This window comes from Equus caballus, chromosome 1, assembly GCF_041296265.1.
Source record: "Equus caballus isolate H_3958 breed thoroughbred chromosome 1, TB-T2T, whole genome shotgun sequence".
Taxonomy (NCBI): Eukaryota; Metazoa; Chordata; class Mammalia; order Perissodactyla; family Equidae; genus Equus; species Equus caballus.
Window position 1 is genome coordinate 104,278,263 of NC_091684.1, and position 227,859 is coordinate 104,506,121.

Sequence of the window (227,859 nt, forward strand, 5' to 3'; positions counted from 1 at the left end):
AATGGAATTATAAACTCTTCGAGATTTGGCAGGACAAGTGGGAAGTTGGGAGGGCTTAACCATTGTGAGTGAAGGGAATTGAAGAGTGTGAGAATTGATAAACTGCAAATGAGAATTCGATAATGGAATGATCTCTTGCCTGTTACTCATCCACTCCCGTTACTCCAACTGTTGAGTCTCTACAAGTTATTTCCAGAGGCCTGTCCTCGCTTCCAGTCCCATGTCTCTCTGTTCCCACTGGACACTTCACTTGATTGTCCCATCCTTAAACTTAAGCTCATAGCAATTCCTGCAAACTTCCCCTCCAAGTTCCACTTTTTTGTTGAAGGAGTATTCACAAAGATTTTTCATTTTCCCACCATATTTAGTCACGTGTAAGGCCTACATTTACCCCTGTCATTCCATTCTCATTACCATTACCTGAATCCAGAAACATAGTCAGTGGCTCCCTGTTGCTTAGGTGACTCTGTGTCCCAGGTTCTCTGCACTGTGCCAGTCTGTGGCTGTTTTAGATCCCCCTTAGTTTTCAACTAAGAAATGTCTCTTCTTGGACCATAAGTTTTGTGTTTACCCTATATAACACCTACATGTGAAGTTCGAACTTTGAATTCAACTAACATTAAGCATCCTTGTGCTATACTGCTGTGTTTTCAGTTATATTATCTCATACTCTTTTTTCTGCTTGTCTGAGTCTCACTGTCTTCACAAAGTAATTGTTCTTCCTCTGTCACTCAGTGTTTGCAGCCTTATGCTATTTGTCCAAGTTTGTGGCTCTGGCCTCAAGTTCCCCCCTCAGACTGTAAGCTCCTCCAGTGCAGGAGCCCCATTTTACAGATGCTGCACTCTGTTTTCCCAGTAGCATCTAGCAACACACACTAAACGTTTGGTACAATCATGCATTGGAACCAGAGGCAGTAACTTAGGGGAGCATCATTGTTGAGCTATTATTCTGGGGCAGAGCATATGAATCATTAAAGTGATTTGTACTTTCCGGTTACTTAGTAAGTACATTATCTTGGTCTTGCCAAACTTGAATCTGAAAACTTTATTTCCCATGGTTACATTTAGACAGCATGTTCCCTTTCTAGAATTTTTTTTTTTTAAGATTTTATTTTTTTTCCTTTTTCTCCCCAAAGCCCCCCAGTACATAGTTGTATATTCTTAGTTGTGGGTCCTTCTAGTTGTGGCATGTGGGATGCCGCTTCAGCACGGCTTAATGAGTGGTGCCATGTCCACGCCCAGGATCCGAACTGGCAAAACTCTGGGCTGCCACAGCAGAGTGCGTGAACTTAACTACTCGGCCACGGGGCCGGCCCCCCTTTCTAGAATTTTTTTTATGTTAATCCTGTTTTCCTCTTTTTTGTGTGTGTCCTTGAATTCTTCCTGTGTTCTCTTTCTTGATGGGAGAAGTATTGATGTTTGGCACTTATCTTAGGGAGTCATAGCCTTCTCAGAGAGCCTACGCTTAGAATAAAGGCTCTGTTGTCCTTGAGTGCATTTCTTGGTCATTTGCATCGGTGTGTTACCAAGTCCAGACAACCCTGCAGAGCATGGTGTGGAGGCTGTCTCAGCATCTGCGGGCACCCTTCCTAGGACGTTTATCACTCTACTGAGCTTCAGAAATGATCCAGCATCTAGCTGGCTAAGTGGATTGTCCACCTTTCTCAAGATGCTCCTTCAGTCAGGACTGCCTCTTCAAGCTGTTTTCTGGCCAGGTATGTCTTTGTCACCATTCTACCTTACTGGAATTGTAAGTTATGCCAGATAGGTTTTTAGACATAAAACAGCAAATATGACCCTTCACACACAACTATGGTGAGTCTGGATGTAGAAAGAATTCTGTGTAACCAAGAAGTGTTAGAGACTAGAATATGCAGGGGTTATCAAAAAAAATAGTGAGGACATCGCCTTCCAAGTGTTATGTGGAAGGCCCTCAGGATTTTTTCTACCCTCAGCTCTCAGCAGATGCCACATTCTTGTACTCTTGATATTGGTCTCACTGGACAGACATCCCATCTTTGCTTGTGCTGGTCGCTCTGCCTGGGGTACCTACTCCCTTCTCTACCTACTAAAAGCTTCCTCATTCAGCTGACATTTATTGATTATCTCCTCTGTGCTAGATTATGGGCTAGGCCCTGGGAATACAAAGAGTAAGGCAAGGGACCTCTTCTACCAGGAACTCAGAGCCTTAACAGGGGCAACGTGTAAACAAAATTTTCCACATAGGATCATAAGTGCAATGATAGAGAGATGCACAGGGAGCTCAAAGGAAAGTGTTTTTTATTCTTGACTAAGCCCTTGAGTGTGTCGTGCTTCATGCTCGGTGCTGCCCGGTGCTGCCCGGTACTTTGTTCATGCTCCTCTTTAGTGTTGTCCTCAGAGTGGTTTGTCTTATGTGTGGCCCACTCCCCATCCAGCTCCTTGAAGGCATTAAGACAAGGCCAGCCTCTGACTCATTATTGTATATCCCCTGGTCCCTGGCACATTTTAGATTTATTTATACCCTACTTTGTTCCCAAAAGGATTTGGAGTGGCTCATAAAGCTACATCTAGTACTATGTGATAAGATATAAAATAATTGAAGAATTTGGGGTTGAAATAAGTATAGGAGGAGAAAAGGATGAAATCATAAGTGAGGTTAGTATCCACAAGACACACTGAAAGATTCTGTTGTCTGCTGGAGGAGATCCATAGTGTTAGTTTTCAGCTCCTTAGGTGCTGATGTAAAGAGGGGATAATTATTTCTATGCTTTGTGGAATGGGCAATAAAATGCAATTTTAAAAAAAACTTGTAATGATACCCGAAGACCATTTCTCTTCTGGGACCTCACTGCAAGGGCACTGTGTGATGTTATACAGTCACCCCTATATTGATTAGCCTGATGATTTTCATGGAGCTCTTTCAGAGAATGTTCCTTTAGTATAGGTAGTTTGGCAACTTCTGCAAAGAGACCTCACAAAAGACCAGCTACCCATCTAATCAGCCAGGAACCTTCAACCAGCTTTCCTGGAGAACAGTGTTCCTTAATCTTTTAAAACTCATAGCCTCTTGTAAGAAATAAAAATCTCAAACAACTTCTCCATTCTGATAACTCCCCCCTCAGGTCTGGGTATCTAACCTCTTATCCTCACCAGCCAAGAATATTTGATCTTGCTTTTTCTTAAGTATGTATTATAAAAACAATAGTTACTCCTCTCTAATATACAGATAGGTTATCATATTGAATATGACTTTCAAGCTATAGATCCGTGTTCTCCCAATCTTAGGAGTTTCTGGAATGCCATCCACTCTCAGTTAAGAATCATATTTCTAGAACCCTTACTTTAATTGGCCAGTTTATTTAGATTGGTAAGCTGAATTCCAGCTCTAATTCAAGGAGTCTAGTTAAAAGAATTTGTACTCAGGACTTAGGTCACGCAAGTAAGTAAATCAGCTAGCATGAAACTTTGATAAAAGCTGTTAGCCTGACTAAGCGAAAAAAAGAAAGAATGCTATGTAGAATTCATTTCTTGGAATTGGTCAGAAGTTGAGGTATTTTAGTTTATCAAAGAACTCATGATGTAATAGGCATTTTGCCAAGACGTTTTCTTGACTGTTACGCCTGCACCATGGCCTTTGCTGCATCCAGGGAACCCCTGTGATGGGCTTCAGATTCCCAGCAGGCTTTGCTTTTCCCAGGATCCAGCTAATAATATTCAGTGCTTAGAATGTGCCATGTGCTCTGCTAAGTGCTTTTGAATTTATAACAAATTTTTATTTTCTCTCATTTAGTCCTCAAAATAAACTCCAGTTTACAAAAGAGAGAAACCAGAAGCTAAGAGGTTTGCCTAGGATCTTCTGGTCCACGGATGGCAGAGCCAGAAGTCAGTCTATTGCTTTTAGCATGTCACAGTGCTGGTGTCTTTCTACCTTTATAAAGTCTAAGAAGACTCTTTGATTTGGGATAAACCCCACAATTGCAAGCCCCTTGGGAATTCTTCAGAGGCTTTAGTTTGTTCTTCGGTGGATTTGCTCAGATTAGTAAATCTCCCAGAAATAGTGAGATTCTCAGGCAGATTTCCAAGCATTTAAACCTGTTTGGAGTTTACAGAGTATTTATTTCAGTTACTGAAATACACCCTGAAATCCATGGCTATTACACGCAAATAATTATGAATGCCGGGCCTGGGGCTTCTCTCCTTAGGTTTTCATAACTTCCCTGAGCATCTGTGCCCTTAGCTGAGCAGCAGCTGCTTAGCTTTCTTAGCCACTGTTGGGGTCGTCATCACTTTCCTTACTAGATGTAGGTATTTTCTCTCTTTTTGAATATTGCCTTTAAAAAAAAAATTTCATATTTTGGCAATTTCAGTTCTGAAATATTTCCTTATTAATAGTTAATGTTCTGATTTTCCAGCTAATCCCTCTGTGTTCCTTCTGACTTTGGGAAATTGTGTCAGATATCCCTGAGTCTCCCTTCTTTCTTTCTTAAAGATTCTGCTGTTATCCTGTTTCTGCAGCCCCTTCCCCATTCTGAAACTAAAGAGCGGGACCTGAGTTATCTCAAGATCTCATCTCCCCAGCCCACACAGATGGAGAGCTTGTGCGCGGAGGTCTGCCAGGAGAGTGATTGTATGCCATCCTAGTCTGAGCAGCTCTACGTTTGTCATCATTCCTTTTCACCGGATTCTTTACGTCTAATTTAAATTTCTGCTTTTCACTTTCTCTCTTGTCCTCTGTGCCTTTCATGTGTTTGGAGTCCACACACTGGTTTCTCCATTTGTTTAGTTTCTCTGCAACTAACTTGGTTTGTACTTAAGTTGACTTATCTATAAGGTGGGCATAATACTAGTCTTTACTACAGCAAAATAGTGTTGGTGATCAAAGGAGCATGTATGTAAGTGCTTTTGGAAAACAACAACAAAAAAGACTCAGTTGTGAAAAGGTGTTACTTGTAATTGATTGCAACTTAATGAAAATATAGCAACTAGTAATATATGTGTCCTTTATTTCAAGCAACCTTTGATTAAAAACCATGGTGCAGTTTAAATGTTTCATTGGTGTTGGTTATAACAGGATTTCCCATCTATCTTTCACCCCTTAATTATCTTTTGGATTGTCCTATGAATCTTCTCTACATTTTCTGTGGATGACCTTGAATGTTGTAGAAACATGGGAAGGGTCAAGGGTACGCTCTGAAGAGCTTCCCCATGCGCCTCCATGATTCACTGTCAGTCTTCCCATTGGGATGGAGGCCTTTGGACTTCCCTTGCCATCACAGTGGACTTGGGGAACAGGCAGTTGGCAGTTCAGGTCCTTGTTCTAAACTCAGCCTAGCACTCCCTGGGAGATCCCGCTTGGAAGTGCTATCTTGGGCAAGCCACCCTCTCTGCTGTGCCTAATCCTCCTCCCTCCTGGGACAGTGTGTTATAGCTGGCCATGAAGCCGCTGCCCTGCTGCTTTCTCCAGAGTCCTCAGAAGCCCCTTTTTCCTCTGCTAGGCTGACATACAGTGATTTCAGGGACATCTGGGGTCTGTCCGGGGGCTGTGGTTGGAGCAGTGAACCCAGGCTGTGTCAGAGGAGGCTTGGCTTAAATATAAAGAACCTATCAGAGCAGAACGCAAAGCTCCAGGGTCACCTGCAGAAGAGAGGTGAAAGTAAATGCAGTGCCTGCTCCCCCTCCCTCCTGAGAAATCTACACCAATGCAATGTTTAAACTTGGAATGGTAAAGCAGGTGTGGGTGTGTTTAGGGAAAGCAGCATCTGCCCTGTACAACTTTGGGTGTCCGATAGAGTGGTCCAGACAGACCCAAAGTCTGATTCCAGTGTGACGTCTGGGCAGTGACTCAACCTGTGAGCCTGTTTCCAACTATGAAATGAGGAAAGAGAAATCTACCCAATAAAGTTCCTTCAAGCATTTAAATCAGGCAGCAATTAATACCAGCTCCTATGTTTTCCCACTAGTTTCTCCATCCGTGGACCAGAGAAGAGAGGATGGTATGTGGTTGATGCAGAGGAGAGGGAGGGGGTCACAAAGGGAATGATTATTATGGGAAGGTGATAAGAGCTATATCTGTACAGCATGGCTAAGCAGTGACAAGAATGCAGAGAGGTGTAAATGCCAGGGTGGGGGATGAGAAGCAAAGAGATCGGGGAAAAAGCCAGGGCCAGAAATGGAGTGCTCCTGTCCTGCATGTCATGCTCCCAGGAGCTGAGCGCGACAATCAGCTTCTCATAAAGGCTATTAAGATGCTGATCCATAGAGCTAGCAGGGCTTGCTGCGCTAGATACATGCAAGAGGAATGATCACAAGTACCGTTATTGAGCCAGACTGGGGAGTAGGTTCTGTCACAGCCACACTGTGCAGTGTTTCAGGGAAGAGTCCAGAGTCCAGGGGTTGGTCTGTACCCCGCTCCTTCATCACGCCCTCCTTTGTGTTCTGTCTCTCCAATGAGATGAACTCCCTTGGGAGTGGGGAATTACCTCTTGTCTCCCCTCCTCCTGTGCCTAGCAGAGTGCTCTGAACATTGGTGTTTAGTCCAAACATTTAAGCAGAAATAAACATATTATTCTGGAGCACACCGTCTTTGCCTACACTGATGCTGCTGACCCAGAAGTTCTTTCCAAGACAAGTCTAGACAGCACCTTGGGAGGAGGAGAGTGCTGAGTGTGAGAGGGCAGTCCTAGAGGACTGCGGCTTCCTGCCACAAAATAATTGTGCTAAAACATGTAAAATTATTAAAAATAGGGCAATGTGGTTATTCCCATTTTACAGTTGAAGAAAGAGGTTCAACGAGTTCACACACTTGTATCTGGACACCTGTGCTCTTTCCACTCCCCTGACCCAGAGATCTGCCTGTTGCCCGGCTGACAGGCCAGGCTCTTCCTAGCGGGGTGCCCATTCCTGGGGGGCCTTATCCCAGCATCCATCGTTCTGCCTGAGTGCTGGCAGTGAGAGTGCAAAGAGGGTTGAGCACGGTCAGAGCCCTGCGGGAGGGGCCGATGGGCATCCTACGGAGCCCCTCTGGCGCCTGGCCCTTTGCTGGACGCTGTGACGCCAGTGTTACACAGGAGCAGGCGTCCTCGCCCCCACTTTCGCCCTTACAAAGAGAAGCTCCGAGGCGAAGAACTGCTGTCGGCCCAACGCCGGTGGGAGTGGAGGGAGACCGGGGGACCCCACTTGCCCCGGGCCAGGTCCTTAGCCTGAAGGTGGCGAGCTTGGGACAGAGGCCCTAAGGGAGCGGTGCCCACGTGGGGGCAGGAGTGCGGGCGTGCGGGTCGCGGACAGAGACCCCCACCCGAGGGCTCGCGGGCCGCACTGGGACTGGGAAGGCGGAGCAGGTGGAGCGCGGGGGCAGGCCCTGGGCAGGCTCCGCCTCCCGGACAGGCTCCGCCCCCTGGGCGCGGGTTTAAAAGAAGGGAAGGCGGGCGCCGCACATTGGGGCGGTGGCGAGGCGCGCCGGGTAGAGCTATGACCCTGCGGGCGGGGGGCGCGCGGCTGTTCGGCGGCCTCCTGCTCTTCGCTCTGCTCGCGGCCAGCACCGCCCCGCTCGGCTGGGATCTCCCGGAGCCCCGCAGCCGGGCCGGCAAGATCCGAGTGCACCCGCGGGGCAACCTCTGGGCCACCGGTAAGTCTTCGGGACCCCGGCAGGCGCCCCTCACCCTCCTCTGACCCCATGTTCCTTCTCTGGCTGTTCTTCAGCCATGGACACTAGTGTCCCGGCTGGTGGGAACCCTGGAACTCATCTGATTTAACAGATGGGGAACCTGAGAGCCAGATCGGTCAGTGACTTGGCTAAGAGTATTCAGCCAGTTTAAAGCAGACCTGGGGCTGGATCCTAGATCTGCCCTCCAGCTGATTCTACTTAGGCAAGATTCTACTGAATCTTCTAACCTCTGGCGTGTCTTCTCTCTGCACCTCCACCTTCCAGGCACCTATTCCTTCTCCACTTCCTTCCCTGCCCTTTCCTGTCCCTCTTCTAAGCAGGGAGCACAACTGGCAGAGTTTCTCCCTGGCCCTGGGCCATGCCTCCCTCCTTCCAGCCATGCCATCTCCACCCTCTCTACCTGTTCAGGAAAAGCTGAGGTACAGGCTGTCAACCCCGGGGGTCTTTGCAGCTCCTTGGTGAGAAGGAGAAGGAGGAAAGTTGTGTATCTTCTTGCCACGAGAACTGAAAGATGGGAGAGGTCAGGAACTTCCCCACTGGGATCAGATCCTCACTCCCTGACTTCTTTGTGCCTCCGCATCTCATTTCTAGGTCACTTCATGGGCAAGAAGAGTCTGGCCATCCCATCCCCACTGGGGACAGCTCCCCACATCTCCCTGAGGGACCAGAGGCTGCAGCTGAGTCATGATCTGCTCAGGATCCTCCTGCTAAAGAAAGCTCTGGGCCTGAGCCTCGACAGCCCAGCATCTCACACCCAGGTGAGCCAGGCCCCCACCTTGGGCCCAGGCCAGGCTCAGCCAGGGCTGCCCCTGGATCCAGCACTGGGCTTAGGGTGTAACTGCCCCACCAGGGCGTGATGGACCCCAGAAAGCCAGAGATTTCTGGCTCTCCCTGTGATCAGAGCTCAAAGGGAGAGGACTCCAAAGAAAGGAAGCTGACCCTCCCAGCAAACCCCATGGAGCAAGAAGTAGGGGAAGAAGTTCCCCTCACCTATTGCCCAATTTACAGTCAGAGCCTAGGATTACCCAGCCTCTTGCAGCAGGGCTTTCCCTCGCCAGTCCACACAGATTTGCCGCACCCCAGTTTTCCACCTTTGCAGTGCCCTGTATGTCCTTGTAGCCAGAGTTGGGACCCTGAGCCCCAGAGAGGGAAGAGAAGAGTCAGTTATCAGCCAAGACAGAGTTTGGATCTTGTTTACCATGACCAGTGCTCTTCCCAGTCTCTCATCTGCCTCAGTGACCCATGGCAGGGTCTCAACCTCAGCACTCTTGACATTCTGGGCTGGATAATTCTTGGTTGTGGGGGCTAGCCTGTGCATTGCAGGCAGTGTAGCAGCTTCCCTGGTCTCCATCCACTAGAGCATCCTCCCTCTCCACCGCACAATTTTCACAACGAAAAATGCCTCTAGATGTTGCCAGAGGTCCTCTGGTGAGGGGACGGGGGAGGGAGCCAACATCACCCCTGGTTGTAAACCACTGACCTATGGGGGTTCAAGGCCCTAAAGCTGGAGCCCAGCCGCCTTAGTCTCCAGCCTGGTAGAGGGGCAGCTCTTCCATTCCCTGCTCCTGGTGCTGTCCCCACTCCACCTTCCCTGGTCCTCTGTTGCTGTGTGCAAAATGGCAGTGTGATGTGGTAGAATGTGGGTTCTGGCAACAGTGTCCTAGGCTCATAACCCAGCTGCTTAGTAGCTGTGTGACCTTAGAAATGTCAGTTAACCTCTCTAAGCCTCATCTTCTCATCCATCAAATGGATGATGCCTGGCACATACAAAGCACTTAGTAAACGGGTGCTATTACCGGTCCGTGAGCCCCCTGGCAGCACCTGTTGCTGACTCACCTTTGTATCCCTAGCATGTAGTCTGTATGTTTTGAAAGAAGGGAGGGGCATTCCCTAGAGAAGGTCCAGCCCCAGTCAATCTCACTGACTCTCCTGATGCACAGAACCCCCAGCCACTAAGGGCAGGAGCTTGGGCTGGCTGAATCTGAAGGGAGACAATGTCACCTCTGGGGCTGTTGGTCAAAGGCCTGAAACATGCAGACAGCTAGAAAGCAGTACCTAGCCCTTGGGGATGGGGCTTCAGAAGTGAGGGCTGGGGCAGAGCTGGGGGCAGGGGAGTGAAAACACTGACTCTTGCCCAGGACCAGGCACTGTACTTGGACTTTACTTCCATGATGTCCTTTGACTGTCGTGCCCATTCTCTGAGGTTGGGGCTGTTATTCTGAGAAAACCATTGCCCCAACCCCTCTCAGGCCCTTCTTCAGGGAGAAAGGTGCTGGGGGACCTGCCTCAGCTGAGAACCTACCCCTCCTACCTCTGTGGATGCCTAGCCCTTAGGAATGGCAGGATGCCCCTATCATTTGCCCCTTCTGCCCAGGTTAATTCCTCTGTGTGTTCCCCTTCAGCACAGGAGGCTGCTGGTACAATTGCTGCAGAAGTGATGCCATTAACGAGGAAGACAGGACGACATGGCTTAGCTTGTGCCCACCCAGGGAAGGTGCTGAATGGGACCCTGGCAGTGGCCCCATCTGGATGTAAATCCTGGGCTCAAATCTCGGTTGTTACTCCATTACTGTGATTTCTAGTTGAGTCACCAGGAATATTGCCAATGCAGACACAAATTATGTTCCTACTGTATGTCTTGCTTCCCTGTTGAAGTTATGAATAAAACCCTCCTCTTTACATAGAATGTCTGGCCCTCTCCTTCCAGCCAGGTTTGACGGAATGGGAGGGAAAGGGGGCTGGAGGACCGGGTCTTCAGTGAGATGGGGCTGGCTCCAAAAAGCCCAGAACACTCCACGGTACTAGCCAGGCACTGACTCAGGACTCCTACTCATTCGCTCATTCAGCAAGCAGGTACTCAACGCCTGCTGGATGCCAGGTCCTGTGCCAGGCGCTGGGTTCTCCTCTCGCCTCTGCCACCTACTGGCACAGGCAGGTCTCTCCTGTTTCCTCGCCTGTAAAGGGAGCTGCCTGCACTACACAGCGGGGCTTTGCTTACCCCATCTTATTTCTTCCTCGCGCCAAGCTCTGAGGGGAGTGTCCGGCACACACAAGGGAGAGCGCCGGGCTGGGATCCAGACCCCGCTGTCCGCTTCCTCTCTCCGCTTGCCTTGGGTAAGGTTGCCAGAGTTAGCAAGTAAAAATACAGGACACCCCGTTAAATTCGAATTTCAGATAAACAATAATCTTTTCGTACAAGATGTCCTAAATATTGTACGGACATACTCAAAATTCGAATTTAACGGGGCGTCCTGTTGGCCTTGGTCCTCTGATCTGCAAATACCCGGTCGTAAAACAGGCGGGTATTTGGTCCCTCAGGCTCACCTGGAGCTGACATCCTGGGAATCCCTGATTTTACGTCATTTTTCCCGGAGCTCTTACCCGGAGAAGCCCTGACCCAGCCGAGCGAGGGCACGGCGCGTCTGCGGCTGCGCCCCAACACTTCTCCGCCCCGCCCCTGGCGAGAGGCCACGCCCCCCGGCAAGGGCAGGCCGCGCACACTCCTCGCGAGAGGGCCGCGCGGGCCAAGGGAGGTTCCGAGGCGGAAGTGGGGCGGCGGAAGTGAGGAACCGGAAGCGACAGTTGCCATGGAGCCCGCGGAGGACTGGCTGGTGGAGTCGTTGCGCTTGTAAATTCTGTGGGCTTGGGACCTGGGCTCCGGGCCTGGGCGGGCGCGGGTGGGGCGCGTGGGGAATCCTGGCGTGCATGGGGCGGCGCTGGCCGCGGGGCGGGGCCTCGGCTGCCTGGTCTGGGACACGGCGCCTTCCTGTGGGCGCAGGTCGGGTGAGGTTCTGCTAAGGGCAGTGCTTGGCAGGATAATAACATAAGGGGGCAGTTATCTTGCGCCAGCCTGTGAGTTCAGCCGTGAACGTGGGTTAGCTCGTTGATTCCTCGCATCACCCTCGGGGAGTCCGGGTACCCTGGGAGTTCCACCTTACAGATGCGGAGCGAGGCTCCGGGGAATTGGGACTGGCCTGGTCCCAGGCGCGCAGCGGGTAAAATGTGTAACAAGACTTGATCCCAGCGCGGCCTGGCTGCAGAGCCCGGGCCCCCAGCCACCCAACCGTGCTGCCAGCTCAGTTCCTTAACAACAGTGCAGTGTCGTGCACCGGCCGACGTTGTGTTCCTGTCGTGTAGGTACCAGGATTTCCATGCGTTCGACCTCTCGGAAGCCACTCGAGTCCTTGAATGGATTGGTGACAAAGGTGATAAGCCCTGCCTGGCCCTGAAGGAGGCAGAGTCCCACTCCTCGGGCTGGGACTCGGGAGCTCAGCTCAAAGGGATGCAACCCACTCTTCTGGGAGCCTGAGGGCCTCCTGGTCCCTGGTAGCAATTGTGTGGCCAGGCAGCACTTATGTTTCTCCTTTAAGATCTAGATTTGGGGCCAGCCCTGGTGGCCTGGTGGTTGGGTTCCATCCCCGGGAGGGACCTACACTACTGTCAGCAGCCACGCTGTGGCAGCGACCCACATACAAAATAGAGAGGAAGGTTGGCACAGATGTTAGCTCAGGGACAATCTTCCTCAGCAAAAAAAAGATCTAGGTTTCTTCCACACCCCAATACAAGACTGTATACCAATGGCAAAGGAGTTTATCGTTGCTTTGGAGGATTTGGCAGAGTTTCTAGACCCAGCCGTGATGCAGTCTTTCTAGCAGTTTGTCACAGTTACTTCTGCTTCTTTTTCCAGGAGTCTTTGTTGCTGGCTATGAAAGTCGGAAAAAAAATGAGATTCTTCATCTGACATTACCTTTCAGACTTTCTGTAAAAGAAAACCAGGTAAGTTGAAATACAAATGCTGAGTATATGTGTCTACTTTTACTCATGTTTGAAACCTTTATGGAGCCCCTGTTGTCTACTGGATATCGTCCTGGCTGCTAGAAAGAGTGACAAGCCCTGGGCCTGCCCTTACAGTCTAGTAGAGGGAGGCAAATATGCACAGAGATAGGTGCTTCAGAATGTCATGATTTACAGAGGGCTCCTGGAGGAGGAGGTCAATTTTGTTTTGTTAAAAATAGATTTAGGGAGCCATTAGGGTATAGAGGGTGGTTAAGGTCCCCTAGGATGAATGTGTAGTGTATAAGAAATAAGAGGAGAAATGACTAGAGCCAGAACCTCAGGGATACATTTAAGGAGTGAGTAGAGGAAGATGAGCCCACAGGGAAGGCTGAGAAGGAATCGTCTTTGAAGTAGGAGTCTCAGAAAAGGTTAGTGTTTCCGAAGCCAAGAGAAGAGTATGTGTCAACAAGAAAAGAGTTCTCTCTCTCTCTCTTTCTACCTGAGCCCTTGATGTGTGGCCCCAGGTATGCTGTGTAATTTCCAGGTCTTGTAAGGAACAAACCTTTATATTTTCCCCCCAAAAAAGAAGGGAAGAGTTGATAGCTGCCTAATGTTGCTATAGAATCGTTCAGACTCATCTGATAGGGCCGCCTGGCAAATTCCCTGCCTAGGGCTCTTGGTCGCCCGCGTCCCCACCACTCCAGCTTCAGCCGGGAGCTTGCCCAGACTGAGCTTGACGAGAGGCCTGGTTTACCTCCCACCTCACCCCTGGCTTTTCATCTCTTGCCTTACGGCCACCTCCTTTTCCCCTACTTCCAGTTCCTCACGTGCAGATAGTAGATAGCTCTAGTGGCTAAGAGCATGAACTTTGGTTACACAGACCTGGGTTCAGATTCACAACATAATCCCTGTGTGACCTTCGAAAAGTTGCTTAAGCTCCCTGTGCCTTAGTTTTGTCATTTTAGAATAGGGATAATTATAGTACCTACATCACTGGTGGTTGTAAGAATCCAACTTGATGAAGTAGATAAAGCACTAAACACAGCGGCTGCTGCAGTGAACACTGGGTAATTGGTGGTTGTATATTTCTGCTGCTGGAAGAACCCATCTGACTTCCAGTGGGTGGTGTGGGAGGATGGGGAATGTGTCAGTTGGCTGATAACATTCCAACTTTCTTTGATGAGGCTGTTAGGCCTCTGTGAGTCCTCTAAGAAGGCCTGGAGTATCAGACTTGTGCTGTAGTGAGAGGGGCTGGGGAAAGGTTAGAAGGGTTTTGAATGTGCAGGGCAGAAAGGAAGCCGTCTGTGTAGGCAGCTGAGACCCGTGTTTATAAATAGCAGCCACCGAGGCCCTGCAGGGAGCAGTATCTGTTGGCAGCTGAGCATCCTGCATGGCTGCCTGCTGCCTGGGCTCTAGCTCCTTACCTAGAGCACGTCTGAAACAGCTCTTTGGAGAGCAGGCCCTATCTGATCGGCCGCCCCTTTGTATTTTAGGGCTTGTTCCCGGAAAGAGATTTTAAGGTCCGCCACGGAGGATTTTCAGACAGGCCTGTCTTTGATCTGAAGCATGTGCCGGACACCAGGTACGGTCAGCTCTGTGACCCAGACCTTCTGTTCAGGATGGAGTGTCTGGAAACACCAGGGGTATCCTGCCTTTTCATCCCCAGCCCTACCCCCTCAGCACATGGGCACACGTGAGCACATGGGCACACGTGAGCACATGCATGCACATGCAGAGATCTGAAATACAAAGAAAGCATGGCTGGGTGCCTTCATGGTCTCTCACAGACCTTTTGACCAGTGTAACCCACAGATCGCTGGGGTTGCTCCGGGGAATAGATATAGAGAAGAACGTCGCTCTTAGTTTCTCAGAGAGCTGATGGTTGGGGCTGATAGCTCAGTTGGCAGAGGCTGAGAGTCTCTGGGTCAGGGTTGTGTCTTCAGGCTCCATGCTGGTGTCCTCTCTGGGACACGTCACAGCATGTGGAAGCCTGTGCTCAGTCCTGTGACTCGCCAGGAGCTGTGGCCTGTCCCTAAAGTGGAGGGAGCCTGCCCCTCTCCCGTTAAATGAGATGACGGGTCCTGATGACCCCTTCCTGCAGTAAGCTTCCCTGATACGGAGAGTATACGAATCCCGGGCTGAGGGGCTGAAGAAGGGAAAGGCTGGGGGACGTGGGTGAGCTCCCCACTGTCTGGACTGAGATTCCTATCCATCCTGAATAGGTTGCTGGTGACCAGTGGCCTTCCAGGTTGTTACCTGCAGGTGTGGCAGGTCGCAGAGGACAGTGGTGAGTGAATTTGACTTGGTGGGGGTTTGGGTTGTAGGAAAGCCTGATACACACCCCCACCCCCTAATCTGAACCAATTAAGAAGTTGACTCTTGGGGCCAGCCTGGTGGTGTAGTAGTTAAGTTGGTGTGTTCTGCTTCGGCAGCCCAGGGTTCACAGGTTCAGATCCCGGGTGTAGACCTACACACTGCTTGTCAAGTCACACTGTGGTGGCGTCCCACATACAAAATAGAGGAAGATTGACGCAAATGTTAGCTCAGGTGCAATCTTCCTCAAGCACAAAGAGGAAGATTGGCAACAGATGTTAGCTCAGAGCCAATCTTCACCAAAAAAAAAGAAAAGAAAAAGATAGTGACTCAGAGCCAAGTGGGAATTAAAATGCAGTATCCTTTAATGCAGGCAAAGATGAGTTAGCAACCACAGCATGGCACACAGGCCCCAAATGGAGCTTCCTGGAACTTGCTCCAGGAGTTGAGTTTACCAACCCAGTCATAGGCAGAGCACCTCGTGAACCAGGGCCTCTCCCCCAGGCAGGGGCAGAGGCAACGGCAGAGCTAGGGCTGTTTGGGTGAGCTCACCTCCTGGAGGGAAAGGAGGCAGCGAGGAGGTCCCCGCTCTTTGCACGCACACTGGTCTCACGGAAGGAAAATAGTGAATGAGCAAAAGGCTGCGCTCACCAGTCTCCACCTCAGAGAAGTCGCTCTGCTCCCCAACAGGGGACCACAACGGGGCAGAAAGTGTTAGTCCTGTTCCCTCTGGGAGCGGAGGGGAGTTCCCTAGTGGGAAGTAGCTGGCCCTCCAGCAGTGGGTTTGCAGTTTCCCCCACAGGCAGGCACCAGAGCATGCAGTCCTGACCCAGCCCCTTCTCCACGTCCCTCCGTGAGAGCATTGTTGGCAGTGTGGATGTTGCCTCTGAGCCACAGGCCCCAACTCTGGGAGCCCCCCCCTCGCCTGTGTGGTCCTCTGCCCAGGCCCACACCACCTCGCTGGGTGCTTCCCAGAACCTGCCACGGCTTCAGCTTCTCCCAGGCTTCACTGCTGCAGAGGGGCTGGGCCTGCTCATCTGCTTGTGAGGGCACTGACCCCGTGGGCTTTCCTTGTTGTTTCTCCCCATTTTAAGTGTACAATTCTGTGATTTTTACTAAGTTTAACAAGTTGTGCAACCAGCACTCTGAGTCAGTTTTAGAACATTTTTCAAAACCCCGGTAAGATCCATCATGCCATTTACTGTTAATCTGCACGCCCACACCCTGCCCAGGCAGCCACTGATCTACTTTCTCTCTCTAATAGATGGCCTTTTCTGGACGTTTCATATCAATGAAATCACACGATATGTGGCCTCCTGTATCGGGCTTCTTTCACTTAGCATGCTGCTTTTGTGGTCCACCATGACATAGTGTGTATTGCTAGTTTGCTCCTTTTTATGATGAACAGTGCTCCACTGTGTGGATGTTCCACGTTTGTCTATCCTTTCATGAGTTGAGGGATCTGATTTTTGGCTGTTATGAATGATGCCACTAAGAACGTTCATGTGCAAGTCTCTGTGTGGACGTACGTTTCCATTTCTCTTGGATAGACGCTGAAGAAACTTCCAGACTGTTTTCCACAATGGCGTCATCATTACCATTCCCACCAGCAGTCTGTGAGGGTTCCCGTTTCTCCGTGTCCTCACCAACACTTGTTATTGTCTATCTCTTTTATTAGCTCCATCCTAACTGTGTGAAATTGTCTGTCATTGTGGTTTTCATTTGCATTTCCTCAGTGACTATAACGTTGAGCATTTTTTCGTGTGCTTATTAGCCATTCATGTGTCTTCTTTGGTGAAATGCCTGTTCAAATCTTGATGAGGGAGTTTTGCTGTCGTTCTTGCCCCCAGCAGGCTGAGACAACATGCTGTCACAGACCCTTTGAGATTGTGCTTTCACTGTACATTTTGGTAGGTATCTGTTCAGGTTAGTCAACAATTTGTAAGATGCGACAGTGATCTTAGTGAGTGTGTGTTGTATTCCAGGCCGTGTACTAAGCACTTTCCACTCGTGATCTCTTTAAATTCTCGTGAGTCTGACAACAAACTCTGTGCCAGAGAGGCTAACTTGTTCAGAGTCACAAAGATAGTAGCAGAAGCAAGACTTAGGTCTGGTTTGACTTCAGAGTCTGCTCATAGCCATGCCTGGCGGTAGCTGTGGTCAGATAATGATAATTCATCTCAGCATGGATGTAGGGGCTCTGAAAAAAGTTGGCGGGGTGTTTGCCGGCCAGCAGTGTGGGCTATGCCACCAGTTTGCTTAGAGCTGGTTCCTGGGGGTAAATCTATCCACGAAAGGTCACGTTTATAATAATAATAATTATCATTATTACTGTTATTTGTAGCAGTAGCTAACATCTCATCATTCAGTGAACAAACATTCATTGTGTGCTTCCGATGTGTCAAACATTGGGCAGGGTTCTGGGGTTACAGCAGCAAGCAAAAACATTTGTTCCTTGCTTTCTTGTTGCTTATATTTTATCACATATTTTGCCCATTTATTTTTTTAAGATTTTGTTTTTATTTTTTATTTTTCCTTCTTCCCCCAAAGCCCTCCAGTACATAGTTGTATATTTTAGTTGTGGGTCCTTCTAGTTGTGGTGTGTGGGACGCCGCCTCAGCATGGGCTGATGAGCAGCGCTAGGCCCGCACCCAGGATCCAAACCAGCAAAACCCTGGGCCGCCGAAGTGGAGCGCGTGAACTTAACCACTCGGCCACAGGGCCAGCCCCTGTTTTTCCCACTTTTTGATTGGCTTTTTTTGTCTTGATTGAGTTGTAGGAGTTCTTTGCACATTCTGGGTACAAGTTATTTTTCAGATAGTGTGTTTTGCTAATATTTCCTCCCAGTCTGTTACTTGTCTTTTCATTTTCTTAATAGTGTCCCTTGAAGCATAAAAGTTTTAAATTTTGATGAGGTCCAATTTATCAGTGTTTTCTTTTATGGAGTGTATTTTTGGTGTTATATCTAAGAAATCTTCACCTAACCCATAGATTTTCCCCTATTTTTTTTCCCCCAAAGTTTTATTGTTTAACTCCAACATTTAAGTCTCTGATCTCTTTAGCATTGACTTTTGTGTACGGTATGAGGTAAGGGTCTAAGTTCCTCTTTTTGCATGTGAATATCCAGTTGTCCCAGCACCTTTGTCAAAAAGCCTAACCTTTCTCCATCCATTTGCCTTGGTGCCTTTGTTGAAAATCAATTGCCCATAAATAGAAGGATTTATTTCTGGACTCTCAGTTCTCTTCCATTGATCAATATGTCTGTCCCTATGCCAGTAACTTGTAATTGTTTTTATCTTTACCTAAAAGTAGGCTGTGTGGGACAGCAGTGGGTTAAAGACGAGAGCAGGGGAGTCTTTCTAACAGCTTGGAGGCGCCTTGGAGCTGCCTTTTGTCCTGACAGGGCCTGGGGTGCCGGTACCTTAAAGACCCTGGAGCCTCAGGCCTAAGGGAGCAAATGGCCCAAGGGACTTACTCTGACACTCTTGGGAGTCGGAAATCAGATAAAAAGTTTTCTTCGCCTAGATATTAGTGCAGAATATTCCAGAGCCTCGGGAAGACTGGCCAGCTGTTTTCCCAGAAGCCTAAAAGCACAGCATTGTCTTGGTGAATTTTCCGAGCTCCAGGTTTTGACCCACAGCTTTGATGTCTCAGAAACCTGACTTTGTCAGTGCATCCACAACAAATCGAATCTGTTTATGGGGGCTGACACCCTCACCGGACTCACAGGACTGCTGTCTAGGCCAGAGTTCATTTATTAGTTTATAATGACAAAGTAAGTACCCATAAAAGGGGAGTAGTCCAGGTCCTTATTCTTTGCCTATAGAAGACCTAACCTAATCAAAGGCTTGTGATAAACTTAACCCAAACAAGGGGAATTAGCTCAGAGCTTTCTAAGTTGTGTTTCACGCGCCTAGGCACAGGGTATGAACCTGTGAGGGCGCACTGCCCAGCCAAGAGCTGCCCACGCCCCTGGGCCGCGCCAAGCCCCTTCTCAGCCCGGGGGCGTGGAAGTGTCTGAGTTGGAGGAATACATATCTGAAGGTCTCAGCTGAGTGTCACTAGCTGCTTCCACTTTGAAGTTAAATATTTAGTCTGGTGTGGCTCCCTCCACCCTGGACAGGCTCCACTTTCTCTGCCTCTGTGGTTGAACAGCTTGTCTCATGGACACGGCTTCCCTTTAGACGTGTTCACGTGTTTGCTCAGTGTGCCGGTCTGGGAGCCATTCTGGCTCCTTCCAGAGTGTGCCCACCTCTCCTCTGACCCTTTCTATGTTGGTTTAATCTTCAGACACAGCCTTCCTTCCTTTATTGCCCTTGGGGTTCTTGGAGGTGCCTCGCTGTGTCTTTTGCTTTGGTTTCATAGCAGTCTCTCCTCTCAGCTTGGGGCTGCTTTGGAAACATGGCGTGGATTCCCTAGAGGAGGGCACTTCCTTCCCTGTCGTAATTACAGAACAGCTCTCCAGTCGGGCCCTGGAGCCTGTCTTTCCATGGCGTCTTTGACATAGGTCTTTGCAGGCTTTCCCTTGGCGGCCTCCTTCCCCCCGTGTGGGGACAGATCATGTCTGAGAACCCTCCCCTGCTCAGAGCGGCAGCTCCTGGGGAGTCCAACCAGGCCCCTCAGGGTCTGTGGACAGGGGAGAGGGAGCCACTCAGTGTGGCCTGGGAGAGCCAGACAAACTGTGCTTGGGGCGGGTTTGAAGCACAGTCTCATGGGCACTCCGCGGGGACCAGCTCTCATCCTGAGGCTCAGCTGTCGTGTCTTCTCTGAACCTGTGCGGCCCCTGCGGGAGGAGCAGTGAAGCTCAGCAGGTCTGGAGTCAGTGCGCAGAGTCTAGGCTTTGGGAGCAGGACTCAAGGGTCCTCCACCTTCCAGCGCAGCCCAGACGCGTCCTTCTGTGCACTCCTTGTATGTGAGCTCTCTCGAGGGACGTGTTGCCGCGTGCTCACTTGATGAGCTGTGTTAGGCTTGCTTCTCTCATCCATTCCTTCCTCACTCTGACTTTTACCTATCCTTTAGAATTATAAAAAATACGTATTTTTCAGAGAATGTGGAAACCAAATAATGAGCCCCCTCTTGGAGCGAGAAGATATAAAATGGAAAATATGCGTCTCTCTTTAAGTAGTTTGTCCAGCAGACTGCTTGTTCTGAACTGTGTATAAATGGCTTGTATTAAGAGTAGCCACAAATGTAGACTGCTCCGGGGACAAGAGCCTGCCTGCTCACCATGCAGGTTGAGACAAACAGGTCAGACTGCAGGCCAACCCAGCTTGGGGACCAGTATGTCCTTCTTATGTTCAGTGTAAAAAAGACGTGGGCTTGCTTGCCCAGGCTGCCTTTGAAGACCACACACCTGCCCTGTAACCTTCACCTCCTAGGCTTCAGCAAATTGCCTGAGGTCGTGGAACGTGTTTTTGAAGAAATAATAGTAGTTCTTGAACTCTGTACCTGTTATTTTCACTTAAGGTGTAAATGACATCGTCAGCATGTTCTTTCCTGTTCTCTTCCTTTACTCGTTCACCACAAAACTATAAAAAGCCAGAACTGCTTTTGGGGTTTTGAGGTGGCTGCTCTGATTCATTATCTCTCATTTGCAAAATAGTTTATAAGACAAATTACAAAGAATTTAAAGCACTTCCAACAGTTTCAGAAATGGAAACATAATGCAGAGTGTTTAGTCTCCACGTCCGCTCCTGCCAGCTGTCAGCTCCCTTCTCCCTTGTCCTTCTAAATGTTCTGGGGAAGGCTGGCTGGCCTTCACTGTGTAATGTTTCAAACCTTCCTTAACATCCTGGATTTTAGTCTCTTCCGCTTTCCCCCAGATGTTATCCAGGCTGTCAGCACCATTGCGGTCCACGAGAAAGAAGGGCATCTCTGGCCTAGGGTAGCCATCTTCTCGTCAGTGGCACCTGGCATCCTCCACGGGGTGAGGCTCAGCAGTCTGAAGGTCGTGGATCTGGAGTCCCAGAAGACCATGTACACCTCAGGTACTGCAACAGCTCACGCCTTGCTGGCTCCTCCAGCCAGCGTCTGCCTCCCAGCCCTGCTCGGCCATGTTTGAAATTGAATTCAACCCTGTGCGCCAAATGCTGGGTTAACAAGATGCACGAGAGGCGAGCCCTGGCCTGAGGGGCTCCTGCTCTGGGGTTTCGAGAGGCAGTCCTGGGGACCAGCACCCACCAGCTGAGTAGAATATGGCGAGATGAGCGGGCGAGGGGAGATGTGGTTCATTCTGCCTGGACTGCTGGGAAGCTTCCCAGAGGAAGGGACTTGTGACCGGCCAGTCCCTCTGACGCCAGCAGCTTTTCTCTTTCGGCCTCTGTCTTCCAGGTGTCAGTGACAGTGACGAGCTGAGCAGCCTGCAGGTCCTCGATGCACACACCTTTGCCTTCTGCTGTACCTCGGGCCGGTTGGGGCTCGTGGACACTCGCCAGAAGTGGGCCCCGTCAGAGAATCTCAGCCCCTGCCCTGGGTCCGGTGGGGGGAGGTGGTGTGCAGAAGTTGGGGGTAGGGGCCGGGGCCCTGGGCCCCACATTGCCAGCCTTGGCTCAGATGGGCATCTCTGTCTTCTTGACTGCCGGGATCTCTCCCATCCTGAAAGCTCAGTCCAGTGCGCGGTGTCCACACCCAGCCCCGCCCCAGAGCTGCTGCGAGTGACGTGGGCTCCAGGCCTGGACAACTGCCTGGCCATTTCAGGTACTGCTGAGCAGGACTTTTGTCCGTTATTTGACCTCTCTCTTCTAGGGAATACCAGGTGCTCAGGAAGAAGCTTGTAGCTCCATAATAAATCTGGCCCCAGAAGTTAAAGTTGTGCACAGAGAAGCTCTGGATTAGTTCTCCAGGTTTTTCAGCAGCAGGCCCGTCCCCATTCTGGCTACTAAACGTCCATACACTGGTAGCAGGCCTTTCCTATCCCAGCAGGAATTCAGTGCTGAGGTTGGTGGAGAGGCCTAGGACAGCTGTGGGGCTGTACCGGAAAGACATACAGATAGATGTCAAGGGCGCATCTCAGTCTGCTTGGTTTTCAAATTATAGCAAGCTGGCTAGGTCAGCAGGCTCCCAGGTCTGGCCTGGCATATCTAGTTGAATGAGGGTATTTAATGAGGGTATCCAAAAGCCAGTGGGAAGGGTAGTTGAGAGAGCAAGAAAGGGTCATTGATAACAGCAGAATCCAGAAGGAGCAGAAGAGAAGCACAGACGGGTGGAGGATTGGCTGTTTGGTAACAGGAAGACACAGGATGGAGCGAATGTGGTAGAGCTAGGTCACGGGGGGACCGGGGTGTCCCTCTCTACAGGCTTCTGTTTCTCCATCCACTAGGAGACAAGGCCATCCACTGAGAGGGACCCAGAGGTGGAGGGGTTAGAATTTGGGCAAGTGGAAAAGGTTTGAAATAGTCTCTTAAGGCTCAGTTTTGTGCAGAAAACAATAGTACCTATTTCGTACAGATGTGAGGATTAAAAGAGAGAACGCACGTCCAGCGTCAGCCTTGGGCCTGGCACATGACAGATGTCCAGTGGATGTTTGTCGCTCGTGCCTCCTGGAGCCGTCATCTGCCCACACTCAGGGCAGATGTTACGTGCTCTTCGGTTGGGCTTTAAGTATCTTGTTACTGTTTGATTCCTCATCCTATAGCCTGTTTTGGTACCATAGAGCAAATTATAGAAAGTATTTTAGAGATGCAGTGTCACTCTTCTCTTTTCTTGTTCTTCCTCAGGTTTTGATGGGACTGTCCAGGTCTATGATGTCATGTCTTGGGATGGAATGGGGGGCCAAGCAGAACCTCTCTTCACTCACAGAGGTCACGTCTTCCTAGATGGCAATGGGATAGACACTGCTCCACTGGTCACCACCCATACCTGGCACCCCCAAAAGCCAAGGACCTTGTTGTCTGCAGCGAGTGACGCCTCTCTGCACGTGTGGGACTGGGTGGACCTCCGTGCCTCCTGCTGACACCAGCATCTCTGCCCAGGCCTCTAGGAAGAGGAGGAGCTACGTAGCAAGGCTTCTGATTTAGGACTCGAGGACCACAGGTCTCTGTCACCAGCTGAGCAGCCTTGGGCAAGTTAACCAGCCTCTCCTAGCCCCAGTTTCTTTATTGCAAAATGAGACTAGTAATACCTCGCAGGGTTGTTGGGAAAAGTAGAAGTAATATGTTAAAAAGTAACTGGTAGCATGCATGGCACGATAAATATTTGGCAGCTCCTGTTGGATGTGGGAGCCCGTTTCCCACAAGTGTGAAATGCGCTGCTTTCTGCCTGTCTGTATTCACAACACCATAGTGAGAATCAGAATCAGAAGAGCTGACAAATGTAAACTTGTTTCGTTTACAAACGTTTTTATAGAACTAAAACCAATTAAGATGAAAAAAGTCAACCCCAGTAGCAATGAAGGAAATAGCAGTTAAAACAAGATTATGCCATTCTTGCCTACCAAATTGCCAAATTTTAAAGCATTATTACTTTCTACAGCTGAGAGCGGTGTCATGATGCATGTTCAACAGGAGCCAAGCAGCAGTGAGGGTCTTTCTCCCGGGCGTGTAGTGTGGCATTGTGCAGCTGCCCAGCTTACATGTCCAGGCTCCTGGGAAATGACAATTGACATTTGCTAATCTTTTGCTGTTACAAATAGTGTGAAACAACTTTTGTACCTATGAACAGTATGTCTGTAGATAAATTTCTAAGGCGGAGGATATGTGCGTTTTTAGGTTTTATAAATACTGCCAAAGTGCGCTCCGTAGAGACGGTGCCGATGTATGACGGCAACAGTCATGGCTGTTTCTCCTGCCTCACCCGCAGTCTGCCTCGTGGCCTTTGCCAGTCGCTGTGACTGGTTATTATGACGGGTCCCGTCTTGGGAGGTCAGGGAGGGACGCAGGTGTCCCCACAGCTGTGGGGGAAGGAGGTGACGCTAGTGGTTCTGATTCTCTCAATCAGCATTCGCTGCGTGTTGCTGTGCACCAAGTACCAGGCTGAACGCTGGGATACGAGACACAGACGTACAAATATGGCCCAGTAGAGGGGGAGCTGGGGGGAGCACTCAGAGGGAAGGGGCCACGTGTTCTGGGAGCACAGAGGGCGGAGTAGCCACCTCTGCTTGGTTAGAGACCAGGTGTGATCAGGGAATGTGGTACTCCACGTTGTGTCCTTCCTTCAGGCCTGGAGGGTGGGGGTGGGCGGTGTTCCAGGCACAGGAACAGACAGGAAGACAGAAGCCAGAAAGGGCGCAGCCCCAGTCTGGCAAGCAGAGGAAGTTAGAAATACAACTGAGAAAATGGGCTGTGGCCGATCAGTAATAGCCCTTGAGCCGTGCCAAGGGGCCGAGCCTGGGAGTCCCTGAAGGGCTCCGAGGGACGGGGCGGTGTGAGCCGAGAAGGGAGGCGCTGTTGCGGCTGTGAGTGAGGGCATGTAGACGCCCAGGCAGGAGAAGCAAGGATGTGCGATCAGAGGCCCCTGTCTGCGGCAGGCGTCTTCACGTGCTCTTTCACTGTTTGGGATACGTTTCATGTATGACATGCAACCAGTCAATGACGTGGCTCAGAGTTCCCCCACCCTTAGACTTGGGCAAAATGGATGCCAGGAAGTGAGTCAGACGCAAAATACATGATTCTACTCAAATGAGGTACCTTCAGTAGCCACTTCGTAGAGACAGAGAATGGAATGGGGATTGCCGGGGCTGCGGGGCGGGGGAGTGGGAGTTACTGTTCACGGGTACACAGGGTCAGCTTGGGGTGATGCAGAAATTCTGGAGTTGGATAGTAGTGATAGTTGCACAAAATGTGAATGTACTTAATGTTACACTTAAAAATGGTTAAAATGGTCTTTTCGTGTGTGTGTGAGGAAGATTGGCCCTGGGGCTGGCCCCATGGCCAAGCGGTTAAGTTCGCACGCTCCGCTGCAGGCAGTCCAGTGTTTCGTTGGTTCACATCCTGGGCGCGGACATGGCACTGCTCATCAAACCACGCTGAGGCAGCGTCCCACATGCCACAACTAGAAGGACCCACAATGAAGAATATACAACTATGTACTGGGGGGCTTTGGGGAGAAAAAGGAAAAAATAAAATCTTTAAAAAAAAAAAAAACATTCGCCCTGAGCTGACATCTGTTGCCAATCTTCCTCTTTTTTTTCCTCCCCAAAGGCCCAGGACATAGTTGTATATCCTAGTTGTAGGTCATTCTAGTTCTTCTATGTGGGATGCCGCCTCAGCGTGGCCTGATGAGCAGCACATAGGTCTGCACCCAGGATCCGAACCAGCAAACCCTGGGCTGCCAAAGTGGAACGTGTGAACTTAACCACTCGGGCAGGGGGCCGGCCCCTAAAATGGTAAACTTCATGTTATGTATATTTTGCCACAATTCTTAAAAAGTGGATGCCGGGCCTCACTCCAGCCCTTCCTAGCTGTGCCCTTCTCACACAGCAAGAAGTCCACAGGGCCAAGGCTTTGTGCCCATCTGTACCCACAGATCCTACATTCCTCTTCCAGATCATCTTCCAGGAACCTAGGACCCAGAATTCCCTGTGCAAATGGCCATAGCTGCCGCCAGGGCCTGCACAGCCTCTTCCAGTCCCAGCCTCTCAAGGGCAGACCATGCAGTTAGCGTGTGCACTCTGGGCCCGAGAGGTGGCCAAAGGCTGTTTATGGAGAGTGTGGACAGGGCTTGCGTGTACAGACCAGGGTATGCACACACTTGCAGAGAGGCCTCTCCCACGTCAGAGCCGGGGATGGGAGAGAGCAGGGGAGGGCAGAGGATGGCTCCTCCCACACCACCAGTTTCCATCGTGGAACTCGTGGGAACCCCAAATTTCAAATTCAAAACCTGGCTTCATCACTCCACATCCTCTAGGATGGCTATAATCGAAAAGACAGACTAGAACAAGTCTGGGGAGGCTGCAGAGAAATCGGAACCCTCATACGCCGCCTGGTGGAAATGTAAAATGGTGCAGCCTCTTTGGAAAATAAGTCTGACAGTTCCTCAAAAGGTTAAACGTCGAATTATCATATGACCCAGCAGTTCCACTCCTAGGTATTCATCCAAGAAAATTGAAAACATATGTCCACACAAAGACTTGTAAAGACTGGTACATGAATGTTCATAGCAGCGTTATTCACAACAGCCAAAAGGTGAAACAAGCCAAATATCCACCAACTGAGGACAGAATTAACAAAATGCGGTGGATCCATATGATGGAATATTATTAGACCAGAAAGAGGAATGAAGTACTGATACATGCCACAGCGTGGATGAACTTTGAAATCATGAGGCTGAGTGAAAGATGCCAGTCACAAAAGGCCACTTATTGTGATTCCATTTATCTGAAATGTTCAGAACAGGCAAATCCATAGAGACAGAAAGTAGAGTAGTGGTTGCCAGCGAATGGGGGGGCGGTAGGGAATGGGGAGTGACTGCTAATGGGTAGACGGTTTTCTGGGATGATGAAAATGTTATAAAATTGGGTAGTGGCAACAGTTGTGCAATTTTATAAATGTACTAAAAACAACCAAATTTTAAACTTAAAACCCCAGAAAAACCTGGCCTTCCACATCATAATGAAGTATAGTTGTCAAGGTGGGAGGATAATTTAACAGTCTGTCAGCTTGACTTATAATTCTTAATAGTTAACCCTGTGTTACAGCGTGACCCTCCATTTGTCGGCGTTGCCCAGGGTCTCACTGTGTCGGGGACAGGCCCTGGGTCTGCAGCTGGGGCTAAATGTTTTGAGTGATGGCGAGGTGTTTGGAGAATCAGACTCGGAATCAGGAGTGACAGTTCAACCGCCTCCTTGTTTGCAGAGGAGAACATGGAGCACAGAGGGGTGACGCGGCCTGGACAGGAAGGGAGTCCCCTCAGTTTAATGGACCAGCGAGCCATTCCAGCCAGGGCATGTGGCCCGGAGCAGCTGTGGGAGACGGGATCCTGCTGCTTGCAGCAGGTTTTGATCCCATGGGCTTTCAGCCTGTAAGCATCTCACAGGCCTGAGAGAGATGCGGTCCTTACCTAATGGGCCATGGAAGAGATTCTCAAGTGTAATTTTGACCCTACACAGTCATTTCTATGTACTGACTTTACGGCCCACCCCCTACATAATCTGTGGCTCCCAACAGTTTGTACACTTGGGAGGCTGATATCACATGGTGGTTAAGACCCCTGCATTGGAGTCAAGCCAATCAGGGCCCAAGTCCCAGCTCTGCGTTCGGTTTCCCCCTTGTAAAGAGCCTCATCAAGGGCAGGCCCAGTGGCATAGTGGTTAAGTTCACACACTGTACTTTGGAGGCCTGGGGTTTGTGGGTTGGATCCCAGATGCAGACCTACACACTGCTCATCAAGCCATGCTGTGGCAGTGTCCCACATACAAAATAGAGGAAGATTGGCACAGGTGTTAGTGTGGCAGACAATCTTCCTCAAGTAAAAAGAGGAGGATTGGCAACAGATGTTAGCTCAGGGCCAGTCTTCCTCACACGCACACACACAGAAAACGCTTAATCATAGAACCACCTCGGGGGGGTGGCTGAGATGGTTAAATGAGACCCTGCAGTGAAGTGCTTAGTGTGGGGCCTGACATACCAGGAATAGTCGGTAAATGTAGCTGTGTTGCTTCTCACTCCACGTTCTCGACTGGAGGACTGATACAGCTGTGTTGAAGGACTGCAAAGCTGAAATCCTGGGGAAAAGTAAAAGGAGGTCACACTCTCTGGGGGTGGAGCAGAGTTATCAAGGCAGATGAGCTGGAGCCCCCTTCTGGGCCAGCCTGGGTCATGCTCACCAGCGATAGCGGCATTTGCAAGGCCCACAGGGCCTGTTACATTCTTTGCAGACATCAGTCCCACAGAGTCTCCGCCCTGGGGCCTAGAGCCTAATGATAAAGTTGATAAAAACGTGTCTCCCTTTGACCATTCCACACCCAGAACTCCCTTGGAATTCATTTATTTAATGGGTTAATATACTTGCGTCAGCTTTGGCTGGCAGGATTAGTGCCCTGAAACCCAGCTCTTGTGTTTCTTGCTATCTGTAGACAAGAATAAGAACCAGTATTTTTGCTGAGTTTTTTCAGAAAAAATTTTGCAATACATAACTTGATTGATTAATCATGTCATCTACTGCAACGTTTATAATAATATAAGTGAATTTCATGCATTCCCAGTTATAACTTTCATCTTTATTTTTATCTTGAGGAGTCTCCAAGCAAATGGCTTCCAAAAGCCACCCTGCTTGTCTGGGTGACATACTTTGAAGCTGTGACCATGAGTTTGAATTGAGTTAAAAATAGGAGCCTCCAGAACCTTGCTCACGCCAAGTACAGTGGTAGACAAAAATAAATCAGAACGCTCTTGAGCAAGATAATGGATGGCTGCAGTTTTGAATCAAACCTAGGCCACTGTCGAGACCATCCTGGTACATGTGGTTCCCTGGGAAACAGGCCCACGTGGCTGAACCACAGTTTACCTCAGTGTTTGTGGGGAGCACTCCATCTAGGAGCACTAACAGCAAACACTGCTGGAAGCAGCTGTCTGTCACGTCATCTCGCTCTGAGGATTGTAAAATACGCATCAAACATCTACAATCTCCAGCTCAGTTTTCCCATTATTTTGTTCCATTCCAAAGAAGTATGATGCCAAAAGTTTCCGAAAGGGAATCTGGTTATTTCCAGTCTTTTTATAATGCAGAGCTACGTTAGGTTTTAGTGTGATGAATTTCCCCCCAAGTAAAGACTTTCTCATTGAAAAGAGTGAAATAATTTAAAATAATCCATAGCGGATTTATTTCCTGGCCATACAAAAAATTCTAAACTCAGGGGCATGCCTGAAGTGCACTCCACTTCAGCGGCCCAGGGTTTCACCGGTTCAGATCCTGCGCGCGGACATGGCACCGCTCCTCAAGCCATGCTGAGGTGGTGTCCCACATGCCACAACTAGAAGGACCCACAACTAAACATACACAACTATGTACTGGGGGGCTTTGGGGAGAAAAAGGAAAAATAAAGTCTTTAGAAAAAAAAATTCTGAACTCAAATTTCTAGGATACTTTGAAAACCATCTCCAAAAAGAGGCTCTTTGAAAAGTCTCCTCAATAACAAAACATTGACATCCTTTGAAGGGATTCTATTTTTGGAAAGGAGATAGTGGGCAGAGCCAAGTCTCACAGATAAGAGAGATGATCAGGCCAGATAATAAACAAGCGGGTCACTCTGTCTGCATTTATTAAGCCTACCCATGTGTAAGACACTGCTGTATGTGCTGGAAATCCATGGATGTGAGGCTTCCTAAGGCCATTTGAAGACAATTCTTAAAGAAAAACTCTTTTTAAACTTTTAAAAAAATTAAAGAATGTCTTTAATACAACATATATTGTATTAAAATATATATATATAACAACATATAAAGCCCACAGCCCATCAAAATGACTACTTTTGACAGACACCACTTAGGTAAGTCTTTATTTCTTTAAAAAGACATTACTTAATAATCATATTTTGTAAGTCTAGTCAGATAAAATTATAATTTGTGTAGACTGTGCTTTGTTTAATAATTGATGGGTTTCTGGAAAGTTGGGAATATTTTAAAATCAAACACACAAAGGAAACTATTTTAAGAGCGAGAAACTGTGTTCCATTTATTTCCGAGCACCATTCGCTCTGTACGTCAGAGTCCCTCCAAGGGCTCTGCCGAGATGCCCAGATCTCCAGGAGCCTATTGACCTGTACGCGCCTCCCCGGAAGGATCTGAGCACAAATGGGAACTAGTGGGTTTGTCAGAGGCAGGTGACGTACAGGAACGCCTCCAACCAGGAGTCTTCTCCATCGATGCCACGGTTCGTAGTTACTGCTCTGGATGTATTTACAAACACTAAGGCTTTACCCACATCATCATCCTGGTTCCCAGTCTTCTAGACCCAGTCTCACATTTTTAGGATACAGGATGAGCTGTAAGGCTCTCCAACAGCCCTGCTAGCCATTCGGAGTCATTCTACCACGTAAAAATTCTGTTTAGGTTGAACCATGAAATTGCTGGCTTTGTGGGTCAAAAATGGCAGTCTCTCATGGTTCAACCTACTATGTTGAGAGGAAGAGGAGGTTATGGTTTAGAAAGCCAACCTCTAGTATTGATGTTTTCTTCTTTTCCCTCCTCCAAATAATCTACTAGAGCGCTTTCCTCTCAAGTAACTCCATTTCAATCTCAAGAAAAGGAATGTGGGAAAGGCAGCCAGTTCCTGGGCCCCATTCTTCCCATAGGAAGAACAGTGGAAGACCTTTAAAAACGTATTCAGTTTTATAAGTCCTTGTCCACCGCCCAGTGCTGAGAAGAAACGGCTCGGCCACTGCTGGCTCTCATGGCCACCCAGGCTGTCATCTCATGGCTGGCTCTCGTGGCCATCCAGGCTGTCAGCACACGAGGCTGGGGCCCCCTCTGTCTTTCACAGAGGGTCTCAGGGACAAGGACGTCACCCTCATGTTACCAGCTGTGAAAATTAAGGCACAGAATCACAAGGAGGACACACTGAGATGGCGATCCAGTCAAATTCAGAATTAGTCCCTGAATTCTCTAGAAATTAGCTTCCACTTCACCAGCATGGATAAGAAAGCCCTGAGTAGTATTGCATAAGCCCAGTGAGTATGTAGTGAGACGAACAAAATAGGTCTGTCAGGCTGGATCTAAATTCTCTCTGCACCTGCTATGGGTGTCGTGATACAGAATCAAGGGCAATACAAACCCTATTTTGGGCTGGATTCCGCAGTGTTTTCAGACTTGATGCTTCACAGTTATTTCTCCCACATTTGGAGCCTCTCTCCCACGTGGGTCCTCCGATGGGCACTAAAGTGTGAGCTGTTGTTGAATCGCCTTCCACAGTCAGCACACGCATAGGGCTTCTCTCCCGTGTGGATCCTCTGGTGGATAATAAGACTTGAGCTCTGATTGAAGCTCTTCCCACACTCTCCGCATTTGTAGGGTCTCTCTCCAGTGTGAATGCGCCGGTGGGTAATAAGGTTTGAGCGGTCGCTGAAACTCTTCCCGCATTCAAGACACTCGTAGGGTTTCTCTCCTGTGTGGATCCTCTGGTGGCTGGTGAGAGTGGAGCTCTTACTGAACTTTTTCCCGCACTCAGGGCACTGGTAGGGTTTGTCGCCAGTGTGCGTTCGCCAGTGGGCGCTGAAGTGCGAGCTACTGGTGAAACTTTTTCCACACTCACTACACTTATGGGGTTTCTCTCCTGTGTGGATTCTCTGGTGCATGATAAGGCTTGAGCTCTGGTTGAAGCTTTTCCAGCACTCTCCACATTTATAGGGCTTTTCTACAGTGTGGATTGTCTGGTGAGCCGTGAGGTTAGGGTGATCGCTGAAGCCTTTCCCACAGGCGGGGCACGCGCAGGGCTTCCCCCCGGTGTGCATCCTCTGCTGGCAAACCAGACGGCGGCTCCGGGCACAGCTCCTCCCACAGCAGCCACATTTGTAAGGCCTCTTCTCTCCACTGTGGGCGAACCTGTGGGCAGCTGAGTGTGAGCTCTGGCTGGAATGTTTTCCACATTCACAGTGTATGTTGGATTTTTCTTCTACATAGGTTCCCTGAGGACCTATGAATTTACCTAAGTCTCTTTCTGGAGGAGAGAGCCACCCTTGTCCATCTTCTAAGGGTATTTCCCATTGCTTTTCTGCCTCATATTCACTTTCCTGGTCTTTCTTCCAATTAAAGGACTGGGAGACATCCATTTTGGATCTTTCTAACAACGCCCCGGGGAGTCCTACTTCCTCTGAAATGTCCTGGCTCAAGTTCTCCTCATTCTCTGTCCTTGTTTCAGGATCTGAAAGGATGAGATAAGATGCAAATGTAACTTGTTTTCTGAGTTCAGAAGAATGGAAACACTGTAAAAGAGGGCCTCACTAGATGCTTAGAAACAAGTTATTGGTGGTGACAGATGGAGCACAGTCAACCTTCCATCACCCGGGAATGAATAACATGGAATGTGGCTGAAGCACGGTTAAGACCAGCAGACGTCCAGGCTCCCTCCCTCCCTCGGTGTCTAAACAAGAGGGTCACGTGGAGAAAGGCTGAGAACAAGGAGGGAGACAGGTCCAGGCCCATTCTCCTTCTTCAGTCACAGCCCCTCCCCACTCCCCAGAGGCTCTGCCCCCAAGCTTGGCTCCTCCTCCCTGCCCACTGGCCTGTGGACTAGCCACCAGTACTAAGAAGCTCCCTTTCTCTTCTGGATGCTGCCTTCTAGGTGGAGGGACACGCCTTCAACAATTCTCCTGCCTCTCCCCATTCCCTTCCTCAGAGAGGAAGGGATGACTGATCAACAAGGAGCTGCGTGCACGTGCTCAGATCCGCAGCGAAGGCTGTCCCTGCAGGGCAAGGCTGTGCTTGGCTAGCGCAGCCTCCGGCTCGACTCTGGGGTCAGTGTTAGGCCGTCCACTGTGGCCGCACATCTCAGCCCCATTCTCTACCAGTTAGAAAGCTGCCGTTTGATCTCAATGCCTTACTCTGATGTCTCTCTCAGCTGGGCTGGAATCTGAGTGGGGAAGAACAGCACTCTTTATCGGATCCCTTAAAATTCCAGCAAAATTACTGAGCCCCACCAAGAGGGGAGCTCATCTTAAGCATGGGAATTTCACCCCTCCAATAATCAAGGTGGACCGTCGTTTGAATTTGGGGTCATCCATGCTCACTTTTTCTATTAACCTGGTTAAGTGATAGTTAATTATAGTTAAAATTCAGATTGAAATTTAAGAGGGAAATCAAAAACATTAATTACTTGTTTGTCTATATTAGGTAACTAAGGGGAATAGACTTTCCTGGGCACCACCTGCTTCTCTGTTCTTCTCCCAAATCCCGTAGTTTCAGCCCCAGAGAACAATAAGCCGGGAAATACGGGAAGGCCAAGGGCCTGGGCTCCTCTCCCAGGCTCGCCCAGTGCTGGCCTGTCCATGTCCAGAATTCCAGGTCTGCCTTCTTTGCTGGTGGAGTACTAGCTTTCACTCATTTCCCACCTGCAGAGGAGGTTTCCCGAATTTCCTCGAAGACCCAGGGACCGTGACTCCAGAGCTCTGCACTTCTCTCCAGCCTTGAGAGCCCATCTGGCTGGGGACCTGGAAGCCCTGTGCAAGGAAAGGCAAGAAGGGACGGGAGTGCTTGTGTAATTTGCTTTCATTCTCATATCTGGAAGGAGAATGGAAGCACCTCCCAGAAAGGTCTAGTTTTTGGAAGAAAAAGTTTAGTTAATGACTCAGGAAATTTGCCCCCTTAAGTGAGGAGACAGGGCAACGTGCTTACCTATTTTAACAATAATTAGAACGATGATGGTAGTGAAAGCTAACATTTGCTGAGTGCTAACAATGTGCCAGGGTCCTCACGACAGCCCAGTGGGGTAGATAGCATCACCACGTCCACGTTACAGACGGGAAGATGGAGGCTCGGGGTGTGCAACCAACTCGCCCAAGAGCAGACAAGTCTTTAAGTGGCCGACTGTTGTATATAATATGCCCAGAGTTCACATCTGTGGGGGACTTGAGATGGAAACAAACAACTAAAACTTTACGTGACGCTGACCTCTCTGCCCCGTTTCTATAATATTGTTACTGAATGAGGCAGGGAATCCCTTTGCTGGAGAGCAGACCAAACCCTCAGAACGGTCTTCGTGAGTCACCCCAGGCTGCTGGTTCAGGGCACAGTCGATTCTAGCAATATTTGAGGACAGGCAGTAAATACTGTTCCTCTAAAGAAACCAACAATTCTCCTGACAAGCCTTTCCAGATAGAGGTTAGTGACAGCGAGTGACAGACAGCAATCAGCCTGTCTCCATGCACGGTCCCTAATGCTTCCCACGGGCCTCCGTCTTTCCTGCTGTTCCGAGGCGCACTGCGGAGGAGAGCTTACCACTGGGCCTCGTCCTCAAAGCCGGGGGGCCAAGGCTCCTGGGCTCCTCTTCCACTTTGTTACCATCCCCTGTCACACCTTCCAGCATTGCCTTCGAGTTCTCTTTGGAGTCCCCTCGATCCTGCAGAAGGGCCCCCGCCACCTCTAAGGCGTCAAAGGTGTCGGCGAGGGCCCAGGGACCCAGCAGGGCGTCCATCTCGTCATAGAAGGGGCAGGTGCCTGGAGCGTGGATGCTCCTGGCTTTGCGGTAGTTGGTCTGGAGGTTTTTGAACCGGTAGCGACACTGCTCCAGGGTCCGTAAGAAACCACATGCCCGCAGCCGCTCGGCCACAAGCCGATACACTTGGCGGTTCCGATGGCAGGTGCGGAGTTTCTCATGAATGTAGGGCTCACCGAGAATTCCCAGGAAAATTTTAGTTTCTTCGTAGCCCCAGTGCACACCTGGGGGAAAGGGGCAGAGGTGAGCTAAGACAGGCTGCTGGTCTGTAATGAACGCAACAGAAGACCCCCACTCCCGCCCACAGCACGTTAGTGATTTCCCAAGAAATCATCCAGTGGGCTCTTCCCTCCGTGACAGGACTTGTTCTAACGTTATGCACATATTTATTTTTATACTTATAAACATTATTCTTATATAATAGTTCTTTTTCTCTATTACATAAGTGAACAAAGGCTTTCTCATTTATATATAAAAACAGTCTTTCCTTGCCCTTTCCAAACTATTGTAATACACACCGAATCCACATGGTGCTTCAAAAATAACTGGTTGCAATGAGGTTCTTTCCAAACCCCGCTAACAACTAGGGCTTCCCCTCTTGCTCACGTAAGGGCTTACCAGTAGGGCTCCGAAACAGGGCTGGGAGACCAGGGCTTGCAGACCCTTCTTCAGCACCCAGTTCTTCCCCCTCAGAATCGTCCGTCACAGCCTCTGAAGGCCCTTCTACAGATGCTGCTCTGCGGCCCAGGCTCCGATCCTGCTTCTCTGATCCGCCTCCTAACACAGCCTTGGCCAGCGCTGCCGCCTCCTGGTCCCAGCAACCACTCTGCAGCTCTTCCTGCTCTGTGTCATGGTCCCTCTGCCCAAGCACACCCCCTGCCACCTCTAGAACGGAGGTGGCAGCCCGTGGGCACATGAGGGCATCCATCTCATCATAGAAGGGGCAGGTGTCTGGCATATGAGTGCTCCTGGCTTTGCGGTAGTTGGTCTGGAGGTTTTTGAACCGGTAGCGACACTGCTCCAGGGTCCGCAGGAAGCCGCGCTCTCGCAGCCGCTCGGCCACAAGCCGGTAGACTTGGCGGTTCCGATGGCATGTGCGGAGTTTCTTGTGGATCCAGGACTCACTGAGAATATCCAGAAAAGTCTTCGTTTCCTCATAGCCCCAGTGCACCCCTGCCACCTTCTCATCCTCCAGACCCTGCCACTCCAGCTCGTCCCAGGTCTTGGCTTTTCTCAAGATGGGCCCCTGGCCAGGCTTGACTCTTCCCGCCGCCACCAGGGTGTCTCTCACACTCTCATCTCTGGAGTGCTGAAGATCTGGGCTCTCTGGGCTTTCCTCCTGCTCCACGTGGGAGCTCACACTGGGTCTGTGGGCTGGGAAATCTGTTTGCAGGGAGACAAACGAAGACATGATGGCTTAGTGAGTCTAACTCCCACTACTTTATATGCCAAGGAGGGGAGATAGTAATTTTTTTTAAAAATCTAAGGGGATTCTTGGGAAGGTTCAGTGACAGTAATATTAAGGACTACTGTGAGGGGACAATAAGAAAAACATCTGGGCTCAAATCTATAACTTATATCCATATTCATCTACCCTGTAACAAATAAATTCAGGCAGCTGCCAAAGGCTTTACTGATCTTCTGCCTAAGATGAGCTTCAATCCAATATACTTTCTAGTCTCAAGAAAATCATCCTAGACAGCACAGACTGTGATAATGGATGTATACGTCCTTTTCAAGCAGGACTAAAGGAAGGATCTGAAAAGTTCAGCCCAAAAGGGTCTGGAGTGGTGAATGCTACAGAAACCCCACAGCTCACTTTAACTCCACAGGAGAAAGCTGGTCTTACCTAGCAAGGCCCTCTTGGCAGAATTCTCCCAAGTTACTTCCCGGTGGCTCCTCTGTCCAGATTCCAGTTGCCTCTGTGCCTCCTGGGAGACATACACAGTCACATCACCAAACGTCACCAACTCCTGAGAAAACCTAACACCCCCACCCAAAACACGCTGCCGTAGGACAAAACGACCCTGTATAGCCTGGGTCAGAGGCAGGTGGCAAAACGGACTCAGAAGAAACTAAAACGTGAGTTCCTGTGGCTTTTAAATGCAATGAGAGGGGCAAGGAGAGGGAGAAGGGGGAGAGAGAGAGAAAAGGAAGAAATAAGCTAATATTTACTGAACATCTACGCTCTGTGCCAGAAACTCTTCACACTTGTTCAGAGTTACACAGTGAGGATGTGCCACAGCCGGGATTTGAACTCAGGCTGTCTGCCTCTGAAGCTTTGGTTTCTCCCACTTCACAATCCTGCATGCCGTTTGGGCAAGATCCAGATACAGAAAGAAGGAAGTAACCCTTACCTCTAAGGCAAATAAGCAAATCAGGATAATCTGACAGTCTCAGGGTGAAGGAAAAGAATGACTTTAATATGACCCCTCACTACCTCAGCCGTGGTGCTGTCTCATATGAGGAAGGAGATCTGGGCAGCATTTTGCAGGCTGATGACATTTCGGAGCCTTATCTGTAAAGTCACGGGGCCTCCGTCCTGGGTAAAACTCCTTTGGAATTTCTGATAGGTGAGAGGGTTGGTGCAGAGGGCCCCACTCGAGCAGCAAAAGGTAACTCGAGTTAGAGAAAAGCCTGGCTCACCTGGGAGCTGCTCATCGTCCTCTGGTCACCACTGCTCTCTTCCACAGGAAGGCCCAGAGCACAAGCATCAGGCAGGGCTGAGGGAAGAGAGAGGAGCTGTTAGAGGACAACGGTTCTCAACAGCCCCCAGCCCAAATGAGTTCAGAAGTAGAAGAGTCTTTCTCCTTCTCTTAGTGTCTACTCTGTGCCATCAAAGGAGAGTTGGCAAAAAACCTAAATGACACATTTCTAAGGGGAGAGTTCCAGATCTTCCCCCTCCATATCCACCCCGGTTACTGACTGTCAGGGTTTTATGATTTCTTTCTTCAGTTCTGATAACACTTGAATCACCTGGACTGGTTTGGGGACACACATACCTGTTGTGAAAATTACTGCACTTGAGTTTAACCCTATCCTGTGCCTTTCCCACTAACCAGACCTAAAAGCAGTACCCAACCTAACCTGCTGGGACCAGCAACCTCAGTCACATGAGGAGAGGTGCCATAGGCCCCCCGATGCCGTTTCATATAACATGCCAGCCAAGGTCCTTCTTTCCGTGGAGACGCCTAGTTAGGATCCCACTATTCGAGTGCTCAGCCTCAGTTCATGCGCCACCTCCTCCAACGGGAAGGAGCTGTGCCCTCGACCCCACTTGCTGCGCTCAGAGGGCACTTTCACACCTTCCCCACAGAATGGCCCCCCTTCCTCCCCACACTGCCGCTTCTTACCACTCTTGTGGAAGCATAGGACTTCTACTCCGGGGTCGTGGTTCAATTGTTCTTCTGGTTCTGGCTGTGAGTTCTTCACCATTGCCTAGAACAGACACGTGGATTCTGGGTATGCTTGCTTCAGATGGATGTTTAGGGAACCCAGTTCTGGTCCTGAGGGTTCCTTCTCCACTGAGAGCAACTCCTGCCCCTGTTCAAGGACTAGAAGTGGTCAAAATGCTGTAGGCACTAAAACCCAATTATCCCAAGGCACAAAGCAGCAAAGGGGCCGTCAGTCTCATGCACATCACTGCAGGGGTCGTAAGGAGTGGGGATGTGGGAGGCTTCATAGAGATAAGGTCTGGAACCCAGGCCCATGGCAATCTGCCCCCCGACTCTCCTGGAGCTGCTCCCATCAACCCCTAGGCAAGACTCAGAGAGCCAACCAATACAGCTATTTTGCAATAGGACCCAAAGGCTCAGTAATGTCAATAAAGACCAGTGAAGCCCCTTGCTTCAGGCTAGCTGCCGCTGAGGGACAGCTGTTCTCCAAACAGAAAACAGCTTTTATGTGCTCCCCCTTGACCAGAGTGGTGCTCAAGCTATTTTAAGCTATTGTCTTACTGAAAGGCAGGGACTACCAACACTCACACCAACCAACCTTGTGCATTCTCTAAAGAGTCAGTCTCAACTTGGAAGGACAATGCCAGCTACCAGGCCCAGGAAATAAGCAAATTCCACTTTGACACAAACAGCCAAGTACTGGACAGCACCCATACTGCTGCCAACCCGAGGCGGCTCTGTCTCGCACATTCCTCTGTTTTAACCACTTAGACCCAGGCTCCCATTTCTCACCTGTAGCCCCTGTCTTCCAGGTTCTTTCTGCAAGTCTTCCACCAGGCCCACTGCCTCCTCTCCACTTTCTGGATGCTTTTGTCTAACCCAGATCTGGAGCTCCTGGGGAAGGACAGTCAGGAACTGCTCCAGGACTAGCAACTCCAAGATCTGCTCTTTTGTACACTTCTCTGGTCTCAGCCACTGACGGCAGAGCGTCCGGAGTTGGATGAGGGCCTCCCGGGGTCCAGATGCTTCTTGATAGCGGAAATGCCAAAAGCGCTGGCAGGAGGTCTCTGGTCCGGGGTTACTCCGTTGAAGGGAAGTTTCCTGCACCCAGGCCGAATCTTCTTCCAGCTTCACTATTCGAAGCTCTTCTTGTACTTGAGAAGCCGGAATTTGTCGGTCCACAGACACAGCCATAGTTCAGCTCAGAGAAGAACCTTGCAACTGTGCTTTGAAGCCCAAACCTTTTCCTTTGCCTCACTGGGAAGCCACCTTCAGACAGGAGTCACTACATACGACTTGAAATCCTAGAGCCAGAGACATACATTACACGGCGAACGTTAGTGAAAATCACAAGTGTTAGCCCAGTAGGATTGAGGTGAAGAAAAGAGCCTTCCCTTCCTCCCCTCCCCATGTCCTGGTGCCCCTGGGGTCTAGCCGTCGGTCACTCGGGGAGGAAGCTCCAGGAGTTCGACGGGAGGGGTCAAGGGGTGATCTGCTTGGAAAGTAGGGGAGGTTGAAGCTGTGCTTGCACAGCGATTGACTTAAGGCTGAGAAAATGTCAAGTATCCATACTGAAGAATGAGGATGGGCTGCTGGAGAGAAGAGGGACAACAAGCCACCCACTCTCGCAAGCCACTGGCCTTCCGAGCGTTGCAAAGTGCATGCGCAGGACAAGCTCGAGACGGGACGGCGCACACAGTAGCAGCACCTTGGAGAGCAGCACCTGGAGGAGCTGGCTCCCCGATCGCGCGGGCGGTGCACGCGCTCCGGCCGCTAAACGGCCCCCGGTCCTGGCCGGGTTCTCAGCTTTGGGCGCCCCGTGCAGGGTTCCTCAGTCCTGAGGCTTCATAACTCTCTCCCAGACGGGGAAAGGGGTACAAGGTACAAGAGCAAGGATAACAAAAACAGACTCGCAGGACGTCCGAGTTGGACGGAAAGTTGAGATACTCAGCCCTCAACTTCCCCAAAGCGGAGACAATCACGGCTCAGAGACCCCCAGGGACTTGTCCAAGGCCACACAGCCGGCTGATGGCAGGGAACGGACAGCGGCTCGGCCGTCTGACCGCGGACTGGGTGACCAGCCCGCAGAGCGTGACTTACACTGCAACGCTGCTCTGCTGCGCGGGCGACCTTCTCTGGAAGCTTTATGGGGTCAAGGCGGGCCGGGGCGCGGCTACAGGGCCACGGTCGCCCCCGCTAGGCCCGGGGGGCGGCGAGAAGGAGGGCGCCGCCAGCACGAGGAGTGCATCCCGCCCCGGGCGCGCTCGCGGGGACGCGCAGCCTGGGCCGGAGGCCGCCGGACCCCCGGTCTCGGCCCGGCCACGCCCACCCGGCGACGGCGGCCCAAGCCCGAGCTGAGAGCCGCTCCCGCGCGCCGAGGCCCTGCAACTACGGGCGGCCTGACCCCGCGGGACCTTCCCCGCGGCCGCGCAATGTCCCCACAGGGCTCTCGAACCCGGAGTCCAGACCCGGGGTCTCGGCATTCGGACGTCCACTAAACACCGGAAGCGGAAACGCGAGCCGTGAAGGAGTCGGTCTTCTCCGGACTACATTTCCCATAGGCCTCCGCCTATGCCCCAGACTGACAGCAGCATTAACCAATAAAATGTGGGGATGGTTTAGGGGGCCTATTTGTTTCGGAGGAAGGATTGATGATGGGTGGGACTTTCCCACATGCTGGGTTTCGGGGTCCCGAGCAACGACTAGAAGTGACCCAGCGGAGAGGGTGTGGTCCTACCTCGCTTCCCCCTTCCCGCGGGAATTAGGGGAGGTGGCGGCCTCTCGCGCTGCGCATCCCAGGGGACGCTGAGAGAGGGGACCTTTTCCAAAGCCTGTGCCTTGCAGCTGAGAGCGGGTGTTTATCCCTGTTAATCCCTCTTTATCCCTATTATACAAGCGAATAAACCCAGGCAGCTTGGGCCCGAGGTCTCTCAGGGTGGAGATAAGACGGCAATTCAGATTTTTTGCCACTTAAGAAAGTACTTTTCTGGCATGGTTGTCCACTGTGGTAATTCTTCACCACCACAATCCTCCCGCTCACCCGAGACACACACACATCCTCATTTCCTGGGTGCACAGTCCTGGGAGGATCAAGATGAATACCATGGATGCGTATTCATTCATCAATTGTGGAGCATCTGCTTTAGGCCAAGCAAAACACACCCTCCTCTTAAGGAGAGCGAGCAGTCCAGCAGAGGATGCATTTTCTAAAATGCGGCCGTGAAGGACCCAAATAACTCCAATGCAGTGTGATAAGTGCTAAATGGACGTGCGTTCAAAGTAAATGACTGGAAAGAAATACTGCAGAGCGGCTGAGAAAGCCCAGGAGGGCAGGAGGTGCAGTCTCAGGGAAAGGGGCAGGAAAATGTATTTTATTGAGCACCCACGTTGCATATTTAATCTGGTTTGGTTCTGACAATGAATCCTGCAAAGTGGGTCCCGCTCCCTATTTAAAAGATGAAAGGTCCAAAATCCGGTCGAAGGTGGGTGGAGCTGTGGTTCCCCTCACAGGAGGGGCAGCCTGTGGGAAGGACAGGATGACGAGAGGGGCTCTGCAGATAGTCCTCAATCCAGTTGGGAGCCTGGCCATGGAGATTTCTTCTATCCTCTGCTCTTGGGAACGGGTGTTCGGAGAGGGCTAGTGCGGAAACTCAGGCCAGCGCTTCCACGCACACACACCTAGCTTTCAAACCCTTCCCGGGACCAGCCTGGAAGTTCCATGGGTCTGCCTCAGGGACCGGCTGGGTGGGGCAAGAGCCTAGCCCAAGAGAGGACTTTGGGTTCCCACCGAGCCATCAGAGCAGCTCTGCTTTTACATGTTTTCTATTACTGGAGGACTTCACTTGAAAAGACGGTCTACTGTTAAAAAAATTAAATAAAATTGAAAATTACTAATCCAATCCATGCCCCATTCCCTTAACTCAGGGATCTCCTGAGCACATGGAACTTTCACCGGAGGCAAGATCAAGCATGGAAAGGGCAGCCCCAAACACAACTCATCACCTTCACATCAACACCATACCCCGTACTTCAAGGGAGAAGACAAGCATGCACGTCCTCGAGCTGTGAGTCACAGTCCCGAAAGAATGGGACTAAAGGGCCCCCCATAGTCTACATAGATGAGATGCTTGCCTACTTGCAGCTTCCTGGTCCCTCAGAGGACAGCTGGTCTCAGAAACCGAGACAGGTCCAGTCTTTGTGAAAGCACCCTCCATCTAGGTCAGAGCTGTCAATGCCACAGAGAATAGGGTTTCAAGGTCACTGCCATACAGAGTGACTAAACTCTTCCCAGCAGCCTTCTGGAATGGGAAGAGCAAGGATTGTCAGCAATTTTGCAGATGAGGAAAAGGAGGCCTCCAGAAGTGATTTGCTCTAGTCACACTGCTAGTTAGTGGCACAGGTGTGTCTAGAACCAGGTCCATCAGGTCTCTTTGGCTCCCAATACTCCATTCACCACACCACAAATTTCAGGACAGGAGCAGGGGGAAGAGAAACAGGATGTACTGTCTCTGAAAGCCAGCACCATAGGGGACGACTGAGAGAGGCAAATGTCAACAGGCCAGTTTCAGCAAGAGTTTGGTTTCTAGATCATTGATATTTTGAGAAAAACGCTGCACAGAGGTGTTGATAAGCAGTGCATAAAGGAGACAAGGATTTCGGATGAAGGAAATAAGCTTATTCTCTAAGAGTTCAACTAATTACAGCCACACGTAATGAGCAAAAACTAATGTCTCCTAGGCCCATGGATCATCCACTTAACGCCAACTTAACCAGTGACACTAACCTATCTGCAGAAGGGGACACGTTCAGCAGGGAAACCTGGAAGGAGGCGTCAACAAGGCAATCTTGGGCACTGAGCAGACGGCACTGGGCGGCAGGGAAGAGCAGTGGGACTTTGAAGGGTACCGCTCATCACCTGAGCGGTTCACGCTGGGTCTGCCGTCCCTCACGTGACCGCCTTCTTTCATTCCCCGCTGATCAACCACTATCTGATCACAAAGCCACCATTTCAGTCACCTGAGACCAGGAGCAAGGGGCGCTGTGAAGGAGGCTTGGGATAGGATGAATAATAACTGGGGTCCGGATTCTATTGGTTTCTTGGAAATTTAGTTAACAGGAGCCTACCACCCAGGCTCTGGTCATCTCTGAGTGTTGTGAGGAAATCCAGTCTCTGCTCTGGAAAGACTGGGGCCCAGAACTCAGCTGAGGTAAATTTGCCAGGATGTGCCATCCCCGGAGGCCTCTCGGCAGGCACCTCTGCCTCAGACACCAACAGCGTAACCAACAGCAGAGGCGCTGTGCCTGACAGGGCCTGTGGGCTGTGAGGGGCCCGGGCAAAGGGTTTCCTCGGAGGCAGACCCTCCCCCTCCTCCCAGGAGCAGTGCTACAGCACATAGAAAATTCTCAGAGTTGGACCCTGAGAAGAGTGAGTAGGAGAGAGGGAGCCAGAGGCAGTTGGGCCCTGGAGCCGCAGCCTGTGCGGATGCCAGAGACATGAGCTCAGGTGCACCGACTGGGCAGAAAGCCCAAGGGAATGAACCACCAGCCCTTACTCTCCATCAGTAATCTTGTCTCAGAATCTCACCATGCCCATGTAATCGTACTTCCACTTCCTCCATGGCCTTGGGCTATTGAGTCAAGAGGGTAAATAAAAGGAAAGACTCTAATATTCTGTCCAGAGATTCGAAATAGCTTAACGGGGCCAGGCAGCAGCGAGGTCAAAGGGCCCTCCATTTGAAAGCTCCAGGGCCATCTGAGAGCCTGTGGGGGCAGCATGCCCAGCACACTGGGCCCCTGAACTCCCAGGTTGAGAGACAAGACCCCCATCGGGGATAAAGGGCTGGGAAGAGCAACCGCCGTGACGTGCAAGGAAGGACCCATTACAGTTGTGGGTCATCTTGATATTAGATAGGGAGAAGACTAAAACTAGTAGCCAATATATTGTTTCTATTTTAATGTTTCATTGTTTCCTCTATTTATTCCTTCGGTGCTTCCCATGGCTTTAATAAGGCTGTGGAGTGAAGTGACTTCAGGAGTCGAGTGGTGAGGCAACAGGTGCCAGGCAAGTTACTCACTGAACCTCTCCTGAGCCTCCACCTCCTCGGCCGTAAAGAGAGGGCGCTCCCCTACCCGACAGGGTGTTGTCAAGGCTGAGACCCGCACGTAGAGAGCTTAGCATAGCGCCTGTGCATGGTAACTGCTCTGTACCTTGTGTGACTATAGGCTATTATGGCTCACTGTAAACTATGAATGCAATCCAGAGGGAAGGAAAATCCATGGAAAAAAAGAGGGAGTGACGTTATGACCTGCCTCAAATTGTCAAATCTCTAATAAAAGTGAGGGCGTGTGGTTGGTGGCACAAGTCTGTCTAGAACCAGGTCTGTCCAGCTCCCAACACTCCCCCTACTCCATCCCAAACTTCAGAACAGGGCCACGGAGAGACAAAGTACCGACTGGGGGGGACCTGTGGGGCCGGCTGGGGTGTTGCTACACTGTTTCTTGATCTGGATGCTGGTTCCACAGGTGTGTTCAGTTTGTAAAAATTCAAGGTGAAAATTCAAGTACACTTTTGTGCGCTGAGCTGTTATATTTCAGTAAAAAGGTTCAAACAAGGGGAACCAGCTCAGGATTTAGTGATACGAATACACTGGGATTAAAGGGTAAGAGGAAGAGAAAGTCTCTCGTTCCACTACTCGTCCAGACAGAAGAGAAGTCGATTGTGGATGACGGGCTCAGCTACGTTAAAGAAGATGCGTGGTTTTCCACTGGCTTTTGATGTGCTGTGACATTTCAAAAATGTAAGTTGTGGGGCCGGCCCGGTGGTGCAGCAGTTAAGTGCGCATGTTCCACTTCGGCGGCCCGGGGTTTACCAGTTCTGATCCCGGGTGTGGACATGGCACCATTTGGCAAGCCATGCTGTGGTAGGCGTCCCACATATAAAACAGAGGAAGATGGGCATGGATGTTAGCTCAGGGCCAGTCTTCCTCAGCAAAAAGAGGAGGATTGGCAGATGTTAGCTCAGGGCTAGTCTTCCTCAAAAAAAAAAAAGAAAAGAAATATAAGTTGTTTCATTAGGATACTGGTTGGGTGGTTTTTATAAACATCTTTCACTTTGTCTCCAATGGTATTGTCACCAATACCAATAAATGGTAACTTAGGTGAGAGAACACTGAAGTTAAAACCTACATTTATCATCTCACCAAAGAACAGTGTAGGAAACCTAATCCATTTTCCAGGTCAGAATTCTGGGCTCCATCTGCCTCTTGCATTTATATGTATCTCCATGAAGCAACCCAATGGGCAAATATTGACTGAGTTCCCATCACATGCCAGACCCTGAATTGGGTGCTGGAGACAGAGTTCGGAGCCTCACTATGGGTGTGAACATAAAGAACAGAAGAGGAATGGGGAAGAATCCACAGGGGAGACAGACGTGTAACAGGTCAATGCAGCGAGAGTGACAGGCACTGAGGTGGGAGGGTGCAGGGGTGCGGTAGGCAGGGTCAAGTCTGCCAGAGAAGTGCAGGGGAGGCCAATGGAGGAGGTGGTACCCAGGCTGAGTCTTCAAAGATGTGCAGGTGTGCCCTAGGCAGACAGGGAGGCCTAGCATTCCAGAAAAAAGAGCAGCTTGAGCAGAGAGACGAGGCAAGGCCCAGCAGGGCACATTCAGGGGGAGCTGCCAGAGGGCAAGGATGGCCAGGAGCAGAGGTCTGGTGACAAGGTTCCACAGAGACCCCATTAGGAAGGCCTCGTCTGCCCTCCAAGGAGCATGGCCTTTCTGTAGGTGATGGGGAGCCCCAGGGGGTCTAAGTGGGTAGGGACAGGCTCAGCTGTGTGTTGTGGAGGAATGCTCACTCTGGCTATAACAAGGGGGATGGGGCAGCAGGAGGCAGGGCTGGGGGAGCTTGGGGCACCAGGAAGGGGCCATCACAGTTGTCAGGCAAGGGTTCGAACTATGCCAAACTCTTCCTGGATGGCGCTGAGGGATGTGAGGGAGGAAGGCGTCTTGGATGACTCCAGGTTTTTGGGTTGGGTGAGGCCCTGTGGACGGCAGTGCTACTCACAACAGCGAGGAAATACAGCTGTGCAAGCAGCACACTGGTCAAGGGAGGCAGGCGGGGTAGTCGAGTTCCGGACATGCCAAGTTTGAGGCTGTAGGAAGTGCAGCTTGTGAAGAGGCTGCAGGAAGAAGCCAGGAGAGGGGCACAGACTGGAGATCAAGAGAGGAAACAGCTGGTGGAGCGAGGTCCTGACCCTGGAGGGAAGCAGAAGCTAAACTCTACCGTCGGATGGAAAGTGCATCGCAGGCTGAGCCGAGGCGGCTAAGTGAGGGGCGGTCCTAGAAAAGTTTGTTGGCCTGGGGGAGGCTACACCTGACAGGTTCAGGGTTCTCGGAGGTGAGCCAAGGCTGGGAGTTGGCATGGGTCTGAGGAGCTGGGCCAGAGGGTACAAGGCGGCCATTGTGGGGAATTGGGAAAGGGAAGTGACCAAGACTTGCTCAGGTGGACCTGGGGGCCAAGCTGAGGGGAAAGCCATTGCTTTTGGCTTTTTACCATTTATTGTAGGTTTTTAATTTTCCCAAGGCTGTTCCCATGAACTTGGAAACAAACTGGTAGCAAAAACTCAGTCCCTAAATACATGCACATTTAACGGGAAACTGTCTTCATTACAGAGACACAGGTATAACTGAGTTGCCAGAAAAGATGTGGCAGAAATAGATCTGCCAGGGGGCTTGGGGCCTATTGATGTTTTTTAGGGGAAGGCCATGTCGTTCCATCCAACACAGAGCCACGTGAAGGCCACTGGCTCTGACCCCTCCTGGTCTCTGCAGACCCACGCCAAGGGGAAAGCAGGACAGGAGTGAGGGACTTGCAACCTGTCTAGAACCACACTTGTCATTCTGCCAACCTGGTTCTAGCCTAATTCTGCAATTCCAGCCAATCTTGTTTCCTTTTTTCCAGGATATTTTGTGTTTCTACCAGGTAGGGAGGATAAAAAAGATAGAAGTTTCAAAAAGCTTACTATCAACTCTTTTCTCAAGTTGAGCCTTAAAGGGGAGAGAGAGGTAATATCTTCTACAACCCAAATTCCAGAACTTGATGTCACCTGGGAGACCATCCTGCCCCCTCTCCCTCAAGGGCAGGAGAGCTCTTGTACCTTCCCAGAGAGATGGAATCTTTCTCCTAGCAAAACTTCATGAAGACAGATAGTGAACTTCTTGTCACAACCTTTCCCAGGAACCTAGCAGTGATGGGACAGGAGTCCTCAAAAAATATTTGCCAAATAAGTGAAGAATGGGATTAACGATGAGGATTTCACAGCCTACATGGTTTGGCTTAACAACTGTCATCACCTGGGTTGGAAACCTCCTCCTCGTGTCTAATTTAGCTGATTCTGGATAGAGGTGCTTCCCAGGGGGAGGCCATCTGGTCCTTAGCCAAAGCTGCCCCTCTACGTCTCGGCTGACAGACTGGCTGTAGAGTTGGCAAAGGGCAATGGAAAGGTGTGCGCACTGGTCAAGCACAGGTCTAAGTTCACCGAGAAGGTGTGCTCTTTGAAGCAAGTGATTTTTACTCCTTGAGGGTCCAAGAAGTGGGCGGGTGGGGCGGGGAAGTGAGGTGTGGGTTTGCTAACAGCCAAGTTCAGGTTTCTAACACACGTTAAAAGACAGACTCAGGAAAAGAATGGGACTCTACTTTATTAGGTGATACTGAGCATCCATCCTGTAAGAACCAAGGCCCGTTCTAGGCACAGGCTCCATGTGTAGGAGGTGGCAGTTTCACGTTTCCCGGAAACACCTTATCTACTCTCCTCTTCCCTCGTAACAAGCCCCTTCACCTGCTGTCATCCCCCTGTCTTAATGTTTCAAGGCCCAAAGACACAAGAACAAAACCCGGCAGCATCCCAAGATCCAGGGTGACACCTGTAGGACAATTCCTGATTCAAGCCCAAATCTCTCCAGGGGACAGATGCACCCTAAAATCAACACTTCCTTAAAAATAATGCTCTTAGTATACAAAGGCTACCGGACAGAATTCTAGCTCTGCATATATAAAATAAAAAATCTAAGAACAGGGAAATGACAAGTGCATAGAGTGATGACAACGGGGCTGTGATCTGTGGGGTAGAGACACAAGCCCACCCTGCAGAGCGCAGGGCTGTTTTGCTGTTGATGAGAAGAAGCTACCGTCCACCGGGGGTGGGCTGCTGGGGGGTCTCTGTCTTCACTTCACACTCAAAAGACGAAACCCCACAAGAAGTAGTGCATCCCCCTGGCAGCCGACTTACCATAGGACAGTAAGCAGAGACAAAGGCAAACACGTAAATCTCGATTTTACCTTTCCTGGCAGCCCTGTGTCAACTCTCATCAAGTGGAGAGGTTACTGGGACAGTGGTTCCAGCCCATAGTGTTTCGGTGTTCCTGACACTTTCTAGAAACAGAAAAGGGCTTTACCTTCATGAGGATGACTCAGAACTGTAGAAGCCCCTCCACCTTGACCTGAAATCAAAGCCCAGGACACAAAGCCAGGAAGAGCTGGTTGTGCCATGGGCAGGGGGCTGGAATGCTAGCAGCTCGGGCTGAAGGCACCAGCCCGACGAGTGGCAGCAAAACCACCAGACCGACTGATGGATCCCCGGTGTTTCTCTGAGGACTCAGCGGGGCTGTGGCCAGGCTGTCTTCTCTCCCACATGGAGAAACACTACCCCTTGCCCTACCAAAGAGGAAATCGAGGCACAGAGGATCAGGAGAGGAGGAGCCAATCAAGTTGTGAAATTTACAGGAAAAGACCCAACTTTCCAACCTTCTGTTCCTACACTCTGCTCTTGGGGTCTGACTCCGACCACTAAGATGACGGCATCCTAGAAATGAGGATGAGCAGGTGGAAGATTCTGGCAAAAAATCCCCAAAGAGCATTTAGGAAGAACGGCTCTTCTCAAGAGGCAACCCTATTTGGGGCAGGGTGACAATGCCCTCTCCCAGGCCAGGCCCCTCACTGCCACGTCAATACAGTTTCTCTTTCATGTGAGTTCTCTGGTGTGTAATAAAATTGGAGCTGTTGCTGAAGCCTTTGCCACACTCAGGGCACTTGTAGGGCTTCTCCCCTGTGTGGATTCGCTGATGGATAATGAGAACGGAATTCCAGCTAAAGCCTTTCCCGCATTCGGGACACCTGTAGGGCTTGTCTCCCAAGTGGGCTCTCTGGTGCATGACCAGAATGGAGCCCCGGCTGAAGCTCTTGCCACACATGAGGCATTTATAGGGCTTCTCGCCCGTGTGGGTCCTCTGGTGCACCACCAGCTGGGAGCGCTGGCTGAAGCATTTCCCGCAGTCGCCGCATTTATAGGGCTTCTCCCCCGTGTGGATCCTCTGGTGCTTGATGAGGTTGGAGCTCCAGCTGAAGCTCTCCCCGCACGTCAGGCACTCGTAGGGCTTCTCGCCCGTGTGCATGCCCTGGTGCGCGATCAGGCTGGAGCTCTGGCTGAAGCTCTTCCCGCACTCCCCGCACTTATAGGGCTTCTCCACCATGTGGGTCCGCCGGTGCGTGGCCAGGTTGGAGCTGCGGCTGAAGCTCTTGCCGCACTCGCTGCACTGGTAGGGCTTCTCACCCGTGTGCGTCCTCCGGTGTGTGATGAGCGCCGAGCTCTGGCTGAACCTCTGCCCACAGTCGGGACATTTGTATGGTTTCTCCCCCGTGTGGATCCTCTGGTGCCTGATTAGGTTGGAGTTGTAACTGAAGCTCTCGCCACACTCCTTACACGCGTAGGGCTTTTCCCCCGTGTGGATTCCCTGATGTGTATTAAGGCTGGACCGGTTGCCGAAACTCTTGCCACACTCGGGGCACGAGTACGGTTTCTCTCCTGTGTGGGTTCGCTGATGAGCGATGAGGTTGGGGCTCCGGCTGAAACTCTTGCCACACTCGGCGCACTGAAAGGGTTTCTCTCCCGTGTGGATCCTCTGGTGGGTTATGAGGTTGGCGCTCCGGCTAAAGCTTTTCCCACAATCCCTGCACTTGTAAGGTTTCTCCCCGGTGTGAGTAGTTTGGTGTCTGCTGAAGTTCGAACCATCGCTAAAGCTTTTTCCGCACTCGTCGCATTTGTAGTATTTTTCCCCCGTGTGGGTCCGCTCGTGTGTAATTAGGTGGGACTTCCGGCTGAAGGTTTTCCCACACTGGGGACATTCATAGGGCTTCTCACCCAGGTAGGTGCCCTGAAGGCCTATGAGCTGTCCCACTTCCCTGCCCGACGGTGGCGTCTCCCCGTGGTCCTTGCGGGGGGCATTTCCCTGGGGCCGCCTGGAGCCACAGTCTCTCTCAAAGTCACTCTCCCAGTCAGACTGCTGGCCACCCTCCCCTCCAGGTGCTTCTGAGAAGATCTCATGGGAGTCCACATCCTCAAATGGGTCTTGGTTAGAGTTCTCCCCATTTTCACTCTGGATCTCAAAATCTGAAATAACGAAGAAAAATGTACAATTTATACTCAATTCCCTGTAATGTTGAGGAAAGGAAACCACAGGGAAAACTTTAAAAAAAATCAAGCTTCTGGTGCAAATAAAGAGGCTAGAGAATCCTCAAAACTTTTAAAAATCAGAGTTGTTTCCTTCTAACCGGTTATCTAGTCGCCAGGCCTCATAGTTTTGTGGTAATCACTCGGAATTTCTAGATCTTAAAGATGTGGGTTCTACGTCTCTACCTGCTTCTCCAGTGGGAAATGAGGTCAGGTGGGAATCTGAAAATCCTAACCACAGGAAATCAACAGGGTACATAACAACCCCTGACACTCACCAAGGCGCCTGAGATCCAGGAGGCACTGAATTAAATCTGATGAATGAATGAATGAATGAATGAGTTTTTTTATTGGTATCACAGAAATTTCCCTAAGCTGGGTCTCCTTTCAGAGGAGTTTATATAATGATCTCATGCAATGAAATATACCTGGTGTTTATAATATTATTAGTTGGCATTTAAGTAAGACACAGATAAGATGACAACACCTCTGCAACAAGGACTCTAGGTGTCTAAACAGATGACTGGAAACGAGTAAGTGGGCAGTTAAAAAAGCCCTCGAATTTATCTGCAGGGGGAGCCTACAGATAGCTCTCCCAATGGTAACACAAAATAGCTACCTTCCAAAACCTCGTCGAACTCTCTACTGCCCAACACTTATCAAACGTCTGGGCGAAAGAAATCATTAGGGACGATGGCTGGAAGAAGATGCATCCCGTTCCTGAGACGAGAGACTCCCAAATCTACCCCAGGACTGAGCCAGAACAGCAGAGAACTGAGAGCCTGGAACACATTGTTCTGACTCTGGCAGAACTACGTTCACGGAACTCTCGGTTTAATGGCTCTGGCTGACACGGAAAAGTCTAAGAAGTGTCATTAGAAATTAATGGCTGTCAGGAACGCTAACGCTGCCAGGAAGTTGTGGACGACATTGTTTATACCACACACTGTCCTCTTGATGAGCCAGAAAAAGAGGAAATTTTCCCTCTGAGAGAAATATGGAAAAGAGCCACTGTTCTGAGCAATCTTTGTCGGCCTCATGCTCCTGATCGTGGCTCCCTCTTTGCCTTGCCTGGCTGGAAGCTCAGAGCCAAAAGCTCAGAGCCAAAATACTGGATGTTTTCACAGCATGCAATTTGTGTTCTTTTGTGTCATTTTTTCCTCCTATTATTTTCTTTTTCACTATAATTTCTTTATGCTCTCGTTCTATGAGGTGTCTTCAACACTTTTTTGGAATTCTGTATATAGAAACTGATGCTTTTATTGACGAAGATGATAGCCTGATTATTCCTAAGACCTAACATCAGACCCCCTGAGAAAGCAGTTCCACCCACAGCAAGGAAGACAATTAGCAAAATAATTACATAGAGTCCTAGTGACATTTCCATTATTAATGCTAAGAAACCGTTTAAGGTTAGATGCTTGATTCACTGATTATTACTGTAAGTTAATGTAAATTTCCATTTATGCACATGATAAAATCTGGCTTGCCTCTCCCAGTTAGAACTGGGTTTCCACTCATGGCTGTAGTCAATACACGACCGTGTTTAAACTTACAAATTGGCATTTCGTGCTCACACTAACACACGTGCTGCTGGTAACCTGGGGGCTCATGTAACTGCCCACTGGCCCCCTCTCCCAGATCTGCAGGGGACGCTGTAGCCACGAGGGGCACATGCAAGCTCCCACTTGACTAGGACCAGCAATTCTGTGCTGCTTCCACATCCTGCAAGACGGTGTTTTGCAAGTTTCTAGCACCGAGTTTAGCTATCATATCTCTTCCATAAGGACCTCCAGTCTGGGGCCCTGACTTATTTTCTTCAAGCTAACATCACCAACGACATTTCTTTGATGATTTTAGTAACTATTCTCTTCTGAATAGGGACGTTAGCTAATAAGGTTCGTCCCTGCCTGAAAGTCAGAAGAACTGGTACATTCTGGTGTGAGCTCAGAAGCAATAGGGAAAACAAACAAAAACTCAAACTGCATTTTCAGTGAGATCAGGAGGAAGGTTAATTTGCAGACACCAAAACACAAGTAAGGGCTTCAAAACCAGCAGAGACTAGACAGAAGTCGATGAGGGAGGGTGCAAAGAGAGCAAGCATGGATAGAGGGGGGTCGTTACACAGGGGCAGATCTCAACAAGCTCAGGCAGAAAATCACCACGTGCAGGTCAGGGACTCGCCCTCAAGAGCAAGGGCATCTGGGGACTGGGGTGAGCCCGGCAGGCCACTTTGGTTCAGAGATGCAAAGGAGGTGAGGGTACAAGCAGAATCACACAGGTGAGCCACGTACGCAGGAGGCTTCCTGTCTCTGTATAGCAGAGAAGGAGAGAGCCTTTGACTCTCACGCGTTAATCATGGGAGTTATTATTACTGAGAAAAGTGACCGTTTTTCACTCATAAGAAAAGATAAATGAAGCGCCCGCCTCTATGAAGGAAGACCACAAACTAGAACTTGAGGAAGAGAAGGTGAGAGAACAGGAAGAGAGGAATGGGAGCCAGCAGAAGTCAGGAAAGGAGGGGAAAATCCAGAGAAATGAAGACAAAATGGGAAGCAGCACAAAGAAAAATAGGCACGTTGGAAAGCACAGAGGAGGACTGGAATGAGAAAAGCAGAGAAATGAAACGGAAACAAAGAAAGGGGTCAAAAGGATTAAAGCGAACGATAGAAACAGAAGGCAGACAAAAGGAGAATCAATAAACATATAATTGGAGTTCTTAAAAAAGGAAACTAAATCAGAGGAAAGGAATAAATACTCCAAGTATAATCTACAAAGACATAAGAACCCTTGAAAGGTACACTGTGTGCCAAGGAAAACTAACCCAGGGTGATGAATAATGAGACAGGTGACCACAGGCAAAAAGATCCACTTATCTCGGGGAGGGAAACCAACTGGTCTCAGATTTCTCCACAGTAACATTCAAGGTCTGCAGCCAGGGCAGCAACAGCTCCAAGACAGGCAAGAAAAGAAGACGTATGCCAAGGATTTTATGCCCAACAAAACTGTCCTTCAAGTATAAAGTTTACAGGCAAACAGCTTTGAATATACACAAATTCACGGAATACTGTTCCCGTGGTCTCTTCTTGAGGAAACGACAAGAGATGAATTCAGTCAACCAAGAGAGAAAGGGAATCCTAGAGCAAAAGGATTGAGGAGGAAGTCTTGATACATCTAACTTCAGAACAAGACTAGAACTACCACGGTGGTTAGGATGATGAAAGAGAAGGTAAATGTTACACAGCAATGTAGAAATGACGCTCTCATCAAGATTGGGGCTGGAGGAAGACGGTGGGCTACAGGATATGTTTGTTGATTGCCTCATCTGTAATACCTTGGAGTTCAAAAGATATCATTAAAATTGGCAAATCACGTAGTAACTGAAATATACGTGTCTTTAATAGTACAAAAATAAACATTAAGATTATTACAAGAGATAAGTGTTGGCGAGGATGTAGAGAAAAGGGAACGCTCATATACTGCTGGTGGGAATGTAAACGGGTACAGCAATATGGAAAACAGTATGGAGATTTTTCAAAAAGTTAAAAATTGAACTATCGTACGAACCAGTAATTCCACTTCTGCGTCTATATCCTAAGGAGACAAAATCACCTCCTTGAAGAGATATCTGCACCCCATGTTCGCTGCAGCATTATTTAGAATAGCCAAGATATGAAAACAAGCTAGGGACTGGCCCCGTGGCCGAGTGGTTAACTTCACGCGCTCTGCTTCGGCGGCCCAGGGTTTCACCGGTTTGGATCCTGGATAAAGAAAATGTGAGATATATATACAATGCAATATTTTTTAGCCAAAAAAAGAGAAGGAAGTCCCAGCCATTTGCATCAACATGGATGGACCCTCAGGGCATTATGCTAAGTGAAATAAGTCAGACAGAGAAAGACAAATACCATATCATCTTACTTACACGCGGAACGTAAAAAAACAAACCCATAGAAACAGAGGGTGGTTCCCAGAGGCAGGGGCTGAGGGGTGGGTGAAATGGATGAAGGTGGTCAAAAGGTACAAACTTCCGGTTATAAAATAAATTCTGGGGATATAATGTAAAGCATGGTGAGTATATTAATAATACTGTATTGTTGTATATTTGAAAGTTGCTAAGAAAGTTGATCTTAAAAATTCTCATCACAAGAAAAAAATTTGTAACTATGTGAGGTGATGGATGTTAACTAAACTTACTGTAGTAATCATTTCACAATATATACATATACCAAATCATTACGGTGTATACCTTAAACCAATACAATATTAAGATTTTTTAAATTTTTCCTTCTTCTCCCCAAAGCCCCTCGATACATAATTGTGTATTTTTAGTTGTGGGTCCTTCCAGTTGTGGCATGTGGGACACCGCCTCAGCGTGGCCTGATGAGTGGTGCCATGTCCGCGCCCAGGATCTGAACCGGCAAAACCCTGGGCCACCGAAGTGGAGAGCACGAACTTAATCACTCAGCCATGGGGCTGGCCCCAAACTAATACAATATTCTATGTCAATTATATCTGAATTAATACTAGTGGGGGGAGACAACTGACTGAAATCAGAGGGGTGGGGAGGAAAAGAACTCTATCAGATGTTAAAACATAATATAAAATTTCAATAATTAAAACATTAATAGACAAGCCAATGAAACAAAACAAAAGCTCCAGAAAAAGACTCAATGGACATGTGAATTCAGAATTTAATACAGGTGGCACATGGATAGACCAGTGGAATGAAAAAAAAAATTATATAACAAACTATGGGAATTTAACATACGATAAGGGTAGCTTCTCAAATCCATGGAGAAAAGACAGAATAATCAGTAAGTGATGCTAGGACAACTAGTTAGGCCAAATGGAAAAACCGGAGTTGGACCCATATTAAGACAAATTCCAAATAGATCAAAGATTTAAATGTGATAAAAAAATCAGTATGGACCTATCAGACAAAAATACAAGAGAATTCCTTTCTAAGCTGGGAGCCTTTAAATGTGATAATCTATCAGCTCATTACAGAGGCCCTTCTGAGCGGAATCCAGATCCAATAACCCTCTTGCTGTCTGCTGCCTAAGGACCAGTCCCATCCTCCTCTATGCAGACAAAGACGCCAGACTCTTATATTCCAGGGAAGGCCACAGGAGGTTTGAGTTCTTTCAAAGTTGATCTCTGATAACAGGCAGGCACAGAGCTATTCCAAAGGACGGAAAAGAGTGGCCCTCCAGGTCATCTGCCTTCACAAGGGCCTCCAAATGGGAAAAAATCACTGAGCTGGGAAGGGATCCTCACCCCTTCCAAGCTCCTCCTCGAGAGACAGTCCGGCCCCAGTGACATCGAGAGGACAAAGCAGAGTACAGTAGACTGCAGGCAACTCCCACCTTTATCTATTGGTGGCCAAGCAGAAAGTGAAAACTCAGAAACTGGTTCGCTTCAGATACAAGGGGAATAGCTTCCCCAACATTATGAGTGGAGACGGGAGGAGATGGTAGGAGCTGGGAATTTTCTTAAAAAAGGAACTTCACCATTAGAAACAGTGTTTCCTATTTCAAGACTTCAAGAGGAGCGTATTTTGTGGATGTGACTGGATGGAGGCAGGCGGGCTTCTGAGGAAGCAGGCTCGTGAGCGAGTGGCTGGAAGGTCCGATCTCCAGGAGAGAAAACTCAGAGATGAGACAGGCATTAAGGAAATAGGAAAGAAAGGTCTCATTTTCTAAATGTTTTCATCTCCCTAAAACTACTGAAGTAGGAAAGACGTCCCCTTACGTATGCAAAGACTTTAAAACAAGGGTTTTGGATGATGCTGTGCAGTTTAAACGTTAATGAATCTCACATAATACACACTGTTTATTCAGATGACACTGTCTATTTTCAGACAGTGTAAGTATTGTGAAGGAAATAAAACAGGGTGATGGGAAAGCAAATAACTGGAGGGCGCCATCAGATTCTGTAGACAGGGAGCGCCCCTCTGAGAAGGTGACAGCGGCCAAGATGGGAATGCTGTTCTAACTGACCTTAACAGTTCTCTATACAATATTGATCCATTGTATTTATTCATATGCGTCACTGTAAACAAGTTAACAAGCTCGTTCTTCTTGGATATAACATTTAGTTACCCACCTACTCAGAGAGGCAGCCAGATATACTTGTCTGTGACTAACTTCAGGTTTGGGCAAGTATAAACAGATTGTCAAAAATCTGTCACTGAGACAGACTTCAAAGGATATATGGTTCTCCCCTTGTGCATTGCTGGTGGAAATGTAAAATGGTCCAGCCACCGTGGAAAACAGCATGGTGGTTCCTCAAAAAATTAAATATAGAAATATCATATGATCCAACAATTCCGCCTCTGGGTACGCATCCAAAAGAACTGAAAGCAGGGACCCGAACACATATTCGTACTTCTGTGTTCATGCATTAGTCATAATAACCAAAAGCGGAAAACAACCCAGATGTCCGTCAAAAGATAAATGGATAAACAAAATGTGGTCTCTACATACAGTGGAATATTATTCAGCCTTAAAAAGGAACGGAATTCTGACACATGCTTCAACAAGGATGAACCTTGCGGACACTATGCTCAGTGAGATAAGCCAGACACTAAAGGACAAATACTCTATGATTCCACCTACGTAAGGTACTTAGAGCGAATTCATAGAGAAAGAAAGCAGAACGGCTGGTGCCAGGGGTTAAGGGGAGGGGGAGTGGGGAGTTAGTGTTTAAAGGGGACAGAGTTTCAGTTCGCGAAGACGAGAAAGTTCCGGAGTTGGATGGTGGTAATGGCTGCACAACAAAGAGAATGTAGTTAATGCCACTGAACTGTACACCTAGAAATGGTTAAAATGGCAAATTTTATGTTATATATATTTTACCCTAACAACAAAAAAAGAATTTATGGCTCTCATATAGGATTTTATGTATTCTATCAAATTTAAAATACGTGATACATCACCTACTAGAAAAACTCTGAAATTAATTTTAGAAAGTTAAAGAAACAAATGCTCAGAAAGGCAGAGAATTCTTAGAAACACTATTAAATTTCTGATGGTCTAACAGGCAAAAGAACAGTATCTTGCTTTCATGGGTATTTCTCTGATAATAATGAACATCTTTTCATACAGCTATAATTTGTATTTCTTCATTTCTGAGTTGTCTGTTCATACCTTTTACCTTTTATTCCACTAGGTTGACCTTTCTTACTAATTGCAGAAGCCCTTATAGATCAGGGATTTGACTCTTATCTGCCACACTGCAGACTTTGTTGCAAATATTTCCTCCCAGTCTGTGCACTGTCTTTTAACTTTGTTCACAGTTTCTTTTTTATATAAAGGACTTTTTTCGTGTTTTCATGAGTCCAAACTAGCTTTGAAGATTTCTGTCTCACTCAAGAAGTCCCACCCCACCCCAAGATTACAAAAGTATTCTCCTACGTATCATTCCAGATCTTTTACAGAATGACCTACAATCCATTTGGAATTTATTTTTGTGCAACTTGTGAAGAACGATCTATTTCTGTGTGAGTTATGAAGCAGGGATCCAATTTTAGTCTCTTCAAAATGCTGAGAGCACTGTCCGAACGCCATTCACTGAACGACTCTTTAATTGCCACAGGACCTCTTCCCTCATCGGTTAGTGATCCAAACCTGCAGTCGTGCATAGGCCTAAACCAACGGTTCTTGTATTTCCCCACGCTCGACACCCACTCTGGACTCAGGTGCACCGCAGATTCCCGGCTGTTCAGGGAAGCGTGCGCGTCCCCCTGCCTGGCCAGGAGCCTCCTCCTTCTCTCCCATGCTAGAAAGAATATCAGAATGTGTGAGCAAAGCTGATGTCAATATGGGGCTCAAACTGAACTTACTGTAATTTATTTAAAACAATGAAATTGCTTACAAACTTTGGCGCTTTAGTGTGGGTTAGGCTCAAAATTCTTGTAAGTCCCCCCCACCTGATTGTGACACACTGCTGCATCTCAACACCATGGTCAAGCCACCGGTCTAAAACACAGAAGTGGGGCCGGCCCCGTGGTGCAGCAGTTAAGTGCGCACGTTCCGCTTCTCAGTGACCTGGGGTCTGCCGGTTTGGATCCAGGGTGTGGACATGGCACCGCTTGGCACGCCATGCTGTGGCAGGCGTCCCACATATAAAGTAGAGGGAGATGGGCATGGATGTTAGCTCAGGGCCAGTCTTCCTCAGCAAAAAGAGGAGGATTGGCAGGTGTTAGCTCAGGGCTAATCTTCCTCAAAAAAATAAAATAAAAATAAAAGAAAATACAGAAGTGATTCTGGTACAGCTTCAGCCCAAGTCGGGGCTCCCACCGGAGCGCGGTCCTGAGAAGCCTGGTGGGAACCTGCTCCCGCCTGAGTGACCGGGGACGCTGCTCCACCTGAACTCTGGCTGCTTGAAAGACGAGCCGCTGAGAAAAACAGCAATGAGCTCTGTTCTCAGCTAAATGAACGGTTGCCAAGCACTTGACAGTTATAACGTGACATCTCTCCAAGACTTCTGTGTGGCGTATATTTCCAATAGCTAAGTGAACTAAAAGTGATTTTGTTTTGAAGCTGAGAATTGCAGCTTTAAAAAAACAAAGACCCTTACAATTCCCCAACTCTCTCTACTCCCCTTCTGAAGAAAAATGAAAGAAGCATGTTTGTTTGTTGTCATCGGGGGGCATTTTGCTGGGGCAGCGAGCTCAGAATGGGTAACCTGTTGCCTGTGCCACCGAAGGCCAGGAGATGCTGAGGACGGCTGGAGAGGCCAGCTGGGACTCTTTGGTTCAACTGCCGGACAGGAGGAGGTTTGAAGCTGATAACCTCCACTGCCCTCCAGCCTAGAGCAGTGCTTCCCAAACTGAGGAGTGCACACGAATCAGCCGGAGATCTCGTTAAGCACAGCTTTGGCGTCAGTGGGGCTAGGGGGAGGTTAAGCTGCCGCTCTTCCTAGGTGATACCGATGTTGGTCCACGGACCACACTCTGAGTAACGAGGCTCTACAGCAGTGGTTTTTAAACTTTGCTTCATCTTAAAACCACCTGGGGAGCTTTCAAAAGTCCGTTGTCTGGGCCACACCCCATGCCAACTGAATCAGTACACCAGAATCCCTGGGCGTGGGCTCCAGCAACCCAAGAGATTCCGAAGTGTGGCCAAGTTTGAGAACCAGAGGTCTAGGGTGGTGGATCTCAAACTGGAGACTGAATCAGGATCCCCTGGATGGCTTGTTAAAGCCGAGAACCGAACCCCACCTAAAGTTTCTGGTTCAGCAGGTCTGGGGCGGGGCCCAGGAATTTCATTTTTAACACATTTCCAGACGATGCTGATAGGGCTGGTCCAGGGACCATGCACCGCACCAACGCTCAGAGAATTTATACGTCAGGAATTTATCACTTCTTTTTTTTTTTTCTGAGGAAGATTAGCCCTGAGCTAACTGCTGCCAATCCTCCTCTTTTTGCTGAGGAAGCCTGGCCCTGAGCTAACATCCGTGCTCATCTTCCTCCACTTTATATGTGGGACGCCTACCACAGCATGGCTTGCCAAGCGGTGCCATGTCCACACCTGGGATTCCAACCGGCGAACCCCAGGCCACCGAAGCAGAACGTGCACACTTAACCGCTGTGCCACCAGGCCGGCCCAGGAATTTATCACTTCTAAGCCCACGAATTTCCCCTTTGCTCCCCTCTGGCGTCAGCAGTTTCTTTTTTGGGTGACAGGGGCTTCTATGAGATGAAATGTATCTGTTAAGAGAGGAGCATTTCCCCTTTCACTCTGTTGTTGTAACCGCACTGGTCTGGGGTTATGGCAGGGAGGCCGCTGTGGATGAGTCCACCGGCCTCCAGCTCTTAAGATATTTTCTGCTTACCTCATACAGAAAGTGGGATGAAGCTGGGCAGAGCAATCAGAGAACAGTTTGGGGACAGGCTGTCTGAATCCCACAGCGACTCTACTTGCTGAACCAAAATGGAGCCCTACAACTTCAGAAATGACTTCCGGCCCCAGGCCACTCACTGATGTGGGACAGTCTGAGAGGTACGGTTTGGCTGCCAACTCCTAGAATTTGAGACATTTTCATGATTTACAAGAACAAATATTGTATATTCAGGATTGTTCTGGAAAATCTGGGTTGTCATTCCTCAGATCACCAACAACAACAAAAAAAGGAAGTGTTCTGGTTTTTATGTCGGTAATTTGTAACAAGTCATAGAGATAAGTGACGCTTTTCATAAATAATCTGTCAATGTGCCTGTGAAACACAGGCTGAAAACACAACTGCCCAGCATGAGCTCTGTGGGCCAAGCTCATCTCAACCGAAAGACCCCATCATGGGAGAGGTGGTCTCCACAGGACCAGTAATGCCTACTGTGGCATTATGGTGGCCCTCAACAGCTCCGTTTTCTCTGTCACTTAGTCACTGGAGTACATGGATGTGACCAGCTCCCCCTCTCAACAGCCTTTCAGGCAAATGTCCTCCCCCGGAGTGTGGATCGGTTGTCCCCTAGGTTTCCAAACCCAAAGCTCGTCCTAAGTAAATACTGTCGGTCCCACCGCCATTCCTGCAGTTGGGCTGGACGACACCAAGTGGAAAAGGCCACCTACTAGGCCAGGTAGGGAGGATATCCGGGAGCCTTGAGATGTGACAAATGGGAATGGCATGTACTGCCATACTCAGAAACATGTTCTCTATTTGTAATAATATTTTTATTAACAGCATAAGTGTGATAGTATTCACTGGGTTTGCTGAATATAAACAAAGGATTAACATGGGAGCTTCTAAGAACAGAAACCCCGCAGGCCAGGAGTAAGTGCTCGCTGCTGGACTAAGCTGCCTGACTTGCCTACCGGCTGGAGCATCCTCCCCAACCCAAGCTGAGTCTCACCCATCCTCCCTTCCCCGATTCACAAGTATCCCGGCTATGCTCTCCCAAATGTGGGCATGACCTCATATTGTTTTAAAAAGAAAAGCTTAGCAAGGCTTTCTCAGTGAAAGGCAGATGAGCCTGGGACCAAGCAGCTCTGTCCGCCTCCTTCACAGACTGAGCAGGGGAGCCTCCCACACCTGCAGGAAGGTGGGAAGCATCCTTTGACTCATCCCAACGATGCTTATTGAGTTCCCATTATGTGTAGGCCACTGCGCTGGGTACTATGTGAGCTGAAAAAAAAAAAAGAAGAATATAGAAAGAAAAAGAAAAAAGACAGGCTCCTTGTCTTCTGGGATTTTACAGGTTCTAAAAGAAATAAGACAAGGATTCATACAAATAGAAACCAAGATGGAATATGATAAAAAGTCAGAAGAGAAGGGGAATCCGAATGTTCTGAGGGAGACGGCTTCTGGCAGAGGCGATCAAGATGCTCCCAGGTGGGTGGAAGCGAGGACAGGGAAGAGGGACCAGAAGTAAGGACGGCTTTATGGAGCGGGTCCCCAAGCCTGTACGCTCAAAGGACGACCAGGATATCATCAGAGGGATGGGACAAAGCCACTCCACGTCAAAGCTCAGGAGCACAGAAGAATGCTAGAAGGCACAGCCTACGTTCAAGAAACAGCAAGACCTGGTCCAAATGGAGCAGGGGCTGCAGCAACAGGACCAGGGGACCGGCCGCAGGGCCGGGTGGGCCAGGTCACACAGGGCCAGGGGGTCCAAGTAGAACAAGGAGGGCACGCTTGATTTGGAGACGCTGGGGAACTCACGAAGATTTTTAGCAGGCGATCACTCAGGTGGGAGTGAGCAGCTGCCACGAAGGGGAAGGAGGCTGCGGGCAGGTTCCACTTGGAGGCTGCCACAAGAGTTCAGATGAGAAACACAAGAGCCGGAGTTCGGGCTGGGTGTGGGGATTAGGATGTCCTTGGGAAACACTCACAGAGAGAGATGAGCTTCAACTATTAATACAACTATTAATACAGGTCCAATCTTCACTGGAATGATAAGATACTTTACCCGCGGGCACCTAAAGGTGACTGCTAGTCAAGTATTAAACCACCACTATCTAACCAGGCCTTGAAATGTCCTGTGCGGGGTAAACGTGTCCAAAGGTCCCGAGCTGGACAAGCAGAATAGAGGCCAAGTGGTCTGATGTTGAGTAAATGTTTGAGAAGCGATGAAGACGAGTGCAGAGGTTCCTCGGAGCAACCACGAGGAAGGCCAGGAGCATTTGTTAAACAGACGAAGACCAACACAGAGGATCTCAAGGCAGAAGTCAGAGGACTAAGATGGCTGGGAAGTCCTTCCGGGGAAGGACGACAGGCACGAAGCCCCTGCAGCAAGCCGGGTGGGGAGGGCTGTCGCAGTGGACACCTGCGATCACCTCAGAGACACCGTCTGAGATGGACCCTCTGCTCTGCAACCTCCCCAACTGAACAACAACCCTGGGGGCTTCAGCCTAGTATCTGACCGAAGATGCTCAAGTTCATTACAAACTCGTCACATCCATCAGGAGGCAAGCGAACCAAGTTTTTAGATAGGATGAGAGGTTTTTGTTTTTTTAAATAGGAAGAGCAAAATTAAAAGTTATTTTTCAGTGCCAAAGAAAATCAGGTACTTTGCTTCAAATAAAACCTAAGATCCACCAAAAACATGTAGAAGCCAACAGACTGGAGCTTGAATCCTGGCCCCACCACTGACCACCTGTGTGACCTCAAGTAAGGGCTCAACTTTGCTGAACTTCCATTTTCCCATCTGTAAGATGACAGTCCCACCCACTTCACAGGACTGTTAGTGAGACGGACGTGTAAGGTGCCCACTGCGGGCTGGGCTCACAGTAGGCCCTCAATGTCAGTCTCTTGCTCCAAAAGACAGCTCTATTCACATCTCCCAAGTCCCTGAGGGCTGTCACAACCTCTGCCCCCAAACACCTTCCCTTTCCTTCTCTTCTCTTCCCAGTCTTCTGAATCCTCCAGATGAGACGCCCCTGAGTTAGTCACCTTCGTCTTAGTCCACGTCTGCATCACTCTTAACAACACCCACTGGGCACTATCCCTTTGCCTCATGGATGTGATGAAACGTTTGGGAACACAGGCCATGTCCTCGGACCCATGAGTTCAAATCCTGGTTCCGCCTGGCACCAGCTGCACGATCTGAAGGAAATCACTTAACTTCTCTGGTGACGATAATCTCGATTATGGCCCAAGTTTCCCCTGGTTTTGCATATCAGGGGCTAGGCACACCACCTGGCCCATAGAAAGGGACTGACAAACACTCGCTCTTTCGACTGTTAGTTCTTTCTCTCACATGTATCCAATCTCCCCCGGCCCCCCAACGTCCCCACCTCAGCCCGGCCCATATCACTGCACCCCCGTGTCTAGACGGCTTCCTGGCTGCCCTCCTGCCTCTAATCGAACCTACATCCTGTTGCCAAACTCAGCTTCCTCCCGTGCCCCCGGGTCCTAGTTCAAGAGCCTGCTGAGGCCAAGGACACCAGCCCAAACCTCCACCAGTCCTTCCCCCATATTACTCCCTACCACTTCCTAAAATCACCGCCACTGCAATCAGCCAGCCTCCAACTGTCACCTGAAGGAATGAGCTGTGCCCCCTCGGAGCCTCGGCCACCACACCCTCCTCCTCCCCTGCACCCTTCAAATTCTGCTCCAGCCTGCAACCTCCTGCTGCAATTTCAGACCCTCCGTGAGGCCTCCCCTGACCAATCCCCACCTCTCCCCGTTCCTTTCTCTGAACTTCTGCAGTTCTCATCAGCACAAGGCAGCCATTTCCCACGGGGTCTTCAACAGTCCTAAGGGCACAGGTAGACCCGAAGCAAAGATTTGGTCATCAAGGGAGTCGAGATTACGAGTGAAGCCCACAATGGAGACAGACTGGTGAAATGGCATGCCTGGATGCCGCAACGTGTTAATAACGCAGGAGACAAACCTATTAACCACTGCAAAGAGCTCCCACTTAAAGTGACTCTTTTAAGAGCCTAGGACGACCTTATACCACAGAAAGTCCCTAGTTATTAGCTGGTTTACTCACCCTTTATCTTGGTTTCATAAAAAAATCACTTTTTAAAAACAGGACTTGGTTTTTCTAACTGCTGGAATGTCAAATATTTGGGATGTTTATTGCATGACCAAGTGAAGGTTCCAAGGGGTGGTTTGTAGGGTCTTCAGCCCCTCCCCCCATAACCTAAATCAGCTTCCCAACCTCTCCAAATAAACAAAAGTAAAAACTATGCTAACTATGCAAATTTAGCTCCAAGAATAGTCCTCTAAGCTCCTCTTATGCTGAAATTCTGGAACTGTCCCTGCACACAACAAGGGCATTAAAAAGGGCGACAATGTGCCGATTGCCTGCAGACAGAGCAGAGGGATGGGGCTGTCCCGAGTGCCGTCCTGGACACCACCTTCTCCTCCTCTGCAAACACCCTCCTCCACTGCTGAGGGATGCTCCCACCCTCTCCCAAGGAGGTTCAGCATCTCACCACTGGCCCGAAGGGTCTGGGTCAAGTCTTCCACCAGGGCCACTGCCTCCTCGCTGCTTTCGGGCCGATGCTCTTGCAGCCAGGCCTGAATTTCCCTCGGCAGCACGGTCAGCATCTGCTCCTTGGTGTGCACCTCCGGCCTCAGCCAGCGCCGACAGAGCTCTCGAAGGCGGCCAAGCGCACCCTGAGGCCCTCCCGCTACCTCCTCGTGCGGGCTGCCCTTGCCAGTGCTCTGGGGAAAGGGCTCGGACTCAGGGCCATCCTCCTGCAGGACAGCTTCCTGCACCCAGGAGTCATCCTCCAGGATCATGGTGGCGACCTCCTCCTCCGGTTCATCTTCCTCTTGAGGTACCTGGACCAAAGGGCTCAGGGGAGTGGTTACTCTGGGCACCTCTGCAGCCATCATCCACGTTCTTGGGGCAATCACTCAGGCTTCTAGTCTTGAACTTCCGTCTTCTCCAGCCAGCCTCTCTGAGAAGACACTTTTCTTCTCAAATTTCAACAAGTAGTCTGCTGAGAAATGAGAAAGAGAACCAGAATCAATAAGGAGACTGTCCTAAATAACCTAACTCATAGCAGCCCAGGACAGGCCACCAAGCGGCTCCTACATCCGCAAGTCAACACAAGTTTCCTGTCCCTCTTAAAGGAAAAATGGCTTATTCCTGAAAACATATCTCTCTGTGGCAAGAGAAGTTAAGAAGAATCACAAGTACAAAAAAATACAGCACTTTCTTTCCAAAAGACCCAGGACTGAGTTATCCTGCCCTCAGTCTGCAGAGCGACTGACCCTGACCTAACATACAACTCAGTCACTCAACCTCACTGACCATCTAACAAGCAGATATAACACACATCCTTCGTGTCTTACCGGGACATCGGGACATCGTAAGGATTAACAATGGATCAGATGTCAAGGCACTTTGAGCCTCATTGGAAGGAAGGCAGGATCTTAACTGCATTATTACCATATATAAAAGTTATAAAATGTGCATACTCTTCCATCCAGCCATGGTCCCACAGGAATTTATCTTTAAAAATAAACATCTTTGCAAAGAGAAATTTATTTGCAAGGACACACAACCCTAGCATGGTTTCTAATTGCCAAAAAGACGACACCTTAAAAACTCAGCAGCAGGGGAATGGTTAATAAATTACGGCACATCCATACAGTAAAATGTATTAAAATCTATGCCGAGGTAATAATGGCTACCTTTGGTGGCTACTGACTGAGAAGGGGCTCAAAGGAGCCTTCAGGGGTGCCGGCAATGTTCTGTATCTTGATCTGACAATGGTTCCACAAGAGCAGACATATGAAATTTAAGACCTGTGCACTCTGCAGTATGTATTTTTTAAATATTTTTAAAAATTATGCTGACAAAGATTATTAATCATTAATGATTTAAGATAATTCTCATAACATGAAAATTATGGGTAAAAACAAAACCAGCAAGGCAGAAAAACCACAGACGCAGTATGACCCCAATTCTCTTAAAAAATGAACACATATACAAGGGGGAAAAAAAAACCTGGACAGAAATCCTACGAAATGTTAAGAGCACTAAAAGCACAAACTCTTTAAAATGAAGATCAGAAAAGAACAAAAAAGCAAAACAGGTACAAGAGAACTCTTATTCGGGAGCCCGGGAAAACTGTTCCTAGTCAGCTGATTCGCTGTCTGACCCGGGGCAAGACACGCCCCCGCTGAAGCTCAGTTTCCCCATCTGCAAAACGAGCAGCTGCGCGGGATGTCGTCCCATGTGCCTCCCCGTGCAAAGCCGGGACCCCGCTTGGATGCGCAAGGGGCTCACCGCTCGGAAGAAGAGCCGGGTCCGTTCGCTGAGCGCAGCGGGCGCGCAGACCCCAGCAGCCCGGCCCGCGGGACGCGGACAGCGCCCCCGACGCCCCTCCCCCCGCAGGGCTGCCCGCACCGGCTCCAGGCCCGTTATTCCCTCGCCGCGGGCTACTCCCCTAGCCCGCGCGGCTCCAGGTCTGTCCCTCCGAGCTCACCTCTCAGGAGGCCAGTCCTGCTCCGGCGGCCGTGCCGCGTGAAGAAGCGCCCCCGGCCACGGCCCGGCCCCTCCGGATGCACCACGGCTCCGGCCCGAGGGGCACCGAGAACAATGGACGGGAGAGGCCCGCCCCCCACCGCGCTCATTGGCCCCCGAAAACGGCCCCTGGAAACTCTGCCTTCCTATTGGCCAATACAGCCCCCAGCCAGGCCGCGGGAGGGTGGCTGGGCCCGAGGCATCATGGGAGTTGTAGTCCGCCAAGACGACCAGGACGACGAGCTGGGGAGTGGAGTTGGGGTTTGCTAGCCTTGGCAACGCGAGAGGTCCAGAGGCAGGAAAATCCGCGGACTGGTTGTCAGGGTCCCCAGTGTTGGCCAGAGCTGTGACCTGGGACAGGTCATTTCACTTCTTTAAGGCCTCCGTGTACTTGTCGATAGAAAGTGAAAGTTGGATGGAGGGGCTTGAAGCTCTTTTTCAGCTGTGAACTGTGTGACAAGTAATATTGTTAGGCCCCCTCGACGGCGGAAAGCAGTCCCCGAACTGGAAAGAAATCCGCACGGAGATTCCCGAGCCGGCCCCCTCCCGCAGCTTGCAGACTCACAAGCGCACCTGGCCTTTGCACGCCGCTTTGTTGTCGCACGTGGTCTTCCTGCGGCTGGAGGAAAGCCCTGTCTCTCCTCTTGCGCCGCGGAGCTCCCATTCTCTCGTCTATCCCCTCGTCTGTGGAGCCTGCTCCATCTCGCTTCCCTAGGCAGAGACACCGCGCCCAGCACACCTGGTCGACGTCTCCATTTTGGTACTTGTCACGGTGCTGCTTGTTGTCAATCTCAGCACTGGGAGGGGAGAAGGGAAGATTGGCCCCACAGATGGGATTCCCACGGTCGATGCTCTTGAGGAAATGGTGCCTCCACACGGTATGACAGCAGGTGAGAAACCGCCTGGAAACCCAAGAGGGAAATATAAGGGGAGAAAGACAACCTTAGTGGTCTGTTATAGAACAATTGGGTACGTTTGTAGGGACAATTATTGGAGGCACACACAAATGACCGTACTTGTAGTTTTAATTTTCATCAAAATTTCATTTCGTTTTCATGAAAATTTAATTTCCATTTCATCAGTGTTTGAGAATTGTTTCGGCTTTATTGGTGTTTTTAATCTCCTTTCTATGAACTGATTATCTCTTCTCCCCATTTTTAAATTGAATTTATTTGTAAGAGCTCTTTGTATGTTAAGAAAATGATTGGTTCGTTTGTCACAGTAGTTGTTACTATTTTTCTCAGTTTGCTGTTCTTTTTTTTTTTTTTTTTTGCTGTTTTTTAATATAGAAATATGACGATTTCCATGCCATCAAATTTGTCGATCTTGTCTTTTTATAGGTTCTCAGTTTTGTGTCATTCTTAGAAAGTTCTCTGCACCACTCCGAAGATTATTTGAATTTCACCCTTTTTTCACGAATTAACTCCTTCAATTAATGCAACTATAAAGATGCAAAGTGAGGTTCAGCTCTTGAATGCTGCAGTATCCCTGGTGGCATCTTAACTTGGTAGCCTACACTGCCCACATGCAAACAGCACCACCTCGAGGCCAGCCTGAGAAGTCTGCGCTAAGCCGCTGGATGCAGCGCTGCTGACCGCCACCTCTCCAGCGGTCAGCATTCCTAGAACATGAGGTCTGCAAAGTGATTGAGGATGATAATTCTTGTATTAACAAATATTTGTTTCCCCACATTTCCATCCTCACTGGGAATGGAAATTTACACAAAAGGGGAAAGATTTGTTTGGTTGCTGGGGCACTGTTGAAACTTTCTAGCAGCCCAAGAGTTCATTTACTTCTGCTCCTATCCCAAGCCAACCCTCAACCACAAGAAACTGGCACTATCTTGTCACAGGAGAATCCTGGAGCGAGCCATCTCTGCCCTGTGCCTGATTCTCTGGGAAGCTGGTCCTGGCCAATGTCAACCGTCCCAGGTTTAGATAGAGAGCAAGTCACATTTAAGACCAATTCGTGGCCTGATGGTTCTGGTACCCAAGCCAGAGCCCTAAGACCAGCCTGGGAGAGCAGGCAAGCCTAGAAGCACAGCCCGGTTCAGTGAGTAGGGCTGCCCCTGCAAGTGATTCCTTTCTCCATTGGCCAAACCACAGGGGTGACAGAGACTCTGTTCTACCAGTGAGCATTCTTGGTTAACAGCTTCAGAGAACTACTCTGGCTAACTTAAGTGAGAGGGACTTATTGAAAGAATATCAGGGAACTCACAGCGTAAGTGGGAGCTGAAGGGACCAGGCTTGAGAACAGTTGGGAAGCAAGAACGAGAGGATAAAGCCCCCAAAACCACAGCAACGATCTCAGCAGAAACAGTCTGGCCTGCCCGCCCCGTGAGCACTGGTGATACTACAGCCGTCTCCATTTGCCTGTCTTCCTCTCAAGGTTCCACCTTGGTTGGCTGAGTCTAAACCACAGGCCCAGCCCTGGCCCCACCAGTGAGGGGGGGTTGGATCTGGCTCCCATCTTTCCTTACTAATAACCCCACAAAAAAGGCAGCGTCTCCAATCCGGAGACTGAAGGCCTATTAGGAAAAACTGGACAGGCAGAAACGACCTGTGTCGCTACTTGTCTTCGAATGCTGAGCAAGAAGAGACCTTGCCCCAAGGAATGCTCCAGCCAAGGCGTTGGTGGAGCTTCCAGGTCATTAGAGTTGATGAGATGATAAGGATGGGGATGGGCAGAACCGGCTTTTCATACCTGGTCCAGATCAGGGTCAATGACCCCTGAGCAGATGAGGCCAGGGCATTGAGGTAGAGGGGCCTTTGGGCCCTGAGGATGCAGGAGGTAACTCCCCCTACCCAAGACCCCCACCATAGCTTAATCCAACCTACTTCCTTGATGTCAGAGTGAGAGGGGAGTCTTTTCTGGTTGTGCGAAGTGGGTGTGTCATTTTTGCTAGTTATGCCGCAGAGCCAGGGCCAGTAAATGTGATTGGGAAAAGGCCATTTAAGTGGACAGTGTCGTAGGATGCTGTGAGACTGGCCTAAAGCGAAGGAAAAGACCAAGGGGGCTCACAGTAGGAATGCCCAGACAGGAAGAGAACTAGAGAATGAGATCAGGGGAACATTTTAACGAGGGAAGAGTGAAATTCAGTCCACAGCAGTCACTGAACAATTGTGAAATTAAGTATCACGTGTCACATGCCTGTGGAAAAAGAAGAGATAGAGCAGGATTTTTTTGTTTGTTTAGAACGGAATTTTTTTCACCGCCCCCTGCCCCCACCCCCACCACCAAGGCCGGTATCTTTTCCTGTTTTTCCCGAGTGGTTTGTATTTAGTATTTAGTATGCCCTTTGGACCCTGTGCTGCTCCTGGGGATGCTGGCTTTTCTCTGTCTCAGTTGTCCTGCGCTGTCCTGGGCTGCTCCAGCCCCTTCGTGCCAAGAAGAATGAGGAGAATGGATTTACAGCCTTCAGCCAGTTCCCATGCCCTATTCTGAACTGCTCTATTCAAGGATATTTCTGGGAAGACACAAGGGTGCCCTGGGCTGAACAGAATGACTTGGGAGGCGGCCCCAGTGTGGGGCTGTGCCTGCCAAGACACAGAAGCATGAGTGGCTTGAGACAGGGCGTGTTTTAGAGAGAATCTAGCTCCATAATCTTCAGTGTCCCCCAAGATATTAGAAGTAAAGACTAATTATAAAGATAGCAAGAAAAAAACAAGAAAAAACTTTAAATACATGCATGCACATGTGTGTATGTGCACACACACACACACACGAGCAACCTGAATTATTTATAATTACAAAACTAATGCACTCAGAAATCAGAAAGAAAAGTAAAAATAAATTTGAGCACAAAATTAAAAAACATCTGCGTAGCATAATAGGCGGTAAATGAAGTAAAAAGGAAATGACGAAGTAGGGGAAATAGCTATAACACATGTGACAAACTGACAGCAAATTTCTAATTTACTATGAGTTTATACTAATGAGCATAAAAAAGACCAAGACCTCAATAGAAAAATGGGTAAAGGATAAGAATAAGCAAGTCACAGAGAGAGGGAGAGGGGAAAACAGCTCAAACCCACTAATAATTTTTAAAATGCAAATAAAAACAAATACAGAGGCTGGCCTTGTGGCCAAGTGGTTAAGTTCGCGTGCTCCGCTGCAGGCGGCCCAGTGTTTCGTTGGTTCGAATCCTGGGCGCAGACATGGCACTGCTCATCAAACCATGCTGAGGCGGTGTCCCACATGGCACAACTAGAAGGACCCACAACGAAGAATATACAACTATGTACCGGGAGGCTTTGGGGAGAAAAAGGAAAAAAATAAAATCTTTAAAAAAAAAACAAATACAGATATCATTTTTCTCCAACAGTATTGAGTATTAGCAACAATTTTAAAGTGTGATAATGCACAGTAGTGTTGACAGTGAGGAAAATAATTCATTCTCCTACCATGGGTGAGAGTATAACTGGTGGAGTTGATACCAGCCCAACACAAGATTTTGACATAAGGGAAGCCATATTGTAGAAAAGAAACCATATGGGGCTGGCCCCGTGGCCGAGTGGTTAAGTTCACGCGCTCCACTGCAGGCGGCCCAGTGTTTTGTTGGTTCGAATCCTGGGCGCAGACATGGCACTGCTCATCAAACCACGCTGAGGCGGCATCCCACATGCCACAATGAGAAGGACCCACAACGAAGAATATACAACTATGTACCAGGGGGCGTTGGGGAGAAAAAGGAAAAAAATAAAATCTTAAAAAAAATGAAACCATACTGTAACTCTGAATGACCCCTGATTAACCAACCCAGACATGCGCTCTAGATTTTATGACCCCTCCCAGCTGCTGTAAGTTGATAACTTTGTTGTTTTGAGTTCCTTAGGAATGTGATGACCCCCACGCAGAGAGTCTATGCTGATAGCCATCAACAATGACAACTGAAAGATCAGGGTATAGGGCATTGCTCCATTCTCTGATGCATGTCCAGTAAAACAAAGGACTATCAGGAACTAAGACTAGAAGTCTACCCCCACCCAGAGATCAGATGGAGGTCCCCGTCCAGTGACAAGATGCCTTCCCCACCAAAGACCAGTCCCCTATATAACTGGCCTGTAGTCTTTGTTCTGTGAGACGATTCTTTCAGACATTAGTTGGCCATCTTTCCCTTTGCTAGCAAGCTGTAATAAAAAGCCTTTTCTCTCCTATCACCTTGCCTCTCAACTATTGGCACGTCTTGTGGGGGGCAGATGACCCCTCCCCACGTTGGGCGTAACCTGGTCATTTTGGAAGATGACCCAGCAATGCTGTTGCTAGGAATATATCCTATAGATATGATCATAAAAATATGCCAAGATAGGTACAAGAATGTTTATTACAGCAATATTTATAACAAAAAGTTGAAATAATTTAAATGTTTACAGACAAAGGCAGATAAATAATGTCTGGAACGTCCATCCTTGGAATTCTACTTAGCCTCTTGAATAAGATTTATGTCTATATGGTAATCTAGAAAGATCTCCAGATGGGTGAAGAAAGCAAGGAGCAAGACAGTTTGCATATATTATGATACATTTTGTGAAGAAATGTAATGGAAAGAAATATTTAATGTATGTGCTGAGAGCTACCTAATACATTTTTCTTGTTGCATACACACAAGAAAGTGTGTGTAATGGGGATTAGCTTTATCTAGAGGGACTGGAAAAAGAGCAGAGAGATTTTTTTCTTTTAATTTTATAGTTTCCTAAAATGTTTGACATTTTACCAAGTGCGTGCATTTATTATTATTTTTTTAAATAATAATGATAGAGTTGAGGAATTTTGTGTTGTTTCCTCTTATAAGTTTTTGTATTTAAAAAACCACTGATGAGGATGCAGAACAACTGGAGCTCTCATCATTGCTAGGGGGAGTGCAAAATGGTACGGCCACTTTGGAAGACAGTTTGGTGGTTTCTTAGCAAAACTAAACACACTCTTGCTATACAATCCAGCAAATCATGCTGCTTGGTATTTACCCAAAGGAGATGAAAACTTCTGTCCACATAAAAACCTGCACATGAATATTTACAGCAACTTTATTCATGATTTCCAAACTTGGAAGCAACCAAGAGGTCCTTCGGTAGGTGAGTGGATAAATAAACTGTGGTCCATCCAGACAATGGAATATTATTCAGCGCTAAGAAGACATGAGCTGTCAAGCCATGTAAAGACATGGAGGAACCTTAAATACATATGACTAAGTGAAAGAAGCCAATCTGAAGAGCTGAAAAGGCCACACACTGTATGATTCCAACTCTATGACAGTCTGGAAAAGGCAAACTATGGAGACAGTGAAAAGATCAGTGGTAGCCAAGGGTTGTGGTGGGGAGGGCAGGAAGGGACGAATGGGTGGAGCACAGAAGATTTTTAGGGCAGTAGAAATACTCCCTATGTTACTATAATGATGGATACGTGTCGTTATACATTTGTCCAAACCCAGAGAATGTACAACACAAGTGAACCTTAATGTAAACTATGGACTTTGGGTGATAATGGTGTGACAGTGTAGGTTCATCAGTTCTAACAGGTGTACCACTTTGGTGGAGGATGCTGACAAAGGAGGAGGCTATGCGTGAGTTGGGACAAGAGGATATAGGAAATCTTTGTACCTTCCTTTAAATTTTGCTGTCAACCTAAAACTGCTCTGAAAAAATAAAGTCTTTAAAAATAATAAAAAAGGGGCTGGCCCCGTGGCCGAGTGGTTAAGTTCACGCGCTCTGCTGCAGGGGCCCAGTGTTTCGCTGGTTCGAATCCTGGGCACAGACATGGCACTGCTCATCAAACCACGCTGAGGCAGCGTCCCACATGCCACATCTAGAAGAACCCACAACGAAGAATATACAACTATGTAGCAGGGGACTTTGGGGAGAAAAAGGAAAAAAATAAAATCTTTTAAAAAAAAGGTTTAAAAACAAATAATAATAAAAAATTAAAAAATCACAGTAACATACCACGGTACACCCTTTATATGGGAAAAATAAATATTTTTGTTACAACTAAACAAAACAAAAAAGCAAAGGGATATATGCTTATTGTTGCAATTTTGGAAAATACAGTAGCATTTAAAAAGATAATAAAAATCATGTATAATCTCAAGACTCAAACATAACCTCTGTTGCCATTGTGGTTTCTTTCATCTTTTTTTCTATGTATATGAACGTGGCCAATATGAACTGTACCACGACAATCAGGATACTTAAAAAAATTTTTGCAAAATGAATGAAACTAAAACTAGCTCTAGCCTCTAACTGATGAATTAGTCGACTGCCTCCTCCTTGGAGCTCCCCCTCTCTTGGACGCCCAGGACCCTAGGTTTATGTAACACGCCAAGGAGTCCTGTGGACACGCACACCTGTGCCAGAAGGGCCCAGGCGTCCCAAGGTCTGAAAGGCTGTTTCTGCAATTGCTTTTCCCACCACAAGGTGTCACTCTCTGATGCCCTTGCATCTTCTCATCCGGGTGACACTGCAGGCCAGTCTGGCAGACGTGGACCTGTTAGGTCCTTGGGAGGAAGAATTCCACTCTCTGGGCATCAGCTGATCCAGAGCCCTTTACCAGCTCCCAAGGCCTCATTCCTAGTGCCCAACCCTTCCAGGCCCCATCTGCCTCTCCCCTGCAAGCCTGTCCCACACATCTCGGGGCTGACTCAGACGGACACCGGTTCTAGACAACCAAGCACATTCTCTTTCTTGCCTAGGGATTTTCACCCTTAAAACAGACTGGGCTACTTCCCTCCTGGGCCCTAGAACTACAGATTCCACCCTACCACCAAGAGCGACTTCCAATCGATTTTCTGGGGATCTCATACCATCTCACTTTGTGTGCCTTTTCACCCAAAAGGTTGTTTAGGTCCCCACCTTCCCTGACAATAGGGCCTGATTGCCTCCAGGGTGGCCAGCCCTTCAAAATAGCTAAATTCTAAACAGTTAAATTCTATTTACCTGCCACGGAGGGAGGGGACCTTCAGGATGAGTTACCTCTCCAGGAGAAGACTTTCTGGCATTCTTTTAGCAGAGCGTGAAAAAACAACCCGCAAGGTACACCTTCTGCACAGTATCTGCTACATACGAGCATACTGCGCATGTTTCTATATAGTTGTAAACATAACATATTGTTAACCGAAAAATAGAGAACCAAAATGAGAAGCAGTGAGGCATTTGTTTAGGGATAAAAGAATTGTAATTCGGGGAGCACAAAATTCAGGTAGAAATGCAAAAGGTGTCCTGATTATAGGAGAGGGGCTTAGGGTTTTTATGGGAAAAGGGAAGGACGAGTTGAGTCATATTAAAGAATTTATTGACATTGGTTGAGGTCAGGCTGGGTTTGTACGCAGAGACTGGCTTGAGGTTCCATCATCGGGCAAAAGGCCAGACTTGTACTTCATTGATTGCTCAGTGATCGGTCATCAGCAAGGTCCAGTTTCAACACTCCTTACAAACAAGCTATCCTTGTCCTTACTGACTTCTTGGACTGTGGGCGGTTTGGTCCGGTTTGGTTTGGAAAATAAAACAAGACGTGCAAGGCAGCTCCTCTGAAATGGCTGCTCCCGCTCTGTTTTAGGATGGCTCCGCTCGTGTCATCTTTCGCAGTTCATAAAGCCAGATCCTCGCTTTTCACACAATATATCCTGACCATTGTCCCATATCATTACAAATTCTTCATAAACATTATTTCTAATGGTTGAATGATCTTTTCACTACATGGTTCTATTGTAATTTTTGCAATGTTTTACCTACTACCAGACACTGGTTATTTCCAATTTTTTGCTATATTGACTATTCTTGTACATACACCTCTGTATGTATTTCTGGTTATTTCCTTATAAGAGACCTAGTATTGGAATTACTGAGTTAAAAACGTTTGTTAAGTCCTGGGGCCAACCCGGTGGCTGAGTGGTTAAAATTCCTAGCACTCTGCTTTGGTGGCCTGAGTTAGAGGGTTCAGATCCCGGGTGTGGACCTACTCCACTCTTCAGCCATGCTGTGGAGGCATCCCACATACAAAAAATAGAGGAGGTTTGGTACAGATGTTAGCTCAGGGCTAATCTTCCTGACTCAAAAAAAAAAAAAAAAGAGGAAGATTGGCAATATATGTTAGCAGCTCAGGGTGAATCTTCCTCACCAAAAAAAAAAAAAAAAAAAAAAAAAAAAAAAAAAAAATGTAAGTCCTTTTATTTATTTATTTTTTATTTATTTTTAATTTTTTTTAAAGATTGGCACCTGGGCTAACAACAGTTGCCAATCTTTTTTTTTTTTTTTCCTGCTTTATCTCCCCAAACCCCCCCTATACATAGTTGTATATCTTAGTTGCAAGTCCTCCTAGTTGTGGGATGTGGGATGCTGCCTCAACGTGGCCTGACCAGCGGTGCCCTGTCCGCGCCCAGGATCCGAACCCTTGGCCACCACAGCGGAGCACGGGAACTTAACCACTCGGCCATGGAGCCGGCCCCTGCAAGTCCTTTTATTCATGCTGCAAAAAGACTTCCTAGAAAGCATACATCATTATGTACTGCTAGCAGCAGCAAGCAGGATATAGAACACTTACCTTACTGCACCCTTATCAAAAGTAACAAAAATGATTTTTAAAAATCTCTAACAATTGGATAAGTGAAAAAGAGTTTATATATATATGTATATACATATATATATATATTTTTTTTTCTGCTGAGGAAGATTTGCCCTGAGCTAACATCTGTTGCCAATCTTCCTCTATTTTTTGTATGTGAACCACCATCACATCATGACCACTGACAGATGAATGATGTAGGTCCACGCCTGGGAACCAAACCAGGGCCGCCAAAGCAGAGCATAAAGAACTTAACCACTAGACCACCAGGGCTAGCCCCTAAAACCTTGTCTTTTTTTTTTGAGGAAGATCAGCCCTGAGCTAACATCTGCTGTCAATCCTCCTCTTTTTGCTGAGGAAGACTGGCCCTGAGCTAACATCTGTGCCCATCTTCCTCTACTTTATATGTGCGACGCCTGCTACAGCATGGCTTGACGAGTGGTGCACAGGTCCGTGCCGAGGATTTGAACCTGTGAACTCCGTGCCGCCGAAGCAGAGTGTGCGAACTTAACTGCTACACCACCTGGCCGGCCCCTAAAAGCTTATCTTTAAACATCACCTGTATTCAAGGCATAGGTTAGTAGGTCATGGCCTGGATTCATTCTGGAAATAGCTTATTTTCAAGGTCTGAGTTTACTTAAGGCTAGGACAGACTGACGGTTCATAATTATGAATCATCAAGAAAAGCTGGATGTACTTTTTGTGCTTAGGAAACATAAAGAAATATCTTCATATATGTTTCCAAATTTCCAATAAAACAAGATGCATTCCATACACTGTAGTCTTTCTGTTTTGTTTCCACCTCATCTTCTTCTTGAGGCCCTAATACTTGAGAAGTAAGCTGTTGGGGAGTTCCCTGAGGGCAAGCACTGTTTTCATTCATTTCTAGTAGCAGGTTCCCAGTTGACTCAAAACTTTTGTGAAATTAAGCAATTTCCTAGTGATGCGAAAGTTTTTATGTGTAGAAAGGAATCAGGCAGGCCTCAAGGAGGAAGAGGAGAGAGAGAACCTCCCCCAGGCTGGGCAGCCCAGGGCACTGAGGCCCAGACGTTCCTGTCCCTCTTCATCGTCCCCATCTCCTTCCCGCTCCCCAGGCCAGTCAGATGGCAGAACCCAGCACGACAGGAGGAAAGAGAGTGGCAGATGGAACTGGGGTGGGAGCCGTGCTGGGTGGAGAGGCCCCTCTCTGGCTGGGCAGCGTGGGAGCTGCTTCTCCCAGCCTGAGAGTTGCAAAAGTGGATAGCAGGGAATCCTCTGCTTGGGGAATGATACACTGGATATATTAGAAAGCTGAAGAACGGGAATTCAGGGCACTAGCAAGAGTATGGTTAAAGAGCCGACCACCAGGGCTAGACTGAGTGGGAGGTAGAAAAGGAACTATTGTAAACAAGGAAGCAGAAGAGGCTGTGGTCTAGATAAAGGGCAGTCCCAGTCACCACGAGGGAAAGGAAGAGACGGAGCCAGGAGATTGGAGTTGGGGTCCTGAAGTGGAAGAAGCTTCCTGATGTGGCTGAACCTTTGGAGGTTGAGTAGATGGAGGTGTCAGTCATTGAGTAGAGGCAGTGAAGGGACCATGAGCACAGGGGGTGGAAATGTAATCAACATTATGCTGAGGTCACTGAGGATGAGGGCAAGACACTGGAATGAGAGAAGCCTGGGAGCCACGTCCCAAAGCCATCACAGGAGGCTGCAGAGAGGCCTGGAGTAGTTCTTGGCCGAGGCGTGACACTCGTGGATGGGTGTGGTCGCTTGTAGGGGATGCTGGAGCAGTACAACTAGCCCTAGGAAGTGTGCCTCAGCTGAACCGTGCCACCATCCACGTAGCAGCTGCAACCCCAAATCTAGAAGGCAGTGCTTTGTGTGGGGCCAAGATCCGTAGGTGACAATGGAGAGGCCACGTAGATGTCCTGCTGATAACTATTGTTGGATTTGGGGGAGCTCAGTAAGCAATTCCCCTCTTTTCCTCTTCTGGGTTTAGAATGAATTGAGAGATGGCTTCAGATGGAATTCATTCAGATGGATTATTCACTCATCCAACAAATATTTATTGAGTACTATTTATATGTGCCAGGATGTGCTAATGATTTAGCGATGAATAAAAGAGCGAAATGCCTACCCTCACTGAGCTTACATTCTGGTTGAAAGGGATGGACAATAAAGAAAATAAATAAGTAAAAACTATGATATGTTAGAATAGACTAAAGCAGAGAAGAGAAATGGAGAATGCTGGAGGTGCAATCGTGAACAAGATGGTCAAGAGAGGACTTGTTGAGAAGATGAGAAGCGAGAAAAGATCGGAAGAAGATGAGGGACCATCCCTTGCTGAGGCCAGACCCTCTGGCTTCTTTGAGGTCTATAAGCTAATCACGGTGATCCTATTCTCCTCGCCAGGGATTGGTTTAAGGGATCAACAGTGACCCAATTCTGACCTGTGAGATGAGAAGGGTGACCTGCCTGGGGGCTCCTGGGAATGGTGTCCGTATTCTGAAGGGGTGGTCTCTTTCTCTCTAGGGACTTTTCTGTAACCGATGTGATGTCTGAAACTGTTGCAGCCATGTTGTGGCAAGAGGGGAGCTGGCCTCAGATGGCACAGCAGAAAGACAGAAGACTCCTGGGTCTTTCTTTCTCTTGACATCAGTAAGATGGGACCATCAGTGGATGGGTCCGAACCTGGAGTTTCCCTAAGACCAATGCAAGATCTCGTCAGCCTGGGCAGTTGGTGTGTGTGGTTCAATGAATAGGTAGGTTTGTTATGATAGCTGTAATGTCAGGAAATTACATGAGAATCTGGCTGTTATGTTTTTCAATTAAAACCTTATGAACTGGTCACTAAACATACGAAAAGATATGTAATTTCACTAAAATCCAAAAGTACACATTAAAACAAGATATCATTATATGACAGTTGGCAAAATTGGCAAAAATAAAAAATGTCGATAATACCCAGTTTGATGAAGATGCAGAAAAACAAGCATTCCATAAACTGTTGGTAGACGTGTAAATTGAGGGAGACTTTTGGAATGTGATTAGTAGTATTTATCAATATTTTTAATGGGTATACTCTTTGAATCAGCTTTGTACTTTTGGATATCTATCCTAGAGAAATATTCATGTATATGCATATAGAGACAGCACACACTGGAGGTAATACAAAAAATTGGAATCAACCTAACTGTTGATAAATAATGGAGTAGTGAAATAGATTATGGTAGCGGCCAGCCTGGTGGCATCGTGTTTAAATTCAGGTACTCCACTTTGGCGGCCCAGGATTCACTGGTTTGGATCCTGGGCGTATACCCAGCACGACTCACCAAGCCATGCTGGGGCAGCATCCCACATAGAAGAACCAGAAGGACGTACACCTAGGATATGCAACTATGTACTGGAGCTTAGGAGAGAGAAAAAAAAAAAGAGGAAGATTGGCAACAGATGTTAGCTCAGGGCCAATCTTCTTCACCAAAAAAAAAAAAAAATATGGGAGAGCCACATTGTTTAATTCTAAGTTCAGTTGGTTCTCATTATTTATGGTAGTTATGTTCTATAAAACCACTGCAAACGCTGAACTGACAAATCCAGAAGCACCTAGAGGAAACACAGGGTTAGGTTCCTGTGAGCCTCTGGTCACATTTCATCAACTAATCAATATATGATCTTGTTCTATATGTGTTTCTGTTTAAAGACACTTTACTTAATGCGTATTTCTTACAAATAACCAATTACACAGTCCTTCGATGATTTAAAGCCAGGACCTCAGGAGGCTACTTACATCATACAGGTTCACTTGCCAACGTCCTTGTAAAACAAGGCAGTCTGATCAGCATGGTAAACCTGCTCTTCCACATAACTCTTTCCCTGTATAACATAGCAGGTATTTTTGAAATTCTCCCACAGCCTCCTGATCTGCAGAACCTGCCTTGCTGCAAATTTGATATTTTTCATGCCGTGTGGCCTCCTGAATTGTTTGAGCCAGTCAGCACTAGACGAAAAGATTTAACCTTTTCCTGACCCAATGTGACCGTAAATTTCTCTGTCTCTCAAGCCTCACAACAATGCTGTCAACTGCGCTATTACGTTGGTTGTCATCTCACGAATCCACAAATTTAGCCACTTTTTTAACCTTTCCCATAGCTTCATCACGCACTATAAATGTTTCTGTAGCACTTTCTGGAGCAGCCTCATGTACAGATCGGCTAATTTCCTCTTCCTTTTTCTAGGTGTGTGGTATTGTAGGTTCATTAACACAGAACTCACAGCCGAGGACACTACGACTCATGCCTAAATGCAGCTCCTCTAACACACGTAGTTTCTCTCTAAGGCATATCACAGCCTTCTCGATCCTGGGGACACTAGATAGCAGTTCAGCACTATCCTTGGGGGCCGTTTAAAAAGTGAAGTCAACAACAAAAAGCACAAAAGTACAAAAAATACGGCATTAAATAGACTGCAAAAAGAACACTTACTTGTTTGCAGCAGGAGAGCTGAAACAAGAAGGCAGAGCGTCACCCTGTTCAACCTCAGCCGGGAACACACACATCAAGCGACTCAAATTTTTGGCGGCTGTGCGCACGTCTGCCGATGACCCCAGGAGGGCCACAGGGGTTGATTTTAGGGTTACAAATAAATTTTAGAGAGTGGGCGAACTCTCAAACGTGGAATCCTCAAATAATGAGGATGGACTGTACCTGTTAAAAGGAATAAAGTAGGTCAGTATGTATTTGCACAGAAGGATGCCTGTGATATGTATTTTAGTGAAAAAAGAGAGCTATAGAACAATATATAAAAAAACCATACAGTACAAAGGTTGAAAAAGCAAATGCTTATAAGGTCCAGACAGACAACATAAAACAGTGGGGTGCGGGGCCAGGGGAAGCCATCTGGGAATAGTGGGGGCTGGAGAGGAGCTCACCCCACCTGCAGGGGGCTGCCCATCACTCAGTGAGAGTCTTCCTTTCCAGGCAGAAGCGTGGGCCCAGTGATGCCTTCTCTTCCAAGTTTTCAGGATTTTCATGAAATATCCCAATTTAAAATGTGGGCAACAGGGGCCAGTCTGGTGGCGCAGTGGTTAAGTGAGCGCGTTCCGCTTCTTGGCGGCCCGGGGTTCACCGGTTCAGATCCAGGGTGCGGACATGGCACTGCTTGGCACACCATGCTGTGGTAGGCATCCCACATATAAAGTAGAGGAAGATGGGCACAGATGTTAGCTCAGGGCCAGGCTTCCTCAGCAAAAAAGAGGAGGACTGGCAGCAGTTAGCTCAGGGCTAATCTTCCTCAAAAAAATAAAATAAATAAAATAAAATGTGGGCAACAAATTCAGATTTTTAAAAAAAATATTATGTGGGTCAAATAAAAGCCATTATGGGCTACATTTGGCCTTCAGGCTGCCAGATTGTGGCCTCCAGTGTGCGGGAGTATTATGAGAAAAGTACACATATGAATAGAAATGCATAGACAAAGATCTGGAAGGACACACAACCATCAGACCATTAACAGTGTTTCCCTTGAGGTAGAGGAAATGAATAGGGTTGTTGAAGGCAGGGGGTAGGTCTTCATCTCTTCTGTATTGTTTGAGATCCTGACCGTGAAAATGTGGTTATGTATTAATTATCTACTTTGAAAGGAAAAAAAGTGCTCACTTCGGCAGCACATATACTAAAATTGGAACGATACAGAGAAGATTAGCATGGCCCCTGTGCAAGGATGACACGCAAATTCATGAAGTGTTCCATATTTTTCAAAAAAAAAAAAAAGGGAAAGAAAGGAAGAAAAGAACCCTATGAATTGAAAGACCAAAGAATATTAGTCCTATGGCCCCCTAGATTGGGCAATGTCAGTGCTCTCTGCCTGGGATTACCAGCCCTTGGGAAGCAAAGAATATATTTCTAACCTGCTTGTTAAATTAGCATTGCTTTAGTTATTTAGGAAATGAAGGAAACTCTACTCAAAACAGCTCCAGATCCAAAGGGGGATTTGGTGGGAAGGCACAGGGCCATCTGGTAGCATCCAGGGGCAGCAATGAAACCAGGCCCACAGGGGACCAGAACCGAAGGCTACAAGCCATATGGCCTGGCTCCAGAGCCGGCCTCCTTGTCCTCCCCTACCTGCTGTATCTGACACTTGATTCATTCTTCTGCTTGGCAAGCCTACTTCCTCAGCTCACGACACATGGCCCCAGTGGCGCCCTTGGGCCAGGGTTACTGTGACCTTACAGGTCCTGCAGCCTCAGGTAGGAGTCTCTCAAGTCCCAGGTCCATGTTCCTGGGAGAGAGAACTAGACTGTGGCCAGGGAGTTTGTGACCTAGAGCAAATGTGCTCTTCCCATCAGACCACCTGTCGAGGGCAAAGTAGGGTCCCAGGGATCCACTCCAGCAGGGAGCGCTTTTCCCAGAGATGGAGGGTGTGGCCTGGGCATCCACAGGGCAACTGCAAGTCCCATGTTTATAGGCACTGGGAGATGCTGGATCCTGTAGATGCTAGATCTTGTAGATGCTAGAACCTGTTAGTTCAGCAGGGCCACAGCAGAGCAAGTGACCAAGATCTAGGATTTTGGTGGGACCGCCATTCTGGTTTGTCCAGATCTGAGGCAGTTTCCAGAATTCAGGCTTCCTCTTTTAAAACCAGGACAGTTTGAAAGGGTTTCTCAGGATGTGGGACCTTCACTGCTAAAACCAGGAGAATCCCAGGCAAATCAGGATGAGTTGGCCCCCCCTAGATTTTGGAGTTAGTTCTGGATTTGAATCTTGGCTCAGCCGCTATAGCTGCACGACCCCGGGCAAGTCACTTTACCACTTACAACACAGTTTCCTCCTTGTGAAATGAAGGTTATAATAGTTCCTACCTCACAGAATGAGAGAAGCACCTGGTCAGCACTCAAAAGCAAAACTAGGTAATTAGATAATAAGACACGTGGTTAAAAAAAAAGAAATAAAAAGAACAGTGAAAAGTAAGTCTCACTCCCACCTTTGTCCTTCAGGCCACAGGCTCCCAGGTCCCCTCGCCAGAAGTAACCACTCTTTAGCAGTTCCCTGTGTATCCTTCCAGATATAGTCTGCAAATTATAGATATGCATAGAGATATTTTTTATACAAACGTTAGTAGACTACACATTTTGTTCTGCTGATAGCTTTTTTCATGTAATACTGTATCTTGAAAGGTATTCCACATCAGAACGTTTAGATCCATCTCATTATTTTTAATGGCTGCATAGTATTTCATGGCCTGACAGTATCATAATTCATTTAGTCTGTTTCTTTTGGGAGATTGACATTTGGGTTGTTTCTAGTCTTTTGTTATTATAAACATTATGAGAAGCAATATAATGTTATTTTGTATCCACATCTTTGTGCACATTCACAAGTGCGTCTCTAGGACAAATTTCTAGAAGTAGAAATGCTGGGTAAATGGAGCATTTATTATCATTAAATATTATTATCACCATTATTAATCTCTAAGAAGTCAGACATCAGATCCACTGTTGCCTTTTAAAGGCAAATAGTAGCTGTTCATCTGAGCATAAAGAGATCTATATCTAGTGCTTTTTGTAAGAAATGATTAAGTCCTGGTACTGACATCTTGGAAAATTCTAGAATGCCTCTGCTGCTTCTGTCTGTTCACATCCCTCCTTCTTTCCCTACTCACATTGGCCCATGGCTCCATTCCCACAAAATGTGTCAGTTGAGACGGTGTCTTAGCCTGAGTTCCTTAGAGAACAGAACCTGAGGCAAGATTTATTTGCTAGCATTTTGTGAGGGATATAATCCCAGGGAAGCAGGAGCAGAGGGAAAAGGGCAGTAAACCAAGGAAAGGGGAAGGGCAAATATAAGAGCATGCATTACTGTGCTGACCACAGCTTTTGCAAGCGAAATTGCTTCCTTGGTCTCACAGGACATCTTTGAGAAGCCCGATCAAGCTACTGCATCTCTGAGCAGTCCATGGGGGCATGGTGTCAAGGAGGGCCAAGGAGGAGGGATAAATTTATCTGTAGGCTGCTAAAGTCTCCCAGTGGTCAAAGTTTGCCCCTCAGGGTGTCAACTCCTCCTCTCCTATGAGTTGAGCAGCCCTACTCCTCTAGCAGCCAAAGAGAAAGGTGGAGCCCAAGAAAGCAGTGGCAGCTCTGTGGCCAGTGTCAATGTGCAGGGGGAGCCAGTGTGCATCCACGGATTTTGAGGCAGTCCACAGGGTCTCTTACATGAACAGCAGTAGGGAACCAACATGGCAGGAAGATAGAAGCACAGATGCTGGTACAAGGCCAGGTGCTATGGTTTTAGGCCCTCATGTGACATGAGGAAGCTGGAGCAGCTACCAGAGAGCAAGTCTTTGCTAGGGTTCTGGCCAGACAGCCAGGCACGTGCAGGATTTGTAATGGCATAAAAACTGAGTCTGGTACAGATGGGAACATTGCCGTATTTCACTGATCCTAAGATGCACATTTTATTACCTTTTAGCATCATTGAAATCAGGACGCATATTACAGTTGACAACATGTCAGTTTAATTGGCAGTTTTCTTCCCTTTCTTGGTGGTACATAAGTGGCATTTTAGATGAGATATGGTAATTTATTTAGGCTGCTGTGTATCAACGTGTCTCTTGATACCCTGGGCCCAGAAATGTTCTCACAACAGAGGCACTCCCATCTCCTATGGAAAAGACCCATAACAAGGACGAGCAATTAGCAAATTCATAAATCAGGGATCTGGTATTTCCACTGTCGATCAAAAGCATTCATTATAATTAATATGACCATTTGTTGCTTATAGGTATCAGTGCCTGAAAATGTTCGCTAAGGTTAAGTCCAGGCTGTGAAACAAAAGTTCTTTCATGTGTTCACGATGAGTAATGGCTGTTAATTAAGGCAGAACTCCATGCTAAAGATTACTACCTCATTAGCCTTGATAAAAGAAGTGTAACAACGTGATTCCACTCTTATTTTTGAAAACTTGTATATGTATGTGTTTAATCAGGAGGTTCCAGGTCCACGTCTATATTAATATCCTAAATGGTGATGCTCTAAAATGTAATCTTTAGAGTCTTACTCCTCATTACTCAAAGGGAGGTCTTTGGACTAGCAGTATTGGACAACACATGGGAGCTTGTTCGAAATGCAGAATCTCCCACCCCATCCTAGACCTGCTGAATCAGAATATGTATTTACAATGAAAGCTCCCACATCCACTGATGAGTAGATAACCAACTACGGGATAGCCACACAATGGAATATTACTCAGCCATGAAAAGGAGCAAAGTACTGATACGTGCTACGACATGGATAAGTGAAAACATGCTAAGTGAAAGAAGTCAGACACAAAAGGTCACATATTGTATGATTGCATTTCTGTGAAATGTCCAGGATATGTGAATCCATAGAGACAGAAAGTAGATCAATGTTTGCTTAGGGAATGGGAGAAGAGAGGCATTGGGGGTCAGTGCTAATGGGGAAGGGGTTTCTTTGTGGAGTGATGGAGATGTTCTGGAATTAGATAGTGGTGATGGTGGCACAACGTTGTGAATATACTAAAAAAACACGGAATTGTACACTTAAAAATTTGGAATTTGGAATTGTCTCAAAAAATTTTAAAAAATAAAGCCAATGGCTCATTGCCTGCAACCTTTAACAATTTGCATATTGGTTCCTTTTGTTCCTGGGTAGCAAAAGAAAATGCTGCTTAGATCATTACATTTGTAAGAAACGTCATCTGATGTTTGTTGTTCCCCAGGGAGCACAGCTTTTAAAATCTCATGGATTTATTCTGGATCATCCATGTGAGGGTAATGTAAAGATCCTCTGTAAATAGAGTGCTGTCGCGAACATCTTTAAAAGTAAAAATGATCAAAATAATATAAGGTATTTAAAAATAAAATTAAGAAAAAAAAAGGAAGCTCCGCAGGAGATTGGCGTTTGTGTTAAAGTTTGAGAAGCGCTGCTCGAAATTCCATCTCTTTGACTACAAGACCTCGGTGTCCTTCCTCATCCTTTTCTTCTGGGAATCCCCAGATGTGGCAGGGTTGCCCTTGTTAGGTTCCTCCCGCTGCGTTACAGCGCCTCGCATGGCAGCCCTGCCCCACCCGGCCGCCTCTGCCCTTGGATGAGCAGAGGAGGGGCCTTGCTGGGCAACAAGGCGTCGCCTGCTCCCGGAGGAGCACTGCCCGTCCCCCAGGCCTGGGTGGGCCTCTGTGCAACACGGTTCTCTCCGTTTCTCAGACTGAGGTCATGGGGTGGCAGAAGAAACAAGCCAGACACTGGACCATTCCCAAAATTGTCCTCCTTTCTTCTTCTCCCCGGATCAGTCTGCATCAAAAATCTCCTTTTTCCTCCTTTAAACAAAAAAGGAAAAACACCAGATGCTGACACACATAAGAGGATCCAAACCGAGTAGGGAAAGACAGGCAGGAGGCTCCTGGTCTCCCCAAAGATATCTGAGCCCTAGCTTCCACTCAGCCAAAATGTTCTATTACACACAATAGTAAGATGTGTAGCAAAGTATTAGCAGTGGTTTTTTTTTTTAGTAGGTGGTAGGATTTTTCTCTTCTTTTTATTTATTTATATTTCTGGTTTTTCAAAAATGAATGCATATTACTTGTATAATCTTAAAAATAAATAGAAATGTTTTGTTAGAAGAAACAAGAAACTCCCCGTGGTGATGGAATAACGTGATTTCAACATGTATTTTTAAATAGAGAATTTCTGTCTTGCAAAAATTAGCATGCAGAGGTCACAAAGGCTTCCTCATATGGTTCACAGGAGAGAGAAAAGCCTTTTATAAGGGATGTCGGGTTACCAGAGACAGGAAACGAAGTTGGTTCCCAGATCTTGGCAGGAGGTGGTACGGAGGCCCTTCTCCATATGAGGACACGCTGAGCTCTATCTTCTGTAAAGACCGGATTCTTAAGAGAACTACCCCATTATCATACCAATTGGTGACAATCCTGACAGATCATTTTTATCACTTAGACCCAGACTACAGATGCTTTGTCCTGAATCTCTACCAAAAAGGACTTGAATTGGTTAATTATCCTGGAAGTAGATCAGCTTAAAAGAGGTTAAAATACTTTTGCTATTCTTATTAGCAAGGATGAAAGTTGCTTATTTTGTTTCTAATTTTATTCCCTTTTTTGTGAATTATCTGAACCCTTTACAATGACTACATTTAAATGAGTAATTCTAAAATATGACATTAAAAATTAATGTGTTTACAAAGACAAAAAGAACAAAAAAATTAATGTGTTCATTGAGGAAGATTTAAAATACAGACAAGGAAAAAGTATTCCTGTATTTGTGCATATATGTATGAATGCGTGTGTGTTTGTATACACATGCACAGATTTTTTAAAAACAGAAATGGTACATTCCTAGGGAACTTTTAAATGGTGAGTGCCTGAACTTTACCACTCAAACTAGCTTAAGCAAGAAAGGAATATTTATTGTCTCATAAAACAAACCTAAAGATAAGTTGGAGTTATTTCTGGCCTCAGTGACCGGAGACCGAAATGTTCTCAGGACTGCCTCTTGGCTCTGCCCTCTGCCTCCCTCTCTCTGCATTCGTCTCACTCGCAGGCTGCATGTCGGCTGGCAGGAAATATGGCTGCCAATAGCCCTCAGCCTCACATCTTCCCTTTCCAGGTCTTTTTTCTTTTGTTTTAGCTTTAAGAAGTCACAGGAAAGGTCCCTAACAGGCTCAGCTTGAATTTCCTCTGCACTCCCTGACAAATAGTCATGGGCAAAGTGGCATGGTTCTATGATTGGCTCAATTTGGGTCAAGTGCCCACCTCTAAACCAAAACCTGTGACAGAGGGAAGGTCATATAAGAAGATGGCGGCTCCCGTCAGAACCAGGGGGTTCTGTTTTCCAAAAAAAGTTCAGGTGCTATTTCCCATATAAGGATAGTGTGCTGGCAGACAAATGACAAATATTCAACACATACAAACAGGATCATATTTCACATGATGGTTTTGCCACACACTTTTTTACATCTGTCATTTCTCCATGTTCTATAACATAATTTCAGTGACAACGGCACTTAATGGCTGAACACTATTCTGTTCTGGAGTGCAGACATGATGACTGGAAGTGACCATAAGGACAAGAACCACACACTAAGACTGGCAGAGCAGGAAGACAGAGCATGTCTGAGTCTTTGATGGCATCCCAGAGTTGCTGTAACAGTCCTACTCTACACTTCTTGATATATGAGAAAAATATTTCCTGATTTGGCTAAACCACAGTGGTCAGATTTACATACAGCCAAGTGCAGTTCCTTATAGATATACTTCCAGGCAGACTTCCTCCACTGAAAGTAGGCCAGGAAATTTATCATCAGTGGGAAGAGAGGGGGGCGAGGATAAGACCCCCAGAGAGGTTGACAGGGATGTGGAAATAAAGCAAATTGTAACCTTTTTTTTTTTTTTGAGGACGATTAGCCCTGAGCTAACATCTGCTGTCAATCCTCCTCTTTTTGCTGAGGAAGACTGGCCCTGAGCTAACATCCGTGCCCATCTTCCTCTAGTTTATATGTGGGACTCCTACCACAGCATGGCTTGCCACATGGTGCCATGTCCGCACCTGGGATCCGAACCGGCGAACCCTGGGCCGCTGAAGCGGAACGTTTGCACTTAACTGCTGTGCCACCAGCCAGCCTGCAACCTATATTTTTTTTAACCGTTAAAGGAAACTGATTTGTGGAGCATCCTTGGGTCAACATGAGGTAGTTACAGCAGGGTAGAAATGGCAGCCATAGAGGAATTGAGCAGAAAGAGGGTCAGAGGTAGTACCCAAGACTTCTTCGATGCTGTGCAGCATGAAGGGTTCCAGAAGTCCCTAAGTGCTCCCAGTGACGGCAATGGGAGTAGCTGAAGTTGAGAGCTAGGAAGCCTCCCTGTGGCCAAGGCTTCTGAGTAGCAGCCTAAGCAGGCACCAGAGAGAACAGGCCACTACGCTGGGACAGGTCAGTACGAGATGCGACCAGGACAAAGGCTGATGCAGAGACCTGGTGAGGCAAGCTGCATTCGAGTGGGGAGAGCAGGAGCCAGCAGGAGGAAAAGGTCAGCTGGAGAACCAGGGTCCCTTCCCCTTGCGCCTAGATAACATCTTGGGAAGGAGTAAGTGGAGGGGAGACCTTTGGAGGAGAGATACAGCTCTCGTAGGGAGTTTGAACTTTCAATTGACTAAGAGTTACTCAAAATTAGGCTGTTCTAAACCCAGAAGAGACTACTATTTTTAACTGGTAAGCTGAAGAACTGCCCAGTAATGAAACTCTCCTTAGGAATCTTAGTTTGATTATAGAGATATTTTTAAAAAATTTGTACATCTGGGTCACAGTGTGTACAATTGTGACTGTCCCTCCTGCTTCCCCATGCATACAGATCTCTACTACAAGTTTCTTTAAAGAGGGTTTACAGGAGTTTGACAGTGTATGTCACAAGGAAAATGTCTTAAAATCTGCTTGAGACGTGAGGTAGGCAGCCTCCAAAGTGGTCCACAATGATTCCTGCCTCCTAGTATTCACATCCTTGTGAAGTCTCCTCCCACACTGTACCAGGGTTGGTCTGTGTGACTGAGAGCATCTAGTAGAAGGGGTGGTGTATCACTTCCAAGATCAGTTTAGTTTCTGCTTCTTTCACGTTTAGATCACTCGTTCCGGAGAAACCAGCTGCCACGTTGTGAGGAGAGGCCTTCCTGTGAGGAAATAGCCGTACAAGTGAGGTTGGAGGCAGATCCTCCCGCCCCCGTCAAGCCTTTGGATAACTGCAGCCCCAACCAACACCTGGACTGCAACCTTGTGAGAGACACTCGGTGAAGCTGTTCCAGGTTCCTGACCCACAGAAACTACGAGATAATAAGTGTTTGTTTTTTTAAACTGCTAAGTTTGGGTGCAATTTGTTACACAGCAATAGATAACTAATATACTCCCTCTCTTAAAAATTTCAGTTATAGTACCTGCCAAAAATCTTTTTCTCTTCTCTTTTCATTCTCCATGAAGTTCATAGTTTCCCCTCTGTCCTGAACTTCCCCCTCTCTGCCACACTCTTCTTCTTCTTCTTCTTCTTTTTTTTTTTTTTTTTGAGGATGATCAGCCCTGAGCTAACATCTCTTGCCAAACCTCCTCCTTTTGCTGAGGAAGACTGGCCCTGAGCTAACATCTGTGCCCATCTTCTGCTACTTTATATGTGGGATGACTACCACAGCATGGCTTGCCAAGTGGTGCCATGTCTGCACCCTGGATCCAGGCCAGCGAACCACAGGCCGCTGAAGCAGAACGTGTGCACTTAACTGCTGTGCCACCGGGCCGGCCCCTCAGCCACACTCTTAAGCACCCAACTCCCAACAGGTGGTGGTCCTGTCTCCAGGTGGCCACCTGGGGTGTATGGTCTTGTTTCCTCTACTGACTTCTCTTGCTATGAGACCAAGCTTCTCCTCCCCTCCTTCACCTTATAAAGGTGAATAAAATGCTGAGAGAACAAGGCAGGGGCAGAAGGAACTGAAGCCAGAGAGAGAGACGGGGGCCGGGGATAGCCATCAGCCAGATTCTGTGACTCTCCATTCATCTCCCCTCCCCACTCCCTGCTGATTGGCTGAAGAGCCACAGAATCTCTCAGATGGCAGAACACCACAAAGACTCCTGAGGGGCCTGGAGATGACTTGATTCTCCAGGTCCTGAACTATGTTCCAGTCACGTGACGCCTGGCACTCCCTAGGTTTCTTGGGTGTTCCTTGCTGTTCCCATGAGATTTCCATTTTCATAATTTCCATATAACTAAGATACATCTGCTAAACAAAACCAGACATTTGTTTATAGTGGACAGAATTCCTCAAAATGCTATTGTGGTTATCTTGCAGATGATTACAACTATGTAGCAAAATAACTGAGCTATAAGCTACATGAGAAAAAGAAGAAAAGACAAAATATTACTTAGTATTTTAGTATCTTTATGGTTTATCTTCCCTGTTGGACTGTTAGCTTCATGAAATCGAGGGTCATGTGTGATCCTGTGGGTCACCACAGTGCCCAGAACCGTCTTGAGTATAGCACGTTCCCAGTGAATATTTGTTGGAAGACACACTAGACATGTTTGTTGAAGGAATGGTTGAATTAGCATCAAAGGCTTCTTCCACAATAGCCCATTGGCTGGTAATTCTAAGCATTTTACAGTGCATCACAAAATGTTCTTTTCTTTTTTAAATTGTATTGAATCAACAAATAGGATAGACAGGCCCATTTTCTTCATTGTAAGGTAAGGCCTCTATTATTTTTTAGGTAGGGGCCCGCCCACAAGGGAACACTGGCTCTCACATAAGACCCAGGAGCCTCCACAGTTTGGAACCCAATACACACTTCCTAGAATAGTACTCGACGCCCTCGCCTGCCACATTGGGCTATTAACAGTGCCTTAACCAACGGGGAGGAGATATGCCTGGGAACTGTGATGCCAATGGAAGGACGCAGACATCTGTTTTCCATTATCGGCTTCTGCTTGGGGTTTCTTAAGCCCAGTGTGAGATGGCAGACACCATTCCAGGCTCTGGCCACCCGGGGCTCGGGCAGGGGACCGGGCAGAGGAGGATGCGCAGCATGGTAGGAGCAATGTGCTGCTTGGCGCTCTGAAAGGGCGAGGCGCCAGATCCCGGGAGACGCCGCCGGTGGTGCAAGGCTGCTCCGCGGTAGTTGGGTGAGGCCAGGAGGCTCGCACCTGCAGATCCCTCTCTGGACGTACAGTCTTTGGAGACCCCGTCAGCTCCGGAGAGCCCCCGTCGCAGTCAGGTAGCGCGGGAATCGGGTTTAGCACTTGTCACCGTTCAGAACTGGGCGTCCCGGTGCTCGTCTTTTGAGGAAATCTTGCTCTGGACTACATTTCCCAGAAGGCCCCGCGGTGATTGAAAGCCCAATCAGCCTATGGACGGGGAAGGTATCTCGTCATGGAAACTGAGGAGCCAATGGCAAGAGGACAGAGGCGGTGTTTTCCGGCGGCTGGCTGTCGGGCTTGGAGTCCCACCTGTGTCCCCACAGTCCTGTCACGCACGAATCACAGTCGGGTTCTGGGAGGGACCACCTCGGCGCTGCGGGCCGGGTGCGGCTCGGCGGTGGAGGACTCACTTCCTGCTCCATCCCCGGGCTGGGCCCTGGGGCGGTGAGTGATCCGGGAAGCAGACGGCGGCGGCCACCCGGGCACCACAGAGGGGCGTGGAAGGGCGCGCCCGCCGCCCCGACGTGTCGCTGCCGGGTCCCCGCGCCCGCCCTTCGGAGCCCGCAGGTCCTGCTGAGGAGCGGGCTGAGGTAGCTGCGGTTTTCCGCGCCGTCGTCGGGATGGCTCATCCTCCCCATCCGTGCTCTTGGTCCTCATGGAGGTCCCCGGCCCCCGACTGGGGCCTGCAGCACCACGAGGGAGGAGATGGGTGTCGGCGCTGCCCCTGCGGTCATGTTCCTATTAATAACCCCAGTGAGCAGAGGGCTGCTCCTCACAATGGCACTTAGTCACAGCACCTGGGCGCTGCACGGCCTTCGAGGTCACCTGTGCAGGGGACAGGAGGCTGGGCGGGAAACAGGGTTTCTGGGACAGTGGCTGAGAACTCGCCTCCTGCAGGCGGCCCTGCTGTCGTGTTTTGTAATGGATGCAGAAATAAAATGTATGCTCAAAACTCCTTCCAATGTCCACTTCCTACTGACATTATTTTTGCTTGTGAAGGTTTTAAGCCAGACAGATGAATTGCATCCCTAGGGTTTTTAGATCCTTAGAAACTCGCTACTTTGTCAGTGACCCAGAGCAATGTCTGTAAATGCATAACTGTCTCCACGAGAAGTGTTTGCGAGTGTGTTCTAGTAGGACCGGTGCTTTGATGGTGAGACGGAAGATGGGAAAGGGAAAAACCCCCTCACCGCACCTGGTCCATCCTGCACTGAAACCCAGGATTCTTTGTAGCAGGCTCAGCTGGCTGACCTGTGTTTGTTTCCATTGGAAACTCTTTAAGGCAGGGACATGTTATCTTACACTTCTTTGTGACCCCTAATACCTTACAACATATTACTTACTGAATAAATCACTGATCCATCCAGGAATCTGACCATCTCCCTCAAAATAATTTTTTCGTGATCCTGCTGTCAACTTTATTAATGTGTTAATGATTGCTTCAGCCCCCAAGGGTCATGTTTTGTTCTTATTCCCATTGAATTTCGCTTAATTTTACAGCTTGTCCATGCCTTTTTTTCCCCTTGTAATCCATATCTTTTTAAGTCTCATTTCTAGCTCCATTAAACCCTGAAATAGATGGTCCCCAGGACAGTTCCCTTTGGAGTTCTGCATAGGCTGTCCCATGAGGTTGCCACCAATCGACAAGCCGCGAAAAGTCAGCTGTTCTCATAACTAATATGAGTAGAATTAAGCCCACGACTTCCTGGCTTGCTGAAGAAAATGTAGTTGGAGAGAATCCAAAGCTTTCTAGAAATCAAGTTATACCTGCACACGCTCTCCTTTGTTTATCTTGTGTGTCATGGACAATTTGTTCCTCAAGAAGTTAGTGTGTTCAAAGACAGAAGTTCTGCAGATGTGTCTGGGAGGCCCAGGCCTCACTCAGTGATGGGTGAGTTGGCCAAGGGAAGGATTATGTAAAAACAGAATAAGAAAAGCAACCCTTCCGTGGTTGAGAGAATTTACCTGAGAGCCTTTCTAGTCAGGGCGTTCCGTTTGGGTGTACTGGTGGCCATGACGGCTGTCATTTGGTTTTCAGACAATGGGGAGAACATGTAGAGAGCTGTTGATGCATGTTGAGGTCTCTTGCTGTAGGACCTGATGACCCTCAATGATGTGGCTGGGGACTTCAGGGAAGAGTGGGTTACCTGGACCCTGCTTACAGAATCCTCTTCAGGGACACCACCCAGCACACGTAGAAGAATGGGCTCTCAACGGGTAAGGATGCTACTCTCCTTTGGATTTAAGACTCAGATATCTTGAGAGCGCTCAGGTCTGAGTGGTCTCTGGGGATGCTGGTCTCCTAGAGCTCTGACTCTCTGTGGGAATCATGGTAGCCTCCCTGGCAGAAAGAGAATAACATCCTTTTCTATGGCACTTTATGGTTTGCAGGTGGCTTCGTTGATGGCTCAGCATAAGCCTTTGATGTGTGTGTTATTATCCCCCTTTTCCAGCTCGGGACGCTGAGACTCAGAGTTAAGTGGCAGAGATACGAGTCCAGCCCAGTGCTTTTTCTAAAATACCATGGCTACCCCTTCTCCCTGCTTTCCTTCATACCTGCTACACAAGTAATATCTGCTCATTGAAGAAGGAGACAAGCAAAGTGAAAATAAAAGTCATCCATCCCACCGCTGAAGAGCTGCTGTCCTTCCAGCCTTTTTTCTAAGCATATATATGATTAGAAAAATAAAACAGAACAATTAGGATCCTACTGTAGTTCCAGTTGTACATCATACTTTCTTACACATGGTTTTGTGAATATATTTCTACAACAATAAATACTGTTATCTTTCTCTACATCACTTAGAATAACCACTTAGTATTTTGTTGTATGGAATACAGTAATTTACATTAGATTGAATCATATATTTGACCATTTTTTACCTATAAAATGGCCGTTTCATACGGCTCAATCAAATATAATCATTCCTTTCTTGTGGGAAGTTTAGGTCATTTCCAAATAGTCACCAGTATTGTGATGAACAGCTCTTTGTCCTTTTTTAAAAAAGCTAATTGCCTTTTTTTTTATTGCAGTAACATTGGATTATAACATTATATAGCTTTCAGATGTACATCGTAATATATTTCGAATTCTGTGTAGATTACATCATGTTCACCACCCAAAAACTAACTATAGTCCATCCCCTCACATGTGAGCCTAATCACCCCTTTCCCACCCTACCCTCTTCCCCATGGTAACCACCAATCCAATCTCCAAAGCTATGTGTTTGTCATTGTTTTTATCTTCTACATATGAGTGAGATGCTAATTGTCTTTTTTTAAAGTCTCATTTATTGAAATATAGTTAGTTAATAATTAGCTAATGTGTCCGAACCAGCGAAAACCTGGGCCGCCAAAGTGGAGTGCATGAACTTAACCACTTGGGCACGGGGCTGGCGCCTGATTTTTTTTTTTAATGGGAGGAAAAAGGCTTTTTTTCTCAGTCTCTTGGGGAGATCACCCTCTTTTCTCACTTCATCTTGGCTGCCCTTTTTTTTCATTGTCTTGTGTTTGCCTGCTAATAAATTGAGAAAACTCGAAAAATGGATTATTGATAGAATGACTGCCCTTTTAATGAGACCAAACACACATTTGAGTTTCCCTGGGTGTTCTCTTCTACTTAGGGAAGGAGGAGGGTTTAGATTTTGGCCAGGCCTTGTGTGATTGGCTCAGATTAACCTCCTATGTTCATCCTCCTATATAGCATTTCTAGACCAAGTGTGATCTCCCAGCTGGAGCAGAAAGAGGAGCCATGGGTCCTGCCACTCCCGAATTTTGAGATGAGGAAGATCCTACGGGAAAGTCACACAGGTGAGATGTGAGTGTTACCTGGTGGGAGGAACCATAGCATTTCATTCCTTGTTTAGATGAAAAATTGGAATGCTGCCCCAGACTTTCGTTCTTACTATTAGAAGTTTAAATTTGATTTCTTGGGCAGTCAGTAATTGACTAAAGAAAGTCTTCATTTTAAGTAAGCATTTCACTTTCGTCCAGACTTTAACATCTTCGAAAGGGGTTGCCCAGTTTGGACAATATGTGGTATACGCTTGGAGAATAATAAGGTCATCTCAAGGTTCATCTGGCCATCTTAAAATAAAAAGGGATTAGGAATTCACGTTTTCTGTAAGCTGAATGAACTTCAATAAATTTTTCACAAAGTGAAAACCAAACTAGTCAAATTAAGCGTAGTCTGTTGCAAAAACACTGATTTTAATTTTGCTGCTTTCTGATTTTCTTTCCCGATAACTGATAACTTTATTCTGTTACTTCTGTTAACTTTTCAGACTTTGAGAATCAGATGGTAAAACTCAATCGGGACATTTCTGAAACAGCAGAACAATGTGGAACATCCTCAGCAAGGGCCAATAAAGATATTTCTCAGACTCCTAGCTGGGGAGGAAACTGGGAGAGGGGCCTTGAATTAGAAGGGCAACATGGAACTCTTCCAAGAGAGGGCCATCAGGGTCCCTTTTCGCAGGAGAAGGATTTAAACAAGCTCCTGGCTGGATATGTAGGAAAGAAGCCTGTGTGTGAAGAATGTGGAAAAAGCTTTAACCAGAGTTCCTATCTCGTGAGACACCTCAGAACCCATACTGGTGAGAGGCCTTATAAATGCATTGAGTGTGGGAAAGGCTTCAAACAGAGTTCCGACCTGGTCACCCATCGCAGAACACACACAGGAGAGAAGCCCTACCAATGCAGTGGGTGTGAAAGGAAATTCAGCGACAGCTCGACGCTCGTCAAACATCAGAGAACCCACACGGGCGAGAGACCCTACGAGTGCCCAGAGTGTGGGAAGACTTTTGGGCGGAAGCCCCACCTCATAATGCACCAAAGGACCCACACGGGAGAGAAGCCCTACACGTGCCTCGAATGTCATAAAAGCTTTAGTCGAAGCTCCAATTTCATCACCCACCAGAGGACCCACACGGGAGTGAAGCCGTACAGATGTCATAACTGTGGGGAGAATTTTAGCCAGAGCTCAGATTTGACTAAGCACCAACGAACCCACACAGGAGAACGGCCCTTTCAGTGCCCAGAGTGCGGGAAGGGCTTTAGAGACAGCTCTCATTTCGTAGCTCACATGAGCACCCACTCGGGAGAGAGGCCCTTCAGCTGTCCTCATTGCCACAAGAGTTTCAGTCAGAGCTCACATCTGGCCACGCACCAGAGAACTCACACAGGCGAGAGGCCTTTTAAGTGCGATGACTGTGGGAAAGGGTTCGCCGACAGCTCTGCCCTCGTTAAGCACCAACGGATCCACACGGGGGAAAGACCCTATAAATGTGGCGAGTGTGGGAAGAGCTTCAATCAGAGCTCCCACTTCATTACCCACCAACGGATCCACTTGGGAGACAGACCCTATCCGTGTCCTGAGTGTGGCAAAACCTTCAATCAGCGCTCCCATTTTCTCACCCACCAGAGAACACACACAGGAGAAAAACCTTTTCACTGTAGTAAGTGTGACAAGAGCTTCCGTCAGAAAGCACATCTTTTATGCCACCAAAACACCCATTTGATTTAGAATATAGTCTTTAGTGGTTCTGATGCTCCCTTCCAAATTTCCGTTGCCGCTGTCTTCGAGTACCCCAAATAGAGTGAACCTGGGCGTCAACGGCTCAAGTTGGGCCCTGATCTATTCTCTTTTTTCCATGTTTGAATGGCGAGGATAAACATACAGGGTCCAAGTAATGTTATGACCACAAAACACATTCCTTCAGTGTTTTTAACTGACTCTTAGGGAAAGGCGAGTTTAATGGTTCATGCCTGATTCTTACAAGAGAAGTGAGATAAATGTGGCAAAGAGATCACGTGTAAGCTACCTAGTGCAGTCCCTGCACAAAGTGGGCGCTCAGTACTAAATGGGCACGTTGTCACTATTAATGGTTAAGATTAGAGGTCTTCTGTAAAGCCCTCCATATAGTGCCTCGCCCTTAAAAGACACTCAATACACGGTTGGTTGGTTTTATCAGGCTTATTACTCAATAAGGAATTTATTAGTGCAGCCTCCCAAGCCCAGAATTTGCAAGAAATTAGAGTGGAACTAGAAGGTTTCGGGTGTGAACACAGACTGAATGAAATGGAAAACACTCTCCCATCCAGTGCTATGCAGACATTAGTCACCAGATGTGTCATTGCCATGATGAGGCAGAATTATCATAGAGAAGCTGTGGTCTTGTGACTTAGAGGCTGAAAAATCTCAGAAGCTCTTTGTGGAGCAGCGTGTGAGGTTCTCCCACTGGAGGTTTGCTGCCATCTGAGGCGTAGAAAATATCCTGTGATGCACAAGCCAGAGGGACCTGGAAGAGGACGGTAAAATTGTGAAAGCAAAATTGCTGAGAATGTTAAATGATTTTACAGGGATCCTTCCTGGCATTTAGCTGAAGGAAACCACTCTTGCTTTCTAATTTTCTGGGTCATTGGCCCTTTAGTTTTAAGTTAAGGCAACTTTCTGATCCTTTTAGGGTCATTCATTTTGTGCACTAGTACATTCCTGAGTTTAATTGAAATAAATTGAAGGAAGGCAGCGTGTTAGAAAGAACACTGCCTTCATTGAGGAGGTGAGGTGTTTGAGTCCTGGTCCTGACACATAAATTGGCCAGACTTCCACCCTCTTAGGCCCTACCTTACAAGGTTGTTGTTAGGATCTAACACACACACACACACACACACACACACACACACACACACGCCAGCACTTTGTTGTTACACTATGAAGTGTAATATCTCTAAAGTTTAATGTTACAGTATTATTGCTAATCTCTTTTTTTCCAAGGAACTCTGGCTATTATCTCTCCAGGTGTCCCATTTTTTCTCATAAGGAGGGACTTCTTTTTTAACCTGTTGAAAACCTAAGGGCTGCAAATGCTAAAGGACTCATTGTGGGTCACATAGTTAACAGAAGAGCCAGAACTTGGCTGCAGGCCTTCTCTTCAACAACATGGAACAGACCAGCTCTGGGATTTGTTAAGAGTGTCTCTGAGACACTGTAGGACTGGAGGACCCATATTATATCCATCAAACCACCCTGAATTTGGAAATGATGGAGGGGTGTAGCCTGAGTTCCCAAGAGCTTTACAAGATTCTGTGCTGGGGATCCTTGATGCTCGTGGAGTAAGAGTGGAGGGGTAAGGGCAGATGCAAGGGGCTGAGGAAGGAGTAGGGTGTTTAACATTCTAGAGAGAAAAGTGGTGGATGGAAGGTTTTTTCTTTCAAGCCTTTCTACGTCAATACCACGTAAATTATTACGTCAGCCTTGGAACACCAGTTCATTCTCTGGAATGCCATCTGAGTGCTGGAACTCATGGGGGATAGAGCTCAACTGATAATCTAAGCTCTTTCTTTGAAAGGGTAATTAGATAATTGACCAGAACAAAAAAATCTGGTTGATCCAGTGCAGTGGTTCTCAAAATGTGAGCAGTAGCATCACCTGGGAACTTGTTGGAAATGCAAGTTATAAGTCCCCACCCCAGACCTGCTGAATCAGAAACTCTAGGGTGGGGCTCAGCAATCTGTGGTTTGTTTTGGGTTTTTTTTTTTTTTAAGATTTTATGTTTTTCCTTTTTCTCCCCAAAGCCCCCCGCTACATAGTTGTATATTCTTCGTTGTGGGTCCTTCTAGTTGTGGCGTGTGGGACGCCGCCTCAGCATGGCTTAATGAGCAGTGCCATGTCCGCGCCCAGGATTCGAACTGACGAAACACTGGGCCGCCTGCAGCGGAGCACGTGAACTTAACCACTCGGCCACGGGGCCAGCCCCTTTTTGTTTTTTTTTTTGGTGAAGAAGATTGTCGCTGAGCTAACACCTGTGCCAATCTTCCTCTATTTTGTATGTGGGATGTCACCACAGCATGGCTTAATGAGCGCGCTGTGCAGGTCCACACCCAGGATCTGAACCCGCAAACCCCTGGCTGCCAAAGCAGAGCCGGCAAACTTAACCACTATGCCACTGGGCGGGCCCCAGCAGTCTGTGTTTTAATAAGCCCTCCAGATAATCATGATGCATGCTCAAGTTTGAGAACCACTGCTTTAAAAGGCATCTCTTCTACCAAACTGCCACAATGCTATTTTACTCCTGAAAAAAATTAACAGTGATTTTGTAATATCATCAAATAGTCCAGTCACTGTTCACATTCCCCCAATTATCTTATGTTTTTTGTTTTTGCTTTTTAGTTTATTTGAATCAAAATCCAAATGAGATCTCTACATTCATTTGGTTGATACGTTCCTTACAAGTCTGGATCTAAAGTCCTCCCTCCTTTTGCTCTCTCTCTCTCTTTCTCTCTCTCTCTCCTTTTCTTGTATCTCATTTGTTGAAGAAACCTCACTGTCCTGTAGTGTCTCCATCAGATCTGTATTTTGCCAATTCCGTCCTCTCCTATTCCCTCCTTTCCCAATATTGGCAGTTGGATCTGTAAACATGATCAGATTCAGATTTTTTTGGCAAGAATACGCTATAGTGATCTTACATACTTCTATCAGAAGGTACAGAGTGTTATTTTGTCTCTTTTCTTATGATGTTAGTAGCCATCGATAAGCCCTTACTTCACTTGGGTTTGCCAAACGGTGGTATTTTATTTCTATCATTCCTTCTTCATTTATTAGTTGGAATACTTCTATAAAGAGAATTCCCCCTTATCAGTTATTTGGGTCCCCTGAGGTACAATTTGTGTAGGAACAGCACAATAGCTGCTTGATTAGAACTCCTTAGATTTTTTACTATCACTATCTAAGTTTCGGCCTCCATGCCCTAGATTTCTAAGCCCCTTCCACTGAGAGACTCTGTTGTGACAGGATATTTATAAATGCATAAACCTCATAATAACTTGTCCAATGTATTCTGTTGTTTTTCTCCTGCCTTACTCCTCTCCAGTTTGTCTAGGTTCCCCAGAAAGCAGTGTGCTAAAGAGCTCAATAAATTCTTGAGTGGTTCCTTCGTCAGGGATGGACTCTCTAACTTGCTGATTAATATTTCTCAATATTATCCAGACCTGAAAACAGGAGAGGAAACTACATCCCTATTAGCTGGGAATGATTTTACATTCCTATGAGAGTATCCCACCTCCATTTATCTGATCTACCTAAGTATTGCTCTAAGCCAAATATGTTCAGTATGTTAAACAACAACCATAATTCATAAAAATCAGATGAGAAGGTAGGGGAAAAGCCTGGCAGGCAGAGGTGAGGGGTAATTTATGTAAAATCCAGGAGTACCATCTCTCCGGGTATGGAAGTGTTTTGGCCAGAGGGAGGGTGCAGAATGAGAAAGTGGCAGAGTTCAGTATGATACCCCTCAGAAATGACATTCTGAGAATTTTGCACTGGATTAATGTAAAATGACCTGGCAGAGTGTCCCACGAGAGGAAACCAGTTAGAAGACACAGGGGACACAAAAGCTACATGTTAGCACAAGCAGGCATAACCCTGAACCCAGCTGGGAATGTGATGTGTCGCTTATTTGGCTGTGATTGACCCTAAATTTAGGAGACAGGATGTGGAAGCAGCACAGAATCAGAGGTCAGAAGACCCAGCTTCTAGTTTTGGTGCAGTTATTTACTAGCCCGCTGTCTTTGGACAGGTCACTTAATCACTCTAGGCTTCAGTTTATCTGTTAAGTCAGAAAAAGATCCCTCTGTCTCTATCACTTTACAAATGTGGGCTCTCTCAGACCCCAGGCTTGTCCGACGTGGTGAGCAGGCTCTTCGACATGTGCACCTGCGTGCCCTGAGAAGATAAAACCAAGTGGTTTAGAGCCTGTCTCCCTCTCCATCCCCCACTCCTCCGCCCTCTCCAGGTTCCCGGAGGAGAAGCTAAAGCTCATAGCCGCCAGCAGAGTTAGCACATTGCCTCCAAACCAAAGACTCCCCAGGTTCCAGCCCCTCCTATCCTGACTTCCGAACGGTATAAGTACAGACACAGGTCACTGTTTGTAACGTCAATTGAGTCTTTTTCTGTCACCTTGTTTTTCATGTTGCGTATCTACAGATGTGTCTGTCCTATAAGATGTGAGCTCTTGAAGGGCAATGCGTGACTTGCTTTATGGCTCTGCCACATCTCCCCGCCACCCCTCCCAGCCATGAGCAGGGAATGCTTAAATGGTGTTGGTGAGTGTGGAGGTAACTGACTTTCCATATTTTCCCTTTGTGTCTACCCTGTGACCGGGCTATTAGCTTCTTGCACATGCTCCACACCTCCTCTCTCTCTCATTTCCAAATCCACATCAACAAGCCCTACCAATTTTACCTCTCAGATTCCTCTCAAACCTGTCTGTCTCCACTGCTGCTCTCTAGTCCCAAATGACCACCATCTCTTGCCTGAATTCCTGCAGTAGCCTCCTGATAGCCCAGAGTTTGTTTTTGTTTTTGTCTTCTCATGGAAGCCAGAGGGATCTTCTAAAGTCCTAAATCTAATCACACCACCTCTGTGCTTAAAAGTGGCAGCTTCCCATCGCTTTTAGGATAAAGACCCAAATCTTTAACTCAGCCTACAAGGCCCCCCGCAGTTTGACACCAGCCCGTCCCCCCCCCCCCCCCCCCCCCCCCCCCCCCCCCCCGCTTCTTCCGATATCACCTTCCCTCTCGTTCGCTGAGCTTCAGCCCACTGTGTTCTCTCTGTTCCTTGATCACAGCAGGTTGGGCACACTTTAGAGTCTTGGTACTAACTGTTCTCTCTTCCCAGAATGTTCCTTGCCCAAATCTTTGCTTAGGCTCCTATTTGGCAACCAAGTTTCAGCCTAAAACTCACCTTCTTACAGAGACTTTCTCTGATCATCTCATCTAAATTAGTCCCCCTCCCCCAACAGTCACTGTCTATCACATTAGCCTCTTTTATTTTCATCCAAGTCCTTACAGCTGTCTGCTATGTTCTTGTTTACTTATTTGTTTTGGTAAACTCCATGAGAGGAGGGAGCCATTTCTCTTGTTTACCATTCTTTCCTCGGCACCTAAAGCAGTGCAGGGCGCGTTGAATGAGTGAATGAAATACATGCTCACAGACAAGGAACTTGTGCTGGAAAAGCAGCAGTGTGAGATGAAGCTGTCTGGGTGAGCAAGGACCACACCAAGGAGGCTCTGAGTTGCCAAACTGAGGAGTTTGGATATTATTCCCTGGGGAATGGGGTGTCGCCAATGGTTTTCCAGTAGAGGAGAGGGAGGATCAGCACTTGAGGAAGTTTGATTTGGCAGCTTTGTGTAAGTCACATTACAGAGAGGAAAACTGAAGACGTTGAGACAATTTATGATCTAAAGGGCTGAGCACAGTGCCCGGCCGGTAGTAAGTCTCCAATAAGTAATTGTTATCCAAGCACCATGGCAGGCGCTGTGAAATACCAGACAAAAAGACAAGATCATTGTCACATTCCTTCCCTTCCCTTTTTTGTCAAGCTTCCACTAACATGTAGTTACCCTCAAAGCTATCATATATTGGCTATTTTAATAGGGCTGGCCACCCCCAGCCTGCCTCGCAAAAGTCTCTTGATGTCCACAGCTGAAGACCTCCTGTTTATCTTCTTCCCACTCAAGAACTGTTTACTTTTTGATACCACTTACATATGCTGCTTCTTGAAATTCTCTTTTCCCTTGGTGGCTGTGAGATGGTTCTCCTACATTTCTGGCTACTCCTTTTCAAGTTCCCTCCCTGGTTCCTCTTCTTCTTCCCATTAGATATGCCTTAGCCCCTCAACATTCTGACCTTTGACCCTCTTTCTTATCTTTCTTTCCTGTTCTGCACACTAATCTTATGACTTCAACCGTCATCTCTCAGAACATGGGTCTAGGTCAACCTCTCTCCTGAATTTCACACCTACAAGTCCAGCTGCTTGGTGGACCCTCCCCAAGGATGACCTACTGCTTCCCAAACCCAGAATCTCCAAATTATAGTCAGCATCTCCTCCCAAAGCACCCCTCCTGACATTCCTCTTTCTACAAATGACCCCAAAGTCTCCTATATACCCTTACCTGAAACCTCCTGGTCAGCTTAGATTTCTCTTTCTCCCTCGTTTCCTGTATTTTTCTGGTGCCAAGTCACGTGGCCTCTGCCTCTACACACTCTTTCTCTTTTTAAATTGTAAAAGCACCATGTGCTTTCTGTAAAATTTTCAAAAAAATGCAGGAGTGCCCAAAGCAAAAAAAATGGAAATGCCTCGTCTCTTCCTCATTCCTTCCCCCAGTCTCACTCCGTGGATTTCAGCTCTGTAATAGCCTGGAGTGCTACGTCTTTGTTTTTAGCTCCCCTTTTTCCATCTCCACTGCCAGCATCTGAACTGAAAGGATGGTTTCCATCTGGTCCCCATGACTTTTCCTTTTAGTTCAACTCCGCAAACATTTATTGAGTGCCTACTACATACCAAGTCCTACACTACACCCTGGAGGTGCAAAGACAAATAAGACAGTGAAAGAGGCCCACATTTAATTGCTGTTGGACTTCCGGCAAGTTCCTCTCTTTAACCCTTATTTCCTTATCTGTAAGGTGCTGTAATCCCAGAACCTTCTTCATGGGGTTGGCTGAGGATTAATGAGATGACACATGTAAAACCCTTTGTATAATACCTGGTAGATTGTATCTGCTCCATAAATGTCAATGACAACAATGACAATGATGATAATCTTTGCCTTGGAGGGATTTGTAGTTTAATAGGGACAGTTGTCGAATAGGTGTCATCTAGGTGAAGAAAGATGGTAAAATATTTCTGGAAAAAGGGAGAGAAGCAGTTTAACTGAAATTAAAAGGTTGAGGTAGAGAGTTGGGAGACTGAGTGGTAAGAACTTGGACTTTGTTCTCTATGAATGTGTCTCAGATTGTGAGCCCAGGACCAGCTGCGTTAATCTCACCCAGGGTGCTTGTTCAAAATGCAGATTTAGTGGCCCCACTTCTGACCAGGTTGGTAAATTCACACACTGGAATAATATTCATCAATGAAAATTATCAAACTTCAGTTATACGCATCAACTCAGATAAACCTCAAAAACTCAATATTGAGTATAAAAAATAAGAAAAATACAAATAGTAAGGGTCAAAATGCAATAAAGATAGAATCAGGCAAAACTAAATACTATATTGCTTGAGCAGTAAGTATGCAAGTTACAGTTTCATTACAAACTGTAATAAAAAGCAGAGGGTTTATTAATACAAAATGCAGGGGAGAGGTTAACTGGAATGGGGAAGAAGAATGGTAAGTTTCTTTTTTCTGTTTTTTTGGTGAGGAAGATTGGCCCTGAGCTAACATCTGTTGTTGCAATCTTCCTCTTTTTGCTTGAGGAAGATTGTCTCTCAGCTAACATCCATGGCAATCTTCCTCTAGTTGGGTATGTGGGATACCACCACAGCACAGCTTGATGAGTGGTGCATAGGTCTATGCCTGGGATCCGAACCTGCGAACCCCAGGCTGCTGAAGTGGAGAGCACAAACTTAACCACTACACCACTGGGCTGGCCCCCATAAGTTTCTATTTCTTAAGCTGAGTGTTGGAGCACACAAGTTTTCTTTTTATTATAATTTTTTAAATTAATATGAATTACTTACCTACTTTTTATTTACAAGATATTTCACAAGAAAAAAAAAAACACAAAAAAGCAAATAGGAAAACAGAATACTCCTCCAGAGACTTACTTTTTCCATTCATAAAGGTTGAGTTATACTAAGAAAAAAAAAAAAGACAATCTAAGTGCCTGAGCCAGGACAGACGCTAGGCCAATCCCCTCCATTCTTTCAAAAATAAACCCTCCCCTTATGTGTATCAATTAGTGCAAATAAATATCCAGAAGATCATAGGCCCACCCTGCTAAGAATTGCCAAACTTGGATGTCCTGTCTGAATGGAGGATGCCCTGCCACATTAATAATGCTCTTGAGAACATCTTTTTTTGCCCTGAAAAAATATTTCCACATTTTGCATTATTTCCACAGGGGTGTGAATGTTTTTACAGCTCCGTCACTTTGCTGCCAAATCATTTTCTGAGCAAATTGCACCAATTTGCAATGCTACCGGCAATAAATGACTACCAGTTTCACCACACCCTCATCCTTGAAAAACAGTTCTGCTAGTTTAATAGACACGATTCTTACATATTGTTTTAATTTGCATTTCTTTGATTACCAGTGAAGTTGTACATTTTTTCGTATGTTCACACATTTTTTCTTCTGTTGTCATTTGTGTACTTAGAGCATAGGATCAGAATCAAAACCCTTGACTGTTTGACTTTGCGGAAGTCGCTTGCTTTTTCTCCGGTTCCCTTCCCGTCCCCTCCCTGCTTTATTACTTTTTTACTTCATAAGCAATACATGTTCATTTTGCAAATATCAGAAAACACAGTTAAACAAAGAAAAAAAGTGAAATCCCACCTTCCAGAGATAACCACCACTGTTTATTGTATATCCTTATAAACTTTTAAAGTTTTTCTCTAGGAAAAATATTCACAAGTATATCACCTAACCTTTCTGATCCTATTTCCTCGTCTATAAAATGGCAACGCTTGTCCCTCAATTTGAGAGTTAAATGAGCTGGTGTACGCGAAAGTGATTTCTAAAGTGCAGGATGTTAGATAAATGCAAGTTGCTGTTCTTATGACATAAAATACCCTTTACTCTGCCAAACAGAACGATGACACTTTATTCCCCGAACATAGTCTGCCCTCACTGGTGCAGTTTCTTCTTTCTAAACTGATTCCTGCCTCAATTCTTCGAGCTAAATAAGTATCCACTCTATTTTTAAAAATTCAATATGTAAGGTACACAAAAGTTATAAATGGTAGTGCAAAGAACAACTATGTACCTACCATGCAGCTTAAGAAATAAAATTTCTTTAAAAAAAAAAAAAAAAAGAGGCGCTGGCTTGGTGGTGCAGCGGTTAAGTGTGCACGTTCCGCTTCAGCGGCCTGGGGTTCGCCAGTTCGGATCCCAGGTGCGGATGTGGCACCGTGGGGCAAGCCATGCTGTGGTAGGTGTCCCACATATAAAGTAGAGGAAGATGGGCACAGATGTTAGCTCGGGGCCAGTCTTCCTCAGAAGAAAAAAAGAAAAGAAAGAAAGGAAATTTTACCAATACACTTAAAGGTTCCTGTGACCCCCTCCCCAATTATAGCCCTTCCCCAATCCATACTCTACTCTCCCGAATTTCATATTTCTGACTCCTGTGCCTTTATATTTGTGCTCTCTCTCTTCTCTTTATATATATTTACATGGAGATATTAACATAGATCCCTAAGCCATGTATAATATTGGTTTGCAAAATCTTTTTTAAACTGCATGTGAATGGGTATCAAGGTAAGGATTCTGTACGTTCCCCCCTCAATATTATGTTTGTGAGATTCATCCGTGTTGGTACATGTAGCTGTACTTAATTTATTTCTTTGCTTTAATATTCAGTATATAATCACTCCGCAATTTATCTGTTTTCCTGATGATAGCCATTTAGGTCACTTCTGTTTTTTGCTGCCACATGCATTTCTATGATGAATGTTTTGGTACATCTCCTTGTGGATACGTTAGGAGTTTCTCTGAGTGGAATTCTGAGGTCATAGGATAAGTGCATCTTTAGCTAGATATTGCCAAATTATTCTCCAAAGTGGTTGTACGAATTTCTGTTCTCACCAGTAGTGTATCAATATTCCCTTCACTATTCTTTCTTGTCAACCCTTAGTTTTGTCAGACTTTTTAATTTTTCCAACCTGATGGGTGTGAAATGACTCTCATTCTGGTTTTCAACATGCATCTCCCTGATTAGGAGGGAAGTTGAACAACTTTTACAAATTTATTAGCTTTTCATGTTGCATCTTCAATGAAGTCTATGCTCATAAAGAAATCATTCTTCAAGGCCCCTTGAGAACACTCCCTCTTCATGCTGTATTCCCACATCCCCTCCATGAAGCAAATGGGATCTCCTTTGGATCTCTAGAACCCTGTCTACGTCTTGGGTTTCATTTACTTTTTATTTCATCTTTACTGTCATTTGTGTACTCGTCTAAAGGGCAGGTACTATGTTTAACTCAACTTTATGCCTTTGTTAGTACCTGGTGCAAAGTAAACATTTCATAAATCTTTGTTGAATCAAATCATACTCCTCCCCTGCTTATAAAATCCTAAATAGCTTCCTATTGTCTACAGGAGAGATCTGAATCTCCTTAATGTAGAATTTAAGACCCTTACATGGGGTCTGGCATCAACTTTCCTGCCTCTTCTCCTGGTATGACCCTGCCTTCTGCCCCAGATACTAGATTCTTTGTCCGCCATGAGGTCCCAGTCTGCAAATGTTTGGCTTCTCTCCCTGCATCCAGGATGGCAGGTCAATCCCACCTGTTTTAGCTGCCCATCAGATTATTTAAGAGAAAATCTAGGGATCCTGAAGCCAGAAGCTTACTTTTAGTACCGTGTAGGACTTTTGCACTGAATCTGTCATTTGTGTCCTAAGAATACATAAATTTCTTTACCCGGGGGCCTTGGATTCCACTGAAGGAAACCTAAAGCACTTAACTTCAGCACCTTGACCTTGAGTCTAGGCCTGGACACAGCCTATCCTACCTCTTCAGAATCAGAGGCATATCACAAACAGAATATATGAGTACACGCCCAACCCCATATTGTATCTTTCCAACTGATTCACTTTAAATCAGTAAACATTCATTATGCACCTATTACATCCAGGCCCAGTCCAAGGTGCTGGGGACACAGCTATAAACATGGCAATTGTCTCGAGAAGCACACAGAGTAGTTGGGGAAGACAGCTGTACAGACATATCGTTTCAATATGAAGAGGAGTATGGGAGCCAGAGAAGGGCTATTTTGAGAGTCAAGGAAGGCTCCCTGGAGGGGAGGTCACTTAGGGCAGTTGGTGTATAAATGAGTAGGTGAATACAAGGCATGATCTTGAAATTAAGCTTTACCTATGAATTCTGCCTCGGAAGACACTCTGATACATGGGGGTGTTGCCAGTGATTCCACTGAATTGAACAACATGATTGGTGCTTATGGTTCAGAGAGCCCATCTCTGTACTGTGAGGAGGTAGGTAGAACTTGGCCATTTTCCTGCCAGACGGATCGTGAGTCAGTTGACAGACTAGTGTCTTAGGGAGGAACACGGCTGCATATGTGTGTTTCTCGCACTTTTTTCTGTGATAATCTTTACATACCTTTGAAGTCTCACCGTATTCTACCTTGTCCTGTTCTGGTGATACAAGTGATGGTAGAAATGTCCCCAGTTTGTCTGTAATCTCATGAAAGGCCCCATAAGATTTTCCGCACTCCCCTCTGGAGGAACCCCTAGGAAAGTGGCATTCTGCAAAGGATGTGAGCATCGTGCTGTCTGAATACCAATCTTAACGGGAATGAGGAGTAACAAAGGGAGAGGATATTTATAACCCCTCCCACCAAAAACATCCACCCCTTCCCCAACCAGCAACCCATGGCACCCAAGGAAAGAGGAGGTCACACCTTCTGCAAGGATGGGACATTTTTCCCAAGAGGTTCCACTTGGACTTCTTGAAGCATTGTGTGGCTTCTGCTCTTTGAGAAGAGTGAAGTGAGCTAGGAAGTAGGCCAGGCACATTCACACATGCATACATCTATACACAATTCATTTTCACAGTTTCCTGGCTTTGCTTACACTGTTTCCCCAGCCTGTGCTCTTTCTCACCCTTTCCACTCGTCTTCCTTGGAAGCCTTACATAAATAACATCTCTTCTAGGAAACTTTCTTATATCATCTAGTAAAAATCTACAGTTCTCTGATCTGTGATCCCCGAACTCTCTCTTGACATCTGAAAGCTTCTTGAGGGTGCTTTGCTATGTCTGTATCCATCACATTCTTTGGTGGATGTGGTTTCACAAATCTTTCAACTCTGCTCTCTAGGTAGCCACTACCATGGATGAGGGTTGGCACATCGGCAGACAATAGTGTTCACATATGTGGGCTTTGGGTCAGGTGCAGTTTGAATCCTAGCTATGTCACTAATTAGGTGTGTAATCTTTGGAGAATTAGTTAACATTGTTGAGTCTGTTTCCTCATCCATAAATTCGAGAACTGTAGTAGTTTCTGCCTCATAGACCTGTTGTGAAGATCAAATAAGATGATGCATATCAAACATTTAGAACTGGACCTGGAGGGCACTCATTACAAGTTAGCTATTGTTAGTAGTAACCCTTTGTCATCCTGTAGATGTTTAAAAGCATGCCATGAGGGAACCCTGCCCATGCAGGCTTGTCTCAGGGGCCAGTCCTGTGAAGGCATCTGGTGTTCCTTGTCTCATCTCCCTCTCTTTTCTCCTACTTTGATCTGGCTACCTCCTGAGCTCACGGTTCCTAACTATATCTCTTGATGGCTCCTTATGTTGTCTTTTGTCTTGAGACTGCAGTAGGGTCTTGTGGCCAATTCTAACCCCAGCCCGGAAACCAATGCCCCAACTCCATTCTGGGCTGACTTCCTGGTTTCCTCCCACAACTTCCTGGTTGCTGTTGTTGTCAGATGTCCCTAGATCAGGACTTGGATGATCATAAATGTTTGCTGAAGGGTTTCTAGAGGGAGTTAGGGATGTGCAGGAAGTAAATGAACACCTTCTCAGTGATATCCTGTCTATAACCTGGGAGGTGGTATTGAATGGTGATTTGTCAGAGATTTTAGAATCAGAAAGACCTAGGCTTGATTCTTAACTCTGAATCTTATGACCTTGAGCAAAATACCTAACTTCTTTGTACCTGTTTCCTAATTTATAAAACGAGGATAATTACATCTTCCTCATAGGGTTATTGTGAGGATTAAATGAGAATTAAAAGCACCTAGTGCATTCTGGAACATGGTAGGCAGTTGGTAAATGGCTGCAATTATAAACAGGTAGTTAAAAACTTTTGCTCCTTTCTGAAAAACCATGAAGTTGAAGTGTCTAAAGTCAGAATACTTGGCAGGAGCTATGCTCAGACACAAGATCCAGAATATCTGAGCACCTGAAGTACAAGGCAAAATGGGTTTTCTTCAAATGAAGAGGGAAAGGAGAGTTAAACAGTGATAGACAACAAAGTTTAATGACGATGAAAACTGGCTCATAATAGAGGGCCATTTGATGGGATTCTGTAATGTGCTGTATGTTTTCCCCTTTGTTCTATCTCTGGCCTTAGTTTACCCAAGGTGTTCAGCCTATCGGAAGACAGAGAAATCAGATCCGAGATTGCATAGACCAAATGGAGTACTCACTTTATTACTGGCTACATCTGCTCAGAAGCCTCATTGAATTTATGGAGTCAGTCCTGTCAGAAAGGAACAGGGTGCCCAGCTAGCTCACAGTCCTCTTTTTGCAAAATTTTTTCATCAGCAAATTTGGCAACACGGCCTGTGAATCACCTCATTCCCCTCCCTATATGCCCAAATGTCCTAGGGCATAGGTATTAGTTTTCTATTGAAGACTAGGCAAACTTGACTGGATTCTTTGCTCAAGGTCTTATAAGGCAAAAGTCAAAATGTTAACTGAGCTGGGCTCTTATCTTGAGGATCTAGGAAAGAACCCACATCCAGACTCATTTAGGTCGTTGGTGGAATCAAGTTCCTTGTAGTTGTAGATCTGAGGTCCCTATTTCCTGGATGGCTGTGAGCCAGGGGTCACTCCCAGCTCCTCAAGGCTGCTCTCAGGCCCTCTCTATGTGGCCCCCTCCATCTTTGAAACTGGCCATGGCCCATCAAATCCTTCCCCTGCTTTGAGTCTTTTTGACTTCTGCTGCCATCTGGAGAAAACTCTCTGCTTTTAAAGGGCTCTTGTGATTACCAGGATAATCTCCCTATCTTAAGATAAATTGATTGGTAGCCTTGATTATGTCTGAAAAATCCCTTCAGAACAGTACCTAGATTAGTGTTTGATTAAATAACCAAGGATTGGGAATCTTGGGCAGCCATCCTAGATTTCTGCTAACTGTAGCATGGCTACAACCCCCTGAAAATCTATCCCTTGAGGTCCTTGACACCTGATCTTTAAGAATGTGGAGAAGCCATAGGCTCAGATTTCCCAGCCTCTCTCACAAGATGTTGGTATCCAAAGCCTTACATGTTCTCACACAAAACAAGGGACTAAATCAGTCAAAATATTACTATCTGTCCCAGGGAATCCATCCTTCTGGAAAATTTCTATATAAACTACATAAAAAGCTAATATTAAAATTCCAACCATAAGAATGCTACATTTGTTAACTATTCACACTGAGTTTATTTACCCAGATTTCTGTCTTTGAGGAGTTAATCATCTGTCTGGGAAGGTGGACATGTAAATAACTAATTATAATTCAGTGAGTAATTAATTGTTATAATAGAGTCACATAAGGTTACACACTTCCTAGAATTGAAGACACCTTTGGCTGTGGGATGTACCATAAATATTTCAACATCTTTTGGGCCCATTAAGAATGTTGTATCAGGGCCAGCCTTGTGACCGAGTGGTTAAGTTCGCGCGCTCTGCTTTGGCGGCCCGGGGTTTTGCCGGTTCGGATCCTGGGTGCAGACACGGCACCGCACATCCAGCCATACTGAGGCGGCCTCCCACATGCCACAACTAGAAGGAACCACAGCTAAAAATATACAACTATGTACCAGGGGGCTTTGGGGAGAAAAAGGAAAAATAAAAAAAGAATACCTATCAAACGTATATGTTTAAAAAAAAACGATGGACAATAGCATACATTTATCCCTAGAATTACTTACTAGCCTCTTCTCTAAATCAAAGTGTGAACCAAGCTTTTTGTGAAGAGTCTAACTCTATCTGGACCCACTTAGCGATTCCTAAAGTGTGAACCTGTCATCAATTCTAGCTCTGAAAGTTCTCTGAACTTTTCTGAGAAATTAGTTAAATTCACACATCGGCAAGCAATGACAATTATATTACTTGTCCGTCTACTTCTCTACCTGGGAGCTGGCTAGTTTCTTTTAATACTTATTATAAGACCTATCCTGATTTCAGAAGTTAAAATGCGAGAAAACTTGGGACTTATTTTTGAAGACGTGTGGTTTCTAAAGTGCTACTGGGAAATAAATGAAGAAGTGGTTAATTTTGCCTGGGAGAGGAGGTGACATTTGAATTGGGTCTGGGAAGTTGAGTAGGAGTTTCCCAAGCAGATAAGATGCTAAAAGGTATTCCAGGCCGACAGAAACCTTTATCATGGTCCTTATCGGAAGCTATCCTGTTAATATTGCTTCACTCCCCAGAGTCTGTGTACTCCTTGAGGTCACGAACCAATTCTATTTCCCCAAATGACCATTTAGCTCATTATTTTGCCATTTAATTTTTATTTATTTATTCATTTCATATTTACTAATGTTACCCGTATTTATACATACTGACAAAACAGTATTTCTAGTAGCTCATTTCAGAAAACTCGGTAAGTGCAAAGAAGCAAATAAACAAACAAATCCCACACAAATCCACTGTAATTCCAACCCTGGAGAAACTACTGTTAATATATCGGTGTATATGCTTCAAGGCTTTTTAAAATTCATATGCACATCTCTATCTCTCTATATTTTTAAAGCAAAAATACTATCATAAAATATTTATTAGTTTGTAATTTGTTTTTTTCACTTAACCATCATATTAGGAATATTGATCATTGTTTACCTACCCAGCCTCCCGTTGAAGGAAATAAGGCCCAGCTCATAGTTTTCTATCTTTAATTGGCTGTGTCTCCTGACCACAGCTAATTAAACGAAAGGGTTGGCATCTGATCCAAGGGCAGCCCACCTATGGGCAGTCAGAGACATACCCATGGGGTGAAAAGCTGAGCTGGGCCAATCACATGCCACTGGGTTATGGAAATGGGCAACTGAGATTATTCTCAATGGAACTGATGGTGTCAGGATGCCATGGCCCAGGGCCATGGCCAGCCAAATAGAAGCCAGAGTCGTGAGGGAGCAGAAAATATTAGAATGGAGAAAGCTGGTTGTTAAAGAGAGGAGGTTAAGAGCAGACTTATGGAGAAGCAGAAGCCTTGCCTTCAAGCTTCCACTAGTCCTGTTTTTTCTTCCTCTAATTCCAATCCATATATATATCTTTATTAGAAATGCCTCCCTTCCAGACTTTTTTCTTCTAGAGGTAAAACAAGTGGGTCTCTATTCCTTGTAGCCAGGTAAGCCTGACTGGAACCACAAATCATCACTATCATGACTGTATAGCATCCCATTGTGTGGAGGTGCCATCACTGATTTAACAACCTAGTGATGGGCATTTGAGACATTTCCAATGTGCATCTTCATCACTAATTTTTGTACATTAGAAAATAATTTCGTTATGATATATTCTTTCAAAGAAGTGGAATTCTTTGAAAGATTGCTACATAATGCCAAGTTGGACTTCAGAAAGCAGAAAGATTGTATCAACTTACAGCCCAACCAGCAGTGCATGAGAGTGGCTGCTTTTTCACTCCTTTGCTGATAGTATCAATTAAAAAAAGCAAAACAAAACATTGCTACTCTGATAGGCAAGAAGTGGTAAGTGGCCAGTTATGATCTTAATGTGCGTTTCTCTGAATCTTGTGTTTGTTGACCAGGCATGTGGGCTTTGTGATTAGACAGACCTGGGTTTGAGTTCCAGGTGTGCCTCTTGCTGTGCGGCTTCAGTTGAGTTACTTAGTTCTCCATTTTCTCCTCTGTAAATTGGAGATAATAATAGTTCTTACTTTGTAGGATTATTATTAGGCTCAGATGAGAAAATAAATACAAAACACTTGGTCCAGTAAAGCCTCAGTACATTTCAATTATTACGGTTCTGAAGTATGACTTAATTTGTGACCATCAGATAAAGTGATGTGAGCTATCTGAAACTCGATGGGAGATTGATTTAAATACTGGTTAGAATTGTATGGTCCTAGGAATGAGAAAGAATTCAAGAGGCCATTAGGTTCATAATCTTTATCATTAGAGAGACAATACATTTACATATTTAGATACCATCCATTGCACAGATCTTTAGAATTAAATTAAAACATGCACATACTTTTTTTTAAATTTCAGTCTTTTTTTTTTTTTTCAGGAAGATTAGCCCTGAGATAACTACTGCCAATCCTCCTCTTTTTGCTCAGGAAGACTGGCCCTGAGCTAACCTCTGTGCCCATCTTCCTCTACTTTATATGTGGGACGCCTACCACAGCATGGCTTTTTGCCAAGCAGTACCATGTCCGTACTGGGATCTAAACCAGCGAACCCCGGGCTGCCAAGAAGCAGAACGTGCGAACTTAACCGCTGCACCTCCGGGCCGGCCCCAAAACGTGCACATGTCTTAAAAGCCAAGAAATATAAAATAAAATCAAAATATAAACTTGAGAGGACTTGCAGATTTCTCAGAGTAGTCAGAGGATGAGGTAATGAGTTTTGAAGTCCATGACATAACATAAAAAGAGGCTCAAAATGACAGTTGACACAGTGAGAAGAATGGCTCTAAAAGTCTGTAGCTCCAAGACTTATGTCTGGTAGAAATGTCTGATCAAAAGTAATCTTAGTTAACTAGGTTGGAAACTGTCTTTCTTGGCAGCTCTGTGTCTTTCAATTCAGAGAAGCTTTAGAATTAAGTACAGAGGGGCTGGCCCCATGGCCAAGTGGTTAAGTTCCTGCGCTCCACTTCGGCAGCCCAGAGTTTCCCCGGTTCAAATCCTGGGTGCGGACATGGCACCGCTCATCAGGCCATGTTGAGGTGGCATCCCACATGACACAACTAGAAGGACCCATAACTAAAAATTCACAATTATGTAATGCGTGGCTTTGGGGAGGAAAAGGAAAAATAAAATCTTTAAAAAAAAAGAGAATTAAGTACAGAAAGGCTTAATGGGTAAAAACTATGAGATTAATATGTTGGCATTAAGAAGAAATATGTGTATATTTCACCTTTCATGCATTTGCAATATTTAAGAAAATTTGGCTTATTAAAGTGATAGCATTATAACTCACTTTAAATGTATAATTGAGTTAGTTTTAGACTTAAGATTTTGAGCTGAAATCTTACTGTCTACCTGGAACTGGGCCATCTAAGAGAACTTTAGATTCATTATATTTGTAAGTTTGATTTATAAGGATTACTAAGCTTTGAAAAGGCCTAGTTTAGGCAATTGGAGAAATTAAAAAGAAAATCTAATATATTAAGTTCATAGACATAATTTTAAACGTTTGAAGATGTTGAATTAACTAACTTTGTGAATGGGACCAAAAATTATTCAAAGTTTCTGAAAAGTGATTGGTAAAATATACTAGACCTGTAACGAGAATAATAAAATTTGTAAGCTGAACTTAAAATCTTAAGAAGGAACTAACTTTTGAATTTGTAATGAATTGAATCTTTGCCTGTTTTTTAATGGGGATGTTCTGTTCTTATAGGTTTTCACATATCTTACTTTAATACTTTGAAAGAAGAGCGAACAAATTGAAAATGGTTAGCGCAAAAAGCCTGGAGTCAGGTGTGAGGGGGCTTATTTGGTATGTCAAGGAACTTGGACCTCATCCTGAAGGGAGTAATAGGAAAAAAATATAAAAAGGAGGAACATAACCACGTTTGCACCTTAGAAAGAACGTGCTGGTGACTGTGAGGAGTTAGCTGGCAGAAGGGAGAATAGAGATAATGACAATCTAAACAGTCTAATCACAGTGGAGATAGAGACAAAAGCAAGACACTTCAGAAGTAATACGGATTGGATAGAGGGCGTGAGGCAGGGAGCCTGGCCTCTCCCGACTGCGAACCGAGCACTTCTATTAGAAGAGAAGAGAGCAGGAGCCGGTCAGCGTTTCGCACGTTAAATTCGAAGTGTCTGCGGGATTCACCCGTGAAAATGTCCATTACGCAGCTGAAAATATTGAGTTAGGGCTTCTAGAGAGTCTGGTCCGGAGCTGCATATATTTAGGGCTCTTCAGGAGTTTAAGGGGAGCGCGGATAAAATTACTCAGAAACAGTGGCAAAGAGAAAATGGAAGAGGGCTGAGGACAGAATTTCTTTGAATACCAATATTTTAAGGGCAGGCCACAAAGTGCAAGGGGAAGAGGCATCCTTAAAAGGGGCAAAAAAGAAGAACTTGCCAAGAACAGTGGCATGAGAATCTAAGGGCGGGAAGTTTGGGCAGAGTTCTTTTGCTTTAGCATCCACTTCTCAAATACTAGGCAGCGGAGCAGTTCAAATCCGGCCACTGCTGGGGAATCTAGAGAGGACTGAGGCCAGACGGCCAGACTGCGCCGTCCCTTACGGCAGTTTGGGTCCTGCCTGTGTCCAGCAAGAACACTCTAGGCCACTTCAACAGACGCCTTCCTTAGGCGCTTTGGTGCAGTGGAGTTCATCGTGGCAGGCAGAGGAAGGGGAAGGCCCACGTTTTATATTTCAAGCCGCCAACACTGGCGGCCTTTCTGTCCGAGGTGCGGATGGGGCGGCGGCCAGAGAAGGCAAGGCTCCAGGGCGGGTACAGATCCTGCCAGCCCAGCGGAGCTCCTCGCCGCCGCACTGGCAGCCAGGCTCCGCCTCCTTCCTTCTGCCTCTCGCGGGCGCAGCGCGCGGGGCGTGGCTGGGGGGGCGTGGCCGGCGGCTCGCGCCCCGCCCCCTTCCGTCTGCTCCGGTCGGCGCAGCAGGGTGGGGCGCGCGGGGCGTGGCCAGGGGCGAGGATAGGGGCGTGGCCGGCGACTCGCGCTCCCCCGCCCCCTTCCGCCCGCTCCGTTCGGGGCTACAGGGTAGGGTGCTGGGCGTGGCTGGGGGCGTGGCTTGAGGCGTGGCTGGCGGCTCGTGCCCGCCCCCTCCCGCCCTCTCGGGTAGGCGCAGCAGGGTGGGGCGCGCGGGGCGTCACCGGGGGCGTGGCTTGAGGCGAGGCCGGCGGCTCGTGCCCGCCCCCTTCCTCCCGCTCTTGCGGCGCAGCAGGGTGGGGCCCCGGGGCGGGGCCTGCGGGCAGGCGGGCGGCGGCGCGGGGCGGGGCCTCGGGTGGAGGGCAGCCCGCGCACTGTGCAGGAGCTGCTGCCGCCACCGCCCGCGCCTCCGAGGTCTCTCCGCTTCCTCCGCAGAGACCGGGCTTGGCCGCCATGTCCGCCACGGACGAGGTTGACGGGCTCGGCGTGGCCCGGCCGCACTATGGCTGTGAGTGCGGGGCGCCGGGGCGCGGGGGTTTCGGGCCGGCTCGCTGCCTCCGGGGTGCCCTTTCCCCGGGACGCGGCCGGGCGGGTGGGGCAGGGCGGCTGCGGGCCGCGCGGACCCGGAAGAGCCAGCGCGGCGGGGGGCGGCGAGGCCCCTGGCCCGCGCCCCCGGGCTCCGCGGCGGCTGGAGGGCCGCACCCCGCTGCTCCTGCTGCGGCTCGGCCGAGATTGGGGAGACGCCTCGCGGGAGGTGGCAGAGGACGCCGCAGGGCGTGTCCCGGGACCGGGGACGGGGACCGGGGCTCCGCTCGGCCGCGTGCGAAGGCGCTGCTTGCGCGGTGGACCGAGCGTCCAGACCTGCCCGGCCCCGGGCTAGCTGAGAGGTGTGATCCTGGGCGGGTCGCTTCGCTTTCGTGGGCTTAGTTCCCTTGTCCGGATTTCAAAAGTAAAAAAACACCTCTGACTTCCTCATTTTCTGTAGCCGTCCCTGGGACATCATTGCGCCAGGTGGGATGATTACCACTGGCCAAAGGAGAGTCCTTTGGAGTCTCGAGGTTTCCGATGTTCTTTTATATTCTGCGAATAATGCCCTGTTTTTAGGATAATTTCACTCAACAGTTATTTGTGAGGTCTTGCGTCACGTTTGTGAAATTGAAGATGAGTAAGCGTAGGCCCGCCTTTAAAGAACGTTTTCATCGGAGACACAGACAGGTGTACAACCTAATGATAATAAGGTGTGATGAAGATAAAGGATGCAGTGAACTGACCAGGCGTAAACAGTGCTCTGCGTGAGGAGGAGGAGCGTGGGGAAGGCAGGAGGAACACAGGGAGTGACATTGGAACAGAGCCTTGAAGGAAGCTGTGTGAAGTTTGACGGGGCAGGGTGGGCCACGGGACGTGGCTTGAAGAGGGAAGAGCATAAACTAAGGCATTGGAGAGTGGAGGGGCGCTGTGTGTGCTGGGAACTGAGCGGTGTGGAGTGCACAGTGGTGGGAGGAAGGGAAGGAGAAGGAGGAGAGTTTCCAAAAGTAGTTGGGGCTAAATTGGGAAAGGTCTCGTCTGCCGTCCCAAGGAGTTAACGAATTTATTCCATACCTTGGTGCACACGAAGGAGGCAGATTGCAGAGGCTAAGCTCACAGGCTTGAGACACGCTGCCTGGGTTGGAATCGAGGCCCCACCATTTATTAGCCGTGGGGCTAAGATCACCCAGCCTCAATTTCCTCATCTGTAAAATGAGAGTGATAATCACAGGGTTGCTGGGGCGCTTCAGTGAGAGAATGCATGTAAATTGCTTAGCATAGTTACTGCCACTTAGTTCTCAATGGCTGCTGGCTTTGGTTATTAATAAAAGAGGAAGATAACATGATCAGCTCTGTACTTAGAATCTGGCAGATAGACCAGGACAAATTTGGGCCAAAAATCTCAAGTCAGTATTTTTTAGGTTACACTAAAACTTAGTACGTGTTCATATTATCATACTTAAAAAAAAAAGATGAATATAGTTGAAACCCTATAATTCCTGTTTTAGGAAAGTCATTGTACTACACCTGGCTAGCCACACATCCACAGGTTACCCTCACTCTCCAGGTGACTTCTAACACCTAGTTCAAGTTCTCTAGCAAGAACTTGATGCTGTGGCGTTCTTTTTTTTTTTTGAGGAAGATTAGCCCTGAGCTAACTACTGCCAATCCTCCTCTTTTTGCTGAGGAAGACTGGCCCTGAGCTAACATCCATGCCCATCTTCCTCTACTTTATACCTGGGACACCTACCACAGCATGGCTTTTGCCACTCAGTGCCATGTCCACACGTGGGATCCGAACTGGTGAACCCCGGGCCCCCAAGAAGTGAAACGTGAGAACTTAACTGCTGCGCCACTGGGCCAGCCCCTGTGGCATTTTATCACCTGGGAAGGTTACAGATTCTTATGTTTGCATTCTTTCTTTTACATTTTAGCTGTCCTGGATAATGAGAGACTCACTGCAGAGGAGATGGATGAAAGGAGACGGCAGAATGTGGCTTATGAGTACCTTTGTCATTTGGAAGAAGCAAAGAGGTAAAGATTGGCTGGCTGAAGAGAAGGTTGAGAGGAGGGAGTTGATATGGTGTGAACACATAAAGATCTCTTTGAGTATGTTGTAGCTGAGGCTGTGGGAAGCTGGTAGTTTGAAGGACTAAATACAGGTAGGGTATTTATTCATGGGAGCAGGTGGCCTTTTTTTTTGAGGAAGATTACCCCTGAGCTAACATCTGCTGCCAGTCCTCTTTTTTGCTGAGGAAGACTGGCCCTGAGCTAACATCCATGCCCATCTTCCTCTACTTTGTATGTGGGACACCTGCCACAGTATCGCTTTGACAAGTGGTGCCATGTCCGCATCCGGGATCCGAACCAGCGAACCCTGGGCTGCCAAAGTGGAATATGGGAACTTAACCATTGCGCCACTGGGCCGGCCCCAGCAAGTAGGCTTGATAGCAGTTTATCACGAAACACTCTGACGGACACTTACGTTTACTGAAAAATTTCCAGATTTGTGTTGTTCAGTTTTATGCTTATGGTGCATGTTTTGGGCACTACCAGCTGCAAGAAGAAATAGCGTTTTTAGGGTTTGAAGCTCTTGGCCTTAATGTTTCACTGGTTTCTCACTGGTTTTGATTTGTATGTGAATTGGGTCCATTCTCCCCTTGCTAGTGCTCTGGGTATAGAGCCTCTATTTGGCAATATTAAAAGGCAGTTTAGCAAAGGCAACATCTTCTGCATTCTTTGTGAAGTGAATGTACGACTGCTGTTTTCCTTTTTCAGATGCTCCCAGACCTTGTGGTCTTATTGTTAGAGTCTATTTGCTGTCAGTGGTTCATTTGTTTTGTTCTGGTGCTTGTGTTCCTTTGCAAAGTCCCAGGATAGATAGATATAATTACAGATCATGTATCCTATAAGTGAGCTTTGGTGAAAAAAGCCAGCAAGCGTAAAAAAAGGTATTTGTGATCACAGTCTAATGAAAATCAAGGCTGTTTCAAATGGTGCTAATAAACAAGAGTGGTTTGGTTTCGTTTTGTTTTTGTAATTCCAAAAATCCTAAAACACTACAGGAAGGTCCAGAGAACAAAACAGCAAACATCCAAGTATTCCAGAACTAACATATGTTAGCCCTTCAGATCTTTCCCCTTCCTCTCAAAAGACCTGGAGTCCCTTTTGTGCCTGTCTTTGGTCCCATTGTCTTCCTTCCCATCCCTGGGGCTACCATTAACGTGCATTTGGTGTGTCTTCTTGATTCCAGGCTGCTTTTCTGAGCTTAAAGCCCTTCCATTAGACTAGGGGAGGATTAGTGATGGTTTAGGTGGGGAGAATGATAATAACATTTTTGTAAATGGAAGGTTAGACAGCAGGAGGTGAATATGTTATTAGAAAAGGGGATGTTTCTCATACACAGTTTGTAAGGGCCCCTTGTATAAAAATCTTAGGTCCTCTCCTACTTGAATTGTGGAGTAGATCTAGTTTTGGAAGGTGATAGACTTTGCAAGCTGCAGCTGGTATGAGAGACCATCTTGTGCTCTGTGAAGCCTTGGTGTCTCTGCTGAGTGACCTTGGGATGAGCGGGAAGAGCCCCAGCTCGCCGTCCTGCCCCCATCTAAAGCGGTTCTGCTTTGTTTTAGTATTGGGTTTCTGTAGTAGAATTCCCTTTTCGCAGAGGATGTCTTGGCTAACACCCTCTTGTTACCACTCATGTGGTTCAACCATCTCACTTCAGTGAGGAAACTGAGGCCTGAGTTTTCGTGGTTTACTTGTAGTTTTTTTGATGGAAGAAGAGTTTTCATCATTTTATATGCTGGTTCTTAACCAGGTGTGTGCATTAGAATCACCTGGGGAACTTAAAAAAAAAGTACAGATGCCTTTCCACAGAGCTGCTGGTTCAGTCGATCAGGGCTGGAAGGTCCGGATACGTCTGTATTTAAAATGCATCTGGTGGCTCTGATAGCCCTCCTAGTTGAGAAACAAGGTTTAAAGCAGTTTTAGACCCTGCCTTTTGCTGGGTTTTGAGAGCCGGAATATAATGGTGCTCTTAGCACAGCTCCTTTCAGAGCTGCACTGGCAACACTGTTCATTTCCGTCTGCTCCGGAGCATGTTCCTTTCCGTCAGGTGTTTTTTCCAGAATAGAAAAGTAGCCTATTTCCTTTAGAACCCATCCAGGGGGCCGTGATCCCCTGGGGTGTTTTTGTTGGGTGCTTCTACGCGCTTGGGGAAGTGACTAAGGCATCGAGACATTTGTGATCGTCTTTATTTTTTATGCTTTGGGTTATAAAGGAGGGCATAATGGTGGCATATTGCCTTGTACACTCTGCCTGTTGGCCTGGCATTGTGGAACTGTGCCTGGTTTATTTTATGGAGGCAATCAAATAAAATCTGGATGCGGTGACTTTTTTATTTGAAGCTTTGATTAGAATATCAACTTTGGAAGCATCTGTTGAGCTTTTACAACTAGTGAGAGCCAGGAAAAGAAGCCTGGGAATGTCATGCTGAGAGAAGAAGACTGGGATTCCTCCTGGCCAGCTAACGTGGCTGCTGACACCCCTAAAAAGTGTTCAGGGCACACCACAGACAAATCACAAGCTCTTCCCCGTTAGCTGGGGCTTCAGCTCCCGTTTGTGTCTCCTACCCCGGGAGCTGGTCTGTGCCTCATATGCTGCTGGGGCCTCTCTTTCCCCTCTAGCACATGCCCAGTTTACCTTTTTGGATTGGTCCCATCCTGTTTCCTCTATAAACTCCACCCCTCCCAAGTTGGAGGAGCCCCAAGTTCTGGAATTTACACCCACTCCAAGGCCAGGAAGAAAGATCAGAGAGATCCGAGGGAGAAAGGTTTCCCCTCTTTGCTTCTATTTATGCTACCGCCGCTCCTCCCGTTGAGAGCTCCACCTTATAGCACAGTGGCCCCATTGTGTATCCTAGGGCTCTCCATTTTGTCCTGTACCTGGTACAGCTCTTTCGTGGGAAGAGGAGAATGTGTAGAGAGGGAGTATGAATGTGTGGAGACAGTGAGTGTAAGGAAGAGTGTGTGTAGAGAAATGACAGTGTGTTCCCAGCGTGGGTTTGTGTGTCCCCAGAAGGTTAAGCGGGAAAATTTAGCAGTGATTCCATAAAGTGTGCAGGGAGTGGTTGGGAAATAGAAAATAGATTCTGCTTTTCTCTGTTGTTTAGAGAGTAGCTTCAATATGGGAATTAAGTTATTGTTCTAATGAAATATCATCTAAGGACTCAGGGCTTTCTGTTAAGGGCTGCAGAGCAGACCAAGGATTTATAAAGGGACACATCTTAAATTACGTATTTATGCTTAAATGTGGGTTTATGTTTATCCTTTTGCCTGTTTTGATTGGGCTTTACATTTGTTTTGGCTAAAGAGCAGTTGTATAGTAGCCATGAATAGCATTTTCTGTCTGTCGAAGGAGGCGAGATTTCAATATGTGAGATATGGTGGGTTACTCAGGTCTTGGACAAGGAGGGATAACAGAGAAAGAAGGTTCAGGGGAAAAGAAGCAAGAAGATAACAAGGGCAGGGCAGAGTAGGGCAGCCTGCAGGTGAGGAGAATGTAGGAGTAGTATTAGAAACTGGAGAAAATTCAGTTAGGTTAAAGGTCACAGGAAGAAGGTTAATTGCAGCACTCTCTAGGTTTGACAATTTAGGATTCCTTTCAGCGGATTGTGGGTATGCCCTTTTGAGCCTGTCATAGGCCACCTTCCTCCTGCTCGTGTCCATACCCCAGTTCAAGGGGCAGGGCACACCCCCCTTGTGGGAGGGGAAGTAAGGGCTGTGGCTGGTTGGAGACTGTCAGAAACTACATGGTGTTAACAAGAGCTTAGCACTAAGTGGACACACTTTACCTTTTGTAATTTAGGGGAATTGAAAAAGTATCTTGGAAAGAAATCAGTTCTTGAGAACAAATTCTCATTTGTGTAGTGTCTTTGTTGTTGGCATTTTCCAGGATGGGCCATTCAGATCTCCTCTCTTATAAGAGGGATCAGAATTCCAGCAACACTTGGTCATATCCAGGCTGGCACACTGTGATCACGAACACAGAAGTTAAAGACATTTAGAGGCAAGAAAATAAAGTGGACAGTGAGGTGACTAGGAAGAACAGCTTGCTCGCCAGCATCTAGAGTTCTCGAATGGAGGGATATCACTTAAGATTGAGGGGGATCATTTTTAGGAGGTTGATCCAAGCACTCTCCTTGTACAAATGAGAAAACTAATTTAATTGCCTCATGAGACCCAGTATGATTAAGGGCACACATAGAATGGCACGTTGGGACTACAAGCTGGATGCATTCACATATTCATAATTATCAAGGGAAACTGTAGGGTGGGATTTATTCTTAACTCTTAAAATGATGACATAGATGAAAACCTGGACTGTTCTGTGTTCTGAAATTTACCCTAATGCAACTGCCTTGGACAGACTCCAATGTAACAAGTGGGTTGCTTTTAAAAGCATATTTGTTACAGTGTTTCAAACTGAGTGTTTTTTTTTTTTCACATAGTAACAATGTTACAAATGGGAGGGTTAGTTCCTCCTGTGGCCACAAAAAGCTTTTTACCCTACTGTGTAGCAGAGACACTTACCAAAATTTACAGTTAAGAAATGTGGAGAGTAGTCTGGTAATATTAGGCAGTCAACTAGTTAGTAGCTGTCATTATTACTAAGAAAAATCATGTAACTATAATCTCATGATACTTGTAATTAAGTAAAATAGAAATTTAAAAAGTCTGCCTTAAACGTCTTTGAAAATCTTGACTGTTGAGATACGTGAAGTGAAAAGAATGAGGACTTTCAGTTTTGCAGGTGTGAGTTCTGATTCTGGTTTTGCACGTCGCTTCACCTCCGGGGGTGAGCCTGAATCTGCAGAGTGGAGAGACCCTGCGTCTTACAGAGCTGCTGTGGGGGTTAAGTGCTTGGGGCCGTGTCTGAAATACAGTAGACGCTCAGTAAATGTATTCTTGATCCTGGTCCTTGGGGCAAAAGCAGATTCAATATGAAGATGATGAGGTGTTAATAAACTTTTCTGGGGAATTTTCTGGGCACTTTCAAGGTTCTAAAGGTTGGTAGCCTTAGTTTTTTCACTTCAGATTTCAGCTTTTGTCTGAAAGGAAACACCAGAAACAGAGGATACCCCTAGGGAATGGAATGGGGGTGGAGGATGTGAGAAGACTTTTCCTTTGTGTTTAATGCCCTTCTGTATATTTAGTATGCTTTTTACAATGATCATGAATTTTATAATAAAGAGAAAAGGGATTAAGAGAAACGAAAAACTAAGGACATAATTTTTAGATGGTTGTAATCACAAATGTAGAGTTTTAAATTGCTGTGTTGTCTTAATTACTATTTTCAGTGGTTGCATAATGTTCATAATTTATTGAGACTTATTCCAGTTTAAAGTTATATTGCTTTGATCGACAGAAAGGTTAAATGTTTTCTCGTCTATTTGTTTACCAATTTTATTTTATTATGCAAATTGTTGATGCTGTTTGTCTATCTCCTAGGGTCATGATGTTAACTTTTGTGAGTTCTCTTAATATGGACAACTTTCTGTCGTATTTGCTACAAATATTTTCCACTTTATTTGTTTTTTCACTGAACAGAAGTTTAACATTTTATTTAGTTTGTGTTAATCTTTCTCTTTGTAACTTCTATCAGTTCAAAGCCTAGATAGTTTAATTTCTCTAAAGCTTTGCTAAAATTTGAAGTTTTATATTCTGTTGGCTTTTCTGATTTAATGATTTAGATTTTTTTAAGAATCTAAGTCTTTAAATCTCATAGTGTTTCTAAATTATTCTGATATCATTTAAAAACAGTCTTTTGACTACCTATTAGCGACTGATACCTACTTTGTCAAATATTAAATTACATATAGTTCTGTTTCTAGACTTTTTATTCTGTTATGGTGAACTGTATTTCATTTTTCTTGAGAAAAGGTATGTGACTTCACCTTCTTCTACTTATTGAGTGACAACCTCTGAAGCTAGCCTGATTTTAGCTCCGTGACAAGTAACTTTTTTTTTTTTTACACTTTTTCAGGATTTGAAACTTGTAAAATTTGTTTCTTGAAGTTTCCTTAAGTTATATATTAGAGTTGATGTTGGCTTAGTAATTTTGCCTGTAATGTGGAAACTTTTCTTGATTTATAGTACCTTTTTCGTTTATTTATTTTAGCTCTAGGAAATTACTAGACCTTTAATAATTGTTCTGATTCATTAGTTCTGTCTTAGGAGTGCCTCTTGGTAGGTTAAATGTTAAATCTGCACGGTCTGTTTTATGGCTGTTCTTCACTTTGTTAATATTAGGTTGACATTCTAGGTATGTGTCTCACATATATCTTCTGTTTCACTGACTTGATTTTCTAGTCTTGATTTTTTTCCTAGGTTCTGTTAATGGTAGTTGCTTTGTCCTATTGCAGTTTTCATTTTGGTCTATTAACTCCTTTTCCTTCTCTACTCTTGTTAATAGATTAAAGGTCTCTAATTAGTTAATGAAGAATAGTGTGACACATAGGATCTTTTTCAGGTGGAAAAAAGGAGCTTGTAGCCAAAAGAGTTGGGTTAAATACTTTACCAATTCCTCTTATTTTTAATAAGTCTTGGAGTGGATGTGGCCACAGGAAACTAGTGTTAACTTGGCCAGCTGAGTGCACGGGTTGTCCACCAGTCAAGGCTGGGAAAGTCTGATTGGGCTAAGTGGGCCATTGTTTGACCTAATTTGGCGTATGTTTCTTCTGGTCTTAGAGGTCAGAGCAACAATGGTGTTTATATATTTAATGTTCCCAATGAAAAAATAGTAAAAATGTATTTGAGGGCCTAAGTTGGCATGTTCTAGGAATTTAATTTCCTGGCTTTGCGTGGTGACCTGTTTGATTTCTGTGTAGTTCCTTCTGCTTCACAGTTGAGCAATTCGGGGATACCCGTTGGTAGCAGGACCTGTATTGAACATTTTAAGCCGTGTGGTATTTGATGGACTTGTGATTATTTCCAATTGGGGTTGCTAAGTAAACATCACAGGAAGTATTCGCGTAAGAAAGTGCTGGTAGGCAAAGTGAGACCGTCCGGAAGTGATTCATGCCACTGGGGCTGTTTGTTAATTTGGAACTTGGTTGCCTAGAGACCGTATGTTTGAGCAGGCCAAGTGAAGGGCCACTTGAAAGCAGAGGTCTCATTGCCGACCTGATCAAAGCAGGACTCTGCCACTTGATTTTTCTTCTGTGAAAGAGCCTCCTGGTAATCTGATTGATCCCAATGTTTTGACACTGTGTGAGTCAAAAAAATCTTAGGTCTGGTTAATGGTTTATTTTGAAGAGGAAGTTTACTTGCTTAAGTTTCAATGTTTGTCTTAAAAAAGTGTTCTTATAATTATATGCTGGGAAGAATTAGTGTGTTGTTTTTCAATAAGGCATTTTGGTATAGAAACTTCGTTACTTCAGATACCTTTGCAACAGCTAAAAGGAAGCAGCAGCAACAACAACAACAAAACCCAATCCTGCAATTTGCAAGGACATCATGATATAAAATATTTCCTATCTGCCCCAAGGTCAGTGTCCTCCTCCTTCTCACCCTCCTCGTCATTGTCATCCTCAGTACCATTTATCCAGCAGTTATTATGTGCTAGGCACTGTGCTGAGCACTTTATATGCATTGTTTACATAGCTATTCTTGAAGTCCCATGAGTTGCTTGTTCTCATCTACATTTAACAGGAAAGAAAGCAAAGCTGAGCAAGATTGACTTGCCGTTCCAGTGAGGGGTAGATCCAGTGTTCAAGTTTGCCGAGGGCTCCCAGGCCTTTGCTCTCGCCCTCAGGGTCGGTCTGCCACTGCAGTACGACATCTGCTTCTAAAAGTGATGGCAGCGACAGTAACTGCCAGTGGTAATTAAGCAGAATGATGATGTACTTTCCATAGGACATTACAGTGTAACACGCATTTTATTTATTTTTTTATTTTAAACAGGGGAAAAATGAGTTAGTATCACCTGTCTCAAGGTCATGTAGCTGTCTGTGGAATTCAGGCCCGGGTCTCACCAGTGCTAGTGCTTCAGCCTCGACAGGCGCTGAAAGGGCAGCATTGAAGGCCAACGCTACCTCAGCTTGTTCCTAGAGACGTTAAGAAAGTAATTTCCTAGCCGTCAAATGGGCGAGGGAATGGGAGCTCTTCCCTACCTCTGTCGCAGAGCCTCTCTCACCTGCCCCTCCGATAAATGAGGGCAGTTCTCCGAATCGTCTCACGTACTTTTGTGTCTAACTAGCTTGTTGGACTCGGTCTTAGACTTTCCTTAGTCACTGCAGAGCTGAGACAGTGATAGACGATCACGGGTAGCTGTTAACTGTTGACTGGTGGAAGATTTGTGCACACATGATTACAAGAAATATAGAAAACATAAAATCTAAGTTAAGTGATCTTTATAGATGTCCAGAAACGTGATAACTGTTCTGTGATAAATGTGTAGATTTGACTTTTTTGACCTAATTCTTGCTCGCGAAGATGGTTTCGCTGGAAGCGGAAGCGCGTGCAGTACGGGTTGTAGAGTTACGTACAGTGGCTGGGGAGGCTGGAGAGTTCCCGTCCCGATTGGTTGTCTTCTTCGTAACCTGGTATCTGCTTCTCATTCTGTTTAGAAAGGCATTTCTTCCTCCACTTGCTTGTTTTTTGAATAGTGACCTCATGCAGACGGGAGTGGTGAATTGCATTGGAAATTGCCTTGGATCGTTTGGCAAGAACTGTATTTTTTGGTGTTGTGGGTGGAGGAAAGGCCTGTCTCAAGGCCTCTATTTCTTTTCTCAGAATACCTTCCTGTTGACTCACTGGAAAACGTAACGAAAAGCAGAAGGAGCTTGGAGAGGCAGCTGCCAGCCCAGCTCCTGGCTTCTGCCGGGGCCGATGTTTGGGGACTGAGAGAACGCTGGCTTTAGGAAAAATTGTGAGACTTTTGTAGTTCAAGGAAATACTATTGTGATAGGGATTTATCCATAAGGTAGAAAGTATCAGCCTGTTCTAGGGATCATCAATCAGCAACATAAAAAACTAAAAATAGTTTCTGGAATAGGATTAACTAGCGTTCCTAAAAACTGAAGCAGAAGGAGCTGAAGTATAAGAAGAGGGAATGGGGCAAAATTAGAAAAGGAATTGAAAAGAAGAAAAAACTGGTGATCATTAAAGATAGAAAATGATATGAAAACAAAATTTAAATAGAAAAATCTCACAGTATAGCAGATCATTTTATTACAAATAACGTATACGTCTCAGATGACCTTTAAAGCAGTTAAAAGGAAACAGAAGTTATTACTTACGTGACTTTTATAACAAGATGTTTTTCTGTCCTGAAGACAATGCTATGTCATTAGTTTGGACAATGCTTCTTAATCATAGAAAGTTTGAAAAAGTAGTGCTTGACAGTGAGTGACTTGACTTTGGGAGTTTTCCTTTAAAAACTTGAGAATTTCCACAAAAATATTTTTTAGGCAGATTTGGTCTTAATTTTTTTAATTGAAATGTTTTAAAAATCCTTAAAAAATTTATAATACACAGACGTGATATTTAATTCAGAGGCTGTGCTAGGATATACACTGAAAAAAATTGTCTCCTTAGTCCTGTTTCTCAGGCCCCCACTTTTCCCCAGATGGAACCACTGATTGTGTATCTTCAGAGTATTGTATACATATTAAAAAATTGTAAAAACTTTTATTTCCTTGTTTAGAAGTGATCGCACACTATACATTTTGCTTTGCGTCTTGTAGCTCATTCTATATGAATACATTAGAGTGCCTCATTTTTTTTTTCTTGACAGTTGCACAGTTTTTCAGTGTGTGGATTTTACCTATCAGTGGGCTTTTCCCTTCAGCTTTTGCTGTTATAAATAGTGTCGTGGTTAGCAACTTTGGATGCCATCTTGCACTTGTGAGTATTCTTGCAGGTTAAATTTCTAAAAGTGGAATTTCGGAGTCAAAAGGAATATGTACATTTAGTTTTGATAAATATTGTCAGGGGGCCGGCCTCATGGCTGCGTGGTTAAGTTCGCACACTCCGCTTCGGCAGCCCAGGGTTTCACTGGTTCGGATCCCGGGCACGGACATGGCACTGCTCATCAGGCCATGCTGAGGTGGTGTCCCACATTGCACAACCAGAGGTACTCACAACTAGAATATTCCACTATGTACTGGAGGGCTTTGGGGAGAAGAAGAAGAAGAAGAAGAGGAAGACGAAGAAGAAAAAGAAGATTGGCAACAGATGTTAGCTCAGGTGCCAATCTTAAAAAAAAAAAAAAAAAAAGAGTGATAAATATTGTCAGTTTGTCCTCTGTGGAAGTTGTACCAGTTTACATGTCCATCAATAGTATATGAGAGGGCTGCTTTCCCCATAGTTTCACCAACGTGGAGTATCATAATTTTTTTTAATATTTGTAAATTTTATAGGTGGAAATGGTATTTCATTGTATTTCATTTTCAGATTATCTAAGTCTGAGTGAAGCTAAGCAGCTTTACATATGTTTAAGAGCCATTTGTATTTCCTATTCTGTCAACTGTTGTGGCAGAATCCTTTGCTCATTTTTCAAGTGGGTTATTGATCTTTTCTTATTGATTTGTAAGAGCTCTTTATAAATTGAAGAGATTGACTCTTTGGACGCCATATGTCTGGTAAATATTCCAGTTTGTCCTTTAGCTTTTGACTTTAAAGTGTTTAAAACAATTTAGAATTTTAAAACGTATTTGATTGTATTAATCTTTTATTTTTAGCTTTTGGGTTTTATGTCATTTTTAGAGAGTCCGTATCTATAATGAGATCATACAAAAACATTTCCCCATGGTTTCTTCTAGTATTTTTAGAATGTGAAGAGTTTTGCCATTTAACCCTTTGATCCATTTGGAATTTATTTTTGTGTGAGGAACGAGGTGGAGATCCTGCTTTATTCTTTTCTCTGGGTGAGATTTGGATAATATCTTAAATATTGAGTCTCAGCGATGGCTCTCTTGTGGCATATGCTCTGGAGTTGGCCATACCCTCTAGTCTATGAGTTGAGATCTTAATTTTTTTCAGAACAAAGCAGCTTCATCTGTTGAGATTTTGGAAATGTGTGGCTTAAATATCCGTTTAGGGAAACTTGCTGGAATTTTCCAGAGTGCTTTCAAGCAAGTTGTGTTGTGTTGTTAAAAAGATTAATAGTGTGTAATGAAGTCGGCATTGAGGAAACAGGTTTTGAATTAAGAGCTCTGACATATATACTGTGAAGAGATGAATAGACTTGCCAAATTAACATAATTTATTCTTTGTGGTAAAGGAGAGTACAGTCTGGGATTTGGGATTTGTGTCGCTGATTTTCTGTGTCACTGTGTTTTGAGATGTATTCTGTTAGTGAGTGCTGTGACATTAAGGAAGAAAGAGTTTAGTGGTCAAATAAATTTTAGAAATACTGGATTGAACAAAGTGAAACAGATTATTTAACTGGTAGATTACTTATACTCTTTGTCACGGGCTGTAAATTCTGAATCTCCAAGGGAGAGGATAGTGTGAGGATCATTCCTCACACCGAGTTTACTGTCAGACTCTTTTCTCACAGATCATCTTTCTTAGGACTAACGTTCCAGGGAATACTGGTTTGAGAAATACTGTTCTCTGTCAGAATGAAGAATTTGAGGGACTGTTTCAAGTAGGGATTTGGGACATGGTCATAGTCAATTCTCAGCTGTTTTATCTGTAGTTTCTTTCCATTCTCCATTGAGTTCTCATGTTATTGGCTTATAAAGCTTAAATTAAAGCCATTATTTCTTGTACTAATGGGTAGGTATAATTGTTGAACTATTGTCACTGCTCTTTAAGGCACTGTGAAGAACAGGAGACTGGTTTTTACAAGTAGGGGAGTGTCAATGTACTATTAAAAAGCAAAAGAAGATATCCCAAGTTCTAGTCTAGTGAACCAGCCTCTGGCAGAATCCCATAACATGTTGTCAAATGGATGGCCCATGAGCACCTAGGGAGATGGAAGTGGTGCTTAGGAGTCAGCCAGGACTCCCTGAGGAAAGCCCTGTCACACTAACGTCATTTCCTTTTGGACGGGGCCACCAGATTGGTGAATCAGAGAAGCACAGTAAGGTCTAGATCAGTACAGCGTTTGAAAGTGTGTCTTGTGATACTTTTGCAGACAAGTTGGATAAATGTGGACCAGATTGTAATGTAACTAACCTTTGTAGCCAGGTGAATAAACCATATCCAAAAAGAGCTGCTAGTGGGGAGTGACTGCTGAATGTGTGTGGGGTTTATTTTTGGGTGGTGGAAAATTTCTGGAATTAAGGTAGTCAGGGTGGTTGCACAACTGGATATACCAAAAACCACTGAATTGCATTTTTAAACATAGTTTCAAAAAGGTGAATTTTATCTCAATAAAAAAGAGAACTGCTAGGTGTTTAATTCAAAGAAAGCTCTTCAGGGCGTGTCACATGTAAAACATTTTTACTGGGACTTATGAAGGCGTCAGTGATGTAGCAATCAAACTTGAGTTTGGCTTGTTGCCGGAGGGATGGTTAATATCCTACTTGATAAGTGCTGCTTTCAAAATACCTTGAATCTAGTGATGAGATTTAATAGTGATAAATGTGACATCCTACATTGGTGTTGAAAAAATGGAGCGTCTAAGTACAGGATGGAGAAGTAGCATTAGTGGGAAAACAAAATGAAACAAACCTGAGATGTTCATTAACTCATTAATAGAAATATGGTATACACAGCAAAGGAGGAGATGGTTCCGTTGTCCTCTGTACTGGTGCAAGGCTACCTGAAGTTGGTCTTCAGTCCTGGAGGCCGTACTTTAAGAGGGGCCGTGGTGGTCTGGAGCAGGGAGGCTCGATAGTGGTGGGATTCTTTCACACCTGCAGCAAGCACGGCGGATAGATCGTAATCCTTTTCCTGAACCTGAGGACCCGAGGAACCGTTCCCAGTCAGTGGGTGTTAGTCCACTAATTGAGACTTGGTTCTTGCTCCAGGATTAGAGCATGTTGGATGAGCATGACTAGGATGACAAAGGGTCCATAAATTATGATATGTGAAGAATAGTTGAAAGGACTGAGATTATTTAATATGGACACAGGATTTAGAGGGAATATAGAAACAGACTCTCAGAAGTTCAGTGTGTCATCCAGTATGGGAATTCATTCAGCCTAATTATTAAAAAATTCCTGAAAAATGGAAGAGGAGTTCAGTTTCTTATGTGAGGTACCAGAGGAACAGAACTAGGCAATAGAAATCTGCTTAATATGAGGAAGAAGTTTATAACAATAAGAAATTGCTAAAAAAATTCCCCCCAAAAAACTGCTTTGGAAAAACCCATGTTGCAGAAGATTTTCAAGCATAGACTGTATGGCCGTTAATGGAAGATTATGATCTAACCTAAGTACTTTCTCAAGTTACTTAAAAGAATTTTTACTTTCATTTCCTCTGTTGTTAAAAGGTATTTTTATTTTGAATGATTTGATAACGTTCCCTTGCTCATTTTTTTCTGACATGGCTAAAATAGTTGGGGAAAACACTTCCAATAAAATAGAACAGGTCACGGGGGGCCCGGCCTGGTGGTGCAGCGGTTAAGTGTTCATGTTCCGCTTCGGCAGCCCGGGGTTTGCCTGTTTGGATCCCTGGTGCGGACATGGCACCGCTTGGCAAGCCATGCTGTGGTAGGTGTCCCACATATAAAGTAGAGGAAGATGGGCACGGATGTTAGCTCAGGGCAAGTCTTCCTCAGCAAAAAGAGGAGGATTGGCAGCAGATGTTAGCTCAGGACTAATCTTCCTCAAAAAAAAAATAAAAATAAGACAGGTCAAAAACATTTTTTAGCTCCTCCTTTGTTTAGGACCCTCTGGCAGAACTGGAGAAGACGGGGAAGTAAGGCCCAGTCTTGCCCTTCCACGGCTTACGGATTAATTGGACCGAAAGGGCATAGCCATTTGCAAAGTTGCTCAACATCAAAGGACGAAAGCTCTAACTAATGTCACCAGGCAGTGTATGATTGCCAAGGAAATGATGCAGTTAATGTGTGAGAGTTTAGATGAGAGGATTATTTTACGACTGAGTTTTGCAAGATAAACGGAGATTGTATGGGGCAGAAGGGAAAGCCTAACTCTATGTGTGTTTGTCTTATTCTTTTGTGTTCCTTTAGAGTTGAGACTGTCTTTTTCTACTTCTTGGTATCCAACAGCACCTCCTTCCACAGCGCTTTTCCGCAGAGTAGATGCTCAGGAATAGCGTTCAGTTGAATTGGTGCATAGTTGTGTGGAATGTGGGGGTTGGGCGGTTAAGAGAATTTGAGTCTTGTGGTGATGAGATCCTAGGGTAATTTCTTTTTCTTTTATTATTTGGTTATAACTGAGACCAGGACTAGGGTCCTCAAGCAAGAGAGAAAGAACAGTTTGTGTCGTTCAGCAGTTGTTTATTGAGCACCATGCTTCCTTCAGAAAAGGAGTCCACCATTATGTACTGAAATAACTGCCTTAAGAGGTGAAGGGATAGAAAGTGCCATAGGAAAGTTTAGAGGAAGTTTGGAGGAAAAAGAGATTATTTCCAGTGGTAGATCATGGAAGAGCTCACGGAGGAGGTGACTTTTGAAAGTAGCGTTTGAGTTTTCAGAGATGGGTGAGGCTGATGAAGTTTTACCAATCTTTATTCTTAGAAGGCATCTCCATCCCAGCTCCCCGTCTCACAGCTTGGTGACCTCTATTTTCTCTACCAACTCTCTCAATTTTCCCAGCCCTAACTGAGCCACCCCGTCCCATTTAACATGCGTCTTGACCTCCTTCCCTGTAGCAATGGGCGAAGTGTCTTTTCTTTCTTCCTAAGACTCGGTCTTCTATCTGTGGTCTGGATCTTGTCCCTTCTTGTCCTCTAGGGTCCCTCTTCCAGTTTTATTTTCTTAACTGTAACTCATACTTGTTTCTGCTGATTCTTGCTCCTTAGCACGTAAACATCTTCACTTATTCAAGATAGACTGCCTTAATCTCAGACCCTACTCTGATCATTGGCTCTTCTTTTTTCCTTCAAGGAAGTCTTGTCTGTACCCACTGTGTCCACACTTCTTTATCTTAACTCCTGTGGGTGTGATTCATGCATGTTCCTTTCCCTCACTGAGATGTCTCTTGCTCAGATCACTGATGACCTAACTGCTGTGTCCATTGGACAATTTTCAGCATTTATTCTTAATCTCTGCAACATATTGATACTCTTGTCTGTTCACTTCATGAAATTTTCTTCCTTTTAACTGGGTAGCTTTTTATACTTTTTGAATTTTGACCTGTGTAAATATGTTGCCTGTCTAAGAAAATAAATTCAGGTAGCACCTCCTCCAGGAGGCTTATCTGGATATCCACCACCCTTACCCCAGGTCTGAGTTAGATGCTCTTCTCTTGTGTTTCTATAGACAACCCCCCACCCCTGCATCTTTATTATAACTTTTCACAATGTATTGTAAGTGCCTGAGACTTTTCTCTTCCCTAATATATTGTGAGCCTGAGAGCGCAAGGACTGTGTCCTTCATGAGTAGTGGTTAACCACTCCTCCTGATCTGTTCTCACTAAGTACTAGATCTGGAAATTAAATTTTTGACATGTGCTCGCTCTGCAGGCTCTCCTGTTCACCCTGGGGCTCTAGCAGTTGCTGCAGTAGGCAGTGACTCAACGGAATTGCTTTTGCAAAGAAGTGTGTACCTATCTTTCACTTGTTTCTTTCTCAGGAGCTGCTCACAACCAGCAACGACTGGGCTGTGGCTGCTGAGACTTCGTTATCATCTAGGTTTAACTCAGTTTGAAGATTTTTTCATTTAAGGTTAAAAGGGCTTTCATGCTTCGTGATATATGGGAAAGTAGAGATGGATGGATAGATCCATCAAACGTGGTAATGTTTCACCAAGCTCTGTGTCTGAAGTCTTGGTCTGGGAGTAAGTAATGAATCCTGTTATCCTAGGGACTTTTTTTTATTGAAGTATATTTTACATGCTGTAAAATTCTCCTGTTTTTAATGTACAACTTAATGATTTTTAGTAAATTTACCGAATGGTGCAACTGTCACCATAGTCTAGTTTCCATCACCCCAGTAAGACCAGTCAGACCATGTGATAACAATTAGACATTTAATTTTGGCAAGTAGACTTGACGTACCTTGTCCAGTTCAGCAAAGAGTGAAATCATTTGCTCAGGGATGGGTCTGTATTAGGTATCAAGAAACACAGAGGTTAAATAAGTTACTTAAGAAAAAGAAAAAAGTTTCCTTTCCATTTCTTGCTTATTCCTGTAGCTCGTAGATTGGTTTAATTTATACTCAGAAGTTTCTTTTAAGACAGACACTATCAAGATTTCTCATTTTTCTTGCATGGCTTAGAAAACAAGCTTTTAGCGTTTCTGGCCTAGATTACTGTAGTACTTTCTTAGCACTTCCTCACGCCTTCCTGGTCCCTCCTCCTCATCCATGCTGTTTAGAGTGTGTTTTAGATCAGATCTGATCATTTCATTCCTGTTTCACATCCTTCAAAGGGTCTGTGCATTCTCTTCCCTTGGCCTGACATGTTCTCCTTCATCAAAACACACGCACAAATGCGCACGCACATGCAGAGAGTCCTTCAAGACCTAACTGCCATTTTCTCCGAGAAGCCAGCTCCATTCCCTCCTCTTCACATGGTGAGGAATGCTTTATCAACTACTCTACATTTCTTCCTCTCAGGCTTGTTCTTGCTTGCCACGTTATATTGAAATTGCTAGGCTGTTTCCAGTGCCTAGATGGTGCTCAGTTGCGCTAGTGGCCCAGCAGAATCCTAACTGGGAGGACAGACGGCCCAGCTTGGGAGGGTATTAGCAGCCAGTAACCCCGGCGCTTGGGGGCATTTGCACTGCAAGCTGGGTGTGGTGCTGGAGGGGCTGCTCCTGGAGGAACTGAATCTCAATGGTTTGGAGTAGTCAGTTCCGGCATTGGTCTGTTCCCCTTCTGTATTGCACAGAGCTGGGAAACCGCTGAGGTCATGTGCTCTGCAGAACTGGTTCAACTGGTTTCCTCTTCACAGACCCCTAAGTCAGATTCTCACCTTGATTCTTTTCTCCATCTGCTTTTGGTCTGGGCTTGTTTGAAGGCTTACCGCAGTGGAGTTCTCTGAATAGTCACTTCTTTGTCTTACTGAGTGCTGGAATGGGTAGGGCCAAGTACATGCTCCTTTTGACACACGTTGTCAGTAGGACGAGTTAGAAGGTATTACACAAGTCACTGAGTGTCAGACTCTAGAAGTAGATTTGTTTCTGGGATCTAGCTATTTCACACACATCCTATGTATGCATACACAAATACATTGCTACCTTTTTTTTTTCCCTCCCCAAATCCCCCCAGTACATAGTTGTATATTTTAGTTGTGGGTCCTTCTGGTTGTGGCATATGGGACGCCACCTCAACATGACCTGATGAGCGGTGCCATGTCCGTGCCCGGGATCCGAACCAGAGAGACCCTGGGCCGCCAAAGCGGAGCGCGCAAACTTAACCACTCGGCCATGGGGCCAGCCCCGCTACCATTTTTTAGAGCCTGCTAGTGTTTGTATATGTTATCTCAGTTAATCTCCACAACAACCTTATGAGAATAGGTACTATTTTTTATTTTTTTTAAGTTTGGCACCTGAGCTAACAACTGTTGCCAGTCTTTTCTTTTTCTTCTTCTCCCCAAAGCCCCCCGGTACATAGTTGTATGGTCTAGTTGTATGTCCTTCTGGCTCTGCTGTGTAGGACGCCACCTCAGCATGGCCTGATGAGCCGTGCCATATCCTTACCCAGGATCTGAACCGGTGAAACCCTGGGCTGCTGAAGCAGAATATGTGAGCTTAACTTGGCCACTAGGCCAGCCCGGGTATTGTTCTTAATTCTTTTACAGACAGGAAACTGAAGCTGAGAGAGGTTAGTTAGACAACATGGTCATTCTTGCTCATTCTTATTTCCTTCCCTCTTTTCTCAAGGAAGAAGTGGGTATGTGGCTTTCCATACCTAGCTGCTCCCTGTATCCTTCAGAACCTTGCTTTTGTTTTTGTTTTCTGCTTTTTCTTCCCCAGATCCCCCTAGTACATAGTTGTATATTTTTAGTTGTGGGTCCCTCTCTAGCTGTGGCATGTGGGACGCCACCTCAGCATGGCCTGATGAGTGGGGCCATGTCTGCACTCAGGATCTGAACCAGAGACCCTGGGCCGCTGAAGTGGAGTATGAGAACTTAACCACTCGGCCATGGGGCCAGCCCCCTTTTGTTCTTTATTTCTCGTATCTTTAGTCCCTCCTTCACTTGTTATTTTGCAGGCCGCAAGTAAGTGCCTCTTCTCAATAAAAAAAAGGAGATGGAGAGAGAGAGACGCCTTGCCCGAACATGCCACCACCTCAGACTCACCCTTTCTCCATTTCCCCAAGTTCTCTTCTTCCCTACTTAAGCCTCTTGGAAAAAGTCTACATTTGGTGTTCTAGTTCCCCACTTCTAGTTACTTTCCTAGTTAGAGTGATCTGACTTCTCCTGCCTCACCACTCCACTGAGATCCCGCCAGCTGGGGTCACAGATGACCTTCTTCCTTATTTGCCTTATCCTTTTCTCTTTGCCACACATCTCTGCAGCATTTGAGTTGGTGACCTCCCAGCTTCCTGAAAATTTTTTCTTCCTTGATTACTGTCCTGTGATTCTCTCATGGTTCTCATTTACCATGGTGACCATTCTTTCTCTGGAATATTCACCTCTTAAATGTTGGTGTTCTCTGAGGCACACTCCTTGACGTTTTTTATTTTTCTGTACAATCTGTGTCTCTGGGGAGCTCATCCACTCCTGTGGTGCCACTTTTCACATCTGGGTCTCCAACCTGGTGTCTCTCCTGAATTTTTCAGACCTGTCTTTCCAACAGCCTGCAGGATGTCCCTACCTGGATGTCCCATTGACATGTCAAGCTGAACATGTTGCAGGCATGAATTTATCATTCTGGCCTGCTTCTCCTGGTGTCCCCAGTCTTGTTTAATGGCATCATCTTTTATTTAGTCATCCATGTCGCAAGTCACCAAGTCATCTTTTAAAAATAAAATAGACTGTTTTCCTTTTATAGAAGTTTCTGCAAGTTTACTATAGATGGTATGTGTTGCCACATTTTCTTCTGGAACAGTGTAAGAATGTGGAGTTTCCCCAGATACCGGACAATAATGTTACTTTTTTTTTTTTTTAAATCTTTGCCAGTCTGATAGCTGAAATGGTGATACTGTTACTTTAATTTGCACTTCTTTGATTAGGAGTGAGATTAAAAATTTTTCGTATAATTACTCGCCATTTGTATTGTTTTGTCAGTTGCCTATTTGTGTTTCTAGCCCATTTTTGTAAGGAAATAGTTGTCATTTAATTCGTGTATAAGAATGTACATATATATAAAGATTATAGGACAATATTAGCTCGTTGTTGTGTGTTGTAAATTTCCCCTCCAATTTCTTTCCTTTTAAGTTGTTTTTTTAATTGCCTGATAGAGGTTTAAATATGTTTTATGTAGCCAATTTATCTTTTCCTTTCTGATTTCTGCCTTTATAGTCTTGTTTGGAAAGGCCGTTACCATTTCAAGTACAGCCATTCGTTTATATTTCTTCTTCCTTTTATTTTTTTATTTTTTAAAATCCCTAATCTGTTTGGTGTTTATTGTCGGTAGGAAAATATCAGGTGAGGAGTTAGCTTTGCTTTCTGTCTCTTTTCCAGTTGTCTGTAAAGCCGTCGTCTTCCCCAGTGCCCTTCTAACCCCTCTTCAGCCCATCTAACAGACTGTCAAATGGGGTCAGTGCTTCCTTTGTGATTATTCTTCATTTTTCTTCCTGTTTCTGCCATTGCCCTAGTTAAAGACCTTGTTATCTCTCACCTGGATTTCGGGTATAGTTCTTAATATTTCTCCCTGCAGTCTGTCTTCCACAGTATCGCCCTCATTACCATTCTGTCTCAGATCCAACCAAGCCATTCTTCTACTTGAAAACTTCCATGGTTCCCATTACCTCCAGATTAAAATACTGCTGTTCCGGGGCCAGCCCCAGTGGCCTGGTGGTAAGGTCGGCTCGCCCTGCCTCAGCGGCCCTGGTTTGGTTCCCCAGTTTAGACCTACACCACTCGTCTGTCAGTGGCCATGCTGTTGCAGTGGCTCACATACAAAAACAGGAAGATTGGTAGTGGATGTTAGCTCAGGGCGAATCTTCCTCAGCAAAAAAAAGAGAAAGTGCTCATATTCTAGATGCATGTCCATCTCTTCTACCACAGTGATTTGTCATTCCCTAAGTATGCCATTTGTTTTCATGGGCCCTTTGTTTACACTGTTTCCTGTATCTTAAATGTCTTCTTTTCCCATTTTTCACCTCTTTAAACACAATTTGTCTTACAAAAGCCTGCTTCAAATATCATCTCCTCGTTATAGCTCATTGTTTAGACATCTCTTTCCCACAGGGTGGTCTTGAAGGTGGGGACTGGTGGTATTCAGCACATGCTGTGCCACTGATAAGGTTGCACAGAGTGGTCCATTAGCACTGTTTCCTGAATGGATACGTGGCTGTCGAAGTAGATAGTTTTTTGGAAAATTGGTTTAAAATATGAATAAAACAAAGCTTTATAAAAATAGGTGAATATGAAAGGTACGAATTACAAGAATTATTATGTAATTATATTGAAGACAGGCATTCATATAAGCACTAATTTTTCACGCCAATTGTGTCAACATCACCAGTGTTTAATACTTAATACTCCCCTCTCCTTGGCACTCGACGGAGCAAGTGTTAGTGAGGCTGTGTGCTGTGGTGTGGGCGCTTCAGGACTTTGAGACTTTGCTAGTGAGCGGTCGGGAGGTGGCAGCTGGTATTATTTTTGAAGGAGGCAAAACATTGGAGCAGTGGAGTGTGAGTTTTAGAATCACACCAACTTGGGTTCACCTGGGAGCTCAGCCACTTACCAGCTGGGTGATCTTGGACAGGTTAGTTTTACTTTTAAAGCCCATGGCGTCCTTATCTGTGAAGTCAGAACAATCCCGCTTACTTGTGTGGTTGTTGCAAGGATCAGGTGAGATAACACAGGCAGAGTGTTTAGCTTAATATCTGCTGTGTGAGCTTAGAGATTATTTTTGAGTGTTATTTATATTGAAAATGAACCATTCAGATGTTACTGTTTTCCTATTTAGTAGTTGTGTTTCAGCTCTGATATCACCTTTTTCTTTTCTTTTTTTAATAATTTTCATTTGAGTTAGATTTGCTAAAGCAGTTCTGGGGTTAAAGTTGAGGAGGAGAAAATGTTGAAGTTTATGTCCCTTGTTGTGAGGGGCAGGACTAAGAACTCTCCTGTCCACTTTCTTCACCTCTTGTGAGAATGAGTTTTGTCGCCGAGCTGTACTTGTGGCCGTGGCTGAGTCCTGATCACAGGTCGGGGTGCTGATGTCACCACCTGGTCTGGTGTTCTCAGAACTTTTTTTAAAAGTGACTCATTTGTTGAAACATTTGTACTTGTTTGCTAATGAAAAAAGATTTGAAAAAGCATGCATTCTTGCTAACGTGATTTTCCAAAACACAGGGCGTTCCTCTTAAAATCCTTCGGCGCCCCTCTCGACTAGGATGAGGGGCAGCTTTCTTAGCTTGACGGCAAACCTTGCGTGATCCAGCCTGCTCGTGTTTCTCCCTCACCTTCCACTGTTCCCTCCGCTCTCCCTTCCAGCAATGGCAGTGCTGAGCTATTTCGTAACCCACCTGGTTTTCTCACGCCTCCCCGCCTTTGTTCACAGTATTTCTTCTCCTTGGAGGCCTTCTTTGCCTGGCCCGCTTGGTAAGCTCCTCCTCGTTCTTTAAAACCCATTGATATTTGTGGATGATGTGAAGCTGGAAGAGAAGTTTATATTTTGGGTAACAGAATTCAGATCCCCAAAGATGCTGACATTAGGGACAATGGGCTGAATCGAGCATGAAATATAACTAGAGATGAGTGCAAGTAATGGTTCTAATATGGAATTAGAGAGAGAGGGTTTAGCAGCTGCATATTTGGGGAAAAAAGTACCAAGAGTTTCAGTTGGTTGGAAAAGCGTAACAAAATAATTTGATCTGAGGCTTGGTTTGTGGTTATGGAGTCTTCAGAAGAAGGAAGGTGATCATCCTGTTCCATTTCGGTCAGACCATACCTGGAACTTTGTGTTCGGTTGGAGAATGTTAGGGGTGAGTGAGAAAGATGCGAGGGGCCAGAAAGTTAAGTCTAACACTGCTGGTAATACCAGCTGACACTGTGAGTGCTTACTGGATTCCAGTTACTGTTCTTAACACATTATATGTGTTATCTCTTAATCCTCACAGCCATCTCAAGAGGTAGATGCTATGCTCATTCCCTTTTTACAGAGAATGCTTGAAGGAACCAGAATCATTTTACTTACAGAGGTGTCAGCATGTGACTCATCATAGGAGGGGAGAGGAGGAAAAGCACAAATATATATATATTTTTTGAGGAAGATTAGCCCTGAGCTAACGTCTGCTGCCAATCCTCCTCTTTTTGCTGAGAAAGTCTGGCCCTGAGCTAACATCTGTGCCCATCTTCCTCTACTTTATTTGCGGGGTGCCTCCCACAGCATGGCTTGTCAAGCAGTGCGCAGGTCCGCACCCAGGATCTGAACTGGCAAACCCCGGGCCGCCGAAGCAGAACGTGCGAACTTAACCGCTATGCCGCCAGGCTGGCCCCAGCACAAATATATATATATTTTTAAATATTTTATTTATTTCCTTTTTCTCCTCAAAGCCCCCCAGTACATAGTTGTATATTCTTCGTTGTGGGTCCTTCTAGCTGTGGCATGTGGGACGCTGCCCCAGCATGGCTCGATGAGCAGTGCCATGTCCGCACCCAGGATTCGAACCAACGAAACACTGGGCCGCCTGCAGCGGAGTGCACGAACTTAACCACTTGGCCACGGGGCCAGCCCCACAAATATTTTTTAATATCCAGCCAAGCACTGTGCTAGCTCTGCACTTCACATGCAGTCTTACTTAATCCTCGGCAACAGACCTGTTTGGAAAGTATTGTTATTCCTATGCAACAAATGAAGAAACTGGTTAAGTGACTTGCTGTCTTGATAAATGACAGAGATAGGATATAAATCCAGATCTTTTAAAGTCTCTGGCCAGCACTGGTCACATTATATTTTAACTCCATATGTTGTCTTGCTCCAGAAGGCAGCTTAGGTGCCAATGGGAACTGATTCCGGCTTGAAAACTTTTGGCTACTAGAATCCAGAAATGAAATGAGTTGACTTGAGTGTTTGATTCCACGTCAGCAGCAGTGTTCAGGCTCAGCCTGTGTCATGATTTGGCTGAGATGTTTTGGGAGCATTCAAGCATTAAAGTGGGAGAGAAAGTGAGAATGGGAAGTGAGAGGAGGGTGGAAATGTTGGGGTAGACTAGTAGAAGATCTTTAGTGAGCCTTCCAACTGTGAGAATCTGTGAATATTGTTGAGACAGAATATTGTTAAAGGTGAGAATTGGTAAAAACTTGTGTTGGCCAAAGAGTTTTCTTTTGCGCATAGATTTATTTTATTTTTTATTTCAGCTTTATTGAGGTGTAATTAACATAGAGAATTGTAAAATATTTAAAGTATGCATCGTGGTAATTTGCTATGTGCACACATTGTGAAAGGGTTCCCTCATCTAGTTAATGAACACATCCATCAACTTATATATTTCTTTCCCTTTTTTTCTTTCTTTTGTTTTGGTGAGAACATTTAATTTCTACTCTCTTAGCAGATTTCAGTTGTATAATACAGTGTTGTCAACTCTAGTCACCATGCTTTACTTCAGATCCTTGGACCTGATTCATTGTATCGCTGAAAGTTTGTACACTTTTACCAACCTCTCCTTATTTTCCTTACCTCTTACCCCCTGGAAACCACTTTCTATTCTGTTTTTGTGAGTTACGACTTTTTTTTGTTTCCACATATAAGTGACACCATGTAGTATTTATCTTTCTCTGTCTGACTTATTTCACTTAGCATAATGCCCTCAGTGTCCATCTGTGTCGTCACAAATGGCAGGATTTCCTTCTTTCTCATGGTTGAATGATATTCCTCTGTGTGTGTGTGTGTGTACACACACACATATACCACATCTTCTTTATCCATTCAGCTGTGATGGACACTTAGGTTGTTTCCATATCTTGGCTTTTGTGAATAATGCTGCGCTGAACATGGAAGTACAAATATATCTTCGAGATCCTGTTTTCATTTCCTTTGACTAAATACTCAGAAGCGGGATTGCTGGACCATATGGCAGTTCTCTTTGTGGTTTTTTGAGGAACTTCAGTATTGCCTCCATATTGGCCGCACCAATTTACAGTCCCACCCTAGTGCACAAGGGTCTTCCAGCACTTACCTCTTGTCTTTTTGAGAAAAGCTATTCTAACAGATATGAGGTGATATCTCATTGTGGTTTTGATTTGAATTTCCCTGCTGATTACTGATGTTGAGCCTTTTCATGTACCTGTGGGCCATTTGTATGTCTTCTTTGGAAAAATGTCTATTCATTTCCTCTGTGCCCCCCCCCCCTTTTTTTGTGAGGAAGATTGGCCCTGAGCTAACATCTGTGCCGATCTTCCTCTGTTTCACGTGGGATGCCACCACAGTGTGGCTTGACGAGCGGTGCTAGGTCCATGCCCAGGATCTGAACCTCTGAACCCTGGGCTGCCAGAGCGTAGTGCATGAACTTAACCATGTGCCACCGGGCCGGCCCCTCTGTCCATTTTTTATTTGGATTGTTTGTTTCTTTGCTACTGAGTTGTATGAGTTCTTTATGTATTTTGGATATTAACCCTTTATCAGACATATGATTTGCAAATATTTTGTCCCATTCAGTAGGCCACCTTTTCATTTTGTTGATGTTTTCCTTTGCTGTGCAGAAGCTTTTTAGCTTGATGTAGTCCCACTTGTTTGTTTTTGCCTTTGCTTCCGAGGTCAGATTCGAGAGATCATAGCCAAGACCTGTGTCAAGGAGCTTACCGCCTATGTTTTCTTGTAGGAGTTGATGGTTTCAGGTCTCAGCTTCAAGTCTTTAACCCATTTTGAGCTGGTTTTTGTGTATAGTGTAAGGTAGGGATCCATGCTTAGATTTATTTTAAAATGTATTTATATAAAGCTAATTAAATTAAATGCTTGAGTTTTGTAAGAAAGGTTTGTGTCTGAGTTGATAGTCACTGGTGGACTTACAGTTGAACTAAAATCCTCTATTAAGTGGACGGGATGTCGAAAGATATCAGCCTTTTACCCTGCGTGGGACATCTGAAACTTTGCCTTGTGGAGCTGGGCCCTGTTAGGCTTTGGGGTGATGTGGTAAGGGCAAGAGTGGTATGGTGAGGATTCTGCACTGGGACTCAGGGTCCTGGTATTGCACCTTTGCACTAGCCAGCAGGTGACCTTGGATAGACCTTGTTCTGATTCGTAAAATGAGGGGGTTGTGCGAGTAGTTACTGTCTTTGGGTGAGTTTTTGGGCAATAAAATTTTCTTTTAATGTTCATAATTTTAAATTTTTGCGTTATACTTCTAAAGACCTCTCTTTAGGAATTCCAAATACAGAAAAACACTGTGCACAAAGTTGTTCCTTGTGGTATTATTTAAATGGTTGAAAACGTTTAGAAATGACATGAGTGTCCAACATAGGTGACTGATTAAGCACTTGATGGAATTTTTATATAACTTAAAGTCTTTGGAAACTATATAATAACATGGAAAATATTCATAAAATATTGAGAAATGTTTAATAATTTTCTTTAATGGATATGTATTATATTGGGGGAAAAAACCAAAGGGATTTGCCTTAGGAGTGCCTTCAGTTCCTGGCCTCTCACGTTCTGTGATTCTGTGATTTAGTGACGGGGGGACATCTCAGATGGGCTATAGAAAAGGACAGAAGGGGGAGTTTGTTATCTCTTCTTGGAATTCTAGTAGAATCTGAACTTCTGCTAATATAATAAATTTTAGTAACATAGCACCGTACTTAATGCTCTTAATTTTTCGAAGCAACTTGGTCCTGATTTAATTTATTTCATTCTTATAAACAAACCAGAGTTGCGAAACAGCGCTTAGACTAGAGGGTGAGCCCCACGTGTGGTTGCTTGGAGGGCTGCTCTGGGTTTGGGAGAGTTGTTTAGAGACACGGCTGTGTTTTGCCCAATTATTCCAGCTCTCCCTCTCTGCTTACCCCTTTGCACCAGATCACAATGGGCTCTTCTCTTGGCCTGACACCTGCGTGATGTCAGGGTGTTTTACTCCACTGTAGACTGTTGTGTAGAGTTAGACGGGGAAAGGCAGAGGTGAAGGATTGCTGGGTTCTTGCCGCGGTCCTTCCTTTTGCCTGGGTTTCATCTAGTAATCTCAGAGAGGAGGAGAAGCTCGCACCTCTGGTCACTGGCTCTGATGGAAGGAAGAGCACCTCCCTGCTGCGTGGCCAGTCTCCCCTGTGAGTTCTCATTTTGAGAAGAAAATAAGTGATTTTCCTTCATCCTATTATGTGGTAAAGGGCTGGTTTGGGCTTAGACTAGAGCTGTTCTAGGTTTGTGCCTGTTACTGAGAGCACAGGTTAGACTGTCCCCTGAGGGCTGGGGTTGCCAGGAGCTGTTTGCGTGTCTTTTTCAGCAGTAAAGTATTGGAGGGACCATTATGTGAGATGTGTACTTGGACTACAGCTCTTTCCAAACCAGCCACCTGCGTTCTTTTCCACATGACCCTTCTGGTCTTTAGGCCCTTGCAAAGGTAGAGCTTGGATTTTGGAGCTGTTAGAAATTGGTATCTAATTTAGTTACTATAGCAACTCTTCTGGAAAACTCATTGTGTCCGTCCGTCCCCCCCCCCCCCCCCCAACTGACGTTTAAGTTCTGCTACCTGAAGGAAAAGCCAGAGGAGGAAACTTATTGGGTACAGGAGGTCATTCTCTGGCCCATTTATATATCCAGCCAGTTTTTATTCAGTACTTACTTTCCCTTCTTATTTTTTTTAATGATTCTGAGCAGTAATCTCAATTTGAAAACAGAATTAATACAAAAAATTTTATTCTGATTTATAAAAGTATGGTAAATTCAAACTCTTGTATATCTTTCATGCAATTTTATTAATGTAAAGAATTTTATAAAAACACACATAAATAGGATCGTAACTGTGTCTACATTTGGCCTCTTTTTCTATTGGTATGTTAGTATTTTCATATAAATTTTCATGGAGATGTGTGTGTGTGTGTATAAAATATAGTTTTTAAATGTTTCTTCCAGTGTTATTTACCTTTTAATTTACTTCTATATATCAATGAACATTATAAATGTTTCATTTTTATGTTGTCCTGTTTTGCAGTAAATCTAGTTTTTACTTCAGTCTTCTGTATCTTTGGATTTTTTGTTTTCATTTGGCTTTTCAAAGATCACTAGTGAAAAAGACCAGGCAGCATCTAGTATTTTGGGAATTTTTTCCCCCAGTATGGTGAAGAATGTGGGGATAACATCAGCCTTGTAAAATTTGAGTAGAATAATTTTAAATTAGGGGTTTTTGATGTGAGGTCAATGAAATTTCTGAAATTATATATTAAATTTAACTGTACATACATTTTTTTTCTGGGAAAGGATCTATGTCTTTCTTTAGATATTCAAAGGTTTCTGTGACTCAAAAAATGGTTTAAAACCATTGCCCTAAGTGATTTTTAGCTACCTACATTTCTGTTGGTAGAAAATAAACTTGGTTTTCTCTTGGGCTTTCCTGAAGCCTCATGCGAGGTGTTCGAGGGGGAAATAGAGTTTTCCTCTCCCCTTTAGATCCTGCTCCCCACTTGCTCCAAAAAGCGCGTCAGAATTCGTTTTCACTCTTTTCACTGGTGTTTCCTTCAGTGTTTTAGCTGAGATACTGACTATTTCGGTAATCCCAAGACAACCTTAAAACCTGAACCTAGAAATTCACTGTGGATTCTGAAACCAGCAGATAACTTCAGCAACAAATTTAAGTTTCTGAACAGTTGAGGCGGTGGCTTTAGTTACAGATGATTTTTCCTAGGAGTTCTTAAGGAGTAATTTAAGGAGTAAGGAAAGGAGCCTGAGGTTCATGGGCAGTAAGGATCTGGGGAGCCAGCCAGCTCTGTGGCTGCAGGAGAGGAAAGTATGGTAGAGAAGAAGGTGGCATTTATGCTAAGGAATTTTAAGTTCCCTCTCCCTGAGACCCGACTGGGCCAGGACGACTGAGCCAGGACGGGGGTGTGTGAAATTGAATCTTAAAAGAGCGTTGCTGAGTTTCACTTAAACTCCAAGGAAAATGGAAATTAAGTTTAAAATCTCTCAGGAAGAGAGCGTCCAGACCTTCGCTCTCCGTTCTCACGACCTCTCTCCTTTTGTGCAGGTGGATGGAAGCATGCCTCGGGGAGGAGCTGCCGCCCACCACAGAGCTGGAGGAGGGGCTTAGGAACGGGGTCTACCTTGCCAAGCTGGGCAACTTCTTCTCTCCCAAAGTGGTGTCCCTGAAGAAAATCTACGACCGAGAGCAGACCAGATACAAGGTGAGCCCGTCCTTGCTTGGTGCTTACATTTCTGTGAACTTGAGAGAGAAGGTTAGCCTACTTTATCCTGCGTAAGAGTAATTGAGAAATATGTGTAAGTATGTGTGTTCCTACAAAATAAAATACCTGGCAGAGTAGAGGAAATAGTGCAGAGTCAAGATAGAGTAGTAAAAGAACTGTAGCAGTCTATGTTTCTGGTACAATTCTTATGATGATGTGTTTTCTAGAAATTTTCATGGTTCTTGATGAATTTTTTATTTCTTAGAAGGTAGAGGAAGTAACTAGAGGAATTACTGCTTTAATGTTAACCAAGCACTGAGATTTGTTGGCAAATTGAAAGCAATAGCAACTTTAGGAGAAAAGATCACCCTGTGATGTTAGAGTTCAAGGTAAAATGGGAAAGCGATCCAATTTCAGAAAATTGAGAGAGAAGTGAAAGGATTTGGTTGTTGTGGCCCACGGCCCTACAAAAGAAGACGGCTTGATTGAGTTGGGATGTTGACAAGGACCAGATCCTATTGTCTACAGAGCTTCTGTGAGGAGCTTTCCTCACAGGAGAGTATAAAAGATACTGGAAGATTGCAAAACCAAGAGCAAATGTAAGAATGATCAGCTGTAAGAATTGGGCCAGAAGAATTGAAGCAAAGATGAGACAGTCAAAGGAGATTTTTCTGTTTTATGTTTAAATTCAAAGGAAAACAAAGATGATGTAGGTTCTAAGCCAAAATTAACATCTCAAAGAGGAACTTTTCTTAATCAAAAAGCAAAGATTTATATATTGTTTTAAATAAGCAGTTATTCTGGAGACGACTCTGAGCTGCTGTGCTGAGTCTCCAAAATGCCTGACAGAATAGCCAGACTAAAAGGAAGAGTGGAGACTGCAGCAACAACGAAAACAACAGTCCACCCCTCCAGCCCTCTTTAGAGGAAATGTTGCTGAAAAATGAGACTTAGAGGTTGAGAGGGGGATATTTGTGTGTGTAGTATGAAAACCCTAACTGATAGATTTAAAAATATCTGTCGTTTTGTATCTTCTACCCGCCAGACACCACATTGAGTGCTATATGTACATTTTCTCATTTAATCTTCACAACAAACATATAAAGTAAGTGTTACAGATGAGGAAACTCAGACTCCAAAGGGTGGAGTGACTTGCCCAGTGTTGCCAGGAATTGAATCCCAGATAGGTGAATCCCAAAGACTGTGTTCTGTCAAGCGCACTATACACAGGATGGTTCTTCAGATGGTTCTTAAGTGAGAAGAGCTGAGAGGAGCATTTGGCTTCTTGGGATTGGAATGTGAACGTGATGCTATAGACAGACCTTAAATTTAAGGGGACCTTGTAAAGTCTCACAGGGAAACTTTTGCAAGGAGAGTTTTAATTTAGTGTTTCCTTCGCTATTGCCACCAGTGCCTAATGGTCTCTTCTTTGTTCTAGGCAACTGGCCTCCACTTTAGACACACTGATAATGTGATTCAGTGGTTGAATGCCATGGATGAGATTGGCCTGCCTAAGGTAATTTGTGTGATGTTCCTCGTTCTGGCTGTTTTGGCATAACAATTCTAATTCTACCAGTAAAATTATTCTCAATTGAATCTTTGGTGATTTAGTTTTTTAAATACTAAAGGCTCTTTTCTGTTTGTTTTAGGAAATAGTTTTATTTCTTTTCTTTTGTATTCTTCATCCCTGCTTCACCTCACCCTAGAGAAATTCTCTTTGCTTTCATTTACTTTTAGTACACCAAACTGTAGACTTACATTAGAATTCACATACTGTGAAATTCACCATTTTAAACTCTCCAATTCAGTGGTTTTTATTTATTCACGAAGTTGTTGCATTCAACTTTGACTTTAGGAAATATAAGGGAATATTTTAGAAACGTTATCTCCTGGCTTCAGAATAACCAAATCTGTAGGGCTTATGAAGGGTCATTTTGTATTTCACATTGTAGAGGCAATATAATGACATATACTTCTTATTTCTGGTTTTGGTGAAGGCTGTATGTTTTTTTTAACAGCTTTATTGAGGTATAATCGATATACAGAAAAACCGCACATCTTTAATGTGTACAACTTGATGAGTTTGGAATAATGGCCGCGGTTTTGATATGGGAATGCGCATCCTCAAGCATTTTGCTCAGGAGTTTTAGTGCTGCTCTTAGTGAAATTGCCATCGCTAACTTCCCCGTCCTGCCTTGAACCTGTAGAAGCCATGCTGTATTGTCACTCTTAGAGGCATGGACAGCTTTTTTTAAAAATATCCTTTGACCAAAGAATTCTACTTCTAGAAATTTATTCCCCCTGTCCCCCCACCCCCCAAATCAGACAAGCACAAAAACATGTCTATGTAAGGATTTTTCAGCATTGCTTATGATAGAAAAAATTGATGGCAAACTACACATTCCTTCACTAGGGGTATTAACTGTGTGACAGCCAGTCAAATACTGGTGCTGCCATTAGAAAGGATGATGTCAATCTATAGTGACAAAGGAAGTTGTCTGATGTATTAAGTGACCACGAAACAACAGGCTAAAGTTATAAGAGTTTGTGTTCCAGCTGAGATCACTATTTTTGTGTAAAAATCAAGTAATATTCTTGGGAAAAATCAGTAAGAAGATACAGTTTTCATTTCTGCGTGATGAGATTAAGGGGTGGTTTTTATTTTCTTTATACTTTCCTGTGGAGTCTTAAATTTTTGTAACCAAAGAAAGATTTTTTAAAAAAAGTGAGATGTGATATACAATGGAATACTTCTCAGCCATAAAAAAGGATAAAATCGTCCCATTCATAACAACATGAATGGACCTTGAGGGTATTATGTTAAGTGAAATAAGCCAGATAGAGAAAGACAAACCCTGTATGACTCCACTCAGAGGTGGAAGTTAAACATGTAGACAAAGAGAACTGATTGGTGGTTACCAGGGGAAAGGGGGTGGGGTGGGGGGAGGGCACAAAGGGTGAAGTGGTGCACCTACAACATGACTAACAATAATGTACAACTGAAATTTCACAAGGTTGTAAACCATCATAATCTTAATAAAAAGTTTAAAAAAAAAGTGAGATGTGGAGTTTCAGAATGTGGCTGAAGCCACTTGGAAATGAACATTTAGTGTTTAGCACAGTGCTGAGTGTGTTGCTGCAGACGTGCCTACTGAATTGAGTTAAATCCAGAGCTCAGTCTTTGCAGAAGCCTAGCTTTTGTCCTCTTTTTTTCAGAGCAGAGTGCTGAAGTTCTCTTCCTTGCACTGGTATGTTTGAGAATTAAGCCCCACAAATGTCAGGAAATGCAATACGTCAAGTTGTTACAGCTACTGGTCTTTCTGTGCACCTGTAACTTCCTGTTCCCGTTTTATATAGTACGCCCAATGGGCAATGATGATTTAACCTCTTTTGAATGGTACTAAGAGCTTTGTTAATGTTTGCTGTTGCCAGTAGTATTGTTACTACAAAATGCTTTTTTAATGATTTAATTTTATTACCTTTTTTGTTTACTAACGTAATGGATTGCCCTGGACCACAGGTGCAGCAGACATAGAATTCCTAAAGGCTTTTAGGGACAACAGGGTTATCATGCTATCAGTTGTGAAATGTCCACCCTTACATGATTTAGGTCCAGCAGATTTTAGAGTAATGTAGACTAAAGACAGTTAGCCCAAAAGTGTCTTGTTGCCCATAGTATAATGTAAGATCTATAATTGACGTTGCATATATATCATTTATCAGGATGTCTTTCCTAATCTCTTTATATGATATGTACAGGCTAGTCATAGAAACTTAATATGATAATTTTCAGGTTCTTATCCTTTTTGACTCTTTTTTTATAATTGGTACTATTGACCAACTCCTCCATGAAATATTTTGCTATTTTGATTTTTTAAATTGTTTTTAAAAAACAATTAGTTTTTTAAAACTAATTTTGGCAGAGGACTGCCCAAATAGTCCTGTTTTTTCCAACTGTTCTACCTTCCATATCCTTAAGGTGGACATTCCTTAAGATACAGTCCTTATTGTCACTACGTTCTCTCGTTCTCATGGTCTCAGTTATATTGAAGACTCTTTACTATAAGATAAACACAGTATCTTTAGTTGGCTGCTGGACATTTCTCCTTGGATAGCTTTCTGTCTCCTAGAATTTGTCATATCTAAAACTAAACCTACCTTTTCCCCCCAAGTGAACTTTCCCTCCTCTATGATAAATGGTACCATGTCGTCATTTTCCCATCCAGTCTCACAACTGTGGAGTTACCTTGGCCTCCTAAATGCAGTCGTTCCCCAAGCCCTGCTCATTTATTTGAAATATCTCTATTATCTGTTGAAACAGCCTCCCAGCCTGCCTCCTCAGCTTCAGTCTCTTCACTGTTCAGTATATCCCGTGTCCTGTCTCCAGGCACATCTGCCTGAGGCTCTGTGTTTATCCTTGCCTCCAAAGCTAGGACCTCTCTGGCCTGCATATCAAGTTCAAACTTGTTCAACTTTCGGGGTTCTCATAGTCTGATTCCATCCTACCTCCCCACCCTTATTCTTCTATCACTTTCTAAAGTGTATTCTGTACTGTTTTGGGAAGCCTGGCTCGTGGTGACTGATTTTTCACCTTTCAGGAGAAGACATCTCAGTCTCTGGAAGTGAGCATGTAGAGTTTGAAAAATTATCAAAAAAGATGATTCTAGTACATCCCATTTCTCGGGTGGGGGGGCACTTCTTGCTAGTCAAGAGCCACAGGTGTTGTGGGGAAGCAAGCATAAATACAAATAATCAACACGACGTGTTAGGTGCTGTCAGAGAGTTAGATGCAGATGTGTTAGGTGCTGTCAGAGTTAGGTGCAAAGTGCTGCAGTGCTCTTCCCACAGCCTTACTTCAGGCTTCTGTGGCTCATCGATATTCTTCTGATTACGTCGTCATTCAGCCTTGCACTTCTCCAATCCACTCCTACCCCCTTTTTCGCCTAAGTTACAGACTGAGTTGTGTGGTGCCACATTACCATGAGACTAGGTCTTAAAATTCCAGGCTATTCCCAATGTAGACCTACTGTGTTCCTAGCCTCCCTCATTCATTCATTCATCAAATACAGCCCTCCGTCCATGACCTTGGCTTGGACTTGGCATTGAAGATACAGCAGGGAACAGCGTAGACTGGTCCTTGCCGTCACGTGGCTCATAGTCTGTTGGAGTCGTCGAACAGATAATAACTCACAGGATTGATGAATTATGCTAAGTGCTACTAAGGAAAATTATCTCCCGCATCCCAGGACCCATCCTCTGTTCCACCTACTTCATCTGTGTATCTTTCCACTTCTCCCAAGCATTATAACACATTTTAATATTTTGTAGTTTTTCCAACATTGAGTAGTGGTCTGCACAAACTAAAGCACTTAGTAAATGTTCGCTGTTGAGTTCTTACTCTGTCTAGGCATGGTAGAAAGTAACTAGGCAGATCGCGATCCATCAAAACCTTATCACTCTTGCCAGCGATTTAAACTGGACTAGAACTTGGGTTTCAATTACCTGTGTGTATGTCTGCGGTAAGAAATCACTTTCACATACCTGGTGAAATTCAATGAGTTGACCGAATAAGGATGTTCCAAGTAGTGCTTTTCATTCTGTACTGTAGCATTTTATTCCTTGTGTAACTTATGATGAAATGTTTGTTCACCCTAATGAGGTTATTTGCTGAATGCCAACAGTGTTTTCTAACTGTCCAAAGCTTTGTTTGTATTACTGATGATTAATGAATGATCAGATAAACCCCAGTGGATGGATACCTTACTCTACTTCTTTTATTTCTCCTTAGATTTTTTACCCAGAAACTACAGATATCTATGATCGAAAGAACATGCCAAGATGTATCTACTGTATCCATGCACTCAGGTAATCAGATTTTCTTGGTAAAATAGCAGTTTATATAGATACAGAGAGCAGATTGGTAGTTGGCAGAGGTGGAGTTTTGGGGGTGGATGAAATGGGTGAAGGTGGTCAAAAGGTACAAACTTCCAGTTATAAAATAACTCAGTCCTGGGGTTGTAATGTACAGCTTGGAGACTGTAGTTGATAATACTGTACTGTGTATCTGAAAGTTGCTAAGAGAGTAGATCTTAAAAATGCTCATCACAAGAAAAAAAATTTGTGACCATATGTGGTGTTAGATGTTAACTAGACTTATTTTGGTTATCTTTTCACTATATATATATAGTGAAGTATTCTCTCTCTATATATATGTATAGAATCATTATGTTATACACCTGAAACTAATATAATCTTATGTCAATTATATCTCAGTTAAAAAAAGCAGTTTAGGAATGACATCTGGATTGAGTGTGTAGCTTTTTGTCCATAGTGTAATGAAAAAATTTTTGCATTTGCTTCGGAATTTTCTCATAGAATAGAGTACTATTATCTTAACAAGGTGATGAGAAACAGCTGTGTTTTTCTAGGGAGTAGGGAGAAGGGATTTATTTATTTCCATAATAGCAGATAATTATGCTCTAAAAACGTAGTCTAATCTTTCATTATTGAGCTAGTGTTTCTGTGAACTGTGTGTTTCACTTGGGATGCACTCCCTATCTTTTTAATTAAAATCTCTTAAAAATTATGAAAACTACACATTTGAAAACTTTTATTGTTTACCATTTTGTTTCAAGCTGATAAACTGAATCACAAAATTCACTGTGTCTTGATACTCTTTAGTAGTACAAATTTTGGCAACGTCTTCAAATACCAGCAAATATCAAATGATTGATTTATAATTTATTTAGTTATCTGGGTCCTCGCCAAGCCATCTGTTGATTAAATTTTTATGCCAACACACACATGATAAATAGGACCTGAAACAAAGTTTAATATTTTCACAATTTCATAGTAAATTTGGAAGATGACTTAATTTCAGGTCCCCAGCTCCTAGAATCAACAAAGTACTAGATTGGAGGGAAGAGGTGATATGTCTGGAGGGAAGGTGCAAATTTCAGAGTGGTGTGTATTTACTCGATGGCCCACAGGCCTAAAGGGGAAGACAGTAGAAGTGAGTGGGACATGAGTATGAGATTTCTTTGCTTGGGCTGCCATTTTTTATATAGCATCTTGTAGTATGTGTACCTAATAAATGTTAATTATAAATATGAACGTATGTATAATATTGACCCATAAGAACCTGTTGTCTCCAGTTTCTTGGTCAAATGTGTGCCATATCCTTGGCATCACTGGAATCCATGTGAAACCCTCCAAAGAATGAATATAACTGAGGACTAATGGAGCGCTTGTGTGGACTCATGCATTAACCTCTTAGGAGTTTCTCTCCCTGGGCTCTCTCCCTTCTGGTCCATCTGCCATGCTGCTGTCAGAGCTGTCCTTCCAAAACAGCCCTGATCATATGGGACCCTCTGTACAATATTTTGAAGTTTCTTTTCCAGTCTCACCTCAGCCATTCTGTCCTGTGTACCTATGCTCTAGTATTTTCACCAAACATGCCATGTACTCTCGTGCCTTTGGCCTTTGGTTATGCTGTTTCCTCTGCGTGAAATGCCCTTTTCCTCCCCAGTTTAGCGTATGCTCTTCTCCAGGTGCCACCTGAGAATGCTGCCTCTTCGTTGGTCTCTTCTTTCTTTTTCCCTCTCGGGCAGAATTAGCTGCTCCCCCTCTTTGTGCTCCTTGCTGTTTTGTGCAGACCTCTTACTTCAGGCGCAGTGCTTGTTACATTGAACTCTGGTTACTTGTTCTTATAGCTTGCTTTTTGTAGACTCCTTCGGGGCAAGAACTATTTCCTTTCTTCTTTATCTTTATGTCTCTAGTACTTAGATGCCTAGCATATAGTAAGGTAATCAATAAATGTGTCAAAATCATGCATTGTAACAAATCTTCCTCCTCCTCCTCCTCCTCCAGCTCAAGGGGATATTTTGTGTCCTATAAATGAAAAAAGGAAATGGTACTTGATCTTTATCAGACAGCTCTTTGGTCAAGTTTTAGCTCAATTTCACCTTCTTTGTGAAGTTTTCTCCAATGACTCCAGCTCATTCCCTTGTCTAAACTCCTGGGATTTTTTGGTTGGTTTTGGGGTGTTTTTTTTTTTAGTTATATATTGCTTCTTTCATATGTTTAATCTTTTCTCCCTGTTACATTATTAGTATCTTGGGGAGGGAAGTCATGCTTTACATCTCTTTTTCTCTCCTAGGTACCTAACATAATGTTGGACAAACAATGGTACATGAGAATTTTTTAAAAATGTTTAAAAATAGGTGATATATCAGGGAATTTTCAGAAGGTAGCAGTTTCAGATGTCTGTACCTGAGCCAAAATCAGATTAATTCCAAGTATTGTGATTGGCTTAGCATTGCGTGAGGTCTGTCTGTGTGATAACCTGTGGAGCTGTACCTACAGTGGACATCTGAATTTGGCAGGCACAGCGGCTAAGCTGGCAGAATTCCTCTCGGCTAGTTCTGTAGCCGCTGCTCTTTTGCGATGTAACCTGGGTCCTGAGGCCCTCAAATTCTCTGAAATAGAGACAAAGATTTAACTGTGCCTTTCTACTGATGGAGTCAGAAAGACACAGGGGGAAGCCTACTATTGTTTTCCATTTCTCTTCGATATGCAGTCCGTGCCTAGAGAGTACACACAGAGCAGTGGGTTCTGGTTGGTGATTTATGATTTCTTTCCTTCCTTATCTTGTTTTTCCTGAAGAGTGGGTTGGCAACACTTGATGGTAAGTAGGAAGTATTTGTAGGTGCCTGAGCCTCTTCTTTGCTGTAAAACACAGCAGTGTTCACAGCAGGTTCCTTACTTCACTGTGTTGGGCGAGGCCCTGTCTCCTTTTTGGATCAACAGTGACAGAGGGGCATTATCTCCTTGTTTTCTCCCTTCCTGCTTAAAGTCTTGACTGGCATTCTTCCAGAGACAGTCACCGTGCTTTAGGCAAACTAAGTTGCTCTTGTAGATTACATTTCCCTCTCAGATAAGACCCCAATTCCCCATTATTCCAAATATGTTGGCATCCTTCTTTTCCATTTGCCCTGACGTTTTATCTTTCTGAGAACTGATTTGGGGATTAAATAGGCCCATAATCTTCTATCTTAAATTTTTAAAAAACCCTAGAAGCCCTGAAGATTGAGTTTAAATTTGGTTCAAATTCATTTGTTGGCAAGATCTGGTGAGAATTAATGGAGGTTATGTAGAATATTTACCTACTTAATATGATCATTCATATGTTTCCCTGCAGAAAAGTAATGTATTTGATTAGGGGTGCTGCCCCAAGACTTGCTGGGGGTGTTTTATAATACTGTATATACTGTAAAACCTCTCTAATATCTGAGAAATCTTAAATTCCTATCTGGTCCAAGGAATTTCGATAAGGGACTGTGGGCCTGAACTAGATTCTGTTTCCTAATCAACTGCTGTGTTTAAGAGCCCTCACTGATAATCTTTGAGATTGGCATAGTGATTTCTTTTAGGTTACTCCTCAGTCAGCAAAGATAATTGGAATCCACATAGGCTAACACAACTTCCTTCTCTCCTTTGCTATAAAGTGCAGCTTAACTGGGAGAACAAGAGAAGAAGAAGAAATCTGAGCTCAGTTACAGGCTGACCGTTACAGGAACCTAACAGCTTATTTGTAAAAGCAGGCATGGGACAGGAGCAGGAACAAAGATTGAAAAGTGATGTTTACTTTTAGGATTTTTAAGTTTCGGCTTTGAGGTTTAAGTACTTTTAATTCTGAGTAAGAGGATCTAAGTGGCCATTGTGATTCCATTTATAGATCCAGCATCTCCTTAAAATACTCCAAATAATTAAAATGAGATAAAAGAAAGATGGTGCCCATCTGCTTTCCACTTTCCTTCTCTCCTTTTTATAGCAGCTAGTGACATGGTTGTAACACCTTTAATTTACTGGTGAAAAGACAGTGAAGCTAACTCACTCTTAGGGCTGTGAAGGTGACATTCCCCCATGTCTTCATGGAGCTTAGAGTCTAGGAGATTTCTTTTTTTTATTTGAAGAGTAGAGATATATAATATGTCTTTTATTTAAAACTCTTAAATTACCTGAATTAAACTTTTCCATCAATAATTTGAATTCAGCTTAAATAAGATTTGCTATCTGAATCATTTTCAAGAGACTTTCCTAAAATGTCTTGTTACTTAAATCTTATTGACTACAGGAAGGTAAACAGAAGGGAACAGACTCCACTTACATGAATCGTATTGACGTTTATATTGACATCTAATGCTAACACACTGGATTTGTGCCAGAACTGGGACTTGAACAGTGTCTGCTCATTCTTAGTCTAGTGCTTTTTGCATCACATTATATGACTTTTTAGGTCAGCGTTATGTAAAATTAAAAAAAAAAAAAACCGCTCTGAAGTAAAGTATTGTAACTGCAAAGGGGAATATGGTAGAGTACTAGGAGTCTGTGTGTTTTGAATATTTCTGTTCTTTATGCTGATTTTCACCTTTAACCAAGAGCGGCATAGGTACAGCTGGGAGGCCTGACTCTTTTGCATATTGTGTCTTCCAGTTTGTACCTGTTCAAACTAGGCCTGGCTCCTCAGATTCAAGACCTATATGGAAAGGTTGACTTCACAGGTAAGGAGTTACAAACTTGGCAGGAAATGCTTAATTTATGTGGAAATAGCCTGGAGAGTCAGCCATACCAATCTTAAAGACGTAGGGCCTGAAAAGTACTCTGGCAACAGAGATGAAACAAGTCTGAATAACTTGCTTCTCCTGGTGTGCTAGAAAGAACACTAAACTTGGGACTTCAGGTTCTGTTCTCTCAGTTAGGAAGTGGGTATGATTGGTAAGTCTCAGTTTTCTTATATGTAAATTGGAAATAATATTAACGTATAATATGTAAAACACAAGATATTAACATCTAACATTAAATGTTCGTGTATGGTGAGAAACTTTACACCAGTCTTCCGTTTCCCTTCCAGTGAGCCCCTCTTGTGGGCAAAGCAAGGGGAGTGAGATGGTGCAAGATGACAATTTAGTAATTTTAAAACTTGAGCTTATTTGGGCAGATGTTTCTGTGTGTACTGCTATCGTTAGCTACTCGAAGAGATGAGGGCTTGGGGAGAAGAAGAACAGTGGTAATATTGGTTAAGCGTAGGGTAGATTCAAATCTTTTGAACTGGTGATTGTCTTGTAGGCCTAGGAGTTTTAAAAATTGGTAATAAAATTCTTATCTATGATATTTTTCCGTCCAAGGGAGTCGTTCACTAGACCTTGGGCAAGGGCCAAGCTTTACGTGTTGTTCTCTTTATCACTTGACTTCCTGCCTTAGAAATGAAATTATTTAATAGTAGCTAGTGGTGTGGATCGTAGAGACAGAGATAACTGACTGGCTTGTGACTCGCCTCTTGTTGAGCTCCTTTTGAAGCTGGCCCATTGGTAAGTCCGTTGCAGGAAATGCCATGAGTAGCAATTTTGAAAAACTATTTTCTCTAGGGCCATTCTCATGTTGCAGTTATTTTTGATACTCTTGATAAGAGTAATAATAGTTAATGTCTAGTGAATGCATGTTCTGTACCAGGTATTGTGTGAAGTGCTTTCCATATATTATCTCATTAAATCCTTTTAACAACCCTAAGAGGTTGATGCCATTTTGTTCCATTTTGTGGATGAGGAAACTCTTTCCTTCTCTGAGTTAAGGAAAGGTGCTTAACTTGCTTGATTGGGTCTTAATTCTTTCCCACAGAAGAGGAAATCAACAACATGAAAATCGAACTGGAGAAGTATGGGATCCAGATGCCCGCCTTCAGCAAGATCGGGGGCATCCTGGCCAATGAACTGTCAGTGGATGAAGCCGCATGTAAGAAGAGAGAAATTTTGTGGGTTCAAATGGGATTATTGCTACTACTTTCAATAATGAATTCTATAATGATGATCTTGGACGTTAGGGATTTTGCTAGCAAGTTTAGGTCAGTAGATGGACTTTTAAACACTGCTATGTAGTCTTGTATGCTACTGTTATTTGCAAAGAAATGATTGATTTTGATTAAAATAAAAAGCCTTTAAAAGTGAGTTCTACATTTCAGTGCCTTTTTGAGTTTCTTTCCTTTTCTTTTTTTATGGTATTTACATGATGATTAAGGGTGAACATTGAGATAACAAATGCTCCTTGGAAGGCTCTCTTGTGAATATTCCCCTATGAGATTCCAAATGGGCATCCCAAACATGGGTCCCAGGCAGAGCTGTGGCTTTGTGCCCCCTAAGGAAGAGACCAGGCTTCCAGGATGCAGGGAGCCCTTCCTCCAACCCCACACGGCGTTTCTCTGTGTGTGAAAAGGAGCCTTTCTCTGTAACGGGGCGTGGCAGTGTCGTTTTGTCTGTGTAATGTACATCCTATACTTTATATGACCTCAGTGTTCTGTTTTGAATTTTTTTTTAGTACATGCTGCTGTTATTGCTATTAATGAAGCTGTTGACCGGAGAATTCCAGCTGACACGTTTGCAGCTTTGAAAAACCCCAATGCCATGCTTGTGAACCTTGAAGAGCCCTTGGCTTCCACTTACCAGGATGTACTTTACCAGGCCAAGCAGGATAAAATGACAAATGCTAAAAACAGGGTAAAAATGGAACATCTCTTCTTTCTAATTGATTTATATTCTTTTGTCATTTGATATGACTCCATTTTTAAAATCAATGTTATTGAGGTATAATTTTACATAAAATTCACTCATTTTAACTGTACAGTTTGATGAGTTTTGACAAATGTATATTGTTGTGTAATCTTCACTCCAAAAGTTCCCGGTCCCCCTTTGCAGTCAATCTCTACTCCCCCACTCCTTGCCCGTGCCCCCAGGCAGCTACCGGTCTCTTTTCTATCACTATGGTTTACCTTTTCCAGAATTTCATATAAATGAAATGGAATTATGCACTATGTGGTTTTTCGGTATTAGATTCCCTTTTGACTTCTACTTTCTTCTTGAATTTTGTGCAAACCAAATGAGGGACTGTGAGATCTGGTCCCTGGATGTGCCCAGTCTGCTCAGGTCTGAGGCAGGGATGCAGGCTCACAAGTGAGCAGGGCAGGATGCACCAGTGCTCCCTTCTGCCCAACTCGGGAAGAACCCCGGGCTTGTCATTCGCAAGTGGAGCCGCTTTTTGTGTTTTTGTTACAGTTGTGTAGCATTCTGCTTTTTTCTTTATTAAGGATTTTGAGCCACAACCTTACTTGCTCTTGGTTCTGTTACGGTGGGGGAGGAGCACAGGTGTATTTCTGTGGTCTTCTTAGAGACCTGACCTAACTTAATTACACTTTTTTACTCATCTTCAGACAGAAAATTCTGAGAGAGAAAGGGACGTTTATGAGGAGCTGCTCACTCAAGCTGAAATTCAAGGCAATATAAACAAAGTCAATAGTAAGTATGTCCCTGGTCAGGCACCTAAGTAAAGGGGTGTTAGAGAATAATGTGAGTGTTGATCTGTTCTTGGACTTGTGACGTTTAAGTTTATTTATTTCAGACATTAGTGGATTTGTTTACAAACTGTTCCTTATCACTGTGTTTGGTGTTCATATGTCTCCTGTTTCAGCTACCGTTGTCCTCAGGCAGGCCCTCACTCCTCCATCTGCTCCTGTTATGGCTTCCGGACTGGTCTTTTTGGCTATAGTCTCACTCTTTTGCCCTGTGTGATGCACTTTAAAAAGAAAATCTGAAGAGGGATTCTATCCTATTTTTAAAGTAACATTATAGTTTGTTTTTCTTTTAAAGAGTAATACAGGTTATCTAGAAACAAATGACAAACCAAAAATTACAGCCCCATCACCTAGGAATAACCACTATTGATATTTTTATGCATATCCTTCAAAATATATATTTAAAGAAAAATGAGATTATACTATTCATATTGATTTTTGTGTATGTGTTACATTTTTTTGAGAAATTAATTTCTTGAAAGTATCATCTTCATTTTTGTCACTCTTCTGCTAAAGAACCTGCATTGGTTCCGTATTACTTGGCCAGACAAAATGCAGATCCCTAGCCTAGTGGAGTTCTTTATGCAATATTTTATGCGTACAACTCTCTATAGAAACTCATTTGCCTAACTGTCTTCAGTATTCATTCTGTTCATTCCATGACTCTGGGATTTGATCTCTTGCCCTCTGATTAATAGCTGTGTGACACTGGGCACCTTTGGCACAGAATCTTTATGTGAGTGATGAGATAATGTATGTAAATTGCCTGGTATTTTGCAAGCACTCAGTAGACAGTATTATTATGGCTTTTGTTAATCATATTACCTCCCTGCCATAATGCCTTCATGCCTCATCTCTTACCTAATCCAAATCGTACCCAGCATTCAAGATCCAGCTCAGTTCTCACCCGAGTGCCTATCTCAGCTCACAATATACTTGCCTTTCAAATCTTCTACAGCATTTATAGCCTAAACCACACAATTTTGTACTTAATTATGTGTTGTCTTGTATTGCTTGCTCTTTGTTTCTGTCAGCTTATAAACTCCTTAAAGGAGAGATTAATTATGAGTTCTGCTTATTTTGAAATCCTCGCAATTCTTAGCAAAGGGTTAGACTCACCAAAAGAACTAAAAAAAATTTATTTAATTCAACCAGGCTTGATCTTGTTTTGCTCAAGATAAAAATAACAACAGTAACAGTAATCACTGTCTTCTTTGTTCATTTGGAGATCCTAATTTCTCACTTGATTCTAATACTCTGAATAGCTAGAGAGAATTTATGAGATTTTACCAATGCCATATGATCTGGAGTTCTAAATTCTGACCAGGAGTCTGTGTTCTGTTCCATTCTGGTTCATTCAGGAAAATGGCTTTCTGAAGAGAGTAGTGGTTCCATTAAAGTATGGGTGATGTGTTGTGCTGTGTCTGTATGAGTACTTAAGTGAGCAGATATAAGCTGGAGTGTCCTTATCCTTAGCTGTCCGTGTGAGAAGGAAGTTGAGCATGCATACAGGGTGTGAAATACTCTTTTTGTTTTACTAAGGGATTTTCCCCCACTATGTTGTTTGGGATTTTTATAACCTTACAGCTTTACTTGGCTAATTATATGAGAGTCAGTTGTAAACATGTAAGGAAAGAACCATATATATATGTTTTTCAAGTGTTCCATTCATACTGTTCTCATGTGGTTAGAGGAGCAAAATAGTTTTAGCTTTCAGCATAGTGAGGAAGGCAGACATGCAAAGGAATAATTTCAGGGCACCCGAGGTGCATGAGTGGCAGTCGCAGCATAATGAAGGGAATGAGGACTTCTTGGAGTTTGTCTGTGAACCTTCACTGAAATTCTTAGGGTGGATAAGAAAGTGAAGATAAGGCAGAATTCCCTGGGAGGGCGCAATCTTTTCCTAATTGTGGAGAAAGTCTGAGGCAAGGGAAAGTTGTATCCTAGGAAGATAAGGGACTTTAGGTCCCAGGAATTATCTTAATGTAATTATAGATAAGATGCTTTCCTTGGAGTGTGAGGACAGCAGTGAAGCCATTGACACTACCCCAGAAGAAAGCTGCGGGCCAAAGAGTTAAAAATGAGGAAGGGTTTTTATTTTTTGTTAATTAGAATAAGGAAAATTAGAGTGTGCTAATTAAAACTGAGTGGGAGGAAGTATTTAATGTTCTAAACTTTATCATCTTTATAGTATAAATGTTGGTAAATGTTCGTTTAAATATTTACATGCTTATTTAAGTAGTAGGTTTGTGTTTCTAGTAAAAGTGTGATTGACTAGCTGCTTTTGTAGATAGATAGTCTGAGGTTCTGCATTGCGTCCCTAGAGAAAGCCTGGTTATTACCCATTTTGGTTTTATTTTTTGCTTCCCACTACTCCAAATGCTCCACAAGGACAGAGATATTTGTCTGTCTTGTTCATGGTGTGTCTGCGGCATACAGCAGGAGCTCGGTAAGTGGTGAAGGGATGGATGGTTGTTTGGCCACATGCAAGGAGCCAGCACCTTGGTGTGGCGATCATTTAGCTGAATTGCAGGAGTGATCACTGGGAAGTGAGCAGTCTCTCAGGAGTCTACAGTGAAACCACAAATCCATAGAAGTTTTTAACCTTCTCATCCTTTTACCTCTTTCTTTCTTTCTTTTCTCTTTTCTTGATGAGGAAGACTGCCCTTGAGCTAACATCTGTTGCCAATCTTCCTCTTTTTGCTTGAGGAAGATTGTTGCTGAGCTAACGTCTGTGGTGGTCTTCCTCTGTTTTGTATGTGGGACGCCACCACAGCATGGCTTGATTAGAAGTGTGTAGGGCAGTGCCCGGGATCTGAACCCACAAACCCTGGGCTGCTGAAGTGGAGCACGTGAATTTAACAACCACACCACCGAGCTGGTCCCTCATCCTTTTCCCTCTTGGTTGTATTTACTAGTTCTGCTCTTCTCCACTGCCCTCATCCTCCGTTTTCTAGTTTGAGACTTTATTTTTCCTTGAACTGTTTTGTTTTCTTTCTAAGTCCTTATATTTTCCTTCTTTTTTTTTTTTTTTGGTTTTTTTTACTAATGAAAACATTTAAAATTGATAAGTACAGTTATGCCTCAAATATTTTGATATTTAGTATTATCTTATTATTGATTTGCTTTGCTACTTTGTTGATAAAATCAGATGTTCGTCCCTGGGTGGGGCATGGGAGGGAGAAGTCTTCTAAATATAGGAAAACTGAAAATAATACAGTAATTATGATTTTCCGTTGGCTGTCATTTCTGAAAGAGAGAATATCCTATTCTGACCTGCAACCTGATAATACCGTATATTCTGCAGCATACAAAGTACTCTCATGTGTGTGCTTTCATGTGTATGCTTTCATTTAACCTCAACAGTAACTCTATGAAGAAGGTATCTTTATTGTCACTTTCACATGAAAGAACATCTGTCAGATAGTATATCAAAGACCTTGTGTGACCTCAGGTTCTGTGACTAGAAGTGGAGAATATCAAGAGGATGTAGACAGCCCCTTCGGCTCCACGCGGTCCAGCCCGCCCCTGTGTCTGGGCACTGACTGCTCTGGGTGGAGTGTGTTCAGGAGATACTGGGATAACGAGGAGATTCAGAATGATGCTCTGTAAGAAATGGTTGAAGGAACTAAGTCTCTTTAGTCAGAAGTAGACTGTCACAGAGAAGAGGGGACTGGATGTTTCCAAGTGTCAACTCTAGGGTGAGAGGTTTAACAATTTTTTTTTGAAACCAAATTCTCCTAAAATGTAGTAGATTGCTGGGGGAGATGCTTTCTTCTGTTTCGTAGTTTAATGTGGGCAATGACTGGGCATCTCAGAGCGAATTTAGGCACGTGTTGGTCTGGATTGGCACCTCTTATGTTACCACTCATTGGTGCCAAGCCGTCTACAGCTGGGAGCTTTTAAGAAGGCCTGGGGCGTGGTCCAGGAGTCTGTTAATCTGATGAACGCCCTGGCTGGGAACTCCTGGACTTGATGAGTTTAAGATTCTCTTCCGGTCCCAAGATCTTATCCTTCTATGATACACCAGAATAAAGGCTGTCTGAATTATATTTCCCTAATCTGGAACTGAGATTGGTTTTGGGGAAGGAACAGTATTCTAGGCTAAAACATTAACATGGTTTTTCCTTAAGCTTTTGCCTTTTCCCCCCTCAGCGCTTTCTGCATTAGCAAATGTAGACCTGGCTTTGGAGCAGGGGGCCGCACTGCCCTTGTTCAAGGTGCTGCAGTCGCCGGCCCTGGGCCTTCGTGGATTGCAGCCGCAGAACAGTGACTGGTACCTCAAGCAGCTCCAGAGTGACAGACAGCAGAAGAGACAGGTGACAGCATCCTGGGTCGAACCTGCGGGGGTGTCTGTACATCTGTTTGAATCCTGTGCTATTGTTGAACAGTATTTATGGGGCCTTTTTTTCCTAGTAGAACTTTTTCTCCTGCGTATAAATTAGGTTTTTAAAATATCCTCAGGTAAAGTACACATGGTCTTCAGCTCTCTTTTGCTTTTAGAGTTATAAATCCTCTTTTAAAATAAACAATTCCCACCCTCTGAATCTAACCTCTTTCACTTGAAGCATGCCCCTTAATCAGCCAACTAAAAGCCATTGGGGAAAACATGCATTTTTTTACATTCTTACTTCAGAAATTTCCACTTAAAAAAAGCCATACCTCCCTTGTTTCCTCTGGCCACCACTGGGAAAGTACTTAATGTGCAATAAGAATAAACTGTGTGGGATGGTGCTTTGTGGGTTTTTTAGGGCAAATATGAGGGGCTTTCTTTTTTGTCTAAATAAGGACAAGTATACATTTCACAAATTCCCAGCATGTCTGGCCGGAATAAGCAGCATTAATGTGGTAAGGATTCTATCAACATTGATCTCAGGACATGTTGATGCTTCTCACAAAATGCTTCTTTCACTGTACTGGTATCTGGAAAGTCACTCTGCCCCTGATTTGGCAAGGGCCCTTGGCTCCACGGCTGCCACTTTGATGCCCGTGTCCAGAAGCTGTCACTTAGGCCTGTGGCTCTCTGTCCCTCATGACTGCTATTGAGACATGTTCACAGCAAGGTCTGGGCACAGGCAGCAGTGACCTTTACATCAATGTCCTTTGCTTTCCTCAGGGCGGTCAGGCTGGCCCCCTGCAGAAGGAGGAGCTTCAGTCTGGAGTGGATGCCGCGAACAGCGCCGCCCAGCAGTACCAGAGAAGTAAGTCCTCTGAGCTGGGTGTCCGCTGAAATACTGAGTCGGAGAGGAAAGTGGCTTTATGTCACTGGGGGTCCAAGGTTAGATTCTGTCACCCCTCTATCCCCCTCCCCTCAACGAGCCACAGTTGACTACCAGGTGCCTTTGGCTGTAGGGTTCCTCTAGTTTTAGAAGGAGAACTAGAGTCGCCGTAGGCTCACTTTGGCTAGTAAGTCCTTCAAGCTTGGTTAGGAAAACATCTGGAGGAGGCGACATTTAGGGGCTTGCTTGGTAATATCTGGAAGGTGAAAGAGGAGAGAGAAGGCTGTTCCTACTGTGGGGCAATAGAGTAAAAGGAAGTGCGAGCAGAGGTGCAGAAGGTGAAAGACGTATTTAAGGAACATTGGCTAGAATGGAGTTTTTGTGGCTGCTTGGGGCTGGGTTGTATAAGATAGGGGGTGGAGAGCTTTGAATGGCAGCTCAAGAAGGCGGCACTTGATTTGCTGGGTTACCGGGGAAGGAGGAGATGTTCTCGGTGGAGAGTAGTGGTGGCATGCAGGATGAGCTGGAAAGAAAGTATGGGTGCGGAGAGGAGGAGACTGCTTTTTTTAAATAACTTGATTGAGCTATGGTTCACGTACCCATGCAGTTGACCCTCTTACAAAGGAGGCTGCTTTTGAAAGATGCAAGTTCCACTTCAGACATCACGGCTGATAGTTTATCCACAGAATGTGACTTTCTTCTGTGACAGTTGGCGTCTCCTCCCCCTCATGGCTCTCTACACCAACTGCATTTCTGCCCTGTTTTCTACCCAGGATTGGCAGCGGTGGCAGCAATTAATGCTGCAATCCAGAAGGGTGTTGCTGAGAAGACTGTTCTGGAACTCATGAATCCCGAAGCCCAGCTGCCTCAGGTGTATCCGTTTGCTGCCGATCTTTATCAGAAGGAGCTGGCGACCCTGCAGCAGCAGAGTCCTGAGGTGAGTTAACTGAGCCTGTGCTGTCGGTGAGCAAAATGGAGTGGAAGGGAACTTTATACCCACTTCTTTGGCTTTTTTTCTTAGTGTGGTTAGGAAAAACTGTTTTTTACCGGAAACCTAGACTCTTTACAGTTTTGTTAAACGTCCGACTTTCTTGGTATCCGAGGATGTCCTTCCTCACCCTCTCCCCCTCTCCCTGTCCGTACAGCACAGCCTCACCCATCCCGAGCTCTCTGTTGCGGTGGAGATGTTGTCCTCCGTGGCCCTGATCAACCGGGCGCTGGAATCAGGAGACATGAACACAGTGTGGAAACAGCTGAGCAGTTCAGTGACAGGCCTGACCAACATCGAAGAAGAAAACTGCCAGAGGTGCGTGCCCAGCGGGGCGGATCGAGTCCATTCGAAAGCTGTTTCCTCTGTCTTGTGTGTGTCAACACTCATATTTTCTTTGCAGGCCTCGTGACTTTAGTGTAACCATCTTTTTTTTTTTTTCCTATTTTGATTCATTTTATTCTTTATTATGCTGAAAGATTTATAGTAAATTACAGATATCATGAGATTCCACTCCTAAATCGATAAATCTGCTTATCTAAAACAATGAGGATCTTTGTTGTATAGCCAAAATAACACTGTCTTATACCCTGACAAAAATCAATACTGCTCTTTACTATCCTCTAAGCCTGGTCTGTTTTTATACTTCCTCAATTGTTCCAAAACTGTCCTTTTCATCGGGTTTGTTCAAACCAGAATCCAAGCCAGGACCATATGTTACATCAGGCTGTTGTGTCCCTTAGGTTTCTGTTATTCTAGCATTGTCCCTTTCCTCATGACACTGACATGTTAAAGAGACGGGGCCAGTTGTCCTAGAAAATCTCCCATCTTCTGGTTCTAGTTGCTTCTTAACATTTGGCTTAGTCTTGTAAATTGGAAATGAGGTCTAAAAACTTGTGAAGATTCAATTAAATATTTTTGGTGATGTGTATTTCCTATTTTCTCATATCAAGAGGTATCTAAAATCTCCTTGTCCCACCATTAGAGATACTAAGATTGATCCTTGGGTTCCGGAGACAGCTGATCCCTCCGTTGCGTGTTTATGTTTTTCCTTATCACCAGAGCGTAATCTCTTTTCCCTCCCCAAAGCCCCAGCACATAGTTGTATGTTCTCGTCATCAGTCATTCTAGTTCTTCTGTGTGAGCTACTGCTACTGTTTCTTTTTTGCTGTTTGTTTTGTGTTTTTTTCTGAAGAAGATTACCCCTGAACTAACGTCTGTTGCCAACCTTCCTCTTTTTTTCTTGTGGAACATTCGCCCCAAGCTACTATCTGTACCAGTCCTCCTCCACTTTATTATGTGCATCGTTGCCACAACATGGCTGACAAGTAGTGTAGGACTGCGCCTGGGATCCAAACCCGCAAACCCAGCCCCCGAAGCAGAGCGCGCTAAGCTTAACCACTGTGCCACAGGGCTGGCCCTGAACACAATCTCTTCTTACGCCTTTTGCACTATCAAAATGTCCAGTTCCCCATTAACCATTCTCCTAATATTTCTAACCCCAATTAATAAGCCTAGCCTAAATGAATACTTTCCGGAAGAGTTACTGAATGATGACTTGTTGTCATGTCATTCTGTCTGTGTTTATTAGTGGTATATGCCTTGTTTTCTTGTCTTTAGCGGGTTTGCTTGAGCTGCTGCCCCTGATTCTAGAGTTAGTCTTACCTGGAATTTACAACATGTAATAGGCTGTTAAGAATAAGTGATATCTTTGCATTTTTACACTTTGTTTAAGGTGACTCCTCAGTCCTGAAGCTGGCCTCTCGAATGTATCAAACTGTCAGAGTGCCTTAGCATCTTTGATCCTTGGATGCTCTGCCCCAGGTCTTCTCATTCCTGTCATCCATAGCAATCCTGCAGGTCCCTTTTCTCACGTTACACTTCATTTTCTTTTTTGTTGGGGGAATGGAGCAGGTATCTTGACGAGTTGATGAAACTGAAAGCTCAGGCACATGCAGAGAATAATAAGTTTATTACGTGGAATGACATCCAGGCTTGTGTGGACCACGTGAATCTGGTGGTGCAGGAGGAACATGAGAGTGAGTAATCTACTTCTCATCCCCTCAAATAATGTCACAATTAACGATAGTGTGATTCCATGAACTGGTGCTAAACACTACTCCTGGAAGGATTTTTGGAAATTGAAAAAAATATATATAACTCAAAAAGCTAATGTTGGATATTGTTTTTAAAACACCAGGCAACTGCTATAATTAGATCTGTATGTAATAAGAACTAAATTTTTCAGGAGGTGAATTGAACATGATCTGTTATTTTTAAATGGTGTTATAACAACTAGTTCTGATGTTAACTACCTAAAGTTAGATCATGTTACGTGAGTTGAGGGCACAGTCCTCCACAAGACTCCTCTTACTTCAGGCACCAGCCGTAAGCTCCAGACGTCCCAGGTTACCACACTTCTGGAAAACTGACTATAAATTCTGGGGTTCCTTCTACCTCCTCAGGTTCAATAATTTGCTAGAATGACTCACAGAACTCAGGAAAGTGCTATGCTTGTGATTATAGTTTTATTATAAAGGATACAAATCAGGACCAGTCAAAAGAGGAGACCCATAGGACAATGTCTAGTAGGGTCCCAAATGCTAAGTTATGTGTCCTCAGGATGTTTTGCCCTCCTGGCACATTGATGCATATCACAACCAGGGAAGCTCACCTGAGCTCTGCATATGCAGAGTTTGTATTGGGGCTTCATTTTATATGAATGATTGACTGGATTACTGCCTGTGTAGTTGGACTCAATTTCCTGTCTGCCCCCTCTCCCTGGATAGGGAGGCTGGGCTGATATCACATGGCTCAAAGCCCCTGTCTTCTAATCCTGTGGTTGGTCCTTCCACCATAGCCAGCCCCCATCCTGAAACTACCCAGGGGCCTACCAGGAGTCACCTGGTTAGTGTAAACTCAGGTGTGGTCCTAGGGGCCCACCATGAATAACAGGGGTACTCCTGTCACTTGGGAAATTCCGAGGGTTCAGAGGCTCCTTTCCAGGAACCAGGGACTAAGGCCAGCTAAATTTATTATTATACAACAGAGTCTGTACAGAAGTGGCCTCATTGCCTAAGACCCTGAGGTGTGAGCGTTTCTAGTTTTAGTCTGTATCTCCTGAGAGAGTTAATTGATGGAGTGGGAAGAGCCTTGCCCTGGAACGGGGAGCCCTGGGCTTCGGTCCTCATCTGCCGCTTGTTGGCTGTATGGTCTTGAAGAGATCCCTAAGCCTCGTCTTTTCTCTTATGAAGACGTTGACTTAGGTGACTTTTGAAGATCCCTTGAACTCTGACTTTTTGTGAATCAAGCATGGTTTTGATTATACATTAGAATGTACCTGAAAGCTATACTTCATCAAAAAGCCAGCTTCATCAAAATCCTTGTCACTTTTAGGTTAGAGCAATGAAAAATAAAACAAAAGGACTTGAGGGTTCAGTGGGAATATAGATACAAGGGAGTTTAGATGAAACAAACAATAAATTAAAAGAAAATTTTATGCTGCTTGATATTATGGGTGACAGATTGTAGTTTGAATCATGGTGACCCTTGGGTGGATTTATGACTGCTTAGCATGCCTAAAGATTGATTTGTTTATGTAATATCTTAATTAAGAAAACAACCTTTGTCCCTCTTATTTAGGGATTTTAGCCATTGGTTTAATCAACGAAGCCCTGGATGAAGGTGATGCCCAAAAGACGCTGCAGGCGCTGCAGATTCCTGCGGCGAAGCTCGAGGGCGTCCTGGCAGAAGTGGCCCAGCATTACCAAGACACGCTCATCAGAGCAAAGAGAGAGAAGGCCCAGGTGAGCGGTGCGCAGTTGTTCCTTTCTGTTCCGAGAACTTCATCCCTCCTAGAAGCAAGACAGAGGGAGGGACCTGTCTCGGTTCACCCATTGACTGTCTCCTGGGCACCCGTAGATTCAGAGCGCAGGAGGGACACAGTTCCAGAAGCTCGTGCTGTTTTACACATTAGGCTTTTTTGTTATTCTTCGTTGTTTTTGTTGTAGAAATATGTCTTATGTCTCTTTAAATAAATTCTGTATTGAAATATAAGATCCAGAAAAGTGCATACATTATGTCAGTATACGGTTGTATACGTTTTCCAAAGTGAGCATACCTGTGTAACTGGTGCTCAGATTATAAAAAGCGTTGATGGAACCCCCCTTATTTCCCCTTCCATCCTTACCCACCCGCCCAATCCGGTGGTAACCACTCTCCTGATTTCTGACCCCACAGTTGGTTTTGCCTGGTTTTGAACTGTGTTTAAGTGAGCTCATACATTAGGTACTCTTCTGCCTGACGTAATGTTAGTGACATTCATCCATGTGGTTGCGTGTACAATAGTTTGTTCATTCTCATTGCTGTGTACTATTCTGTTGTGTGGTTGTATATTCTATTATTGGTGAATTTTTTATTGTTTCTCACTTTATGGCTATTGCAAATAGTGCTTCTATGAACATTGAACATTCTAGTATATGTCTTTTAGTAAATATATGTATACATTGCTACTAGCTATACATTTAGAAGTGGACTTTGTGGGTCATAGAGACCACATACATGTTAAGCTTTAGGGAATAATGCCATAAAGTTTTTTTTTATAACAGCTTTACTGAGATGAAATTCATATACCATATGACTCATCATTTGGAAGTGTACGATTCAATGGTTTTAGTCTATTCACAGAATTGTGCAGCTATCACCACTATTAATCTTAGAACATTTTCATCATCCTCGAAAAAAGCTGGTGCCCATTAGTAGTCACCCCTCATTTTCCCTCCATCTCCCCAGCCCTCGGCAACCATCAGTCTACTTTTTCTGTCTACAGATTTGCCTGCTGTGGACGCTTCATATAAACGGAATCATACAATATGTGGTCTTTTATGACTGACGGACTTCTTTCACTTAACTTGGTTCATCCCAGTTGTAGGGTGTATTAGTACTTCACTTCTTTCTACTGTTGAATAATATTCCATTGTGTGGCTGTGTCACATCTTATTTATCCATTCATGACTTGGTGGGCACACAGGTTGTTTCTACTTTATGGCTCAGGAATAATGCTGCTGTGAACATGAAAGTTTCCTAAAGTAATGGTAACACAGACGCGTCTTTTAAAAAGTTTGTCTTGCCCTCAGCTAGTTTGTTGGGGAAATGGACAAGATTTATCCCCTTTCCTTTTGGTCCTGAGTAGGAATTGCCTTGTATGTCGTAGGCCCTCAGATATTAGTTGTGTGATTAAGCATCATGACACCTGTTTTTCTAATTAAAATTGATCTCCTTTAAAGTTCTTAACTAACAACAATTGGGTAGAGAGGGTCACAGCTTTCTTTTCTGACTTAGAAGATCCCTACAGTGAGGTTGTTGCTGCAAACAGAAGAGCTAAGGGGAATTCTTTCATCAGGGCGTCGGATTCTTTCTGGGAAGCCAGACCAGGGCTTTGTGTTACTGGAGCTTTTGTGCACTGACACCCAGATGGGCTCAGTACATTTGGGTTAGGGATGGAGGAGTTGTGGGTAATATAATGTTGACAGATCTCCCTTGATTCCGTTGTCATGAGAGTAGTTGACATTGCCATGTCCTAATCATGTAAATGTAGCAAGTACCAGGTTTTGTTTAAGAAGTACATCATTGTGCAGGATGTCAGTTGATCTTGTGCTGTGGGCTGAATCACAGCTCCTCTGTTTTGTAGCCAGGAAATTGAGACAAAGGATCAAATGATTCTACTTACTCAGATGAGAAGCAGCTGGCCGTAGGGAAGTGTGAGAGGAGGTCTGTCTTTGATATCAATTTATTGGATCAGAGCTTCCCAAGCTTGGCTGATCATTAGAACACTTGAAAAGTCATTTTCAAAATACAGACTCCTAAACTTTAGCTCTGTTTCTCCTGATTCCAAATCTCTAACCTGGAGCCTGACTGCAGTGACTCTGTGTAGGCCAGTGACGGTGGTGTTTGTTTTTGTTGCCATGTAAGTCCAGAAGGAGTTTTATATCTGACTGACAGAGGAGTGGGCTTTGAGAGGATGAGCTAGGTTGGGTTCCACGTCTAAAAAAGGAAAGGAGATTGAGGATGTAACTTGTACCTGCTCTCGCTCATGCTGTGAGCCTGACCACTCCTGTTGTTTGGGTCATGGGAGTTAAACTTTTAGAGGATGTGACTAGAGTTTGAAGCATTTCCTTTTGCTGTGGACTAACTTTTGAGAGTTCATCAAAGGTGAAGGGAAGGGAGAGTTAGAGAAAAATTTGCTGGACACTGACTGCCAGGCCTGGCTACGTAAACTATACATTAGGTAAAATTGTCTTTTTTTAGGCCTCAGCTCTGCTTCTAAGTTTCTCTGAGCCATCTTGGGAGTGGTTTTAAAAATAATCATCTGAGGGCCGGCCTGGTGGCGCAGCAGTTAAGTTCACACGTTCCACTTCTCGGCGGCCCAGGGTTTGCCAGTTTGGATCCCAGGTGCGGACATGGCACCGCTTGGCAAAAGCCATGCTGTGGTAGGCGTCCCACGTATAAGGTAGAGAAAGATGGGCATGGATGTTAGCTCAGGGCCAGTCTTCCTCAGCAAAAAGAGGAGGATTGGCAGTAGTTAGCTCAGGGCTAATCTTCCTCAAAAAAAAACCAAAAAGAGAGAGAAAAAAAAAATCATCTGAGTTCCAAATTTAGCAAGCGAAAGATCTTAATTTAAATTTGGTCTGTAGTTTTCTTTGCGTCTGGTTTTGGTATTGTGTGAATACTGACCTCTTAGGATGAACTGGGAAGTGTTCCTTCCTCTTCTATGTTTTAGAAGAGTTTGTGAAGTCACGGGTTTTTGGTTTTTGGTTTTGTGTTTTTTGGTAAGATGTGTTTTGATTACTAATTTCATCTTTATATTTGTTATAGGTCTATTTAGATTTTCTTTAAGTATTCTTTCTCTTTCTCCTTGCCTTCTGGGAATTCCGTTATGCATATGTTGATATTATTGATGGTGTCCACAGGTCTCTGAGGCTTTGTCCTTTTTTCTTCATTCTTTTTTTCACCGTTCCTCAGACTGGATAATTTCAGTTGGCCTGTCTTCAAGTTTGCTGATGCTTTTTTCTCTTGCTCAAATCTGCTGTGTCCCTCTGGTGAATTTTTTACTGCAGTTATTGTACTTTTCAACTCCAGAATTTCTTTTTTATTTATTTATTTATTTATTTATTTTTATATTTCTCATTCTTTTTTTTTATTGAGTTATTGATAGGTTACAATCTTGGGAAATTTCAATTGTACATTAATGTTTGTCAGTCATGTTGTAGGTGCACCACTTCACCCTTTGTGCCCACCCCCCACCCCACCTTTCCCCTGGTAGCCACTAAACTGTTCTTAGTCCATAATTTTAAATTCCTCATATGAGTGGAGTCATACACAGATTATCTTTCTCTCGCTGGCTTATTTCACTTAACATAATTCTCTCAAGGTCCATCCATGTTATTGCAAATGGAATGATTTTGTTCTGTTTTGCAGCTGAGTAGTATTCCATTGTATATATGTACCACATCTTCTTTATCCATTCGTCTGTTGCTGGACACTTAGGTTGCTTCCACGTCTTGGCTATTGTAAACAGTGCTGCAATAAAGAATTTCCTTTTCTTTTAAAGATAATTTCTCTGTTGATATTCTCTATTTGGTGAGACATTGTTCTCATACTTTCTTTTAGTTCTTTGGACATGGTTTCCTTTAAGTTCTTTGAACATGTTTAAAATAGCTTATTTAAGTCTTTGTCTACCAAGTTCAATTTGGACAATTTCTCTTATCTGCTTTTTTCCTGTTTGGACCATGCTTTCTTGTTTCTTTGCATGTCTTGTAATTTTTTGTTGAAAACTGGACATTTTAATAATATAATGGGGCAACTCTGGAAGGCAGATTCTAACCCCTCCTCAGGGTTTATCGTTGTCCTTGTTTGTTATTATTGTTGTTTGTTTAGTGACTTTTGATTCTATTAAGTTTGTATTCTTTTTCATGTGTGTCTCTGCTTGGTTACCTAGTGGTCAGCTAATGATTAGATAGAAATTTCTCTAAATGCCTAGAACCAGTAAAGCTCCCAGCCTTTGCTGAGGGCCTACATGCATGTTGGGGCATGCCTTCAACACTCAGCCAGGCAGTTTACAGTTCTGCCTTAGCCTTCACTTTGTGCTCACCCAGAGCCTCTATGTCAGCCAGAGGTGAGAGTTTATAGCCTTATCAGATCGTTTCTGAGCATGTGCACAGCCTGCACATGCAGCATGGCCTTCTAGATTGCCATCCCAGGAATGTCAGAGCTTTTCAAAGCTCTCTGTGGATGTCTCATTCCCCAGCTTTTCCTTTTAAGCTTTTTCTGGTTAGCCTATTGTTTGTCTAAATTTTCATCCACTGCCCCAGACATCTGTGATGTTAAACAGATACCTCTTACTGTTTTTGACAAATTCCCCTGGAGAAAAGGTTGTTTGCACTGGGCAAGCTCTAAGTCAGGTCAGTGGTCTTCCAGGAGACTACCTAACATGTCAACTAATGACAGTTCTCTGGGAATACACAGGGCTTTGAAAGAGGTGTGTGTGTGTTGGGTGGCAGGAGGGAGCACAAATGGGAGTAGGGCACTTTAAAGTGCCGCAAAGCTCACTGTTCCTACTGAGATTCAACTGTTTTTCTTGAATAAACTCTCTCCAATTGCTGCAAGCTTTTGGTTAATTTCCATAGTTTTGAGAAAGTTGATTCTGATGATTTTTGCTGGTGTTTTTGTTGGTTTTATGTAGGAGGGGGTTTTCCGAGGTCCTTCCTCTACCATTTTCGCTGATGTCACTTCTCTCTTCATTTAAATTTAGTGCCTTTGGAATACTTGCTAAAAGTAGATTACTAGTCACTGGGTAGTAATGTCTGAATGCCAAGGCACAGATATCAGAGATGCTCAAGGAGCCCATTTTATAATTACAAATATGAATGACTTTTAAATCTGTCTTGTGCCTACCCTGCAGTGTGTGTACAGAGATATGCATGCTTGTGTGTAGCTCAAAGTCAGCCGGTGTGCGCCAGCACACCTGTACCAGTTGTTAGAATATTGAAATACTTTTGTTTGGTACATTGCTACTGTCCCAACCTTCCCAAATCTGTGCCACTCTCACTTCTAGCTCTTTTCCTGAGCTTTCGCTGTGCAGCATCTAAAGGATTAATATCTAAATCAGCAGGGGCCATAAGGACTCTGGTCCGTTATGATTGGTCAGGGCTTATGTTGGGGGTTGATAAATATGTTGTATAGATTCAGGGATGTGTGTGTTCACATGTGTATATGGTACATATGGCATGGTTTATATATACAGTACATGTAAATATATGTGTTTTTATGTGTATTTATGGCATGGTTTATATATATGTGGCACGGTTTGTGTGTGATGATAGATAAAATATCTCATATACATATGTAATATGTGTGTGTATATATATATGTAACATTTATATGTATCATCACACACACAAACCATGCCACATGTAACAGGAGAGACTTTTTAAAGGAAGTTTTAAGGGGTGAAAAGTGTCCTTTAGAGGCTTGTGTGTTTGTGCTTTCCGTATGCAGTCACCCCTTGGGATCTGCTGGAGATAAGTTCCAGGACCATTGGAGGATCAGCTAACCTCAGATTGTAAACATAGTGCACAGTCCACAGTTGGTTGAATCTGTGGGTGTGGAACCTGTGGAAATATAGGGCTAACACACACACACGCACAGAGTCGTGCACCGCATAACAACATTTCGGCCAACAATGGACTGTGTATATGATAGTGGTCCTATAAGATTAGTACCATATAGGTTAGGTGTGTAGTGGGCTATACTATCTAGGTTTGTGAGAGTATACTCTATGATGTTCGCACAACACAAAGTCGCCTAATGACACATTTCTCAGAACGTATCCCTGTCATTAATATATATAATATACACACATACACCCCCATACACATATCATGGCCATTCTTTCACCCCTTCTCCCTTTCCTTTCCCTGTATTTTGTGGCTCCTTCACCTCTTTTACCTCCAAGCACTGCCCACTCCTTTTTTGGTTCCTATTTCTGGTCCCTATCTCTTCACCTCTTCTGAAATGCAGTCAGTGTGCTTCTAAGTGTCAGTGAGAGTTGTTAGTGGGCAGTATTTCACTATATTTTATATAATATTTTCATATTCAGTCTGTTTTGTCTCAATATTCTCCACAATATCTAGCCCAGGGTTTTAACTCTGCTCATGATTTGAGTTAATCTTGGGTGATCCCTTCAGAGCAAACGTTAACAGGAGGATTTTGGTTTGTCGTCTTATTCAGTCTAATTGGAGCAGAGAGGACCTGTTCTTCCCTTGCAGTGGGATGAGGTGATACATGTCATCTGTCTCCTCCTTCAGTCTGGTGAGGGGTATTTCTGTATCATTTTTCCATGACACACCTAGGACACTGATCCATTCTCTTTTTCTTGCCTTTCATACTATAGCTCCGTCACTTGTTTCTTAGGGGACTGTGTGTGAACGTTTTAATTTTAATCTATTTACTGTAGTCTGCATGGGACAGAGAAGAGAGAACTCTGAATGGTCAGAATTCTTGATAAGCTATGCCTTTCTCTGAAAGCAAGGAAGCTTGTGCTAAACCTCCCAGTTTTGCTTACAGTAGATTCTTCTCAGAGATTCTGATGTGTGATTAGCTTAAAAGTGAACCCAAAATGGTCAGGTTCTGTGGAAATATTTCTGTTTTTCTGATGCAAGGATTTTTGTGCTCCTTTTCTTGGAGACTGTACCTTCAGCCCTCCAGCTTATGACTTCTCAGTTTAAGTTGTTGCACATCTGTGGCTGACTCATTGTATTGTCTCACGTTAGAACTATTGCTTAGCATTTCCAGTGTTTATTCGTGTGACTCTGGGGGATTCTGTTTGGCCATTTTCTATTTTCAGTAACTGAAAGTGACTAGTGGCAGGAACATGCTAAGTTCTGCAGCCATTGGGTGATTTACTCTTGCATTCTATTTATGTCTTTACTCTTTTCCTTTCGCAAGACTGTGAGCTCCTTAAAATTGGGACAGTGCCTCTTAATGATTGTAAGCCCAGCACTTACCATAATTTGCTTAAATGATCTTTCTTTCTAAAACTCTGTGTTTGAGAGAAATCATTGCTTTCAATTTTAGATGCCTTCCTTTGGCCTTAGCCTGTCATCAGGGTGCTTTATAAATTGCAGGCATTTGTGGCTGCTTGGCTCTGCTGAGTGAAATATTGTGTCCCTCTCCACTATGATGTGGGAGGAAAGCCAAGCTCCTCTGAGGTTTTGCGACTCAACTGTTGGGCCTGCTGACGGCAGGGAAACTTTCCACTTGGCCCCGAAGCCCAGACCCTGTCTTGTCTGGCACGACAGCTAGAGTGACTGATCCCAGTTGCCTCATTGGTGCCCTGGCAAATTATATTTACATCAGGCAGTGTCTAAATGAACTTTTGAGCTGCTGTTTATCCCAATCACTATTAGCATAAGCCTCAGGAGCAATTAATTTTGTTGGGTTTGCCAAGATTGCCTCAAACATGACTCTTGTCGACCTGGCCACTTTAAGACCTGAGGTGCTTCACCTTTTCTGGAGAAGACTGCCACACTAGTCTACTGAACTGATGCTTTCTGTAAAGACCTTGGAGACACCTTAACAAACAAAGGACTCTCGCTCTTTGAGACAGTCGACGTTTATATAACCTCAGTTTGACCACTGAAATCTAAGTTGGTGTCAGAGTGGTTTCCAGCTCTGACTTTTAGGAGAACTGTGCTGCCTAGCCCTGACATTAGTGACGACCCGGGGCCAATCCATAAGCCATGTCCCTGGCTCAGAGGGTGGTAGCCAGTTTCTTGGAAATTGGAAGATGCTAGAGAAAGATATTTCTGCTAATCCAAATCTGTTTAGATTGCCTTTCAGAGCAAATGATCACCAATAAGTTGCTTTTTAAAAAATCGTCTAAGACCATATTTAGAAGAGGGAAATAAGCCACCATTTCTATTTCACTCTGTCTCCAGTATTCACCTCAAACTACACTATGAACTAGAGAGACTTTTCTTGGTCATGCTGAGGAAGTTAATCACCATTTGTCATGTTTCTGTGTGCAAATGTGTTTTTAAATTCCCAAGAACTGACTTAACATTCAGGTTTTAGAATATAAGCTGGTGATAAGTTTAGATTGCCTGTGGCGACTCCTGGCTTTACACGTGGTAAAGTCTTGATAGTCTTAAAAACAGAGAATATTAACTTCCTCTGTATACATTGGCAAAGGAAGCTTTCTAAAAAGTACTGCAAATTCATGTACACATCATGGCCCTTGCCACACTATTAACGTCCCTGGGCCCCTTCCCCGTTTGCTCCTTCTGCCCCTTCTAGCTGCTCTTGACCTGAACCACTTGAATTCATCTTCATGTATCCATCACCTACATCTGAGGCATTTCTCTTGTAATGTTTTACCAGTTTTTTGATGCCTGACTTCTTCCAGTTTACTGTTCCACATGTCTGATATGTTTGAAGCTTTTTCCTTCATGTCTGACTGAGTCTCAGAAGGCCCCTGCATCACACATACCCTGGTTTTGTGACTCTCCCGCCGTTTTGCTTTTGATGTGTGTAGGAGACCCAGGATGAGTCGGCAGTGCTGTGGTTGGATGAGATTCAAGGTGGAATCTGGCAGTCCAACAAAGACTCCCAAGAAGCACAGAGGTGTACGTGTGGCGGGTTTATTTCTATTTTGCTGGAGGGTGGGGGTGGCGAGGGGCTCCATGTCACTCCTCAGCTTGACCAAGATAGATATGTGGGAACAGTTTGCCAGTAGGTATAGTAGGTGAACTAGTGTGTGAATTTAGACACTGTCTAAACTCTTCTGGTAACAACTCTCTTCTGGGATAGTTGCCTTAGGAATCTTTGCCATTAATGAGGCAGTTGAGAGCGGCGACGTTGGGAAAACACTGAGTGCCCTTCGTTCCCCTGATGTCGGCTTGTATGGAGTCATCCCCGAGTGTGGGGAAACCTACCAGAGTGACCTCGCCGAAGCCAAGAAGAAAAAACTGGCAGCAGGTGAGTTAGTGGGAAAGTAAATATGTGCCCTGAAAATAAGAACTTGGATATATGAATATATGAGTGGACAGGTGTAGAGGAAAGGGACAGACTTTAGTATAGAAGTCCAGTATGTAGGCTTAGTTTAAAGACCCTAAGGAGAGAATATCCCTGTTGTTGAAAATATTCTTTTTTTTCCCCCTTGAGGGCAGCTATGTTAAAAAGGTCAATTTCCTGAAAATGCAGGAAAGATCAAAATATCTGACTGTTGATCCTTCATGGGATGTCAGTAGTTCTGACTATCTAAGCCCATAGATAGTTAAAAGTAGTTTATCTGCAAAAAGAAGGAAATAAAGGTAAGATTTTTCATTCCATTTCATGGCCTTTTTTATTTAACTGGAGCAGCTGAATGCTTGCAAATCTTTTATCGGACCAGTTTTCTGACACACGCAGTCTTAGATGTGGACTTTGAGAGGAGCAAAGGTAGTCAAGGTTAATTCCACAGCTGGACTTCGTTAGGTATTTTTTTTTTTATAATGTACATACAAGTGAGCTAAGTGGGACGTTACAAAGCCGTAATTTAAGAGGGACTTCAGATGCCCCCTCACCCTCAGATCCAAGGAACAGGTTTTTGGAATGGTCCTCATTTAGACTGCTAACCCTGACCAGAACGATCTCGGAGTATTAGCCAGATGAGTGTGGGGTGTGTGGCTCTGGGTTTCTTTATCTTCCCTCCCTTTTCTGCTAGGAGATAATAAGAGCAAGTGGGTGAAACACTGGGTGAAAGGCGGCTATTATTATTACCACAACCTGGAGACCAAAGGCGGAGGATGGGATGAACCCGCAGACTTCGTGCAGAATTCCATGCAGCTTTCGCGGGAGGAGATCCAGGTCGGTCACATTCTTCACGTAACAAGCAGCTAAGAGAGTGTTTTAGAGCTAATAAGAGTTAGGAGGAACAGGGCCTGTGGTCAGAAGCCCTAGACTAAAATTAAGGCTATATGATTTACTATTTTTGAGTAATTTTTTTTCTAGCGGTTGGGAGAGCAACTAAGGCCTAAATTCATAACACAGCTGGATTGTAGAATTAAGTCAGATAACTTATGTGCTTAATAAAGAAAATTTGGATGATCTAGAAAAAAGGAAAAACGAACAATTGCTCTGACTCCTCACTACATGCAACTACTGTTAATCTCTCCCAATTTACATTTTCAGTCTCTTTTCTAACTATTCCAAAACACCTTTTAATTGCCAAAATCAGTTAAGAGCTCTCATCGTATTTGACTTCTCAATGTGTCATCTTCCTTAAACCCTCAACTCTTGGCTTCTTGAGTGCAGTTCTCTTCTGGCCCTCCTCCTCCTTAATCTCTCTCACTACCTGCCTTTTCTCTGCGTCCACTCGAATTCTATCAGGATTCCCCTGCCCCTTCTCTTCCTCTACACGTTCTTCCTCAGTGATCTCATTCAAGGCTGTGGCTCCAGCCCGCACTTTGGTGCTGGTGAATCCCAAATCGTGTACCTCCAGACTTGAGTCCCTCTCCTCACCACCAGATTTGCCTTTTCATTTACAGTCTAGAAGTCCAGCAGACGCCTCAAACACAGTTTGACGGAAAAACAGAGGCTGAAATAGTATATAAGCGTATATGTCTCTTCTCATGTATAATTCTAGAGTTGGGCCATTAAGGGAAGGTGTGGTGGCTCCATGATATCATCTCTCCAAGGGTCCTGTCTTTCTGCTCTGCCGTTCTTAGCATGTGGCTTCTGTTCTCAAGGTCACCTTCTCATCCAGAATTGACAGCTTGGAACTCAAGCCATTAAGTTAGCAGTTCAGGCAGGAAGCAGGAAGAAGGGAAGAAGAGACAAAAAGGCACGGTGCTGCCTGTCTCTCTTGGAGCCTTCCCAAAGGTCTTACAAGACGACTTCTGCTTACATTGTGTGAGCTTGCCCTAGCTCATGTTGTCTTTTAACTGCACACATTGTTGCCCAGAAGAAAAATCAAGGCCCTGATACCAAGGAAAAGGGGGGACGTGGATATTAGGTGGGTAACCAGGCGTTCTCACCGACCCTTCTCACCACCGCTGCCCGCCCTCAGGCCCAGGTCATCTCCCACTTGGATTACAGTAACAGCATTCCCACTGACCTGCTTGTTTCAATTCTGATTCACCCACTCATGCTAATCTGTCAGCTATTCTGCTCATAGTGCTGCTTTTCTAAAATAAATCTGCTGGTTTTATTCCTCCGTTTGAAAGTTGCTGGTTCCCAGTGCCTACACTAACAGTCCAGACACTCTAGGCTGTTTTTCCAGACCATTTGCAATCTGGCCATTCCCCTGCACTGTCCTCCTCTGTGGCATTCTAGGGGTTTCTGGGGCTTGGTACCCAGCGCTGTGTTGGCACGTGTCGTGCTGTCTTCTCATCAACAGTGACTCCAGGTCAGCAAGCACAGTTGGTGGCACAGTCAGTGCTGGGTAGGTGAATGGGTAAAGGAGATAACATAGGATGTAAAAGAAAATCAGGTTTTTGTTTATGACCTTTTCTTTTGGATGTGAGAACAACTTGGCCCTGAAAAATAGACCTGAGGTCTTCATTCCCATTGCTTAGCCAAAGATCTGGTGTGTACGGAGTTAGAAAGCAGGGAGGGTTGGTTTGTGCACTGTGGATGATTCCCACCAGTGTCTGTCTTCTAATGTGACCAAATGCTTTTCCAGAGTTCCATCTCCGGGGTGACTGCTGCGTATAACCGAGAACAGCTATGGCTGGCCAACGAAGGCTTGATCACCAAGCTGCAGGCTTGCTGCCGTGGATACTTAGTCCGACAGGAATTCCGATCCAGGATGAATTTCCTGAAGAAGCAGATCCCTGCCATCACCTGCATTCAGGTATCTCAGAGTCCGTTATTCAGACAGCAGGTGGGCTTCTAGAACGGGGCCAATAAACAGTCAGCTCTGGGGATTAACCGTCTGTGTGTGTTTTTTGCCTTCTGACCTCTTAGTCTCGTCCTTCTTCTGACAAACTCTTCCTCTTTACTAACTCGTCACCAGAGTGTGCCTAATGGTGTTCACTGGTGAGTTGTCTTGCTCAGTGGCAGTTCCTAAGCACTTCACTGTCTTCTAAGACTGTTCCTTTGTGTCAGATTTGAACATTGAGGGAAACAGCTGTGGTTTTGCTTCACCGACAGGGTAGCACAATGTCACGGAAAGGAATTCTGAGTTAGGAGTTATGGCTCCACCACTGTGAAATAGTGGTGAACCTCCCTAAGTTGGTTTCCTCATCTGTAAATGGGGACACTAATCTTTCTCTTCCTCACCTGATTTGTCGTAAGGAGCCAATAAGAGAATTCGTGTGTGTGCTTTCAATGGTAGGAAGTGCTGTGCTAACGTCAGGAGAGTTAGCCGCTGTGCTCTCCCAGTGGAGGAGCACCCTGCCCCCATTCCCCTGTCACTGGTGGACAGGGTCGTTTCTCAAGCTTCATCCTGAATTGTACTTGGATAATGTATCGAGGTGGGATTTTTTAACTTCTTCTGATCCTTGGGAAATAATGCGTCAACTGTAACGTTTGATGGTTTCAGTCGCAGTGGAGAGGGTACAAGCAGAAGAAGGCTTATCAAGACCGTTTAGCTTACCTGCGTTCCCATAAAGACGAAGTTGTCAAGGTATGCTGGCGCAAGCAGGGTTTCTCCGTGTGGGGCGTGAGTGTGACGTGTGTTGGGATGGAGGACTCTTCTGATTTGCAGGATCCCTTTTCCACAGATCCAGTCCCTGGCGAGGATGCATCAAGCCAGAAAGCGCTATCGAGATCGCCTGCAGTATTTCCGAGACCACGTAAGCACCCTTGGCTAGTCAGGACCAGTAGAGTCAGTTTTGCTAATTTTTGGTGGACCAATGAACAAAGAAATTTCTTCTTCTTTATTCCTCAGATAAATGACATTATCAAAATCCAGGCTTTTATTCGGGCAAACAAAGCTCGTGATGACTACAAGACTCTCAGTGAGTAACTGTGGCTCCGCAGAGAAGAGCTGAGAGCCACCGGGTTCTGGGTGTTCTTCACGGAGCTCTTTTCTTGTCCTGAAGGCGAGGCTTGGGGCTGGGCTGCTGCTCGTGACTTAAGCTCCTTTGCTCACCTGCGGCTAGGTGTCTTGTTGCTTGCTGTGTTGGCCACTGTCATTCGTGGCAATGGCGTGACCAAGAGGGTTGCACTCGGTGGTTGTCTTTGCACATCTCAAAAAATAAGCAAATGTCTTATGTGTGAATAGAGCTGTTTTTTCAAGACAACGCTGATATTTCCTGAGACGTAGAACTTTTTCTGGGAATTCTGCTCTTTGTCTGACACATACTTTCCCTCCGTCAGTTAATGCTGAGGATCCTCCTATGGTTGTGGTCCGAAAATTTGTTCACCTGCTCGACCAAAGTGACCAGGATTTTCAAGAGGAGCTTGATCTTATGAAGATGCGAGAAGAGGTCATCACGCTTATTCGTTCTAATCAACAGCTGGAGAATGACCTCAATCTCATGGATATCAAAATTGGACTGCTGGTGAAAAATAAAATTACACTGCAGGTATGGTCCAGTGCCAGCATAGGACTTGGGGCATTTGTCCTGCTTGGGACCCCCAGCTCACCTTTCCTGACTTGCAGGGAGGGTAGAGGCTGACTTTTTTCTCATCAATGCCATAAATATTTTAAAAGTTATATAAGAAATGAAATAATTTACTAGCAGAATTTTAAATAGAGAAAAGAAGATAAAAATCATCCCGTAATTTTACCACTCCGCAATCATTCTCTGTCCTACATTTAAATTAATAATAGAGGATAAGGTGCTTTCCTATAATAAGTAGTCATAAATATTATTTTTAATGGCAGCATAATTCATTAGAAAATATTCTGTGATTTACTTCTTTTTTCCAACTGTTTGCCATTTAGTTTGTTTTCCAAGTTTTTATTATTAGAAATAGCATTGCAGTTAATGTCTTAATGTACAAGTAGTTTTTATTGTATTTAAGACTTTGTTTTTAAGATACATTCCTAGAAGTTGGTTTCCTGAGTCAGTGGACATTTTTATGGTTCGGGTTCTTTATAGGAGGATGGAAGTAAGGAATGGATTTGATCTGTGTTCTGAAAATAGGAGACAATGTGGTGATTCTAGAATGTTTAATGGGGACCTTCCGGTGCGATGGATCTTCATGCAGGTTTTAGGTGCCAAAAGACCTTTCCACAGTGCCCAGAGTTTCGTGTTTGAAAACTTTTTGATTATGTATATGTTTTTGTTTACAGGATGTGGTTTCCCACAGTAAAAAACTTACCAAAAAAAATAAGGAGCAGTTGTCTGACATGATGATGCTAAACAAACAGAAGGGAGGTCTGAAGGCTTTGAGCAAGGAGAAGAGAGAGAAACTGGAAGCTTATCAACACTTGTTTTATTTGTTGCAGGTGAGTGGCACCTCGAAGGGGCATTGAAAACCTTAGCTGATTTACTTTTCCGCAAGAAAACCTTACCCGTAGATCTCTATGGAAGTATTTCTGATTTCCGCTGAAGGGTTAGCAAAGGGCTGTCTAATTTTTCTTTATTGCTTGTGTGTATTCTAATCCTTCAATTAAAAAAAAACTTAATAAAGGCTGGCACAAATATTTATCTAGAAATTACTTATCCTTTGGTTTTATTTCAGACCAACCCCACCTACCTGGCGAAGCTGATTTTTCAGATGCCCCAGAACAAGTCCACCAAGTTCATGGACTCGGTAATCTTCACGCTCTACAACTACGCATCCAACCAGCGTGAGGAGTACCTGCTCCTCCGGCTCTTTAAGACCGCGCTCCAGGAGGAGATCAAGTAGGAACAGATTTCTGCAGGGCATGGGGCCCCTTTCCCCTATCAGACATGCTCGCAGATTGAAATTTCGGCCTGTCAGAATTTGAAGGATTTGAAGAAGCGTCTGCTTTTCTAATTAATATGAAGTATTGCTTCTTCTGGGGAGGTGATGGGATAAGAGATTTGCTAAATTAATTTTAGGAGCATTCTATATTAAGATACAGTTTTTACAAAGCTGATCCAAACGTGAAGATTCCACGTTTCTGTCTAATAAAGGACCCGATCGTGTTCCCATGGTCGAGTTTGCAACAGCAGGAAGGTCCTGTGGGCAGATGAGTGTTGGGAGATGTTTCTAGAAAGAGAGCATATAGCCCTTTCTGCCAACTATTTATGGTTCTAGGAAATGGGGTTTTTAAGTAAGATGGATCTTTAAGTTGATAGAGTCTGTGATTAGTTTAATTGAATTTGTATCTGATGTTTTATAGGTCAAAAGTAGATCAGATTCAAGAGATTGTGACAGGAAATCCTACAGTCATTAAGATGGTTGTAAGTTTCAACCGTGGTGCCCGGGGCCAGAATGCCCTGAGACAGATCTTGGCCCCAGTCGTGAAGGAAATTATGGATGACAAATCTCTCAACATCAAGACTGACCCTGTGGATATTTACAAGTCTTGGGTCAATCAGATGGAGTCTCAGACAGGAGAGGCAAGGTATGATAACCACAACACCTTTTTATTTCTCTCTTTTTTAAGCAGTTAACTTTTGGTTTATAAACTAATAATTGTTCAAATAGTTTTTCCTTAGAAACCACTTCTTTAAATTTTTGACCTGGTAATTTATTCACTTATTTAGCAAATATTTATTGAGTACTTCCTATGTGCCAGGCACTGTGTTAGATGCACATTTAATAATACGGTAATGAATGAAACATACAATAATGAATGGAATCGACTTGCTCCGTACCCTCTGTTCATAGTGTATTGTGTGGGAGAGACAACAAACAGGTGCCTAAAAATAAAATTACCCTGAGGAGAGTTTTCTGTGGGGAACTGTATTGGAGAATACAAGAGGGAGCTCGCTTGGATGGAGTGGTGAGGGAAAGCCTCTCTGAGCAGGCGGAATTTCACCTGGCCGAGGCCTGAAGGGTGAGGTGGGGCCAGCGTCACCAAGAGCTCGGCGCAGAGTATTCACGTCTGAACGCTCTGAGGGGAAGTGGCGTGGGAGAGTCCAGGCCCTGGAAGGCACTGGCATCTCTGGAGTGCACTTGGCGGGGAAGACTCGCACAGCCCTGAAAGGGATGGCTGGGTTTTGTTAAAGGAAGGAGGAGGTGGTGTGGGGTGAATGAGGAGCCCTGGAATCCCGTGAGTTGCCCGGGATACTGAGAATTGAACTAACTGAATTAACGTAGTTCAGATTTCTGTGCCAGGACCGTAGTTTAACCACCGCCATTAACTCATCTGAAGCAAAAGTGTGTCAATAGAATATGGGTGATGCTCAGAAAATGTAGTTCAGAGAGCCGGAATGTTTCTGGTTTTATCCAGCTTGTGTGAGGAGTGGCGGTGTGAGCAGCTTAACCTCTGGTGGGTTTTATTGCTGTTGTGGAGCAGGGCCAGGGCACGCAGGAAGTTCCGTGGAGCTGAGGAGGAGTAGCTCTCTGTACCGTTGCTGCTCCACGTGGGGTCTGTGGACCAGTGACTGATAATCCCCTGGGTCACCAAGCACACTGTTTAGTTCAGCTGACGTTTTTTTCATAGCAAGACTTTGTCAATGAAGGAAGCAGTGTGCTGATTACATTCTGGCTCAAGTTCCTTACCCCATCTTGGGCTGATCCATAGACTGGCACTGGTCCACACTTGGAGTTGTGCTGCTCTACGTCATTCTGCTTTCGGGTACCTGGACACGAGGCAAAGGGAGAGGTGTACCCAGACAGAGCGCAGAGCAGTCTGCTGACTCTTAGAGAGGGCTTATCCCCTCTCGGGAATCATTTGGTACCTGATTTTGTTCTCAGTAATGTAGTAGTCTGTCGCCAGGACTTAGATCGTTGCTGGATGTGATGAAAAGTCCATTTTTACATTGACCTGCACACCTGAGGCTCAAATCCAGGAAGGCAGTCTGTCAGCTGCAGTACTTGACTAGGAAGTTTTGCATGCAAATCGGGGCGTGGATGACAGCCCCGTGGACATTGGCTCAAGGGCGCTAAGATATTTCTTCTGATGGTCTATGGGTCAGTCATTTTTATTTTATTTATTTATTTAATTGTGGTAACATTGGTTTACAGCATTATATAAATTTCAGGTGTACATCATGATGTTTCAACTTGTGTACGGGCTCTATCGTGTTTACCACCAAAAGTCTACTTTCCACCTGTCACTGTAAAAATGTCCCTCTTTACCCCTTTTACCCTCCCCACCCCTCTTCCCTTCTGGTGACCACCAGTCTGTTCTCTGTATCTACGTGTTTGTGTGGTGGTGGTGTTTTATCTTCCACTTGGGTGAAATCAGATAGTATTTGTCTTTCTCTGTCGAGTCAGTCATTTTTAGATCAAAATTTTCGTAGACATTTTACGCTTTTTTTATACTGGGTGTCTATCACAAACTATCTTATTTTGTTCTTCATAAAGTAGGAATTGATTTTAATACATTTTTTTGATACTGATAACTGGGAGGTGTGCTGGTGTGGTGAAACCATCCTGCGTGTAAGTATCACAGATCCTTGAGCTTCAGCCACCAAACACATGACAAACTGGGGCCTTGTCACCTCTGGGAATGGTCACCTCTGAAATCTTAGAAATAATATTCTGTTCTCTGACTCAGCCATTGAGTTGAGCACTTTTATTCCCTTTGCTCATTACTGCTTTTTAAAAAATGTCATACACATAAAGTTATAAATGCTACTGATATGAAAGATGTATATAGCACATAACTTACAAGTAATAAAATATACAACATTCCTTATTATAAATTTCATGCAGCCAGTTTTTCACAGACTGCTTTTGTTGATTTTTGCTGAATTCTTGTTGGCAGTCTTACTATATTTGTAATTCCGGTACGACAAATGGAGTTGTATCTCTATCTGCTTATATCAGTTTCCTGTTGCTCCCGTGACAAATGACCACAAACTCGGTGGCTTGAAACAACAGGAATTTACTCTCTCCCAGTTCTGGAGGCCAGAAATCCAAAATCCATATCATTGGGCTGAAATCAAGGTGTGGGCAGGGCCGTGCTCCCCCTGGCTGTTGAGATTCCTTGATTTGTGGCCGTGTCACTCCAGTCTCTGCCTCCAAAGTCACACTGGCTCCTCTTCTGTGTGTCCCAAAGCTCCCTCTGCCTCTCTCATTAGGGCACTTGTGATTGGGTTTGGGCCCCTCAGATAACCCAAGAGAATCACTACTACTTTTTGGCCTCATTGAAAGCACCAGAACCTTGACCCCTCATTTCATTTTTGTCTTGCACCTCCCTCTTACCCTTATTTTCTTCCCAGTTAACATAGGCTCTATGTTCTGGCACATCTACTATCTCTTGCCAGTTTCTTCTGACTTAGTGCCCTCTCCTTGACTGATCTTGTCAGCTCCTCTTACTTCAATTCCTGTATATAACTGTAACTTCTCTCACCAGTACCAAAGGGTCACCAAGTCCCATTGATTGTGTCTCCTTAACATCTCTCGGATCTATCTCTTTGCTTCCCACTGCTGCATCCTTGTCATGCCGTCATCATTTCTTGAACAGACTGTGGCACTAGTCTCCTATCTCTTTAGTCTGTCATTGTCCATCTCTGTCCATCTTTACTTCATTCCTCATGTGGGCCAGAGCAATCTTCCTCAAAATTCAGAGCTCCTGTTTTTTTTTTAATTTTAATTTAAATTTTTTCTTTAAGATTTTATTTTTCCTTTTTCTCCCCAAAGCCCCCCAGTACATAGTTGTGCATTTTTAGTTGTGGGTCCTTCTAGTTGTGGCATGTGGGACGCCTCCTCAGCATGGCCTGATGAGTGGTGCCATGTCCACGCCCAGGATCTGAACCAGTGAAGCCCTGAGCCGCCGCAGCGGAGCACATGAACTTAACCACTCGGCCACAGGGCCGGCCCAAGAGCTCTTGTTTTTTAATGGCTCTCCCGGGCTTCTAGGAAAGTCCAGACTTCTTAGCATTCTAACAGGGGTCTCCATGACCTGGCCCTGTTTACTTTTCCACTCTCATTTCTCCTTCTTCTTCCTTTTGCATTTGATCTTCCTACAAGCCTCTTCTTTCTTTTTCCTGAGTTTATGTCCCTTCCTTATGGAAGTCTTCCTTGATTGCTCCAGTCTGAGTAGAGGCCTCTTCTCTATGGCCCTGTAGCACTTCTGGTCAACCTCCTTATTTACAGGACAATATATTTACAAATACCTGTTTGTGTCTCTCTCCCACCAGATTGTAAGAGACTCGAGAAGCTATCATGTCTCAAATACCTTTTATCCCAAGTGCCTGTCATAGTGCCTGGCACGTAGTTCAAGGCACCCAATTCACAGTTGAAAACCTGAGTTCCAATTCTGGCCCCTCCGTTTACCAGCTCTGTGAGCATGAGCAAGTTCCCTAATTTCTCTGGGTCTTTCTCTTTGTGAGGGACACAGTCCTGCCTCAGCCTCTTCCTGTTCTTGATCTAACACAGTTGGGGATAATTTTTGCTTTCCCAGCAAACTACCCTATGACGTGACCCCTGAGCAGGCTCTGGCTCACGAAGAAGTCAAGACACGGCTAGACAACTCCATCAGGAACATGCGGACCGTGACAGACAAGTTCCTCGCAGCCATCATCAGCTCTGTGGACAAAATCCCGTGAGTGCCATCAGCTGTGACCCCAGATAGAGCCCAGCATTAGTGCTCTTCTGTTCCCGGGCCCTTCTCACTTAAGTTTCGTCCCTCCCACAGTTATGGGATGCGCTTCATTGCCAAAGTGCTGAAGGATTCATTGCATGAGAAGTTCCCCGATGCTGGTGAGGATGAGCTGCTGAAGGTAAGAATCTGAAAGCTGGCACGTTCTTGCCTTTCCAATGCCCTCTGAGGAAAAAGTTGTCAAACTAGCCCTAATGACCTTAGACCTTTAATAAGGGCCAAAGGGTAGATTCTGGCAGTAGCTCGCCATTGATTGTGAGCTTTTGAAAGTGCTTTTAAATAGTAAATGACACCTCTCCTAGTTCCTGTATTGTTCGAATGGCACCCAGAGATCAAACAAGCAGAGACGATGGATTTTCCTGTCTTGAGATGATGTCTTTGAGCCCTGTCTTTTTGCTGAAGAATTGCTCCCTCTGTTGGTGGCAGGTGAATTCTAGCAAGCACAAGTGTTTCTGCTAAGGCTGCTGCTGCTAACTCCTTTTTACTCGGCTATGCTCCTTCCTTTTTTTTTTTTTTTTAATCTGAACGCTTTTTTCTTCTCTCTCCTAGTTCTGTGCTTTCCTACAGTGAGGCCTCGATTCTAGACTTTCTGTTCAGGTGAATTAATTTTACTTTTTTGTGAATGAAACTCTAGGGGAAATGCTATGACTATCCTTGAATTCTGTGGCAGAGATGTGTGCTGAGTGACTTTAATTTCAGAGGCATGAACTTGTCCATCTTTGACGTCTGCAGCATGAGGATAAAGGGGGTTGGACCAATTACACTGTGCTAATTAGTCATGTTTAAGGATTGTTTTAGCCATATTCATTAGCTTCTTAGAATGAAAGCCCATCTACTTGAAAACGGAAAGTGCATGTGGGTGACAGCAACCTTATTTGCTGCTACGATATGTGAATGAAGGATGCCCTAAAACGCTCAATAATAGACTTAAAGTCCATCATTTTTACCTTCTGAATCTGCTCTTTCAGTGTAGTGATTTTCAGTTCTGTTCTCATTTTCTTATTTTTCTGCATCCAACCAAGGGATGTTTGGTCGTTTTAGTTTCAGGCCTTGAGAGAAAGTGTGTGTGCATGCGTGCATGCATGCATGCATGTGTGTGTTTGTGTAGCGTTCATTTTTTCCTCACAGGAATGCATTTTCTGGTTTTCGTTGCTAGCAAAGTCATTTGTGGCCTACTTGGTGGGCTGATTATTAACACCCATCTTTCTTTTCCATCTGTTCCCAGATCATTGGTAACTTGCTTTACTACCGATACATGAACCCCGCCATTGTTGCTCCTGATGCCTTTGACATCATTGACCTGTCGGCAGGAGGCCAGCTTACCACAGACCAACGCCGAAATCTTGGCTCCATTGCAAAGATGCTCCAGCATGCAGCTTCCAATAAGATGTTTCTGGGAGATAATGCTCACTTAAGCATCATTAATGAGTATCTTTCCCAGTCCTACCAGAAATTCAGGTAAGGGGGAAGGGACAAGTACTTGAAAGATTCTGTGTGTGTGTGTCTATCTCTGCGGGTAAAGACAAGATTAAATCCCACACCTAGCTCTGCCTGGACAGTCGTATTGTAGGATGCGTGTTTGATGTGCTCAGAGCTCCAGATGGTGAAGCGGACTCTTGAGCTATTAAAATGTATTCTTATGGAATAGACAGTACTTAACATACAAACAATGGTTCTGCATTTAGGCGCATGTTTCTCTGTAATCAGAGAAGAACTGGAGGGTGCTTTTAATATCTGTAAGTTAAACATTCAGTTGTGAGTTCAGGCCATTGTCTTAGAGAGAAAGTTGGTCCTCCTGACGACACAGGTGTTTGAAAACTGTTTTAAATTATGGTTGAGTGGTTCTTGTGGGTAGAACTAAAACTAGGTGGAGAGAGTTAGAACTAGCGTCCCAGGGCCGTCAGGCACAGCGAACATGCAGCAGTTTCTCTAGGATTAACTGTCTTCTGTTTGAACTCATTGCTCCAGAGGTTTGTGGCATGTCCTCATGCCAACTTCTCACACACATGTCACTTGCTGGGGTCTGACTCTTGTGTTTATTTCCAGACGGTTTTTCCAGACTGCTTGTGATGTCCCAGAGCTTCAGGATAAATTTAATGTGGACGAGTACTCTGACTTGGTGACCCTCACAAAACCAGTCATCTACATTTCCATTGGTGAGATCATCAACACCCACACTGTAAGTATTTTTCTTTAATTGCTTAATTTCCTTGCTCTGTCCTTAATTGCCTCCCCTGGCTGCTGCTCCCCGTGTCTGGAAGGTAGACAGCTCACCTTCCTCTGATCTTACTGACATCACATCTGCCTCATTGTTTCTCTCCCTTTGCTTATTATTCTTAACGACATCTGCTGAGTTTCTGAAAGTGATCCCAGGCCACCTGCATCAGAATCGTCTGGGCTCATTAAAAATGGAGTTCCTGAGCTCTGCCACAGACCTGCTGCATCAGAATCCCAAGGCGGGGCTCCACGCTCTCCATTGTGGCCACTGATACAGGGCCTTGGGGAAATACTGTTTTTACTGTTCCTTCTTTTTACGCCGGCCTTCGGTGTTATTTTCCTAACACGATCTAGAATACCAGCTTTTCCCTCTTTGTCACCTTAGAGTGATTGTCCCTTGGCTGCTCTTTTTTCCCCTCCAAATTTTTATAACTCATTCCTTTCCCCTTGAGGAGCATACAGAACAGGGAATAAGGAAATACATAAAATGTAAATGAAATTCCAGATGTTGTCATTTCTGAAGACATCACCTGGGATAAGAGCATCTTAAAGGCTTTGCTTGAGTGCCCCTAAGATAATGATAACATTGATCCGGCGCACTTTTCTCTGAATTAAAAGATACTATATACTGAAAACATTAAGTAAAAGTATGAATGAGAGTTATTTGTAACTGGTTGTAAGGTACATTGATGACTTTGGATATTAAGGTCTGCGGGTTTTGTTCTTTCTTATGTAGGTACATTTAAATCCCTCATATCTGTGAGGGTGAGAGAGTACCAGTGTTTACTCTCCATACATCATAACATAAGTCATTCAACAGAGGCCACTGTGATGCTTTATGTATTGTATTGTTTGTTTGGGTTAGTTTGCTGAGGATTGCCTTATCAGTTCTTTGAACGTAGGGGCTTTGTTATTTAACTACTTTTGTGCTGTTAGACACTGTGGGCAGGGACGAGGGCTAATGGGTTGAGTGTGCAAGTGGAAACTGATCCCTGGCTGTCTGATGCAGCTCCTGTTAGATCACCAGGACGCCATTGCTCCTGAGCACAACGACCCAATCCATGAGCTGCTGGACGACCTGGGCGAGGTGCCCACCATCGAGTCCCTGATAGGTAAAGCTCTGACGTAACTGCCCAGGAGGCGAGCGGGAGCGTGACAGAGGAGGGGACAGTTGTCACCCCCTCTGTTTCTGCACTGTGCAAGCTCTGAATATGCACTGGGGAGAAAACAGATGTGGCCCCGGCCGTAAGGAACTGACGTCCAGTGGAAGAGATCATTTTAAATGTATATATGCACAAAATCATATAATTAGAAATTATAAGTCCTGCAAAAGAAATGAACAGAGTATTTTTTTTTTAAGGAAGATCAGCCCTGAGCTAACATCTGCCAATCCTCCTCTTTTTGCTGAGGAAGACTGGCCCTGAGCTAACATCCATGCCCATCTTCCTCTACTTTATATGTGGGACGCCTGCCACAGAATGGCTTGCTGAGCGGTGCCACGTCCACACCCGGGATCTGAACTGGCAAACCCCGGGCCGCCGAGAAGCGGAACGTGCGAACTTAACGGCTGCGCCACCGGGCTGGCCCCTGACCAGAGTATTTTGAGACAGAATCATTACAGTTTTGAAATGATTTTGTTAAGCATTTATGAGATGATTTTATTATGGATCCTTTGCCTTTATAATTTGGCACATATTTTCCTTTTTTTCTCAGTAAAAGGTGTCCTGGCCACAGTGTACCTGTTGTCTTCTTCAAGTATCTTCTTAGACTTGCGTTACCTTTTACTCGTATTAATATCTCCTCTCCAATATTGCTGTTCTTTATTCTGATTCTTTCTACCCTTCCAAAACTTCAGGAGAAAGCTCTGGCAATTTAAATGACCCAAACAAGGAGGCGCTGGCTAAGACAGAAGTCTCTCTCACATTGACCAACAAGTTCGACGTGCCTGGCGATGAGAATGCAGAAATGGACGCTCGGACCATCTTGCTGAAGTGAGTGCTGCAAGTCGCACAGTGGAGCGAGTGTAGAGCAGCGGTCCCTCGGCCTTGTGAACGGTCAGTGTATTCATACCTGAAATGATCGTCTTGGCCTTTTAAGCCTGTCATAGTTCTGGTCACTCACACATTGCACTTGGCAGAGGCCTTATCCTGCCTTCTTTACTAATAAGATGCCAAAGTGAAATTTACATCCTGGAAATCCTAACCTTAGAAGCCACTCTGTGATGGTGCGTAAATGAGCCTGGGGCCTTGAACACCTTGTGTTAGCAGCTGCCCAGAGGGACCTCTGTGAGGTGGTGTTTGTACTGCTGCTTCCAGGGTCCATTTGAGAGGAAGTAGAACAGCTGGTAATGTTTAAATGCTTTCCCCCTCTCCCTTCAGCACAAAGCGTTTAATTGTGGATGTCATCCGGTTCCAGCCCGGAGAGACCTTGACTGAAATCCTGGAGACACCAGCTACCAGTGAACAGGTAAAATTTAGGGGTTTAACATATACTGTAACAAGGTACCTAGGTGCTCCCGCGATAGGCACGTGCCAGAGTTGAGTGGGATGCCGACGACAAGAGGTGGTAACTGGGGTGGCCTGGAGGATGGTGGTGGGTGGGACTTGCTGAGAAAGCTGTTGGTTCTTAGATCCAGAGGCAGACGTCCCTAGGGCACGGCACTCACTGCGGCATGTGTGTTTTAATTTAACCTGAGGCAGAATCAGTGAGTCTGCCCAGTGATGTATTGAATGCCACGTAGTTAGACTTTTAAGTGCCTTGGTAGAGAGAAGAAAAGCACAGGATGTGGCTCCTAAATTCAGTGAACTCATGATTCAGTTGGGGAAATGTGATATATATATCTGAAACAGTTAGAAAACCATTAAAAATTAACTGTAGTGTCTGCTATAAAAATGCTGGAAGTTCAGGAAAGAGGTCAGTGAGGAGCGAAGCATCAGGAAGCAGTGGGACCTGAGCGAGCCTTAGAAAGAGCAGATGGGGTTTGGCGTGCACCTGAGATGAGAGAGCCCAGGCAGGGCAGTCCACGTGAACAGAGGCACAGAGGAGGGACGGGCGTGTCGTGACCAGACCTCCTTCTCTAGGCTGAAGACGAGGGTGAAGGTGAGCAGAGAGAAATAAAGCAGGAGAACAAATTGTATAGAACCCAAAACCTGGACAGGAATTGGGCACCAGAGAGAGGGGAGTAAAGAGCCTTTGTCACCTTGGGAAGCCCTGAGTACTGATGAGTTGGCGGCGCTGTCAGAGCAGATGGTAGTTGAGTCATCCAGGTGTGTGATAAGGTCCCCGGCCCAGTTGGTTGGGGGTGGATGGCAGTGGGAAGGGATGGCTGAGTCACTTCATGTTTAAGACTCCCATTTCGCATTTATAAAATGAGAAAAGTAGATCAAGTCATTCGTTTTCAAATTTCGGGCAGAGGAGTCCTTTTCATGAAACGGCAGTTACTTGGACCCCAATAAACAGGTAAAATTGGAGCTGCTCTGGTGGCATCAGGAATAGAGGTCTCGGAACCTCGCCCTCTAGGACCCTGTGGTCCCTCTGGGAAACCCTTCAGGCTGCACTGAGGACTATTTGAAAACCACTGTGTTAAATGAATTCCCAGCTTTCAGATGCTGTGTTTGATTACTGAATACATTTGTGTGAGGGGCAGAAGAGAGGCATAGCCAGTAACTGCCGCCTGTTTAACCCAGAAGGAAGATGGAAGGAGGGAAGGAGGAACCAGTCTTTGTTGAGAAGCCCCTGTTGGTTGGGTGCTTTCACCGATGTTGTTTCATTTAATCCTCGCACTATCCCTATGCGGGGAGTCCTGGCCTCCTGATTTTACAGAGGAGGAGACCAAGGCCCTTAGAGGTTAAACAACTGGCCCAAGATCACGTGTCGGTAGCGGCAGAACCAGACTTGGATCCAGTTCTGCCTGAGTCCAGAGTCCCTGCTCTTCGCGTTACGTGATGCAGAGTAGTCTTGACGTTAGAGGAAGAGGGAATCGCTCCAGCGTGGGAGGAACCACAAGCCGTTCCAAACGTAAACATCCCAGCACAAACAGTTCCAGATACGGTACCAGAACCTTCGGTAGATTTGGGATCTGTCAGCACAGAGGTGATCTTTGAAGCGTTGAGAGTGAACAGTTATAGCAAAATGACCATGGGTCACTTGGAGGTACCAAACGCATGCTTAGGGCAAGGAGAAAATGCAGAGGTGATGAGCAAGGCGACAACTAAGAAAAGGCACTAGATTTGGGCTGGGGAGAATGGTAATTGGTAATGACAGCAGTAGATGCAGAAGCCAGATTGCTAGGAATTAAAGGAGAAGGTGCTAGAAGAATGGAATAGCAAGTGTGAATCATATGTTGGGCAGGGACATAATGGACGAATGTTGCGTGTTGACTAGGAAAGATAGCAGGGCCAAGGCAAGGTCTTTTTATTTTCAAGATACTGGTGTTTGCAGCATGTTTGAAAGCAGACGGAAGGCTTGAGCGTGATTCAGCCTGGACAAAGCAGCGAAAAGAGTTAGCAGGGATTTACTGAGCACTGGTGACGCTACAACATTCGTTGAGCTGAGTTTCAGATAAAATTCAACGGCTTCCATGTCCCAAATGTGGTAGGGAAAAAAAGGGATTTTGTAGCCAGTAGAGCCCAATCTCCTGACCATCCCTGAGTCCAGGAGGAAGCCATGTGGTCTCATTGATGCATCTATCTCCTCTGCTCCGTGCAGTTTCTCTGTCACTTGTCAGGGGTCAGTTTGTTCCCCTCTGTTTCCAGAATGGAGTTTGAGAGCTATATAAATTCAGGTGTGGATACGCTATATAAATTCAGGTTTCAGATGAGTGTGGTGGATTTGCCAGGAACTTCTTCTTCTTATCTGTAGGAAGCAGAACATCAGAGGGCCATGCAGAGACGTGCTATTCGTGACGCCAAAACTCCTGACAAGATGAAAAAGTCAAAATTTGTAAAGGAAGACAACAACCTCACTCTTCAGGAGAAGAAGGAGAAGATCCAGTCGGGCTTGAAGAAGCTGACAGAGCTTGGGACCGTGGACCCAAAGAACAGATACCAGGAACTGATCAACGACATTGCCAGGGTACTGCATGTGGGGCACGTTGATGGCCTGGCTGAGTTTAAGGCTGTCTCAGAGGCTCGTAAAGAGACAATGGCCGTTCAGATGACAGCAAGCCGCCTTCAGTTCATGGGCAAATTAGTGTCCTCTCCTGCAGAATTGTTTCTGATTTGCAGCACAAGGACCTTGCCCGCCCCTTGATGACTTAATCCACTGCCTAAATTAATAGGGAGAGGCCCCGCGTTAGTGCTGCCTGCGTTCAGTTTGTCTTTGGCCTTAAAGACTTCTTCCAGATCTTTTTAACGATTACCATGAAATATAAGTTCACATCAGTTGGTCATCAAGTCCTTGATTTGTGTGAATCTTCTCAAGAAAGGGCCTCTGGGGTGGGCTGAGGGTTTACGTGTCCTCTGCTGTTACACTGAGACAGTGCCGTGCACACCTGGGAGCTTCGTCACTGAGAGAGTAAAATTATCTTTTTCTCCCTCTCCTGACAACATATTTAAGAGGTTTAAACCAGCTTTGCAAGTAAATTCGAAGAATGTAGAAGTCTGTAAAAGTAACACAGTTCCCTACCTTTAGAAAATACAAATGGGGAAAAAAACTGATGAGATCTGAATTTCTTTATTTTTGAACATAAATTGCTGCCTGTTAAGAATGTGTGGTCATGCAAGGCAAAGTTAAGCGCTGCTGGGTTCTAGTGTTAATGATTCAAGAAACATATGGTATCTGGCACTATTTTCCTAATTTTAATAATTATGTCTCAGGACATTCGGAATCAGCGGAGATACCGACAGAGGAGAAAGGCTGAGCTGGTGAAATTGCAACAAACGTATGCTGCTCTGAACTCTAAGGCCACCTTTTATGGCGAGCAAGTGGATTACTATAAAAGCTACATCAAAACCTGCTTGGACAACTTAGCCAGCAAGGGCAAGTGAGTGTTTTTTTAAAGAAGCAACGTCAGAGGTTTGGGGCCAGCCCAGTGGTGCAGCGGTTAAGTGTGCACGTTCCGCTTCGGCGGCCCGGGGTTCACAGGTTCGGATCACAGGTGTGGACATGGCACCGCTTGGCAAGCCATGCTGTGGTAGGCGTCCCACATATAAAGTGGAGGAAGATGGGCACAGATGTTAGCTCAGGGCTAATCTTCCTCAAAAAAAAAAAAAAAAAAAAAAAAAATTAATGTCAGAGGAAAAGGAAGTAGAGGCAACTGAAGTGACATTGGCAACTTTTAGTTAAAACACACTGGATCTACTTATTGCATCAGTTCTTTATTTTGCTTCTGGCATTTGCAGACTTTCCTGGTTCCACTTGTTATTGTAGGATGTAAATAAATAATGTGTGGAGGATTTCAAAGATGCTTATTGCTAAGCATCCTTTGTTCCAAAATATCTTCTCGGCCCTAGAAATTAAAGATTCATGGAAGGAGATAATCTAGTGGTCCCCAAACCTGGATGTGCCTCAGAATCACGTTAGCAGTGTTATAAACATTTCGATTCCCTGGCCTTCTCTATACGTCCTGGGGACGAGATCCCAGACCTGACATTTTCCCAGCTGCCGAGGAAAGTCGGATGCAGCCACAGACCATCTGCGTGCCCATTTTACAGGGAGTGAACTGAAAACCCAGAGAGCTGAGGTGCAAAGTGCAGGTGCTACTTGTAGGCTTAGTTTATTTTTTACTCCTAACCTTTCATTTTAAGAACTTTCAAACCTCAGAAAGGTTGAGTGAATAAAAAATAAACACCCACGTACCCTTCACCCGGATTCACCTGTTTTTAACATTTTGCCCCATCAGCTTCCCCTCTCTCTGGCTCACCACTCTTCTGCCTCCACTCTCTCTCCCTCTCTTTCTCTCTCTCCTTGAAAGACTTGCTGAAGTGAGGCAGGGCTCATGTGAAGGGATAAAAATCAGGTCCACCCAACCCTGCCTGCAGAGCTGGCTCCTGTGTCCTTTTCACATGTCCCCATCGTTCTTTGAGCACTTGTGGACTTTATGGCACAAGATGTTTCTGGTTCGACTTGTACTGTCCCCTCCCCAGACTTGGAATGAGCTATTTCTCCAAGCATCCCTGGTTCCTTCTAATGAGGAATGGTATTTGGAAACCAAGATCTAGGCACGAGGTGTGCTCCTGCCCGTGGAATCGTCATTGCTTCTAGGCCTTCTCAGCAGACAGAGCTAGGTTCTCATTTCTTTTTAATGACTGCGTGGTACTCCATTGTCTGGATAGGTATAACAATTGATTTAATCAAGGTCCTCTGTTGATAGACATTTGCATTGTTTCCAGTTACTTATTAGAAAAGACTCTGCAACAAATAACCTCTTGTACATATTTGTCATTTTGCAAATGTGGGCATATTTTTTAAGGTAAATTCCCAAAAGTGGAATTTGCTAGGTCAGAAGTTTTGTACAATTGTGATTTTGATATTTTTTTTTTTTAGATTTTTTTTTCCCCCAAAGCCCCCGGTACATAGTTGCATATTCTTCGTTGTGGGTCCTTCTAGTTGTGGCATGTGGGATGCCGCCTCAGCGTGGTTTGATGAGCAGTGCCATGTCCGCACCCAGGATTCGAACTGACGAAACACTGGGCCGCCTGCAGCGGAGTGCGCGAGCTTAACCACTCAGCCACGGGGCCAGCCCCCGTTGCTTGCTTTTCTTATCGCTTCTCAATTTGATTATCCCAGTAGCCTCCTAACATCTGTTTCTTTTTCTTTGCTCCCATTTGTCTGTAATTGCTATGCTGGCTTCAACTCTTTTATTATGAGATATTTTTATTTTTTCCTCCATAGCTGAGGGGCTTAGAGCAACTCCTCTGGGATGCAGGACGGTTCCCTCAGGCTGGCATGAGAAGCCTTCACACTGACTCGTAGGAGCTTAGGTTCCAAGAGGGGCATAGCAGGATTAAGACACTGTCAGATTACTGGTGTGCTCTCAGATATAAATTAAAGACAAAGGCAATTTAGTAATGTTTGCCCAGTTTTGCAGAGATGTTTCTTAGGCTAATCCCAACATTTATTTGCCATTTTAGAATTGGTATGTTGTTTATGCTTGTGTATGGGAAGTTTGCTCTTTTTTTGTGTGAGGAAGATTGGCCCTGAGCTAACATCCATTGCCAGTCTTTCTCTTTCTGCTTGAGGAAGATTGTCGCTGAGCTAACATCCGTGCCAGTCTTCCTCTGTTTTGTATGTGGGACTCCACCACAGTGTGGCTTGAGGAGTGGTGTGTATGGCTGCACCTGGGACCCAAACCCATGAACCCTGGGCCGCCAAAGCGAAGTGTGCAAACTTAACCACTACACTGTTGGGCTGGCCCCAGAAGTTTGCTTTTTGATCTCATATTGTTGAATTACCAACAGACTTATGGTGGATAGTTACTTATAGAAAGTAACATGATGCAATTTTTATAGGGTCTCCAAGAAGCCTAGGGAAATGAAAGGAAAGAAAAGCAAAAAGATTTCTCTGAAATACACAGCAGCAAGACTGCATGAAAAAGGAGTTCTTCTGGAAATTGAGGACCTGCAAGTGAACCAGTGAGTGTTTACTTTTTCACTTTGTTTTATGCCTTGATTTTTTATTTCTGCGTTTATCACATCTTTATCTTATTGCCTTTATTTCTCTTATCTGGAGTGGTCATTTTGGTATTTTCTGTCTATTTATATATATATCTTTATGTGCAGAATTTGGCCTAATAGACTTGATTTGTCTGTCATAGAAGGAAAGTACTTATTTTCCTTGTTTGTGGAACGCTTGTCTCAGGACAGGTTTACACCTGCCCGTGTGGGCCCCGTCCTAATTTTTCCTCTTTAAGAAGGAAGCCTTTTCTTCTATGTCTAAGCCAAGAATAAACAAGAATAACAAGAAGATGAGTTTACTCCACTTGCGGCTTGCTTTGCACGTGACACGCAGGCTGACCTTTCCGTCCTCCCTCAGGTCCTGGCCCAGCTGTCATTAGCGAGCATTTATTAAGCACCATCTCAGTCAGCCCTGTGATCTCAGGCAGCTGAGCTTTCTGTTCCTGTGTCTGTGTAAAAAATCAAAAAACTTTGTTTAAAAGGAAATTTTTATGTTTTTCTGATTCTAAAATAATATGTATTGATTATTGAACTTTGAAAATATGGAAAAGCATAAAGAAAAAGCAACTATAATCCTGAAAGCCAAAGATAACCACTGAAATCATTTTAGTATATTTTCTTTTTCTTTCTTTTTTTTGAGGAAGATTAGCCCTGAGCTAACTGCTACCAATCCTCCTCTTTTTGGTGAGAAAGGCTGGTCCTGAGCTAACATCCATGCCCATCTTCCTCTACTTTATATGTGGGACACCTACCACAGCATGGCGTGCCTAGCGGTGCCATGTCTGCACCCGGGATGCGAACTGGCAAACCCTGGGCCGCCAAAGCAGAATGTGCGCACTTAACTGCTGTGCCACCAGGCCAGCCTCATTTTAGTATATTTTCTTCTGTGCCTCTATTCACATAAAGATTATCCAACGACCCACTTACTTGTCTACATACTTAGTATTTTTTTTAACATAAATTGGGATATTACTGTTTATAGTCGTGTATCCAACTTTTTTCTTATAACATATTGTGAGCATTTTTCACATTCTTTGAAAGCATCCTTTTTAATGGCCACATAATATTTCATATGTAGTTCTAATTCAACCATTCATCTATTGTACATTTAAGGTGATCTTACTTTTTACATTATTATACATGTGATCATGCCTTTTTATGTAAATCTTTGATCCTACTTCTGATTATTTTTTTATGATAGATGCCTAAAGATGGAATTTCTGGTCAGAGTAAAAAAAAAATTCTTTTTTTTTTTTTTTTTTTGTTAAAGATTTTATTTTTCTTCCTTTTTCTCCCCAAAGGCCCCTGGTACACAGTTGTATATTCTTAGTTGTGGGTCCCTCCAGCTGTGGCATGTGGGACGCCGCCCCAGCATGGTTCGATGAGCAGTGTCACATCCACACCCAGGACCCAAACCGACGAAACACTGGGCTGCCTGCAGCAGAGCGTGGGAACTTAACCACTCGGCCACGGGGCCAGCCCCAAAAAATTCTTTTTTATTCAAAAAACACAAAACATGAAAGTTAGCATCTTAACTATTTTAAGTGTACCGTTCAGTAGTGTTAAGTATATTCACATTGTTGTGCAACTGATCTCCAGAACCTTTTCGTCTTACAAAACTGAAACTATACTTATTAAACAACTCCCACTTCCCCTCCCCACCAGCCCTGGGCAGCCACCGTTCTCTTTTCTGTCTCTCTGAGTTTGACTGCTCTAGGTGCCTCATATAAGTGGGATCATACAGTACTTGTCTTTTTGTTACTTGGCTCATTTCACTGAGCGTGATGTCCTCATGGTTCATCCATGTTGTAACATGTGACCGATTTCCTTCCTTTTTAAGGCTGAGTAGTATTCCATTATATGGATAGACCACGTTTTGTTTATCCATTCATCTGTTGATGGACATTTGGGTTGCTTCCACCTCTTTGCTGTTGTGAACGATGCTGCTATGAATATGGAATTGTAAACATCTCTTTAAGACCCTGCTTTCAGTACTTTTGGATGTATACCCAGAAGTGGGGTTGCTGGATCATATGAGAGTTCTGTTTTTAATTTTTTGAGAAACTGCCATACTGTTTTCCATAGCAGTTGAAGAAGAATTAAAAAAAAATTTTTTTAAAGATTTTTATTTTTTTCCTTTTTCTCCCAAAGCCCCCCGGTACATAGTTGTGGGTCCTTCTAGCTGTGGCATGTGGACCACCGCCTCAGCATGGCTTGATGAGTGGTGCCATGTCCGTGCCCATGGCAAAACCCTGGGCCACCTAAGCGGAGCACACGAACTTAACCACTCAGCCACAGGGCCAGCCCCTGAAGAAGAATTTTTAGCTCATATATATTGTCAGGGTACTTTCCAGTAGTGTCTGAAATGTGTCTAGTAGTGTCTGAAATGTGTGTGAAAGTGCTTAATTATCTCATAGTTCCTTGCCATCATTGAGTAATAAAATAATTTTTGATGTTTTTGAATTCAGTAGTTAAAAAGTAGTATCTCATTTTTAAATTTTGCTTTTCTTAGAGTTCTGATTGAGTTTGTGTGTGTGTGTGTTTTTAATCATGACTTATTTTTTTAATTATGGCTTATATTTTCTCTGGTCATTTTTTTCGATTGGGGACCTTGGTCTTTTGAGGGATTTTTTTTTTCTTCTTTTTTTGAGGAAGACTAGCCCTGAGCTAACATCTGTGCCCTCTTCCTCTGTTTTATATGTGGGACACCACCACAGCATGGCTTGGTAAGTGGTGTGTAGGTCCACACCTGGTATCCAAACCAGCGAACCCTGGGCTGCCAAAGTGGAGTGTGCAAACTTAACCACTGTGCCACTGGGCCAGCCCCTGGGGGATTTTTTGATTGAGCACTTGGTGCATTTTTCAAATCTGTCCCATAACATAATATTTATTATCCCTTCACTTCTTTTTTTTTTTAATTTTTTTCAGATGTACATCATATTTCGAATTCTGTGTACATTACATCATGTTCATCGCCCAAACACTAATTATAGTCTATCCCCTCACATGTGAGCCTAATCACCCCTTTTGCCCTCCCCCCTCCCCCAATGGTAACCACCAGTCCAATCTCCAATGCTATGTGTTTTTTTGGTCGTTGTTTTTATCTTCTACTTATGATTGAGTCTTCCCTTCTTTTTGTCATCATTTTCCCTACTGTTAAGGGCCTACCATTATTTGCCTCTCTTACTTTTTTTTTTTTAAATATACAAAGAACTCCGGCTTTTTGTTTTGTTTTTTCCAAAGATTTTATTTTTCCTTTTTCTCCCCAAAGCTCCCCGGTACATAGTTGTGTATTTTTAGTTGTGGGTCCTTCTAGTCGTGGCATGTGGGACGCCACTTCAGCATGGCTTGATGAGTGGTGCCATGTCCGCGCCCAGGATTCAAACCGGTGAAACCCTGGGCTGCCGAAGCAGAGCGTGGGAACTTAACCACTCGGCCACGGGGCCAGCCTCTGCCTCTCTTACTTTTTAATTTGCTACTATGGGCTTAGAAACCAGATAACAAACCAAACTAATTAAAGTAAAATTATTTATACATGAAATAAATATCTTTAAGGGATAACCTGTGAGGATTTCCTGTTGAGTAAAATGCGTGTGTTTTAGTGCATGGACATTGTGACTCTCCTTTAGCTTCTCAGTGGCCTCTTCTGCATCCTTCCTGGTTCTCAGCTCTGTTCACAGCAGACGCAGGTGCTCCACAGCTGAGTCTGGAAATCTGGGGTGATATACTTTGAGCACCTGGGGACAGCACATTCCCACCCTCTTCTGGTGCCGTACAATTTGCCGGCATGTTAACATGTTGAAAACGAGTGATACCTCAAACATTTTCAGTAATAGCGATTTATATCTATAGCACCTACTCTTTCCAGAAAACCTCCTCTCTTGGTTCTTTTGTTCCGACCCCATTTTGTTTATTTACTCACTTCTTCCAGTCCTCAAACGTGTGCATTCACACACACACACCCTTTCCTCCCTCTCCTTCCAGCCCGGTTTCCTCTTGATTCTCCTTTTATCGTCAGGTCTCAGCAATGGCCCCATGGGAGGCTGGGAGAACTCTGACAGCCTCGCTTAGAGGCCGTTTGTGGCCTCCCTCAGTGGTGCTCCATCGGTGGACTGCAGGCGCTCCGGGGAGAGGCTGCCGTCCTCCCCGAGTCCCAGAGCGCTTGGTACTCAGAGTAGCAGCCCCGCGCCCGCAGAAGTCTTTTGCACCTTTATTTTGTACTCCTTTCCCTCTTGGAGACATTGTTCATCTCCTCGCCACTTCTCACAGACTATGTTTATAAGAGAACATGAAAATCACACCCTAATGATGTTGTGTTCCAACAGGTTTAAAAACGTTATCTTTGAAATCAGTCCAACAGAAGAAGTTGGCGACTTTGAAGTGAAAGCCAAATTCATGGGAGTTCAGATGGAGACGTTTATGTTACATTATCAGGTGGGTTCCCCCAGGGAGGGCCAAGCGCTCTGTCGGAGGCAGCGCCGATCTTGTAAGCTGGGAGAGTCCTTAGAAAGGAGACCCATCTGGGGAAAGCTGTCCACAGTCAGCACTGAGCTGGGCTCCACACCGGGGGGAGGAGGCGGGGGTCTGTGTGGGTCTCATCTGGTCCATGCCAGAGGGCGTGTGCAGATGTATGCGTCTTCAGGAAGCCTTTGTCTGAAGCTTCCACTTAGTGTTGCCGCTGAAGTGAGCTGATCCCGGGGACTTGAACAAATTCTTAAGTATGAATCTTGACAGTACAAAATTATAAGCCCTCTCAGTAGCTTGAAATCTCGTGGGGTTTTTCTTCTCATTTTGACTTGATGTAGGTGCTTAAAGGTGTATTTCTGACAAGGTGTGTGTAGATTGCATCTCTGTAAATTGAATGTCATTTTAAATTCAAAAAGAACTCTGCTGTGAATCATTTTGTAACATAGTTATTCCTAGTTTTTATTCTGACATATCTCTAATTTTTATGCATTAAACCTCTCTGGGCCTTGAGGGATGCCTAGGTAAGGTCCAGACTCCTTTAGCTTTGTGTATTGAGTGCTTCCTCGTCAGTCCGACTCTTTCCTTCACTGCTTCGCACAGCTGCAGCCCATCAGGCTGGGCAGGTGCCTTTCTCTGAACGTGCATTTGGGTTTTTGCACATTCTGCTCCCCCTTAATTGGGGGCCCTCCTTCCCCTCTCCTTCTCTTCTCTTCGTCTGTCATTTATTGAGTACTCACATGGGTGTTCCCGCCGCTGGAGCCTCCCCGACCAGCCCAGCCACAGTCAGTTTCTCCTGTGCTTCCATCACCTTTAGAGACGGCCTCCGCTTACAGTAATGTTGACTTCTCTCTCTCTCATCCTCCCAAACTGTGAACTCTTTAAGGACAAGTCATATTTCTGTGTTTCCTTCTTGATGACTAGTCGACCCTCAAAACATGTTGGCTGAACAAATGTGAAATGATTTTGTGATGCACACGGCTAACTAACGTACTTATACAAAAAAAGATTCTTTTGGTCCCTCAGTTTCACCAAATTCACGTAGGCCGCCCAGTCTGCCTCAGGTAATGTATTCAGCCATGCATAGATTGATAGAACGTGGAATGACTGCCAGGTGCGAGGTATTATGTTCGGCACAGGTGACGCACCAGGGTCCTCGTCCTCGTGGAGCTGCTAGGATTTTTACAAAAGATGAATTGGTTGAACTTCTGAGGTCCCTTCAAGCCCTTTGCCTCTTGCTTTCTCATCACTGCTCTTCTGAAATTTAGGGGTGAGCCACTTAGATTTCCTAAGTTTGTTCTGGACGGTGGAGGGCAGTGGGAAGAGTCAGATGCAGATTCCCAACGGCCACTCCGCGCTGCTATCCCAGGGCCTCAGCAGCCTCATCTTTTTTTTTTCTCTCTCCTTTTATTTATTTATTTATTTATTTATTTATTTTTAATTGAGTTAATGATAGGTTACAATCTTATGAAATTTCAGCTGTACATTAATGTTTGTCATTCGTGTTGTAGGTGTACTACTTCACCCTTTGTGCCCACCCCCCCACCCCACCTTTCCCCTGGTAGCCACTAAACTGTTCTTAGTCCACATTTTTAAATTCTTCATATGAGTGGAGTCATACACAGATTATCCTTCTCTAGCTGGCTTATTTCACTTAACATAATTCCCTCAAGGTCCATCCATGTTGTTGCAAATGGAATGATTTTGTTCTGTTTTGCAGCTGAGTAGTATTCCATTGTATATATGTACCACATCTTCTTTATCCATTCGTCTGTTGCTGGACACTTAGGTTGCTTCCACGTCTTGTCAGCAGCCTCATCTTTAAACTTGGGATAATGACACCTCATAGGACTTCTGTCAGGACTTAGAGGACACTGTATAATGTGCTTCTACAACGACAAGCACATAGTAGGCTCCTAAGAAACATCTTGTCCTCTCGTTTTCTCTTGCCTTTAGAATATAAAAGCTGTCTCATGTGAAATAGAACTTGGCCCGTTGTTGAGACAGCATTACTGGCCTTGTCTTGTTTTCAGCGATTAGCGTATCTCATCACAGATCGAAATGCCTTCACCTTCTGCAGTGAGCCATCACTCAGACAAACTGGAGGCGCATCACTGTAGCTTCTGAAACACAAAGTATGAATGTGTGTGATGCCTCAATATGTGGCTTTTTCATGTTCGGCGTACTTTGATATGAACCTCTTCTTAACTCCAAACGTACTAGAAAATTCAATTGACCAACAAGCCCTATTCCTCGAGCTCGCCGGGTGCTTGGGCAGTGGGCAGTTCCATAGTTGGGAACTTTTTCTCACCCCGTTTCACATCTGGCACACCAGGCATGCCTCGTTCCTGCTGGGCCCCTGCCTACATTGCGTCCTTTCTTTTCTTCTTGCACAGACTTAACTGTCAAAATGTTTTTTTGAACAGGACCTGCTGCAGCTACAGTATGAAGGAGTTGCAGTCATGAAATTATTCGATAGAGCTAAAGTAAACGTCAACCTTCTGATCTTCCTTCTCAACAAAAAGTTCTATGGGAAGTAGTTGACCGTGTGCTGCCACCCCAGAAGGATGAAGGAAGAAGCGCCTCACAGCCTCCTTTTTAGGTCCTTCTTTACTCATCGGAAGCAAAGACCCAGCCCAGAACAATGCCTCAATTTGATACACTCCCACTGCCACATTTCTAACTCCTCCTGCTCTGACGGGACAGTTGTTGCCCTTTTTTCATAGGGAAATTGTATTTCAGGCTTAGTCTGACCCTTTTTGTGCCTTCGTTTTCTGTCACTTAGGAAAGAGTGGCGGCTCCACTAGACGCTTTCTGTGTTGTTGCATGGCTATGTTGTAAGCTTTGGTGTTTGTTTTAATTAGCAACAGGGATGGTGGGATTTGAATTCTTTGTTTAGAAGAGGAAGATATGAGCATCAATAACATACATACATTTAAGACACAGTTACAGTGTCAGGTTATCTATGGTTCCTTAGGTTGTCATTGAAAGTGGAGTTCCTTTATGACTCTCTCCCATGAGGAAGACTGAAGGATATGGGCATCATGGGTTCTCTTCATTCTGTTCTCTCTGGGCTAATAGAAGTCACTGCTCTGTGTTCAAAGGAAGCATTTCCAGAAAAGGCAAGATACTGGTTTTAAATTTGCCATTAAACTTGGACAATTCTGTTAGTGTAGCTGTCTCATCAGTGAATGGGAGAGTCCCATTGATAGAATTCGGCTATTTAGGTAAATTCAGGACAGTCTGAGGCGCCCACGCCTTGTGTTGGTGCCCAGAGACTGACTAGGTCCGGGAGGACATGCGCCCCGCCCCTGTAGCAGAGGAACGGGTTAGCCCTAGTGGAGAAGGGAATTGTTTTCAAAACTGTTTTATATCTTAAGAGTGCCTTATTAAAGTGTAGATTTACTTCTTAAAATGTGGATGATAGGAATTTAAAGATTTATATAATGCTTCAAAAGCCTTTAGAATACTGTAAGAAAAGGGTTTTTTAAAAATTGGGCTTATCTGTATATCTGAACTCTTAGAACTTTCTTATAGCTGAAACACTAGGATTTATCTGCAGGGTTGCAGAGAGAGAATCCTGCCTGAAATAGACTCAAACAAAACCAAACAAAACCAGCCGACGCTGTTACACTTGATATTAAAATCTGTTTTCCCTCATTTCTTTCTCTTTTCTCTTGCTGCCCACATGGTGCCTTTATTTTTATGAGCTCCAGTTTTATGGGTTTAGTCAGAAACAATTCAGTTCTCAACATTGAATTTAGGAAGCTTTTTTTCTTAGATAAAAAGTCATATACATTTTTTTAAAAATCTGTTTATCCAGGAAAATATATTGAAATCATGCTGCTGAGCCTCCACTTTCTCTGATGTGTTGGTTCAGTTTTCTTTTATGATAGAACATAAACTAACATTTAAAAATTTACTGATGTATATTTAAAGCCAATAAACTGTTTCATTAATAACAAATCATGTGCAGTGTCCCTGTTACAAGTGTGAGTATTGGAGACATGTTTCTCGTGGTACACAGTGGGCTCGGCAGGGCCGCAGGTGCAGATGTAAGCTGTGTGAGTCTTTCCACACCCAGGCGGCCTGCGGCAGGCAACGAGACAGGCGTGGAGCGCCGCGGAAGGAGCCGCTGCTACCTGATCTTGTTTTTTGGAAGACAAATTTTTAGTAAATATTTTCCCCGGATTAAAAGAAGATGCTATTAACAAGTAGCATTGCCTCAAAAGCTAGTACCAACCAAAGTGTCAACCTTTTTACCTTAAAAGAGGATACCCATCCCAAAGGCTTGTCGGGCCCCATGACAAACTGAGCAAAGTTTACAACTCCTTCAATAAAACAGGGTGTTTCAATTATTTGTAAGGATTATACATCCCTTGAGACAACTTCTAATGCAAAAGAGCACAAAATGCACTTCAAGAATTTTGATGGTAACTATACAGAATTATGGTTTTAATACCATTGAGAATGTCCGGACAAACTTAAGTCATGACATTGAAACCATGTAGCTCTTACTACTTTTATTTATTAGCTGTAGCCTTCCCTGTCTCATCTTTCTGCTTCCTTGACCTTCTCTTCCGCCAGCCATCATGACAGTTACCATGAATTTACCTCCTCCCGAGAATTTGGCCTGCCCGTCAGACTGCTGCTGCACACAGTCGCCTTTGTATCTCTGAAATAAAAGGTCATTTGTTCATGTTTCTGTTTATTTTTCTCAGTTTCATTGTTAGCAGTTCCTGCTAAACAGTGTTGACGAGAATGAGATTTAATAACTGAAAACCACCACAGGAAACAACCTCTTTCTAGTCTTTGAAGGAGTGAGCGCAAGTCAGCTATCAGATCAGTGAAGTATCTCAAAGTGATTTTTTAACGTGACTTTAGCCTTTGTAAATGAAATATGCTTGAAGTAGCTCGACATAAAAAGACAGTGAGTGGGGAGGACAAATACATCACTTAGTTCTGACTGGCTAATGGCTGAAAGCTTAAAATTGCGGCAGCATTTAATATTATTTTATGAACAGCAGCACGCTATGTGTTGAGCACACAGTCATAGAAGCTCCCTGAGGGACATACTGTGTTACACACAAGTCACCAGAAAAGACTAGGGAAGTTGGATATGGAAAAAGGAAACAGCAGCAAAAGGGAAAAAAAGCGGTTTCCTTCTAAGTAAGGTCCTGGGGGGCAGACCTTAAAAACACAAATATGTATATAAGTATCCTTTGTGTTTATAAACTGTGGCCAGACTCGGTTGGAAAATCAGTGACAAGAAGAAATAAGGGGAAAAACGGAATAATTCTAAAGTAAACATAAGTGAAAAATTGGAAGCGATGGTTTATGTGGGTGGCTGAGATGACCCCGTGTGAGGACGCGTGATGTGGTAAGAACACGGGCTTTTCCTGGCCGTGGTCCCTTGTGGGAGGTGCCCCCCGAGCCGCAGCTTTCTCATTCTGGAACGGAGGATGCTCCGGTAGGTGTGTTATTGAAACAAAGTCTGTTCTAACAGCATGCTCCACGTTGGCCCACAAAGAAGTCAAGTGAGTTAGGAAGGTGCTTATCAAGGTATGACGATGTTCAGTGAGGAAACCAGAACAAAGGGGAACTAGGAGGAGGAAGGTGACACGGAGCCTGCCGTGATGCTGGTAGACCGTGAAGGCCAGGCAGTGCAGCCACATGGAAAGGGAGCCGGGAGCCGCCACCTGCCACCCGCCACAGCAGTCCTGCTCCCATTGTTACGCCTGTGTAAACCCGGAAAGAATTCGGGAAAACTACGTTCCTCCACCGTTTTGACACCTAAATTTTTTTTATGTTTAAATTCTAAAATGTTTAATTGCCAACATATTGTGAATTCCCAGGTAAAAGTCACCCCAAAAATCATCCCAGGTAAAGGTGTCCAGTGGAACCCCATCCATTTTAAAGGTACATGAACAAAGCTCTTTGTCGGTTGGAAACTTGACATTTTTTTCTCTTTAAACTCGTTTCTATTCCACTTCCCTCAGAATTTTATCCAAATGTAGTATTTTTAAGCATGTCTTAGTTTTGATTATTTTTTCCTGTACCATAAGGCTGTTAATCCACAAAAGTATTTTGCATCATCATAATTATAGTTGGTGCACATTTGATCAAAGTAATGTAATATATTGTCTTGACAATTCTGAAAGTCACATATTTGAAGTCCATTTTTTAATGAGATAAATGAAGGTTTTTCTTTTTTTTTTTTTTGAGGAAGATTAGCTCTGAGCTAACTACTGCCAATCCTCCTCTTCTTGCTGAGGAAGACTGGCTCTGAGCTAACATCCTTGCCCATCTTCCTCTGCTTTATACGTGGGACGCCTGCCACAGCATGGCTTTTGCCAAGCGGTGCCATGTCCGCACCTGGGATCCGAACCGCCAAACCCTAGGCCACTGAGAAGCAGAATGTGCACACAACCGCTGCACCACCAGGCTGGCCCTGAAGGTTTTTAAAATGAATGTTTAAAGAACTTATGGGTAACTATTACTACTTGCTAGAGCGAGATAGGGCTCATGACCAGTTCTCTTCCTATTTTTCACTTTTAGAAATGTAAGCTCTGAGAAGCCTTGCTGTCATAATAAGCAATGGAAACGGAAGGTGTTATGTTGATAGCAATGTCACACATTTCGTAGGACTCCTAAGTTTTATCCAAAAACTCAATGATTTATAATAAAAAATTATAATATGGGGCTGGCCCGTGGCATAGTGGTTAAGTTAGGCATGCTCTGCTTCAGTGGCCTGGGTTCACAGGTTTGGATCCCGGGTGTAGACCTACACCACTTGTCAGCCATGCTGTAGCGGCAACCCATGTATAAAGTGGAGAAAGGTTGGCACAGATGTTAGCTCAGGGTGGATCTTCCTAAGGAAAAAAAAGAACATAAAAAAAATTATGATTATGTCCTCCAATTTTGTTGAAAGCCAAAAAAAAGAGGGGGGGATTACCTAGTTTGGAAAAGAATTTATCATCCAGTCATTAGATCATCCACTTTGTCAGGACTTGGGAATTAGACAAGGAGCTTTACTAAGACTTATCAAATGACTATGAATTACACTCATAACCTTTTCACTTAGAGACAACTTGTTTAACCCAATATGCTAAAGATGCTTTGGAAAAATAGAAATATTTTAATACTCCGTTGGCACTACAATTTTTTAACATCCTTTTTTTATTTTGGAAAACTTCTAACATAAACAGAGAGATTAACATAATGAACTTCCATGTGCCCATCATCCACACTCAAGTTATCAACACATCATCACACTGTTTCAGCTCCACCTCCACCCACACTGCCTTGAGTTATTTTGACAAATCCCAGATTCAGTATCATTTCAACTGTAAATACTTCAGTGTGTATCTCTAACATACTGTTTCTCAATAGGGAGCAATTGTGCCACCAGGAGACATGTGACAATGTCTGGAGATACTTTTTGTTGGCCCAACTATGGGGGTGCTACTGGCATCTAGTGGGTAGAGGCCAGAGATGCTGCTAAACATCTTAACAGCACACAGGACAGCCTCCCTTAGCAAAGAATTCTCCAGTCCAAAAACGTCAACGGTACTGGGTTGAGAAATCCCACTCTTTATAGGCAAGGACTTTTTAAAAAATCCCCAAACTATTATCACCTAAAAAATAATTTTAAAATATCAAACATGCAGTGTTTGCATTTCCCCGGTCATCTTATAACTGCTTAACCAGTTCGTACACTTGAATCAGGTCCCGAACAAGGTCCACCCATTACTTTGAGTCAATAGGTCTCTTATATCCCTCCATCTATAAATTCTACCTCCCTCTTTTTTTTTTTGTTAGTCTTGCAATTTACTTGATGTTGATCCTGTAGAAGTTTTACATTCTGGGTTTCTTATTACATCCTTGTGGATTAGACTCAGTTTCAACGTTTTGGCAAAAATATTTCAGAATTCCTATTACATCAGGGGCTTATCTTTTTACAATGAAAATAAAGACTGGTCACTGGGTTTAAATGCTGCCGACTTGACCCGTTAATTACAAAGCTTCCCATGAGCGTCTCATCACATGTGGATCCAGCAGCCGCTGACCATGACTGCCTAGATTTCTTATTTCATTAGGGGTTGCAGAATGGTGATATTTTAAGCCGATCATTCCCTCTTCATGTATCAGTTAGAATTCTTCTAAAAAGAATTTCTTACCATCAACTATTTCGTTACCTTGAACAGTATTTATACAGGAAAAGATGATGAATGCTTGTTTCACTCCCATTACTTACCAGTTTTCAGAATGAGCTGGTTCCCTAATATCTAAAGGCGACCAATGAGATTTTGTCTTTCAAAATCACTATGACTCCTGAATTTTTAATATATTTGATGTCTTTCAATCCAATGCAGATTTTTTCCCCCATCCTCAAATTGTCCCCTTTTTGGCTAATAGAATTACCTTTGTGGTGACTGTCGAGTCCTTTGACATGACCCCAGTAGTCTTTGATAGCTTCCTTGCTTTCTGGCATAAGATGTTCCAGCCCTGTCTTGTTACTTTTCTCACCCCACACCTGGAATCAACCATTTTTCCAAGCAGTGCTGGTTCCTTTTAGTGGGAAATGGTATTTAGAGAATACAGTCTGGGTGCTAGGGGTCCTCGTCACTATTAGGTTGGTCATTTTTTCTTAGCTTTTTGAACGGAAATAGTTTTTTTTTTTTTAAAGATTTTATGTTTTCCTTTTTCTCCCCAAAGCCCCCTGGTACATAGTTGTATATTTTTAGTTGTGCCTTCTTCTAGTTGTGGCATGTGGGATGCCACCTCAGAATGGTCTGATGAGCAGTGCCATGTCCGTGCCCAGAATCTAAACCAGCGAAACCCTGGGCCGCCACAGTGGAGTGCGCGAACTTAACCACTCGGCCACGGGGCCGGCGTCAGGCAGTATTTTTTTTAAAGAGAACATTTCCTGAGTTCATAACAAAACAAATTTTTTAATAAAATACTTTTAATATATGCAGGTCTATGAAAGAAAAAAAAAAAGCCCTGATTAGTAGCATTTGCCAATTCCCCGGTATAAATACTTGCCCATAGCTGATTTCAAGCTTGATGTCACTGGTCACTGAATGTGGAGTTGGGAAGAGGTGCTAACAGTCGGCTCTCATGAGCTAGTAGTCAACTACTGTTTTATTCCGGGAATAATAGGGAGCGATTGATGGATTTTAAGAAGAAGAGCAAGAAATGATCCAATTTGGGCCTTAGAACTGTGGAGGATGGAGGGGGATGAGGAGGCAAGACTCAAGACAGGTTGTGTTAGATAGCTTCTATTTGGCCCTCCAGACCCGCTCTCACCCTTCACTCGCCTCTGTGGCCTGGGAAGATGGCCACAAGGACTGCATCACTGTATTCCTCCAGCTTCCTGTTGGGCTTGGCCAATGGCAGGCATCACAAGGAGAGTGGAGGTCTGGAAGACAGCGAGGTTAGGATTTTTTCTTCCAGGTCACTGAACTGGCTGCCTCTCCCTGCCAAAGGCCAGAGCTCCTGTCAGACACCCACCTCTCTGGAGCATCGCAGTAAGCAGCCCCTCCTCCCCACCCTCCAGGCCCAGAGTGCTAATGATTCCTGCTGTAACTAGCCCCAGGGGCCCTGCGCTAGCCCCAAACCCTGCCCTGTCTCTTTATTAGCTTTTCTCCAAATTACCGGTTTGAGTGTGCCATCTGTTTCCTGCTGGGACCCTGACTGATACACAAGTGTACCAATTAAGTTCTCAGTTAGTGAGAGATTTGGTGGCCTGAATTGGATAGTGGTTGTTAGGATGGAAAAAGGCGGGTGAATTCTAGAGAGAGTTAGGAAACAGAGTCGATGTACTGGCCGTTGGGGGGACAGTGGGACACTGCGCCAGCAAGTGCCCCTCAGGAAGTATTCTACGATCAAGAAAATTTTGGAAGTGCTGTATTCCGTCATTCTACCTGCAGGTCACAACACACATCAGCATATTTAAAAGCTCTGAGAAGTCCTGCAGTCAAGAAACTTGCTTAACTTCATGTAACCTAGCTCTCCCCAAATGGATCTGACAGTACCATCTCACCCCTCTTTTCAGGAAGCTCCTTTGGCCACCTATGAAACTCATGTTCATGGAATGCACTCTGAACTGCTGGAGAAAGAGGAGGCTAGAACACAACTTGAAGCTTTTTATAGCTGGTAAATATCACTGAGGGAACAAAAAAGCAAAAATGTGCACTTGTATTTCACATTCCCTAAAGAATTCTGGATTCCATTCCACAATTCAAGTTTGGCAAAATTACTTGTTGAACACTTTTGGCCTTAAATTGCAGATATTTATTCTACATTCTGCACCTACTTGTCGAGGAAATGATTTTGATCTGAATATGTAGGAATGGATACTTGATAAACTCACTGTACTTGCTCATAGCCACTGGCTTTTGTCTCTGGAGAAACCCATTCCCCGTTCCTGTAGGTTCAGAGGCCCAGAGGTCTGGAGGATGGAGGAAGAATCTGGAGGTGGGAGTTGAACAGGCACATGATAGAAAGGATGACGTGATGGAAGTTAAAGGATAACTCCTCTCATAAAAAGCCAACTCAGAAAGAACTAGCTTCCGAAAATAAGGAGCAGCTCAAACACCCCTCTCCATGAGAAGAACCCAGGACCGCTTGGAGAAATGGCTGATTCCAGGGTTGGGTAGAAAAAGTATAAGATGAACCTAGAACATCTTTTGTGCCTAGAAGAAAAAAAAATACTAAAAAGTAGATGGGAACATGTTAAAAGGACACAGAAGCCAGCTTGAAGGTCAAATCTGGGGTAATTTAAGTATGAAAATAATAACAGTAATGGATAACCTATTGGATAAAATAAGAATTCATGAGCCCATTCTGATATAAACAAGTGAATAGAGAAAGGGCAAGAATCATCAATAGATGCTGAAACCAGTGAGTGCAAGTTTGTTGAACAACAAGATATTTATATAGCCTCAGAGTATCTCTCTTCAAGAGTCTTATTAATTACAAAGGGAAAAAACCAGAAACTTTACCATGGAGAAACCTGGCAGATGTCATCTTCAGCAAGGGATCAAGCTTAACGTCAGTAATGGACAACTTGACACCATACACCTCCGGATTGACAAACTGGGAAGAATGCGACATTGCATCTGTTCCAATCCTGCCCAAAATGCAAAAGCCGAAACCAATCATGAGAACATATGAGACAAACTCTAATTAAGGGACATTCTACAAAATAACTGGCCTGTCACTTCAAAAATTTTCAATCATGAAAGACAAAAACTGAATAACTGTTCCAAATTGAGGGATACTAAAGAGACATGACAGCTGAATATAATGAGCGATCTTGGATTTTCTTTTTGCCATAGTATTATATTGGGACGGTTGGTAAAATTTTTAATAATATCTGTAGGTTAGAGAATAGTACTATACCCATGTTAATTTGCAGATTTTGATAATTTTACTGGGATTATTTATGTAAGAGAATATCTTTGTTTTTATGAAATAAACACTGAAGTGATTACACGTAAAGAGACATCATATCAACTTGCTCTCAAATAGTTTAGAAGAAATGAATATACACAGAGAAATGATAAAGCAAGTACAGTAACTCTTAACACTTGGGGAATCTAGATAAAGAATATATGGGAATTCTTTATAATACTGCAAGTTTTCTGCAAGTCTAAAATTACGTAAAAATTAAGGTAAAAAAAAAAGAATTAAGGGTCTTTACTTAAGTGCACCAGGAATGACGTGGGCTGCAAGAGATGGAAAACTGACTTCCAGTGCTTTAAACACATCGGGTTAGCTTTATTTCACATCAGTCTAGAGGAAAGCAGTTGCAGGTGTTGGTTTAACTGCTCGACAATGCGGACCTGAGCAAGGTTTTCTATCTTTCTGAATCCTGAATTTGTTTTTTTGGTTTTTTCTGGAAAAGATTTGCCCTGAGCTAATATCTGGTGCCAATCTTCCTCTCCTTTTTTTCCCTTCCCATAGCCCCAGTACATAGTTCTATATTCTAGTTGTAGATCCTTCTAGTTCTATGTGAGTTGCTGCTACAGCATGGCTACTGACAGACAAGTGGTGTGGTTCTGTACCGGGGAACCAAACCCGGGCCGCTGAAGCAGAGCGCACCAAACTTTCACCACTAGGCCATCAGGGCTGGCTCCTGAATTTGTTTTTATGCTTTCTCTTTTCATGGTTGCAAGATGGCTCCATAGCTCCAGGCATCACTTCTCTATTCAAAGCATAAAGGAGAAAGGGGCTTGCTGCAGCTGAATATGTCTCTTTGTTTTGGGGTTTTTTTTCTTCTTTTCGGGGGGAGGAAGATTGGCCCTGAGCTAACCTCTGTGCCAATCTTCTTCTATTTTGTATGTGGGTCACAGCCACAGCATAGCTTGATGAGTGGTGTGTAGGTCCATACCCAGGATCCAAACCTGTGAACCCCAGGCCACCAAAGTCGAGCACATGAATTTAACCCCTGTGCCCCTGAATATGTCCCTTTGATTTGAAAAACAAAAGTTTTCCTAAAAGCTTTCCAACAGGCTTTCCCTTATGTCTCAGTAACCACGTGGGTCACATGGCCAACCCCATTTGTGAGGGAAGCCGGGAAGTGCCACATGCCTCTCTGATTTCTGCACTAGAAGACTGGAGGGAGTGTTGACCATTCTAAGACATTAGCTGCTCTTAATTTGAAAAATACAGGCCATATTAATTCTTTGACCCATTCTATGATCCCATTCTTTTTTTTTTCAGGTGAGGAAGATTAGCCCTGAGCTAACGTCCGTTGCCAACCACTACGCCACCAGGCTAGCCCCTGATTCCATTCTTAATGGTAGTATTTCTTAAGGTTTGATCATAGACCACCTATATTAGAATCATTTGTTATAAAGGCAGAATCCTGGTTCGCAGCCCAGTTTGCATAAATCATAATCTCTCGGGGTGGGATCCAGGAATGTAGATTTTAAACAAATGCTTGGGTTCCAACAAAGTCATAGACAAAAGTAAATGGAAAACTTAGTAAAACACCTAGAAATCCTGGCTAAAACAACAAAAACTGTAATGCATAGTTGAGCTCATGAGAAAAATCCTCAAGTGACTAAAAATTAGATACTAAACACTTGCTTATTTATCCCAGCAATCCCGGTAATCTAGGAGTTTCAAGCTTGTTTTTTTTAATTAACTAAAATCCATACTTTATTCAGATTTCCCCAGTGTTTACCTATTATCCTTTTTCAGTTCCAGGATGTCACATTATATTTAGTCATCAGGTCACCTTAGGCCCCTCTTGGCTGTGACAGTTGGAGTTTAGTTTTTAATGCCCACTGGTAAAAGGAGATGATGGAGTTTCACGAGCCAGGGCGTTAGACTTGGAACTGAAGCCAGGACCCTCAAAGGCTGCCCCCTAGGGTGTGTTGGGAGAGGCAACCCTCTATGGGCTCCGAGCATTCCTGGACGCTCTGGTTGGTTATGCCACAAATGCAAAGCTCTGATCATTCTTTACTGGGCCACTTCTCAGGGTTGAGTTGGCAGTGAAAAACTTTCAGGGACGAGGTAATGCCTTCTTTCGGGGGCAAACAGCAGGTTTGTTCCTTTCCTGTAACAGAACCCACTGCATGTGCAGGCAGCCTTCTGAACCACCCCTGTGGGACTTGGTGGGTAAGGGGAACTGACACAAAAACAATGTTCATGCTGCTTGCTGTGCAATGTTTCTGACGGAGGAATCTCACACCTCCTGCCAGCATCTGTGAAACAGTAACATGGTAAAGTACGAGCTTGTAAGTAGGGTAGAATCCCACCCAGAAAGGGTGAAGTCTACCCACTGGAAAAGTTAGCAGAGAAGCTCAGCTATTTCTGGCTGGATCTAAGGAGGGGGAAGAAAGCTCCTGGAGAAATGAAAAACTTGGCTCTATCTAGGTTTAGGATCTGAATTTACAGTATCCATATAATAAAATCCCCATGTCTAGTAATTTATTTTCCTGCAGCTCATGGAACAAAACAAAACTACCTTTGAGTTATATTCCCACTATCCAAGATTCCCACAGGAAAAAAATGCAAGTCCCCCTAAAGATGAAAGCACAGTTAAAACATTAGGAAAAAAAATCCACCATAAGCAAGAGCCAGCAGATACAACAAATAAGATTAGAACTCCCAAAACTTGAGATAATAGAACTATATGCTGAAAGAGAATATAAAGTTAGTATAACTAAAGTCATAAAAGAAGGAATAAAAAAATAAGAACAGGACAATGAGTAATGAGTAGGCAGATTTGGAAAAGAACTAAACAGAATTTTTAGAGGGGAAAACATAGTACTTGAAAAAGGGAAAACTCGATGGACAGGTTAAACAGCAGATCAGACACAGCTGAAGAGAGAATTTAGTAAAGTGGAAGATAGATCTGAGGAAACTACCTAGAATGTAGCACAAAGAAAAAAGTGGAAAAATAGGAAAGGAAGGTTAAAAGACATGAAGGGTACAATGAGGAGGTTTAATATGCATCTGAATGAACCTCTAGTGTGAAAGAATAAAGAATACAGAGAAGAAGCAATATTTGAAGAGATTTTAGAAAGTTTTCTAGAACATGTGAAAGACACATTTAACAAAGTCTCCCAATTGCTTTACAGTATCTGTTCTCCCCTCATCTAAAGTAATGGTCCCCAAAGTGAGGTCCCAGAGTAGGCAGCATCAGCATTACCTGTGAACTTGTTAGAAACGCAAATTCTCAGCCCCATCCAAGACCTATTGAATCAGAAACTCAGAAGTGGGGCTCAGCAGTCTGTTTTAACAAGCTCTCCAGCAATTCTGATGAATGCTAAAGTTTGAGAACCACTGTTCCATCATAACAGAATTGTGATTCTTAGTTGGGCATACAGCTGTCTTTTATGTAGGGGTGGCCATGTAACTAAGTTCTGTTGAATAGGATGGATATAGAAGGAAGTTCATGTAGCAGATTCTGAGAACCTCCCTTAAGAGACAGAGTGCATGTGCCCTTTTCCCTTTCTTTTCACCTTCATGCATCTTGCTGCTTAGAATGTAGATGCCACCATGTTGCACCATGAAGTCGAGGCCATGAAGGGCAGAGCAACAAAATAGTTCCTTGACTTTTACATAAGAGAAATAAACTTTCATCTCGTTTAAGGTCACTTTTTGGGAGGTTTTCTGTTACAGCTAAATCTAATCCTAAATGATATGGGTCTTGAAACTGAAATATACTGAGTTCCAAACAAGATTAAAAACAAAAACAAAATCTACAACTCAACACACTGTAACAAAACCTCTAAGTAACCAAGGAGAGGAGACAGATCATCTACAAAGGAACAGCACTTAAGCTAACAGTAACAGCAACTGCAACAAAACGGGCCAGAAGACAAAAAAAAAAAAATGTCTTCAAAGTTCTGAGTTTGACCTGAAAATAATTGATACTCACAGATACTGAGTGATTCTCTTACAGACAAGTATTAGAACAACTGAGACCAGAAGTCAGAAAACCATAGTCAATGGGCCAAATCCACCCCACAGTCTGTTTTTGTAAATAAAGTTTTATTGGAATACAGCCATGTCCATTTATTTATGTGTTGCTTATGGCTGCTTTCATGCTACAATGGCAAAGATGAATAGTTACAAGGAGACAAGACCAAATGGCCTGCAAAACCTAAATATTTACTATCTGGCCCTTTACAGAGAAAAGCTTGCCAATCTCTGATTTAGACAAAGGGTACATCTCATGAGTGTGAATTCCCTGTGTCTCCCTTCTATTCCTCATAGCGGGATGCTCAGGATGGTGGTGGCTATGATCAACAGGCCTGAGGAGCTTCAAAACAAAGTTCCAGGTTTTTAATTCTACCTCTGCCAGAGCGGCCATATCAGCACCTGGAAACAAATGAGGCTATGGTAGCATGAGGGGAAAGAATTTTGCCGCTCTGCAATCCAGGTCATCTGGGTCCTGATTCCAGGTCCAGGGTCAGGGTCCTGACATTCTTGGTGTGTCCACTGATGCAACCTCTCCTTGCATGTGCCTTAACTTTTAACTTTTGTCCAGATAGGGGCTTTCCAGTGCCAGGCCTAGCCACGGCTCACCACACACGAACCAATGGTCATCAACAAAGCAAAACACAGAGAGCTGAAACCAAAGCACCTGAGAACCAGGGGAAAGGGGAAAAGTTACTAAGAAGCAAGATGTTTTACACCAAAGAACTTCAGAAAGAGAAGCAGAGGCACCAGAAGAGGGGAGAGACAGGGCTGATAATACAAATAGTGATCAAAACTGGGTACAAGGAGCAGCGGGATGCCCAGATCCTCTCCCCAAGTGCTCAGAGCTAGGTGACTACCCCTTCCCTCTGTGACTGTAGACAAGAGCTTCACTCTGGGGAAACTGAGCCAGAGAGCGTCTGGACTTAGAGAGAGGCAGAAAAAAAGCTGGGATTGAGGTGTCATCTGAAAACAGTGGGACTGAGAGAAAGTTATCACATCAAATGGAGAGACCCATAGCTCTCTTTCCCCTCTTGGCTCGCAGAATGCCAGCAGCCAGGCTTATACTTCTGGATAGCAAACTGGAAGATTCTTCAGGCAGGAGAAACTGATCTTCCCAAGTGAAAAAAAAAATTCTAGAGATATTGTTATTTGAGGGATACACAATGAAAAATCTAGGTCTCCACTCAGCCTACAGTGAGCTTACCAGTCAGGAAGCCCCACACAGGCACACAGAGGTTTCAGTCAGTTATTTAAAACAAAATGGTATTCTTTATTATTTTTTCCTGAACTTAATAGTGATACATACTTGTTTTTAAAAACCCAAATAATTTAGAAAAGTGTAAAGTAGAAGATAAAAGTTTCCCAATAGTTGCTATATCCCCAAAGACAACTACTGTTAACCATATCTTCATATGTTTTCAAACATTTTTCTATTTAAGTATAAGAGGTCCTGGTTTGGTTCCTGTAACAAAGGCCAAAATAACAGGGTTTTAAACGAAGTCAATGCTTATCTCTCAGTCATGTAATAGTCTAGAATCAGTCGAGAGCTAACACTGGTTCCACTAGGATGGGGACCCAGGTCCTTTTGCTACCAGTGTTCTGTCATTTTCAACACATAGTTTTCATCTAATTGGCTAAGATAGCTGCTCCGGATCCAGTTATCACACCCACATCCCAGCCAGTGAGCAGGAGAGAAGAGTTTGAAAAAGAAGGCCATTCTCCTTTCTATTTAAGGGCTTGATCCCAAAGTTGCCTCTCTTGCTTCTGCTCACATCCTGTTGGGTGAAACACAGTCACATGACCATAACTATCTGCAAGGGAGCATGGGAAATGAAGTCTTTAGCGGGTTTTAGCCAGGCAATGTTGCACGAGGCTAAAACTTAAGAGTTTCTTTTGATAAAGGAGGGAGAGCAGAATGAATATTGGAAGACAACTAGCAACCTCTGCTACAAAATATATTAAAAAATATATTTTAAGCCTTTTTTATTTCTAGAAACAAGGGCTCTATACATATTTAGTGTCTCTGTCTTAATTATGAATCGAGAATGAAGGATCACCAGAAGTTTGAGGAAAGTCTCTAGATGGAGACCAAAACGAACAAACTAAAAAAATGAACTCGGACAAAACAGAGACAGACAATGCAAGGAGTGGAAGAAAATTTTAAAACAGAGATAACCTATAATTAATAGCACATCCATGAATGAGTACAGGATGTTACCAGAAAAGAAACATTCAGAAATCAGGAAAGCGCTCTCAGAAATTAAAAATATAATAGCAGAAATAAAAGTTCAACAAAAGGGTTGGAGGATAAAGTTTAGAAAATGTAGCAGGCAAGAGAACAACATAAGACAAAGAAACAGGAAATAGGAGAGAAAGAAGTAGGAAAATTAGAAGACCAATCTAGAAGACCCATTAACTGACTAACAGAATTTCTGGAAAGAAATAGTAAAGAAAAAGAGGAGAAGAAAAATGCCAAAAAGACAGTTTCCCAGAACTGAGGGATACGAATGTCCAGTTTTCACACAAACACACCCGTTGCCCAGCGCAATGAAGGACAACAAAAGCCCCACACCAAAGCACATCGGCGTAAAACATCAGAATGCTGAGCCTTCAGAGAAGGTGAGAAAAGACAAAAATAAAATAAACAACAACAGCCCTCAGAAAACCAGGTCGCCTACAAAGGAAAGGGAAACAGAACGTGAGCGGCCCTCCCAACAGCAACTCTGGAAGTGAGAAAACAGTGAAGCAATACGTTCAAAGATCTAAGTGAAAAGGATTTCTGACGAAGAAGACTCTTAGCCAAACTATCAATCAAGTCTGAGAATAAAATGAGAACATCTGCACACACATAACGTCTCAAGGATTTTATTTTTTATGGACTCTTTTTTTCCTCAGGAAACCATTGGAGAATGTTCTCCACTAAAATGAAGGAGTACGTGAAGCAAGAGGACAACCTGGGATGCAGGAAGCAGAGGTCAGAAGACGGGAGATGAAGGAGCCCTCGGGGTGATGACGAGGGGCGAGCCAGCACCACAGCACACAGTGGGCCCGCAGGGCAGCCAGTCCAGGACGGAGCAGAGGCCAAGTGCTCCAGGAGAGAAGCTCCCCTGAACCCGATCAGTCACAGACTCAGTAATGTCTTTCACAGTTCTTCAGAGAACTCCAGAGAGAGGACCAGAGGCACCAGAAGGCGGGAGAGAGGGGGTTGCAAATACAAACACTATGAATCAGGGAGTTGGGGAAAGGATTTACAATGGGTTGAGAGAAATTTAAGCAAATAAAAAAGAGGCAATTTTTAACTCCAAAAAAAATCTGGGGGCCAGCCCGGTGGCTGAGTGGTGAAGTTCACGCGCTCCGCTTCAGCGGCCCAGGGTTTCACCGGTTCATATCCTGAGCGCGGTCGTGGCACCACTCATCAAGCCACGTTGAGGCGGCATCCCACATGCCACAACCAGAAGGACCCACAACTAAAAATACAGAACTATGTACAAGGGGGCTTTGGGGAGAAAAAGGAAAAATAAAATCTTAAAAAAAAATTTGTACAAAAATGGAACTATAGGACTCTCTGTAAACACTTAATATTGATTTACCACAAATTATCATATAACTACACTGAAAGAATGGGAGCAGGGAAAGTCATATTTTTGTTGGGGGCACAAAATAGCCAAATTTTCTGCTATTTCATAATAGAAAATGCATAGTTAATATCTAAAATAGAAAAAAAAAATCACAAAACAGCAGGATAAACATTTACAGTGGGAATTGGGAATTACTTCTTTTTGAAATTATAGACCTTGTAAAACTATTGTTAAACAATTCACATGTATTTATTTGGTTAAAAAATTAAATTAGGGGCAGGCCTGGTGGCATAGGGGTTACATTCGCATGCTCTGCTTCCATGGTCTAAGGTTTGCCGGTTTGGATTCTGGGCACAGACCTACATACCGCTCATCAAGCCATGTTGTGGCAGTATCCCACATACAAAAGAGGAAGATTGGCACAGATGCTAGCTCAGCAACAATCTTCCTCAAGCAAAAAGAGGAAGATTGGCAACAGATTTGTTAGCTCAGGGCCAATCTTTCTCACAAGAAAAAAAAATACTAAATTAAATTAAAAATGATTAGATTGGGGCCAACCTTGGTGGCCTAGTGGTTAAGCTCATCCCAGTCCACTTCAGTGGCCAGGTTCTGTTCCCAGGTGGGGACCTACACTGCTCTGTTAGTGGCCATGCTGTGCTGGCAACCTAGATACTAAAAAATAGAGGCAGCCTATCAGATGTTGCTCAGGGAGAATCTTCCTCAGGGGGGAAAAAAAAGATAGATACCTGCATTGGTGAACTGGTGGATGAATATGGTGGATTTAGCTCAACCTCCATTCCAGTGTCCTACTGCGTCTTCCTGTATTTCAGAAGCTGGAAGGCTACAACTCCATTTCCTAGATGTTGTTATAGCCAGGATTCTGGAAGCAATTTTGGCTCTTTCAATCACATTTTCTCTCTTATTTGATTTGTAAGGCAGAAGGGAAGCAGAGCCTGTGTGTGTGCTGTTCTGTTGGTGAGGACTGTTGTGGAGGCATCTGATTTTCCTGCAGTGGCTTCTTATCATGACAACGGCCATCTGGTTCAGGAGCTGGCAAGTGTAGTGATAGCTTTCCAATTCAATAGGTGGCTTCCAGATTTTAGAAGAGGCAGTGGCTCCTTTGGTGCCCTGGTTCTGTAGCATGGCTCTCAGAGTCATTCCTGAACATTCTACCAGGAGTCTGCTTTTTCAGCCCTCCAACAAGTCCTTAAGCCATTTTATACCCTGTAATAAATCCTTTTGTACTTAAACCATCTAGAATGACGTCTGTTCTCTGAAACTGAGCTCAGACAATATAACAGGAAAGCAGAAAATAAAATATAAATAAAAAGCCTTGTAAATAGCACAAAATAAACAGAATAAATCCAATTATAATTAATAAAATAAGCTAAACTCTAGTTAATAGATATATTCTCATATTAAATTTCCTAAAAAATCCAGCTACATGTGAGACATGAAAAACATAATGAAATACTGTGTAATAGTTAAAACAAACGAATCAACACAAATGAATCTCAAAAGCGTGACGGTAAATAAAAAAAGTTGCAAAAGATTATTCAGCATGAAGTCATTTTTGTAAAATTTAGAAATTGGTATTCCATAAGCAGTTGGTGGATCCATATATCATATGCAATAAAAGCATAAAAACACGAAGGGGAATGGTGTCCACTAACTATCCGAGCACAGTGACTATCTCTAGGGAGGAAGCGGAAAGAACAGGGTGGGGCTTTACTTGTGTCTGATTTTATACTTCTTTAATAAATACCAAGTAATGATGTAAAATGTTTTGAAATGTTTAATCTTGATAGCGGAGGTCGTGGATGTTATTATTTTTTGCATCCTTCTGCATGTCTCTAATATTTCCTAATCTACAAGACACAGACCCTCTTCAGAGCTGTCCAGAACATCTTTATGCACATCCGCATTTGTGCTGAGAGTCGCTTCTGGACTGTGAAGGAGGAGGAGAACCGTTGAGGCTGACGGGCTGGTGACAGGTGAGGTTGAGCCCTGGCTGGAGCCGGAGTCTGCGGAGACCACAAGGAGCCTTGGAGAGGACCGTGAAAAGGGGCCGGGGCTGAGGAGCCACGAGGTTCCACCGGGGCGGGGATGGTGTCTCAAGTTCGTGCACATCAGGAGATAGTTTACAAACTGAGATCCAGATGAAGGCACTTCTCTCCTGGGTGGGCCTCCGCGCCTGTCAGCGGAGCGCAGCGCGGGTGGAAGCGGGCTGGGGGCGGGGGGACCGCGGGCCCCGCAGCCTGGGACCAAGCGAGAGGCCGGCTCAAGCTTAGGTCGCC

The 227,859-nt window shown here is 44.8% G+C and overlaps 5 protein-coding genes, 1 long non-coding RNA gene and 1 other non-coding gene across 21 annotated transcripts; 6 read left to right on the forward strand and 1 right to left on the reverse strand.

Moving 5' to 3' along the window:
* Positions 1-7,075: 7,075 nt before the first annotated feature.
* On the forward strand, positions 7,076-10,331 carry NMB (neuromedin B). 2 transcript variants are annotated; one of them, XM_001502607.7, is made up of 3 exons: positions 7,076-7,606; positions 8,237-8,403; positions 10,048-10,331. In XM_001502607.7, the coding sequence occupies exons 1-3, from the start codon at positions 7,450-7,452 to the stop codon at positions 10,081-10,083; spliced, it is 360 nt and encodes a 119-aa protein (XP_001502657.3). In that variant the 5' UTR covers positions 7,076-7,449; the 3' UTR covers positions 10,084-10,331. The 2 variants fall into 2 exon arrangements, with proteins under 2 accessions (XP_001502657.3, XP_014589184.1); XM_014733698.3 differs by having other exon boundaries at positions 7,179-7,606; positions 10,053-10,331.
* Positions 10,332-11,123: 792 nt separating this feature from the next.
* WDR73 (WD repeat domain 73) lies at positions 11,124-23,424 on the forward strand. Its single transcript, XM_001498408.4, has 8 exons — positions 11,124-11,273; positions 11,783-11,850; positions 12,333-12,421; positions 13,915-14,003; positions 14,644-14,708; positions 20,557-20,721; positions 21,065-21,430; positions 22,450-23,424. Exons 1-8 carry the CDS (start codon positions 11,233-11,235, stop codon positions 22,683-22,685), a joined length of 1,119 nt encoding a protein of 372 aa, XP_001498458.1. The 5' UTR covers positions 11,124-11,232; the 3' UTR covers positions 22,686-23,424.
* Positions 23,425-26,494: 3,070 nt separating this feature from the next.
* Positions 26,495-66,311, reverse strand: ZSCAN2 (zinc finger and SCAN domain containing 2). 11 transcript variants are annotated; one of them, XM_014733797.3, is made up of 10 exons: positions 39,310-39,726; positions 38,002-38,513; positions 37,168-37,252; positions 36,461-36,537; positions 35,664-35,745; positions 34,433-35,197; positions 33,598-34,038; positions 32,712-32,819; positions 30,440-31,525; positions 26,495-27,392 (listed from the first exon to the last, which is right to left on the reverse strand). In XM_014733797.3, the coding sequence occupies exons 2-9, from the start codon at positions 38,401-38,403 to the stop codon at positions 30,489-30,491; spliced, it is 2,997 nt and encodes a 998-aa protein (XP_014589283.1). In that variant the 5' UTR covers positions 38,404-38,513; positions 39,310-39,726; the 3' UTR covers positions 26,495-27,392; positions 30,440-30,488. The 11 variants fall into 11 exon arrangements, 9 of the variants coding, with proteins under 9 accessions (XP_014589283.1, XP_070086675.1, XP_023505288.1 ...); XR_011424216.1 differs by lacking the exon at positions 26,495-27,392 and adding an exon at positions 29,230-29,718 and having other exon boundaries at positions 29,785-31,525; XR_011424217.1 differs by lacking the exon at positions 26,495-27,392 and adding an exon at positions 29,230-29,718 and having other exon boundaries at positions 29,785-31,525; positions 37,168-37,357; positions 39,310-39,703.
* A 30-nt stretch (positions 66,312-66,341) lies between these two features.
* LOC138916965 (uncharacterized) lies at positions 66,342-69,938 on the forward strand. Its single transcript, XR_011424236.1, has 2 exons — positions 66,342-67,035; positions 67,486-69,938. It is a non-coding gene; the product is annotated as an uncharacterized lncRNA (long non-coding RNA).
* Positions 69,939-81,322: 11,384 nt separating this feature from the next.
* LOC111769822 (U6 spliceosomal RNA) lies at positions 81,323-81,429 on the forward strand. The gene has a single exon (XR_002802630.1). It is a non-coding gene; the product is annotated as a U6 spliceosomal RNA (small nuclear RNA).
* A 10,083-nt stretch (positions 81,430-91,512) lies between these two features.
* Positions 91,513-100,307, forward strand: ZNF774 (zinc finger protein 774). 3 transcript variants are annotated; one of them, XM_001502655.5, is made up of 4 exons: positions 91,513-91,959; positions 93,464-93,586; positions 95,073-95,179; positions 95,653-100,307. In XM_001502655.5, exons 2-4 carry the CDS (start codon positions 93,480-93,482, stop codon positions 96,891-96,893), a joined length of 1,455 nt encoding a protein of 484 aa, XP_001502705.2. In that variant the 5' UTR covers positions 91,513-91,959; positions 93,464-93,479; the 3' UTR covers positions 96,894-100,307. The 3 variants fall into 3 exon arrangements, with proteins under 3 accessions (XP_001502705.2, XP_070086767.1, XP_070086782.1); XM_070230666.1 differs by having other exon boundaries at positions 91,676-91,813; XM_070230681.1 differs by lacking the exon at positions 91,513-91,959 and having other exon boundaries at positions 93,487-93,586; positions 95,073-95,186.
* Positions 100,308-117,216: 16,909 nt separating this feature from the next.
* Positions 117,217-210,503, forward strand: IQGAP1 (IQ motif containing GTPase activating protein 1). Of its 2 annotated transcripts, XM_023649538.2 has the most exons (38): positions 117,217-117,413; positions 119,365-119,464; positions 147,799-147,955; positions 149,394-149,471; positions 153,744-153,820; positions 158,450-158,517; positions 159,632-159,745; positions 160,325-160,503; positions 161,214-161,298; positions 165,510-165,673; positions 166,471-166,555; positions 167,347-167,510; positions 167,719-167,879; positions 169,476-169,600; positions 171,204-171,367; positions 180,154-180,244; positions 180,429-180,596; positions 181,324-181,466; positions 183,283-183,453; positions 184,144-184,227; positions 184,325-184,396; positions 184,492-184,561; positions 184,923-185,131; positions 185,845-186,000; positions 186,237-186,400; positions 186,865-187,089; positions 191,044-191,184; positions 191,278-191,362; positions 192,467-192,699; positions 193,288-193,420; positions 194,468-194,570; positions 195,314-195,449; positions 195,837-195,924; positions 198,319-198,531; positions 199,275-199,441; positions 201,909-202,031; positions 206,399-206,507; positions 208,964-210,503. In XM_023649538.2, exons 1-38 carry the CDS (start codon positions 117,359-117,361, stop codon positions 209,075-209,077), a joined length of 4,974 nt encoding a protein of 1,657 aa, XP_023505306.1. In that variant the 5' UTR covers positions 117,217-117,358; the 3' UTR covers positions 209,078-210,503. The 2 variants fall into 2 exon arrangements, with proteins under 2 accessions (XP_023505306.1, XP_023505320.1); XM_023649552.2 differs by lacking the exons at positions 117,217-117,413; positions 119,365-119,464 and adding an exon at positions 126,552-126,666.
* Positions 210,504-227,859: the final 17,356 nt, after the last annotated feature.

What these genes read in the sequence shown, in the direction of transcription:
- ZSCAN2 (XM_014733797.3), bottom strand. Translation starts at nt 38,403, where the DNA reads ATGGCTGTGTCTGTGGACCGACAAATTCCGGCTTCTCAAGTACAAGAA. An exon ending in TGCCAAGAGGGCCTTGCTAG is followed by an intron (nt 35,198 to 35,663) that starts GTAAGACCAGCT and finishes CCCTGCAAACAG; the next exon opens with ATTTCCCAGCCCACAGACCC. An exon ending in TCGGGAAACCTCCTCTGCAG is followed by an intron (nt 31,526 to 32,711) that starts GTGGGAAATGAG and finishes TCATCCTTTCAG; the next exon opens with ATCCTGAAACAAGGACAGAG.
- NMB (XM_014733698.3), top strand. Translation starts at nt 7,450, where the DNA reads ATGACCCTGCGGGCGGGGGGCGCGCGGCTGTTCGGCGGCCTCCTGCTC. An exon ending in GGGCAACCTCTGGGCCACCG is followed by an intron (nt 7,607 to 8,236) that starts GTAAGTCTTCGG and finishes TCTCATTTCTAG; the next exon opens with GTCACTTCATGGGCAAGAAG. An exon ending in GCCCAGCATCTCACACCCAG is followed by an intron (nt 8,404 to 10,052) that starts GTGAGCCAGGCC and finishes CCTTCAGCACAG; the next exon opens with GAGGCTGCTGGTACAATTGC.
- ZNF774 (XM_001502655.5), top strand. Translation starts at nt 93,480, where the DNA reads ATGATGTGGCTGGGGACTTCAGGGAAGAGTGGGTTACCTGGACCCTGC. An exon ending in GAAGAATGGGCTCTCAACGG is followed by an intron (nt 93,587 to 95,072) that starts GTAAGGATGCTA and finishes CCTCCTATATAG; the next exon opens with CATTTCTAGACCAAGTGTGA. An exon ending in CCTACGGGAAAGTCACACAG is followed by an intron (nt 95,180 to 95,652) that starts GTGAGATGTGAG and finishes TTAACTTTTCAG; the next exon opens with ACTTTGAGAATCAGATGGTA.
- IQGAP1 (XM_023649538.2), top strand. Translation starts at nt 117,359, where the DNA reads ATGTCCGCCACGGACGAGGTTGACGGGCTCGGCGTGGCCCGGCCGCAC. An exon ending in CGCCCAGCAGTACCAGAGAA is followed by an intron (nt 166,556 to 167,346) that starts GTAAGTCCTCTG and finishes TTTTCTACCCAG; the next exon opens with GATTGGCAGCGGTGGCAGCA. An exon ending in AGCTCTGTGGACAAAATCCC is followed by an intron (nt 191,185 to 191,277) that starts GTGAGTGCCATC and finishes TCCCTCCCACAG; the next exon opens with TTATGGGATGCGCTTCATTG.
- WDR73 (XM_001498408.4), top strand. Translation starts at nt 11,233, where the DNA reads ATGGAGCCCGCGGAGGACTGGCTGGTGGAGTCGTTGCGCTT. An exon ending in CTGGTGGAGTCGTTGCGCTT is followed by an intron (nt 11,274 to 11,782) that starts GTAAATTCTGTG and finishes CCTGTCGTGTAG; the next exon opens with GTACCAGGATTTCCATGCGT. An exon ending in GAAGACCATGTACACCTCAG is followed by an intron (nt 20,722 to 21,064) that starts GTACTGCAACAG and finishes TCTGTCTTCCAG; the next exon opens with GTGTCAGTGACAGTGACGAG.